At 42.2% G+C, this 243,793-nt stretch overlaps 2 protein-coding genes and 1 non-coding gene across 3 annotated transcripts; 2 read left to right on the top strand and 1 right to left on the bottom strand.

Annotated features, from left to right (window-relative positions):
- Nucleotides 1-669: 669 nt before the first annotated feature.
- Nucleotides 670-41,101, top strand: LOC126336222 (uncharacterized). The gene is made up of 5 exons (XM_049999721.1): nt 670-891; nt 10,816-10,932; nt 30,048-30,155; nt 33,260-33,408; nt 40,910-41,101. The coding sequence occupies exons 2-5, from the start codon at nt 10,882-10,884 to the stop codon at nt 41,073-41,075; spliced, it is 474 nt and encodes a 157-aa protein (XP_049855678.1). The 5' UTR covers nt 670-891; nt 10,816-10,881; the 3' UTR covers nt 41,076-41,101.
- Nucleotides 41,102-59,424: 18,323 nt separating this feature from the next.
- LOC126336139 (uncharacterized) lies at nt 59,425-192,200 on the bottom strand. The gene is made up of 7 exons (XM_049999630.1): nt 191,969-192,200; nt 128,676-128,834; nt 107,959-108,055; nt 96,755-96,960; nt 92,248-92,355; nt 88,381-88,568; nt 59,425-61,420 (listed from the first exon to the last, which is right to left on the bottom strand). The coding sequence occupies exons 1-7, from the start codon at nt 192,068-192,070 to the stop codon at nt 61,387-61,389; spliced, it is 894 nt and encodes a 297-aa protein (XP_049855587.1). The 5' UTR covers nt 192,071-192,200; the 3' UTR covers nt 59,425-61,386.
- Nucleotides 141,064-141,135, top strand: Trnah-gug (transfer RNA histidin (anticodon GUG)). The gene has a single exon. It is a non-coding gene; the product is annotated as a tRNA-His (tRNA).
- Nucleotides 192,201-243,793: the final 51,593 nt, after the last annotated feature.

The following is a 243,793-nucleotide window of genomic DNA, read 5'->3' as shown; positions in this document are numbered from 1 at the left end:
GTATCGTGTTGAATCTACATGGGCAGCTGTACCTGTACACGCCATCCAAGCTCTGTTTGACTCAATGCCCAGTCGTATCAAGGCCGTTATTACGGCCACAGGTGGTTGTTCCGGGTACTGATTTCTCAGCATCTATGCACCCAAATTGCGTGAAAATGCAGTCACATGTCCGTTCTAGTATAATATATTTGTCCAATGAATACCCTTTTCTCATCTGGATTTCTTCTTGGTGTAGCAATTTTAATGGCTAATAGTGTATTTTCGATAATGCTATTACCTCTCAATATCGCCACGATCTTACAAGTAAAAACTCTTATTTTTGACGGTGTTTTAGAATATGGTACACAACTGAAACGTCACAGTACTCATTTCCGCATTTCGACGACTCAAACAGACTCTAATGCCGTTCTCTGACGGATGCATTGACAAACGCAGTTATCTCTAGCTGAACAAATACGCGAATGAACTAGATGTGTAAATTAAAGCAATATATCGACTGGTGCCATATGGCTCTGCCGGAAAGAGGGGGAGCAGAAGAGGGGAAGGCGCCGTTGTGATTAAATTGAGCGGTCATGGGCATCGGGCAGCGGAGATTCGGGATCAGATGGGTGGCGCGCGTGTAGTTTCCCGCATAGCTGCAGCAGAGAACGGCGGTAAAGCGAGTCCTAAGGCAAATAGCCTTCTTTCCAAATAGTGTACAACGTGGGGACCTTGCGTTGATAGTATTTGTGCCCCAAGTGTTCTGACATTCGGCACCGATATGCACTTACGTTGATAATTCTATCCTATACCAGGTAAAGTAGTCCGCTTCAAACTGATTCTATTTCTGGGTCTTGGCTCCAGGGTCCACGGTTCCGAGAAATAAAATTCTACATCATCGGTACACATTGCGTAAGTATTTCTGTATTTCTGATCTCAATGGAATACCATTAATTAGAACCCGAATGCGTTCATCTATTTTCACGAGTGTTTGAGTGACACAGTGAAACGTTGAGCTAGAGTCCATATTCCATTCTCATCTTACTGTGATAAGTGTCCATCTGTGTCGTGTGAATGACGAGTTCTTGTGAAATGTTGTCTTGAGTTTGCACTGTTATTGAGGCTTGTGAAAGGGAAAGAAGTGAGAGGGCAAAAATCGTGGCCGATACACAGTTCATTCTCCTCGACTGCAACTAAGGACACCAAATCCTACTACCGACAATGTCACATGTCATCACTCTGTGGCACAGTTTTGCGATTTAAGGCGGGAAACTGTCGGCCTTTCTAATGATAAGGAGCCACTACTTCTTCTCCCTTGCTAGGAAAATACTGGAAACAAAAATTTAGTCCATATCAATTCGAACCGGTCATCTCCAGGTCGTGTGCTACAACATTAGACTCCGTGTAATGTTATGGAGGCAGAATACTTTTCAGATTTTTACACAATTTTAACCAACACCATCACGTCATAAGCAGGTTGAGGTACAAATTCAAGCATTGCATAAAACCATCTGTCTAGTGGGACATTGCCCATCAGGTGTATGATAGTCAATTTTCTTGTATGTACACAATTTTTTTCTTGGATGATTATGTAACAGTGTGACAAGCGCTGTTTAAAGTCCCACACTATCCCTGCTCCGAAGGAATATGTATTCAGTGATAGGAAATTTCTGACCGGCATTTGGCTCATGAAGTAATTACTGCATTCTAATTTTGGGACGTCTAATAGGTAGAGGGTCGTCTCAATGTGCGTGTGGCAGAAGCCAGTCGTTAGAAATAACAAGCCATAACGTAAACTTATCATTCACCAAACCCTAGAGTGGCCACTGTATCTTGTGCTAAAAAAAAGATTGTTGTCTTTATGGGAAACATTGTTAAGCGTTACGGAGTGGATTGAATGAAAAGCCCTGTAGATGGAAATGATTATACGCCAAATTGCTTTTCTCGACAAAGCTTTCTTGTTAACTAAATAGATATCGTCGCTGGAAGATGTCGAAATCTACGGAACTGGAGTTTCATACTTTTATATGCATGCTACAGTCAGAAATAACAGATAACACCAGTACGAGAGTACCGCTGTTAAGCACAGTTTCCTATGCTTTAGGAGATACCATACATATATCTAGAATGATTTCCACCAGTGTGCTATCTCTGTGCCCTTTCTTTCAGAAATTATCAAATGCCATAGAGGAATTAAGTTGTTTTATATTTCATGCATAACTGCTTTAATCCTCACTGGCAAAAAGTTACGAATGGTATGACTTCCGTCATTTTATTTACATTTTCCATTTGACTGTAGTGTCATTTGTAACCTTCGATCCATTTATGAAACGTCAGGAATTATGTGGTCAATCTTTGTATATCTCGATATTTTGAGATAGGGCTATCGGTCCATTCATTTAAAATCTCATTATGAACCTCCAAAGAGCTACTGCGTTATCTAAAAGACGGTACATACAAATTCTCATTTGTATTAAAACGCGTAAAAAGTTTCACTTTTATAAATTATTTTTCAGCTAATATTCTCTGACAAGTGACCTTGATTATCACGCACAGTTTTTAAAGACCCATATGGGAATACAGCAATTTACAGGAATTCTGCTAAATATCTACAATATCGTACGCAGATGTAACATGTATGTGGTTTTGCTGACTTCCATCTTCCGTTATGATCGATTACCTGATTTCTTTGACATCGCTGAATGATTATCGCTGAGTGTAATGTGTAAACTGAGATCAGCTGATCGAGCCGTTAGTTTCCTTGTGACAGCGACTAGTGTCAGTACACTGTTACTGTAATGACGTTCGGAGCTGCTAACGCTATGAGCCAAACCTCTGACGTAAGATATGAAAAGTTTTCATGTCCACAGAGTATGATTTCTTTACTCTAAAGAACATTTCTTGTGGGAGTCTGTTGCAAAAATAACATCCGTAAGTAGTCTTCACATTCAAGAATTATTTTTAGAGCCTTCAGGTAAGATTAACTTACAATTTGTTTTTGTTTTTAGGTAAACTGAAGATGATCTTTTGATCGAAACTCGTCCCGACAGTGAGAAAGTATACTTTCAGCAGTTTTTGTGGTTGGTAGTGTCATTCGTGAAATAATAAGAAGCTGTGTAAATGTGCTTAAAGAGAAAAAAATGGTCCAAGTACAGTCAGCCTCATAAAAAATAACGAAATCATATGAGTATTGCTCATTGTGTACTATTATATCGCTACTACTAGCTTCGATTCTTTACTTGCTCCTCAAACTACCCGTATAATTCCCAAAGTCGATCTTTTAAAGAATCGAACTCTCATGTATAAAGGTTCAAACGTCTGATTACTCTACAAATCAGTTTCTGTGTTAAACTTTTATCTTTAAGCACGTAAGAGGAAAAAGTTTAGAAAAGGTTTCAAATATTGTTTAAAGTTTGTGGAAGTCGCAAAGTTCTCTCATTATCAAACAGAGGCTGAGTACAATCAGTGTAATTTGGGCTTCGTTTTAACCAAAAACTAGTTTTTCACGCATCTCCGTGTTTATGACCCATACCTCCCGAACTATGTGTCGCACAATGATATAATTTTGCTGGTACATTCAGTGGTATATGTGGATACTGTCTACAAGAAGCGTTGCCAATAGAGTTAGTAGTAAATAAATATAAGTTAAAACGTCATAGCTGATGCTGAAGTCTTACTGTATAAACAGTGAAAATGCGTTAACGAAAACCTTTTTCCCCCTTCATTTAATCTGTGGAGGGTGCCAGCGGGAATAATTTTCGAAAAGGTTTGCGGTTGTGTTTAAGGAATGTTGGGAGTAGCTAAGTGCTCACATTCTCAAGTACTCGGTGAACATATTTTAAGTAAATTGTGCACTGTGAGTTATACATAACGTATTTTACTGACTGTAAGACGCTACGGACTATAAGACACACCTTAATTTTTAAGCATTTTTAAAAAATAACATTTTTATTGTTAGACTGCAAAGCCAGACAAAGGAAAATTATTGGTATTTAAAACCGAACTAACCTTTAAAATCCCTGAAAATCGTCGCCTGAACTTTAACTTTCTTCTTCTTCTTCATCATCATTGTCTCTTCATTTGTAAGATGGACTTAACTGCCGTCGAGAGCGCTACTTACGCCGCACTTCTTGAACGATTTAACGGTAATATCTTCTCTCACTCTAGACCGCGACAGTTTTATCCACGGACACACTTCATTGTAGGTTGTTTTAAAGCTCCTTTCGGCATGACTTCACATTGGGTTTCATCCATCATGCATTTGTTCCATTCTTCCCTCATAAACTTTAAATAATTTATTTATCGAGACATCAAGATGTTGTAATTGTGAGGTAAGTCCTCCCAGAATAACAGCAGGCTCTGCATTTCCCGGTCTCAATTTATCTTTCACAGAATTTATCAAATGACTACTAAACTCCAGAATGAGATTTTCACTCTGCAGCGGAGTGTGCGCTGATATGAAACTTCCTGGCAGATTAAAACTGTGTGCTGGACCGAGACTCGAACTCAGGACCTTTGCCTTTCGCGGGCAAGTGCTATACCATCTGAGCTACCCAAGCACGACTCACGCAAGGTGTCACAGCTTTACTTCTGCCAGAACCTCGCCTCCTACCTTCCAAACTTTACAGAAGCTCTCCTGCCAACCTTGCAGAACTAGCACTCCTGAAAGAAAGGATAAAAGGATATTACGGAGACAGGGCTGTGGCTAAGCCATGTCTCCGGCATATCCCTTCTTTCAGGAGTGCTAGTTCTGCAAGGTTCGCAGGAGAGCTTCTGTAAAGTTTGGAAGGTAGGAGACGAGATACTGTTGACTACTAAATTGTTGTAGTACAAGAGAGCTCTTCTTCAATAAAGCACTTTTCCTTCTTTCTCACACTATGTTAATCCACAATTTCATACCAACCTCGTCCTTCCAGCCCTTGTCATGTACGTGAAAACCACCAAAAGGCGAGACTTCAGAAGGTTTTGACACTGTTTTGCGCTTGAAAATGATCATTGGATTAAGTTTGGTACCTTCAGCTCAACTTGACAGGACAACAGTGTAATGCATTTGTCCATGTCCACTTCTTTTTATAGTCACTTTTTTAGCACCTTTTATGGCAACAGTTCTATAATGCGGCAAATCAAATGTCAGAGGAGTTTCATCCATATTCGCTATTTGGCTTAGTTCCACACTGGTTTTCTTTCGATGATTGATGACAAGGCGATGGAAAGATATTTTCTCTTCATATTCTTGTAGTATTTCCTGAGATTTTGGTTTTGGTTCGCATGTTAAGTCCATGACGCTTTATAAATTTCCGCAGTAGCGCTAGCTTATGAGTGTGTATTTGAATCATTTTTGTATTAATTCTAGCGCCATTTTGACAGTGACCTTGAACTCATTTCAAAACGTCATCTTCTAATTTTGGCCATTTAACATTCAGCGCTCTATTTGCACATTTAGTCATCCTCGTTTTTTTCTGTTCTTCTTTTCTAGCCCGCCAATCTCGAATGGTTTTTTCTGTTGTTGGAGGGCCGAAATGCTGCCCAGCTGCTCTGTTTCGATGTCGTTCTGCATATGCTATTATTTTCAACTTATAGCCCGCATCGTATGGATACCTTTTATTTTTTTCCATTACGAAATTAGCTACTACTCCTAAGGAAAATATTGTACTGTTACCGATCACACAAACCACTTTCAGTTAAAGTTCACTGGCGGCGTGGACTGCAATGGCGGCTCAAGGGCTACACAGTTTTCTGGGTTTGTGATAGCGGGGCGAGAGGGAGACAATGTTAGCAAGCTTGTGAGTCCCCGAAATTCGTGATCGTCACATCGGTACACCGCTGCTGCCAGTCGAACGCTATGTTGCCAAATAGAGAAAGGTCTCCCGTGGCATCGAATATATAGCCATTTTTAAGACTGGCGGGAATTTTCATCAAACACTCGACGTTTTTCATTAGAGTATAAAAAGCACCTGAATTTTGGAGGCAATTTTTCGAAGAAAAGTGCTTCTTATAGTCCATAAAATACTGTATGCGCAATATTATAATTGTAATACACTTCTTGCCGTGTTAACCTTTAATATAAGATTACACCTATTGATTAGTAGACTTTGATAGCATTTTAAATTTTTAAATGCAGTCATTAGTATATGAAATACTGAAAATAAAATTTTTGCCGCCCCGGAAGCCATTAGATAGGCAACCTTAGTTTGGTGCGTAAATTGGATTAGCCGTTTAGTAATATACGAGTAAATGGCACAACAGTTCGTTTATGTTACAATAGTCACAAAGCAACATTCTACTCGGTGGAGGGGAGACGGGGGGGGGGGGGGGGGGAAGGGAGACGTGTTTTCACCTTGTTGTTGTTGTGGTCTTCAGTCCAGAGACTGGTTTGATGCAGCTCTCCATGCTACTCTATCCTGTGCAAGCTTCTTCTTCTCCCAGTACCTGCTGCAACCTACATCCTTCAGAATCTGTTTAGTGTATTCATCTATTGGTCTCCCTCTACGATTTTTACCCTCCACGCTGACCTCCAATATTAAATTGGTGATCCCTTGATGCCTCAGAAAATGTGCTACCAACCGATCCCTTCTTCCAGTCAAGATGTGTCAGGAATTTCCCATCCACCCCCCCCCCCCCCATTACATTCAATACCTCCTCATTAGTAATGTGATCTACCCATCTAATCTTCAGTATTCTTCTGTAGCACCACATTTCGAACGCTTCTTTTCTCATCTTGTCTAAACTATGTCTAAACACGTTTCACTTCCATACATGGCTATACTCCATACAAATACTTTCAGAAACGACTTCCTGACGAAACTATACTCGATGTTAACAAATTTCTCTTCTTCAGAAACGCTTTCCTTGCCATTGCCACTCTACATTTTATATCCTCTCTACTTCGACCATTAGGAGTTATTTTGCTCCCCAAATAGCAAAAGTGCCTACTACTTTATGTGTCTCATTTCCTAATCTAATTCCCTCAGCATCATCAGACTTAATTCGACTTCATTCCATTATCCTAGTTTTGCTTTTGTTGATGTTCGTCTTATATCCTTCTTTCAAGACACTGCCCATTTCGATCAACTGCTCTTCCTAGACCTTTGGTGTCTGACAGAATTACAATGTCATCGGCGAACCTCAACGTTTTTATTTCTTCTCCATGGATTTTAATTCCTACTCCGAATTTTTCTTTTGTTTCCTTTACTGCTTGTTCAATATACAGATTGAATAACATCGGGGAGAGGCTACAGCCCTGTCTCACTCCCTTCCCAACCACTGCTTCCCTTTCATGCCCCTCGACTCTTATAACTTCCATCTGGTTTCTGTACAAATTGTAAATAGCCTTTCGTTCCCTGTATTTTACCCCTGCCACCTTCAGAATTTGAAAGAGAGCGTTCCAGTCAACATGGAAAAGCTTTCTCTAAGTCCACAAATGCTAGAAACGTATGTTTATCTTTCCTTAGTCTGTCTTCTAAGGTAAGTCGTAGGGTCAGTATTGCCTCACGCGTTCCAACATTTCTACGAAATGCAAACTGATCTTCCCCGAGGTCGGCTTCTACCAGTTTTTCCATTCGTCTGTAAAGAAATCGTGTTAGTATTTTGCAGCCGTGACTAATTAAACTGATAGTAAGGTAATTTTTACATCTGTCAACACCTGGTTTCTTTGGGACTGGAATTCTTATATTATTCTTGAATTCTGAGGGTATTTCACCTGTCTCATACATCTTTCTCACCAGATGGTAGAGTTTTGCCAGGTCTGGATCTCCCAAGGCTATCAGTATTTTATTGGAATTTTGTCTACTCCCGGGGCCTTTCACTTATGGTGTTAAAAGTTCATTAGCTTTTCGTTGTAAGCTACATAAGTCGTTTGTTTGCAAGCAGAGGATACATTCGCTATGATTTTATGCAGATGAGGCGAACTGCTGAAAATTAAAATGGTACAAATTCGTGTTTCATTCTACACAGCATAGTGGACTGTATCGACAGGGTGAGCAGCTAAGACAAGGCAGGATGAGTAGCACGGATTTCTCAACTTATAGCGGACAATATGTCAAATTTTCTGACGTATGCAAGTAATTTTTAACGTGTGTAGCTACCTAATTATGACAACGGCAATTTTTAATGGAACACTCTAATTTTTCTGAGAGATTGGAAAGAGCCCGTTCTGGAAACTTCAGGCATAATGCGGGTGGGACTTTCTTTCCATCAGTCTTATGTCTGGTTTGATGCCACCCGACACAAATTCTTTTCCTTAGCCAGCCCCTTCATAAGTGAGTAGCGCTTGAACGTTACGTCCTCAGTTATTTGTTGGATGTATTGCAATCTCTGTCTTTCTCTACAGTTTTTACGCTCCACAGCTTCCTCTGTTATAATGAATATAATTTCCTGAAGTCGTAGCATATACAGGGTGTTACAAAAAGGTACGGCCAAACTTTCAGGAAACATTCCTCACACACAAATAAAGAAAAGATGTTATGTCGACATGTGTCCGGAAACGCTTAATTTCCATGTTAGAGCTCATTTTAGTGTCGTCAGTATGTACTGTACTTCCTCGATTCTCCGCAAGTTGGCCCAATTGGAGGAAGGTAATGTTGACTTCGGTGCTTGTGTTGACATGCGAGTCATTGCACGTTGGAGCTCCTGCACATTTCAGTCGAAGTGTTCGTACGCTTCTTAACAACAGATTCGGTGACCGATGGATTGGTAGAGGCGGACCAATTCCATGACCTCCATGCTCTCCTGACCTCAACCCTCTTGACTTCCATTTATGGGGGCATTTGAAAGCTCTTGTCTACGCAACCCTGGTACCAAATGTAGAGACTCTTCGTGCTCGTATTGTGGACGGCTGTGATACAATACGCCATTCTCGATGGCTGCATCAGGGATTCCATGCGACGGAGGGTGGATGCATGTATCCTCGCTAACGGAGGACATTTTGAACATTTCCTGTAACAAAGCGTTTGAAGTCACGCTGGTACGTTCTGTTGCTGCGTGTTTCCATTCCATGATTAATGTGATTTGAAAAGAAGTAATAAAATGAGCTGTAACATGGAAAGTAAGCGTTTCCGGACACATGTCCACATAACATATTTTCTTTCTTTGTGTGTGAGGAATGTTTCCTGAAAGTTTGGACGTTCCTTTTTGTAACACCCTGTATATTATATACCTGTTCCTTTCTTCGACAATTCTGCGGAGAATCTCGTCATTCCTTATCAGTCCACCTGATTTTCACCGTTCTTCTCACCACATCTCAAACACGTCGATTCTTATCTGTTTTTTTTTTTTCACGGTCCATGATTCACTTCTATACAATACTATGCTCCAAACGCAAGTTTTCAGAAATTTCTTCTTCAGATGATGGCCTGTGTTTGGTAGCAGCAGACTTCTCTTTTCCAGGGATGCCCTCCTTCTCTGAGGCACTCTGCTTTTTATGTACTGCTTCCTCCAGCCATAATGGATTATTTTACTTCTAGGTACAAGAATTCATTAACTTTGTCTACTTCGTGATCCTCAAATCTGATAAGTTTCTTGCTGCCCTCATTTCTGGTGTTTCTCATTACTTTCGTATTTCTTCGATCTACTCTGTCCATAATCTGTATTCATTAGACTGTTCATTCCATTCTGCAGATCCTGTATTTCTTCTTTACGTTCATAGAGGACCGAAGCGTCATCAACGAATCTTATAATTGATATCCTTTCACACTGAATCTTAATCACATTCTTGAACCTTTCTTTTATTTCCGTCATTGCTTCTTCGAGGTATAGATTGAACAGTATGGGCAAAAACCTGCAACCCTCTGTTACACTCTTCTTAATGCGAGCACTTCGTTCTTCGTCTCCCAGTTTCATTATTCCCTGTTGGTTATTGTACGTATTGTATATAACCCGACTTTCCCTAAAGCTTACTGCAATATGTCTCAGAATATCGAAAATCTTGCACCATTTTTCAAGGTCGAGAAACCCTATTAGTGTGTCTTGATTTTTTCTTCACTATTGCGTTCACTACCAAGCGCAACGTCAGAATTGACTCTGTTGCCCTTCCTTCCCTATATCAAACTGATAGTTTTCTAACAAGTACTTAGGTTTCTTTTCTATTCTTTTGTACACATAATTATCAGCAACTGGGATACAGATCTACAGCACCAGCTATCAGTAAACACGAAACTCGGTACGAATCGTGTATTTATTATCATAACTGTCTTAGCAAGTGCTCAAAATGTTGATATTGAAGCCTGGTACATGCTATAAACCAATTCTAGACTGACAGCACTGCACGCTAAATTTCATCCGGGCTTATCGCAGAACAGTTCCACGATATACGGCAATCCATGTCTTCGGGAATCGTCTGTGTTTCCTCCTAGGCCTTTTATATAAATCTTCTGCACAGATAAAAAGACCAGAGGTGCCAAGCCTGCTGAGTGTGAACACCATCCTGTGTTTCCCGAACGCCCGATTCAACAGTCTCCAACTGTTCTTTTAAGGTCTGTAGTTATTATCTGTGTGGAAAGTGTGAGAAATCCGTCACGCTGGTACCACATGGACTACCTCGTATCCAGTAAGATGTCTTCCAGTAACTGTAGCAGCATATCTTTTGGTATCTTGGATACTTGTGACTATTTAGTGTTTCATCAATAAAACACTCTCACTAAGAACTTACCGAGATATCAATTTGAGATTAAGTCAGCGTCTTCAGCGACCATTGTTGGATAATCTATGCAGAAATCACAGTTCCGAGACTGTTTTCGATCAGTGGTGAGCGAAGTTAGTGCGTCATTCCTTGCTGCGACAGCAACATTTGAAACGTCTGTGAAAGCTGTTCGCTGAAAATAACGTGTGATCCTCTTTCAGGTCGCCACAGACGGTCAGGAAAGAGGATTATACTGCTAACTGTTTCTAGGAGGCTGTGGCTCCGTCATGGTGTGGGATGCTGCTCATCGGGAGATCTTCGACGCCATTATCTCTGAGGTATGTCTTCTTAGTAAATTTAACGACAACGGCTGCTAAAATGACAAAAAAACTTTAGTTCTTTCATAATGAACTTATAAGCTCTGACTTAAACTCTGATACTTCTCTATGGCAAAAAGCAGAAAAATATTTGCTGACAGCAACGATGATGATACTGAGTAAAAGTGAGTGAGACACTACATCCCGGTACTGTGGCGAGAAACATTAACAGATGCGTGACACGCAGGAGGGTGTGGAGGATGCCAGAGACTCACGATTGTCATCAGTAGATGGTGGCACCCTTGAGGAGCAGTAATTGGCTTATGCTCTGAAGAGGAAAGAAACTGCCGTAATCTGGTTTCCCAGAAACTTCACTCAGCTGTAGAGGAACTGAAATAAGCAAAAAAGTATCTTGGCTTGTCTATAAATACTCTACGGTTTCAGAGAAAACTCCCGTCAAAGTTTTCAACACGATTTAGAGGCCTTTTAGAGCGCGTTAAATCCAGTCTAACGTAGGTTCCATAGTGGCCAGCGACGCGGTGCCTTACTTTTGCGTCTCATGTTCGAAACCCAGTTATCTACCCAAGTCCATAGAAGGCTACTACACAAATGTTTATCTGCTAGGGGATATAAGGGCCTTATAATATATGTATAATTACAGCTTGTTTTTACAGTAAGTTGGTTGGTTGTTTGGGGAAGGAGACCAGACAGCGAGGTCATCGGTCTCATAGGATTAAGGAAGGACGGGGAAGGAAGTCGGCCGTGCCCTTCCCATCTCGGCATTTGCCTGGAGCGATTTAGGGAATTCACGGAAAACCTAAATCAGGATGGCCGGACGCGGGATTGAACCGTCGTCCTCTTTTGCAGTGTCATATATTTATATAATGTATTTTTACGGTATTTTGAGGTTAAAATGTCTTTAAATTCTCAAATTCTTACATTTCATTCCTACATTAACTCTTCTTTCTTATGTTTTATTCTTAAGTTTATTCTTCAGGAAGATTTGGCGCATTTCCTTGGATGATGCCAATCGTAGAAACAATACAGACACAGAAATTCCGAACACCAGGAGTATCACGCGAAGGCATGTTTGCCACAGCAACATTTCTCCGTGTGCATCTCACTCGGGAAAGGATAGTCGTTGACGTTACTGAAGATTTCACGCATTGGCAATAATTTCACGGCAAACCACACATAACGAATGACTTTTCCGAAAACTGGGCCTTACGGTTGATTGTAAATCAAGATAAATTATAGAAAATTCACAGAAAACAATTTCAAACAGCTTCTTCACTCGTTTCTTGTTTTTCTTTCATTTTTTAAGTTCATTCACCAGACGTAGAAATGGTGGGCGGACAGGGACGACCTTATTTAAATATACGTTGGAAAACATTTGTGTAGTAACCATCTATGGACATGGCTGGATAAATGTAAACGAGAATAAAAATGACGGTGTTTCGAACATGGAACACAAAATTGTGAAGCCGCGATTCGAGCTATCTACTGTGCAACCGCTTCGGTTGGACTGCTTATGAACTATGACGTACGTAAATTATCTTGAAAACTTTGAAAGTCGTTTTCTCAGAAACGGTCGAATATCTAGGAATAAGTGGAGCCGCGTTTTCACTTATCATTGCTCGTCTTCCACTGAGCGAAGTTTCTGGGAAGTCTGGTTGTGCTACCTGCCATGTTCTTCTCGTGAGTATGAGAATTTTAGTGAGCAGGTCAGATAAACGCAGGCTCTGGCCGTGTGGTCGGGAAAACCAGGCCACTGGCGTGAAATGTGGTGGGGCAACCGCCACGACAGACTTGACTGTCCGGAACAAATACCAAATAAGACTAAATGTAATGAAAACTAGATACAAGTAGTAGCGGAGGACCCAGTAACATAGTTACAAAGGCAAAATTAAGTCGAGTACGTGGGTGAAGACGCGCCTTAGATGCGAAGAGATGTTTTCAAGTCACATCTCGGTAAATGTTTTAGCTATAAAATGAACTTGAAAGAGTTAATATCTCGACAACGCCCTAAGCGATTTTTCAAATGCAATGTCTACGCATAGGTCTCATTCAGTACTATCGGGATATGATAGATTTGTTTATAAACATTACCCATTTTGAATTACACACCGTAATGTACATTCCGCGGGTAAATACCTGAATTTTCGCATAAATGAGACGTTAAACTTCGAATATAGCGACACCATTGCTATGCAGACATAGTTAGCGATGTACGAGTGTACCTAGCCTTAATTATTTATATTTATTAGTAACATAACTCTAAGGAGCATTTCCATGGACAGAATCATTGTTTGTGAAGAAACTATTTGACTTAGAGAAGAACTAAGAACATCTTTAGAAAGCTGAGAAAATTTATGTGCAAATTCATATATGATACATGTGTTTAACATTAAACTTATAGTTTTAAGTATGTTAAGGAAGTCGAAATTGCGTATGGTTCATTCATGTCGATGCGAGGGTTTAAATACTAGCTGCCATCTTTGCGAGAAGCTTTCTGGCTGAGGAAGACTACATTTCGTTCGCGTGGTCGTTGCGTTTGAGATCTGGAACAGAATGTTTGTATGAGTGACAGTAGGATGTGTTTGAGTGAGTCGAATGGACTTACGACATTCGTATGAGTTGATAGTGAACACTCTGAAATACTTTCAACTTGGGACTTAGAACATTTCGCATCAGGTGAACTGACTGAGTCGAGGGCTCACAAACTTAAGAATACTCTAAAACATTTTCAACGTGTGAACTTCGAATTTTAATATCTTATTCGAAAATATTACCCTACTATTTTTAGTTAACTAGTGTCTTCTGTAAGAAGAAATTACTATTGTTCTGAACAAAATACGTTTTTGCAGGTGGTGTACGTTAAAATGTTTATAGTGTGTACACTATTTAAGATCAGAAAGTTTAATACTTCGTCTATAAAATTGCGTGGGTTCTTGTTACTACGCACAGAAATAAGTATCCACTTTTGTACTCAGTACCTTATATACTGAAAGTAATTGGAGCTTAAGTCTTTTAAAGTATTCCGTTACAAGTGAAAATAATTTAGTCTGTGTATGTAAGAAAAACAGTCTCGCGACCTTAAGCGTCTGTAGTTACGTGCGTAAAATGTATAAATTAGGCACCACAAAAATACAATTTAAATACTGCAAAATATTCCCCATAAGCCAGTAATGTTGTTAAGGTTTAATATCTTTCACTTTTATACCAGCAAACACTGAGAATTACTTATTTTACGGAACCTTAAGCCTTGAGCCAGGCCGTTACTGATTCTGAACATTTTACTTACATCTATACCTTCTGTAGAAAAATATTTGTGACCGTTTGATCTCAGAACTCTTGTGGAATAATAATAATATAACTGTGTGCTTTAGGTTGCGCCATTTCATAAATAATTACTGAAAATTAAAATTTCCCCGTAATGGCAGACAACAAGGAGATAGCGATATTACGTTTGTCTTCGCAGGAAACTAAAGAATGTGGCAAGCTGTAATTACATTTCCGTAAATGAAAACATGTAACCACAATTACTGCTAAGTCTCTATTCCAGAATAAATCAAATTTAACAGAATAGCAGACGTAAATACAGCAATTCGATATTACTCACATCGAGTGCATCAGATCAATAGCAAGCGAACAAAACCACAAGACAACAGCAGGAGAGAGTAAAAAGAACAGAGCAGCGAGCGATAATCTTATCGCACGATTATATATATTAAATGATAGCAGCCAGCGATTACATGTTAGCTCCTTCTATATACATCCTTGTCATAGTCTTTAGCAGTCATGAACGAAATATTTCCTGAATGTTCATAATTACAGATTTCATCACTGTTTCTAGTATCAGAATAATATTTTACTTTTTACAAAAATCTACATAGTTTGTATATTTTATATTTAGTTGTGAAAACTATCCATGGGGTGCTACAGAATATTTCACGTTAGATGATCTAGTCTCAACTTTAAAACATTACTGCGGTTATTTTAGTGTGATCTAAGTCTGGAGTTTAGTTATTTTGCAATTGTTGTTGTTGTCTTCAGTCCTGAGACTGGTTTGATGCAGCTCTCCATGCTACTCTATCCTGTGCAAGCTGCTTCATCTCCCAGTACCTACTGCAACCTACATCCTTCTGAATCTGCTTAGTGTACTCATCTCTCGGTCTCCCTCTACGATTTTTACCCTCCACGCTGCCCTCCAATGCTAAATTTGTGATCCCTTGATGCCTCAAAACATGTCCTACCAACCGATCCCTTCTTCTAGTCAAGTTGTGCCACAAACTTCTCTTCTCCCCAATCCTATTCAATACCTCCTCATTAGTTACGTGATCTATCCACCTTATCTTCAGTATTCTTCTGTAGCACCACATTTCGAAAGCTTCTATTCTCTTCTTGTCCAAACTAGTTATCGTCCATGTTTCACTTCCATACATGGCTACACTCCAAACAAATACTTTCAGAAACGACTTCCTGATACATAAATCTATATTCGATGTTAACAAATTTCTCTTCTTCAGAAACGCCTTCCTTGCCATTGCCAGTCTACATTTTATATCCTCTCTACTTCGACCATCATCAGTTATTTCACTTCCTAAATAGCAAAACTCCTTTACTACTTTAAGTGTCTCATTTCCTAATCTAATTCCCTCAGCATCACCCGATTTAATTTGACTACATTCCATTATCCTCGTTTTGCTTTTGTTAATGTTCATCTTATATCCTCCTTTCAAGACACTGTCCATTCCGTTCAACTGCTCTTCCAAGTCCTTTGCCGTCTCTGACAGAATTACAATGTCATCGGCGAATCTCAAAGTTTTTACTTCGTCTCCATGAATTTTAATACCTACTCCAAATTTTTCTTTTGTTTCCTTTACTGCTTGCTCAATATACAGATTGAATAACATCGGGGAGAGGCTACAACCCTGTCTCACTCCTTTCCCAACCACTGCTTCCCTTTCATGCCCCTCGACTCTTATTACTAAGTCTACAAATGCTAGAAACGTAGGTTTGCCTTTTCTTAATCTTTCTTCTAAGATAAGTCGTAAGGTCAGTATTGCCTCACGTGTTCCAACATTTCGACGGAATCCAAACTGATCTTCCCCGAGGTCTGCATCTACCAGTTTTTCCATTCGTCTGTAAAGAATTCGCGTTAGTATTTTGCAGCCGTGGCTTATTAAACTGATAGTTCGGTAATTTTCACATCTGTCAACACCTGCTTTCTTTGGGATTGGAATTATTATATTCTTCTTGAAGTCTGAGGGTATTTCACCTGTCTCATACATCTTGCTCACCAGCTGGTAGAGTTTTGTCATGACTGGCTCTCCCAAGGCCGTCAGTAGTTCTAATGGAATGTTGTCTACTCCGGGGGCCTTGTTTCGACTCAGGTCTTTCAGTGCTCTGTCAAACTCTTCACGCAGTATCGTATCTCCCATTTTGTCTTCATCTACATCCTCTTCTATTTCCATAATATTGTCCTCAAGTACATCGCCCTTGTATAAACCTTCTATATACTCCTTCCACCTTTCTGCCTTCCCTTCTTTGCTTAGAACTGGGCTGCCATCTGAGCTCTTGATATTCATACACGTGGTTCTCTTCTCTCCGAAGGTCTGTTTAATTTTCCTGTAGGCAGTATCTACTTTACCCCTAGTGAGATAAGCTTCTACATCCTTACATTTGTCCTCGAGCCATCCCTGTTTAGCCATTTTGCACTTCCTGTCGATCTCATTTTTGAGACGTTTGTATTCCTTTTTGCCTGCTTCATTTACTGCATTTTTATATTTTCTCCGTTCATCAATTAAATTCAATATTTCTTCTGTTACCCAAGGATTTCTAGCAGCCCTCGTCTTTGTACCTACTTTATCCTCTGCTGCCTTCACTACTACATCCCTCAGAGCTACCCATTCTTCTTCTACTGTATTTCTTTCCCCTATTCCTGTCAATTGTTCCCTTATGCTCTCCCTGAAACTCTGTACAACCCCTGGTTCTTTCAGTTTATCCAGGTCCCATCTCCTTAATTTCCCACATTTTTGCAGTTTCTTCAGTTTTAATCTACAGGTCATAACCAATAGATTGTGGTCAGAGTCCACATCTGCCCCTGGAAATGTCTTACAACTTAAAACCTGGTTCCTAAATCTCTGTCTTACCATTATATAATCTATCTGATACCTTTTAGTATCTCCAGGGTTCTTCCACGTATACAACCTTCTTTCATGATTCTTAAACCAAGTGTTAGCTATGATTAAGTTGTGCTCTGTGCAAAATTCTACTAGGCGGCTTCCTCTTTCATTTCTTAGCCCCAATCCATATTCACCTACTATGTTTCCTTCTCTCCCTTTTCCTACACTCGAATTCCAGTCACCCATTACTATTAAATTTTCGTCTCCCTTCACTGTCTGAATAATTTCTTTTATTTCATCGTACATTTTTTCAATTTCTTCATCATCTGCAGAGCTAGTTGGCATATAAACTTGTACTACTGTAGTAGGTGTGGGCTTCGTATCTATCTTGGCCACAATAATGCGTTCACTATGCTGTTTGTAGTAGCTTACCCGCATTCCTATTTTCCTATTCATTATTAAACCTACTCCTGCATTACCCCTATTTGATTTTGTGTTTATAACTCTGTAGTCACCTGACCAGAAGTCTTGTTCCTCCTGCCACCGAACTTCACTAATTCCCACTATATCTAACTTTAACCTATCCATTTCCCTTTTTAAATTTTCTAACCTACCTGCCCGATTAAGGGATCTGACATTCCACGCTCCGATCCGTAGAACGCCAGTTTTCTTTCTCCTGATAACGACATCCTCCTGAGTAGTCCCCGCCCGGAGATCCGAATGGGGGACTATTTTACCTCCGGAATATTTTACCCAAGAGGATGCCATCATCATTTAATCATACAGTAAAGCTGCATGTCCTCGGGAAAAATTACGGCTGTAGTTTCCCCTTGCTTTCAGCCGTTCGCAGTACCAGCACAGCAACGCCGTTTTGGTTAATGTTGCAAGGCCAGATCAGTCAATCATCCAGACTGTTGCCCCTGCAACTACTGAAAAGGCTGCTGCCCCTCTTCAGGAACCACACGTTTGTCTGGCCTCTCAACAGATACCCCTCCGTTGTGGTTGCACCTACGGTACGGCCATCTGTATCGCTGAGGCACGCAAGCCTCCCCACCAACGGCAAGGTCCATGGTTCATGGGGGGATTTTGCAATTATAGAGCTTTAATTACAGACTTTGCTAAAAGATTATTTTTCCATGATTTTTCCGTAAGTTTATGCAAACGTGTCGTGCTGTTTTGTTTCATTTAAATCTTCACTCAAATCATCATCATTTCAGGGATGAACAATTATTAACTATAATAAGTTCTACTTTGAAATAAACTCAGTTTTGTTAAAATTAAAAAAAAAAACGAGCAGTGAACGTTATTTTCACTGCAGATTATGTCCGGGTTATACGACCTTCTCTAATTTCTTTAGAGTTAATGTGACTGATGTGTTGGTTTCCCTAGACTGTAGTGTAGCCTACACTTAAAAACCACGCAATTCAGAGGCCATATAAACAGTGGCTTTTTGATTTCAAACCGTTATTTGCGCACTTGCAGGTGGTGACTCATGAGCTATTGACAGAACAATTATTTTCTGAAAACAACAAGTTTTTGATTCTCTACTCATCATTTGTTATCCGTATAGTCTCGCTTAGTTATTCTCGTCTGAGTATTTGCCTTCATTATCATCATCCGTCATGTCACATAAGACACCAATAAGCTATTATGACAGTACCTGGTTATCTTTCTCTTTGTGTTATGTATCCACTTATCATAATTTGGTATCTCTAAAGCTTCATCAGGAGGAAATGTTTTTAGCGAAATGCGGAATATTCAGCAAAGATTTCACCAATTAATGCCCTCAATTTGTAGAGCTTGGATGGGAAAATTAGTTTATTGGTGTTCTCATTTTAGACACTGACATAGTCCAACAATAAACAGAAAACTGCAGAAGATTATTATAATTGAATGTTAAAACTACCTCTTTGATTATTTTTTTTATTAAACACTGACCTACAGAATTTTCCCTGACAAAGAGAACTCAGACTTAACCTATTCATTTATTATCTGCAATACACAAGCTCAGCGCAGTCTGACTGCTATACATTGACAACATGACTTCGAATAATTACCACAAAAGAATGGTCCTAACAGTAATACAAGTCCAAAACATATGAAATTAAAGAAATATGAAACTACCTCCAACTCTGTTAATTGCCTAAACTCATTTCAATCACGAATCCCAACAGTACAAACCCCATTCTTTTTCATAAGAGACTTACCTCACAGAAGATCTTCATAACACGAACTACACCAATTACAGCAAGTAGCAACTACAGCCAGCTAAATAAAAAAGATTCTAACTACTATAGACTCCAACTACTAGGAGGCTTATGGTTTGCGAAAGATTTTGCTGAAGAGCAAACAATGCATTTAGAGAAATTTACCTTATTCATGTAACATACGATTTAAAAAATTAAACAGTTGTCAATAATTCCACTGCCCAAACATTACCAACCAAACATACAGCATCACACATATCCTTCCCTATTTTCTAATAAACACATAATTTCGTCTCACTTTACAATGCATGTCCTTCCAACACAGAGTCTCCACTAAGAATATCATGTCCATACACTTCCCTATCCACTCGCTAACCGCTAGTCCGTCCAACCACAGAATCTATTGCTGATGGCGCAGAGCGCTGTAGCGATATTAACAAAGTCTATAGCGCTGCCAACATACTCTCTGCCTCGTGATGAGTTGTACATTGGATATGAGTCCAGGATCTGATTCGGCTGCCGGCCGGGGTGGCCGAGAGTTTCTAGGCGCTACAGTCTAGAACAGCACGACCGCTAAGGTCGAAGGTTCGAATCCTACCGCGGGCATGGATGTGTGTGCTGTTCTTGGGCTAGTTAGGTTTAAGTAGTTCTAAGTTCTAGGGAACTGATGACCTCAGAAGTTAAGTCCCATAGTGCTCAGAGCCATTTGAACAATTTTTTTTCTGATTCGGGCAAGGCTGATTTGGGAAGGCTACCGACCATGGTTTCCTTTAGGCTACCATCCTGCCCCAACTGTCCTAAAGGTATAATGGGAACAATTCGGATAGCCCTAACGAGAATTTGAATCTCGTTTCTTCCGACGGCAGATTCTGATTTTCCATAGTTCTTCCTAAATCGCTTAAGATAAACGCCGCCTTTGTTTCTTCCAAAATGACTAGTCCACTTTCCTTTACTATACTTCTCTAACCAGAGGTAGTAATCTGTCTCCGACAGCCTAGTCGCCTCCCTTTGGTGGCAATCTCTTGCACTTTGTGAGAATGCATAAACAGTGGAGCTCCTGCACAGTCTCCTGAAAACGGAACAAGTATCTGTGTCGAGTTGTGGGAGGTGGGGTGAATGTATGGATATAAATGTGTGTGAACTCAACGCAGTCCCACTTCGAAGATGATAACGACTAATTAACCAAAACTGGTAACTACACAAACCTGTAGCATCGGTTTAATTTCCACTGTGGCATGTAAGAACGCGTCTGTAGTAAACTGCTCGAACGTTGGTCCTGAGTTGATAGATTATGCGAAAAATATCACAGTGTAAGGGCACAGTAATACCTGACATCAAGCACACCCACAGTAATGTCAGCAGTCTGGTGTTGCTTGCTTATGGATACACTAATTGATCAAAAGTATTTGGACGCCTAAAAAGGGGTACTAATGTGTGTTGTATCCACTCTTCGCTGTCATGATGCCTTGGTCTTTGCTGGGGACACTTTCAATTAGATGTCTGTTGGTGGACAAAAACCAAAGAAAGTACTGATGTTGGATGTATAGGCCTGGAGTGTAATCTACGTTCTAACTAGTCCCAAACGTGTTTCATTGGGTTCAGCTCGGGACCCGGGGCAGGCCAGTCCATTGCAGGAATATTATTGTCCACAGACCATTGCCTCACAAATACCGCTTTATGGTAAGATGCATTGTCATATCTCCGAGCTGTTCATCCATCGAAAGTAGCACACAAAACCACTGGGCGAGGTGGCGCAGTGGTTAGCACACTGGACTTACATTCGGGAAGACGACGGTTCAAACCCGCCTCCGGCCATCCTGATTCAGATTTTCCATGATTTCCCTAAAATTCCGGGACGGCTCCTTTGAAAGGGCGCGGTCGACTTCCTTCCCATTCCTTTCCTAATCCGAAGGGACCAATGACCTCGCTGTTTGGTGCACTCAAAGCGCTAACGCGTCGTGAAACATGCTAATGTTACCCTCTGAAAGTATTTCGAATTTTGACCGTTCGGATGTCTAATGGACAACGGTATCGGACTATAATTTTGAATATGATGAAATTAACAGAAAAACTAAACGGACTTTAACCTAGGGAGTTAATGAAAGCGGTAAAATCATAAGTGAATGAAAAAAGTATGAACGTTCGCCAGCCCAATTAGGCTAATTTTGAAATATATCTTTAAGAAAATTGAGTATTGGTTATTGAAGTTACTTTCGTTGATATTTCCCTTTGAATAGCAACAGGATACAAACTGACACAGTGAATTGTGAACTGTGCGTAGCAGCAGTTACCAATAACGCACAGAGCAGTGAATTATAGGAAGCAAATTTGCACCAAGCTCATACTAATGACAGCTATACTCAATATCATTACTTAATCAAATACTGAATGTTACGGTATGAAGAGTAGAACTAAATTTGGACATGAGAGGCTTTTATCCTGACACGAAAAAAATGAAGATGAATAATATCATAGATACACAGTTTATGCTCCTCTACATATGTCAGTTTTCCTTAGCAACAGTAACAGTTTAATTTTCTTTCTAATAAGTGGAGAATATCATGGGGACACGTAAACTAGTATAGTTTCAGTAGTCAGCGCTCTCTGACTATTACAGTAGAAAAGACTTATTCAAAAAGCTAATCATTTAATTCAGTTGGAGTAGTTCATAATTTACTTTGCAAGACAATAAAATACAACACTGGGCTTAATTAATTTCAAAAAAGGAACCATTCATGATAGAAATCAAAACCACACTATTTTTAAAATGAACTTAACTTATTTACCTTTTTATCACCTGTGAAGTAGATATTCTAGACAATAGTATTTACACAATCTTGCACTGTAATCCTACAAAACCATATTTTGTAATAAACTAAGGATACTTTAGCAAAAGCATATCCAATTTCACTTTTGTGGTTTTAACTTTAACTTTTACTATTCCTTTAATATTAGACCAAAAAACCACTTATAAACACTTGAATGCAAGAATTGTTCATTTAAATCAGGATACTCGGTTTTAGTAGCACTTATGTGAGGACCCTGCATAGGTTCGTGATCAGGATAGAAAATACGGTTCCGGACACGGGTTTTTAATGTCGTGATTATTATTAAAACCATGTACAAATTAACTGGTCCATGTAATTAATACATTAATGAAAGTATGAAATTAGTGAAGCAGTGGCGAAGATTTGTGGCAAGCGACATGGCAACTAACTGTACTCACGGCTCTTGATGTTCGAATGCACTATAAAATCTCGTCTTCGCATCGGATTTTCAACATATTAGAGCCATTCCTTTATGCCGACAATACCCAATAACAGCCAGATCCATATCCGAGGAAAATCCTTTGTAAAGCAGCTTCCAATTGCCTCTCTTAGCACAGTTGAAGTGTACCGTGCTACGGCTAGTCATATACTGCGTACCGTTCACACAAAGGCGCCGCTCAGTTCTCCCGCCAAAACCACATTTTACATGGCGCCATTCCACATCCGTTGTGAGGGCTTCCCTACAGCTTTTACATGTTACAAGCATGAACCAGCTTTCAATAAATATTTTCTTTTTATGAACATACTCATATTATAATAATTTATCATTTTAACCTATCCTTTCGCTTTTTTCATACACTCCTGGAAATGGAAAAAAAGAACACATTGACACCGGTGTGTCAGACCCACCATACTTGCTCCGGACACTGCGAGAGGGCTGTACAAGCAATGATCACACGCACGGCACAGCGGACACACCAGGAACTGCGGTGTTGGCCGTCGAATGGCGCTAGCTGCGCAGCATTTGTGCACCGCCGCCGTCAGTGTCAGCCAGTTTGCCGTGGCATACGGAGCTCCATCGCAGTCTTTAACACTGGTAGCATGCCGCGACAGCGTGGACGTGAACCGTATGTGCAGTTGACGGACTTTGAGCGAGGGCGTATAGTGGGCATGCGGGAGGCCGGGTGGACGTACCGCCGAATTGCTCAACACGTGGGGCGTGAGGTCTCCACAGTACATCGATGTTGTCGCCAGTGGTCGGCGGAAGGTGCACGTGCCCGTCGACCTGGGACCGGACCGCAGCGACGCACGGATGCACGCGAAGACCGTAGGATCCTACGCAGTGCCGTAGGGGACCGCACTGCCACTTCCCAGCAAATTAGGGACACTGTTGCTCCTGGGGTATCGGCGAGGACCATTCGCAACCGTCTCCATGAAGCTGGGCTACGGTCCCGCACACCGTTAGGCCGTCTTCCGCTCACGCCCCAACATCGTGCAGCCCGCCTCCAGTGGTGTCGCGACAGGCGTGAATGGAGGGACGAATGGAGACTTGTCGTCTTCAGCGATGAGAGTCGCTTCTGCCTTGGTGCCAATGATGGTCGTATGCGTGTTTGGCGCCGTGCAGGTGAGCGCCACAATCAGGACTGCATACGACCGAGGCTCACAGGGCCAACACCCGGCATCATGGTGTGGGGAGCGATCTCCTACACTGGCCGTACACCTCTGGTGATCGTCGAGGGGACACTGAATAGTGCACGGTACATCCAAACCATCATCGAACCCATCGTTCTACCATTCCTAGACCGGCAAGGGAACTTGCTGTTCCAACAGGACAATGCACGTCCGCATGTATCCCGTGCCACCCAACGTGCTCTAGAAGGTGTAAGTCAACTACCCTGGCCAGCAAGATCTCCGGATCTGTCCCCCATTGAGCATGTTTGGGACTGGATGAAGCGTCGTCTCACGCGGTCTGCACGTCCAGCACGAACGCTGGTCCAACTGAGGCGCCAGGTGGAAATGGCATGGCAAGCCGTTCACAGGACTACATCCAGCATCTCTACGATCGTCTCCATGGGAGAATAGCAGCCTGCATTGCTGCGAAAGGTGGATATACACTGTACTAGTGCCGACATTGCGCATGCTCTGTTGCCTGTGTCTATGTGCCTGTGGTTCTGTCAGTGTGATCATGTGATGTATCTGACCCCAGGAATGTGTCAATAAAGTTTCCCCTTCCTGGGACAATGAATTCACGGTGTTCTTATTTCAATTTGCAGGAGTGTATATGCATTACAAAACTCTAATTTTCTTGCCATAGGTCAAGGAATTCAAATAACAAAGAATACACACTCCATAATTGCAGATACACAGTTACATAATATAAATCTACTTCTAATCGATATAAGTGCTACACCCTCCCCCAAATCAACCAAACAACCACACAATGCTGCGTTTTCTAAACTGCTTTAAGGGGATCTCACCCTAACTACGAAAAACACCCATACCGTAACATATCCTCTGTACTTCACTGTCGGCATTACACATGGTGGCAAGTAATGTACTACAGGCGATCGGTAAACTCAAACCCTTCGATCGGATTGCTACAGCGTATACCGTGATTCATCATTCCAAATCAAGCGCTTTCAGTCATCAACTTCCAGTCTCTTCGATCTTTACACCATCTCAAGCGTCGCTTAGCATTGACTAGAGAAATTTGTGAGGATTAAGAAGAGCTTCTCGATCACTGAACGCCATTCTTTTTAACGCCACAAGCACAGTCACTGTGCTAGCTGGTTTGCTCGTGGCACTTTGGAACTCAAGATTGATTCCTTCCTCTGATTTCATGCGATTTTTGCAACCACCCTATGAAGCGCAGTAGTGCACTCAGAACTGATGGAGTAGAGCCCATAAAAATCCTATATGGTAAAATTGGGGGACACTAGATGACAATGGTGGAATACGGCATCTGCACACACCTTACCGGCTATGCACCGTTGAAGCAGCTCGTAGTTAAGAAATGCTTTTACATGTAGGTGCCACTGCGGTAGTGCCCCGACCTGTTAAAAAATAAAATTGTCGGCATGTTCCCACAATTGTAGAAGATGCCAGATCTTAGACATATAACATTCCTGTAACAATCTTTTCCGCAAAATAGAATGGCCAGAAACGTTCCGCGAGAAGCAGCACAAATTACATGAAGTTTTGGAGAGGTTCGTTTTTTACAGTGATATGTGGCCGCTGTGCTCCCCCTATTACGTTTTTTATTTTTCCTCTTAAATAAAACGTAGCCTCAAAAAATGGTTCAAATGGCTCTGAGCACTATGGGACTTAACATCTGAGGTTATCAGACCCCTAGAACTTAGAACTACTTAAACCTAACTAACCTAAGGACATCACACACATCCATGCCCGAGGCAGGATTCGAACATGCAACCGTAGCGGTCGCGCGGTTCCAGACTGAAGCGCCTAGAACCGCTCGGCCACAACGGCCGGCAAACGTTGCCTCATTATTGAACACCAAAGGGGAAAGGCAACTACACTGAAGCGCCAAAGAAACTGGTATAGGCACGCGTAATCAAATACAAAGTTGTAAACATGCAGAAGACGGCGCTACAGTCGGCAACGCCTATATAACAAGTGTCTGGCGCAGTTGTTAGATCGGTTACTGTGCTACAATGGCAGGTTATCAAGGTTTAAATGAGTTTGAACGTGGTGTCATAATCGGGGCACGAGCTATGGGACACAGCATCTCCGAGGTAGAGATGAAGAGGGGATTTTCCCGTATGCCCATTTCACGAATGTATCATGTATATCAGGAATCCGGTAATACATTAAATCTCCGACATCGCTGTGGTCGGAAAAAGATATTGCAAGAACGGGATCAACGACGACTGAAGAGAATCATTCAACGTGACAGAACAGCAGCCCGTCCGCAAATTTCTGACAGCAGCCCTTCCGCAAATTTCTGCAGATTTCAATGCTGGGCCATCAACAAGTGTCAGTGCGCGAACCGTTCAACAAAACATCATCGATGTGGGCTACCGGAGCTGAAGGCCCACTCGCGTACCCTTGATGACTGCACGAGAGAAAGCTTTACGCTTCTCCTTGGTCCGTCAACACCGACGTTGGACTGTTGATGACTGGAAATATGTTGCGTGGTCGGACAAGTCTCATTTCAAATTGTATCGAGCGAATGGACTTGTACGGGTATGGAGACAACCTCATGAATCCATGGACTCTGCATGTCAGCAGGGGATTGTCCAAGCTAGTGGAGGCACTGTAATGGTGTGGGGCGTGTGCAGCTGGAGTGGTGTGGGATCTCTGACACGTCTAGGTGACACGAACATAAGCATCCTGTCTGATAACCTGCATCCAGTCATGTCCAATGTGCCCTCCGACAAACTTGGGCAATTCCAGCAGGACAATGTGACATCCCACATGCCCAGAATTGCTACAGAGTGGCTCCAGGAACACTCTTCTGAGCTTAAACACTTCCATAGGCCACCAAAGTCCCCAGACATGAACATTATTTTACGTATCTGGAATGCCTTGCAAGGTGCTGTTCGGAAGAGATCTCCACCCGTCGTACTCTTACCGATTTATGGACAGTCTTGCAGGATTCCTGGTGTCATTTCCTCCAGCACTACTTCAGACATTAGTCGAGTCCATGTCACATCGTGTCGCGGCCCTCCTGCGTGCTCGCGGGGGTCCTACACGATACTAGGTAGGTGTACCAGTTTCTTTGGCTCTTCAGTGTATTGTGCTTCATGTCCAGAGCGAGAATGAATTCTCTGTTTCAATTGAGCCCTGTGTTATTCGAAAATCAAATGTCGCCACAAAACACGCCGCATACAGACGTGAAGAATGGCTAATTTTCGGCTGGCACAACGAGTAGACGTCTGTGAAGTACCTGCAGAACTGTTGGATTCCGTCTACATCTAGAACGAGCACATGGTGTACTTCTGCGGATTTACATAAACGAGTCGTGTCTTGAAAACGCCAGATGCAATCTTCGGCCGGCCAGTGGGGCCGAGCTGTTCTAGGCGCTTCAGTCTGGAATCGCAGGTTCGAATCCTGCCTCGGGCATGGATGTGTGTGATGTCCTTAGGTTAGTTAGGTTTAAGTAGTTCTAAGTTCTAGTTGACTGATGACCTCACGTGTTAAGTTCCATAGTGCTTAGAGCCATTTTTTTGCAATCTTCGAATGCTTTGAGCTGTCGCGGCGCTGTGTCGTAATGTCGATGGACTTTATAAACAAAATAACGTTTGAAGTGGTATGATTGGGGACATGAAGAACTTGTTTGCTTCTCTAACACGGGAGAAAGAAATATGGAGCTGACTGCGAAAACTGACGCTGACGCCCACGTCCGCAATACGCAGCGTCTGGCTTTGTGCTTTTTTTATGGTCAAGGCATAACATAAGCTCACCATGAACTGTGCGCATTTAAAGGGACATGGTAAATGGTTCAAATGGCTCTGAGCACTACGGGACTTAACTTCTGAGGTCATCAGTCCCCTAGAACGTACAACTACTTAAACCTAACTAACCTAAGGACATCACACACATCAATGCCCGAGGCAGGATTCGAACCTGCGACCGTAGCGGTCGCGTGTTTCCAGACTGTAGCGCCTAGAACCACTCGACCACCTAGGCCGGCTTGTAAATGGTCAGGCACAAGTGGTATTCAAGGTATAAAAACTCTCTCGCATGTGCCACTTGGAGGCAAAATTTCCGCTTCTATACGAAGTTTTCAATCAGAGTTACCTCGAACTTTCCTTTTCGAAGGAGTTTCCAAAGAACCAGTTACAACCTGGTGTTGTCGAGCCACAGTAAGTCTCGCCTCATGATATTGAATGGATTCTTAAGAGCTTGTAGTCCTCAGCCTTTTAGCCCTTATGGTTTATTAAAAAAGATAATATTTTTATGCGTAAACGAAACTAAATCAAAATATAATGAGCAGGCACACAAACCAAAAGGCAAACTTAATATATTCGTTTTTTCTAGCAAGGTACCTATCGAAAGAAACAAAGCAGTGTCAATGAGTCTTTAATACAGCAAAGTAAATTCGCTGTTAGTTTGCCTTCATAAAGAAAGGACTGCGGCGCTTCATTCTGTGACTGACGTAAAGTTCCAGAAATACGTCTGTGACTGAGATAATAAAACTGACAGCGCCATCTATTGGTTCTTTGGTGCACTACACTGCAACGATTCAGTATCCGAATTAGTATGCTGACCAGACAATTTCAGATAAAACTTTTAAATTAAGACATCTTTTTTCCTGTGTCCCGATTTTGATGAAACGTTACTCCAAGCTACACTCAAGTTACTTGTGAAAACCCCATGAAAATACGTCTTTTGGTTTTTCGGATGAGCCTGTTCAACAAATACAGACAAAAGTTTTACAGTTTTATTACTAGTATGTAAATAGATGATGATATCGACATTAAGTTGATTCCTAACGAATGGCCTCACTAAAATCAATCTCTAATTAATTGGCGCATAATGTGTTCTATAACCTTGAGAGAATCCATCCATACTCTATAGACGTAATTTCTTAGGACCCAAGTCGGTCTGTCTAAACGACACGTCGTTGGCATCAATAACAACCGTTTGCCAACTTCTTCGCATTTCATGTGCCCCTGATTTGACCATTTCATTATTTCATCACTCGTTATGGTATTTTTGAGATTTGTTCACAGTCTCACAGGTTTCACGGCTTATAGTCAAGCTTCCTACTGTCGCAACGTGAAGTAGCCATGAACACCTTGCACAAACGCCACAAGACTGAAACACCAGTCTATTACATTCATTTGGGATCTGTTGATTAAAATTTCATCCCTGTACAAACTTATTTTGAGTGGTAGAAAAGTTATTCCTACACATGAAGAATGACGTGAGTACGTGATGGCCATTCGATAAGTCTGACGTTATTGCGTCTTTACCAGTGGTAGCATTACAGCACGCCTCTAAGTTAGTGCACGAGCAGCTTATCGACATCTTTCAGTCTTCGACAAACGTCGAATCATTGGCATGAGGGACATGAAAGCATCATACTGAAAGACGACACAGACCACTGGCTGCAGTGTAATGACTGCAGAACGAATTGCAGCGAGATGAAAGCAAGAAAACAGTGTGGTACGAAGACTACAAACGGGTCGTTAAAGGAGCCGTAGGATTGTTCGACCGGCTCTGACGAATGTATGTATGGCGACAGTTGAAATCTGAGCTGAGGTTAGAGGCCGTTGCGAACAGATTACTGGAAACTAGATGGATATTTCGAGATACTCTGCGTCATCTACCGCTGACACAACGCCGTAGTCAACAGAAACTTACGTGGCATAGAGCCAGAGTGAATTGGGATACTGAATGGCATTATGAGGTGTTCAGAGATGAATATAGCTTTTGATCGTGGCCGTCACTTCGAAGTCAATAAATCCGTAGACGATGTGGTGGAAGATCTCAGGAAGCAGCAATTCTAGTGAGCGATAACTCTAAAACTCCTGTAATCATTGTATAGGGAGCTGTTGGAAATAATATGGTAATTTTTGAAGTAAGGCTGAACGCTCGCAAGTATGTGGCAAGAATGGTAGACTTTGCTGTTACACCTTTCATGAACAGGATACCAATTTTTTTCTATTTCGGTAGGGTAATGCAAGCCCCTACACTACAGTTCGCATGGCAAGCGCCTTGAGAAATGTAACCCAGCCCCCTCATTTGTCAGCCATAGAGCATGCCTGGGATGTGATGGGAAGAGGTATACTTTCATACCAGCTATGTTTCAGGCCTCAAGGTCACATAAGGGGGCTGTTTTCTTCCATGCCACAATGAATATAAAAGCGTACTGATAACCGTGGTGGGTCACACGTCATGCTAATGGACATCAGTTACGAATGGGATGAAAGGTGGCTTATTGAACACTCGTTATTTCATGAGCAGCTCGACAGGGTTTGATATCGGACTGGTCTTCTTTGGCGTAACTCTTTCCGTTATTGTCAGTGCAGAACCGTGTTGGTGCTTTGAGTGTCCTCCTTTTGCAGGGCGAGGCGATGGTGCGCCGTTCTCGGGACCCGAGGTACGCTTGGCTGGCCCGCCGCCAGAGGTTCTCAGCAAGCGACACGGCGCGCCTGCGCGAAGTCGCCAGCAAGGTAAGTGTTGACCAAAGTACTCTGAACCGGGTAAATACTCGCAAACTCCCACCAGGTGTGCATGCCTTCTGTTGGGGAGTAAATAATGCATGTCACGGAGACTTCTGTGGTGTTGATTCGTCTTGTGTGCCTCCTAGACCAAAACAGAATAGGAGTCGAGATACACAGGAGGAACTGTGACCACATCGCTTCGTCTATCAATGGGCAGAGGATTCGCAGTGATGACGACCGAACTGTGAATACGGATTATAACACCTTTACGCTACAAATGTGGGACGGAGTGGCGATGGAGAGGGCCAAAAATGAGCCATCAAGGTGCCGACATCTACTAGTAACTTCTTATAATAAACAAAAATCGTCTGGATCACAACTTTTAATTTTTAGACCACCGATTTCATCTGCGTTGCAGATCGTTTTTAGGTTTGTCGCCGCAAATTGCAGTTTTACATAACTGTTGATAAACTGCACACTGCGGCACCAGACCTACACTGTGTGATCAAACGTTTCCGGACACCCCCAAAAACATACGTTTTTCATATTGGGTGCTTTGCGCTGCCACCTACTACCAGGTACTCCATATCAGCGACCTCATTAATCATTAGACGTCGTGAGAGAGCAGAATGGGACGCTCCGCCGAACTCACGGACTTCGATCGTGGTCAGGTGATTGGACGTCGTTTGTGTCATACGTCTGTAAACGACATTTCCAAACTCCTAAACATCAAAATGGTTCAAATGGCTCTGAGCACTATGGGACTTAACTGCGGAGGTCATCAGTCCCCTAGAACTTAAAACTACTTAAACATAACTAACCTAAGGACATCACACACATCCATGCCCGAGGCAGGATTCGAACCTGCGACCGTAGCGGTCGCACGGTTCCAGACTGCAGCGCCTACAACCGCTCGGCCACGTCGGCCGGCTCCTAAACATCCCTAGGTCCACTGTTTCCGATGTGATAGTGAAGTGGAAACGTGGAGGCACACGTACAGCACAAAAGCGTACAGACCGACCTCGTTTGTTGACTGACAGAGACCGCCGATAGTTGAAGAGGGTCGTAATGTGCAATAGGCATACCATTCCACAAGGATTCCAAACTGCATCAGGATCCACTGCAGTTACTATGGCAGTTAAGCGGGAAGTGAAAAAACTTGGATTTCATTGTCGAGCGGCTGCTCAAAAGCTACACATCACGCCGGTGAATGTCAAACGACGCCTCGGTTGGTGTAAAGACCGTAAACATTGGACGACTGAACAGTGGATAAACCTTGTATGGAGTGACGAATTACGGTACACAAATGGTGATCCTATGGTAGGGGGTGGGTAAGGCGAGTGCCCAGTGAACGTCATATTCCAGCGTGTGTAGTGCCAATAGTAAAATTCGGAGGCGGTGGTATTATGGTGTGGCCGTGTTTTTCATGGAGGGGGCTTGCACCCGTTGTTGTTTTGCGTGGAACTATCACAGCACAGGCCTATATTGATGCTTTGAGCACCTTCCTGCTTCCCACTGTTGAAGAGCAATTTGGGGATGGCGATTGCATCTTTGAACAAGATCGAACACGTTTTCAAAATACACGGACTGTGGAGGAGTGGTTACACGGCAATAACATCCCTGTAATGGACTAGCCTGCACAGAGTCCTGACCTGAATCATATAGAACATCTTTCGGATGTTTTGGAACGCCGACTTAGTGCCAGGCCTCACCGACCGACATCGATACTTTTCCTCAGTTGCAGCACTCCGTTAAGAATGGACTGCTCTTCCCCAAGAAACCTTCCAGCACCTGATTGATCGTATGCTTGCGAGAGTGCAAGCGTCATCAAGGCTAAGGGTGGGCCAGCACCATCGTACTGAATTCCGGCATTACAGATGGAGGGCGTCACGAACTTGTAAGTCAGTTGCAGCCAGGTGTCCGGATACTTTTGATCACATAGTGTGTGTTGAAAAACTGCACTTTGTTGCGCCAGATTTGGATATGACCTGTAACGCAGATTGAAAGTGGTAGTAAAAAAATATAAAACTGAGCTCCAAACGGTGTTCGTTTATAAAGTTAATGTAATACATTCTTAAGCATTTGTGGATATTGAAAAATGTTTCGAGAATGTTAAGTCGGAAAACGATATTTGGAATACTGAATAGAAAGAAAAAAATGTTGTGTAATGGAACAGATGAGGACTCTATATCATCTGTAAGAACCGAATAGAAAAAGAGAAAAGTTCGTGTCAAGAAAGTTCGAATATAGGATTTCAGCTTTCACCACTAATGTTTAGCTTTTATGCTAAAGGGTCTGAGAAGGAAGTGAAGGAAAATATCACAAGAAGAATAAAAAATTGCAAAAGGAAAAGATATCCTTAATAAAAGTAATCCTTCCGCTCCATGGGGAAGCAAAAGTGACTGCGAAATGATGAGTAAAATGGACGGCATACTTCCGCAGACTTAGGATCGCTTGTGAGTTAAAGCAAACACAACGTAAAGGAAGTGGGGGAAAATAGTAGAAAGGGAAATAGCGAACTGCGCAGTATCAACATTTGAGAAAACACAACGGAAATCAAAGTATCATCCTATCTAGGAAACAAAATCATACGGTCTAATGAAGCTACACAATTCCCAGACATCTTCATGTCTCAAACATCTAACATGTATACATGCAGACTGAAGTGACGAATGGAAAATTGTACCAAGGTTTCAATACCGGCCTTGGCACAAATTTTCATTCCTTGCTTGAGTCTGCACATAAAAATCATAGCTGCGTACTGACCACTCTCGTAATATTTTGTACTTCACGAGTCAGGGAAGTTTTCTAATTTTCAAGGAAGATTTATGAGTTTTTATGAGATCTGCAACGTAGTGCTTTAGTATGAAGAGGGCAGAGCAGTTCGTAAGCTTCCCTTGCACTACAGGAATAATACGCTAGGGGCGCTGCACTAGACACAAGTGCCACTAGTGGTCGACTGGATCAAATAGTTGCTCTCGTAAATTGGCTTAATACAAGTCAGATATTTATAGGAAGGCAAAAAACTAATTGAGACAATGAAGATTTTAGAATAAAGCCCAAGGGAAGAGTCGTGCAGGGGAGTTCCTCGTGCTGCCTGCTGGCTGTTGCAGATGCCGGAGGAAGCCCTGAGGGACGCCCTGGCGTCTGTGAAGGAGGCTGCCACAGCCGACACGCTGGACGTCTTCACGGCGGCTGCGGTCATCGACGCCGTGCTGCGGTCCCACGCCAGGGAACACGAGAGTAGCGCCGTGCTGCGCAGGTCAGCGCTTCGCACTGAATTCTTCCACTAGACAAACTGGTTAATACACAGTAGCGAAGTTCCAGACTCGCTCATGTAGAGTGACGCCTATAGGCCTAGGGCATCAGATAGGTACTTTACGTACAAGGAAATTGTTGGACTTATCATGTCCAAATTCGCCATGATTTTTTTACCACCCGTAGTTAGCGCCACTTAAAATCCCATGCCAAATTTCAGCTGCCGATACATCCTGGAAGTCGGCTAAAAAAAATCACAAGATTGCATATTCCTGGCTTGGTGCTTGTGACTATTCGTTTTAACACAGAGCATACCGCCCATGATTGGGGAAATGTGGCCGTTTTGTCATGGTGCAGCGACAATTGAAGTTTTTAATCAAGGCTTTGTTAAAAACAAAAGTTAACATTAAATTTTTGCAACTTTTTCGTCTACTTTCTGGTAAAACTTTGCAAAACACATTGTTAGAAAAGTAATTCGGGTTCCAAAAATTATTTTAAACATTCAAATGGTTCAAATGGCTCTGAGCACAATGGGACTTAACATCTGTGGTCATCAGTCCTCTAGAACTTAGAACTACTTAAACCTAACTAACCTAAGGACATCACACACATCCATGCCCGAGGCAGGATTCGAACCTGCGACCGTAGCAGTCGCACGGTTCCGGACTGAGCGCCTAGAACCGCGAGACCACCGCGGCCGGCTTAAACATTCAGTTCCACTGCACAGGCCATGAGGAAACATATAAATGTTTAGCTACTTGCTGTGGAAGAGTACAACAGATACCAACTGAATCTGTCAACAGGAAACAGTCGTGAAGACTGTGATGTGTGAAATGAAATTCTAGATGAGTAATGACTTAAAAACTCGATCAGACAGAGTGTAAGTTCACTCCCGTAAGGATCTGAATATAATTATTTTCATGAAAAATCTGCGATTGACAGTGAAACATTTGTCATACAGCTCTTTCCGAAAGAAAATAATGAAGTAAGATGGTTCAAATGGCTCTGAGCACTATGGGACTTCTGAGGTCATCAGTCCCCTAGAACTTAGAACTACTTAAACCTACCTAACCTGAGGACATCACACACATCCATGCCTGAGGCAGGATTCGAACCTGCGACCGTAGCGGCCACGCGGTTCGAGACTGAAGTGCCAATGAACTAATATTTTCTTGTCTAAGAAAGAGCGCTGGGGTATTGAATGAACGAAGGGCAGTTAATATTTTCATTAATTTGTATTTGTGGTGCACAAAATAATATACTGTTGGAGCATTGTATCAATATTTAATTTCCTTGTGATAATTACAAGAAATCTGGGCGTGTTGATCTAGCTGGTAAAGCCGTAGACTCTGGCCGCTGAAGGACCACAATTAATCCTGGATAGGAGTGGACATTTTTCCTCGTTGCAGCCTCCTGGAATAACCCCAGTTTCAGTCATCTTGCATTCAAATGAGTACCGGGAATCTTTCTCGGGGGTAGAAGACGGCTGGGGCTATGGGCTCGACACGCTCCCCCTCTTAGCGCCCCGGCGAAGGAAGGTTGCACTCTACCTGTAGTCAGCGAATAGCCCAGTCAAGGGATTCCTACACAGACTTACTTTTGTCCTTATTTATGAGATATAAAATTAATTTTGACGTTTAGGAAATACTACATTCATTTGTGTATACTCCACAACAATTTGGAGAGAACTCTGTGCATTAGTCATGCTTTGTATTTCCCAATGAGTGTCGAATTAAGTTTCGATCGCTTTCAATCGGTGATTAAGCGCACGCATCGCATGGCAACACCGACAAGAGAGTACCCCGTCGCGCAACGCGAGAATTCAGGCTTCATGCTAGGTAATTTCATGCGCGCAAACACATCGAAAAATGTCGTACTTCATAATTAATTTTGAGTTACTAACTGCTCAGAACGGCGGCTGAAATTCTGTAGACTGAATTTTTGCAAAGGTGACTGACTACCAGCCGATAAAAAAATCAAAACAGATTTCGTAAGACAAGACTATTTTCTTGTTAGCCAGAGCAGAAATGAATCAGCACGCACCAATCTGGCCTTTTGAACACTGGCTGGTTTCTCCTTTCCCACATAGTTCCACAGTATGGCGGCACACCAAATAATCATGCAACTTTTTTGGGGAGGGGGGGGGGGCGGGGGAGGAGTGGAGGGGATAATCAATCCTTGACTGGTTTGATTCATCCCACCAGTTTTCTCTCTTGTGACATGTCTCAACATTTCAGAGAAGCAATTACAACCAAATATCTTTTATACACATTCCAATCAGTTTCCTCCTACAGTTTTTGGCCTCCTATGTTCTCTAGTGCTATGAAAGGTATTCCCTGATCGTATGATCCTATTCCTTCTTCCAGTTGGTGTTTTCCATACACTTCTTTCCTCGCCCATTCTGCGGATAACGTACTCATTTTTTGTCGGTGTGGTTCATTTTCTGCATCTGTCTGTAACACATTTCTGCCACTCCAATTCTCTACTTTTCCGTTTTTCCCACTGTCCAGACTCACGTCCATACAATGGCGTACTATGAACGTACGTTATCATCCATTTTTCTCAAATTGTGGCCTGTATTTGATACTTCTGTTGCAGAAGAACGTACTTTGTCTGCACTACTCTGCAACAGTTTATCAAAGTGGTAATGTAGTTGACGCTCTGAGATACTTGCAAGTTACTCTACGTTTCAAACTTTTTACCGAGCCTGTCTGTAGATTTTAGGCGATCCCACAAATCCATGTAGGTAAATACCGGGCTGGGATCCACGCCCCGTTTCAGCTAAAAGCTACGCATACATTAAGAAAATGTTCTTACACGTGAAAAATGATGTACCCTAGACGAAGACGTACGGTGGACACAAATTTTGTACAGGAGGGAATGGTGGCTTCAGGAATGGCATCCGGTCACGTACCGCCTCAGCCCATATAACAATGTCGACTCCATAGAAGGAGCGGGTGAAGGCAAAAGACTACGAAGACACCAGAGCTTGTACTGGCCGTCGATGACTTCAGCGCATAAGACCGCTGCCACAACTTGTTTGCCCGATGCAAGAGAGTCTCAGAGGTCGTGCCGGCACTGAGCTTATCGCGTACCACCATGACAACGGCATACAGCGAGTACCTTCGTTCAGGGCAAGGCGCTACCATCTGGAACTAGCAACAATGTTGGTGACAACGGTCACCATCGCATATAGTGGATTGAAAAAACGAACAGTCGTGACACTGTGTCGCAAATCAACGCTGGAAAATAATAAACGGTGAACAATCACACCGAGCAGAACCACATGGTTCTTGTGGGATCCACACGCTGCTGCCCCACACATACAGAGTGCTCAAAATAGCTTGCCTCATAGCTGTGGAGACGGTGCGGTAGTTTGGTGAGGCCTCTGTTGTGATTGTCAACAACATGGTATTGAAGGTGCTGTTCTGCACCTCAAGCCTATGAACAAACGTTAGATTTCTACCTATCTTGGGGCAAATGTATATCTCGTAAAACTTGTAAGGTATTACAGGTATTAACAGGTTATGTCAGTACGACCAACAATTGGACAAATACAAACATGGGAAGTTAGTGGTTTCTGCATAGAGTACCGAAAAAGAATAAACGTCAGATGAACCAGAGCAGGACAAGATAGACTATATACTACCAGAAAGAAATTTCACGAAACAAGGGGATGAAATATGTAGCTTAGCGGACAATATTGCTTGTTACGGTACTTACAAAGTAATATAAAGAAAATGCCACTTGGACATTATGTGTCAGTTCCCTGATAGACTGATTAGCTACATTATCTGAAAAAAGTTCTCCTTTAAATTATTATGAAATAGTGAAACCTTGGAAAGTACTTGTAGTTATTTATCACACCTCCTTCTTTATTCTGTTTACTGAGCGATTGGAGGAGCTAACTGTTTCTATAAGCCTCTCAAGCACAGTTCTTAGTGAGAATGTTATTTCGACATTTGCATTTTCCTACAAAAAATTAATTGTATTGCTTATAGTCACACATGACTGATGATGAAGAACGTCCCTGCATCTATGGTGCTCGAAGACCGTGGTACTGTGCTATGTAGTAAAGATAACAGCAACGAGAGCGCTTGAAGTGTGCAGATCGCCAAGCGACAGTCACCTGAGACAGCCTCCGCATCAGATTAACTGGCTGGAATCGCTCAACACTAGAGACGAGAATGCGTTTTTATGCACATGCCACGTTATTTTGGCGAGCTCTACCTTTTCCCACTGCATGTCGCAGTGCACGCAGATTAACAAGGGAGCTGGAACGTCGCCGTCGGACACTTGAAGCGTCTCCAATGGTCACATGAGTTAACGAGAGACCAACACATCAGATTGCGTACTAGTGCAGGGTGGTTGTACTTAAACGTTCACTACTTGATCCAGAGTACACGGTACACTGTTTGCAGCATGGGCACTCAGCATTATAGGAATGATGTCCAGAGGGTGTGCTACAGGCTTTGCATTGTTAGCAATGCTAGTGTCGTGGCTTACCGTTAGGCGCCAATAATGGTAGGTGACGTAGGATCGAAACACAAGCAACAGTGTGTATTACAGTTGCAGACAAACATAGTTTGGACAATGTGGGCAGGGCTTTACTCTTAGAGGTGTTTGTCAACACAACAGCCAAAGTGCTGCTGCTCTTCGCGACTATCCACGCATTAAAGGAATACGGAGATGTCATATATCCACTCCAGGGTGGAAGAACATGGTTCGAAAGTTAGACTTGACAGATTTGTGAATTCCTTTTGCGAGAGGCTGACGGTCAATTGCGCCACGAGTTGTTGAAATTACTATTGACATGGCTAAGTATGATGGATGCAATGTGCGATGTTTAAGCAGTGCACGAGCTCTGTCACGACAGTTGAGCATTCCATTGTCCACCGTTATTTCGAGCAGCTGCAGTGCAATCTCTAGTCAGGTTCCAGGCTGCCATGGACACAAATAGTTGTCACATTGAGCAACTTTTGTAACATGGAACGTAAATATGGTACGTGGTTGACAATGTTATCTTCTCCTGTGTAAATTAAAATGTGTTTATTTCAGTAGTTTATTCGTTATCTCTTTCGCATGTCCTTACAAATGTTTCCACCAAGTTTTATTAACTATGATCACTAGTTTGTCATGGGGATCTCTCAACTAGCGAAAGTTTAATTATTGAAACGTCCCCTTGGAAAAATTATAAATGACTGCTTAAACTGACACACAATATTTTTAGTGCAACGGAATCTGACTTTCAATAATCCCTACAAATGAATGGCCCTGACTAACAATAACGTATACCTTTCATGAATCACTTACCTCACAAAAGTATTCGTTATTAGAACTACTGCAATACAGCGAGTGCCATACTGCCAGCTAAATAAAAGATTCTAACTACTGAAGACACTAACTACTGATAGGCATATAGTTAGCAAATGAAGGATTTTGATGGAGAAAATGTATTATCTCAATAGTATTCAAAAGTCATAATATATATATATCAGTTCATGACATCCAGTCTTACAAATTTACTGTCTGTGATGGACACACGTCCACATCATCCGCTCTCAAAACTCCGCCATCTCTCTCCCCACATCCACCAATGCTGGCGGCTCACCTCCAACTGCGCAACGCTACGCGCTGTTAAAAACCAACTGCCCAACACTACAATAGCAAATGGGGGAAATGTCCAGTGGAGATAGGGTCATGAAACTCATAAACTGAATCAAAGGTTGGAATATCATTATATACCAAATGCCAATAGAATATTTTAACCAGCGGCAGAGGAAACGGGAATGTTATCTAAGGCTGGCATAGGATACTAAATTCCCAAATAAATCAAAGAAATCGGAACATATATTTTCTGATAAGTAAGCTGGAGAAGTAGGCAGTAAATGCTATATTTTAAATTAAAGAATATTCTATCGCCCTGCATCTTCAAAAAATTAGAAAAATGACACACAGATCTTGACAAAAGGTTAAAACGTGTTATAACAATATACAACGTCTCGAGGAATTAAGATGCTCATTAAAATCTTTAGCTTTATTACAGAATTGCGTACGAAATTAAAATTCATAAAATAAGAAGTTTCATCATTTGTTGCACTGGCGTTGTAGAAAAAGGTAAATATTAAAAATAAAATGTTAAAATTTAAAAAAAAAACAATAAAAATTAAACATGCCTATGTACGGTGTGCATAGCCAGTCCTAAGGCTGGATAAAATGTGAAGCGATATCTTTTTACTCGGCAGTCGGCAGAGTCTGCCCCTCTGTTGCGGCTTCCTTTGACGGCGGAAAATCCACGGCTAAAATACAAACTAAGACAAAAGAAAGCAGCACCGCGAAGTAATTATTCGAATGGGACGGAAATCGGTAATTGTGACGTACATGTAAAGACACACATATGATTACAATTTCTGAAAAATTGGATGACGTATTAAAGAGAAAGAGTTTCACAAATCGAGCAAGTGAATAACGCGTTGTACCACCTCTGGCCTCGGCTTGACGTTGAATGGTAGTTGTTGCGTGTCCTTATGAGCGATATGGTGCCTAATTCTGTACCATTGGAGCGTTAGGTCGTCAGTATCCGCGGCGCGCTTGCAGTGCAGCGGTACGTCGACGATATTCTACGCCCCCTTTCTTGCCCTTCATGGCAAGCCATCCTGGGCTTACATTGCAGCAACATAATGTCCACTCACACACGGTGACAGTTTCTGCTTCTTATCTCCGTGCTTACCAAGCCCTACCTTGACCAACAAGGTAGCCGGATCTCTCCTCAATTAATAACATTTTGCGTTATGGGTAGGTTCCCCAAACAAATTCCGGATGTTGGCGATCTAATGCGCCAGTTGGGCAGAATTTGGCACGATATCACTCAGGAGAACAATCAGAAACTTTGTCAGTCAGTGCTAAGCCGAGTAACAGCTTGTAGACCTACGCGTTAGGAACTTGTTTATTTTCTGAAGCTCTTTCTCTTGAATGAATCATCTAGTTTTTCCGAAATTGTGATGATTCATTTGTCTGTACATATACATCATATCTACCGATTCACCTGCCTTTCGTATAAATTGTTCCTAGTGTATCTGTGGTCGTAAACACCATGTTGAAGTTACGGGTTGCAAAGCTCATGACACCAGCTACAGCACTCAAGACTATCTATGTCTTCAGCAAAACCATGCCAATCGAAGAACTCAAATTTATAGCTATCTTAGCACCACAAGGAAATGAGTAAAAGTATTTTTGAGTGGAGTATCCTAGGAGCGATCCACGATCTTGTGCAAGTCCAATACTGGTAGACTAAAGATTTAAGGGAGATCTTTCCCTGCATGTGTTGGTAAGAGCATCGGTCTGGAATCGTGTCAAAGTGTGGCAGACATTTTTCATGAGACAATAACTTGTGTCAAGGTATGAAGTGAAAGATTTATTCCGAAGAAAAAGGTTTTATTCTTTCAAGAAGCCCTGCAGTTTCTTCTGAGCGATTCGACCATGATGAGATGTTCACGTTTCCACAGGGTGGCTGAGAGCGGCCGCAGAAGGCACCGCAGTCTGCAGAACCGGCTGTTCCTGTGGTTGACAGCACTGACGAGATCAGCTCGCGTGTCTCCGCTGGCGGCGGCAATAGAAGGGACCAGCTTCGCTGCCCAGCGGAAGATGGACAAGAAACCAAGTGTACAGTAATCTCATTTCTGTCAAACATTCCGTTAGTTTAGTGTGTATCGTCTGTTGTGTAAAATTATTTAATAAAAAATTCATAAATTATTAGCCAACAACGTCAAGAAACTGATACCTCAGTCACCTGCATACGTCCGATCGATATGAATGCTGCTGGTATAAAATAAAATTATCGCCACCTTTTCGTATCAAGAGAACTAAAGTCAGTGGTCCAAACCTGCCCACGTGACTCTGTTGATAGTGATCCACTAAGCGGTTTGGGATGTTATAGTTGGCGACATCATCTGTGTTCGACGAAAATGGTAAGCTAGGTGCTGACAGAGATTTCGGTGTCTCCTTTCATTACATTCGATTGTAGTCCTTATGGCACAATCCTAACAAGCACTCTTCGCAAAAATCCACGTGATACTATGAACGCCTGAAGTACCAGTTTCGAGGAAGTCGGTGGTAACTACGCAGTGCCATCCCTTTAGTAGAAACCATGTTGCCCCCATGCTCAATAATCAGTACCAGGATTTATCTAGTAGGCATCTAACTCACTTGTCTCTGAAATATTTTTCCGTAATGACACCCGCTATTGAAATAAAACAGACTGCGTTTTGCCACACACACTTGCGAATGTTAATAGATTTCATGCTGTCCAAACGTCTGCGCTATTTGTCATTCACAAGGTAATACTCCAGTTATTTTGTTGGGCGTCTGAGAACTGTAGCAGTAGAATTAATCGTCTGTTGCACAGATCGACTGGCTATCCACACGCTGACTACGTAGCATAACTCCATTTTCGTTAAACGGCTATGCACAACTGTAATATTATTTAGTTCTTCGTGATATTTATTTCACATTACAATGAAAATCTTATCAAGAGCGATCCAGTACATCTTAACATATTAATAATTTTTTTAGCTCTCTTGATATAGGTATTTAGCTAAAGCCAAAAGAGTATGAGTGATAACATGACGGTCTGTTTGAAGATTAAAATATTTACTTTTTATTACAATGTTCTGAGAGTTCTACAGCATTTCATATGTCGAATGTAAAGTATTTTAATACGGAAACGTGATGCTTCTTTTATTTATAAGTTATAGCGACGAAGACGCTGTGTTAAGGATATGCAGTAACGTAGATTGCTTCCACCATGGAACGAAGTCAACTTCGAAGCGTCGGTAAATTAAAATATCCTACTACGCTTTCTGACTTCGCTTTGACTGACTAATTACTACATCATAAAAAAAAGTTCATTACCACGTCTTAAAAAAGTTCATTGTATGTATATGAACATCTATCAATAGAAGGAAGGAAGGAAGGAAGGAAGATTCGGATTAATGTTCAGTCGACATCGATATCATTAGAGACGGAGTCCAAGCTCGGATTGTTCATGGATGGGGAAGGAATTCGGCCGAGCGTTTTGCTGAATCGTCACTCTCCCGACTGCGGACCCAGTTTGCTAACCACTTGATCACCTCGCTCGGTGTCTCAATACAAATATACTCGATATTCGAATGTGTGAGGCAGAGAATAACTGAAATGAAAGAATTCTTCCTGCAAGCTAATAGTTTGAGGGGGGAACTGCTTTGATTCACAATCGGAAGGTTTCGAGGTCATTGTTGTTTTCAAGTGCAAAATCACACAGTAGAGAAAACAGATCAAGAAAACTGTCTCAAAAAATTACACGTAGAGTTCGTAAGACATACACTCAAAGACAGAAAAAGTTTGGAGACACCCTGGGAAGCACTGGGATTCCAACAAGTTTGTCGTCATAAAGCCCGACATCAGGAGTGATGGAGTGGGGTGCCATTTCTTTTCAGGTCACGGCCCCTTTGGTTATCACTTGCAGCACCCTTACAGCACAGCGGAATGCCGACAGTATCCTACGCCCTGTTTTGTTGCCCTTAATCTCAAGCTAACCTGAACTTACATTTAAGCAAGATAATCCCCTCCTGCACACGGCTAAAGTTCTTGTGCTTGCTGAATCACACCATTCCAGCAAGGTCGCCGGATCTCTCTCCAAGTGAGAACGCTTGGAGCATTACAGACAGGGCCCGGAAATCAGCTCCGGATTTTGACGATCTAACTCGCCAATTGAATAGAATGAGGTACAATATCACTCAAGACGACGTCCAACAATCTGTCAATAAATGCCATGTCAAATAACTGCTTACATAATAGCCAGAGGTGGACCAACATGTATTTGCTTAATTTGTGAAGCTCGTTCTCCGGAATAATCAATTTTTTGAGGCTGTACGCTTGACAGTACAAAAAGTGAGCCACTGCTTAATTCCAATGTGTAGCCCGACTGTATGCAACCAACATAGCAAAGCTATGTCGCAGCTGCACTGAACCCTCTGGGGTACAATCGTTTGACTCTACGCAGTGGCTACCACAAGAGACCAATAGAGAAGATGGCTCATTATGATAGTCAATCCAGATGTAAACTAATATCGCGATACAACAGTCCCTAACGCTTGTAAATTAAGCAATACTTCAGAAGTCTTATCACACCCATTAAATGACGTAAGTTTTAGTTCGTGATCTGAATTTGAACACCCTGCTAACCAAACATGGCTTGTATGTCTGATCGTCACTCGATTACAAATAGAGACGTAAAATATCGAAGTTTTCTCCCGCATCAGTTTAAAAGGCCGAATGTCGGAATCTAAAAATAAATGATGATATGTGTAGCGTTGTACTGGGAACCCCCCAAAGGTGGTATTGCGTCTGAGTGGTAACCAAGAAAGGCATATATTAAAAATGCCATGAAGTAAAGTTGTAGTGTTGGACGGGGACTGAAACCCAGTACCCATATGATTTGTTAAAGAAGCAGTCAGATGTCACATATTAAAAATGCACCGGTAGCACGATGATACAAATGATATTCACCTGTCTGGCATTCGAACCTTCCATCTTTCGCTCACACATCTAGGAATAGTTCTTCGTCAGAAGCGAGATGATATGTTCGCTAGAGTGAATACAATGAATAAGTTCTGTCTGCCAACCCTCGTGAAGAGGTGACAACTGTCAAACTCTATTTTGCTAGTAGTTCGGATGGAACTGTTTATAGAGACCTGAAGGAGTTTGGTATCGTGAGGAAACAACGAAACGATGGGACAGTATCATCTAGAAGGGTTCAAATGCAGAGAAAAATTGGAATCGGAGCTCTAATCCCAGTACAGTGCCAATATTTTCAGAATATGAGTCACGTAAAATAAGAAATGAAGGTCCTATGACCATAAATGATGATTGGTTCGTGAACTAAAATAACATAACTAGCGTAAGAAAGCTTACTACAGACAATTTCTGCAAGTAGCGACTTCCGCTTCTGACAGCCAAAACCAATCCAACTCTGTTCCAGTCAGTTGCAAAGTAATACATGTTTGAAATGATTTGGACGTATGGCACAGTCCTGCCTTCTTTACTTCGTGCTGCCGGCCAGGGTGGCCGAGCGGTTCTAGGCACTACAGTCTGGAATCGCGTGACCGCTACTGTCGCAAGTTCGAATCCTACTTCGGGCATGGATGTGTGTGATGTTATTAGGTTAGTTAGGTTTAAGTAGTTCTAAGTACTAGGGGACTGATGACCTCAGAAGTTAAGTCCCATAGTGCTCAGAAGTTAAGTCCCATAGTGCTCAGAGCCATTTGAACCATTTTACGTGGTGTCACTGGAGGTGAGGGGGATATGTTTGTGGCTGTTAAAAACTGGAACCCACCGCGGGAATCGAACCCACACCTTAGCCATTAAAAGCTGGTCTCAGTCCAACCAACTACCGAATTTCACATGTATTAGCATCATGTTTTTTGTCGCCTTAGGGTACGCAGCACACAGTGCGAGAAGTGTTGACTTCCACGTGAGCTGTTTGTTATGAATAACCTATTCGTGGTCTAATAGTCAACGACATGCAGTGCGAACTCAAAGCTGTAATAGCCAACCTACCCTTTTCCTTTCTTTTTTAAGCCGTCTGTCTGGTAAGTGCATCAGCCTGACAGAAGTTCAGTTTCGTTCATTTTCTATCCAGCCAGTAATAAAAAAATCTTGCGGAAAAATGTGTGTGAAATGGCTCGTGGATGTCTGCCATGATAAGACTAATTTCTGCGCCATCAGCCAGCGGCTGCTTGGTACAGACCGGCGTACGCCTGAGTGAGCGCGTCACATCGGGCATAGAGCCTGTGATCTCCAGCGGACTTTCCTGCGCTCGAGTTAGCAAGTATAACTTTACGTAATGTTGCATATGATGTAATACTATGTTTCAGCACCCTCCGTAGCGACTTTGTATGGCATGTTGCTATAAGCATTTTTAACTATGGTCTTATTTTGTTCAAGTTTGTAGTATTGCTAGTCCCGTGACAATTAGGTATTTCTCATTTTTGACGTAATTAGTACCGTCGTTTACGCATTGGAAAACGGATCCTAAAATTTGTGATATTGTTCTGTTTGTGTATTATAAAGGGGTGAAAGCAGTGAAGAGAATTCGAAACACTTGTGCCCTGTGTGGAGTGAGTGCTAACGAGAATGTCAGGCTGTATCATTTCAAATACTGTGATTTTGAGATAAATTAATCACCACATTCAGGAAGACGAACAGGCATTGATGCAGGGCGTTTTTGCGATTTGCTACTAGGATCAACGACAGTGCATCCGATAACTGGCAAGTGTGACGAGCAATTAACCTTCATGCTGCACTTGCCTTCAGTAGTCGTATAGAGATTAAAAGAAAGGAGGGACGATCATGATACGATGTCTCGTCGAAAACGATATTAGATCCGAAGCAGAATCTCGATCGATAAAGGATGGGGAAGAAAGTTATCTGTGCCCTTTCCAAGGATGACTGATCCTCGCAATTGCTGTAATGGATTTAAGGAGATTGGCGTAAATCTAAATCAGTGTAGCCCGTTGGCGATTTGAACTGCTGTATGGTAAAGAAAATAATGGTTACTACATAAAAAACAATTTAAACGACGGCTTGTATATGTCCACAAAAAGTATTGTTATTGATATACAATTGGTGGTACAAAGATGTTTCGTGTTATGAATTGCTTCACACGGATGTGTCCTTCACAGCTGACATTTGTTACTAAGAAATGAGATGCCTTGCAGTCGCGAAGTAACAAATGCAACCTGGAACACAGCACCAAAGTGTTTCGGTGGTAAACATGCCTACCGCAAATATTCTGATCTGGTGCCCACATGTGTTTACCTTTCCCGTCCCTAATCGATAACTACCTTGAAAATAAGTTTTTGTTTTGTCTTGGTGATTGTGCTTCATTCTGGGCTTAACTCAGAATCAGCAGATCGCCGCGTGCGTGGCTGTGAGAGTAGTCGCGGAAGGAAACACAATTAACAGAGTATCCAGTGATATGATTTCATTAACAGATTTGTGTGCTTTCAGTAGCATTTCTGCTGTATTTTATGTTTCTTACGTCTATATCTACTGGTCACGGAAGGTAGCGTGACGTCTTATGATGACAAAATTGCTTAACCTGTCGTTCTAAGTTCGATATACACTCCTGGAAATGGACAAAAGAACACATTGACACCGGTGTGTCAGACCCACCATACTTGCTCCGGACACTGCGAGAGGGCTGTACAAGCAATGATCACACGCACGGCACAGCGGACACACCAGGAACCGCGGTGTTGGCCGTCGAATGGCGCTAGCTGCGCAGCATTTGTGCACCGCCGCCGTCAGTGTCAGCCAGTTTGCCGTGGCATACGGAGCTCCATCGCAGTCTTTAACACTGGTAGCATGCCGCGACAGCGTGGACGTGAACCGTATGTGCAGTTGACGGACTTTAAGCGAGGGCGTATAGTGGGCATGCGGGAGGCCGGGTGGACGTACCGCCGAATTGCTCAACACGTGGGGCGTGAGGTGTCCACAGTACACCGATGTTGTCGCCAGTGGTCGGCGGAAGGTGCACGTGCCCGTCGACCTGGGACCGGACCGCAGCGACGCACGGATGCACGCCAAGACCGTAGGATCCTACGCAGTGCCGTAGGGGACCGCACCGCCACTTCCCAGCAAATTAGGGACACTGTTGCTCCTGGGGTATCGGCGAGGACCATTCGCAACCGTCTCCATGAGGCTGGGCTACGGTCCCGCACACCGTTAGGCCGTCTTCCGCTCACGCCCCAACATCGTGCAGCCCGCCTCCAGTGGTGTCGCGACAGGCGTGAATGGAGGGACGAATGGAGACGTGTCGTCTTCAGCGATGAGAGTCACTTCTGCCTTAGCGCCAATGATGGTCGTATGCGTGTTTGGCGCCGTGCAGGTGAGCGCCACAATCAGGACTGCATACGACCGAGGCACACAGGGCCAACACCCGGCATCATAGTGTGGGGAGCGATCTCCTACACTGGCCGTACACCTCTGGTGATCGTCGAGGGGACACTGAATAGTGCACGGTTCATCCAAACCGTCATCGAACCCATCGTTCTACCATTCCTAGACCGGCAAGGGAACTTGCTGTTCCAACAGGACAATGCACGTCCGCATGTATCCCGTGCCACCCAAAGTGCTCTAGAAGGTGTAAGTCAACTACCCTGGCCAAGATCTCCGGATCTGTCCCCCATTGAGCATGTTTGGGACTGGATGAAGCGTCGTCTCACGCGGTCTGCACGTCCTGCTCGAACGCTGGTCCAACTGAGGCGCCAGGTGGAAATGGCATGGCAAGCCGTTCCACAGGACTACATCCAGCATCTCTACGATCGTCTCCATGGGAGAATAGCAGCGTGCATTGCTGCGAAAGGTGGATATACACTGTACTAGTGCCGAGATTGTGCATGCTCTGTTGCCTGTGTCTATGTGCCTGTGGTTCTGTCAGTGTGATCATGTGATGTATCTGACCCCAGGAATGTGTCAATAAAGTTTCTCCTTCCTGGGACAATGAATGCACGGTGTTCTTATTTTAATTTCCAGAAGTGTAGTTGTTTGCAACTTTGTCACAGAGACGTTAGTGTTACTCTTGCGCGAGTTTGGAACTGAGAGTTAGTGCCTCTTAGTCTTTACAGCGCGTCGATATTTTCAGGGAGCAAGCGAACAACTGCAGCCTTCTCATTGCCATTGCCCCTCGCAATGTAGATAACTAGATTATCTGTGACTTCTGTGTGTAATTAATCTCATCTGTCTGTAAACATGTGTTTGATATGTCGATGACACACTTAAGTGGAATTCATTCAGAATCTTTGATTGGTATACCACGAATATATCAAGTAAATCTTGCAGGATAAATCTCTCTCTTTCCAGGAAGTAACAATACTATCGCAGAGTCAGCAGACGTGTTCCATTACGTTATCTTGAAACTCACGTAGACATAGCAGGATGATTAAGTTTCTACAGACAATGTTTTTCTTGAGTGTTCTAACAATTCAGGAGTGTGTCTTGTCAGTCAATGATGCAGTGGCTTAATTATTTAATTATTTTTCCTACAACGTCTTGAGGACGAAATGAAATGGCTATGTGGTATTAATGATGAGGGAGAACAATGGAAAGTTGCACAGACCACCGTAATACACACACACACACACACACACACACACACACACACATATATATATATATATATATATATATATATATATATATATATATATATATATATATATATATATATATATAAGCACGACAATAAACGTAATCCACCGAGTTATAATACACATCTATTTCATTGACATCGATATGTAGCAGGACATATGAACAAATAATTTGTCCGTATGTTGTAAATACACCGAAATATATTACCTTTTGCCATTAAACCAGAGTGGATTTGAAAAGCATCGCTCTTGTAAGACACAGCTGGAACTTTATTCACAAGACGAACTGTGTACAGGGGCTCTAAAATTAATTCCTTATTTATAGAGTTCGAAAAAGGCTTTTGATATCATTCCTCATAAGCGGCTTCCGACCACATTGGTTTCCTATGGACTATCTACACAGTTGTGCGACTGGATTCGTGATTTCCTGCCTGAAAGGTCACAGTTCACAGTAACTGATGGGGCGTCACCTGGTGAAACGGAAGTGATGAGAGTGATTCCGCAAGTACAGTGGTGTAGACTTTCTGCTATAGCAGACAATCAGAACATTTCTCTTACATCTGCGATAGGTAGTGCTACCGTCTAAGAAACTCCTCAGAAGAGCTAAGCGAATCGCAAAATGCTGTTGAAAATTTATCTACGGGATGCAAAACGTGACAATTGACCCTAAACAATGAAATGTGTGAGGTTCTCTACGTGATTACTAAGAAGGTTTCGTCAAACTTCGAGAAATCGATAAGTAATATAAATCTGAGAGTTATCGATCTAACGAAAGTCTTAAGTGTTGCAAGCACAAAAAACGTAACTGCGACACATCAAATTTTGTGGTGAAGGTGAAACAAATGTTGGGCTATTGATACACCCTTTAGAAGATCCAAGAAATCTACTAAGGAGATTGCCAGTACTACAGTTGTTCGATCTCTTCTAGGATATTACTGAGCACTGTGTGATCATTACCTGGATATCGAAAACGCTGTAACAAGGCAGCTGATTTTTTAGTATATCGAAGTAGGGGAGAGAGTGTCGCGAATGTTTTCCTTTTTTTCCTTGAGGGTGGTGGGGGAATTGGTCATGGGGCGCGAGATGGGGATACAGTATGGAAACAAACGCTTCTTCATTGCGGCACGTTATTTTCACGACATTTCAACAGTCATCTCTCTCCTCTGAATGCAACAGTTTTTGTTGCCAACGCCGTACATAGTATGATATTACAACTGTAGAACATAAGAGAAATTAGAGCTTGCACATAAAGATTTCGGTGTTCTTTTTCCTCGAGCTTCGTACGTAATTGGAACAGTCGAGAGATTGAAACGATTTTGTGAACCCTTTACAAACACATAACTGTGAGTTACAGAATAATCGTGCATCATTGCGATGTAAATGAAGAGCATCAGTAGAACGTAATTCCTATCGTGTAGCACATATTGTTTGAGAGGCACTGAGTACATTTTGCGAGTGCTCAAACTGTGGATGACATACTACTTGCGCGTAGTTGTTTTGCAAGGTTGCCACCAAAATTGCTTGCTTTTACATTTCGCTTAGTTATCTTGGTAGAATACACGTTTCCTTAAGGTGAGATCTAAGGTGCAATTGATAGATAGTTGAAATGTATTGTGGTAGCTACGTTTATCATGAGTGTATTCCTTAACTTATTTTTCATTAAATATTTGAATGGAACGTCAAAAGCGCCTGCTCATGTTACAGCAAAAAGGCTGCTTTAGTTTATAATACAGACTTTGCTAGGGTGTGTGGATGTATGTGTGTGTATATTAAACTGGGGACCTAGAAACGACGGAGAGGCTTCATCCTGCCGTAGCCCTCAGTATCCCACCGCAACGCCGCCCCACACCGAACCCAGGGTTATTGTGCGGTTCGGCCCCCAGTGGACTCACCTTCCCCCACCGGGACCGTCTCATACCAGACCAGCGCAATCCCAAATGTTTTGCTTCATAGAGTAATTATGGTGTACCGTATGTGGAGACAGTGTTTGAGAAGCAATCGCCGACACAGTGTAACTGAGGTGGAATAAGGGTAACCAGCTCGCATTCGCCGAGGCACATAGAAAACCGCCTTAATAACCATCTACAGGCTAGCCGGCACACCGGATCTCGACACGAATCCGCCGGCCGGATGTTCGCTACACTGATTTAGATTTACGGTGATCTCATTAAATCCATTACGGCAAATGCCAGGATCAGTCATTCTTTAAAAGTTCACAGACCTCCATCCTTTCCAGTTCGAGATTCTATTTCGCATCAGTCTCGTTTTCAACGAGACATCGTACCGTAAACCACCTTCCTTTCTTTTAACCTCTATATGACTACTGAAGGCAAGTGTCGCTTGTTTAATTGATCGTCACACATGCCAGTTACCTGATGCACTGTCATTGATTCTAGTAGTAAATCGCAGAAAGTCCTCCATCAATACCTGTTTGTCTTCCCGAATGTGGTGATTAATTTATCTCAAAATGATTGCATTTGAGACGGTGCAACTTGACATTCTCGATAACACTCACTCTATATAGGGGACAAGTGTTTCGAATTCTCTTCACTGCTTTCACCCTTCCATTATACACAAACAGAACACAATGTCACAAATTTTAGGCTCCATTTTAATGTATAAACGACGGTACCCACCACGTCAAAAGTGAGAATGTTCAAGTTGTCATGGCACTAGCTACGAACAAAATAAGACCATAGTTAAATATGTTTAAAGCAACCTGCCATACAAAGTCGCCACGGAGCATGCTGAAACATAGTATTACAAGTATATCATATGCAACATTACGTAATGTTATAGTTGCTAATTCGAGTGCAGAAAAGTCCATTGGAGATCATAGGCTCTATGCCCGATGCGCCCGGATCACTTAGGCTGACGCCGGTTTGTACCAAGCAACCGCTGGCCGGTGGCGCTGAAATTGGTCTTGCCATGGTAGACGCCCATGAGCCATTTCACAGACATTTTTCCGCAAGATTTTTCTATTACTGGCCGATTAGAAAACGAACGAAACTGACTCTGAACTTTAGTCAGACTGATGCTTTTAGCAGACAGACGAAATAGGGCTTACAAGAGGAAGGAAAAGAGAGAGTTTGATATCACAGCTTTATGTTCGCACTGCATGACGTTGACTATTAGACCACGAATAGGTTATTCACAACAAACAGCTCATGTTGAAGTCAACACTTCTCGCACAGTGCTGCGTACCCTCAGACGACAAAAAACATGATGCTAATACATGTGAAAATAGGTAGTTGGTTGGAGTGAGACTAGCTTTTAATGGCTAAGGTGTGGGTTCGATTTCCGCGGCGGTTCCAGTTTTTAACAGCCACAAACATATCCCCCTCACCTCCAGTAATACCAAGTAAAGAAGGCAGGACTGTGCCGTGGTTCCAAATCAATATTAAGCATGCATTATTTTGCAACTGACTGGAACATAATTGGATTAGTTTTGGCTGTCGGAGGCGGAAGTTGCTGCTTGCGGAAACTCTGTCTCTAGTAAGCTTTCTTACAATAGTAATGTTATTTTAGTTCACGAAACAATCGTCATCTATGGTCATAGGAACTTCATTTCTTATTTTAAGTGACCATGAGATTTTGAAAATATTGGCACTGGACTTTAATTCGAGCTCAGATTCCACTTTTTCTCTGCATTTGAACCCTTCGAGATGATACAGTCCCATTATTTCGTCGATCCCCCACGATGCCAAACTCCTCTAGGTCTCTACAAACGGAGCGACCCAAACTAGTAGCCATTGGGAATTTGATAGTTGACATCTCTTCGTGTGGGTTCAACAACGACGATATGCATGGGGTTGTCAGCAGAGAACTATTCATCGCGTTATCTCCAGCCGAACATGCGCACATTGGGCTACTGGCGAAGAAACCAATATTTCCTGACTATTCTTAGATATAAGACAATCGTGAAAGGTGCCGGGTGCGAATGCCTGGCAGGCAAATATCATTTGAATCGTCGTTTCAGGTTCCAATATCACGCTATTGGTGAACATACTTAATATGTGACGTCTCTCTGTGCTTAGTTAACAACTCATATAGGTTCTGTGTTCCGCTCTCCGTCTAACACCACCACTTCAGTTCGTGGCGTTTCACACTTGCGCGTTGCAGTTTGTTACATACCTTTGGTGGTTACTTCTCAGGGGCAGCATTAGCTGCAAGGGGCTCCCCGTGCAGGGCTAAATATATCGTCATTTACTTCCAGGCTCGAACATTCGGCATTGTAAAGTGATACTGGTGAAATTTTGACACTTTATGTCTCTTTATGCCTAGTTGACTCTCGATTAGAGACGCAAGCTTTGTTTGGTTGACAGTGTCCTCAAATTCAGACCACGAAAAAACTGGTCATGTCATTTAATGGACGTGATAAGACATCTGAAGTGTCATTTATTGCAATGAGGTTTACTTTACAAGCGTTAGGGACTGTCTCATCTCTAATAACGCGTTTTCTAATATTTTTTGTATCTCGGTACTAGTTTACAGCTGGACTGACTGCCACAATGAGCAACGTTCTCTAGTGACCTCTTATAACCATTATGTATAGTCGAACGACTATATTCCACAGTGTTGCGGCGTTTAAAGGACCTGTGAGCCAGCTACGTTATGTTGGTTGCATTCAGCAGTGGGCAACTTTTTTGTTGTCAAGTGTACATCACATCTACCGATTTCCGTCTCATTTGGACAATTCTTCGAGTTACGCGTTTTTTTTTGTCTGAGAGTGTATATGATCAATTAAGACTGCGTACTTAATCCTAGTGCACTTGAAAATTAGAATGTCAGTAACAAGGTTCTTCAATACAGTACAGCATTGAAGGAAAAATGACTTACATAACTAATTCATTGTGCTTGTGAACACACGAACAAAGCAAAAATAAAGAGAATATGGATAGTTATCTTTATAGTTGTCCCACAGCAGGACGAACGTCCTCAAAACTGTGATTCTTCAATTTCTCCAGGCGTATTTTATGACGAAATAAATCTCGGGTGAACAGCCTGGTATGAGTGTGCATAGGACACAGGAATAATGAGAGCGGTGACGGCAGACCCTCCTGAACGAGAAGACCTAGGACACAACTCCCAGACGGCGGGCGAACGGACGCTGTACCTGGACCGTGCGCAGGGCGCGGACCGCACCGACTCATAGGAAGCGCCTGTGAGGGAGCTATATATACATGGCACCGGCCCACCGCCGGTCACTGCATCAGCGCATCTGATGATGGAAACGTGGTCGATTGCCGAAATATTGTGTCCTATGAACACTCATACCAGGCTGTTCACCCGAGATTTATTTCGTCCTTAAAATTGATAGAAATGAGCTCACAGATGAGAGAGAAACAGACGAGAACTGAATTAGTGAGCAAGCTATTATCGAAGTATATACTGTAAGACCAGGAGCGACGGTGCTGGTAAAAATGCCGAGAATCCACGCAAAATGTAGAGCCATTTCAGTAACTGCCTGCGTAAGCCGTATTTGGGTCATAGGAAGGCAAGAGTACACCTCCCACTGGAGGACTATGCATGCTTAAACACTGCACTGATACGAATTATACTTTCATACATAAGCTCTTTCTTTTTTTTATTATTACTACAAAATATTCAGCAACACTTGTGAAACCACCATGTGCCCATACCACATGCAGAATTAGCCACTTGAATACCAAAGTATATCGAGAGCACGAATCATCCGAGAAAACAGCAAAAACAAAAGTAACATGAATGACAGGCGCCCCTATCTAGTTTCTGCAATGGCGCTGCTGTCGATTACACAAACAGCAAATTCATTTTTATAAAATAGACCCTCCTACTTTTAACTGAGTGTTCAGTTTCCAAGAGAAAATGTACTTTGCGCTGAAACCGTTCACAAATGCACGAAATCGTTGTTAGCACGTACGTACAACGGAATTTAGGCGGAATGTCATACAAGCTTTTCTACCATTAGCCATGGGGACGATGTTTATAGATATATCAGTGCCGGACAGAACGTTACTGAGTTTCAGACATACAGCGATCATGTTCATTTAGTCTTGTGGAGCAGTATCATTTTGTAGGTAGTCATTTACGTAAAGCCCTTCTGCTATAAATGCATCAAGTAAAGAAAGCTATTCTGTTTCTTACCTTCAACCTGTGTTATAGCAGACCATCATACGACAGACATTATTCGTTTCATAATCATCTCGTGTTCTGTAAGTGGATTTCTGATAAAACAATTAAAAAATCCACATTTTTCACCATGTATTGTTCTCAAATAAATCAAATCCGGAGTGGCCGAGCGGTTCTAGGCGCTAAATTCTGGAACCGCGCGACCGCTACGGTCGCGGATTCGAATCCTGCCTCGGGCATGGATGTGTGTGATGTCCTTAGGTTAGTTAGGTTTAAGTAATTCTAAGTTCTAGGGGACTGATGACCTCAGCAGCTAAGTCCCATAGTGCTCAGAGCCATTTGAACCATTTTTGAAAACAAATTCTATCAACCACAGTGAGTTCAAATGACACAAAATGTACTACTGGAGTCCGATAAACCGTACAAGCGTTATTGCTTGAAAGTGTCAATTCTTACGAACGTCGAATTATGTTTAGATTTACGTTTTTTTTCTTCCTTCAGACATACCCGAAAGAACAGATGTCATTTGTTTTTGATCCTACAACCGTACATATATCTGATAACCCTGAAATTCCGACATTAGATGCAATCGTGCATTGAAATAAATTCACTGGCGACAAGTGAAAACCTGTGTCGGGCAAGGACTCGAATCCAGATTCCCGCAAGAAGTCGGACAAAGAGTGTATCTGCGCTCAATGTCTTTAATTGGCGTCGGACATCACACGTATACACACATCAAAAAAAGTTTTGCATCACTCCGGTTCCCAGAACTCTTGAAGACAGACGTTGACTGTGGATTTGTATCACAGACACAGTCGTTCAGAGATGTCAATGAACCCGCCCAAAGATGTAAACAACCATGCATGAGCAGCGCCTATTACATGGACGGGGTCCGACAGCCGATCAGTTCTAGTCGTTCCACCAGGAAGGAGGTACGCGGCTCGGTGTTGTCTGTAGTTCAGACATGGCTAGGGGGTCATTACTGTGGTTCGATAGCGTCCTCATTGTTACTTTGTGCCAGGAAGGGCTCTCAGCAAGGGAAGTGTCCAGGCGCCTCGGAGTGAATCAAAGTGATGTTGTTCGGGCATGGGGGAGATACAGAGAGACAAGAACTGTCGATGACATGCCTCGCTCAGCCCGCCCAAGGGCTACTACTGAAGAGGATGGCCGATACCTACGGATTATTATTCGGAGGAATCCTGACAGCAACGCCACCAAGTTGAATAATGCTATCCGTCCAGCCATACGATGTCGTGTTACGACTCAAACTGTGTGCATTAGGCTGCATGATGTGCAACTTCACTCCCGACGTCCATGGCGAGGTCCAGCTTTGCAAACACGATCACCATGCAGTGCGGTACAGATGGGTCCAACAACATGCCGAATGGACCGCTCAGGATTGGCATCATGTTCTGTTCACCGATGAGTGTCGCATATATCTTCAACCAGACAATCGTCGTGTTTGAAGGCAACCCGGTCAGGCTGAACGCCTTAGACACACTGTCCAGCGAGCGCAGCAAGGTGGAGGTTCCCTGCTGTTTCGGGGTGGCATTATGTGGGGCCGACGTACGCCGCTGGTGGTTATGGAAGGCGCCATAACGGCTGTACGATACATGGATGTCATCTTCCTACCTATAGTGCAACCATGTCGGCAGCATAATGTCGAGGCATTCGTCTTCACGGACCACAATTCGCGCCCCCATCGTGCACATCTTGTGAATGACTTCCTTTAGGATAACGATATCTCTCGACTAGAGTGGCCAGCATGTTCTCCAGGCATGAACACTATCGAACATGTCTGGGATAAACTGAAAAGTGCTGTTTGTGAACGACGTGATCCACCAACTACTCTGAGGATCTACGCCGAATCGTCGTTGAGGAGCGGACAATCTGGACTAACAAAGGCTTGATGAAGTTGTTTATTGTATGCTACGACGAATACAGGCATACATCTATGCAAGAGGACGTGCTACTGGGTGTGTACAACAATCTGGACCACCACATCTGAAGGTCTCGCTGTATGGTGGTAAAACATGCAATGTGTGGCTTTCATGAGCAATAACGAGGGCGGAAATGATGTTTATGTTGATCTCTATTCCAATTTTCTGTACAGGTTCCGGAACTCTAGGAACGGAGGCAATGGAAAACTTTTTTTGATGTGCGTAAATACATGCGCCCTGACGCCAATTAAAGAGCATTCACCAAAGATTATCTCTTCATCCGACCTCTGGCGGGAATCCGGGTTCGAGTCCTGGCTGAGCACAGGTTTTTGCTTGTCGTCATTGAATTTGTTTCAGTGCCTCATTGCGGCTATTTCAGTTTCGTCATGTTACGACTTTTGCACCACTTGTTAGCAGCAGACACAGTGGCTGCGCCAAAGACTGAGACGGCGTGGAGTTTTACAATTACTTATTGAACTTTCTTTACAATTTCTCCCTCGTCGCCGCTGCCCAGCCCTGCGGATCCTTCTGCCTGGCTGCTGCTGTGTAGATTCTCCGACAGTGCGCGGAACGCGAGCCGCTGATCGCTCTCGGGAGCCTCAGGCCACCAGTGCTGCGCTGAAGCCAGGATGCCCTGTGGCTGAGATGAACTCGTCGCCGCTCGGCGCCCCAGTACGGGCACGCCCATGGAGCTGCGTCGCCGCGAGGTCAGCTACCGACGCCTGCTGTACCGGTGGCTGGGAAGCCGTAAGTCGCGATGTCCACGAGGTCCCGTCATGGACGGACCACGATCTGTGGGGCCGGGTTGCTGTGAAGTCCATGCGTCAATCCCCGGCGGCGTCTGTGACCAAGACGGCGCTGCGGCCGGTCCTGCTGGAAGTTCTCGCTGTAGTCAGCCATGGTGCCGACTGAACGCAAGCCGACCTGCAGAGCTGAAGTTGACATCTGGCGGCGAACGGATGAATCCTGCAAGCTGGAACAGACTTCCGGAATCGGACACGGACCACATCCGTCCTCAGATTCGAACTGCTTTCTAATGGCTTCTGTCTGTTGCTGCCTGCGCTCCACTATTTATATCCGGCAGGAGGACGTTTTTTACCCTCAGTGGTAGCTTTCTGTTATTACTCCCACAGTATATTGCAGCATAACTTAGCGTGCTGGCCTCACTTGCCCTTACTCAGCACTCTGCAGGCTTCGCTCGGCGCTCGGTCTGTGTGCATCCTTGCGTCAGCCTGTTGGTAGACTGCTGCTGTCAGCAAGGCTATCTGTGCGTGCTTACTTCACAATACCTTGGTCGCCGGCTTGCCTCTGTTTTGCCATTCTCCACTGCGTGAAGCAACGCTCACTACACGTGGCCGAAACAGTCGTGTCGAATTATGTGGTTCCATGATTGTGGCCAGCATTCACATCTCTAGATCTCTTCCTCTCAGTTTCCTAAAAGAGAAAATGAACTAAGAAATGCCTACAACTCAGGCAAGAATAACTGAACGAATAGCAAACGATCGCAGGAAATACTATTGTTTTGTCGGTAATCTTGTACAAGCAGCATCGATAAATGCATCGAGGCTGAAAGTCGTTACTTCTTCCAAGCACTGGACCAATTCCGTTTTGGACAATTTAGTTAGTTAGGTAGATAGTTAGTTCCCTGTTTCATAGATTATTTTAAACAATTTTTTATCTAAATGATGTGAAACGAATCAGTTTAAGGGATAAGTACATATGGTTGCTTTCAGTATCAACGAACATAATATTTTTCCAGTTCTACAGATGCAAATTCACTGAAAAATTACTTTTTATGGGATACTTGTTTTTTTAAAAAATCACCAGGGGAATAGGAGTTGACCAGAGGAAATACTGTAGTTTAGATTTAAAATTTATTTTATTGCCTGCTAGGCGTTTTATATTCTTGGGCAAATAATCAAAAATTCATGCTGAAGCATATTGAAGTCCTTTTTTAGCCACTGTCAGCTTCCAAAATGGGAAATAGTGGCTATTTTTCTTATATGGACGCTACTACTCTCCTCAAATTTTTATGGCAAATTTGATTATCAAAAGTATATACATTACCTGACAAAAAAGTAAAGCACCCTGAAGACATGGCTGGATGTAGATGTAACTTCGTTCACGTACACACCATCGCTGGGTATGTAAATGACTCAGACTGCAATTTTCTGTGAGCGATAGAATGGCCAGCAGAGTGCATTAGTGTTGTTGCTGTTTATTGCTGGTATACAGTGTGTCCCAGTAGGAATGATCACTATTAAAGTGTTTGTCAGGAACGATATTTCGAAGCCAAAACGTTGGCTCCGACGTCGACCAGTAGAGTGGTACCATTCAGGTATACAGGCCCTCCCAATAAGGCGCCGTAAGGCCGTCGCATTGAACGGAAATTATGATGAATAAAGGGTGTTGTACCCAATAGAATGGGGAGTAATATGGTGTACTGGAATCCTGAATAAAACCAACCTGCTTATGGAAAAATATGTGGTGTATTACTTAGTGAACCCCCCTAATACAATAGCAGAGGTTCTATGGCGCCTAATCCTGTAGACGTAGGCGTAGACCAAAGGCTTCATTCGGCCTGGTAGGTGAGGTAAGACAGTTCAGCTGAATGAGTTTTGGCCGACATGAGTCCAGTTCCGATGCTGTTCCGTTACACACACGTACCCTACCACTCTGGTTCACATAAGGGAAATATCTACTTACCAGTATTCTACTTTCTGAACATAATTCTCTCACGATATCGTTCTGTTGTGTTAGATCCAAAGTTGTTAAATAATGTTCCAATGAAGAAATATTTTGTAATGGCCATACTATTATTCAATAGAACACAAAGCTAAATGGGTATTTCATAATAATAAGTACATTCATTAGAGTTTTGCAACTAGCAGTAAATAAGTGACACGTCCATGGTTTTTTTTCAGCAGCCACTAATTTATCCTGTTTGTTAATTGTTGTATTGACAAATACGTTGCTCATTGTATACAGATCACTCAGACTGAAGAAGCTAACCTTCACTGAAACGCCAATCTCGTTTCTCGATAGAAAATATGTGAATCAGTACCTTAAAGCGTTAGTTGATGGGCAACTATGCAAGTTAAGAGTTAAAATTCTCTTCCTTCAAGTACAAAGTTTTACGAAGCGAACACTAGAGGTTGTCTCTTCTCAGTTTCGTGTTTGGAATTGGTGTCTTAATTCGTTTTCATTCTTCTATACAGAAAAAGCATAATATGTTTGTCATTTGTTAGTGCGTATGTTCACCGATAAAAATTAGAAATAAACTCTCTGAAACTACGTGTAAGATTCTACAGTCGGCGTGTACCACATTGGACAATAAACACCCAAATGTACACTTTGTGATTAAAAGTGCCCTGACACCCCCAAAAACATACGTTTTTCATATTAAGTGCATTGTGCTTGCACCTACTGCCAGGTACTCCATATCAGCGACCTCAGTAGTCATTAGACATCGTGAGAGAGCAGAATGGGGTGCTCCGCGGAACTCACAGACTTTGAACGTGGTCAGGTGACTGGGTGTCTCGTGTGTCATATGTCTGTACGCAAGATTTCCACACTCCTACACGTCTCTAGGTCCACTGCTTACGATGTGATGGCGAAATTGAAACTTGAAGGGACACGTACAGCACAAAAGCGTACAGGCTGACGTCATCTGTTGACTGACCGACGCAGCCGACAGTTGAAGAGGGGCGTAATCTGCAAGAGGCAGACATCTTTCAGATCATCACACAGGATTTCCAAACTGCATCAGGATCCACTGCAAGTACTATGACAGGAGGAGGTGAGAAAACGTGTTTCGCGTGGCATTATCATAGCACAGGCCTACATTGATGTTTTAAACATCTTGCTTCCCATTGTTGGAGAGCAATTCAGGGATGGCGATTGCATCTTTCAACACCATCGAGCACCTTTTACACGACAATAACATCCCTGTAATGGACTGGCCTGCACAGAGTCCTGACATGAATCTTATTGAACACCGTTGGGATGCTTTCGAACGCCGACTTCGTGCCGGGCGTCACCGACCGACATCAGTACCTCTCCTCAGTGCAGCACTCCGTGAAGAATGGGCTGCCATTCCCTAAGAAACCTTCCAGCATCTGGTTGAACGTATGCCTGCGAGAGTGCATGCTGTCATCTAGCCTAAGGGTGGGCCAACACTATACTGAATTCCAGCATTACCGATGGAGGGCGCCACGAACTTTTAAGTCATTTTCAGTCAGGTATCCGGATACTTTTGATCACATAGTGTATAATACAGTCTTAATATAAGGATAAGAAAGTTTAAACTTTAAGTTATATTGTATGGATGTATTACAAAAAATATTGTACAGTTGATGGATGACATTCACTTCAAGGAAAGTCAGTGATAATATTTTTAAACAACGTTCCGAGATTGTTTTTACACGTCGAAAAAATGGCAATATAACCCACGATTTGTGCAGACGTATAATATAAGCTTCCTTTTCGCCGTCTTTCTCAGCGATGGATCACTGTGAGAAGTTCAAACATTATCCGTAGAGGACAAAACATTATTGTCAGGCTCTCGAGTTATCAGAATACCACGTCGGTTTAATCTTGCATTTACGTTAGCCACAGAGAACTTCCTCTGTATCCTCCGAAATTTAGTTTATTGTCAGAGTGAGTACGTTGCACCCGTTGTACCATCTCCAGGCCTCTGGCGTCGGTCGAGAGAATCACTGTTGTTTTAAGTTGTATTTTTCGTCAGACCACGTTGTTGTCAGGATCTGGCACGCACCTTTAAAAAAAGAAATAAAATGTCAAAAGTTTTGTAACATCTGACACATAAAAATTTCGTTCGAAAAAGAAATACAGGTATTTACTCAAAGTACATATACATGAAATTTAGCTCTAAATATGGTGATACTATGAATTGCCATTGTGGCTCCTTGTGGCAGACTGTTAACTTTAGTATTATTAGTGAAAACAGGGTACAATGTTTAAAGAATAACTTAAGGTGAGATGAAGATATATAAAGAAATGCTAAACTGAAATTTAATGTATTCCATAATAAATTTGTGTCATGATTTGATAGTAGGTTTCCTAAAAAAAATATCCAGAAAGTCCATCAACAAAAAAGCAACTGAGCCAGACTAAAATTTCACATAGTACAAAAAACGCTCTACTATTTTATAGGAACTCCTTAAAATGCCGAGAAATATGTACATCTTGACAGAAATTAATAACGGAAATAATAAGATTAAAACTTTAGGGGATATTGTGAAATGGGAGAGAAGACAAAGTCAGTGAAGAAGATACCACAACGATTTAACTAGATGACAATGTTGTGACTGATAATTCGCAATCTGTAAGTCTCTTTAACAACTACTTCCTAAATTTAGCAGCAAAAATAGAATTAAATGGTTCAGAATGTATTCTTGTAGGTAGGAGAAACCACCACTATGAGTAATCATGTTGTGTGTCACTAAACCGCTTCAGTCATATTTAGTCCTTTAGTATTAGAGCACTGCAGATTTCATGGCACTAAAAGCCACATCTTCAGGTGAACATCTGTATAACAATAAATCAAGAAGTAATAACAGCTCTGAAACATCCAGTTATTTGATAATTTTCTAAAATTATTTAGAGATTTGAAATTTTTTTAAAAAGCTATAGGAAACTTTTGCATGAGAATGTGTCACATGGTATAATTTGTTTACGACCTATCCACCATAATGGATTGGGAACCGGTTGTTTTATTCCTTGACATGTCGCCTTTTAGCAGTGTTTTCTTCTGACGGACAGTGATTGTTAGGTACAAAGTTCCGAGCTTTTTAGCTCCAAAGTTTTAGTTATGTGAGTACAAATATTTTAATAATCTCATATAAAAGTTTCTAACAGTTTTTTTAATTTTTAAAATCTTAAAATAATTTTAGAAAATTATCACTTCATTGGACGTCTCAGGGTTGTTACTATATCTGAATTTATCGTGATATAGATGTTCACCTGAAGATGTGGCATTTAGTGCCACGGAACCAGTAATGATCTAAAAATAAAGGACTAAATATAGTTGAAGTGTTTCTTAATGCCCAATATGATTAACGGTTCAGTTGAAGAAGCAGGAGAAAAAATTAAAAATATCATTCCACAACACTTAACACCAACATCAGTCACTGAAATTGATAGAATTATGACGATTGTAAAAAATCTAAAGCTCAAATGCGACGGAATTTCAAACAAATTTTGAAAAGTGATTCTAATTTAATAAGTAACGTCCTTAGTGACATCTGTAATGCATCACTAGTACAGGGAATTTTTCGAGACAGATTAAAATATGCAGTTTTTAAAACTCTTTGAAAAGAAAGGTGACAAGGAAGATAAATAATTACCGTCCAATTCCCTTATGACGTACAATAGATTCACATTTAAGTAGAAACTATTTACTTAGCTCATCGCAGTTTGGATTCCAGAAGTTTTGTGTGACCGCTAATGCTATTTGTACAGGTACACACCAATTATTGCAAGTCTAGAATTATAAAATACTCGTATCACCAGGTAGCCTTTTTTTTTTCAAGGCTTTGATTACGTAGATCGTATTACTTTCTTAGAAAAACTTAAGTTTTAGGGAACTGAACTCTTTACATACTCGTACAGCTGGTTTGAATCATACCTAACAAACAGGATGCCAAACGTTGTGCTGAGTAGTTCGAACGATGTTGAAAGAAGAGAAAATTTTAGTGGCTAGTGAGAAATGACGAACTAGTGAAACAGGATTCAATTTTGGGCCACTCCTATTCTTCATAGAGTGCCTCTGCAAAACTTAAGGACGAGACACATAAAGTAAAACAACATATTAGCAACTCGACGAAAATGAAAGAAAGTAAGGGAGCATGTTGCTAGAGGTCTCCCAGCCGCGTACAAAAAACTGAATATCATTTGTGTGAGGTCCGGAAGAACAGACATCGCACATATAACAGTAATACCCAAGTCTAGACGGTGTTTCATCATATATCCAGTGCGCAATTATCCAATCATGTAAGGTGCTGCGGGTAATAAGGAAAATGGATCTGGGAGGGGGATTTGGGTTGGAAGTGAGGCGTTCTCAGATGGGCAAAGCGATTAGGGTGACTGCTGGCGTAGAATGGGAAATCTGGATTCGAATCCCGGTCTGGCTCAACTATTCAGTTGTCACTACTGAATTATTTCAATGTCTTCATTCAGATGATGTCGGCTTTCCTCTTTCATAATGTAATGACGTTTTAATCCCCTGAAGATGTCAAAATCAAGTAAGTATAAAGAAAGAAGTATATAAGCAATGTAGAGAGTGAGAATAAAAGGCCACAAATCAGTATAATCTAAAAGTCAAGAGCTTCACTGATAATTGAATACCCGCCAAGATAGACGTCCCATCTGATGCACATATGAGAAAGAAACTGTTCATAGTACGAGTACGTCCAGGGACGTGAAACTTCAAACACAGATCTAGCCCATCGGAAGGCAGGAAGGACAACCTACAATTTGATGCCTAAGCCTTACAATTTACTGACCTTTAAGGATAGTGAACATACAGTAAAGTTCTGCCACCGCGCTGGCGTAAACAATTTTTGTGCAGGTTACTGCAACACGAGCTTTTGCCGTCATGTATTCCTCATCAGCTGCTAAGTTTTGTTATGGGTTCGCATCAGCATTAATGTTAAGTTGAATAGCGTTGTTATGCATCTCAAACGAACAAATTTGTTTTTCAGATGCCGATTCTAAAAAGGGTAAATAACATTTATAAATCATTAAATGTACTTTAAAACTACTAACCAATAATCGACTATTTTAACGTAACCAACAGGAAGATCATAGCTTTAATTTAACTAGCACTCAACCGCGTTCAAGGACGACACTGTTTAACCAGATCATTACGACCACTGACTTAAATCCTTCCAGGCGATGTCAGCGTCAGCTGGTGAGGAATGACTGCCAGTCAGACACACGCACTGTGCATGTAGTACCAGTGAACATGCCGCCCTCGTGTAGAACGGGGAAGGTGCACGATCTATTTGAAGTTGTCCGAGGGCAGCTTGGGATACACCGGAGACTCTGCACGAGCATTTCGGGTGTTGCAGAAGTGTATTCAAAGCGCATCGAAACCAAGATGAAACCATGTATAGACAGGGGGGGGGGGGGGGGGGGCTTCCATCCCTTATTACAGATCTCGGACGTCAGAGGCCGAGCAGACTGGTAAAACAAGGACAGGAAGTCAACTGTGGCGGAGGTAGGGTACAAGTGTGTCTGAACACACAGTGCTCCAAACACTCCTAATGAAGGGCCTCCGCGGCCGACGACGCATGCATGTGCCAATTTTAACTCCACGAGATCGGCAACTATGACTGAAATCGACACGTGACCATCGGCACTGGACGTTGAATAGTAGGAGTAGATGAATCTTGATATCTTTTTCATCTGCCGATTGGAGGGCGCGAATCCGTTGTCTGGGAACAGCTCTTTGACACTTGGACTGCGGGACGGAAACAAGCTAGCGGCAGCTCCATTGTGGTCTGAGGAACATTCAGGTGAGCATTCAGTGGAGCTCGTGCAAGTCACCATGACAGCCAAGGAGCATCGTACACTGGTTGCAGACCACGTACACACCTTCATGGCGATCATTCTTCCCGCCAGCAGTGGCATTTTTCAGCGCGCCATGCCACGAGGCCAGGAGTGTGATGGAGCGGTTCGAGGAACGACCCGTCGCCGCTGTTATCTATGCCAAAGGTAGACATAACGGCTATTAGGTAGGTGGTCATAATTTTCTGGCTGATCAGGGTGTAGGCCTAATTGTTACATCATGGCGAATGTAGAATCTACTAAAACTAAAGTACATACTCCTAAGCGTTAACATTTTCATGAAAATGCTGTATAGAAGTAATTATTCCTAGATTAGCCTGGAAATTTACATTGAACCACTCTCCAAAATGATGACAACAACGAAAACAACCGCACCCAAATATTTTAAGGTGGTTTTTGAGAAAAATATGTTCACCGTAATGTTAATACTTAGACAGCAAATGTTAACTCTTTACCGATACACATAATTTTAGCCCTAAGCTTAGAGAATAGTACAAAACGCATTAGAAGCGTCTGAATGTGGTACGAGCTAGACCGTTTCCAGAGCTACATGTGAATTTTAAATTGTGGAAAACATGAGTACGTTTGAAAAAATAATGGAAAAGTTAGGTGACTAACAACAGAAGGGATCTTCAACTCTGCACAGGCGTGTACGTTGCGTTGAAAGTTACTGAGTCATTACACCTGTGTGTCGAACCGCGTCTCGAGTCAGGGACCTTGGCTCAGGTATTGCCGACTAAACTATCTGGACCGTTCACAAAGTTTCTCTCCTACTTCCTAATCTCAAATGATTCCCCCCAAAAAGCAAGGATCATCCGTCAAGTTCTGGTCCGACACATGTTTTAAATGAAATATTTACCAGCGAAAAAATACTCATATGGGAGCACAAAATAGGCTAATTCGCTTTTTGTTTAGAAGATGATAGTGATGATGATATTTGGTTTGTGGGGCAACTGCACGGTCATCAGCGTCTGTAAAAAGTCCCAATCTTTACACTGTTCAATCTAGCCTCTTTCACGAATGATGAAATGACGAGGGCAACAGAAAACCAGTCCCCGGGCAAAGAAAATCCCCAACCCGGCTGGGAATCGAGCCCGGGACCCCTAAACAGAGGCAGCAACGCTAACACTTAGACCACGTGCTGCGGACTCTGTTTAGAAGACTCTCAGTAAAACATGGGGTACCAGATGCCTCATTCTGTCTTCCTCAGCGCCTTTAAAAATTTTCCCAAACATTTTTAAAGCTGTTACGGAAGGTAGAAAGATGCAGCTGGTACCCCAGTTTTCAGTCAGAGTCTTTTAAACAGGAATCATATTCTCCTTTTTTGCCCTCTTATAGGAGCTTTTTCCTCGCTGGTTCCCTCCTTTTCCCTGCCGCAGCAGGGTATACCACTCATATGAAAAGAACACTATGTGCCAGTAAAATTCTGATAGTTTACTTATGTGAAATTGAAACAAAGAAAAACTAATTTTACATCTCAGACCAGATTTTACGTGCACACAAATTTTGCATGTGCCTCAGTTCTACAACGCAGGGTTCCCAGATGATCGTACAGACACTTTATAGCAAAGGCAGTCAAACTTTTCTTACCTACCGCCCACTTTTACAACTCTTAGCAGTAATATTTTCTAATCGTGCACCAGTTCCAGTGTAACGGTGATTGGTAGAGTAGGGGAATACGTTTATATCATAAAATCTATATTGGTTAAAAACAGTCTTGGTTGCAATTTTAGTTTTTTTAAAATTTTTCAACGACGCGTTTCGCCTTACTTAGCCAGCTTCAGGTCATCTATTGAAAGAGCAAATATCTTCCTTTGGTATTTCTTAAGAATCCCTTAGTCAGAGTAGCCAAAGGGCATCGTCGAATATATCAGGCCACCACTGCCTTCGTTAAACTTGGTAAAAACTAGCAAAAAGCGAAACGCGTTGTTGAAAAATAAAAAAAAACTAAAATTTCAACCAAGACTGTTTTTAGCCAATACTGTTAAGCACTTGTTTGCTGTTATGCCAATATGGACTGGAAGAATTTCCATAAAATCTGTAATGCAGAGCTACAGAAACTTAAAGCATATAACGATACTTACTTGCCAGCTTTATATCTAAATCTGATGACAACCTAATGAAAATGTTTTCAAAACACAACGGCCTACCGCTTACCATGATAGCTAGAACGCCCGCTAGCGAGCGGTAGGGACGAGGTTGACTAACACTGTTTTAGAGCACATTTCTTCATGATATGTCACTTTACAAACCATGTTATCGCACTACACAGGATTGTAATTGTGCATTTCACGTGTACAGGTAGGGTAAAATTGAACCTCTGCATCTCAGAAATGGACTACAGGAATCAAGAGAATTTTCAAATTTGCTCGAGATAGAGATCTTAGGAATACATCGTGAAAAGTACACCCATTTGCTGAGCACTGCTGTCCTGGAATATGCGGCTCGGTTTTGGTACCGAAAAAAACATTTTATGAGGCGTTTCTCGAAAACGGATAAAGGTTTCTGAAAGCGGGAAGAGGGCACTCCTAGATAAACACCTAGAGAATACAATGTTAAAATTTGAACAATTTGCTGCTGTTATTTATTATCTAGATTTCGCCTCTCACCGGACGTAACGTGCGTATTTTACGTGCTCATATAAGGTAATTTTGAACTTATGGATGTCGAAAACGAATATAGATACCAATAAAGTTATCAACATTATTGTACATAGGGGCCGGCCTGTGTGGCCGAGCGGGTCTAGGCGCTTCTGTCTGGAACCGCACGACTTCTACGGTCGCAGGTTCGAGTCCTGTCTCAGGCATGGAAGTGTGCGATATCCTAATGTTAGTTAGGTTTAAGTAGTTCTGTTCTAATGGACTGATGACCTCAGATGTTAAGTTCCATAGTGCTCAGAGCCATTTGAACCATTTCTACATAGTGATCTTAGGAATATACCGTAAAAATTTCAGCCACGTGCTGTGCGTAGCCGTCTTGCTATCCGCGGCTCTGATTTGGTATGTAAAAACGACGAAAGGACCCGTTTTTGGGGTTTTATTAGGAAACACCCATGAAATAATGGTGCCCCCATAAACCCACTAAGGTCTGCGTTAGACCACACAAAATGCAAAAAAAGAACCAACCGATTTGCCTAAGAAGGAGGAAGGGCGTAAAACTGGAAATTTGTGGTAAGTTCCTATGGGACCAAACTGCTAAGGTGATCTGTCCGTAGGCTTACGCACTACTTAATGTATCTTAAAGTAACTTAGGCTGAGCACAACACACACACCCCTTGCCCGATGGAGGATTCGAACCTCCGACATGGAAGTGTGTAATATTCATACTTTGACTCTGTACTGTAGGATAGAGACACTAAGATGCTGCTTCTGTTCGGTATGCATTTGGTTCCTAGTCCAAGACTATCCAAAAACACTTTACCTCACCTTTCTATCACCAACAGAAACCGAAGTACAAATCCCGGAAGAATCTCATTTTTATGCGCGGCGTTTTGGATCATACTGATAACGAATGCTGTCGCATGCGTAGAAATTCTGGAAACAACCCCTACGTTCTAATGAAGCCGTTGCCATTTCCTAGAGATGTCTTTTCTTCCACGAACGTCAGTTAGCAAGGTAGACAGGAGAGCTCCTTTAACGTAATACAGACGAACTAGAAGCGTTACGAGAAAAGGGTGTTGTTGTGTTTAGATTGCGAATGATGTTGGCCATGAAGGCAAGGAACAGGGTCCGAATGCCACTTCCCGATACCGTTTTAAGCCGTCAGGAAATTTCGGGACTGCTTAGTGTTTAAAAACTTATGCTTAAGCGTATTTCCAGCACACAGCAATGTTATCTCTCACGGGGAGCACTTTCGTAAACGTTTTTGGTGAGCCACGCACGGAAGACGGGCGGAAACCGCCACCACGCGGTCGCCGCCGCAGCCGGATGGAGTTGCGGTCGCCGCATCCGCCACACAGCTCGCTACTCGCTCCTGCTCCTGACAGATGAGCACAACAGCTGTTTGCAGCACAGATTATCATTTTACTCACGAATGTCTTCTCTCATTAGGTCTCTTTACGACCGGTATCCATTCTGTAACAAATACAGGTTTACGCTAAGAGGCAGAGCAACCTGTAATGATTCACTCTGCTACTCAGCCAGCAGAAACGCATTTCTGAGACGCAAACGTTCTGATCCACTGTCGACTCTGATAAAAGAATCGCTCTCTAAGCATAAAATTGAAACATCTTCCCAGAACTCTGAGTTCCTACCTTTCTGACAAATTGTACGCTACATTTATAGTTCTATGGAAACAAAATTAGCCAAATTGGGCACTTAGTAAATTAAACTGCATTGTTTGCTTTTTTTTTGTAGACTTGATAAATTTTACATTATGCTACTTTCGTGACAAATGTAGACTACTGGCCATTAAAATTGCTACACCACGAAGATGACGCGCTACAGACGCGAAATTTAACCGACAGGAAGAGGAAGCTGTGGTATGATAATGATTAGCTTCTCAGAGCATTCACACAAGGTTGGCGCCGGTAGCGCCAACAACGTGCTGACACGAGGAAAGTTTCCAACCGATTTCTCATACACAGACAGCAGTTGCCGGCGTTGCCTGGTGAAATGTTGTGATGCCTCGTGCAAAGGAGGGGAAATGCGTACCATCACGTTTCCGACTTTGATAAAGGTCGGATTGTAGCCTATCCCGATTTCGGTTTATCGTATCGCGACATTGCTGGTCGCGTTGGTCAAGATCCAATGACTGTTAGCAGAATATGGAATCGGTGGCTTCAGGAGGGTAATACGGAACGCCGTGCTGGATCCCAAAGGCCTCGTATCACAAGCAGTCGAGATGACAGGCATCTTATCCGCATGGTTGTAACGGATCGTGCAGCCACGTGTCGATCCCTGAGGCAACAGATGGGTCGTTTGCAAGACAACAACAATCTGCACGAACTGTTCGACAACTTTTGCAGCAGCTTGGACTATAAGCTCGGAGACCATGGTTGCGGTTATCCTTGACGCTGCATCACACACAGGAGCGCCAGCGATGGTGTACTCAACGACGAACCTGGGTGCACGAATGGGAAAACATCATTTTTTCGGATGAATCCAGGATCTGTTTACAGCATCGTGATGGTCGCATCCGTGTTTGGCGACATCGCGGTGAACGCACATTGGAAGCGTGTATTCGTCATCGCCATACTGGCGTATCACCCGGCGTGATGGTATGGGGTGCCATTGGTTACACGTCTCGGTCACCTCTTGTTCGCATTGACGACATTTTGGAGAGTGGACGTTACATTTCAGATGTGTTACGACCCATGGCTGTACCCTTCATTCGATCCCTGCGAAACCCTGCATTTCAGCAGGATAATGCATGTTGCACGTCCTGTACGGGCCTTTCTGGATACAGAAAATGTTCGACTGCTGCCCTGGCTAGCACATTCTCCAGTTCTTTCACCAATTGGAAACGTCTGGTAAATGGTGGACGAGCAACTGGCTTCTTCACAATAGGCCAGTCACTACTCTTGATGAACTGTGGTATAGTGTTGAAGCTGCATGGGCGGCTGTACCTGTACACGCCATCCATGCTCTGTTTGACTCAATGCCCAGTCGTATCAAGGCCGTTATTACGGCCAGAGGTGGTTGTTCAGGGTACTGATTTATCAGGATCTATGCATCGAAATTGCGTGAAAATGTAATCACATGTCAGTTCTAGTATAATATATTAGTGCAATGAATAACCGTTTATCATCTGCATTTCTTCTTGGTGTAGCAATTTTAATGGTCAGTAGTGTAATTAATTTCAACAATTTTCCTTTTTATTTTGTAACAGGTCACTTGTTGTCTCCCTGTTCAATTATTGACCCTATTCTTAGCTGTGTAGCTCATTAGTTCGTTCGTTGTTTTTCTATCGGAAGAAAGCTGTCAAGAATGAATTTGCTATCTCTTATTTCTCGTCGCCGTTTTGTATACGGGTTGGTCAAAGTTTCCGTCTGAACGCGTTGCTACAGTGTACACAAAACGTAGCGGGACCCCGATGAGGGTATATAAGCACTGACATGCAAGAAGGGAGCGGTGTGACTTTCGTGTCTAACCGACGTGCATGCGGCAAATACGGAAACGTAAACTATGGCGACATTGTTATGAAATGCGTCCAAACAGGGATAACGTTTTGTTACTCTTTTCTAGTTTGCGGGAGGACAAACACCGGTAGACATAAATCGGAAAATGAAGATCTGTGTGGGGTAGCACATCTGTCGAAAACCACCGTTGTAGAATAGTGCACAACGTTCCGTTCTCGTCGTGATTCGACACAAGACACACGTCCGTATATCGCAAACGGCGTAACGCAGAAGTTACGCCAACTCAAATGGGAGTCACTCGAGCACCAGCCTTCTAGACCTGCTCGCTCCTCAGGCGATTATTAACGCCTCCGGCCTCTTAAAAAAGGCCTTCAAGGGTAGACGATTCCTGTCGGACGAGGTTGTGGAGCAGGTAGTTACGGACCTCTTCACGCAGCAGGACACTGAGTTTTACCAGACGGGTATCTTCATCCTGGTGCGTCGGCTGGATGATTGCCTGAATGGTCACGCCTGTTTTGGTTGATTGGTATACAGATTATGGACTGTAAGACCTTCGAACAGAAGCTTTTTGATTGTCCCTTATACTATTAGTGCTTCATTTCGCTACTCTAGAGACCCGCATACTTGATATGAAACACTGAACAAGTTTAAGTTATGTTTCCCTAATACACTTTCCTAGTGTACATTCTCACATACCCATTGTCACGAAATTGATAACTAATAAATCATTGAACTTACTAGGTTTTTCCGTTAGCTTTACTCCCGCTATCTCGATTTCTTTCTGTTTAAAGCGAGACCCAGTCATTGGTAAAGAGACTAATAAATGGCTATGATAAGTAACACATTAAATGCTTTATCAGCCCATTTTATGTTTTAAACAATCCTAACCGTCCCTAGGGTTGCAAATAAGACCTGTTGTCTATGTTGATGTTGATTCTGCAGTTATTAAAAGAATTTACAAAAAACGTGTTAGTAAACTCATCCATGACGTTCCCGCATGTTTCTTAATGTCATGTACCGTCCCTCCACTAGACGGTCATCAACACGGCCTGGCAAAGAAAGTGAAGCATCTGGAAGGGAAGTGGTAAACGAAACGAAAATTAAGGGGTTTCGAAAGTATGTGATGTTCTTTCACTAATTAAAAATCGGGGTTAAATTTATAAAGAAGTTGGCAATAACGAGGCCACTTATCTGTATAGCGTGGCGCGGCCTCTGGTCTGTATGCATGCATTGATTCTATTCGGAATGAGGCTATGAAGCCGTCGTATTCTTTACTGTGTCAAGCTGACCGAGATCTGTTGTAGCTCTCCCTTGGTATATTCTGGATACTGGCACTGGGACGGAGTTTACGTCCGAGCTGGCTCCACACATTTTCTGTCGGAAACATATGTGGAGATAAGTATCACGCAGAAAGTTCATAGACACACGTAGCATCTGTGGACTAGCATTGTCTTGTTGCAAAATGAAACCACATGGCTGTCGCATGCAGTACTGTTTCGATGTTTTACAACACAATTGGCTTATCATTTGCCCCCACCCCCATCCCCCACTCCTTTCTTCCGTCGTACACTTTCATCAGTGTCAGTTTTTGCTACTAATTGTATGCAAATCTTGCACTAGGGCGCCCATATCAGTTTGGAGTACAAATTGGTCGCTACTAATTGTGTTATTTCCTGTGTATATAATGAAGAGCCAAAGAAACTGATATACCTGCCTAATACAGTGTAGGGGACACGCGAGCACGCAAAAATGCCGCAACACGACGTGGTACGTCTGAAGTAGTGCTGGAGGGAACTGACACCATGAATCCTGCAGGGCTCCGTAAGTGTACGAGAGGGTGGAGATCTCTTCTCAACAGGACGTTGCAGTACATCCCAGATTTGCTCAATAATGTCTGGGGAGTTTCGTGGCAAGCGGATGTGTTTAAAATCAGAAGAGTGTTCCTGGAGCCACTCTGTTGCAATTTTGGACGAGTTGGCTGTCGCATTGTCCTGTTGGAACTGCTCAACTCCGTCGGAATACACAATGGACATGAATGGTTGTAGGTGATCAGAATGGATGCTTATGGACGTGTCACCTGTCAGAAGCGTATCTAGACGTATCGGGGGTCCGATCTCACTCCACCTGCACACTCCCCACACCATTACAGAGCCTCAGCCAGCTTGAACAGTATTGGGCTGACATGCAGGGTTCATGGATTCATGAAGTTGTCTCTATACCCGTACACGTCCATCCGCTCGTTACACTTACACACGCTTCACACCATTACAGAGCCTCCACCATCTTGAACAGTTCCCTGCTGACATGCAGGGTTCATGGATTGATGAGGTTGTCTCCATACCCGTACACGTCCACCTGCTCCATACAATTTGAAACGAAACTCGTCCGACCAGGCAACTTGTTTCCACTCATCAACAGCCCAATGTCGGTGTTGACGGGCCCAGGCGAGGCGTAAAGCTTTGCTTCGTGCAGTTATCAAAGGTACACGAGTAGATCTTCGGCTCCAAAAGCCCATATCGATGCTGTTTCGTTGAACGGTTCTCACGCTGACACTTGTTTGAGGCCGAGAATTGAAGTCTACAGCAATCTGCGGCAGGGTTGCACTTCCGTCAAGTTGAACGATTCTCTTCAGTCGTCATTGGTCCCGTTGTTTCCGGCCGCAGAGACGTCGGAGATCTGATTTTTTACCGGATTCCTGATATTCACGGTACACTCGTGAAATTGTCGTACTGGAAAGTCCTCACTTCATCGCTACCTTGAAGATGTTGTGTCCCAACGCTCGTGCGCCGATTATAGCACCATATCTACATCTGCATCTACACTGATACTCTGCAAATCACATTTAAGTGCCTGGCATAGGGTTCATGGAACCACCTTCACAATTGTCTATTATTCGAAACTCGTATTGCGCGGGGAAAGAACACCTATATCTTTCCGTACGAGATCTGATTTCATCGTGGCGATCGTTCCTCGTTATTTATGTTGGTGTCAACAAAATATTTTTGCATTCGGAGGAGAAAGTTGGTGATTGGAATTTCATGAGGAGATTCCGCCGCGACGAATAACGCCTTCCTTTTAATGTCGTCCAGCCCAGATCGTGTATCATTTCTGTGACACTCTCTCCCATATTTTGCGATTATATAAAACATGCTGGCTTTCTCTGATCTTTTTCTATGTACTCCGTCACTCCTGTCTGGTAAGGATCCCACACCGCGCAGAAGTATTCTAAAAAAGGACGGACAAGCGTAGTGAAGGGAGTCTCCTTAGTAGGTCTGTTACATTTTCTAAGTGTCCTGCCAATAAAACGCAGTCTTCGGTTAGCCTTCCCCTCGACATTTTCTATGTGTTCCTTCCAATTTAAGTTGTTCGTAATTGTAATACCTAGCTATTTAGTTGAATTTACGGCTTTTGGATTAGACTGATTTATTATGTAACCGAAGTTTAACAAGTTCCTTTTAGCACTCTTGTAGATGACCTCACCACGTTCGGACTCACTCAAATCTTGATAAGCTGTCATTGGTGCAGCAGGAACAGATATCACAACTGCCCCAGACCATTGTTGTCTTATAAAGGCGTTGCCGACCGCAGCACCGTATTCTACCTGTTTATATATGTCTGTATCTGAATACGCATGCCAATGCCAGTTTCTTTAGCGCTTCAGTTTAATTCTAACATTTGTGACCCCTTTGGTGCCCCTCTCAACTGGGCACCCCAAGGAGCTGCTTGTATCGCTTAAACCATGAATCGGATCTTGTCGGATGGAGGTAACGCGTGAGAATGCGGGATGTACGTGATGCTCCATTGCACCACCAGAGCTCCTTCGGACACTACCAGCCGTGACCCCAAGACGTACCGGGTCGCTTCTCACACCATGACGCTAGAATTAGCGTCATTATGCGTCTCCAAAACATTGGAAGAATGGAACGTCACCACAGCTCACCGCCTTTCGCCATTCTGGATTGTGGAGAACCACGATTTTTTTTCTGAACACAATGTAATGTATTCATCAGCAGTTGGCGCGCCCTGGTCATGGCACCTTTGCAAACGCAGCCGTTTGAGATGTGGTGTTAACGACAGCCTATGCACGGAGTAATTACCTAGTCCGGCTGTTGTAAGTCTCTGACTAGTGGTTCAGGATGACACAGAATTCTGCAGGGAGTCCACTACTTGTTCTCGGATGGCAGATACAGATGTGAAGATTTTACGATGTGACTGGTACACAATAACGCGTTGCTCCCTTGTGACACACGTGTTGGGTCAGAACCTTGACGACAAATATGCCTGCATTCGTGTTGCCATGCAGTCCAACACAGGGCCGCTATCACATCCGAATGGCTCACAAATCTGGATACTGCACGATTCGACCAGCCGGTCAAATGGGGACCCACAACAACGCCCTTTTAGAATCAATCAGGTGCTGATGCCTCTGACTCAGACATGTATGTAGCATCTCCCTATCCTTGACAGTCATCACTAAACATCTAACGTTGTTTATGCCTCTTATATATCCTACCGGGTCTGGTTACAACGCTAAATGCGAACAAAACGAATGAGTTTTGCTGGCCGTTCTAACTGCCACAGACAACTACAGCTCTAATCATTCACAATCCTGCCAGTAGTGTTTACAATTACAGAGTTACAGTGACATCTGACTATTTCTTCTGAGGGTTTCACTTTTCTTTTTTAGCCAATGCAGATCTTTTTTTCTCTCGGAGTCTAGAAAATATCTTCCCTGGCCAATCCGCCAGTCATTCACCTGGCTACATGTTTCGTATACCTCTGTTACATTTTCATTTCCTCATCACTATGTGTGCTCCTGTAGAGTCCCGTCTGTTCCTACATTCGAAAGGACAGTCGTTCAGATTCCCGTCCGGTCCCGTAGATTTAAGTTTTTCGTGCTTTCACTTAGGTGTTTAAGGCAAATGCTGGGATGATTCCTTTGAAAGATCACTGCGATTCCCTTCCCCATGCTTTCTAACCCCAGGATTAGCAGTGTGCTTAATGACCTCGTCGACGATGAGACCCAAAACCCTTCTCTTTCTTTATTTGATCTCTGACCCATTTATAAGGATTTTAACGTCTCTCTTACAAATTGCAACCTGCAACTCCCCGTTGCTCGCTGAATTACATTCAGTTTTTGGATGATTTTAAAATCGCATTAAAACTTCGTCTCCCTGCCGTAAGTAAAAAACTGGTGATACACTCTGATTTTAAAATTTCGTTTTAAATCACATAGCAATCTGAGTTTGGAACCCCTTTACAGTTTAACAAAAGTACTCTATGCTTTTTACTTCGTGCCTCGCGCCCGGGTTCCCGGGTTCGATTCCCGGCGGGGTCAGGGATTTTCTCTGCCTCGTGATGGCTGGGTGTTGTGTGATGTCCTTAGGTTAGTTAGGTTTAAGTAGTTCTAAGTTCTATGGGACTGATGACCATAGATGTTAAGTCCCATAGTGCTCAGAGTCATTTGAACCATTTTTGAACTTCGTATTTATCTCTTTCCCTTTACATCGAGTCGTTGCTTTCAACTGTCCTTAAGATAAATGTTATCCACGGGTTATAAGACTTCATTATTAATTTTTAATGTTTTCTTTTCTATGGTTTTTAATCCCACTTCCACACTTGCTCTTATAAATGCTTCCATTCACTGTTGAATTTTATGTGCAGTTGAGGCAAACAGTACAGCTTTGAGCTGCTACTAACAATCTTTATTTATAGCAATTTATAGCAACCTTTACTTACACAACCAGGTTCAGTCGTCCGACCATCATTAGGTTCATAATAGGGTCACAGCATCACGTTTGGCGAAACACAAAATCATTATCGTAATATACATTACATCATCAGTGTATAAAAACTCTGATGATAATGATTTTATATTTTGCCTAAAATGACGCTGTGAACACGTTTATGAAGTTAATGACGGTCAGACGACTGAAAATGATTGGGTAAATAAAGAATTTTACCAGCAACTCGAGGAGGTAATACGATATTTTTCAAATACACTCTAAAAATAGCGACCCACCCCGAAGGAATTATCCGAATGGGATGTTTATCGATAGATATGATGTTCATGTACATACAAACAAAACAGAGGAATTGGATGATTTATTGAAGAGAAAGAGGTTCACAAAATGAACAAATCAATAACGTGTTGGTCCACCTCTGGTCCTTATGCAAGTAGTAATTCGGCTTGTTATTGATAGAGTTGTTAGATTCGTGTTGTATTCTATTTTTGTCTTATGGTGTATTTAAACGATGTGGGCCACAGCCTCCTGGAAACAGCACAATGTCATGAACAAAGAGTGAAGGTGGTTCAGCTATGTTCTACTAACAACCATTCTTTCATTTTCCTAGTATAACAAGCTGAAAACTTACTGAACGACCAATGAGAACAGTTTTGGCGATGTGGAAGCTCCTTGCCTGAATTGCTCTTTCTACTCCGAATCTTCATCCTGATGGAGCTTAGTACAAGCTGTACCACTGACGAATATATTCTTCGATATATCAACACAGACTGAACAAATACATTTTTATAGGGCTGTCAGCACAGGTTTTGTTGACATGAGTTTAAAAGTTTCTTCAAATCTATGACTTCCAGAAAATGTGGTAATTTCGTTCACGGCTTGACAAGGGACCTTTACACGATTTTAATCTCAGATAAAAGTCCTACATTATTGATTTTTATAAGTAAACCTACGTTCGGCTTAGTGATAGCTTAACCTTATCTTGTACGTTATTGAGGGAGTGCTCACAGATCTTCAGTTTTTTTAATGATTTGTCCGTGTCTTTACTGTGTAGTTTCAGTTGTCAGGAATCGTCTTCATCTGCAAATAATTCTTTTTGTGTAGATTTTTCTCAAGTTTTAAACGCTTCTTCATTCTTATAGCTGTTTGATACACATCTTACATTACTTCCTGCATCTCATTATTTTCATTACGATCCATTTCTATTTCCGATTCGACACTTCAGCTGTATAAGCATAGCTGGCCGGAGTGGCCGAGCGGTTCTAGACGCTACAGTCTGGAACCGCGCGACCGCTACTGCGGTCGCAGGTTCGAATCCTGCTCCGGGCATGGATGTGTGTGATGTCCTTGGGTTAGTTAGGTTTAAGTAGTTCTAAGTTCTAGGGGACTGATGACCTCAGAAGTTAAGTCCCATAGTGCTCAAAGCCATTTGAACCATTTTTTTTAATAAACATATAAACAAACCTTGGTATTCATGCATGTAAAATTTTCTCTCTTTCATTAGTCTTTCAATCATTTGCCACCTTAGCAAATGACCAGGTACTTAAATTATTTCGGGCACATTTAGTTTTACATTGTAAGTCAGAGTGCAAACTTCTTGTAACATGCCTTATATTTCAATGCAACATTTCAAGAAAGACTGATTATTGAAATTTTGGAATACTGTTCAGAATATGGTTTACATTACCCCACAATGGTTTGAATGTGACCGAAATTGACAGTCAAAAGTAGGATAATGAGTACAGATGAATTATTTTTTTGTCTTGTTTTCCTGAGTGCTGTAATGGGATTGCTGGAAAATGACCACATCGTCACACTATCAAGTCACTACTTCGAAAATGCTCAATGAAGCGAACAAAATGCTGTGACATGTGTGACGCTTCCACTTTAATGCTTGTTCTTTACAAGACATAATGGACCCATCGTTTTACTTCAGACGGATGATAACTTATTTAAAATAAAAATCTTAGACGGTAACCTCGTCTCTGTAATAATTTAAAGGTTTTTTACATTTTTCTTCATTCAAACTGCCTCATACGCAACTTGTTTGAGAAGTTTTCCCACATTCTACAGCTCTTCATTGATATAGTTCATTAGTCATATTTCTCCTAAAGCGTCGTTCATTTTCATTTGTTACAGGTTCGAAATACTGCCTTCATGAAGTAAATGTAGTTCCTAAGACTTTTGTGGGAGTCGTTCGTGTCTGAGATCGCTCCTCCTTTTCCATTTTGTACAAATTTTTATATCTGATGTTGACGAGTAATTAGCTGATGGTATATCATATCCTCTGAATACTCTTATACTGTTAGCCTCTCCATCTGTGTATTAGTATAGTCTACAGGTTACCTGTAACGCGAGGAAACCCGCATAGACACAGCCGGAAAAAAGTTATTACGCGTGAAAGACGACTTAGATTTTGATCCGATGATGGCATATGCCACCTGGCGAATAGCAAATGTACTGATAATGTTTTCAATGTCGTCCGCCATCAAACAGCATAGTGGCGTAGCCACCAGGGCGCCATTTGTGTGTATCCTTTAATAGGGAATGTTCACAGGCAGAAGTGTCACTGTAGTCCAAACGTGTGAAGGCAACCATGTCACGGAGGGGCACTCGTGCTTCCTACAGCCAACTCAGCGAGTCTGAAAGGGATCAAATTGTGGCCTTTCTAGTAGCGGGATGGTCCTTTCGGAGAATTGCCACATAAGTCGGACGTGCGGCGTCAATTGTGTAACGCAGCACAGACGCCCACCAGGATCGCGTATTTTAAGGGCAGCAGTGGCGGATCGTACAGCGGCCGCAGCACAGGTAAAGAGGGCCTGTGAGCCCAGACATGCAGCACGAAATGGTGCCAAGTGGGTTATGAGTAGTGGGACTACAGTCACGCACACCTCTAGCCTGTCTGCCCCTTATGCCGCACTATAGACGAGCAAGAGTCCACTGGTGTCATCAGACGATCTCTTGAAAGATGGAAAGACACGGCGTGGTCTTCAGCGATGAAAGCAGATTCTGTCTGCACGCAAATGATAGTCTTTCACACGTGCTACGTAGACCTGACGGGCGCCGTGTCGTAGAGTGCATTCGTCCAAGACTGTCTGGCCCAACCCCAGGCCTTATGGTCCAGGATGTAATAACCTACAAGTCTCGTTCACCTTCGGTGTTTCTGGAGGAGACACTAACCAGGCGTTCAGTACGTCCAGAATGTTGTTAGACTCATTCTTTTGGCGTTCTTGCAACAGGAAAGTGATTTGTTGTTCCATCAGGATAATACTCGCCTTCACACGGCACGTGATGTTCGAGATGTGCAGCGAGTTCCCTGGCCAGCACGGTCTTCGGACTTGTCTCCAATCGGGTACTTGTGGGATGTGATGGGTCGAGAATTGAATCGTGCAGCTCGTCAACCAACAACTCTTACAGAACTACGTGAATATGTCGAGTAGGTATGGTATATTGTACCCCAGGACACTATTTGCAATCTGTACGATCGACTGGATGCCAGATCAGCACCTGTATTGCCGCCCGTGCTGCCTACACTACATACTAATGTAGGTGTTTCAGAATAGGTCGGTATCTGGTACGTCAGAACCACTTGCGCCATTGATCTGTAAATGTAATAATTCCAAGTACTCCATATGCATTAGTGAAACAATAAATCTTGAGTGAACTGGGAACTTCTAAAAGGGTGTACTAATTTTTTTTCTGGCCATGTATTTATGGATGCATTTTCCTCCGAAAAAAAACTTGTTGCTTACTTTCAGCCAACTGAAAGGAATCAGTTTCTTAGTAATTTTGGATACAATGTGTTTGCCGATTCCGCCTTCTAGAAGTTCCCAAATATTGGACTGATATCTCCAGATAAAATTACCTGATACTTGTTATTACGCCGGCCGGGGTGGCCGAGCGGTTCTAGGAGCTACAGTCTGGAACCGCGCGAGACCGTTACGGCCCCAGGTTGGAATCCTGCCTCGGCCATGGATGTGTGTGATGTCCTTAGGTTAGTTAGGTTTAAGTAGTTCTAAGTTCTAGGGGACTGATGACCTCATAAGTTAAGTCCCATAGGGCTCAGAGCCATTTGAGCCATTTTTTTTTGTTATTACGTTTACGCAGTACATGTCGTCCATTTCTTTTTTCTTCAGTTAGATACACCACAATCATCATTCAGGTCTTTCTATCCCCTCTTAACGTAAAATGTGAATAATTTGGTATTGATGTAGATGTATCTCTTGTTTTTCTTTATCTCTTTTTGTGAAACTCTACTGGTACACTCCATATCTTCTTTATTCCACCGTAGCTCAAGGAATGTTTTATTAACGATATGGTCTCTCGGAATTGCTTACTGCATTTTGTTAAAACAGCTTCGTCAAAGTTGACGTTCGTCAGCACTTGATAATTTTTTTCTGTATTAGTTGAACCCCTTAAATTTCACGTAGCTTTCTTCGTGTTGGAACCTTAGAAGAGTAGTCTGAAAGTGATTCTATGATCTCTCTGCGAGATACTTAACTGTGAATTGCTATCATGCCTTAGTAGATGCAGCTATGGAAGTGACTGGCAATCAATGTAGTCCCAAAAAGTGGGCGGGAGTAACGTCATCTACATTCCATGTAGAGGTAAAGAGTAGGCAGCAGATTTCTCAAATTAATTGCAATGTTTGTTGTTTAAGAGATATCGTGTTGTGCCTGATGAGAGAAGGAGAAAAGTCAAGCAGCACGCGTCAGAGTTTAACAGTGGCAGCATGGTGACTGTCTATACTACGGTTTACCATTCCACGGTATTACTGGTGACGTTGACGGGGATCCAACACATATCACGCGTATTGCGGGACCAGCACCTAATATTATGGTATGTGGTGCTATCGGGTGCACAATACGATCACATCTGGTTCACATAGTCGATAATTTGGGCAGCAGACGTTACATCCATGTAGTGTCAATGTATAAGAGTGTACTGTACCTCCACCATAACTTTCAACAAGATAAAGCAAGACCACATGTTGGCCTTGCTGTCCTAATTCAACTATTGCCCTGGCCAGCACGTTCTCTAGATCTTTCACCCATTGGAAACATCTGACCATGGGTTGCCAAGAGACTGGCACTTCATTACTCGCCAGCGATTACAACTATATAACACGACATGGGGTTGAAGCAGCGTAGAATGCCGAACTCGTATCTGCTGTCCAGCCTCGGTTAGACTCGACGCCCTAATGTGTTAGAGCCACTGTTGCTGCTAAAGATAGCAGCTGCGTGTGCACAAAATTGCAACCTGTATAACTCAAATCATCTACAAAGTGATTCATATATTCTTCCTACTACGCTGCATGCGCACAATATATAAAGTTTAGTTATTTTCTATCTTTACGTACATTCTCGCTACAGAGCTTCAGACATCTTTAAGGATCGTTAATGCCTTGCCTTCTGTATTCTGCTAGCGTTGATCTTCACTTCGATTCATCCGCCTTCGGAGTCAGTTTCTTCACCCCACGACAAGAGATTTCCCAAACTCCCTGACAGTAGTCGAGAGGAAGGAGACGGCTTATACCGGCATACACAGCTTACGTTGGCCGCGTGCAGCATTCACCCCTTTACCACGATGGAAAAAAATCAAGAGGCAGGTTCAAATCTCCTGTATTCAAAGCGTTATGAGGAATGAACTGCAGCATCGACAAGATGCAGCCTTTAGTGTCTCATGACGACGACTTCCTCTCCTCCTTTTGTACAGGTATAGCAAAAAACAATCGTCAAATTTTTCACAAACGTTCTTCTCATATAGACGATGCATTCAAAAAAGTATTGTTTCCATGTTACAGCTAATTCTCTACTTCTCATCATAATCATATTAATCCCGGGTAACGCACAGTATGATACACTTTCCTAAATGACATACGTGCATCAATCCCACCATCCGAATGAATTCCTGATGCGCTGATATATCTCTATAGAACTGCGTATTGTTTCACGACCTTACACATTTCGGGCACGAAGACTCTGTGCATCTTGTATCGGGGTTCCGTACAAAAGAGCTATCAAATGCCCCCTGAAATAAAGGTATGTTGGGATTAGGTCCAGAGAGCGCGTAAGTCGATGTATTGACACACCTTTACGTATTCACCTGTCAAGGGATCTGGTATTTAGAAGCTTATGCATGTGAACGCAAACAATGAAGTTAGTCGAATGTCAACAAAAGCAAAGAAGTTAGTGACATGTCAGCATTACATTTGTTCAGTTGGAACAACTATTACTACAGGTGAACCTAAGAATTACAATTTACTGTAAAACATAACCAAGAGAGTAGTTTGAACATTTCATGTATGATAAATGTCGTATAATTCTGGCACTTCCTGTTTCTGTGTCTTTCCCATGGTTAACGTGGTTATCAAAACAAGAAGAAAATGAGCTCTAACATGGAAATAAAGAGACTCCGAAGTCATGTCTATATAAGATATTTTCCTCCCCTATGCGTGAATAATGTTCCCTTAAAGTATGGCAATAACTTTTTGTTACACCTTGTAGAAAAGTTGGAAAAATTTGTTAGTTTAACCTCGCCTCCGACAGAGCTCGTAAGCTGTGTGTCCCATCGCTTGTAAGTACACATTGAGATTGGAACTATGTTCATTCTGACCGGTAACTATTTGCAGATATTTTTCCCTGTGGAAAAAATAATGGCTTCTTTTTATTTTTGTGAAAATTAGCTGCAAATTGTTTATTTCTTGTTGATTACATAAGTTCCATGTACAACGTTGTTAATATAGGTCACGTACTTACTTCCTATAGAAGAATAATAGTGAAATTTTGAACTATTTTTTGACATTTATAAAATTAGAGATCTTCCTAGTGTCAATATAATAGTATCACGAGATTTTATATTGTAGGGGCCTACTTACGTCTAGATGGACTAGATGGAGTGAAGTTCATAAATCATCTTGGAACGTAATTTTTTTTATGTATTATGCTGTTAACGTATGTCAAGTATTTATTTTCTATTAAAACTGAGTGTTATTTTTTGACAGTCGTAAAATACCACACCGTTTTTTGTTTATCATGTTGTGTTCGTCCCTTTTCTTTTTTTATTATGTCAATAAAGACCTCCAAATAATTTTTGTGTTTATAAAGCAACACTGTAACGATCTGGCATTTTACGACTGTCAAAAAAATAACAAATAATTTCTGTATAAATTAAATAAAGGACCTAGATTAACAACGTAAACCATAAAAGAACTTACATTCTAAAATGATTTATAAACGTTACTCCATCTAGACGTAAGAATAACATAATATCTCATAGTACTATTACATAGACGTCGAATAAAATGACGTATAATTGTAATGTAAACAGGAACTTTTTTATTTTTTGTTTTTAATCATCAGTCTTCTGACTGGTTTGAAGCGGCTCGCCATGAATTCCTCTCCTGTGCCAACCTCTTCACCTCAGAGTAGCACTTGCAACCTATGTCATCAATTATCTGCTGGGTGTATTCCAATCTCTGTCTTCCTATACAGTTTTTGCTTTGTACTCCTCCCTCTAGTACCAGTCCCTGATGTCTTAACACTCTCACTCTGTCCCTTCTCCTTGTCAGTGTTTTCCAGATATTCCTTTCCTCTCCGATTCTGCGCAGAACCTCCTCATTCCTTACCTTATCAGTCCACCTAACTTTCAACATTCGTCTGTAGTACCACATCTCAAATGCTTCGATTCTCTCCTGTTCCGTTTTTCTCTGTCCATGTTTCACTAACATACAATGATGTGCACCAAACATATATTCACAGAAATTTCTTTCTCAAACTATGTTTAATACTAGTACACTTCTCTTGGCAAGGGATGCCCTTTTTGCCAATGCTAGTCTGCTTTTGATGTCACCCTTGCTTCATCCGTCATTGGTTATTTTGGTGCCTAGGTTGCAGAATTCCTTAACTTCATCTAATTCGTGACTGTCAATCCTGATGTTAATTTTCTCGCTGTTCTCATTTCTGCTACTTCTCATTACTTACATCTTTCTTCGATTTATTCTCAATCGATATTCTATACTTATTAGATTGTCCATTCTATTCAGCAGATCCTGTAATTCTTCTTCACTTTCACACAGGATAACAATGTCATCAGCAGTTTGTATCACTGATATCAAATTCACCTTGAATTTTAACTCAACTCATGAATCTTTCTTTTATTTCCATCATTGCTTCTGCGATGTACAGATTGAACAGTAGGGGTGAAAGACTGCACCACTGTCTTACACCCTTTTTAACCCGAGCATTTCGTTCTTGGCCTCCACTCTTATTATTCCCTCTTGGTTCTTGTACGTTTATATATTAGCTGTCTCTCCCTTCAGCTTACCCCTGTTTGTCTCAGAATTTCGAACATCTTTCACCATTTTACATTGTAGAACGGTTTTTTTAGGTCGACAGATCCTATGAACGTGTCTTGATTTTTCTTTAGTCTTGCTTCCATTATCAACCGCAACGTCAGAAATGCCTCTCTAGTGCCTTTATCTTTCCTGAATCCAAACTGATCGTCATCTAACACATCCTAAATGTTCTTTTCCATTCTTCTGAACATTATTCTTGTCAGCAAATTGGATGCACGAGCTGTTAAGCTGATTGTACGATAATTCTCGCACTTGTCGAGTCTTGCAGTCTTCGGAATTGTGTGGATGATATTTTACCGACAGTCACATGGTATGTCGCCAGACTCATACATTCCACACACCAACGTGAATAGTCATTTTGTTGCCACTTCCCCTAATGATTTTGAAATTATGCCTCATTTGATCTTACATCCTCCAAAGCTCTCTTAAATTTTGATTCTAATACTGGATCCCCTAACGCTCCTAAATCGACGCCTGTTTCTTCTTCTATAACATCGGACTAATCTCCCCCTTCATACAGACCTTTAAAGTAGTCTTTGAACCTATCCGCTCTCTCCTCTGCATTTAAAAATGGAATTCCGGTTGCACTCTTAGGGTTGCAACCGTTGCTTCTAATTTGACCGAAGGTTAATTAGACTTTCCTAAATGCTGAGCCAGTCCTACCGACTATCACTTCTTTTTCGATTTCTTCAGCTATTTCGTCTTAGCTTCCCTGCACCTCCTATTTATTTCATTCCTCAGCGACTTGTATTTTTGTATTTCTGACTTTCCCTGAACATTTTTCTAGTTCCTTCTTTCACTGATCAGCTGAAGTGTTTCTTCTGTGAGCCATAGTTTCTTTACAGTTTGCTTCTTGTACCTATGTTTTCCTTCCCAACTTCTGTGATGGCCCTTTTTAGAGACGTCCATTCCCTTTCAACTGTACTGCCTACTGAGCTATTCCTTATTGCTGTATCTGTAGCCTTAGAGAACTTCAAGTGTATCTCGTCATTCCTTTCTACTTCCGTATCCCACTTAGTTGCGTAATGATTCTTCCTGACTAAACTGTTAAACTTCAGTCTACTCTTCATCACTAGAGCATTGTGATCTGGGTATGTATATATCTGCTCCTGGCTACGCCTTACAATCCAGAATCTGATTCCAGAATCTCTGTCTGACCATGACGTAATCTAAGTTAAATCTCCCGTATCACCCGGGCTTTCCTCCTTTTGTGATTAGTAAACTGTTGATATTTATAAAAATATCGGAATCCGATATGTCGATACTTAAAAAATATCATTACCGGCCCTTGGAAAAAATATCGTTGTAACGACGGAAAAAATTAAAGTACCGGTCTATAAAAATATCGGCTCCACATTGCAAATACACTGCCAATTTTAGAGTTGTAATTTAAGTTTTGATTTATTATTTGATATTCTGTACATCAACAGTAGCCTGGCTATCCCCTTAGAGCAAGAACTGAAAGGAAAACGATGCACGGTCACGCTTGGTGATTAGCACTTTGCTGTAGTGGTAACTCCATGTTAAGTGGTACAGTGAAAGGTGTTCCATGGGTCCGTCATTCGGTTTCGTCACATACCGTGTTTTTTCATTCCTGTAAACGCCAGAGAACTAGCAGTTGTAGTGTCAAAAGTGCGAGGTGAAGGTAGACGTACCACCTTCTGCTGGTAGCACCGGGCGCCGATTATGTTAGCATTTCCTCTCACAAGTCTCCGCCCACTGCAAAGACCAGTCTTGTCATTAAGATTTTTCTTCATTATTCTCCGCAATTGTTTTTGAAGAAAGCCAGTGGTAAGAAATAGACTAGTTGCCTTAAAAATTGTTTTTTACGCAACTGGTGTGCTATGTCTTCACATCGAAAATCTTTTTATTCCATTCACACCGCCACCCCCCGTGCAATCGGAATTCTTCTTTGTGGCGCCTGTACTTGCCTCACACAGTCAAAGAGAAAGACTAACGTGATGAAAGCTCAAAAAGTAGTAAGACTCCTTCATACATTGGAAGTAAAATTATGTTCTACTACAAGTTGAAAAGAGCAATTTCAAATATTTTCCGAAAATATCGCAAAAAATGTAATAGAAGACAAAAATATTGGCTCTCGATATTGCCATTTCGATATCGATGTAACGATGAGAAAAGTATTCCGATATATTATGATAGTTTCCAGAATGAGATTGTTACTCTGCAGCGGAGTGTGCGCTGATATGATACTTCCTGGCAGATTAAAACTGTGTGCCCGACCGAGACTCGAACTCAGGAACTTTGCCTTTCGCGGGCTAGTGCTCTACCATCTGAGCTACCGAAGCACGACTCACGGCCGGTACTCACAGCTTTACTTCTGCCAGTATCCGTCTCCTACCTTCCAAACTTTACAGAAGCTCTCCTGCGAACCTTGCAGAACAAGCACTCCTGAAAGAAAGGATACTGTGGAGACATGGCTTAGCCACAGCCTGGGGGATGTTTCCAGAATGAGATTGTCACTCTGCAGCGGAGTGTGCGCTGATATGAAACTTCCTGGCAGATTAAAACCGTGTGGCCGACCGAGACTCGAACTCGGGACCTTTGCCTTTCGCGGGCTAGTGCTCTACCATCTGAGCTACCGAAGCACGACTCACGCCCGGTACTCACAGCTTTACTTCTGCCAGTATCCGTCTCCTACCTTCCAAACGGATACTGGCAGAAGTAAAGCTGTGAGTACCGGGCGTGAGTCGTGCTTCAGTAGCTCAGATGGTGGAGCACTTGCCCGTGAAAGGCAAAGGTCCCGAGTTCGAGTCTCGGTCGGCCACACAGTTTTAATCTGCCAGGAAGTTTTATGATGATAGTGCTTGGAGAAATATCGATATATCCCTAATTATGACCTTATGCAAGCTGTGGGCCCAACATAGAAGACGATATGTAATATAACATGAATAGTGACAGTAAAAGAACACGTATGATGAACCGAGAAGAGCGGCCGGCTTACGTACCTGCAGGAGAGGGGGTCGACGTGGAAACCGGTGCTGCAGAAAGGGGGCGACCGGCACTCGCAGAGGCAGCGCCTGTGGTTCCAGCGCCGCACCCCCCGGCAGTGCGCCTGCGCAGCGGTTTGCCGGCACTGGCAGCTGCACGAGTTCTCGTCGTACCACTGCCACGGGCTGCAGTCCTCTGGCTGCACCTGTCACCATTCACAAGTACAGTGGCGTCACGCAGCTGCGTGATTTGTAGTCGTAACACGGTATCGAACTGCAGCCGCAGCAAGTGCTTACAAAACTACAGGCCTCAAGAGGCAGTGCAACCGCGATGAGGTACGTCGGTGGTGGAATTTTCCCTAACTGCAACAACACGAGCTATAGATACACGTCCAGACCTCTGAAGAGAAACAGATTCATAATGTCTACTGCGACATTCAGCTGCTAAGTCACTGTTGTATCTCCTCAGCAATTCCCATCCTCCTCCTTCAGTATATCGACAACACTGCTCTCGTTGGCCTCTGACAAATACTACAGAGATCTCTGCGGTTCAACTCCCCAATGTAACCAATGTCTCTTCGACATAAGCGCAACAAATGTTTAGCCACTACTACTTTTGAACTGTGAAAAGTGGTTGAGTCTACGTTTCAACGCTGATTCATCAATTACAGGATGCGTCACTCTCCACTACCACTGACAAGGCATTTACTTGCACTCCGTCACTGACTCGTACTCTAAAATAGCACTCTCCTAGTCTTGACACAATACGAAAATGGAAGTTTCATGTACTTTCTATCTAGAACAAAGGCCATAGTGGGCTCAAGTTCAACAGTGAGACTGCAGACTTCCAACAATCTGAGATCCAACAGAACAATTAGCTGATCCCTCCAAATGTTTGCAATATTACCAGAATTTCTGCACACTAAAAATTTCACATGTCCGTCCAAACTTTAAACAGTATACACTACTCACTAATTTACGTATCTGCCTATACTTCTCATCATGCACCCTTCATAATTTTACCAAATTACCTTGCACCAGCTGCAGACATGAAAGTAATCACCATCTATTTTCTCATCAATATGCAGTTCCGGCACCCTTTACAAACAATGCTAGCTCGTCCTCTTAATCAAACAAACACTTTCCACATCCTCTGTCTATAATGCTCCCACCATTCCCACTACAATTTTGGTAAACATTTTTGGAATGCAGTGATCAATAGATTATTATATTTTAACTAAAGTTCAGTCTTGATCACAACACTTATGTCTCAATAACATACACTCCTGGAAATGGAAAAAAGAACACATTGACGCCGGTGTGTCAGACCCACCACACTTGCTCCGGACACTGCGAGAGGGCTGTACAAGCAATGGTCACACGCACGGCACAGCGGACACACCAGGAACCGCGGCGTTGGCCGTCGAATGGCGCTAGCTGCGTAGCATTTGTGCACCGCCGCCGTCAGTGTCAGCCAGTTTGCCGTGGCATACGGAGCTCCATCGCAGTCTTTAACACGGGTAGCATGCCGCGACAGCGTGGACGTGAACCGTATGTGCAGTTGACGGACTTTGAGTGAGGGCGTATAGTGGGTATGCGGGAGGCCGGGTGGACGTACCGCCGAATTGCTCAACACGTGGGGCGTGAGGTCTCCACAGTACATCGATGTTGTCGCCAGTGGTCGGCGGAAGGTGCACGTGCCCGTCGACCTGGGACCGGACCGCAGCGACGCACGGATGCACACCAAGACCGTAGGATCCTACGCAGTGCCGTAGGGGACCGCACCGCCACTTCCCAGCAAATTAGGGACACTGTTGCTCCTGGGGTATCGGCGAGGACCATTCGCAACCGTTTCCATGAAGCTGGGCTACGGTCCCGCACACCGTTAGGCCGTCTTCCGCTCACGCCCCAACATCGTGCAGCCCGCCTCCAGTGGTGTCGCGACAGGCGTGAATGGAGGGACGAATGGAGACGTGTCGTCTTCAGCGATGAGAGTCGCTTCTGCCTTGGTGCCAATGATGGTCGTATGCGTGTTTGGCGCCGTGCAGGTGAGCGCCACAATCAGGACTGCATACGACCGAGGCACACAGGGCCAACACCCGGCATCATGGTATGGGGAGCGATCTCCTACACTGGCCGTACACCTCTGGTGATCGTCGAGGGAACACTGAATTGTGCACGGTACATCCAAACCGTCATCGAACCCATCGTTCTACCATTCCTAGACCGGCAAGGGAACTTGCTGTTCCAACAGGACAATGCACGTCCGCATGTATCCCGTGCCATCCAACATGCTCTAGAAGGTGTAAGTCAACTACCCTGGCCAGCAAGATCTCCGGATCTGTCCCCTATTGAGCATGTTCGGGACTGGATGAAGCGTCGTCTCACGCGGTCTGCACGTCCAGCACGAACGCTGGTCCAACTGAGGCGCCAGGTGGAAATGGCATGGCAAGCCGTTCCACAGGACTACATCCAGCATCTCTACGATCGTCTCCATGGGAGAATAGCAGCGTGCATTGCTGCGAAAGGTGGATATACACTGTACTAGTGCCGACATTGTGCATGCTCTGTTGCCTGTGTCTATGTGCCTGTGGTTCTGTCAGTGTGATCATGTGATGTATCTGACCCCAGGAATGTGTCAATAAAGTTTCCCCTTCCTGGGACAATGAATTCACGGTGTTCTTATTTCAATTTCCAGGAGTGTATATTTATTCTTTACTAGATGCAAGTAAATGGAAATGTCTCCTCCTAAAAGCATTCTTTCCATTTACAGCCAGGTGCGGTCTCACTGACAGAAAATACGTGTCCGTGAGGGCAATCTATCACGCCAGCTTAAGCAGTGTAAAGTTTCTACCTGAAGTGAAATCCAGACAGCGTGATTCCTTACTAAGAAGTATTTCCGAAAGTCTTGGAAACGATGACTGGGGAGTAATCAGAGAACCCTTAGTGGCGTTGGATATGACTGCTGTACTAATGTCTTGGTTCAGTATGATGTCTTATCTTCTGACTTCAGGAATGATTTATTGTGAACACGCAATGATAGAATTTTATGTCGTTCCTGTGGATGGAACAGTTCATAAAGTTACAGTATTTGCTCTCATTAAACTGTAGGAATATCGCAAAGCATGTACACTACAGTGCCGTACCATATGTATCTGACACGGTTGAACTGGAAACACATGATGCAGAACAACTAAACGAAGAGGGAAAGATACTGAAGAAACTTCTATGCCCTAAAAGAAGTGATGAGAGATAAATGCGAAGACCTAGGGGAGAACTGTACAGGGGCCTGAAGACAATATCGGGAGACACTAGAAAAGGGAAAGATTTGTGCTACATTTATTCAAGATAAACAACCGGTACACAAGAGAGAAGACAGGAACTAAGCCGGCCGTAGTGGCCGAGCGGTTCTAGGCGCTACAGTCTGGAGCCGCGCGACCGCTACGATCGCAGGTTCGAACCCTGCCTCTGGCATGGATGTGTGTGATGTCCTTAGGTTAGTTAGGTTTAAGTAGTTCTAAGTTCTAGGGGACTGATGATGGTGCTCAGAGCCATTTAATCATGAACCAAGTGGATTGTTTAATTCGGAAAGGACTGTGGATCAACGTGGAAGGGCAGGAAAATTGGAGAAGCAAGTATACAATGACAAATACACCAGAGATCAACGACAGAGAAGGACAGATAAATGTCGGTGACTCACCTGTGGTGCAAACGAGAGAGAAGGGTACTGATGATCGCGGAACAAGAGCACAAGAAGAGATCAGAAAGGATGAAGAGGTTCTGGATAAGGAGGAAAAAATGCAATCCATGAAGGGGGCTAACCGTGGTCGTACAGAGGCTGTAAGGTAAGAAGAAGAAAGCAGATGTTAGAATATGCTACGGTACCTTGCAGACACAACCGCACTCTACGTGGCTCTCCACCGGAATAACCTTGACGTGAACGCTCTCCTTTAACGTCCCGTTGGCTAGCAACCGGCTGGTTACAGACAGCACCTGCGGATGAACAACAGCCACAAATCAAACACTCGACATCATACGAAAGGAACGTAAAACTACAAAAATAATCGAGAATGTATGTTATATATACTCCGCAAGCAGAGAGTATTTCTGGTACCACTATCTGTTTGTCACTTCCTGTTCCATTCGGGAATGATGTGTAGGAAAAGTTACTATCGGTAATACTCTGTGTTAGCACTGCTTTCTTGGATTATCTCGCTGCAGTCATTTCGTGAGACGTATGTGACAGTAAGTGCCGTGCAATAAAATTGCAATGTTCCTTCCGGAATGCATGCTGATGGTTATTTGTATTCGCAACTGTGAATACATATAATGTAAAAACTAATGGAGTCAAAATCCGGTGTCTGGCTTCCGCAGATGACCTAAGCACCTTATCCAAAGACGTACATTCAGCCACAATTGAGATAAATCTCCTGGAAAAACTGTTGACAGAAAAAGCAATGTATACGTATACGTATACAACCAAAAAGAAGAACATGACTAATGTCTTATATGCTCAGAAATCACTAAAAACAGACTTCAGAAGGAAAAACAAAATTCAAAAGCTCAAAATCTTGGAAAAAGTATACAAATAAATGGGATATAAGCTAATGACACCAAACCCTGATCGACAGTGACTGTGAAGGAACTCTCCAATGCTACATACAATAAAAAAAATCATTTCCCATAAAAACAAAAATCAGGAACTATACCACTGTAACAAGACATGAAGCACTTTTCGTAGCAGAATGCATTGCTTCACTCAAACTAGAAGAAATGTAGAGGAACTGAGAAGGAGATAAAAGTCTTTAAAAATTCTGGGGTCGGAAACAGATGGAAATTACAAATATAGTGAGTAACAAAGAACGAAACTGAAGAAGTTTTTACACAATTCGGAAAAAAATGTCACTTTATTTGGCCATATAAAAAGAAGTGAGGAAAGTAGTATAACTACAGAAATATTTCAATACTTCAACAACAAAAAGAGGAAAAAATAAGTAGAGCGAAGAAAGTCAAAAAGACTTAGAAGAAAGAAATATTTCTGAAGAAGATACATAATACAGAGGAAACTTCAAGACCTAAGTTAAGGAAACGTAAAAAGAGCGCAAAGGAATCGTAACTGAAGAACACAGGAAATAGCAGTATGAAAGGATGAAAAAAATTGGGAAGAAAGAAAAAAGAAAATCTTCCGGAAATAATAAATCATAAGTGACTGTTGCACATTGTCCATAATTTGACGGACAGGACGATAAAAAGTACTTGGGTGACATTTCGTCACAACTGGAAACAGTCCTGAGTTTCTGACAAGTAAGATACACCCTTCGCCCATCCACTGAAACTCAGGTGTTACTTGATTATGTTAGGATCGACTGAGGCCTACCCAAAGCAGGTGAGGGCAGAGGTAATTGTTGTGATCTCGCTTATAAAGAGAATCAATGACTCAAATTGTTAAAGATCGGCATTCGCACTTGTTCAGACTTCGACGTTTCTGTCAGAAGAAGGAGAAAATTTTACGTCACATCTTTACGTCACAACCAGGAACGGACGTATTTCACGATGGACCCCAGAACTGTTATAGTTTCACTTACTCTGGTGTTACTTGCAGAAGTGCTTTTGGAGTGAACATGGTGGGGTATAGCTACGCCTATGGGGGGGGGGGGGGAGCTGTGTTACGCACCTCTTCTCCGTACTACAAGTGACAATGAACTTTTATTGCGGGTTGTTAGTTTTTATCTGATGATGACAAAGATCGAAACGTCGGGCTGATTACGACGCACCACAAAGGAGTTATCCGAACGGGGCGGATATTGCTAGGTGTGGTGTACACGTACAGCAAAACAAATGATTACGATTTCAGAATCATTGGATGGTTTATTCAAAAGAAAAATCTTAGGAAACTGGCGAAGTCGACAACGCGTTCGTCCACCTCTGTTCCTTATACAAGTAATTATTCGGCTTGGCATTAATTGACAGAATTTTTGAATGCTCTTCTGAGGTATACCGCACGAAATTCTATCCAACTGGCACGTTAGATGGTCAATATAACGAGCTGATTGGAGGGCACTGCCTGTAATGCTCCAAACGTTCTCAATTTTGGAGATATCCGGTGATCTTGCTGGTCGAGATAGGGTTTGGCAAGCACGAAGATAAGTAGTAGAAACTCTCGACGGTGTGTGGGCGAGCGTTATCCTTCTGAAATGAAAGTCCACGATGGTTTGCCATGAAGGTCAACAACACGGGGTGCAGAATATCGTCGACGTAGCGCTTTGTTGTAATGCTCCCGCCGATGACGACCAAAGGGATCCGACTACTATGAAAAGAAGTGGCACCACAGGCCGTCAGTTCTGGTTGCCTGGCCCTGTTGTAACCGCAGAAAAGCCAAGTCTAAATGCAGTTGTTCTCAGACGATACACCAGAAATCATACGGGGAGATAGAGTTAACAGGGGACGCCAGGCGTGTCAGAGGGGTCACAAAAAATAACGACGCAGCCAGATAGCCGAGGCGGCGGTCCAAGCGGCCAGGCAGCTGCGCGTGATAAGCAAGGAAGCAGACTCAGCTATTAAGATAAAAAGGGCGCTCTGGGCAGGTTCCTTAATAAGCAATAACTTACAGTATCAACACTCTTGGCTAGAGGGAGAAGTCTGGGAGCGGAGAGAGAAAGAAAGAGGGCCCTAGGTGGGGACCGCACTACGTCATGAGGAGCCAATGAAGGGCTCAGGACGCAGTGCGTGACCATATAGGGAGAGGCCCCTCTACCCCTCCACCCAGCTTCTGAAGAAAAGTACTGAAGTTAATACTAAAACAATCCCTAATAAGGAAAAGTTGCACTCGACGCTACGTCATGCCAAGCGCTGGCGGGGTCGAAGGGGAAGAGCTAACAAAACTCGGAGGCACGCCGCTCCGGGAATCTCTCTCTCTCGGGTTTAGGCAGCGACGGTAGTCAGCGTGAGTAGCAGCCGACTTGGGCTGAGGGCGGGCTGCAGGCAGACAGTTGGAGATAGTCGCCGATGAGCGTTTAGGCAGCGACCGCGGGACTCTGACGTAGGGTGCTAGTGTGGGCAGCAAAGTGCTGGAAAGTTCTATCAGGCAGCCAGAACGGTGGAAGTCAGTCACCGTCTCTGTAATGGGCTTGGCTATTCTGTAGGTACAATCACTACGCAGTTAGGGTGATCTGTATTCTTTATGAATAAATTAGAACTTTTATAACGTCCATACGAGTTTACTTCTACCAACATCCTAGCCTTGTACCTTCACACCAGGGAATTTAACATCTTAGCCAGATCAAAAGTCTCCCTCTCAATTAGGTCAACCGGCTAATTCCCGTTTACGAACCGTGTCGCTCAATCCCTCGCAAAACCCACGCTTGGGACGCGACAGCCCTATAGCGGGCGACGGTGAGCATGGTATCCCACCGCTGTCCAGGGCGTCTGTAGACACGTCTTCAGCCCGGAATCTCATTGACTGGAATATAATTGTCTTCAGTGCTGAGTTCAGCTTCGAACTTGCGCCGATGAGTAGCGAAGACATGTCTAGAGACGCCCCGAACACCAGCAGGACGCCAATAAGACCGTCGCCTGCCATATAGCCTGACAACTAGTAGTGATGGTCTGGGGTGCCATTTCATTTCACAACAGGACCCTTTGATATCTACGGCACTCTTGCAGCACAGCGATACGTAGACCATATTCAATGCCTTGTTTTATTGATTAGTCTTCGTGCTTGCCAAACACTATCGTGGCCAGCAAGCGCGCAGGATCTTGCCCAATGAGAACGTTTGGAGCATTGTGGTTAGAGCCCTCTAATCAGCTCAGGATTTCGACAATCATCCAACGCGCCAGTTGGATAGAATTTGGCATGATCACCCTCAGACGACATCCAGCAACTACATCAAAACTTGCCATCCCGAATCTTACATAGGAGCCAGAGGTGGGCCAACGCATTATTGCTCAATTCGTGAAGCTCTTTCTCTTGAGTAAAACCTCCAAGTTTCTCTGTAATTTACATCACATCTAACGATTTCCATGCCATTCGGATAATTCCTTCGTGATGCCTCGATTTTTTTGTGCTCTGCAAACATTTGACTGCCGAAATTGCGCAATAACGAAACCAAAGATATACTTTAACCCATCCAGTGGCTGTCAAAGAAACTGTTACTGTTCAAGCAGTCTGTGTTTGTCGTAGAGCCTGTAGCAGCTGAAATAATGGACTCGGGGAATTACTCCACGGGCAAACAGCCCCTGCCGAATTGACAAGGACACGTTATACGCTCCTCCAGTGCATAGTCGCCTTCACACTCTCAGCTCTCTCGGCTCGAATGACGCAGGCTCCGGGAATGTCCAGGGAGTACTGTTTGCAGCAGAGTAGGGCTGTGTGGCAGTGCTGGGCGGTACTCACCTTGCGCTTGACGGTGGCGGTCTTGGTGGGCGCGCAGTGTTCGCCGTCCCCCGGGCAGTCGCAGCCGGCGCAGCGCCTGACGGCCACGCAGCTGGGGAACGTGATGGCGTCGTGCTGCGTCACGTTGAGCGTCACCATGGCGCGCCGCGGCTGGCAGCGCAGGCCCGTCAGGCGGCGGTGCAGCGACACCAGCTGTTCCGGCGACACTGCGGGCACCACACACCGCTTCTGCAGTAATGCTACCGAGTCCGTGCTAGACCAACACCGACTCGAAGGAAGGCCTCGGCACTTGTTGGTGAAGTCACGTCAGCTAGCCACGGCGAACGCCAGGTCTGTTGCACGCAGAAACACCTGGGAGTGCTTATCACTATAAATCTCTTATTTTTGGGCAAAATGTTTGGTATTGTTTTGGATTCTGCAGTTTTATTTAGATGAAAGATTTTCTTACTGTCGTAAAGCTACAAATGAAGATCATAGTTCTGTATTACTGAATCCTGTTGAAACAAACGTAGATCAATATGAGAAGATGCTTTGCACTATTGCAAGCTTCGGAAATTTTACATTCAAGTAACTATATTTACTTGATCCACTTTGCTATCGAAACTTACCCAAACCCCCTTACAATTAATTCGTTTCTTTTATTTTCGTTTGACATCGTCACTGGAAATGTGAACTAATTTACATGTGTAAATGTCCATCTGTAGCCAGTCATTAGATTACAGTCGTTTTCAACGAAAGGAATTCTAAACAGGAAACAAAATAGCTTCATACATCGAAAATACTGCTGAGCTTAAACTTTTTTTAAACATGCACAATAGAAAAGATAAATATTCCCCTGCAACTGAAAGGAGAAACTTTATAAGATAAAAAAAAATTATTTGATACAACAAGTATCTCTCTTTTGCCTCTTCTTCTGTCCCCCACTGAACTGTCACAATCGCAAGATATTTCATTAACGTTCAGTGCTCCTCACCCCATAGTCAACCAAGATACCTAAAGAAGAGCAGCAATATGTTCACAGTTTCTTGTAAAAGCAACCCAGTACAAACGTAACTTCCTCAGATTTACAAATAAGGTAAAGAAGCACGAATTCTGTTGCTGCTGGACCATGAAGTTGTTTTTATATGTCAATCCTTAAAACAGGCGGAAATTTAAGTTCAGAAGTACACTATTTGTTAAGAAGTGTAATGAATTCCACAATTAATTGATTGCAGAAATCTCTCAGAACAATGTGTGTTGGTCAACTACCGCCAATAGCTTCACATTTCCCTGTGTCGGAGACACCACCATCATGAGTATGCCTGCAACAGACTTGGCGTTCGAGGTGCCTAGCTGACGTGACGCCACGAACAAGCGCCGAGGCTTTCCTTCGAGTCGGTGTTGCTTAGACTGGCATTACGAGAAAACGGTTCCTTATGACATAAAAGACAAATTAAAACAATAATTTTTGAGAAGTCAGTTTTGATCCGTTTTAGAACATCTTCAGACCTCACACCACGATGGTAGACGGTGGCTGCGAACGGAGCAGGCGTGACGACTACACGAATGCTAATTGCTTAAGCGGCTTGCGTTCGTGAAGTTGTTGCGCCTGCTCCGTTCGCAGCCACCGTCTACCATCGTGGTGTGAGGTCTAAAACGGACCGAAACTGGTAACCTCATAAAAAAGAAGTTTCTTGTGGTTGTGATTGTTCATGTTGAGTTTTAACAAATTAGAACAATTAGTTGTGTCGATCACTTTCTTTCTCACGACGCGTTTCGAGGGCTTGCACACTCATCTTAAGGTACAACAGCGGAATACATTCACCTTTTGTTTACTAGATGTAGCCAGCTTATTTTCTGAACTTTGTTTCAGTACAAATCAGGTATAATTTGCTCTAGTTATCGTATTATGACACTGGTATTGTAAAATTTAAATAATAATAAAGCTACTTACAAGATGTTACGAGATTTATTATACATATACATTTTCATCATCATGTGGCACATCAACACGAAATAGTAACACAAAAAGTCCAGAGATTGTGCACATATAGTAGAAATGAACCGTCTTCTAAGTCAGAGAGCATTACCAGTTTCCATTGCGAATCAAAAATACAGAATAACATATACATTAGGTGACCCTGCTAAGAGTCGTCAGGGTAATTTCTTCTCATGTTTCGACATATATTTGCTATTTCGTTTTTGCAGTGTGTAGCTGGAGTCAGCCCAAATAAATACTGCTCATCATGTCTTTAATTCGACACCTAGTGTCGACAGTCAGCATTAGTTTGTTCCCTGTTACAAAGAAAATGATTTCTAAAGCGCTGTTTTACGTGCTCATTCGATAGAGCGATCCAAAATTAGACTACTGCGATATTCGTCTTACCGTGACAGTTTAGCAGAGACAGTAAGAATAATCAGTACTCCAGTAACGATTGAGCAGCACCATTGCACGCCGGTATCACTCAGCGCGTGCCAGGACGGTGCTGTCGTTGCTGGCGTGGTGTTTATTCTTACATCCGACGTTCATCGATAAAAAGAATATTCGACAAGGCTAATTGTTGACCGCTGTCTTGAATGGGCAATTAAAATCCTCTTTAAAAATTATTTTGTTTTAAACGGGAAACAAACGTGCATTTCCCGTCGACACTGGGAGTCGTATGAAAGACGTGACTAACAGTATTTGTTTGGGGCCACTCCAGGTACAGATCCCGAAAACTAAATTACAAATATCCGCCGAAACGCCAGAGAAAATGCGCCTGACAGCTCTTAGGGTGTTAGGGGCATAGGTACTGATACTGTGACAATTGGTACCTTAATGTGAACCAACTTCGTGTGTTGGTTGCTTTTTCTCTGCGTCTAACGGTATTCCACACAAACACATCACGTAATGTACTACCTGATGTTTTCTGCATCCTTGTAACTCGGCAGTGAAGTACACGCATGTCAGTGTAGACAATCCATTTTGCGTCGATGCATTCACACTTCAGTGCCTAACTTTCTGCCCAAGGGACAATAACCAATAAAGTCCTGCTTATGCCATGCATACTTGGAGGTACTAACCAACCTAAAAACGTAATATCCATATTGGTTTCCAAATGAAGTAAATGGTGATATAATATTGTTCAGTACAATGTCTTCAGTCATCATTAGAAATATCTCCCTTATACCTCTAACGCCCTGTGTGAATAGCATGAACTAGAACTCAACTCCACTTGCTAATTTCCAGAGGCAGTTCAGGGACACCTTCCGAGTATTTTGATGTAAGAGAACCACGGAATCCTCGGCTGATTGCAGAATAATAATGCAATAATGATTTTTTCGGTTTGTTTCTGTGAAAAGATCTTCACACCATAAAACACTGTACTATGATGGCGTTGGCGTTTCTGTGGGAACAGCTCAACAAAGCATCAGTATGCTTGTCTTCCATTGTATTCATTGAATGCATACATGAAGCGCATATAGGTCAACGCTTCATCAGCAAATCTGTCCACATTTAGCACTGTTTTGCACTATTTTCAGTGCAATACGCATGCGAAGCTAATTAGGACAAGAAACCATGTTTGTTATTGTATTGATTGGTGATCTGGGAGTTGTTTTCAAGATTTAGGACAATAAAAAACAGATGAAAGTAAAATTTGCTGTTTATCGTCTAATACGCTTGGGAAGGTTCCAAAAACAGTCCATTTCCACTGTTACATTTTAGTCATTGAAGATGTTTTATCCATGTTTTCTGTTTGCGGATAAAGATTTCTTCATGTGGGTTAAATTTCTGACCTTAGTTGTTTGCTTTATGAATTACTATTAGTTTTACCTGTGTTGTCAAGAGCATATCCTGCGTCGCCAATGCGCGTAGCTACATCAGATTTAGCAAAGATTTAGCAATAGGCATTTTTATTCTAGAGTTATAAGTGCAACTGACGTTACATCTGATGATAGAGAATTACGCTTACCACAGAAAGGTATAACTTAGGAAAGCCACTTAAGCACACATATAATAAGAGCCACGAATAATGCAGCAGATGCCGGTAAGGTTAAGAACAACACTCGTTACTTGCAGTATCTGTTCAGTCTAACAAGTAAGCATCACCAACTTGACCTCACATTTTAAGGAGAAAGAAAGCAATCTAGGAAGACATCAGTCCCAGAAATCGATCTCACGCGAAAATTTGGGCCATAATTCTGACAGTAAGCAGTCATGATCGTCCGAAAGTACGACTTTTAAACTACCGTGTTCCTCGTTTGTCACTCGCTTAATCTCACTTCATCCGCCTCATACCCAAGAGCGCGCAAATGGCAACCAGAGGTCCCCTATTAGAGAGATGTCGAAGACTAGAGAAGAGGAGAGAGAAAGTGGACACATCTGCCAAACGTATTTTGATATCTTGTACGAGAACACATGTTTTTTAAGCGAAACATACTGAATAATATGAGCACTTAGTGTGTCAACATTACGCTCTTATCAGTTCAATGTTATATTAAGAGAATTCTCGTACTTACATTCTGGATTTATATACATGCCTCAAAGTGTAAATAAATGAACCTCAGCAACTGATCCATTATTATTCCGATTTTATATACATTTCTCAAAATAAATGAACCTAAGCAGCTGGAGAATTATTATAAAATCAAGTTAATGATTTTCGGTTTACGATTTAATCATATCAATCACGTTGAAGAATAGTGCATCCTGTGAAAATGTACTTCACTTTAAAAGTGCAAGCTTTGCAATTCAAAGAATACAACGCACAACAGCTATGTTAATAATTGAATAGCGCTACTCTACTTCTTTAATGACACACTCATTCCTTTCAATCATTTTCCTCTATTTGTGTATCGCAACATAAAATTGTTCAAAGCAGAGGAATCCCTGGTAGCAGCTGCATGTGAGAAACCGTGCACTTCGAAATAATGAATCAAGTATGTTGGCAACTTCAGAACAGTATCTGACAGACCTCTTACTCACTCCATTGTACAGTTCTTCGTGCTCGGACAGTCAGTTAATGCAGTGGGGCAAAGCGAGTGAGAGACAAACGATGTGCGCGAATAAAGTTTAAAAGCTGTACTTTCTGAAGATAATAAATGCGTCCTCTCAGAACCACGGCACAGAATCTTCCTAGTGTTTTTTCTCTCCTTAAAATATGAGGTCAAGTTGGTGAGGTTTCCTCGTACGACTTACGAAACTACCGCATGGCAACATGTATCTCACATTTGTCTATAGCGAACAAACTTACTGTCTAGTGTATCTGTTTGAATCTTACCCAATAACAAAAATTAACGGCGCACAAAAGTGCTAAAACATTCCGTTAAATGTGTGATTGCTGTTGTTGAATGTAGCAATAAATAAATTAATTAACAACAAATAGGTGTCTATAGGTGTACCAGTATGTTTAGAGGAAGCTACAGGTAGTGGTAAATATTTGAGTAGATTAAAAAGTTCACAAAGTTTCTAATATAACGAATACTTGCACGATCATCAGTATGGAGCGCACAGTGATAGGACTAGGCCGTAAACTAACATTTCCTATATCAGTGGGATCTCCCACACAACTCGCCCTGTTATGGCTCTGGATTCGTGACGTTCCGTGGGCTACTAGTCACTCGTCTTAGGCTCAAAACTCGGCAGACTCCAGTTCGACTCCACAGTCCGACGAACCAGCCGGGCTGTCCTGCCTGCGACTTCAATCACGAGAACCGGGCGAAGGTCTGTGTGCGTCAAGAAAGTCCTTGCTATATAAGAAGTCCCCCATAACACTCGCCAGATGCCAGATGCCATGCCATACCTGCTCCTGTACTTCGATTAAAATTATTTTGTGATTCGCGATTAAGCAAAGTTAGATTGGACTGTGAAAAAAACTGAAGTGTGTAAAAATTGGGACTGTGTACGGGCGCAGTTGAGCGCCCCACAAAGCAAACATCATCATCATCACGATTAAGCAAGTCGTGCAGTAGGAAACAGCCAGCAGCCACTAGTACAGGGGTTCTCAGCCTTTTTTTAGACCATTACCCCTGAGTGCAATCAGACATTAACTAGTACCCCCGTCCTCCCTGCCATCATTTGCCCCCCCCCCCCTCCTCCCAAATTAGAACCTAACAAACTGTAGAATGAAGGACTTTTCTCGGAGCACTTTTATTTTTTAAATGGTGAGAGATGAATGATATTTAGGCTGCGTGCGTGTGCGTGTGTGTGTGTTAGAATGAATGACGAAGGAATTCGTGGTGCATCGCAAGTGGTACTCACAACTACTTCCCAGAAAAGAAAGCTAACTACACACAGTGAGGGTACACACTTGTTACAAAACGTGCTTTCCCTACATTACTGCTCTCCATTACGGAATTTGCTCGAATTGCACACTGCAATCCCATTTAAAATCAAACACGTTCAGACGTGTGCTCTATACTTACTGTTCGTAAATCACTTCATTGTTGCACTCCTTAGTTCTGAAGTCTCGGAAACTTTAGGCTGTTAATGCTTTCTGTCTATACACTCTAATACTAATAATAATAATTATTATCATTAGTATAATAAACTGTGTACAACACAATAGTAGCCCTCACGTAGTTACGCTGTGTCGTGATGTCAATTAATTCGTTTATCTGTTTCGAAGGGAAAAATTCCGGACTGCTGCAGGTACTATCTACAACTTGGAGAAGGCATTTTCTTGAAATATTTATAAACTGTTACGTATATGTCTCACTTTTAGCATCACCGATGTACGGGATGAAGCACGACATATGTGTAGTTGGTGGACTGCGTGAGGAGCCTGTAACCTCCACCGCATTTATGCTACTAACTGAGAAAAAGTAATTATTGATAACTAATGTAACCAGTATTGGATTCTTACAAAACTGCGATAATAGTAATCATCTTTAGAAAAAGATTTAGTTTCGTGACTGAGACAGAATCGAATGGTTTAGTTTTTACACCCCACAAAATTTCATTTACCCCCATGTTGGAAACCAATACACTAGTAGTTCGTTCTCAAGAGCCACATGCTCTCCGCGTTGCCTATTCCGTGGGTACCTGGAGAGCCTCGTAAAGAATATCTGGCAGAATCCTTGCAACGCTGCCCGTGCCACTGCAAAGAGCAAGGTGATTTTATTCCAGTTCTACAAATAAAACAATTTTTTCTGTGATTCGTAGATGGAGTCAATGCAGACAATGCCTACTCAGTGGCTGTTTCGGGCAATGCTCGAAGTTCTTCTACGTCTTTATCATGTACAAAAACCCTTAGAATCTTACTTTCATACGTTCAGTCGATGGAGAGAATACAAATTTGGCTGACGAGACAATCAGTTCAATAACTAAGAGTTAATCTCCACTCCTTCCAATCTGAATATGTAAGAGCAGATCTAAATGGTTTAAATTCAAAGTAATAGTATCGACGCCTATTGAGAGACATATACAATTTAAATGAATAAGATATGGTACTGATCCTCCATGGTACACTAAACATGTCAACACGCAACAACACGCAACAAGAAAAGCGCGCCAAATTTAAAAGCACGCAAAACTGTCAAGATTGGATAAGTTTTACAGAAGCTCGAAATGGAGCGCGAACTTCAGTGCGAGATGCTTTTAATACTTTCCACAACGAAGCTGTCTCGAAATCTGGCAGAAAATCCAAAGAGATTTTGGTCCTATGTTACGTACACCAGCGGAAAGCCACGATCAATACCTTCACTGCACGACAGCAACCGTGATGTTACTGATGACAGTGCCACTAGAGGCCGGCCGCGGTGGCCGAACGGTTCTAGGCGCTCAGTCCGGAACCGCGCGACTGCTACGGTTGCAGGTTCGAATCCTGCCTTGGGCACGGATGTGTGTGATGTCCTTAGGTTGGTTAGGTTTAAATAGTTCTACGTTCTAGGGGACTGATGACCACAGATGTTAAGCCCCATAGTTCTCAGAGCCATTTGAACCATTTGAAGTGCCACTAAAGCAGAGATTCTAAGTACGGTTTACTGAAATTCTTTCACCCAAACAAGACGAAGTAAATATTCCAGAATTCGAACAAAGAACAACTGCCAACTTGAGTAATTGTCAAGTAGATATCCTCATTGTAGCAAAGCATCTTAAATCACTTAATAAAGGCAAAGCCACCGGTCCTGACTGTTTACCAGTCAGATTCCTCTCAAAGTATGCTGATACGAAAGCTCCGTATATCTCATATACAACCGAACCCTACCTAAAGACTGAACAGTTGCACAAGGCACACCAATACCGAAAAAAAGGAAATACTAATATCGATTTGCAGTATGACTTTGGAATATATACTGTGCTCGAACACTATGAGTTATCTCGAAGACACGTGCTCAAGCGTATTCAGAAAGTATCGTTCTTGTGGAACACAGCTAACTCTTTGTTCTCACGAACTGATGTGTGCTACTGACAGGGGATGTAAAACTGATTCCATAGTTTTAGATTTACGGAAGGCTTTTGACACCATACCTCACAAGAGACTTGTAATTTAATTTGCTTTTTTATGGAGCATCGTTTCAGTTGTGTGACTGGATTCGTGATTTCCTACCAGAAAGGTCACAATTCATACCATCTGACGGACAGTCATCTACTAAAACGAAGTAATATCTGGCGTTCCCCAAGAAAGTGTTGCAGGCCTTCTGCTGTTCCAGACCCACATAAACGGTTTAGGAGACGATCTGAGTAGCACTGACTGTAAAACCTGGATGTGTAAATAACTGAATTACAGTCTGTGGGAGGCACACGAGGTACTGAACGGGGTTAAGGAAAAAATGGAGGACCTGTGAACAGTGTTTAGAATCAGGCTGGATTCCATTGGAACTGTTGAGCACAGCGACTGTGTTGTAATTAAAATGGGAAGGAAATCAGCAATCAGTCGTGATTCAATTTATAATTTATTGCTGATCTAGATTTCAGCTATAGTGTAGCTATTATCAGTCCCAGAAATGTAAGAAATACAAAGGAATGGCATCAAAGTAGATCTATGTCATAGTTGCGCAGAACTGGAGACTCCGTAGTAAGTAACATGCCTTATGAAATGAGTCAGATAGCCTCAACAGGCTTTTAAATTCACAAACATAGCTTGAATACAACTAAGTCTGCTGTGTACAGACTTATACAACCAGCCGCATTATACGACATAGAGTATGGAGAACGTTCGCTATGCCAATTACATCTGTTTAACACCAACAGTTCAAACAAATTTGGTATTAAAATAAAAGTAGACAAATAGCAGTTGTAGTAGAATACAAGTTTTGCGTTAAACAGATGTCACGATAAAGAAGACCGAGATAAATACTCACTAGAACAACCCACTCATCCTGAAGTGAAATATGGGGCTTAAAACTATTGTTAAAGCTTTTTTTATAAACATTTACTTGAGACCTTTGTGTAAGCAAATCACAATTTTTATTTTTATTTTTAATTTATTTTACAATATCTCGCATAAAACACCAAAATATGCTAACACTCTACATAATACAGTCACATGAACTATAGTACTATGGCCGTTAAAAGAAAGTAACATAAAATGAAGCTCACTATAAAATGTTACTGACAATTCAGTTAACTATATAATGACCTGATTCAGACACCCCCTCAAAACGTCAAGAAACATTTTGTGCAGTATTTTGAAGCATGGAGCACATGAAGAAGTTGGTGGGACGAATAGTAACAGTTCAAAAGTCGCTTACATTATTACACCATCAGCTGCAACAGTTTTCGATGGAAATGAACGAAGACCTTGGAGATTTTATGTATTACTACAAAGTATGTTGGTTAAGTGACGATGCATGCATGGGACGATTTGTCGATTTATAACTCGCTGTTGTTGCTTTTATGACGGAAAATTGAGTGCAGGAACAAAAATTAAACCATCTGGAATGGGCTGCAGACCTTGCATTTTAAGTGGACTTGACTGCCCACTGCCCAAAGTAAGACATTGCAAGGTGAGGAACAACTTATTTGTGATTTGACGGGGATGCATTAAAAGAAATCACATTGTAAAAGAGACAAATTTTGACAAACACAATGCAGTTCTCTAAGCTCACTGACGTCAAACAAATTGCGAGGTCTGTAGAATTTATTGTGACCTAGTCAGAATTATAGGGGCAGTTTCCTAAACATTTTGAAGTCATTGTCAGTCTCACATCTCTTTTAGAGCTCTGTTAGAGACCGTTTGTCGTTTCGGTCGAAAAGGCCTCCGTGCACGTCCGGATATAACTGATCGATCTGCTGTGAGTCCAGTTTTAAAGACGAATCTTTCTGCACTAAATCTGTCTAGCACGTTTACGTCATTTTCTTCGGGTAGAGTATCCATGTCTCCATAACGAGGCTGCAAAAGTGTTACGGTATTTTGATCAACACATGTCAGTGAAAGAACTTTGTTTCGGTTACGAAACTAAATAAGTCACGGTTAAGCGAAAATCTGTGAAATCGTCTGCGTCTATCTGTAAGCCAACAATTTATGTTTTCACTGAACGAAAAACAACAGTTAATTCCGAAAACTTATTTCGGTTGCGATCGGTGTTGTTGAGAAAGATGAAATACAAAACCAAGTAGTATGCAGTGCGACGGTACTTCCATCTAATTACGGCGGGATCGCAGTTTGCCCCTCATTCCCCTCCTCCCTCTCAGACAGCGTGGGGTTGAGGTGGGGGAAATGTGCGGCCAGACTGAGGCCTATGGAATTCTTGGCAGTCTCCGACAGACTATAATGTTAACAAGATACTTTACTAGATGCACCTAGTGAACGGTAATAACTTACATTTATGTAAATTGTCTCCAGTTTTATTGAATTTAATGCAATTGAATCACATAAAGTATAAAAATAACTCATTTATTCTGAAGCACTTAAGAGGCCATTACAAACAGTAGGAAACTTTCTATAGTATTTTACACAAACGATTTTAATAAAGCCTTTCATGACGGTATCTCACATTTCATCGGTTTATCGAGTCTCGCTCAAGTAACGTACAACTGTAGTACACTGAGAACGGCTAAGTATAATAAAATGTGGATACTTCTAATGCGGCACAGAATCTTCATGAACCTATTCCCTTTTCTATTTACTCGAAAAGTCAGTACCGATCTCATAAACAATAACAAACTTTCTCTGAAATGTAAAAAGTTAAATTACTGGACAAGATTTCGCCGAAGACGAAAAACTAGCGATTTAGAGAAAAGACATTTAGATACTTTGAATTTTGATTCTAAGGCAGAAGATGTTGATGTAGCTATTTACCTTTAGAAGATGCGCCTCTCTTCGGACCTAACAGCCTTCTGGGGTGGCGTCTGACTTTGATGCGTCTGCACTTTTGCTTAAGGTCCTCGAAGGAAGCCTTAAATGAAATAATAAAAAACAACTTAAGGACATATTCGGGAATATACTATAAGCATACGATTTCCTTAGTCGTATCACTATTTATAGAAACATGAAAATTTGTACCATAATTCTCAATAAAATTAATTGCTTCATTAGCTGAGCATCTTTCTTAAATTGTAGGCATGCTGAATGTCAATGAGTGTAATGCATCTCTACATGAATATGCGTATTTTTCATCATTTATAAAGAATCGTCACTTATTGTGTTGTGTAACTGTTTGAGTCAGATTGAGTGAGATGCAGAGTGAGTCACATTACTGCTGCTGTAGAATGACGAAATAATTTTATGGTCAGCGTGCATCTTCAAGTTCAGCATACTCTATTGTGCCTGCTTAACGTGACCTGCTTTCTAAGTGGCATCCTGGCACTCACCAATGACGCTAAAGCACAACAGAGTTCTGGCAACTGGTCTGGCACCGTATTAACTACTGTTGGCGAAGAGCACAGCAGAGGCTCAGTGTTAGCTATCACGACGGCCGGCCAGTGAGGCCGAGCGGTTCTAGGCGCTTCAGTCTGGAACTGCGCGACCGCTACGGTCGCAGGTTCGAATCCTGCCTCGAGCGTGATGTCCTTAGGTTAGTTACGTGTAAGTAGTTCTAAGTTCTACGGTACTGATGACCTCCAATGTTAAAACCTGTAGTGCTCAGAGCCTATCAATACGTGTCATTTCTACAATTATAAAGATAATGTGACGATGTCTCTGACCGAAGACCCTTAAGGAAATAACAGCAAGGGACAGGAAAGGACACCAGTGTATATGCCTTGGGGTCTCACTGAACATGCTGGAGAGGCTATTCCAGCAGCCACTGAGGGAACAGGATGCAACCAGGTGCAGATTGTGTGCAATCGTTGGAACGAATGACGTCTGTCGTCTGCGCTCCGAAGGCATTCTTGGGTCATACCAGCGACTGGCAGAGAAGGCTGAATACACCAGCCTCGGGCGTGGAGTTTTAGCGAAGTTCACAATTTGCTGCATTGTCCTCAGAACTGACCGTTGCCCTTTGGCGAGTTGACGGACTGAACCAGAGACTTCGGAAGTTCTGTGACGTCCTGGGATACGACTTTCTGGACTTTCTAAACATTCATGATGGTCTGTTTGTTCTATATCGTGTCTCCCTGCCACTTTCGCGCAACGACGCTCTGAGCGTGTTTTTTAGGGAATTGAATAGTTTGAACCTGGGACCTGTTGCTGGTAAGGAGACGCCAGACCACACATGACATGTAGAATTCAGAAGAGTTCAGTGAGACTAGCGATGATATAACCAAATACTAAATGATCTCAGGGTCACCTCCACTGCACTCCCTGTAAAAGAATCTTAATACTAACTAAATTTAGTGGAAGGGGTTAAAGGCTTTCCTATTTTTAGTTAGCTGGTAAAATAACGTCGAAAAAGCAGTTACGTTTACCACTGGAAATTTTATTCTACTCACAAAACAATGTTTATAAATTGCACTATTGATAAAAGGAGATGTTTTAATACAGGATGGTAAAAACCAACTGCGTTCAACAAAAATGTGAACGAGTATTCCCTGAATGGGTTTCCAAGTTCTACAATCGATCGAAGGATGACCTATGCCATATCACGTCTATAATATAGGTTTAAATTAAGTTTCACAAAAGAGAAAACTATCAAAATGGTCTACAGTGACCCTCAATTATCATTAATTACTTATCTAACTTGTTGTAAATTGCAGTGGCTGATGTGGCTTCTCAATAACTATATAAAAGAAAAATCATCGCGTTTCAGATCTTTACTTCAAGTGGAAAATGTGAACACCATGAGTTTTAATTAACGATCGACACTAGTATTACGCAAAAAGGGGTGTAACAGATGAGACTTCTGCAGTTCTGAGTGAAGCCTTATGCGCTCAAAAATGCGGCATTGCGTGCGTTCATTACCTTTTCGGTGTTTAGGCAGCGTCAGGGCGACAGCGGCCGGCGCACCAGCCATCCAGCTCGCCGTCTCGGAACTAACTCTCCTAACTTCTCCTTACTACAATTTACCGAAGTTGGTTTAAAAAAACTATCTGGCTGTGTTTTCATCTGACCCATTAGGGTCTCAATGTTACCCTTAAGCTCCGCCTACAAAAATTTTGTCTATCCAATGAGAAACGTTATACTTTTCGTGGTGGAGCAATGTTTTTAAAGTTTGCAACGTAACAGAGACGCTAAAAAGTCTCACACTAAAACCTGCAGCTGGTGTGGTCATTTTAGAGTTATCGTAAGATCTATACTGTTCTTCTGGAGGGCTCTATCTTTTAACATGGGCTGGGGGGTGGTCCTTGACGTACCTGAGACGTGAAAAAGTCTCATGCTAAAACTTGCGGGTGGTAGTGGCCCTTTTTGTGTTATCGTAAGATATATACGGTTTTTTTGGAGGGCTCTAGCTTTTAACATGGGCTGGGGGGTGGTTCTTGATGTAACAGAGACGCGAAAAAGTCTCACGTTAAAACGTGCCGGTGGTAGTTGTACAGGTAGGCTGGCGGCGTGGGTGTCCAGACCACCCCTTATCGTAGGGCCTTCTAGCTTAACACGGTTCTGCTCTTGGCTTCTCGTTTCACCCCTCGGAACTGCGTCGGTCTCTCGGTGGGAAGGTACGACATGCATTTAGGCATTCTTGTGTTAGTCTGTGGTATTCCATTTGATCACTCGTTACTCGTATTACTTTGGTTAATTTAATGTCACGATTTATTCCGAGCTATGTGACGTACTACTGGATTTGCTTATCATGTCAGGGTGTTCATGGAAGGTGTTGGATTTGCTTGACACCTTACATAGCTGCAATGTCCTCAGAACTGACCGTGGCCCTTTGGCGAGTTGACGGACTGAACCAGAGACTTCGAAAGTTCTGTGACAACCTAGGATACGACTTTCTGGACTTGTGCCATGGAGTTGAGAACTGTACGCTCCCCTAAGTAGGTCAGGTGTGTACTACATATCAGAGACTGCTTCTCAAGTATCTGACTGAGCGTGGAGTGTACACAAGTTTTTTTTTTTTTTTTTTTTTTAGATTGGATGACTCTCAATCCACTCCAGATAACGATGACTGTAGGAAATCCTGAAGTATCAGTGAATATCGAAATAAATGCCTCCCACAGGTAAGAGTATTAAAATCCTACTCCTGCCGAAGCATTCGTAACAAAGTGCCAGAGTTTGAAGCGCTCATGAAAAGCAGTGAAGCTCACACAATAATAGGTACAGAAAGCTGGTTGAAATCTGAAATTGATGTCAGTGAGATTTTTGGGGACAATTTAAGCGTATATCGAAAGGATAGGCAAATGGGAAATGGAGGTAGTGTATTTATCGTAGTAGACAAAAAACTCAAATCCACCGAGATAGAAATTGGAGCTGCATGTGAGACTGTTTGGGCAGCCCTCAGTATGAGGGGTGCGCATAAAATGATAACTGGATCTTTCTATCGCCCACCAGACTCATCTCCTGATGTAATCGAAAACTTCAGACAAAATCTCAGTTCATTTGTACATAAGGTCATCAATCATACTGTAATCATTGGTGGAGACTTTAATCATCCAACAATTAATTGGGAAAATTGCAGTTTTGTAAGTGGTGGGCATGATAAGGAATACTGTGGAACTTTACTAAATGCCTTCTCTGATAACTACCTACAACAGATGGTTAGGAAGCCCACTCGTGATGGAAACACGAGGGTTGGCTGAAAAGCAATGGCTCCACATTCGTAAATGTTCAACACTTGGCAGCATTGGTGTGTGGCCGGCCGGTGTGGCCGAGCGGTTCTAGGCGCTTCAGTCTGGAACCGCGCGACCGCTACGGTCGCAGGTTCGAATTCTGCATCGGGCATGGATGTGTGTGATGTCCTTAGGTTAGTTAGGTTTAAGTAGTTCTATGTTCTAGGGGACTGATGACCTCAGATGTTAAGCCCCATAAAAAATTGGTATGTGGCAAATAATGGCTTGTTCAGTAGCTTCTTCTCTACAGCTCCAGTTGGCAGGAAGCCTTAGCATTGAACGGTTGTGTTGATACCGTGTAAAGTATGGAACCCTGTTCAGACGGTCGGTCAATGCGATTTAAGCAACGTGCAGTCATTGAATTCTTGACAGCAGATGGTGTCAACCCAAAGGAGATTCATCAGAGAATGGCAGCAGTTTATAGTGATTGTGTTGATGTGAGTACTGTGCGTCGTTGGGCGAGTAAGTCTGAAGATGTTGAGGCGGGAACATCTGACCTGCGTGACAAACAAAGAGTTGGACATTCTGTGACAGAAACCACCGAGTTTGATACGCAAAATGTTGACAGATTGATTCAGGACGATCGTCTTATCTCTCATACAGAAACTGCAAGCACAATCGGCATTTCACAAGAACGTGTGGGTCACATTATTGCTTTGCTTGGCCATCGGAAGATCTGTGCACGATGGGTACCCCGGATGCTGACTCCTGAAATGAAACCGCACAGACTTGAAATTTGCCAGGAACTCCTCTCGCGTTACGAGAATGGAGGTGACTCCTTTCTCCATTCAATTGTGACAGGGGACGGAACGTGGGTACACCATTACGACCCGGAGACGAAACGGCAGTCAATGGTATATCGACACGAACACTCGCTCCAGAAAAAGAAATTCAACACTCAGCTGGAAAAATCATGGCCACACCGTTCTGGATGCAGATGGTATTATCCATGCTGATTTCCTTGATCGTGGAACAACAATAAATTCAAAGCGTTACATCACAACTCTGCGAACTGTGAAAGGACGGTTAACAAGGGACCGAAAGGAAAAGGGAAATGTTTTCCTGCAGCATGACAATGCCAGACCACACACTTCACGTGCCACCACAGCAGAACTTCAGAGACTGAATCTCGCCACCGTACGGCATCCTCCATACAGTCCAAATTCAGTATCGTCTGACTTTCATCTGTTCCCGATAATGAAAGACGATCTGCGGGGACATCGTTATGCTTGTGATGAAGACCTCGAGAGAACTGTGAGACTGTGGTTGCGGAAACAGAGTGTTGACTTCTTCCGTGACGGCTTCAGAAAACTTGTTCATCGTTGGAAGAAATGTATTCAATTGGCTGGTGATTATGTGAATAGTGAATATTGGTAATTAAAGATCACTTTCTAATGATTATTTCTGCGTTTGATTTATTAAAATATTCCCATGCAAACCTAATTAACGAAGGTGGAGGCATTACTTTTCATTCAACCCTCATATATTCGGTCTAATGGCTACAAACAGACCTGACCTCTTTGAAGATATCAGTGACCATGACGCGGTTGTGGTAACAATGATTACCAAAGTGCAAAAAAAATTAAAACAAGCAGAAAGATATATATGTTCAGTAAACTAGATATAAAATCAGTAGTGCCATATCTCAATGAGGAACTGGAAACTTTCAGCACAGGTTAGGAGCATGTAGAGGAACTCTGGCTCAGGTTTAAAAGAACAATTGACCACGCACTGGATAGAAAATGTATCCAGTAGAACAGTTCATAATGGGAGGGAACCTGGACTGTAGACAGAGAGATGCTGTAGAAACGCATTTGGCTGTCAAGAGACCAATGAATGATGTCTTCAGTGATTACTGTACCAGAATATTGTCAAGTGACCATAAGTAAAGATTGTTAGTGGCACCAAATTTAATGTCCAGTCCCTATCGAAAGAGACGGCAACTGAAGGTCTGATAAGACGAATGAAATAAGTGTTAGTGTCAGTGGTGTTGAGAAACAGATGAAATCGTTAATTGAAAAAAGCTCCAGGCTCCGGCGTTATCCCTGTCAAATTCTATACTGAATTTTTGGATGAGTTGGCCTCTCTTCTCACAATATTGTAGATCCCTTGAACAAAAAACCGTGCCCAGTTCTTTGAAAAAGGCACGAGGCACATCCGTCTACAAGAAGGGTAGTAGAAGTAATCCACAACACTACCGTCCATCATCCTTGAAATCGATTTGTTGTAGAATCTTAGAACATATTCCGAACTCAAACGTAGTGAGGTATCCTCAATGCCAACCAGTATGTTTTTCGAAAACATCGATCATGTGAAACCAAACTCGCACTTTTCTCACACGACATACTGAAAGCTTTGTATCAAGTCAACCAGGTAGATTCAGTGTTTCTTTCTTTCCGAAAGGCATTTAATTGAGCACCGCACCTACGCTTATTGTCAAAAATACGATCATATGGGGTATCAAGTGAAATTTGAGACTGGACTGAGGACTTTTTGGTAGGGAAGACACGGCATGTTATCTTGGATGGAGAGTCATCGTCACATGTAGAAGTAACTTCGGGTGTGGCCCAAGGAAGTGTGTTGGGACCCTTGCTGTTCACGTTGTATATTAATAAACTTGATATTAATAGTAAAATCAGGCTTTTTGGAGATGATGCAGTTATCTGTAATGAAGTACTATCTGAGAGAAACTGCACAAATATTCAGTCTGATTTGATAAGATTTCAACATGGTGCAGAGACTGGTAATTTGCTCTAAATGTTCAGAAATGTAAAATTGTGCATTTCAGATGTAGTATCCTATGACTATAATATCAATGAGTCACTGTTGGAATCGGCCAACTCATACAAATACCTTGGTGTAAAGCTTTGTAGAGATATGAAATGGAACGATCACTTAGGTTCAGTAGTGGGTAAAGCAGGTGGTAGACTTCAGTTTATTGATAGAATACTGGGCAAGTGCAAAGATCCTAGAATATTGCTCAAGTGTGTGGGACCCGTACAAGATAGGACTAACAGGAGATAATGAACACAAGGTCAAAGGTTTGTTTAATCCATAGGAGAGAATCACAAGGATACATTACTAAAGGAAATGAAATGGCAGACTCTTGAAGACAGACGTAAGTTATCCCGAGAAAGTCTATTAACAAAGTTTCCAGAACCAGCTTTAAATTATCACTCTAGGGATGTACTACAACTCTCTCTGTATCGGTCACACGGGGGTCGTGAGGATAAGATCAGAATCATTACTGCATGCACTGAGCTATGCAAACAACCATTCTTCCGGCGTTCCAAATGTGAATGTAACAGGAAGAAACCCTAATAACGTACCCTCTGCTATGCACCAGATGGTGGTTTGTAGAGTATAGATGTAGATGTAGAAGACGGACGAGTGTAATTAAAAAATAGAGTGGATGGGGCATGTGAAGAAATAAGTGGTTGAATCCATTAATAGCTATACAATAATGTCTAATGTATGTAAGTGATACAATGAAATACTCTGGACAAGAAAAAGCAGTGTACGGCAAGAAATCTATTACCATCAATACAAAATTACGGCAGCACTGCAAAGCTGTTATCAGATCAGAATGCCTCTATGCTTCAGAATGGATTTCGTTAAATACGGCCAACAGTTAGGTGAAATAGAAAAGAAGGAAAGCAATAATAATGAGGAGCTTTTCTACATAGCGGTACTACAGTAATTAATTTATAAAAGATAAGGTGACATTTTTCACTTCTGCCATATTAATTTTATATAAATTAAATAATATAAATTAAATACAATTAATTTAGCAAAAGCGGAAAATACCACCTTCCTTTTAATCAGACAAGTCTTGGGACGTAAATATATGACAGTGGAAATGAAAATTAAGAAGTAATAAAGAAGTCTATGAAAAAATAGAATGACTACTAGATACAGTGAGAAAGACAAGAGTATTCTACGACCACCTAAAAAGACTAGCTGAAAAAGTATAACAAATAGCAATTTTTTCTATTTTGAAAGAAACCCAAAAACAACAGTGACTTGGATCAAAGAAATTACAATATACCTACGAGAAATGGAAATAACGGAGGAAGAAATAAGAGAAAGCGAAAAGCTCTGAACAAAAGTAAAAATGTTCAAGGGCTTCCAGGAGAAAACAAAAAGACAGGTGCAATACGGACAGAAGAAAAAAACATACAGAAAGAATGAAGAAGTACTGGAAAAAGGAGACAAATTATTCATATGCTCCCTAGTAGACCACACCAATAAAAAAGTACTGCTAGTGAGATCATAATAACTGCATTTTATGTAACTGCATTTCATGTAACCGATTCCAACCAAGTGGTCGAAGATATTTCCATCAACAGCGGTATATGGCAGGTAAGGGTTGAAAAAGTGGTGGATTACAGTTGCAAATCACGAGACTATACGCCAGTAGTTTGTCTTGAACCTTTGTCTAGAACTTCTCCCTAGTGTCTCATGGAGTGAGAGCACGTCATCCTGTGATGATGATCCTACAGTCGTATGGGTAAGTTAAGTTCAGTGGACGTCTTGGTGTTACCGAAAATGGCCAGGCTATGTTCTTGTGCTGAGTGTGATCCTCTTCTCCTTAACTTCCACAATTAACAACAGACGCACCCAGACAAGACTACAATCCTACCTCCCGAACCGTCCGCCCGGAAACGGAGCGATCCAACCTGATAATGCTCGAGACACAAAATATCAAGGGTGCTATTGTTTCTTTTTCTTTTACAATTCTCATCCGGAGGAAAGATAAATTCGGTCAAATTGGTAAAGATTCCACACTCCTGGAAATGGAAAAAAGAACACATTGACACCGGTGTGTCAGACCCACCATACTTGCTCCGGACACTGCGAGAGGGCTGTACAAGCAATGATCACACGCACCGCACAGCGGACACACCAGGAACTGCGGTGTTTTCCGTCGAATGGCGCTAGCTGCGCAGCATTTGTGCACCGCCGCCGTCAGTGTCAGCCAGTTTGCTGTGGCATACGGAGCTCCATCACAGTCTTTAACACTGGTAGCATGCCGCGACAGCGTGGACGTGAACCGTATGTGCAGTTGACAGACTCTGAGCGAGAGCGTATAGTGGGCATGCGGGAGGCCGGGTGGACGTACCGCCGAATTGCTCAACACGTGGGGCGTGAGGTCTTCACAGTACATCGATGTTGCCGCCAGTGGTCGGCGGAAGGTGCACGTGCCCGGCGACCTGGAACCGGACCGCAGCGACGCACGGATGTACGCCAAGACCGTAGGATCCTACGCAGTGCCGTAGGGGACCGCACCGCCACTTCCCAGCAAATTGGGGACACTATTGCTCCTGGGGTATCGGCGAGGACCATTCGCAACCGTCTCCATGAAGCTGGGCTACGGTCCCGCACACCGTTAGGCCGTCTTCCACTCACGCCCCAACATCGTGCAGCCCGCCTCCAGTGGTGTCGCGACAGGCGTGAATGGACGGACGAATGGAGACGTGTCGTCTTCAGCGATGAGAGTCGCTTCTGCCTTGGTGCCAATGATGGTCGTATGCGTGTTTGGCGCCGTTCAGGTGAGCGCCACAATCAGGACTGCATACGACCAAGGCACACAGGGACAACACCCGGCATCATGGTGTGGGGAGCGATCTCCTACACTGGCCGTACACCACTGGTGATCGTCGAGGGGACACTGAATAGTGCACGGTACATAAAACCGTCATCGAACCCATCGTTCTACCATTCCTAGACCGGCAAGGGAACTTGCTGTTCCAACAGGACAATGCACGTCCGCATGTATCCCGTGCCACCCAACGTGCTCTAGAAGGTGTAAGTCAACTACCCTGGCCAGCAAGATCTCCTGATCTGTCCCCCCCACTGGATGAAGGGGAAACTTTATTGATACATTCCTGGGGTCAGATACATCACATGATCACACTGACAGAACCACACGCACATAGACACAGGCAACAGAGCATGCACAATGTCGGCACTAGTACAGTGTATATCCACCTTTCGCAGCAATGCAGGCTGCTATTCTCCCATGGAGACGATCGTAGAGATGTTGGATGTAGTCCTGTGGAACGGCTTGCCATCTCATTTCCACCTGGCGCCTCAGTTGGACCAGCGTTCGTGCTGGACGTGCAGACCGCGTGATACGACGCTTCATCCAGTCCCAAACATGATCAATGGGGGACAGATCCGGAGATCTTGCTGGCCAGGGTAGTTGACTTACACCTTCTAGAGCACGTTGGGTGGCACGGGATACATGCGGACGTGCATTGTCATGTTGGAATAGCAAGTTCCCTTGCCTGTCTAGGAATGGTAGAACGATGGGTTCGATGACGGTTTTATGTACCGTGCACTATTCAGTGTCCCCCCGACGATCACCAGAGGTGTACGGCCAGTGTAGGAGATCGCTCCCCACACCATGATGCCGGGTGTTGTCCCTGTGTGCCTTGGTCGTATGCAGTCCTGATTGTGGCGCTCACCTGCACGGCGCCAAACACGCATACGACCATCATTGGCACCAAGGCAGAAGCGACTCTCATCGCTGAAGACGACACGTCTCCATTCGTCCCTCCATTCACGCCTGTCGCGACACCACTGGAGGCGGGCTGCACGATGTTGGGGCGTGAGCGGAAGACGGCCTAACGGTGTGCGGGACCGTAGCCCAGCTTCATGGAGACGGTTGCGAATGGTCCTCGCCGATACCCCAGGAGCAACAGTGTCCCTAATTTGCTGGGAAGTGGCGGTGCGGTCCCCTACGGCACTGCGTAGGATCCTACGGTCTTGGCGTACATCCGTGCGTCGCTGCTGTTCGGTCCCAGGTCGACGGGCACGTGCACCTTCCGCCGACCACTGGCGACAACATCGGTGTACTGTGGAGACCTCACGCCCCACGTGTTGAGCAATTCGGCGGTACGTCCACCCGGCCTCCCGCATGCCCACTATACGCCCTCGCTCAAAGTCCGTCAACTGCACATACGGTTCACGTTCACGCTGTCGCGGCATGCTACCAGTGTTAAAGACTGTGATGGAGCTCCGTTTGCCACGGCAAACTGGCTGACACTGACGGCGGCGGTGCACAAATGCTGCGCAGCTAGCGCCATTCGACGGCCAACACCGCGGTTCCTGGTGTGTCCGCTGTGCCGTACGTGTGATCATTGCTTGTACAGCCCTCTCGCAGTGTCCGGAGCAAGTATGGTGGGTCTGACACACCGGTGTCAATGTGTTCTTTTTTCCATTTCCAGGAGTGTATATTTAGTCTTAACTTTCTACTATCGTCCACAAACTAAACATGACACAGGTGTGGTGAAATATCTATGGGCAAGGAAAATGAGAAAGTATTTGTGTTTTACCAAAATAAACGGAACACAGCAGTTACCATATTTCTGCAATCATGACTACCAGGAAGCACTTCAGTCAGAAGATGACTCATGCCTCGATGTTTCGCAGCGCTGACGTCGTGTCAAGCAACAATGACCCACGTCGATACATTTTCTGCTCGTAGCTGTCTGTGAAGAATATTTATCATACTACACCATAGCTTATACATGAAATTTGAAATATCCATGCTTGCGTGAATAGGTCATCGCCTTTCTGATTGCCGTTGTGTTAGATGCATGCTCCATTTCAGGAAGGTCAGGAAGGTCTAAGTATCCAGTACCTTCGTAGTATAATGTTTGGATTACAGGGCTTCAGAGCCTTTTTATGGCAAGGTCCGGTACCATTTCATTGCCTTTCGTGACGTTTTACGGTCACCTGGTCCGCTGTAGGAAGATCTACAGGTTAACATCGAATATGGCCGTGGCTACTATTAAACAAATCTCTTCTGCTATGAAACAAATCTCTTGTACTGGAAGCTCTTTGTTTTGTATGTTTTGGGAAGCGATAGTATAGACAAACACAAGAAAAAAGTCCAATGAACATGTGTTCTAATATGCATACGTTAAAAGTTACGAGCATTTGTTCATTAGAAAAGTTGTATCTCAAAGTAGCGAAGATGAACAAGCCCTCATAGCTCTTGAGGTACTCATTTTAAAGCCCCTATTAACTGGTGAGTTTTTTCTAGTTTTTGTCCATACTACCACTTCCAAAAATGTGGAAAGTAAAGCACTTGCAGTAGTAGAGATTTGATTCACAGTATCGAAGATCAAGAATTGCTCTTAGCCCTTAAGGTATCTGTTTTAGAGCCCGTGTTTTCTTTTTTGTTTCGAATGATCATTTCTGTCATATCCATGAGTAGTGACCACCGCTTCTGAAACACTCCGTATATCCACATATTGCAGCTAAGTACTACTCGTGAAAATTTCCTTCACACCCAGGATCCGAAACTACTATTTCCGGGTAGAACATATACACAGTAGCGCCCGATAACTGCTCAGACCACTGGGTAACGTATAAAGCGGGATTTATTGGCATGACGAAAAGCTCTCCGGTCGAACACACAGCACTATGCACAGAGATACGTAAGAGAGAGACTAATTTTGATTGTTAAACAACATACGTAGAAATACTTCTTCCTCGATCGATATGTGTGTCGCTATTACATAGAATCGAGCCAAGTGATTGAGCGGTAAGACAAAGGCCTCTCACTCGTGATGTCGGCAATGCAAATCCCCGTCTGGACGTTAGGATTTAAGGTTTCAATGGGATCCTTTCAACTGTTGAAGGTGATTGCCTCGATAGTTCCAGTGAAAGGACTCAGCCGATTTCCTTCCAATCTAGTCTCCTAGTCGAGCATTTGCTCTGTCTCTAATGATCTGGTTATTGACGAGATGTTCAACCACAATCTTCTTCAAGCTTTGCTCCACAGCTATGATAAAACATATTTTTCATGTATCATCACAAAATTGTTTCAGCTAGGTTCCACTATTTCGTCATCATCGGGCAAACGTTAAAGCTAAATTAACCCACACACGTCGAATAGATGAAAAAAACTTAGGCACTCACAAATATTTGTACAGTAATAGGGGGATTGTCATGAACAATATACTAAAAATCCTGACCGGTGGGGTGTGAGTGTGGGGGTCATTTTGGGTTCACTTTATATGTTTCTCTTGAATAACTTAGAATCCGGGGCTTTTGTCAAATATATTTCCCGGTAAAAAATTAAACTACATTAAATTTCCTGCAAAAGGGCTCCACTCATTTTTTTTTCTCTAGGACCAACAGTTTCCACGTTGTAGGGCATGGAAAAATCGCATACTATTAAAAATGTTTTAGGTTAGAAACAAATATTAAATTTTTGTGCCATTTATAAGTGCCGTAGAACCGAATTACGGGATAAATCGTGTTCTGGGCTGTAACAGGTTGGGAAGGGGGAGGCGAGGCGTGGAGGTTAGAAGCGCTAAGGGAGGTTCGTCGTCAGATTATGGTCATGCACTTACCTCCTGAATAGGTCTGCAAAATGAAGAGCGAGCAGGCGATTCCCCACCCTCCTGCCCCATTTTAACCACAAAAAACCACTAAGGGTATTTTAGAAAGCTGTGTCGACCCTTCCGCGTCTCTCGTTATGAATGGCAACACAGTCCGGAGACACTCATGGGAGGGGGTGTTCAGTTTCTACACAGTCTGTTAACGCTACATTGGATATTGTTATGAGTTGCAAATTACACTGACGGAAGGGAAACATATGGACTGATTACACGTAAATCTCTGCACACTGTTTTACACTACCAGAGAGGAAACTGATTCTTAGTCATCCTGTGCGGCAATTGTAACGTTCTTCCGGGAAAGGCGATTTCCTCCACAATGAACGCTGCTCGCTTTACGGTTTACAAACGGACAACAGACTATAAACACCCCCCGCCCCCCGAACCCAAGGCATTTCCTGTCCAGTTCTCTTATACAGGGTGGTCCATTGATCGTGACCGGTCCGAATAATTCACGAAATAAGCGTCAAACGAAAAAAACTACAAAGAACGAAACTTGTCTAGCTTGAAGGGGGAAGCAGATGGCGCTATGGTTGGCCCGCTAGATGGCGCTGCCATAGATCAAACGGATATCAGCTGCGTTTTTTCAAATACGAATTCCCATTTTTTTTAACATATTTGTGTAGTACGTAAAGACATATGAATGTTTTAGTTGGACCACATTTTTCGCCTTGTGACAGATGGCGCTGTAATAGTCACAAACATATGGCTCACAGTTTTAGACGAACAGTTGGTAACAGGCAGGTCTTTTAAATTAAAATACAGAACGTAGGTACGTTTGAACATTTTATTTCGATTGTTCCATTGTGTTGTTGTTGTGTAGTCTTCAGTCCTGAGACTGGTTTGATGCAGCTCTCCATGCTACTCTATCCTGTGCAAGCTGCTTCGTCTCCCAGTACGTACTGTAGCCTACATCCTTCTGAATCTGCTTAGTGTATTCATCTCTTAGTGTCCCTCTACGATATTTACCCTCCATGCTGCCCTCAAATGCTAAATTTGTGATCTCTTGATGCCTCACAACATGTCCTACCAACCGATCCCTTCTTCTAGTCAAGTTGTGCCACATACTCCTCTTCTCCCAAATTCTATTCAATACCTCCTCATTAGTTATGTGATCTACACATGTAATCTTCAGCATTATTCTATAGCACCATATTTCTAAAGCTGCTATTCTCTTCTTGTCCAAACTATTTATCGTCCATGTTTAACTTCCATACATGGCTACGCTCTATACAAATACTTTCAGAAACGACTTCATGACACTTAAATCTATACTCGATGTTAACAAATTTCTCTTCTTCAGAAACGCTTTCCTTGCCATTGCCAGTCTACATTTTATATCCTCTCTACTTCGACCATCATCAGTTATTTTGCTTCCCAAATAGAAAAACTCCTTTACTACTTTAAGTGTCTGATTTGCTAATCTAATTCCCTCGGCATCACACGAGTTAACTCGAGTACATTCTATTGTTACATCTACCTTTGTGAACTTATCATTTCTGAGAACGTATGCTGTTACAGCGTGATTACATGTAAATAGCACATTAATGAAATAAATGCTCAAAATGATGTCTGGTCAACCTCAATGCATTTGGCAATACGTATAACGACATTACCCTTAACAGCGAGTAGTTCGCCTTCCGTAATGTTCTCACATGCATTGGCAATGCTCTTAACGCATGTTGTCAGGCGTTGTCGGTGGATCACGATAGCAAATATCCTTCAACTTTCCCCACAGAAAGAAATCCGGAGACGTCAGATCCGGCGAAAGTGAGGACCACGGTATGGTGCTTCGACGACCAATCCACCTGTCATGAAAATGCTACTCGTATTCAATACCGCTTCAACCGCACGCCAGGTATGTGCCAGATATCCATCATGTTGGAAGTACATCGCCATTCTGTAGTGCAGTGAAACATCTTGTAGTCACATCGGTAGACCATTACGTAGGAAATCAGCATACACTGCACCATTTACATTGCCTTCGATAAAATGGGGGCCAATTATCCTTCTACCCATAATGGCTGGCCGGTGTGGCCGTGTGGTTCTAGGCGATTGTCTGGAAACGCGTGACCGCTACGGTCGCAGGTTCGAATCCTGCCTCGGGCATGGATGTGTGTGTAATGTCCTTAGGTTAGTTAGGTTTAAGTAGTTCTAAGTTCTAGGGGACTGATGACCATAGATGTTAAGTCCCATAGTGCCCAGAGCCATTTGAACCATTTGAGCCTCCCAAAATGCCGCACCATACATTAACCCGCCAAGGTCGCCGATGTTCCACTTGTCGCCGCCATCTTGGATTTTCCTTTGCCCAATAGTGCATATTATGCCGGTTTACGTTACCGCTATTGGTGAAAATCCGTCATCGTCCCGTAATTTCTCTTTTGCCCAGTGGTAGAACTGTACACGACGTTCAAAGTCGTCGCCATGCAATTCCTGGTGTATAGAAATATGGTACTGCTACATTCGATGTTGATGTAGCATTCTCAACACCGACGTTTTTGAGATTCCAGATTCTGGTGCAATTTGTCTGCTGCTGATGTGCGGATTAGCCGCTACAGCACCTAAAACAACTACTTGGGCATCATCATTTGTTGCAGGTCGTGGTTGACGTTAGGCAAGTGGCTGAACACTTACTGTTTCCTTAAATAACGTAACTATCCGGCGAACGGTCCTGACACTTGGATGATGCCGTCCAGGATACCGAGCAGCGTACATAGCACACGCCCGTTGGGCATTTTGATCACAATAGCCATACATCAACACGACATCGACCTTTTTCGTAATTGGTAAACGGTCCATTTTAACACGGGTAATGTATCACGAAGCAAATACCGTCGCCACTGACGGAATGTTACGTGATACCACGTACTTTTACATTTGTGACTGTTACCGCGCCATCTATCAGAAAGCGAAATAAGTGGTCCAACTAAAACATTAATATTTCTTTACGTACTACACGAATATGTAATAAAAATGGGGGTTCCTAAGTAAAAAAAAAACACAGTTGACATCCTTTTGACCTATGGCAGCGCCATCTAGCGGGCCAACCATAGCGCCATCTGGTTTCCCCCTTCAAGCTAGACGAGTTTCGTTCTTTGTAGTTTTTCGTTTGTTGCTTATTTCGCGAGATATTTGTCCCGGCCACTATCAATGGACCACCCTGTATATATAGATAAAATCCTCCACTGAGCCAGCCGCTGTGGCCGAGCGGTTCTAGGTGCTTCCGTCTGGAACCGTGCGACCGCTACGGTCGCAGGTTCGAATCCTGCCTCGGGCATGGATGCGTGTGATGTCGTCAGGTTAGTTAGGTTTAAGTAGTTCTAAGTTCTAGCTGACGGATGACCTCAGATGTTAAGTCCCATAGTGCTCAGAGCCTTTTGAACCATTTGAACTCCGCTGAGCTCGTGTTTCTATAGTGGAGTTATTACGGTTTATTCAAAAAATGGTTCTGAGAACTATGGGACTTAACACACGCCTTCTGGTGCTAAACTGTGTTCGCATTGACCCTGTGTCCATAATCATGTTGTTCAAATGGAGATGATGTCTTAACTATTGACGACGCCTTTGGCACAATTGTTTTATTAATCCCGATTGCAGGATGTAGTTTTACTAACTAAAAGATTTTTTGCCTGTATTACTCTGGTAATTTCACAGTTACTTAAGCTGTAGTGTTTTTTTCTTTCTGATTTCCGATGCTAAGTTTTTGATAATGAAAGTGTCTTCCTGTTCAGGATTTTTTTCTTCTGATGAAGGTATATTTATATATACCGAAACCTTGGTCAAGAATTTTAATAAGTCTTCATCCTGCAACTGTTTTGGCTGTCATCTTTTACCGTGAAGAATTTCAACAGTTACTGTTTCAGCCATGTTTAAAACCTTGAGCTATCTGTTAGAGTAAAATTCCAACGTGGTTTTATATAGTCCCTATGCATCTTGTAACTGCTCCTCAGACTGTGCCCCATTATCCCTGCAGCTTCGCGCATGTGATCGTCCCAATTTAAATCGGAACTGAGCACACATCCGAGAGAGCTATACCTACCACATTCTGCAACCCATGTAGAAACAGAGTGAGCTAAGTTAATGCAACAGGACCGTGTTTTGACCTTTCGGTGGAAATATGAACATGTTGTCGTAGGTCTGCAAACTGTGTACCATGTGCGCCAAACTAAGTCCGCTCCGGCAACATGAGGTAGTATAAAAGAGAGTACGGACAGTTACAGTAGTGTTTCTTATCGAGAAAATTAAGAAGACTAAACATCATACAGGTACTGCAGTCGAACGCAGATCTGCGTCAGGTCCATTCACATCTATCACCCATACATTCTATTATCGTTTTTCTGCATCATCCAACAGAAAAAATTACGAACTTTAAAAGCTCCGCTAACTTCATCCGACAGAGCACTCTATTTTTACTGCATCTGCCCTCCGATATATCGAAAACAAATTCTGTCTGGATGCTGGAATCAAGCCATTCCTGCACCCAGGTTCGCCGTTGAGTACACCATCGCAGGCGTTCCTGTCTGTGATGCAGCGTCAAGGGTAACCACAGCCATGGTCTCCGTGTTGATAGTCCATGCTGCTGCAAACGTCGTCGAATTGTTCGTGCAGATGGTTGTTGTCTTGCAAACGTCCCCATCTGTGGACTCTGGGGTCGAGAAGTGGCTGCACGATCCGTTACAGCCACGCGGATGTCATCTCGACTGCTAGTGATACGAGGCCGTTGGGATCCAGCACGACGTTCCGTATTACCCTCCTGAACCCACCGATTCCATATAATGCTAACAATCATTGGATCTCGACCAACGCGAGCAGCAGTGTCGCGATACGATAAACAGCAAACGCGATAGGCTACAATCCGACCTTTATCAAAGTTGGAAACGTGATGGTACGCATCTCTCCTCCTTACACGAGGCATCAGAACAACGTTTCGCCAGACAACGCCGGTCAACTGCTGTTTGTGTATGAGAAATCGGTTGGAAACTTTCCTCATGTCAGCACGTCTGATAAGCTGATCATTTGCATATCAGAGCATCTTCTTCCTGTCGCTTAAATTTCACGTCTGTAGCACGTCATCTTCGTGGTGTAGCAATTTTAATGGCCATTAGTGTACCATTCGCGACAGCGAAGGCACGCGTCAGCGCCACCAAAGTCATCTACAACTCCGTGACAGTGATCCTTCCGTAGATCAAACTGTTGCAGATGTCTTCACTGGCCGACGTCTAGCCGCCGTAACGCTTCCACACTCATCTGCCGCAGCGCAGCCTCCTGTGCAGCTTACCGAGCGGGTGCCTCCACCCCCGGTCGTCTCGCCGATAGAGACCGTCGCCGCCAACGCCGCAGGTCACCTCTCCCATGGACATCCACGCCATCATCGTCAGCTATTCGCCGGCACCCTCTGCAGCACCCTCCATATTCCTACCTGGGCCGTCGGATATTTCTGCGCCTGGTTTTTTTCAGGGCAGTTTCCCTGGCGCTCGCAAGACGCAATGTCCCCCAGGCAAGCAACCAGCCTCATCACTAACTACGGCGTAGGCTTCCCCCCGTACCATCCAAGTTGGGCGGGGAGGGGCGCGGTATCGGCCCCTGTCCGCTGGACCGCACTTTCAAAAACGCGCGCCGCTAGGACGCTGCCACATTTCCTCCAGCCGCCATCGCGGCTCGAGGGCTCTGCCGCGAATGGTCACACTACTGCCAATGAGATGCAAGATCCCATCTCCGGAAATCCAGCGTCGTGTATAAATTTCAAACATTCATGTTCTGAGCCCATTTTGTGTGTTTGTCAGTTGAATACCATTTACAGACTTCCATAGTGACCAGGGCTCAACATCTTCTGAATACACATTTTATAGAAGAGTGACAGATAGATAAATATTTTTTATCTGTGTATTTTTACATTAACATTTATTGTTAGCAACTACCTGCCAGGGTAGTCAAGAGCGCTAATGCATTGCTTCCTGGACTCGGGTAGGCGTGTCGGGTCTGGATCGAATCCGCCCGGCGGACGAAAGACCAAGGCCAGTAAGCCGGCCAGCCTTGACGTGGTTTTTAGGCGGTTTTCCACATCTCGCTAGGTGAATACCGGGCTGGTCCCGATGTAACGCTAGATCTCCACGACTCGCAGACATTTGCAGACGTTCGCACTATTTCATGGCTTACAGTAGATGCAGACAGCTGGGGTACACTAATTACGTCCCAAGGGGAAGCAATGCATTAGCGCTCTTGACTACCATGGCAGGTAGTTGCTAACAATAAATGTTAATGTAAAAATACACAGATAAAAATATTTGTATATCTGTCACTCTTCTATAAAATGTGTATTCAGAAGATGTTGAGCCCTGGCCACTATGAAAGTCTGTAAATGGTATTCAACTGACAAACACACAAAATGGGCTCGGAACATGAATGTTCGAACTTTATACCCGCCGCTGTATTTCCGGAGATGGGATGCTTGCATCTCATTGGCAGTAGCGTGCCGCAAGGAAGGCCACCTGGGCAGCCTTTGCATCTAACACCGCTAAATCCGTAACAACACGGCGGACCCCGCGTTGGCGCTGGACAAAGGCCGAAAGGAAGAAAGAAAGAAGGAATTTACTGTTAGCAACTGACAGTGCTACTTCAGCAAAAATGTATGTCTTATATTTACTATTTGATATTAGATGTATAATAAATTAATATCTGAGTTCTCAGTTCATTAACAGCATCTGTTCCTCACTCCTGTATCAACTGAAGAACAAGAAAACGTGCAAAGGTAGACATGACAATCTTCATGTCCCTGCCCCTTCCCCAATCTCCCTTTCCTCCCTGTTGGAGCCCAGAACACAATCAATCCCTTAATGCAGTATCTACTACACTTAGATATGGCACAAAAACTCATTATTTGCTTTTAGCCCCTCCGCCATCCTACGCTTTCTAAAGCATTACAGACCAGAACACTATGCATCCCTTAATACAGTTCTACTGCAATAGATGTGGTATGCTCACTTTATATTTGTTCTTAAACTAGTTTATGTAAACATAAACAGTAATTTTGTACCATTAAAGCAGTATTTTAACCAATGCGATTTTTCCATACCCTGCAACACGAAAACTTAGCCCTAGACAAAAAATTAATATAGCCTTTTTTGTAGGAAATTTGTAATTTTGTACTAGGAATCATTTTCGCTAGACACCGCGGTTTTCGAGTTATTCAAGAAAAACACTAAAAAAGTGAATCTAAACGCGAAATAAGTACCAGCGAAACTGGTTCGGCTCGCATGTTCATATGGTTCACTCCTCCGTGCTACTTGGTGCTGTACATTCCCAACGTTTCATTTGCTCATCCTGACAGAGGCCATACCGTTTCTAGGGACGAGACTGGACACGAGTTGGAGTGCGTGCAGTAATGGCCTGTAGTGTGGAGCACCCCTGCCAGTCACTTGGCGTCAGCTCCGCAGCAGAGGAGTGAGGCGCTCACCATGGCTTCCGGCGACCTGGCGGCGTGCGCTTGCCTGCGGAACCAGCGCAGCATGTCCTTGTCGCAGAAGGCGGCCGGGTCGTGCGCCGCCAGCACCGACGCCAGCTCCACGGCCGACGCCGACCGGTGCAGGCGCAGCGACAGCTGCTGCAGCCGCTCCTGTCCACAGATCCTTCCGTCAGGTCAGCTTACTGCTCACACACAAGTATCACCGACTCACTGTAGTCAGAAACATTTATTTAACCAGATCTGACTATGGCCATCAAACACTCTCTTACATTGGACCAGGGTTTCAAGCATATAGTACCTTTTTCACATCATAGATACCTAATAAATAACAATTTTAATCAAATGTTCATATGTGTGTGAAATCTAATGGGACTTAATTGCTAAGGTCATCAGTCCCTAAGTTTACACACTACTTAACCTAAATTATCATAGTATCTGGAACTAGTATCTGGAAAGGTCATACAACAACGCTACAGGGAGTCGAAGTTGTAGGTGCTGGCCCCTGCCACCAGGTCACCCCTTCGACACAAAAAGTGCCTTTGTGCGCTGACGGACTGTAGGCGGAACGTCTCGCAATGTTCTTTATTATTTAATGATCGACACTGACTGCCTCGATCGCCAGTGAGGAAGATGGAACCACTTGCTGCTTAGAGAGACCTGTCTCTTATCAATGTGAGGCTTTGTTACCTTGGTGGATGACGCTTTTGGACATGGGTTTCCATATGCAGTTTATTTTTTTCTGTATACTGAAAAACATTGGAGATTTTTGAGAGTTCCAGGGGAAAAAATAAACTGCAGATGGAAACCCGCCGGCCGGAGTGGCTGTGCGGTTCTAGGCGCTACAGTCAGGAACCGAGCGACCACTACGGTCGCAAGCTCGAATCCAGCCTCGGGCATGGATGTGTGCGATGTCCTTAGGTTTGTTAGGTTTAATTAGTTCTAAGTTCTAGGCGACTGATGACCTCAGAAGTTAAGTCGCACAGTGCTCAGAGCCATTTGAACCATTTTTGATGGAAACACGGTCTGAAGCCCTCATCCACAGAGGCAACGAAGTATCGCATTCATAGGAGACAAGGCATTTCTAAGCAACAGATAGTTCCATCTTCTCCACTGGCGACCATGGCAATCAGTCGCGATGATTGAATAACAGACAACATCGCGATACGTTCCGCCTACAGTCAGTGAGCATACAAAGTCACATTTGCTACCGAAGGGGTTGTTTAGTGGCAGGTGCCGCGCCCCACAGCTTCGATGCTCTGTAGGGTCGTCGGATGACGTTTCCGGGCACGAATTCTTACAGTTGATTTGTTCTTCAAGATACACTCTACAACCCGTCGAAATTTGTAGCAACATTTCTGGGGCACTCTGAATAGAGACAAAGTGAGCAAATAATACTAAGAACTAATAAAATTAATACTCGCAGTACTTCTATTAGTGCTACTAATGTCACTAATAACGATAATAACAATAATAATATTAATAATATTACACTACTGGCCATTAAAAGAAATGCAGATGATAAGAAGAAATGCAGATGATTAACGGGTATTCATTGGACAAATATATTATACTAGAATTGACATGTGATTACATATTCACGCAATTTGGGTGCATATGTGCTGAGAAATCAGTACCAAGAACAACCAAATCTGGCCTTAATAACGGCCTTGATACGACTGGGCATTGAGTCAAACAGATCTTGGATGGCGTGTACAGGTACAGCTGTCCATACAGCTTCAAAACGATACCACAGTTCATCAAGAGTAGTGACTGGCGTATTGTGACGAGCCAGTTGCTCGGCCACCATTGACCAAGCGTTTTCAATTGGTGAGAGATCTGGAGAATGTGCTGGCCAGGGCAGCAGTCGAACATTTTCCGTATCCAGAAAGGCCCGTGCAGGACGTGCAACATGCGCTCGTGTATTATCCTGCTGAAATGTAGGGTTTCGCAGGGATCGAATGAAGGGTAGAGCCACGGGTCGTAGCACATTTGAAATGTAACGTCCAATGTTCAAAGTGCCGCCAATGCAAAGAAGAGGTGACCGAGACGTGTAACTATTGGCACCCAATACCATCACTCCGGGTGATACGCCAGTATGGCGATGACGAATACACGCTTCCAATGTGCATTCATCGCGACGTCGTCAAACACGGATGACTATCATGATGCTATAAACAGAACCTCGATTCATCCGAAAAAAATGACGTTTTGCCATTCGTGCACCCAGGATCGTCGTTGAGTACACAATCGCAGGCGCTCCTGTCTGTGATGCAGCGTCAAGGGTAACCGCAGCCATGGTCTCCGAGCTGATAGTCCATGCTGCTGCAAACGTCGTCGAACAGTTTGTGGCCGTCCGGAGTGGTCGTGCGGTTCTAGGCGCTACAGTCTGGAGCCGAGCGACCGCTCCGGTCGCAGGTTCAAATCCTTCCTAGGGCATGGATGTGTGTGATGTCCTTAGGTTGGCTAGGTTTAATTAGTTCTAAGTTCAAGGCGACTGACGACCTCAGAAGTCAAGTCGCATAATGCTCACAGCCATTTGAACCATTTTTGAACTGTTTGTGCAGATGGTTGTTGTCTTGCAAACGTTCCCATCTGTTGCCTCTGGGATCGAGACGTGTCTGCATGATCCGTTACAGCCATGCGGATAAGATGCCTGTCATCTCGACTGTTAGTGATACGAGGCCGTTGGGATCCAGCATGGCGCTCCGTATTACCCTCCTGAACCCACCGATTCCATATTTTGCTAACAGTCATTGGATCTCGACCAACGCGAGCAGCAATGTCGTGATACGTTAAACCACAATCGTGATAGGCTACAATCCGACCTTTATCAAAGTCGGAAACGTAATGGTAGGCATTTCTCCACCTTACACGAGGCTTCACTTACAACGTTTCACCAGGCAACGCCGGTCAACTGCTGTTTGTGTATGAGAAATCGGTTGGAACCTTTCCTCATGTCAGCACGTTGTAGGTGTCGCCACCGGCGCCAACCTTGTGTGAATGCTCTGAAAGGCTAATCATTTGCATATCAGAGCATCTTCTTCCTGTCGGTTAAATTTCGTGTCTGTAGCACGTCATCTTCGTGGTGTAGCAATTGTAATGGCCATTAGTGTAACAGTGAGGATGACAACAGTAGCAATAAAGATCGAGGTAAATATAAAAAGAATTTATAGGTGCACAAAATACATATTTTTTGATATAACGAGTTCTGGAGGAAGGAAATTTAAGGACACTACACCAGCTAAGAGTACTGGGAAATGAGAAAGTTGTGGTTGGAAGAAGGGACGTTCAGGGGTGCCGAATGCATACAGGGGCAATGTTAGTCATTGTTGTTGCTTCGGTAGCTGTGTGATTAACTGTCTTCTGAAGCTAGAGATGACATTCAGTTCTCTAATGTAATGCGGGAGGTTATTCCAGAGTTGGATTCCTGCTATTGAGAACTTGGAGAAAGTGGCTGAACGATGGAGTGGGACAGGAAGGATTTTGTTCTGATCGGAATGAGCATTCCTCTCATATTGTTTGGACAAGAGAGAGAAGGTCCAGGGGAGATATGAGGGACAGTGTATGTTGATGAGGTAATAGACAAGACAGAATGTATGGTTATGTCTGCGCTTGTCTCGTAGTAGATAGAGTAGCTGTGCATGTGAGATAAAATACGACCAAAGAGTCGACCATCACAGATATGTCGAACAGAGGAGCGACCTCCAAAAAAAGAAAAGTCACTAAAAAGTACCACAGATGTATTTTATATACGTTTGCTACTTCACAATAGGTTTCGTTCCAAATTTAACATCTTCAGATGACCGAAAATTCATCAACAGTCTTCGTGACTGAACTTCACGAATGTGCTGATTTGCCACTTTGTGAAAGCGAACGTTGTTGCCTCGTTAAATGCACCACTTTTCGTCGTATCACCGAAGATATGCAACATCGCGCTTGGTCAGTACTTGGCTGGATAACCGCCGGGCTCCTTTCCATTTGCCTTTATGACAAAAGAGAGGATCGGTGTTGGCGTAAAGTTCGTCATCATCAAACTTTGTGCAGATGTCCTGATTAAATTCCAGGCCTCTGTGCAGTGTCTTGTGAAGTGAGGGCATGTGACACTGTTGACAGTGCTATGTCCATCAGGAGGGGGGAGTTAGGTGTCGCAGCCTCCTTGGTGCTATTCGAAATTAGTAGGCTTTGTTCTGGCACCAGGTTTTATCCTCTTCCTTCTCTCGTCAACATCAAATACGAACATGACACTGCACTACACGTGCCAATTACAGAGACACTTATCAGGTACACACATCTCTCACTCTTCACGAAGGCATTGTGGCAGTGTGCGCGTACGACAAAATCCCTTTCGAATTAAGTGGCTAAACATGCCCTTCGGGGTCCCCCATCCAACAATGTCATACGACTTTAATTTTTCCTTTGTGAAAATTATCTCTGAAGGCTACTGGTGAATTTTCAGTCACCTGAAAATGCTCATTTAGAACGAAACCGGTTGTGACGTTACGACGTAATAAACGTAACTCAACTGCATCTGGGGTAGTTTTTATTAACATTTACATCATTCAGCTGTGGAAGCAAAAAAAAGCTAAAGATTATTTGCGACCAACGTAAGCACACCGATCAAGCCATTAGTCACACTCAGGAGACAATAGGCTGATACCTGTACCTCCATCTCTAACGTTAATAATGCTTCAGTTCGGCGAGGATGGGAGTTCACGAGTTCCTTCGGGCATGTCACATCCAAATGAAGCCACTCGTTGATGAATTGATTCAGTAGATCTACCAAACCGTGGGGAGGTCGACTGCTGCATGGAGCCCTATGAACACAACTTTGTAATCTTGTAAGACAGGATCATCCATCTTGAAAATGTAAGATAAGGGCAGTTATCGGTGCTCGAGAATGTTGAAATAAACACACTGGTTCACGTTCAGGATAACCTGAATACGTGGGCCGACTCATGGTACCGAACCCAAAACAGCACAGGGACCGATGACCGTAGCAGTCTGGCCCCTTTAATCCCAGAAACAAACCAACCAACCAAAACATCACAGAACCACTTACGGCCTGAACTACACCCTCCGAATTTCTGGACTGTCCGACTCTGGGCCGTCTTTTCGAGGTCTCCGACTCCAAATGTCCATGCAGTTCTCATCGTTCACCTGGGAACTGGTAGAAATGAATTTGCGTTCAGCGGCAGTTTCTGTCGAGTGTCAAGACAATTGCCATTGACAAGGTATATCTTAATATGGTCTTCTAACAACCGGAGACTGAGATCTGATAATAGGAAAACGGAGAGAAGGAGAAATAGCAGCTGAATAAGGGCTGCGAGAAAGGAAAGAATGAGGAAGCTGCCTGGTAAAATTTTACACAGAGCATAATTTAATCATTGCGAATATTTGGTTCAAGAATCATGAAAGATAGCTGAATCTGTGGAAGAGATCTGGAGCTACACAGTCTCACCTCATTAACATGTTGTGTAGACACAATTTGCAAGATAATTCTGAAACAGTGGGTTATTAAGTTTTTGAAGTGAGAAAGTTTATGAACTGAGGTTACCAGTTTGTGGAAAAGCATATCCTTCGTACAAAAGACTCCATCTTCAGTAATGTTGTTTCAAAACCAATGGCATTTCTGATTTCGTCAGCTATCGATGACCCTTAAAAATTCTTGCATCGAAAAAAACTAGTTAGTGGAATAACACGGTAGATAATAAAGTTTTGCATGATAATGATATGGCAAAATTCTCTCTTCTTTGCCTGCTATCATTTCTCAAAATCTCATTTGGATATCTGAGACCGTTTACGAAATTTGAGGAAAATTGTGAATATTTCACTCTAGCTTTATCGATAGGGGGCAGCGATCGCAATTGAGGGTTCTATGTCAGATCGATTTTCTCGGGATTAGTGACACATAGACACTTCTACCCAAGTCTAAAGAAAAATTCATACACAGCAAGATATTATGTAATATGCATCGGCCTCTCCTTTCGAACAAACGAATGAACTCGCCTAGCACTTTGGACGAAACTCATAGCGACCTCTTTTTTCGTTGTAAACATTGCCGAATTTCACGCAATGTCTTACTTTCACGTAGTTATTACAATAACTACGACCACTAAAGAAATGATGGACACATCATCGTGAACTTAATGTATAAAGCTATAAGTTTCAGTAAAATCGTTTGAGAAAAAGTGAGTGGCAGACACTTGTCGGCCTCTCCTTTCCAACAAATGAATGAACTCGCCTAGCACTTTGGACGAAAATTGGTCACTACAAATGGGTCTAAGCACTATGGGACTTAACATCTGAGGCCATCAGTCCCCTAGACTTAGAACTACTTTAACCTAACTAACCTAAGGACATCACACACATTCATGCCCGAGGCAGGATTCGAACCTGCAACCGTAGCAGCAGCGCGGTTCCGGACTAAAGCGCCTAGAACCGCTCGGACACCATGGCCGGCTTTTTGACAGTGTTGATGGGAATACACTCTTTGAAATTCTGAAGGTATCAGGAGCGAAACACAGGGACAAAAAGTTATTTACAACTTGTGCAGAAACCAGACAGCAGTTATACGAGTCAAAGGATATGAAAGGGGAGTAGTAGTTGGGAAGGGAGTGAGCCTATCCCCGATATTATTCCACATGTACAATGAACAAGCAGTAAAGGAAACCAAAGAGAAAATTTGGAGAAAGGATGAAAGTTCAGGGAGAAGAAATAAAAACTTTGAGCTTTGCCGATGATATTGTAATTCTGTTAGGCGATGCTGAGGGAATTAGATTAGGAAATGAGACACTAAAAGTAGTAGATTATTTTATTCTATTTCGGCAGTAAAATAACTGATGACGGCCAAAGTAGAGAGGATGAAAAATGTATACTAGCAACGGCAAGAAATGTGTTTCTGAAGAAGACAGAGTTGTTAACGTCGAATATACCCTGAACCGTGAAAGAAACTGGTACAGTTGCGCGTATTCAAATACAGAGATATGTAAACAGGCAGAATACGGCGCTGCGGTCGGCAACCCATACATAATCCAACAACTGTTTGGCGCAGTTGTTAGATCGGTTACTACAATGGCAGGTTATCAAGATTTAAGTGAGTTAGAACGTGGTGTTAGGAACACAGCATCTCCGAAGTAGCGATGAAGGGGGGATTTTCTCGTTCGACCATTTCACGAATGTACCAGGAATATAAGGAATCCGGTAAAATATCAATGTCCAACATCACTGCGACCGGAAAAAGATCTTGCAAGAACTGGAACAAGACGACTGAAAAGAATCGTCAACACCGACCCTGGACTGTTGATTGGAAACATGTTGCCTGGTTGGACGAGTGTCGTTTCAAATTGTATCGAGCAGATGAACGTGTACAGGTACGGAGACAACCTCATGAATCCATGGATCCTGCATGTCAGCACGTGACTGTTCAAGATGGCGGAGGTTCTGTAATGGTGCGAGGCGTACGCAGTTAGATTGATGTGGGACCTCTCATACTTCTACATACGGCTCTGACAGGTGACACGTACGTAAGCATTGTGTGTGATCACCTGCATCCATTCGTGTCCATTGTGAATTCCGACGGACTTGGGAAATATCCGACACCTGCACGTCCAGAATTGCAACAGAGGGGCTCCAGGAACACTTTGCTGAGTTTAAACACTTCCGCTGGTCACCAAACTCCCCAGACATGAACATTATTGAACATATCTGGGACGCCTTGCAACGTGCTGTTCGGAAGAGATATCCAGCCCCTCGTACCCTTAGGGATTTGTGGACAGCCCTGGAGGATTCATGGCACCATTTCAGACATTAGTCGAGTCCATGCTACGTCGTCTTGCGGCAATTCTGCGTGCTCGCGGAGGCTCTACACGATATTAGACAGGCATACCAGTTTCTTTGGCTCTTCAGTGAAATAAGACTTGCATCAGACGGCCGTAAGAGTCCAGTTGGGATCTCCCGGGCAATTATGCCATACGATCACTTCATTTCATTTTTGTGTTGAACGAAAAAAAAAACGCACGCACGCTATGTATTCAACACAGACGAAACCGGGCTTTTTTTAAATAAATGCCTTCCTGGTCAGACGAAAAGTAGCATGGAGGCAAACTGAACAACTACAGAATAACTGTCATTCTATATTGTAACATGGACAGATCTCAGAAGCTGCATGCAGTCATACCAATAAAATCTTTGAAATGACGTTGTTTCAAGTGAATGAAATCGCTTCACATAACTTATCGCTCAAACAAAAAATCATGGATGACAACAGAATTGCTTAATGAATAGCGGACCACGGTTAATAATGAGGTGAAAAAGGAGAAACGCAAAATTTTGCTGTTTTTGGACAACTGTGCCGTACATAACAACCTACCACCATTAGACCATATAAATCTACTTTTCCTCTCACCCGACGCGACATGAAGATTGCAAACATTAGACCAGGACGTAATACAAAAGTTTAAAGTTCTCTACCGCAGTGAAATTGTTTCACTTGTGCTGGATAGCACTGATAAAGGTGAGAGGTGGAACATAGCAGTTTTGACAACAATGACTGATAAATCCTGGGAAAACGTCAGCCCTAATACTCATTATAACTGCTTCAGACAATGCCGGCGATACGTAAAGAGAAAACGCGGAACAGCCACCAAAGTTACGAGAAGTAATTTATTCAGTCCCGGCAGACTGACGGTGGGAACTTCTACTCCACTGTTGTGCCTTTGGGGATTTCGTTCATGTGGACGATGATGTATGTCTGCGATGCTTAGCAGTATGCCTGTCAGGATGCGGACGAGGAAGACCACGAAGAACAACCACCAACTCCAGTCACATCGAACGAAGCAAGCTTATCTGTTCATGCCCTTCGCTCCTACGCCCTCAGAACGGACCCGAATGGTTATTTTGATATAGCTCTCATCACCATCGAAAAATCGCTGATCAGAGCTAGATGGAAGTCACTCTCTCAGACGAAAATCACCAGTATTTCTCAGAAATGACATGTAAGATTTCACTGGTGTGGTTTCCACATACACTATAATTTTGCGCATTATTAAAAAAATCTGAATGTACATAATACACTTTGTGATCAAACGTATCCGGACGCCTGGCTGAAAATGACTTACAAATTCATGCCGCCCTCTGTCGGCAAGGCTGGAATTCAGTACGGTGTTGGCCCACGCTTAGCCTTGATGACAGCTTCCACTCTCGCAGGCATACGTTAATTCAGGTAGTGGAAGGTTTCTTGAGGAATGGCAGCCCATTCTTCACGAAGTGTGGCACTAAGGAGAGGTATCGATGTCGGTCGGTGAGGCCTGGTAGGAAGTCGGCGTTCCTAAACATGCCAAAGGTGTTCTGTATGATTCATGTCAGGACTCTGTGCAGGCCAGTCCATTACAGGGATGTTATTGTCGTGTAACCACTCCGCCACAGACCGTGCATTACGAACAGGTGCTCGATCGGGTTGAAAGATGCAGTCGCCATCCCCGAATTGCTCTCCAACAGTGGGAAGCAAGAAGGTGCTTAAGACATTAATGTAGGCCTGTGCTGTGATAGCGCCACGCAAAACAACAAGGGGTGCAAGCCCCCTCCGTGAAAAATACGACCACGCCATAACCCCACCGCCTCCGAATCTAACTGTTGTCAATACACACGCTGGCAGATGACGTTTACGGGTATTCGCCATACCCGCACTCTGCCATCGGATCGCCACATTGTGTACGGTGATTCGTCACTCCACACAACGTTTTTCCACCGTTCAATCGTCGAATGTTTACGCTCCTTACACCAAGCGAGGCGTCGTTTGGCATTTACCGGCTCCGCTCGACCATCAAATCGAAGTTTTCTCACCTCCCGCCCAACTGCCTTAGTATTTGCAGTGGATCCAGATGCAGTTTGGAATTCCTGTGTGATGGTCTGGATAGATGTCTGCCTATTACACATTACGACCCTCTTCAACTGTCGGTGGTCTCTGTCAGTCAACAGACGAGGTCGGCCTGTACGCTTTTGTGCTGTACGTGCCCCTTCACGTTTCCACTTCACTACCACAACGGAAACAGTGGACCTAGGGATGTTTAGCAGTGTGGAACTTTCGCGTACAGACGTATTACACAAGTGACACCCAATCAGCTGACCATGTTCCAAGTCCGTGAGTTCAGCGTAGCGCCCTATTCTGCTCTCTCACAATGTCTAATGACTACTGAGGTCGCTGATATGGAGTACCTGGCAGTAGGTGGCAGCACAGCGCACCTAATATGAAAAACGTATGTTTTTGGGGTGTCCGGATGCTTTTGATCACATAGTGTATGTACACAAGTGCTGCAATTTGCTTTCAATCAAACTCTAGTTTACCAGAATTTTTTTCCTTTTTTCACTTTTGCTGATCATCTATTAATTTCCGAACACAAACCGAAACGCGTTGAAGAAATTTCCATTTTACACAGAAAAAAGAAAGGTCACAGACTCGATGTACGAGAATATCTAGACTTTTCAAACATATTTCTAAGAACAATGGCCTCATTCTCAATGAACAATTACAACTACGCAACAAAAATTTTTTCAATGGTGCCAATCCTCTGCTCGCGGAATTTTGATTCCTTTAATTTTTACTGGACCGATTAGTCTGATGTTCCAAGTTGGGCACACGAGGCAAAGGCTGGAACATTTTATTTTACTTTTGACTTGAGCATAGTTGCTCCAAATGCTATTGCTGTTTAGCAAATGCAGTTTTACGTAAGTAACCTTTGTGCGTCATGACACTTGTCATCTTGGTTAATTTTTTTTCTAGTTAGTGACTTTCTTTGTATAATTTTTATAGTTCATTCTGATAAAGACACCGCTAGTGGGTGTCGCAGCTTAGATCAACGTACCTACCGTTTATGTGCAACAGGTTGGCTGTTTAATTCTATGTTGTTTCTGACTTGTTTCACAGACCAAAGGATTTCCTCACTATGGATCAACTGAATACAAGATAATACAATCAAATCTAATCCAAATCCACAAATTAAAATACTGATTTTCATTCTTCTCTTTTTTGGTTGATACAGGGAAGTGATTGCACGTCTTTAAGACTACATTTTCAACATCAGTATCTAATGTATCAATAGCAAACTTAACTGTGTTACGTATAACATTACAACAATTACCTCTCAGAAGACTAGGTGTTTTGTTTTCCAGCATCTATTGAATGTAGGCCTACTTTTCCAGAGCTCACATTTGAACTGTCTGCAGAGTAAGAAGACACATAATTCACATCAAAATGCCATAGATGTTTTTGCAGCATTTTCAGTGAATTACCGGATGCAGCCTGGAAACACCTTCCGATTGCATTTGTTTGATGACTTGTTTGACAGCGAAGAAGATGCTAGGATTTTCTGGACATTGTAATATAGACACAAAGTCATTAACACTTCCAGGAGCAAGAATCTTCTTCACAATCTTTATCACGTTAATGCGTCCACCTGAAATTTTGATAGCAATAATTGCAGACACAGTGGAAATGTGGGATACAATGTTGTTTTCGCAGTCGACACTCGAGAAACTTAGGTTATGTTTCAGTGCATGACTAAGTTCACTCACAGTGCTTTTATCATGCTCTTCTGTTTCTTTTCTTTACTGAGATGTCCTTCGTATTGTGCAAAGTACAAAGTACAAAACGCCCGCTTTTCCTCTGGTCCTGGCTTAACACATGAGAAGACATGTGCTCGCTTCATAAGATATATTTGTCTATGTTTGCCTCGAAATTTAAACTTTTATTGCGAAGAAGTTTTTGACGAATTTACTTCATTCTCAAATATTTTTAACCTGAAATTAATTTTCTAACGAAAACTAACGAATTAAGAAGACAGTCCGAAACACACTTTATTCAGACTAGAGGCGGTGGAGAAAGTAATTTAAATTAGTTTTGTTTTTGTTGCTTCGGTCTGGAAGCCAAAGTTCATGATGTTCAACATACCAAATAAATTATAACAACTACAAAAACGTCAATTTTCAAGAATTAAACTACATTAAGATTATATTTATTCCATAAAATATAATCAGTAATAGTCTTCAATACAGAAAAGTAGAATTATTCACTTCCCCTAAGACGAAACGGAGGAAGAAAATTTGGGCGAAAAAACGGAGTATCTGGTAGTTCTAACTACAGTGCTTTATTATGCACGAATGTGCGGGATGTGGAATGTCGTTCTCCAGTCGGCTTTTTTCGACCTGGGAAAAGAGGCACGCACATAAGACACACAACAAACTACGTTTCTAGGTCAACCATTGCTCTTTCTACTGTCGGCGTTGAGCTGCCTGCACACAACCCAATGACGTCACACACACGTCAGCGATTATGCCTGCGCAGTCGGCCGGGGGTCGTTCAGTTACTGAGACGTCACGCTCGCCAGCCGTGATAGTCTAGTGGTTAGGACATTGCGTTGTGGCCGCAAGAACCCAGGTTCGAATCCTGGTCACGGCAGAAGGTTTATTTTTTATTAATCGCCGGCCACACAGTTAAGACTGTGATACAGATTCTTAAAGATAAACGCGGATACATGCGGTATAGTATCTAAACACAAAGTTATGTGAATGGGCAAGTAACGACAATCCCGCACGTGCCTTACCGAACCTCGAAGACACAGTATTGAAGATAAATCATACTATTCTAAAAAAAGGATAACTGGCCGTTGGTCCGAAACACCCAACAGAAAACATGCAGTTTTTTAGTGGTATCTCACATCTCGTAGGCAAGTTTCGGGATGCTTCCTTCTTTCTACCTCACAAACACAATAAATCAACAGTTAAAATAATTAAAGTGCATGTATATAAGTTCACACTATTCACAGACCTATGCCGTACATATTTTTTCCCGCATCTTAGGCCGAATGAAGTAGCAGTAACAAGACGGAAAAACAGACACATATATAAAATAATAACTACAGAATCTCCAAAATGGGGAATTGTCCTTTTGTAGACTTATGAAATGAGAATAGCACAAAAGCAACGAAAGAGGCGAAAATGTATGGTTTACGAGGAGTGAGTAATGTCATTAACAACGACGACAACTTTATTATTTTAAAAACTGACATTTAGGCCGACACTTCCGGTGAATATCGTGGAGAAACTTAGTAAGAAATCCACACGTGACAAAAACAAGCAAAACAGAATTAATGTAGGTAGAAGATCTTGGCAAGTGTTGATAGAATAGAAATCTGCTTCAGTTTTCTTGATTTATTCCAGGACCGATTTTAAAGTTTAACACTTTATCTTCAGGTGCCACCAAATAATTATGAAAACATGAATGTGCGGTGGTCCTGCCAGTCAGTCACTGGGGATCACATCGGCGTCAAACAAACGTATGGGAACATAGGACCAGCAACCCTAGCGACTAACTGGCTCGACCACCACACATTCATGTTTTCATAATTATTTGGTGGCACTTGAAGATGAAGTTTTAAGCTTCGAAACCGGTGGTGGAATAAATTAAGAAAATTACTAGCAGTTGAAGCGGAATTTTATTCTGTAAATGTGTTCCTGAGTTGCTAATGTTCAAATATTTTGCATCTTCGCAAGTAATTGGCGTACTCTGAAAGTAAGCGATAAGAAGTTCTAGAGCTGTCATTGTGGTCACACGGGGTGATACCAAACAGCTGTTGATGAATTATGCGATGAAATAATCCTAGTAATTATAGAATCTTCTTGTCAAGTACTAATTTGGCTACTTATACCTCAGATCTAATGTTGACTTTCGACATAGAAAACTTTGTAAGAGGATCCTCGGTTACGATCAAGCAAAAAAGTCTTTGATTACAAAAAATGACTTCCATATTTACAAGATAATATCCTACAACATCGTCAGAACTATTGCTTCAGCATCCTTTCTCACGAAAATTTTGAAAACGCAGTAAATCAAATATGTAACTTGGCTGCTTAAAAATGAACTATAGACATTGATCTCCTTAACTGAAGGAAAACATCAAATAAATCACTTATTTGGGGTTTCCAGTGGATTTTTAAAGGAGATTGAAAACGAAGACAAGAATTTAGTGGTTCGTCGACAGTGAGTTAGTTAAAAAATTAAAAAAACGAAATTTCCACCACTTATTTATAAATGTTTATGTTCACTAACGTCAAGAGAGTCAAGACATTCAAGGGAAGTCCTTTATTTATTTCAAACTGCTCCATAAATAGCCATTCTAATTCGTTTCTGTGTCTAGCGCAAACAAGGTATTTTTCATCGACGTCCTGAATTTCCTCAGTCATATTTCAGTAATATTAGGCCTTGCATTCTATGGAGATGCTAGCGGTAGCAAACGTGGTTCAATTTCATTCAGGCAACTGTCATTACTAGGGCCCTGATTTTTACGTTTTTATAAAATGGATTGAGGAAAATGGATCCAGGAAATTTATAATAAGATAAAAAATAGTCAGATGGTTAAGGGAGATGAAAATTTATTTTGATTAGGGATTGGATTGCGATAGTAGGGAAAAAATGGAGACGAAAGCTGAATATGGACTGTGAGAAACGAATAAAAGAGAAAGCTGCCTGGTAAAATTTTGCACAGAGCATAATTTAATCATCCTAAGCACTTGTTTTAACAATAATGGAAGATGATTGTATGTATGGAAGAGAACTGGAGACCTCGGAGTTTTCAGATCGATTACAGAATAGTAATACAGAGATTTTATAACCAGATTTTAAACTGTATGACATTTCCAACAACGGATGTGGACTCTGATCACAATTTATTGGTTATGAATTGTAGATCAAATCTGAAGGAACTGCTAAAAGATGAGAAAGTAAGAAGATAGCTCATGGAAAGGTTAAAAAACAAGACGTAACTGAGAGTTTCAGAGGGAGCATTCGGCAACGATTGACCACAACAGGGGAAAGGAATACAGTAGAAGCACAATGCGTAGATTTGAGACATGAAATAGTTATGGCAGCAGACGATCAAATAAGTAAAATGCTATTCCCTAATAGAAATCCTTAGACATTACAAAAGATATTGAGTTTAATTGATGAAAAGAGAAAATGTAGCGCAAAAGCAGGCAAAAGGGACGACTGACATTTAAAAAAGTGAAACTGACCGAAAGTGCAAAATGGTTGCACAGGAATGGTTAGAAGACAAATGCAAGGCTATAGAAGCATATATAAAAAGAGGAAAGATAGATGCCGCCTAAAGGAAAATTAAAGAGGCGTTTGAAGGAAAGAGAAGCAGTTGTATGAAAATCAAAGATTTCAAATGGAAAACCGGTACTAAGCAAAGCAAGGAAAGCTCAAAGGAGGAAGGAGTATGTAGAGGTGCTGTACAAGGGGATGAACTTGAAGGCAACATTATGGAAACGAAAGAGAATGAGAATGAAGGTGAGACAGGGATATGACATATTACATTAATACTTGTTCCATAGATCATGAGTACGACATTTCGTAATGATGTGGAATGAGTCAGTTTAACGTACGGTTTCCTTACACAATATAAGTATTTTTTTACAATTACTACTTCATGTCTAAAAATTCATCTGTTGAGTAGAAGGAGTTGTCATTCAGAAATTCTTTTCATTTGTTTTTAAATGCTGATTGGCTATGTGTCAGACTTTTAACGTTATTTGGTAAATGACTAAAAGACCTTTGTGTCAGCGTATTTCACCCATTCTCCACCAAAGTGTGGTTCATGCAAGACGGAGTTCGACCCCATCGAAGCAGGAGAGTGTTTGATGGCCTGGAGAAGTACTTTGGTGACAGATTGGTTGGTTGGGGGAAGAGACCAAACAGCGTGCTTATCGGTCTCATAGGATTAGGGAAGGATGGGGAAGGAAGGTGGCCGTGCCCTTTCAAAGGAACCATCTCGGCATTTGCCTGGAGCGATTTAGGGAAATCACGGAAAACCTAAATCAGGATGGCCGAACGCGGGATTGAACCGTCGTCCTTCCGAATGCGAGTCCAGTGTGCTACTTTGGTGACAGTATTCTGTCTCTGTGGTAACCAGAGGCCACTGGCATGGGCTTCGATTGGCCTGCTGAGCTGAAAGGGTGCAATTGATTCGTTGAGCGGTGTCCAAAGCTAATCACTGTAAGTCAGTTAAGATGTGCTTCAGTGTGCATACTGTCGTAAGAGAGAAGGGATAGGAATATGATCTTCAAATCTGAATATCAGATAATCAAACATTACAACTAGTAAATAAATGTATTGAGACATTGCAAATGACCATAAGAAACAACCTTAAATGGATCACTTAGAAAAGCAAACATGACGAGTTGCTCATAGGGCATCTAAATCTCTCAGAGCGACATACTATGGTTTCACAGAGTACAAGTGTTGCATAGGATTACTAGTTCTATAAGCAAATGAGGGTGAACTTGTTCTTGTCTACAGTGGAACAAGGCTTAAACCCCTTTAACAAGGGCGAATTTCTTGCCTCCATCGACTTCTCTTGACAAGTGAGCCTGCTAAGTGCTTTATTCCCCCATTGTGCCCCACCTTTCACGGACAGAGATGGCTATCCGCTCCTGAACTTGATTCAAAGAGCTAGATCCCTCTATGGAATAAGCAGTAAGTATCTCGGAGGAAACGAGAGGTATGTCTTCAGACCCAAAATGTCGCTCCAGGAACGGCAGTGAATGGAATGAAGTTTCTGGGTAAGACTCCAGCAACAACCTCCCACACAACATGCTGAATTAGTAATTATAGCATAGACCATCATAGTGAGAAACATCTCCCAGACTGCAGAAAGATACACTATGGACAATGCGTATGAATGTGTCTACATACAACTTTTATCAGCCATAAAAAGAATAGAATGTGAGGTAAGATCACAGAATAAACGTAGCAAACACTTTCTCCCCTTTATTGCCGCTCTTGATTTGAAAAGAACAGCTTGCAAGGAACAATTGTTCTGACCAGTTCAGCAATTCACTATAAGAAACTAGATCGGCGGAGTGGGAGTACATGGAAGCTCACTTGCGAGCGAATGAGTTGCAGGAAACTGACTCACAGGAATCGTGACCAGTCACTCCACTCGCTGCTCGCCTATAGATCCTGACTCAGCGTGAAGCAGACCTACATTAAAGAACCAAATAAACTAGTACAGGCATGCTTATTCAAATACAGAGAGATATGTAAACAGGCACGACTATATAAAGCAACAAGAGTCTGGCGCAGTTGTTCCACCGGTTACTGCTGCTACAATGGCAGGTTTTCAAACTTTGAGTGAGTGTGAACGTGGTGTTATAGTCGGCGCAAGAGCGATGGGTCATAGCGTCTTCGAGGTAGCAATGAGATGGGGATTTTCCCGTACGATAATTTCAGAAGTGTACCGTGAATATTGGAATCCGGTAAAACATCAAATCTCCAACATAGTTGTTGTCGGAAAAAGACCCTGCAAGAACAGGACCAATGACGACTGAACAATACCGTTCAACTTGACAAAAATGGAGCCCTTCCGCAAATTGATGCAGATTTCAATGCTGGGCCCATCAACAAGTGCCAGAGTGCGAACCATTCAACGAAACATCATCGATATGGGCTTTCGGAGCCGAAGGCCCACTCGTGTACCATTGATGACTGCAAGACACAAAGTTTACACCTCGCCTGGGCCCGTCAACACCGACATTTCACTGTTGATGACTGGAAACATTTTGCCTGGTTGGACGAGTTTCGTTTCAAATTGTATCGGGTGGATGGACCTATAGGGGTATGGAGCCAACCTCCTGAATGTACGGACCCTGCATGTCAGCAGAGGACGGTTGAAGTTGGTGAAGGCTCTCTGTAACGGTGTGAGGCGTGTGCAGTGGGAGTGATATGGGACCCCTGACACGTCTAGATACGACTCAAACAGGTGAAACGTATGTAAGCATCTTGTCTGATCACCTGCATCCATTCAGTCCACTGCATCCATTCCGACGGACTTGGGCAATTCCAGCAGGAAAATGCGACACCTCACAAGTCCAGAATTGCTACAGAGTGGTTTCAGGAACACTCTTCTGAACTTAAACACTTCCGCTGGCCAGCAAAGTCCCCAGACATGAACATTATTGAGCGTATCCGGGATGCCTTGCAACGTGCTGCTCAGAAGAGATCTCCACTCCCTCGTACTGGCACAGATTTATGGACAGCCCTGCAGGATTCATGGTGTCAATTCCCTCCAGCACTATTTCAGAGATTACTCGAGTCCATGACACTTCGTACTGCGGTACTTCTGGGTTCTTATGCAGGCTCTACACGATATTAGGCAGGAGTACCAGTCTCTTTGGCTCTTCAGTGAAGCCACTCACCTTTCCGCTGCCGCACCTATTGTAAATCCATCCCACTCTCTAGCAGCACATAAGTTTGTGTCTATTTGTTCTCACATCCCTCAACACACATGTAACATTGGGTGGGTCTCACTGTGCTTGAGAAGTATGTTCAACTCATAAAAAAGCACAAATATATCAATAAGTTTTGATTTAAATGTCTTTGAAGCTGCCAGATAAGTCGAAAAACTAGTTTCCTTTTTTACACCCCTGCTCTTTGCGCTCTTAGCTAATCACTCATTCAGCTTGCGGCACTATATGCTTGTTCACTGATTCAACTCGCAGTTGTACTGGATTCTTTCTTGTCCAGGAGTCTCCATTTGAGTTCATCTCATCACGTATAATGTTCATTATAATAATAATGGCATCTATATTTCAGTATTAAATTTTAGATGTATATCACTGCTTATATCTATTATAGAACACACTGTGTGTATACTTGTTTTCACTCTGACTTTCTAGAATTTAAAACAGTGCATCTTAATAGTATTTCAATTTTTCTGTATTATGTATCTCGACATATGATATCATTACACCAAACTGGATAAAAAAAGGAAAATACCATTACTGCCAGCGCATAACATCCTGTTATTCTCACTCGATATAAGTCCTGAAGACGCGCCTTAAGTACGCATCATCAAACAGTAGCTCTGGTTCGGTGTGAGGTAGCTGATCAAGATCGCAATTAACCAATTTTTACTCTCCAGAAATTCTAGTAATCGGTTTTTTAACCCTTCCTCATGGTTTTCTGCTTCAGATGAAGTTCTACCAGGAAGTCAAAGTGAGTCTCATACTGTTGCCCATCTGTCACTGTCATTTGGTTCTCGATCACACCCTGAATTATTTTATTTTGTGACACCCTCCCCTGTGGCCGATTTTCGTTGCAACAACCTATAATCAAATTTGTCCATGTTATAAAGCCGATCTCACAAAATATGGCATTAGAGACGGAACATTTAAAAAAGTTCACAATTATATTATGCCAAAATTATAATCTACAAACTTGAAAAACGTTATCAAACTGATAAAATTAAAAATAATTTGACTGCTGCAAAGTCAACGACAGGTGGACAACGTTAGTTTTTGTGTAGTAACAGCACATTTTATAGATGAGAAGACTCAGTTACAGTTGTATCTTCTAGAATGCTTCAAATGTGAAGGTAGACACACTGCAAAAAAATTGTTAAATTGCGTAAAGACTGTCGCCACCAAATATAACTTTAGGTTTAAAATCACTGCCAAAATAGGGGACAATGCTTCAAACATGAAATTAGCTTCCATGCCTTTGAACATTTCATATGTTCTATGCTTTTTCACATTCATTAAACCTCGTTGTGCAACATGCAGCACAAAACCGTTGATGTGATCAAACAAGCTGTTATGTTTTTCAAAAAGAAACGAGTGCCCTTAAGCAATCTTGCTCCAAGGAAGTCACGACTCAGGACCCGCGACGTATCTCTGACTAGATGTAGTGATTTCTTAAACTTGTGTGAATCCAGTTTGATCTGAAAAGATTGTTTATTCCAGCTACGTCGGTGCCTTGTGAGTATGCAGAAGTTGGACAAAAAATTGTAAACACCGCGAGAAATGGATGTTTGAACAGAAATGCAGCTGCTAGCCACGCTTGCTCTCAATATGTTGGAAGCGTCAGAACAATGTTTTATGTCTGTGAGTGCATTATGTCGGAGCTAAGTGAATTCTAACGTGGGCAGTGTTGGTGCTCGTATGATATGGGTTTCCGTGACTAAGGTAGGGGCCGTGGCCGAGCGGTTCTAGGTGCTTCAGTGCGGAACCGCGTTGCTGCTACGGTCACAGGTTCGAATCCTGCCTCGGGCGTGGATGTGTGTGATGTCCTTAGGTTAGTTAGGTTTAATTAGTTCTAAGTCTAGGGGACTGCTGACCCCAGATATTAAGTCCCACAGTGCTTAGAGCCACTTGAACCATTTGAATCAAGGTAGCCAAAATGTTCGGTGTTTCAAGAGCCACCAAATCGAGTATTTATTACGCATTCAAGGAAAGCGGAAAAACAGCAGCCGCTAAGTCACAACGCAAATGAAAGTGTCTTTTGAGTGATGGTGACCAATGGTCACTGAAGGAGATTGGAAAAGAGAGAGAGAGAGAGAGAGAGAGAGAGAGAGCGACAGCTGCAAAAGACATTGAAGAAATGAATGTCCCACTCGCGAATTCTGTCAGCATAAAAACAACTCGAAGAAAGCGAGGGAGCTCCAGAAGCAGGGAATTGCAATGCAAGCTGTAATTGCAAAATCATGTATTGTCGAATGTCACCCGGTTTCTGCATTCACCATATTTCAATATTATTGATCCTTTGCCGTCTACTATGGAGAGAAGGGTGCATGATGGCTACCCACACATTATCGTTACCTGAACTTGCCAGCTTGAAGGAAGAGCGGAGTAAGATTCCCTTGACAACCATACAGGACCTATATATATCCATTCCAAGACGAATGGAAGTTGTTTTGAATGCCGAAGGTTTTCCTATTTCGGTTTGGGCTTGGTAATGTGATGTGTTTCTAGTGGTTCCTTTTTTTCTATCTTCTGTATCTTTTTGTGGCAAAGGGCAATTAGGGACCTAGAAAAGAGACCGACTCACTTAAAGTAAAACCTTCACGAGTGGAATTAAAATTCAGGGTGAAGGATCTCAACGACACGATTCAATGGTGACATTGCCATCCTCAGTGAAAGTAAAGAGGAATTACATGACCTGATGAATGGAGTTCAGAATATGAATAGAGCATAAAGACGAAGGTAAGGAGAAATAGCAGGAATGAGAAAAGCGAGAAACGTAACATGAGGATTGATGAAGTGAAGGAATTCTACTACCTAAGCCGTTAAATAACCTATGATCGAATGAGCAAGGAGCGCATAAAAAAACAGACTAGCACTGGCATAAAGGGTATTTGCGGCCAAGAGAAGTCTAGTAGTATGAAACACAGGCATTAATTTGAGGACGAAATTTCTGAGAATGTACGTTTGGAGCACATCATTATTTGGAAGTGAAACTTGGACTGTAGGAAAACCGGAACAGAAGAGAATCGAAGCATTTGGAATGTGATGCTACGGAAGAGTGTTGAAAATTAGAGGGACTGATTAGATAAGGAATGAGGAAGTTCTCCGGTGAATTGGCGAGGTAAGGAATTTATGGAGAACACTAACGAGATGAAGGGACAGATTGGTAGGACATCTGTTAAGACATCACTGAATAACTTCTGTGGTACTAGAAGGAGCTGCAGAGGGTTAAAATTACAGAGGAAGGTAGAGATTCGAATACATACAACAAATAACTGTGGACGTAGATTGAAAGTGCTACTCTGAGATGAAGAGTTTGTCAGAGGAGAACAATTCGTGGTGCGTCGCATCAGAAAAAAATTAAAAAATCACCGACTGGAGACCATCTCTATGCGCATGTAATAATCCACATCAACTGAATGGAACCACTACTAACGAGAATATCCCTCAATGTTTCGAGATAAATATTGCACTTATTATTATTGACTATGAACTGGCCTTAAATCATTAGGGTGTATCTACAAGGTAAAGCAAACTAAGGGCGCCTACACTACTGCCAATTCTAAAACGAGAAAACAGAGAAATGACCAAAGACTGACAAGAGTCTGTTTATGCAAGTGTTGTTAACGAACGACACATTTAGAGGATGAAAATGTTAATCGAATTCAACATCGGATAAAGAAGGATGACACGTACCAGAGCCATACAGCAGTGACCTCATTCAGAAACAAGTAAGAGCAGTCACCAAGCAATTGAAAGAAAGAAACTCTTCGGGACCTACATCTACATACGTACTCTGCGAACCACTGTATGGTGCGTGGCGGAGGGTACCATGTACTAATATTATTGGTTATTTACTTTTCTGTTCCACTTGCAAATAGGGGGAGGAAGAAACGACTGTCTGTATGCCTCCGTATGAGCCCTAATCTCTCTAATCTTATCTTTATGGTCTTTAAGTGAAATGTACGTTCCTCAGAAGTTAAGTCTGATAGTGCTCAGAGCCATTTCAATCATTTTTTTGAAATGTACGTTGGTTCCAGTAGAATCGTTTTGCAGTCTATCTCAAATGCCGGTTTTCTAAATTTCCTCAACAGTGCTCCTCGAAAAAATGTCACCTTACCTCCAGTGACTCCCTTTTGAGTTCCCAAAGCATCTCCGTCGATAACTGCGTGTTGTTCGACCCTACCGGTAACAAACCTAGCAGCCCGCCTCTGAATTACTTCGATATCTCCCTTTAATCCGACTTGGTGTGGAACACTGGAACAATATTCAGCAATATGTCGCACTAGTATCCTGTATGCGGCCGTCTTTACAGGTGAACCACACTTTTCTAAACTTCTCCCAGTAAACCGGAGTCGACCATTCGCCTCCCCTACCACACTCCTCACTTGCTCGTTCCATGCGGCTAAAATGGTTCAAATGGCTCTGAGCACTATAGGACTTAACTTCTGAGGTCATCAGTTGCCTAGAACTTAGAACTACCTAAACCTAACTAACCTAAGGACATCACACACATCGATGCCCGGGGCAGGATTCGAACCTGCGACCGTAGCGGTCGCGCGGTTCCAGACTGTAACGCCTAGAACAGCTCGCCCACTCCGGCCTCCTCGCTCCATGTCATGCCGCTTTGTAACGTTAAGGCCAAATATTTAAACGACGTGACTGTATCAAGCAGGACACTACTAACGCTGTATCCGAACATTATGGGTTTGTTTTTACACGTTCATCCTCATGAACTTTCATTTTTCTACATTTAGAGTTAGCTGCTATTCATAAAACTAACTAGAAATTTTGTCTAAATCATCTTGTATCCTCCTACAGTCACTCAACGACGACACCTTCCCATAAACCACAGCATCATCAGCAAACAGCCGAAGACTGCTGCTTTCCCTGTCCACCAGATCATTTATGTACGTATAAAATAAAAGCCGTCCTATCACACTTCTCTGGGGTACTTCTAACTATACACTCGTCTCTGATGAACACTCACCGTCGAAGACAACGTACTGGGTTCTGTTATTTAAGAAGTCTTCCAGCCACTCGCATACCTGGGAATTTATTTCGTATGCTTATTCCTTCGTTAACAGTCTTCAGTGTGGCACCGTGTCAAATGCTTTACAGAAATCTTGGAAGATCAAATCCTCCTGTTGCCCTTCATCCATGGTTCGCAGGATATCATGTCAGAAAAGGGCAAGCTGAGTCTCGCAAGAGCAATGCTTTCTAAAATCGTTCTGATTTGTGGACAGAAGGTTTCTCCCTTTCAATGAGAGTGTGTTAAACGATTCTGCAGCAAACCGATGTTAGAGACATTGGTTTGTAATTTTGGGGGGCCGTTCTTTTACCCTTCTTATATACAAGAGTCGCCTGCGCATTTTTCCAATCGCTTGAGACCTTGCGCTGGGCGAGAGATTCACGATAAGTGCAAACAAAGTATGAGCCAGTGCCATAGAGTACCCTTTGTAAAACCGAATTGAGACTCCATCAGGACTTGGCGAGTTATTTGCTTTCAATTCTTTCAGTTGTTTCTCTACATTAACGATGCTTATTACTTTGTCCCGCATACGGAAGTCTGTGCAATGACGAGTCGACGGTATGATTGTACGATTCTCCTTTGCGAACGATTTCTTAAATGCTAAATTTGTAACTTCGACTTTATTTTTGTTATCTTCTACTGCCACCCCAGACTGGTCAACCAGTAACTGGATAGAAGCCCTAGATCTACTTAGCTTGTTTACGATATACCAAAATTTTCTGTCCAACACCTGTTGATGAAGTATGACGGTGATATCTGACGGTATATCGGCCATGGTTCTTCAGGCACTGGAAGATAACATAACACCATTATTGACAAGTCTAATCAAGGATTGCTTGCATCTCCGAAGAACTTCGACGACATGCAAAAAAGTTGAAGTTCCTGTCTTCAAAAAGTGGATAGATGCTACTCTCCCAAAGCCAAATTGGCCTACTTCCCTGATAAAAGCATTTTCCGAAAATATAGGATCGCCCTTTACATAAGAGGTTCATGGACCTAAGAGAGTTAAGGTTTGTGAGCTTCGATTAATACACTCCTGGAAATTGAAATAAGAACACCATGAATTCATTGTCCCAGGAAGGGGAAACTTTATTGACACATTCCTGGGGTCAGATACATCACATGATCACACTGACAGAACCACAGGCACATAGACACAGGCAACAGAGCATTCACAATGTCGGCACTAGTACAGTGTATATCCACCTTTCGCAGCAATGCAGGCTGCTAATCTCACATGGAGACGATCGTAGAGATGCTGGATGTAGTCCTGTGGAACGGCTTGCCATGCCATTTCCACCTGGCGCCTCAGTTGGACCAGCGTTCGTGCTGGACTTGCAGACCGAGTGAGACGACGCTTCATCCAGTCCCAAACATGCTCAATGGGGGACAGATCCGGAGATCTTGCTGGCCAGGGTAGTTGACTTACACCTTCTAGAGCACGTTGGGTGGCACGGGATACATGCGGACGTGCATTGTCCTGTTGGAACAGCAAGTTCCCTTGCCGGTCTAGGAATGGTAGAACGATGGGTTCGATGATGGTTTGGATGTACCGTGCACTATTCAGTGTCCCCTCGACGATCACCAGAGGTGTACGGCCAGTGTAGGAGATCGCTCCCCACACCATGATGCCGGGTGTTGGCCCTGTGTGCCTCGGTCGTATGCAGTCCTGATTGTGGCGCTCACCTGCACGGCGCCAAACACGCATACGACCATCATTGGCACCAAGGCAGAAGCGACTCTCATCGCTGAAGACGACACGTCTCCATTCGTCCCTCCATTCACGCCTGTCGCGACACCACTGGAGGCGGGCTGCACGATGTTGGGGCGTGAGCGGAAGACGGCCTAACGGTGTGCGGGACCGTAGCCCAGCTTCATGGAGACGGTTGCGAATGGTCCTCGCCGATACCTCAGGAGCAACAGTGTCCCTAATTTGCTGGGAAGTGGCGGTGCGGTCCCCTACGGCACTGCGTAGGATCCTACGGTCTTGGCGTGCATCCATGCTTCGCTGCGGTCCGGTCCCAGGTCGACGGGAACGTGCACCTTCCGCCGACCACTGGCGACAACATCGATGTACTGTGGAGACCTCACGCCCCACGTGTTGAGCAATTCGGTGGTACGTCCACCCGGCCTCCCGCATGCCCACTATATGCCCTCGCTCAAAGTCCGTCAACTGCACATATGGCTCACGTCCACGCTGTCGCGGCATGCTACCAGTGTTAAAGACTGCGATGGAGCTCCGTATGCCACGGCAAACTGGCTGACACTGACGGCGGCGGTGCACAAATGCTGCGCAGCTAGCGCCATTCGACGGCCAACACCGCGGTTCCTGGTGTGTCCGCTGTGCCGTGCGTGTGATCATTGCTTGTACAGCCCTCTCGCAGTGTCCGGAGCAAGTATGGTGGGTCTGACACACCGGTGTCAATGTGTTCTTTTTTCCATTTCCAGGAGTGTACGAATTCAGACAGGCACGTTCGACCGAAAATGTCATCAATTAGGCAATCAGTCTTGATCAGGATTCAAATGAAACCACAGACTTCGCTTGTAGAGACATCCTATTAATTGTGTGCGTATGTGTGTATGGGGGGGCGGAAGGAGGTGAGGGGGGAGACTTGGGAACATATCGAAAAAAAGAGGATGAAATGTAATGCAAATTTTATACGATTGTTCCCAACGAAATAAACAGTCGTATATTGTTAAACGGCACTTATCATTTGAGAAAAATCAGTAAAATGTGGAGAGAATTTACTAATCGGCTTCCAGGGATTATTTTTGATGAAAGGCAAACTTTTCCAGCCCATAAAAATAAAACCAATAATAAAGCAACTACAGTTGTATAAAACACTATCAGTATAGCCTTAATAAAATTTTTGGATTCGCGGTTAATAAGATATGTCATGACTACTTTTGATCAGTTATCGTGTGGTATGTAGCAAGCGTATGGTCTCACAGACTGAGGACAGTAACACTTGCCTGAGCAATTCTACTGATAAGATTACCTGGAGCATATCGAACGATACCAACAGATGAACTTCTTATTATTCTTGGAATCTGTCCAGTGGATTAGATCATACGTTACAGACCTGCAGTGTATTGGCTTAGATAAAGAGACAGAGAGAAATTCAAAGCCATAGAAGATTTGTTGAGAGTACGTTGGAAATCAATATAGAGTGGCAAAAAGCCTGAGAAAGCTGCGTTACTCGGAGACAAATATATCAAATATTCCCTAATGTTGAAGAAATGTTGTTAATGGGCGATTTTTGTCCGTCAAGACGTTTGGTTCACTTTATAAACCCCTATTCCTCCTACCTGAAAAGCGTAAACGGTAGGAAAGCGACGTTTGTGTTTGTGGGCTGAGAGGGACTTATGGGCACCTTCTTGAGTGTAATCTACGTACAAATATCAAAGATGGGGTGAAAGAGACTACTTCTGAGAAATAAAAGTGTTTTCATATAGTTAGGGTATAGTGGAGTGTATGAAGCACTAAACAGATTATCTGAAAAGGACTCGCAAGGTGAATTGGAGCTGTATCTGTCAAGAGGAGATCCTGCCTCAAGAAGATACCATGCACGACAGGCAGCACAGGTGAGACGATATGAAGATGCCCCTAAAGTAGGAAGACCCGCATCAGTGGTTCTTGGGAACAACTTGAATACCGGTCAAGACTAGCAGAAACAACTGAACGTCCAAAACTACAGACGTTTCTTACAAGTTACACTTCACGGCAGGAGCAACGGGTTAAGTAACACACCACAATGAGTTGAACATGCTGCTCAAGAGCATCAAAGAATGATATTATCTGTACAATTCGTCACTGAAACAAGCATTATGGGAAAACCGGAACAGAAGAGAATCGAAGCATTTCAGATGAACAGAAGAGAATCGAAGCATTGGAGATGTGGTGCTACAGAAGAATGTTGAAAATTAGGTGACCGACAATCTAAGAAGTGAGGACATCCTCCGCAGAATCACTGAGGAAAGGAATATAAGGAAAAAAAACTGACATTAAGAAGTGACATGTTGATAGTATATCTGTAAGACAGTTGGGAATAACTGCAACGGTACTAAAGGGAACTGTAAAGGGTAAAACTGTAGCGGGAGACAGAGATTTGAATACATCCAGCAAATAGTTGGGGACGTATGTGCTACTCTGACACGGAAAAGTTAGCACAAGATGAATTCGTGGAGGGCTAAATAAAACCAATCAGAAGACTGAAGACAAAAAAATCATCAGTTTTAATATACTGTAGCACATAAATTTTAGGTAATACTGAGCACACTGCACTTAAAAATATGTCTTTCATTAATTCAATTTAGTAGTATAATGTTTACGAAATATTGTGCAATAGGTGGCATAATATTCACAGCGCTTATACGAGGTTTGGAACTTAAATACTGCCAACTATTTATTCACAACCGATAAAAAAGAGTTACATGTTTTCATCTGTTACTGTCCTTCAAAATAGTCACCAGCGTTGTGTAAAACCCGTTGCCAGCGTTGTGGAAGGCGTAGTATACCGTTAGCAGAGCCTGTTCTGTTGATGGTGCGAATGGAACGATCTACTGCCTGTCGAATCTCTGGAGCAGTTCTTAAGCGAATGCCACGAAGTGGTTCCTTCATCTTCGGAGTCAAATGAAAGTCGCAAGGACTTACGTCCGGGGAGTATGGTGGCTGGTACAGTACTTCGCAGTCCCATCGACCGAACAGAGCAGCCACGGCTTGAGCTGTATACGCCCGCGCATTGTCGTCCAAAATGATGGGTGGGTTGCGCAGAAAGTGTCGCCGATTCTTTTGCAAAGCTGGTCGCAGGTGATGCTCCAAAAACGATCAGTAGTAGTGTGCATTGATGGTCTACCGTGGAGGAACGTAATGCGTTGGGAAAACACAATCACAGTCGTACACGAGAATCACCACAACTTCAGACCGCTCCATTCGCACCATCAACAGAACAGGCTCTGCTAACGGTATACTAGGCCTTCCACATCGCTGGCAACGGGTTCTACACAACGCTGGTGACTGCTTTGAAGGAGAGTAACAGGTGAAAACATGTAACTCTTTTGCATCGGTTGTGAATAAGTAGTTGCCAGTATTTAAGTCCCAACCCTCGTAGATGCAGGCAAATGGAGTTTACAGATGCAGGCAAATGGAGTACTTATTGCCAGCCACTTCAGGTCACCGTACCCTGCACGTTTCGGGTATAAGTGGGAAACATGAGAGTGACGTCATGTTCTGGAAACTGCCTGCAAAAATTGTGGGAAACAAGAGTTCCGTGAGGGTCCCTCTTGGTGGACGCAGTGTAAAAGCTAATACTAGGACATGGCACTCCATCTAACGTGCAAGACAACCATTGCGATATATTTCATACTACCATAACTAAAAACAAAAAAGTGAGTATTATAGAGAAACAATATAAGTGGTGTATAATGATAGCTAGAGCTTCAGGGAATCAGTAGCATGTGTCTCTGAGAACCAGAGTATGAGACTATGTTTGGTAAAACGAAGATACTGCGAATGATGCCAGGATCAAATGATAGTTGTCATTTAGATAGGTTGATCAGAAAATTTTGCAAGATTATCCGTTTATTGCTAGAATCTATTTCGCTCTGGAATTAATGAAATTTTTTCTTCTGGTTGTACGGTTTGCTTCTGTTTCTAGGTAGCAAACGAGATACTTGATGGCAAATAAGATAAACAGATAAAAATTAATATCGTACTGACACTTGCTCTGCCCATCAAATAACCTGTTCAGTTTCTTTCAGTAATGTGAGTGTATTTCGAACTCTTCCAAAATCTTCGGGTAGCATCCTTTCGGGGCTTCATTCAGTACTTTCATGTGTCCGTTAAGCTCTCTTAATTCATTCATCTGGAGAATAAAAGGAGTCCGGAGAGCCATCTTATTGCTGTCATTTGCATGTTTCCAATAATACAATCCCGGCAATTTTTCCTATGTTCGATTCGTCACACCTTTCACAATTGTTCTTCCTTCTTCAATCCTGCTATGTTGTATGACAGTTGACTGCTGTTCTCCGGTCACAGTACTGCACGTTACGTTTAAATTCCTTATTAGTGTGATGTTCCACTATTTTTATTGTGTTTTAAGTTTCTGTAGTAGGTAAATTGATATAAATGCTCTATTTTTCTGTTTTTGGGCAAACATGATGATGGATTATCCGTCAACCGAAACCAGTAATATTTGAAACGACTTAGCGATCACAGATTACTCTTTAAAGCCTCCATTGTGGTCTTTATTGCAAAACAACTGCTGATTCGTTACTTTACACCAGTATATCTCAAAGAATTATAACAGTTTCTTTGCGATGAGTGATTTACAGTTTAAATTACCAAAATTGATGATTTACACACATCGATCTCTAAAAGTTTCACAGTGTTAAGGACGTTTAAGGTGGCCACACGTCATAGTAAGTATATCTTGATTTTATTTTGCCCAATTCACGTATGTTCAGCAAGACAATACACAATCAAGTTGCTCTCGGATTATGTGGCGTGGTTTGTTTGCTAGTACAAGGATTCCTGCCTGGTCTCGAAGCCCATTTTATTCAGTTCTGTTAGGGACGCACTGGGTGCTTGCGTATCAAAGTAATGAGTGATATGTATGCTGCCAGTCTGTCAAACGCTGCGCGTTCACACGGCAGCTCGTGCACGCGCCATTCTCCAAGGGCTTCACGCTACCGACATCAGATGTGACACGATTGCGTACTGCCTACTACAATCAGCGTCTTAAAATAGTCTTCTTCGATTGCGTTGAGTCACCGCACGGCAATGTGTACCGCTGCAGACTGGCCACGTGTTGTCTGACCGGTACACCTGATGGGGACTGATATAGGCTCACCGGAAAAAAAAATTGTCACCCCTAAAATGAGCACACTGGTCACTTTGGAGAGCTTTAAATGGCGTAGAATGATACCATGGCGTCATGTGACCCCCCACCGCTAATGTAAGACATAGCAATGGAGTGGTGTATACACTCCTGGAAACGGAAAAAAGAACACATTGACACCGGTGTGTCAGACCCACCATACTTGCTCCGCACTCTGCGAGAGGGCTGTACAAGCAATGATCACACGCACGGCACAGCGGACACACCAGGAACCGCGGTGTTGGCCGTCGAATGGCGCTAGCTGCGCAGCATTTGTGCACCGCCGCCGTCAAAGTCAGCCAGTTTGCCGTGGCATACGGAGCTTCATCGCAGTCTTTAACACTGGTAGCATGCCGCGACAGCGTGGACTTGAACCGTATGTGCAGTTGACGGACTTTGAGCGAGGGCGTATAGTGGGCATGCGGGAGGCCGGGTGGACGTACCGCCGAATTGCTCAACACGTGGGGCGTGAGGTCTCCACAGTACATCGATGTTGTCGCTAGTGGTCGGCGGAAGGTGCACGTGCCCGTCGACCTGGGACCGGACCGTAGCGACGCACGGATGCACGCCAAGACCGTAGGATCCTACGCAGTGCCGTAGGGGACCGCACCGCCACTTCCCAGCAAATTAGGGACACTGTTGCTCCTGGGGTATCGGCGAGGACCATTCGCAACCGTCTCCATGAAGCTGGGCTACGGTCCCGCACACCGTTAGGCCGTCTTCCACTCACGCCCCAACATCGTGCAGCCCGCCTCCAGTGGTGTCGCGATAGGCGTGAATGGAGGGACGAATGGAGACGTGTCGTCTTCAGCGATGAGAGTCGCTTCTGCCTTGGTGCCAATGATGGTCGTATGCGTGTTTGGCGCCGTGCAGGTGAGCGCCACAATCAGGACTGCATACGACTGAGGCACACAGGGCCAACACCCGGCATGGTGGTGTGGGGAGCGATCTCCTACACTGGCCGTACACCTCTGGTGATCGTCGAGGGGACACTGAATAGTGCATGGTACATCCAAACCGTCTTCGAACCCATCGTTCTACCATTCCTAGACCGGCAAGGGAACTTGCTGTTCCAACAGGACAATGCACGTCCGCATGTATCCCGTGCCACCCAATGTGCTCTAGAAGGTGTAAGTCTACTACCCTGGCCAGCAAGATCTCCGGATCTGTCCCCCATTGAGCATGTTTGGGACTGGATGAAGCGTCGTCTCACGCGGTCTGCACATCCAGCACGAACGCTGGTCCAACTGAGGCGCCAGGTGGAAATGGCACGGCAAGCCGTTCCACAGGACTACATCCAACATCTCTACGATCGTCTCCATGGGAGAATAGCAGCCTGCATTGCTGCGAAAGGTGGATATACACTGTACTAGTGCCGACATTGTGCATGCTCTGTTGCCTGTGTCTATGTGCCTGTGGTTCTGTCAGTGTGATCATGTGATGTATCTGACCCCAGGAATGTGTCAATAAAGTTTCCCCTTCCTGGGACAATGAATTCACGGTGTTCTTATTTCAATTTCCAGGAGTGTTTGTGAAGTCGGTTGTATGGAATCAGCGCCAAAAAATTGGTCGACTTGGAGACATGTCACCACGGTATAAATGAGCTGTATTAGGCGTGCCTGTGACCACATCGTACATTGATAGGACAAAAGTCATGGGATAGCGGTATGCACACATACAGATGGCGGTAGTATCGCTTACACAAGGTATAAAAAAAAAAAAAACAGTGTATTGGCGGAGCTGTCATTTGTAGTCGGGTGATTCATGCGAAAGGTTTCCCGACGCGAGTTTGGCCGAACGACGGGAATTAGCAGATTTTGAAGGCGGAATGGTAGTTCGAGCTAGACGCATGGAACATTTCATTTCAAAAATCGTCAGGGAATTCAGTGTTCCGAGATCGATAGCGTCAACAGTGAGCTGAGAATACCAAACTTCAGGCATTACCTCCCACTACGGCCTTCGCTTAACGTCAGAGAGCAGCGGTGATGGCGTAGAGTTATCAATACTAACAGACAAGAAGCACTGCGGGAAATACCAGCGTAAGTCAATGTGGGACATAGGACAAACGTACCCGTTAGGGCAGCGCGGTGAAATTTGGCATTAATGGCCTATGGCCGCAGACGACCGACGGGAGTGACTTTGCTAACAGCACAGCACGCCAGTGGGGTCGAACCACAGTTTACGATTTGCAGCAGTAGTATACTCGATCGCCGTGCGGGGTAGCCGCCCGGCATGGGCGTCTTGTCATGGGCCGGCGGCTTCCTCCGTCGGAGGTTCGAGTCCTCCCTCGGGCATGAGTGTGTGTGTGTTGTCCTTAGTGTATCGTAATTTAAGTTAGATTAAGTAGTGCGTAAGCTTAGGGATCGATGACCTCAGCAGCTTGGTCCCATAAGACCTTACCACAAATTTCCAATTTCCAGTACCCACGATTGATCTTGGGCTTCAACTCTGAGTCAAGTAAAGGGCTAAACCAAAGTCTCAGACAATTACGCTACGGTGTCTGAGGCAGATTTCTTGATCTCTACTGGTAGCTGCAGTGTTGTAACCCCCTACCTTCCACAATAGGTTTTGAAGGGTTTCTAGCAAACAAAAGACATCAGGTCGTTCTTAACGGAGAGAAATCTTCATCTTCCCAGCAGCAGTTTACCATTCGTCTCTGGAGCAACGGACCGTTGGAAAACAGGCGTCGATCTGGCTCGGTTTCGAGAAACTGCGTAGGAAAAATGCACATAATTATAGGTCAATATCGCTACGTAATTCCGTTGTGGAAGTTGGAATACGCTTTATACTTCTCTGTGACATTAACATGAACTCCGAAAGCAACTATCTTGTTAATCTCAACTCACTCTGTTCGTTCTTTCCATCCAGAGTGTATAGGAAACAGCTTCCAAGTTGATGTCAGGCTCCTTGACTTCTTGAAGGCATTCATTGCAATTCCGCATTGTTGCCCAACGAATACAATACATTACGGAATGTTGGACGAGGCTTGTGATTGGATTAAGGACTTCTTAGTATACAGAAGTCAACACATCATTCTTTACGGTCCGATACTGTCAGATGAAAAAATCGAGAGTATCTCAAGAGGTGTTATAGGGCCAATACTTACACTAAATACAGGGCAGTACTGGCCAAGACCATAGTGATATGTATGGAAACCAATGAGATATAGACTAATCTGTCCTCTCATTTCCTCATTTCCATCTACCTGTTACGTACTGTAGAACAAGACCTTACAGGCAGTGACGCATGTGGTTACTACGCATCCCGACAAATCCTTCAGCCTTTCTTCGCAGTGAAGCACGCACTATTTCAAACAGACCTAGTTTATCGTATTGTGTCACATGCATTGAGCACACGCACCTGGAACGCCTGCAGGTTGTCGATAGGCTGGGCATGCACCAATGGCTTTAAACGTCCACATAGAAATTCAACAGATTCAGGACGGTGAACGGGGTAGCCATGCTGCCGGACCTCCTTGACCAATCCATCGCTCATGACACCTTGCGGTAAGGTGGTGTTCCATTACGAATAAATTACAGTCGTTGTCTTTGTGCAAAAGTAACGTTGTCCAATCAGTGACAAGCAGCACCTGTCAGCGTCAGTCCATTTGTTAAAGTGTATGGCCGTATGGCTCTGTCACCGACAGTTCCTGCCCATACATTGATACTGTCTCATCTCCACAACTGTTCGACGATTTGCTCTGTCCACTGGTCCGTATTGTGGTACTTTGTTATGCCGTCTCTTGTGAATCCTGTCTCATCTGTACCACCGAATATTATCTACATGTTACTCGTCACAAGTAAAGCGGTTCATATCTCAACACGGATCGGCCCTCGCATATATAATTATAGTTTCTTCTACGTAGCTTTAACTAATACTACATGGAGGACAGCGCATTTAGTTAGCGGGAGAGCGTTACAGAGATGCTGATCAATGTCCAGTGGCAGACGCTACAAAAGAGGTAATCTGCGTTACGGAGAGGATTGTTGTTGGAATTCTGAGAGCGTACTTTCGAAGATAAGTGAGGCAGCATAACGCGTCCTGCAATACACATCTCGCCAAAAGACCCTTACACGAAAATCAATAAAATTCGATCTGATTTTTACTTCCAGCCATTCTTCAGGCGCACCCTACGCGGATAGTACAGGGAAGGGGAGAAATGACAGTGGTACCAGAAGTACCCTCTGCTTGTAGCTTTCGGCCTATAAATGTTGCACACAACAGTGGCAGTAGTCATTTTTACACAGGTATGTGGCTTAATTTTCTTTATTTCATTGTTTGAAAAAAGACACAGAAGTAACACAAGTAACTACAGGGGTCTCGGTCTTCTTATAAAATCTACAGCAAAATAACATGAAAGGCTTCAAAACGTCGCTGATTCAGTTTCGGTTTTTATTAGCAAGCGGGGTTCTACGAAGTGGAAGACTTGTCTGATGAAGTGATAGAAGGGGAAACAGGAGGCGACAGGGAAGAGAGAGAGGATCCAGCACTAGAATCAAAATCTAACAGAGTTTTTGCCGGCCGGTGTGACCGTGCGGTTCTAGGCGCTTCAGTCTGGAATCGCGTGACCGCTTCGGTCCCAGGTTCGAATTCTGCCTCGGGCATGGATGTGTGTGATGTCCTTAGGTTAGTTGGGTTTAAGTAGTTCTAAGTTCTAGGGGACTGATGACCGCAGATGTTAAGTCCCATAGTGCTCAGAGCCATTTGAACCATTAACAGAGCTTTGTGAGACTGAAGGACAAAGTAGGCAAAAGGGATAGATAATATTCATCTTCACCTATGAGAAAAGGTACTACCACAGCTGTATCTTGAGTATGTCTTTATTCCACCGCACGACTTCTTTCGGCGGCTCATTACCGCCATCTGCGCCCCACCACTGCCAAAAGAATGTTTGACTTCCTTGGTGCATTTACTGTGGGATTCTTGTTACTAGCACACATGGCCTAGCTTTCATCAGGAGTCTAAACTTGACACCTCGTTGTCTCCATGCAATAAGATGAACATCCCTAAATCATCCTCACAATTCCGAGGATAGCAACAGCCGATGGAAAAGCAGATCGAGGATGTGTTAGATGACGACCAGTTTGGCATTACGGGAGGTAAAGGCACCAGAGAGGCAGTTCTGCAGTTGCGGTTTTAATAGAAGCAAGGTAAACAAAAGTCAAAACACATTCATAGGTTTTGTCGATACGGAAAAAGCGTTCGACAATGCCAAATGATTAAAGATATTCGAAAATGGTTCAAATGGCTCTAAGGACTATGGGACTTCACATCTGATGTCATCAGTCCCCTAGACTTAGAACTACTTAAACCTAAAGAGCCTAAGAACATCACACACATCCATGTCCGAGACACGATTCGAACCTGCGACCGTAGCAGCAGCGCGGTTCCGGATTGAAGCGCCTAGAACCGCTCGGCCACAGCGGCCGGCAAATATATTAGAAATACTGAGAAAAATAGGTGTAAGCTATAGGGAAACAATGGGTAATGTACAATATGTAAAAGAGTCAACAAGGAGCAATAAGAAGATAAGACCGAGAACGAAGCGCTGGGATTTAAAAGAACATAAACAGAGATGGCCTTTCGCCCCTGCTGTTCAAGCTATACATCGAAGAACCAATGACATAAATAAAAGAAAGTTTCGAGAGTGGAATTAAAATTCAAGATGAAAGGATAAGATTTGATGATGACATCGCTAACCTTAGTGAAACTGAAGAAGAATTATTAGATTTGCTGAACGGAATGAACAGTTTAATGTGGATTGAGAGTAAATCTAAGAAAGACGAAAGTAAAGAGAATAGCGAGAAACTGAACATCAAAATTGGAGATCGGAGTAGATGAAGTTCAGAAATTCTGATATGTAGGTAGTAAAATAACACATGACGGTCGGAGCAAGGAGGGCATAAAAAGAATAGTAGCACTGGCAAAAAGGGCGTTCTGGCCAATTGCAGTCTACTAGTATCAAACATAGGTCTTAATTTGAGGAAGAAGTGTCTCAGAATGTACGTTTGTGACACAATATTGTATGATAGTGAGACATGGATTGTGGGAGAACCGTAACAAAAAGAGAATCAACGCCTTTGAGATGCGGTGCTGCAGAAGAACGTTGAAAATTAGGTGGACTGATGAGGTTAGCAATGGGGAGGATCTCTGCAGAAACGACAGGGAAAGGAGTATATGGAAAACACTAACACGAAGACTGGACGATATGATAAGACATTTGTTAAGGCACCAGGGAATAACTTCCATGGTACTCGAGGAAGCTGAAGAAGGTAAAAACTGAAGAGGAAGACAGAGATGGAATACATCCAGAAAATAACTGAGGATATAGGTTGTAATTGCTATTCTGAGATGAAAAGATTGGCACAGGAGAGGTATTTGTGGTAGGCCGCATCAAACCAGTCAGAAGAGTGGTGACTCAGTGGGTTTCCGTAAAGGAATATCTTGTAACGACGAGTTTTTTTCTCTCAAATAAGTTATACAAATAGGACCAGAATACAATTTGGAAACACACTTAACATTCATCGACCACGGAAAACACATTTGCCATCATCCACAGAGAAAGGTTCTGGTCAATAACAGAGAAAAGAATTTCTCTAGTCACCGGATAAAAGTATACTACGTTTTACATAAGAATACAAAAATAAGAGTAGATAGTGGCAAAGAGCTGACACCAGAATTGCAGATAAACCAGGGTTGTAGCAAGTCACCAGCACTGTACAACAGTGTCGCCCAAACCGCCGTCTGCTTCACGTCTGCTGTGCAGCGGGCTACGTTAATTTAAGTATTAACTGTATTCTTCTTACTTGTCACTTCTTCTTCCGTGTGTTTTTGCTTTTAGCAAGCTTTAATCGTCGAGTGCTATTAATAGTGTTCCATAGATTTCGTGTTTGTTTTGAATACAGTCAGAGAGAGTATCTTTAGTCAACCATAGTGCCAGTAGTGCTAGTGTTTGTTTTCAATACAGTCCAGAGACAGGTAGTGCTACACTCCTGGAAATGGAAAAAAGAACACATTGACACCGGTGTGTCAGACACACCATACTTGCTCCGGACACTGCGAGAGGGCTGTACAAGCAACGATCACACGCACGGCACAGCGGACACACCAGGAACCGCGGTGTTGGCCGTCGAATGGCGCTAGCTGCGCAGCATTTGTGCACCGCCGCCGTCAGTGTCAGCCAGTTTGCCGTGGCATACGGAGCTCCATCGCAGTCTTTAACACTGGTAGCATGCCGCGACAGCGTGGACGTGAACCGTATGTGCAGTTGACGGACTTTGAGCGAGGGCGTATAGTGGGCATGCGAGAGGCCGGGTGGACGTACCGCCGAATTGCTCAACACGTGGGGCGTGAGGTCTCCACAGTACATCGATGTTGTCGCCAGTGGTCGGCGGAAGGTGCACGTGCCCGTCGACCTGGGACCGGACCGCAGCGACGCACGGATGCACGCCAAGACCGTAGGATCCTATGCAGTGCCATAGGGGACCGCACCGCCACTTCCCAGCAAATTAGGGACACTGTTGCTCCTGGGGTATCGGCGAGGACCATTCGCAACCGTCTCCATGAAGCTGGGCTACGGTCCCGCACACCGTTAGGCCGTCTTCCGCTCACGCCCCAACATCGTGCAGCCCGCCTCCAGTGATGTCGCGACATGCGTGAATGGAGGGACGAATGGAGACGTGTCGTCTTCAGCGATGAGAGTCGCTTCTGCCTTGGTGCCAATGATAGTCGTATGCGTGTTTGGCGCCGTGCAGGTGAGCGCCACAATCAGGACTGCATACGACTGAGGCACACAGGGCCAACACCCGGCATGGTGGTGTGGGGAGCGATCTCCTACACTGGCCGTACACCTGTGGTGATCGTCGAGGGGACACTGAATAGTGCATGGTACATCCAAACCGTCATCGAATCCATCGTGTACCATTCCTAGACCGGCAAGGGAACTTGCTGTTCCAACAGGACAATGCACGTCCGCATGTATCCCGTGCCATCCAACATGCTCTAGAAGGTGTAAGTCAACTACCCTGGCCAGCAAGATCTCCGGATCTGTCCCCCATTGAGCATGTTTGGGACTGGATGAAGCGTCGTCTCACGCGGTCTGCACGTCCAGCACGAACGCTGGTCCAACTGAGGCGCCAGGTGGAAATGGCATGGCAAGCCGTTCCACAGGACTACATCCAGCATCTCTACGATCGTCTCCATGGGAGAATAGCAGCCTGCATTGCTGCGAAAGGTGGATATACACTGTACTAGTGCCGACATTGTGCATGCTCTGTTGCCTGTGTCTATGTGCCTGTGGTTCTGTCAGTGTGATCATGTGATGTATCTGACCCCAGGAATGTGTCAATAAAGTTTCCTCTTCCTGGGACAATGAATTCAAGGTGTTCTTATTTCAATTTCCAGGAGTGTATTTTCATTGTTTTCTACAAGAAGTGGTTAGCAATCAGTTTAGTCAATAATCAGCCGCCTTTAGTGAATTAGCAGTCTAGTTAAAAGTTGATTAAGTCTCTTCATTAAATTGATTCCTTAGGATGGATAGGATGTGTGACTGCTGTGTACGGACGCAGGAGGAGCTGGACACTCTTCGCGAACAGCTGAGCGTGTTGATGGCCGCGGTCAGCCGTCTTCAGGCTGCTGCCTCGGAGTGTAGCGGCAGTGGGGAGTCTGGTGCGTCGCAAGGTACACCCCAGGTGTTACATCCTTCACCCACTGTCCCTGCTGTCGAGAGATCTTCGCGGGTACCGGGCGCGGTTGGGCCACCCTCTCCCCAAGGGGAGTGGCGGGTTCAGCGGCGTTCGCGGCGCACGAGGCGGAGGGTCAATGTGGAGGCTGGCCGTGTGGCGCCGCCCGCTCTGCCTGTGAGTGGACATGTGGCTGCTCCTTCAGCAAGGTCCAAGCAGGCACACGGGGGGAGGGGTTTATTAGTTATTGGGAGCTCCAACGTTAGGCGGGTGATGGAGCCCCTTAGGGAAATAGCGAAAAGGTCGGGGAAGAAGGCCAATGTTCACTCTGTCTGCTTGCCGGGGGGTCTCATCCGAGATGTGGAGGAGTCTCTACCGGCGGTGATAGAGAGCACTGGGTGCACCCGACTGCAAATTGTTGCTCATGAGGGCACCAATGACTCCTGCCTTCTGGGTTCAGAGGTCATCCTCAGTTCGTACAGGCGGTTGGTGGAATTGGTGAAGGCGGAAAGCCTCGCTCGCGGGGTGGAATCAGAGCTAACTATTTGTAGTATCGTTCCCAGAACCGATCTCGGTATTCTGGTTTGGAGTCGATGGAAGGCTTAAATCAGAGGCTCAGACGATTCTGCGGAGAGCTGGGGTGCAAATTTCTCGACCTCCGCTATCGGGTGGAGAAATGTAGGGTCCCCCTGAATAGGTCAGGCGTGCACTACACGCCGGAAGCGGCTACAAGGGCCAATCCGTGTTTAGAGATATGAACCGCTTTACTTGTGACGAGTAACATGTAGATAATATTCGGTGGTACAGATGAGACAGGATTCACAAGAGACGGCATAACAAATTACCACAGTACGGTAACAAAAGAAATACTTCAGTTGATTGATGAAAGGAGGAAGTACAAACATGTTCCGGGAAAATCAGGAATACAGAAATACAAGTCGCTGAGGAATGAAATAAATAGGAAGTGCAGGGAAGCTAAGACGAAATGGCTGCAGGAAAAATGTGAAGACATCGAAAAAGATATGATTGTCGGAAGGACAGACTTAGCATACAGGAAAGTCAAAACAACCTTTGGTGACATTAAAAGCAACGGTGGTAACATTAAGAGTGCTACGGGAATTCCACTGTTAAATGCAGAGGAGAGAGCAGATAGGGGGAAAGAATACATTGAAAGCCTCTACGAGGGTGAAGATTTGTCTGATACGATAGAAGAAGAAACAGGAGTCGATGTAGAAGAGATAGGGGATCCAGTATTCGAATCGGAATTTAAAAGAGCTTTGGAGGACTTACGGTAAAATAAGGCAGAAGGGATAGATAACATTCCATCAGAATTTCTAAAATCATTAGGGGAAGTGGCAAGAAAACGACTATTCACGTTGGTGTGTAGAATATATGAGTCTGGCGACATACCATCTGACTTTCGGAAACGCATCATCCACACAATTCCGAAGACGGCAAGAGCTGACAAGTGCGAGAATAATCGCACAATCAGCTTAACAGCTCATGCATCGAAGCTGCTTACAAGAATAATATACAGAAGAATGGAAAAGAAAATTGATAATGCGCTAGGTGACGATCAGTTTGGCTTTAGGAAAAGTAAAGGCACCAGAGAGGCAATTCTGACGTTATGGCTAGTAATGGAAGCAAGGCTAAAGAAAAATCAAGACACGTTCATAGGATTTGTCGACCGGGAAAAGGCGTTCGACAATGTAAAATGGTGCAAGCTCTTCAAGATTCTGAAAAAAGTATATGTAAGCTATAGGGAGAGACGGGTCATATACAATAGGTAAAACAACCAAGAGGGAATAATAAGAGTGGACGATCAAGAACGAAGTGCTCGTATTAAGAACGGAGTAAGACAAGGCTGTAGCCTTGAGAACAGCGAGAAACTTAACATCAGGATTGATGGTCACGAAGTCAATGAAGTTAAGGAATTCTGCTACCTAGGCAGTAAAATAACCAATGACGGACGGAGCAAGGAGGACATCAAAAGCAGACTCACTATGGCAAAAAAGGCATTTCTGGCCAAGAGAAGTCTACTAATATCAAATACCGGCCTTAATTTGAGGAAGAAATTTCTGAGGATGTACGTCTGGAGTACAGCATTGTAAGGTAGTGAAACATGGACTGTGGGAAAACCGGAACAGAAGAGAATAAAAGCATTTGAGATGTGGTGCTATAGACGAATGTTGAAAATTAGGTGGACTGATAAGGTAAGGAATGAGGAGGTTCTACGCAGAACCGGAGAGGAAAGGAATATGTGGAAAACACTGATACGGAGAAGGGACAGGATTATAGGACATCTGCTAAGACATGAGGGAATGACTTCCATGGTACTAGAGGGAGCTGTAGAGGGCAAAAACTGTAGAGGAAGACAGAGATTGGAATACATCATGCAAATAATTGATGACGTGTGTTGCAAGTGCTACTCTGAGATGAAGAGGTTGGCACAGGAAAGGAATTCGTGGCGAGCCGCATCAAACCAGTCAGTAGACTGATGAAAAAAAAAAAAAAAAAAAAAAGAATAGGCCCCTGGGCTCAGCAGCTGTTGTGGCTGAGCACCTGAAGAATAATTTGGAAAATATTTCGAGTAGATTTCCCCACCATGTTATAGTTCTGGATGGAGATTTTAATTTGCCGGATATAGACTGGGAGACTCAAACGTTCATAAAGGGTGGCAGGGACAAAGGATCTAGTGAAATTTTTTTAAGTGCTTTATCTGAAAACTACCTTGAGCAGTTAACCGACTCGTGGCTATAACATATTAGACCTTCTGGTGACAAACAGACCCGAACTATTTGAATCAGTTAATGCACAACAGGGAATCAGCGATCATAAAGCGGTTACTGCATCGATGATTTCAGCCGTAAATAGAAATATTAAAAAAGGTAGGAAGATTTTTCTGTTTAGCAAAAGTGACAAAAAGCAGATTACAAAGTACCTGATGGCTCAACACAAAAGTTTTGTCTCAAGTACAGATAGTGTTGAGGATCAGTGGACAAAGTTCAAAACCATCGTGCAATATGCGTTAGATGAGTCTGTGCCAAGCAAGATCGTAAGAGATGGAAAAGAGCCACCGTGGTACAAGAACCGAGTTAGAAAACTGCTGCGGAAGCAAAGGGAACTTCACAGCAAACATAAACATAGCCAAAGCCTTGTAGACAAACAAAAAGCGAAATGTAGTGTGAGGAGGGCTATGCGAGAAGCGTTCAATGAATTCGAAAGTAAAGTTCTATGTACTGACTTGGCAGAAAATCCTAAGAAATTTTGGTCCTACGTCAAAGCGGTAGGTGGATCAAAACAAAATGTCCAGACACTCTGTGACCAAGATGGTACTGAAACAGAGGATGACAGACTAAAGGCCGAAATACTAAATGTCTTCTTCCAAAGCTGTTGCACAGAGGAAGACTGCACTGTAGTTCCTTCTCTAGATTGTCGCACAGATGACAAAACGGTAGATATCGAAATAGACGACAGAGGGATAGAGAAACAATTAAAATCGCTCAAAAGAGGAAAGGCCGCTGGACCTGATGGGATACCAGTTCGATTTTACACAGAGTACGCGAAGGAACTTGCCCCCCTTCTTGCAGCGGTGTACCGTAGGTCTCTAGAAGAGCGAAGCGTTCCAAAGGATTGGAAAAGGGCATAGGTCATCCCCGTTTTCAAGAAGTGACGTCGAACAGATGTGGAGAACTATAGACCTATATCTCTAACGTCGATCAGTTGTAGAATTTTGGAACACGTATTATGTTCGAGTATAATGACTTTTCTGGAGACTAGAAATCTAGTCTGTAGGAATCAGCATGGGTTTCGAAAAAGACGGTCGTGTGAAACCCAGCTCGCGCTATTCGTCCACGAGACTCAAAGGGCCATAGACACGGGTTCACAGGTAGATGCCGTGTTTCTTGACTTCCGCAAGGCGTTTGACACAGTTACCCACAGTCGTTTAATGAACAAAGTAAGAGCATACGGACTATCAGACCATTTGTGTAATTGGATTGTGGAGTTCCTAGATAACAGAACACAGCATGTCATTTTCAATGGAGAGAAGTCTTCCGAAGTAAGAGTGATTTCAGGTGTGCCGCAGGGGAGTGTCATAGGACCGTTGCTATTCACAATATACATAAATGACCTTGTGGGTGACATCGGAAGTTCACTGAGGCTTTTTGCAGATGAAGCTGTGGTGTATCGAGAGGTTGTAACAATAGAAAATTGTACTGAAATGAAGGAGGATCTGCAGCGAATTGACGCATGGTGCAGGGAATGGCAATTGAATCTCAATGTAGACAAGTGTAATGTGCTGCGAATACATAGAAAGATAGATCCCTTATCATTTAACTACAAAATAGCAGGTCAGCAACTGGAAGCAGTTAATTCCATAAATTATCTGGGAGTACGCATTAGGAGTGATTTAAAATGGAATGATCATATAAAGTTGATCGTCGGTGGAGCAGGTGCCAGACTGAGATTCATTGGAAGAATCCAAGGAAATGCAATCCGAAAACAAAGGAAGTAGGTTACAGTACGCTTGTTCGCCCACTGCTTGACTACTGCTCAACAGTGTTGGATACGTACCAGGTAGGGTTGATAGAAGAGATAGAGAAGATCCAACGGAGAGCAGCGCGCTTCGTTACAGGATCATTTAGTAATCGCGAAAGCGTTACGGAGATGATAGATAAACTCCAGTGGAAGACTCTGCAGGAGAGACGCTCAGTAGCTCGGTACGGGCTTTTGTTAAAATTTCGAGAACATACCTTCACCGAAGAGTCAAGCAGTATATTGCACCCTCCTACGTATATCTCGCGAAGAGACCATGAGAATAAAATCAGAGAGATTAGAGCCCACACAGAAGCATACCGACAATCCTTCTTTCCACGAACAATACGAGACTGGAATAGAAGGGAGAACCGATAGAGGTACTCAGGGTACCCTCCGCCACACACCGTCAGATGGCTTGCGGAGTATGGATGTAGATGTAGATGTAGATCTACGTCGGCGACCTGGTCAGGGAATCGATGGAGGACAGAATACCTCAACGTATAAGAACTGGGCCAGGCAAATTTCTAAATATAATTCTCTTTGATGACGACCAAATAACCTTATTGGACAATGAAGATAAACTGCAAATAATGATACATAGGTTAAACAATAAAAGCCTAAATTATAACCTGATGATATGATGCCATCAGCTAACATAAAAACGATCACCTTTTTAGGAAACACCAGTGACAACTAAGATAACCATCAGTAATTTAATAACAGAACAGGTGTCCCATTTCTAGTATCTAGCATGTGAATTAACTTTTTAAGAACAGAAAAACATAAATAAGGAAACTGATACCTATCATATACACACAATGTGTCCCAGTACTGTTAGGACTGTGACTATGAAAAATAAAGGTCACACATTATGTTCGCAAAATCACTGTATTTATTTAATATAGCCTCCTCCTGACTCAAAAGACACCTGAAATCGTTTAAAAGTTTTTTGAAACAGTCACTGCAGTCCGTTTTTGGGATTGCATTTAGTCCTGCAGCACAATTTTCTTGTATGTCCTTAATTGTATCATAACGGTCTAGTCTTACTGTCAACTTCAATTTGAGGAACAAACAGAAGTCGGGTGGGGTCATAATCGGCGAATACGGTGGACGATCCAGGACTGATCAATTTGCTGACCCAAAAACTGGTGCACAATCTTTACTTTATGGGCTGGGGTGTCGTCTTGGAGGAGTAACCATGAATCTGCCTGTCGGTATTCGGGTAGAATTCGACAAATACTCGCCCACACACACTGGAAACAAACCCTGTCTGTTATCTCGCAGCTCCACTGATGTTTCCCCGAGTATCAGACACATGCTGTTACATTCGCAGCCAAGATTCCAGCTGCGTGGATGCTAGCGCTTTGACTTTCTACACAGCTGTTTTTGAAACTTCAAGGATCGTAACGCTGCAAATCTCCATGAAATAGCATCGCCGTTTAGAACTTCACACAAGCAGTCCTAACTGAACTGGGACATACTGAGAATGTGGCATAATAAGAAGAACAGAAAGGACAAAACGGGGAGACCTAAATGAAATTTTATGAATTCATGGCACTACCCACAATAGTGTATGCAACAGAAAGTTGGAGTTAAGATACGAAAGACGGAACACAGCTTGAAACATTAGAAATGAAGTTTCTTAGATTTGCGAAAGAGTGTACAAGAAAAGACAGAGCAAGAAACAAGAAAATAATTGGGATTACAGCCATTAACTAAAAAAGTAGTACAACGAGTGCAGGGTTCGAAAGAGCATGAATTGCGTACGACACTAAATAAACTGAAGAGCCAAAGAAACTGGTACACCTACCTAATATCGTGTAGGGTCCCCACAAGCACAAAAAAGTGCCGCAACACGACGTGTCATGGACTCGACTAATGTCTGCAGTAGTGCTGGAGGGTACTGACACCATGAATAGTGCAGGGCTGTCTGTAATTCCGTAAAAGTACGACGGGGTGAGATTTCTTCTGAACAGCACGTCGCAAGGTATCCCAGATATGCTCAATAATGTTCTGTCGGGGGACTATGGTGGCCAAAAGAAATGTTTAAACTCAGGAGAGTGTTCCTCTGTGGCAATTCTGGACGTGTGGGGTGTGGCATTATCCTTCTGGACTTGCCCAAGTCCGTCGGAATGCATAATGGATATGAATGAATGGAGGTGATCAGACAGGATGATTAGGTACGTGTCACCTGTCAGAGTCGTATCTAGACGTATCAGGGGTCCCATATCACTCCAGCTGCCCACGTCTCATACCATTACAGCGCCTCCACCACCTTGAACAATGCCCTGCTGACATGCAGGGTCCATGGATTCATGAGATTGTCTCCATACTCGTACACGTCCATCCGCTCGATACAATTTGAAACGAGACGCGTTCTAGCAGGCAACATGTTTCCAGTCATCGAAAGTCCAATGTCGGTATTGACGGGGCCGGGCGAGTCTTAAAGCTTCGTGTCGTGCAGTCATTAAAGGTACACGAGTGGGCCTTAGGCTCCGAAAGCGTATATAGATGACGTTTCGTTGGATGGTTCGCACGCTGACACTTGCTGATGGGCCAGCATTGAAGTTTGCAGCAATTCTGTCATGTTGAACGATGCTCTTCAGTCCTAGTTGGTCCTGTTCTTGCAGGATCTTTTTCCACCCGCAGCGATGTCGGAGATTTGATGTTTTACGGGATTCCTGATATTCACGGTACACTCGTGAAATGGTCGTACAGGAAAATCCCCACTTCATCGCTACCTCGGAGATGTTGTGTTACATCGCTCGTGCGCCGATTGTAACACGCAGTTGAAACTCACTTAAATCTTGATACTTGCCATTGTAGCAGCAGTAACCGATCTAACAACTGCGCCAGACTGTTTTTGTCTTATATAGGCGTTGCCGACCGCAACGCCGTATTCTGCCTGTTTACACATTGATGTTGTTGAATACGCCTGCCTATACCAGTTTCTTGGCGCTTTAGTTAGAATCCATCGACAAGCATTAAAAAACAATCCTTTTGGAAGAAGGCGTGTGGGAAGGCCGAGAACGAGAAGAGGCTCGAACAGGCCTTGCGTAATCCTGGCCTGGCAGAAGAAGAAGGAGGAGAGGGGTTTTCACTGTGCAGCGCATCAGTAGACTAGTATCACTTGCACTGCGTGGTTCTTTGTTGGCTCATCTCCTTGCATCCGGACGACGTCATGTCTGGCGGGGGCAGACCCGACGTGACGAGACGGTAGTGGCCGTGTCTGAACAGCCGCCGCCGCGCGATAAAGCTGCACGGGCGGCACGTGACACGCGACAGCACGCACTTCCGTCACAGTGCGTCATAAGCGCGACCCACGCGCCCGCACGTCCGGCCCCAGACATTCCACGTTACTCACTCGTAAGGCTGGCCTGCTGCTAAACGAGGACGACACGCAATGGAGCGGCACTGAATGGGCTACCATAAATACGTGCTGACCCATCGCGCCTCTTAGCTTCTGCCAGTCGTGAGAGAGCCCATCTCAGAGTCCATGTGCGCTCCGTAACCCACCTTCGAGTGAGAGCTGCAAAGGCTAACGTACCGAATTTTTCCTATCTGCAGCCCCGCCAGTACTTCTAAAGCAGCCCCCCCCCCCCCCCCTGCCCTCGTAAAACTACCGTTTCTACCGAAATTTAGAAAGTGTAATAACTTTGTGAGTAGTCTTAATTTAAATGATGCACTCTGAAATCGACCTACCAGTGAGATCCGATACAAAAAGTACATGATTTAAAGGTTTAGCACAGTTATTAGCAAAGAAACGTAGACTCTTAACGCTTTGGCACGTATAGTTTCACCCGCATTAGAATAACAACAAAATATCAAATACATAAGTAAGGCCGACTTCCAGTGGTTTTACGACAACAAACACATCAGCATTGCAGCCGACAACCAAGAGCAGAGCATACGTTTACAAGAGGGTTCAGCTCAGATGAACAGAGTACATCTGTCTGTAGAGACAACGAAAGACAACTCCTACAGTGCCATTAATCGTTACCGTCGTAGTCTAATGGGTAGATCACTGGGCTCCGCCACTAATCGTCCCGTGTTCAATCCATGCGAGGAGCTTTCCTCGTTTCATTCCATTTAGGATGGCCCCAGGTGAACTCATCATGCTGCCAAGATGAGTATGTGGGAACTTTCTCGGAGGTAAAAGGCGGCCATCGCCGTGTGTAGGATGCCCGCAATCTACTTGCAGTCAGGCCGATGGTCCGGTCAGGGACTTGGAGTTTACCTATAATTTTATTAATCAGCCACAGAAGGTCTATTCTAGAATTCTTTTTTATTTAAACAGCGGATCGTACCAAAAAAACTTGGGAGCTGCAAAGGCACTGTCTTGAAGGGCAACTAAATTACTTATCTCCAGCACACTTTTGCTTACTTCCTTCACTGTCGCTTTCTCGCTCCAGTCCTCAGTCTGCAGAGTTCGGCAAAAATAGGAAGCCTTCGGTCAAATAGCATATTTACTTCAGCACCCGTTCGCCGACCATCGATCTTTGAGATCCTACACTGCTGGACGGTTACTAGGGAACACCTGACACTTGCTAAGGAACACCTGTTAAATGCCAGGGAACAATCGATAATTGTACAGAACTCCCGGCTAATGATAATAAAAGGAAATTTAGAGGGCGGGAAGTGTTTACTGCAGCGAAGCCTGTGCACGAACGCTCTGTGTACATTCGACATTTCATGGAGTACGGTGTTTGACGAAAGTTGTTGTGAAACTGATTAGTGCGACATTCCGCATGGTACGGTAACGATTGCGGACGAGCAGTTGGATGGCCTGAAGCCAGTCAAATTATCACCACCGTGGCCACAGTTATGGGAGTGTTCAAAATTGTCATGTTCAGATTTAAAAAGGCCGCTGAAGATGTAGATGGCAATCGAAAGGATGCTGGTGGACCTAGACGGACAACCACACCACAAAAGGATCGATAAGTAGTACTCTGCATCCCCCTTCTATCACACTATCGTCGAAAAATAGTTCGTTGGTGTAGAAAGCTTGTTGGTTCGGGTCAGCAGCAGCGGTCTAGAGTGATGTTCTCTGAGGAAACCGGCTTCACTGTGGCAAGTGATTCTGGCCGCCAGTTCGTGTGGAGAGAGAGCTAAACACGTTAGGCACAACAAAATGTTCATGAACGTCATCGATATGGCCTAGGCGTTGTGGTGTGGACGAGGACGAGGATTTTGCACAACGGCCTAACACCGCTGCATATATTTGCTCGAGGCACCGTCACAGCACAGTGACATTGCAGGGAGATTATTCTGCGTCATTTCCATCCGTTTGTGGGTGCGATAGTGTAGACCCGACTTTCTGTTAACGGACGACAATGCCCGCTCACGCAAGGTAGCTGAGGTGTCGGACACACTCGAAAGCGAATATACTGAACGCCTGCTTACTCCCAGGACCTAAACCCTATAGTGCATGCCTGGGACATAACCCCTCCCTGAATCGTGCAATACCTGATAACCGCCTTGAGAGAGCAATCGGACAATTTTCCAAAAGGACTGCTCAATAGTCTGATAGCCAGGTTCAAAATGTGTATGAATGCCAGATAAAGGTATATTCCATACTGAGAGTCCATATCGATCTCTGTTATTGGGAGTCTGACCTGTATCAAACATGAACGTTTTTACGTCTTGTAGTGCTTTCCCATGTTTTGCGTTATAAACATGCCACTCCACCTCTCAAAAATGGTTCAAATGGCTCTGAGCACTATGGGACTTAACATCTGTGGTCATCGCTGCGTATGTAAATGACTCAAACTGCAACTTTCTGTAAGCGATAGAATGGCCAGCACAGTGCATTAGCCGGCGTTCTAGGCGCGCAGTCCGGAACCGCGCGACTGCTACGGTCGCAGGTTCGAATCTTGCCTCGGGCATGGATGTGTGTGATGTCCCTAGGTTAGTTAGGTTTAAGTAGTTCTAAGTTTTAGGGGACTGATGACCACAGCAGTTGAGTCCCATAGTGCTCAGAGCAATTTTTTTGAGCGCCTTAACCGCGATACCACCGCGGCCGGCACTCCACCTCTCTTACGTATTTAGTCTGTCTCATGTCGCCCAGTAACGCCTGTGATTGTTCCTGTCCAACAATATCTGCGTTCCTTAGCAACTGTCAAGCAGTATGCAATAACGTAGCGATGTAGCAACTATACAGTAGGACATGAGCCAGTTAAGTAGGCGGAGCTGCATCTCCAAGCTCACTGTGGGTAAACAATATTAATTGTAATAAATGAAAAGCACCAGTTTGCTTTTGTTCTTGTTGTAATAAATTAAAAGCACCAGTTTGCTTTTGTTCTTGTTGTAGAACAAAAGTAAACTGGTGCTTTTCATTTATTATAATGTTATTCTACCAAGAACCGACGGAAGATTCTGTTAATATAATATTAATTGTCAGCGATAACGTCCGTCCGGTAGAAGCCGCTTTTTTACACGCTGTTGTTTGGCCGAAATGACACTTCTACAACAGGGGGCGTGTTGTTGCGGGCCAGAGGGATGCCTCATTCCCGCAGGCAGAAGACAGGAAGACGGGGTAGTGGGAGAACAGACTTCGCCGGGTAATTTCTTTCTTCTGTGAAATATACGGGGGTCATTTCAAAAGTTCTGAATACTGTACAAAATACTTTACAGGCATTCAGTATAATCTCCGTTCTTGATTATGACAGCTTCCCACCTCTTTGGCAACTTCTGTATTCTAGATAGGGCACCTTCATTGTCAAGCTATTTGATAATTCGGGTCACCTCACTGGAATTGTATCAAAGCATTTTCCACGGAGCTCTTCCTTCAATTTGGGAAGCAAATCAAGTGTGGTGGGCTCATATCAAAACCGTATGGTGAGTTGGAAAGTATTTCTCATCCATAATTGTCGAACGTTTCTCTCACTGGCAGGGCAATGTGAGGTCTGGCAGTACAGTGAAAAGCAGGACAACAGACACAAGCATGTCAGACCTTCTTGACGAAATTTCAGGCGCAGAACATTTTGCAGAAGCAGCTTGTGGTACGCCCCTGTTACAGACGTCCGCTGGGGCACTGTATTTGTAGCCATAATTCCATTCACGTCATACTCAAAGAACATTATCAGTTCCAGCGTCCATTGTTGGTGGCAGAATTTTTTCGGGCGTGGTGAGTCGGAACTTTTTCATTGCGACTTCTGGCTCAAAATCTCGTATCCAGGTTCGTCAAGTGCAACAGTCTTTTTCAGGAACAGTTCTCCTTCTGTTCGATAACGTTGAAACAAATCCTCTGCGATTCTTTTGCGACCTGCTTTCTGCTCTTCGCCCAGATTACTCGGAATCCGTCAGGCGGCAACTTTTCACATCTTCAGCTTTTGGTTTATGATTCTGTAAACTGAAGTGACAGACATCCAGGCCTCTTATGCAATTTCCTCACATTTTTTCGTCGATCCTCTCTCAAAACATTATTAACAATAACCTGAGATGTGTAGTCTGTTGTAGTTGGGTTGTCCTCAGTGCTTACCAGACATACACGGAAACGAGCAGACCACCGTGATACTGTGCTACAATCCACTACACTACCCCTCCCCCCAAACATACATTCACACACATCTCACAAAACATTGCAAATGTTCACTGTGTTCTTTCCATACAGAGATTCGATTTTGACGTGTAATCCGACCTGACTCGGTTTCAGTTTCCGTCTTAAAACTGATTGACTTACGACACAGTCACGCGAATCGGAAACACCGATACTTACGATCGTCACGCCTAAAGTCACGCTCACAATTGACGTGAATTTCAACTTGATGACGCCATCGTAAAGTCGCGTATGCGCGGTATGTGGGACTTCTGAAATAACTCTCGTAGCTAGATATTCTTCCAATGAACCTACTATGCTGCCTTCTCTGCAGCTGCATTAAAACGTACGTTGTACTTTATAGCGCTACTTACGGCAACAAAATCAGAATTGAAACACTTATTTTCACTGTTATTCGTGGCATTATTGCGCTATTTTAAAAGTATAAATCAAAAAAAGTTTTCCATCACCTCGGTACCGAGAGTTCCGTAACCTGTACAGAAAATTGGAATAGAGGTCAACATAAACATCATTTCTGCCCTTTTTATTGCTCATGAAAACCATACAGCGAGACCTTCAGAGGTGGTGGTAGACTGCTGTACACATCGGTACCTCTAATACCCAGTAGCACTTCCTCTTGCATGGATGCATGCCTGTATTCGTTGCGGAATACTATCCACAAGTACATCAAGGCACTGTTGGTCCACATTGTCCCACTCCTCAACGACGATTCAGCGTAGATCCCACAGAATGGTTGGTGGGACACGTCGTCCATAAACAGCCCTTTCAATCTATCCCAGGCATGTTCGATAGGGTTCATGTCTGGAGAACATGTTGGCCACTCTAGTCGAACGATGTAGTCATCCTGAAGGAAGTCATTAACAAGATGTGCACGATGAGGGCGCCAACTGTCGTCTATGAAGACGAATGCCTCGCGAATATGCTGCCGATATGGTTGCACTGTCGGTCGGAGGATGGCATTCACGTGTCTTACAGCCATTTCGGCGCCTTCCATGACCACCAGCGGTGTACGTCGGCCCCAGATAATGCCACCCCAAATCAGTAGGGAACCTCCACCTTGCTGCACTTGCTGGAAAGTGTGTCTATGGCGTTCAAACTGCCCGGGTTGGCTCCAAACACGTCTCCAACGATTGTGTGGTTGAAGGCATATGGGACATTCATCGGTGAAGAGAACGTGATGCCAAACCTGTGCGGTCCACTCGGCATGTTGTTGCGCCTATCTGTTCCCTGCTGCATGGTGTCGTGGTTGCAAAGATGGACCTCGCCATGGACGTCGGGAGTGATGTTGCGCATCATGGAGCCTATTGCGCACAGTTTGAGTCGTAACACGACGTCCTGTGGCTACACGAAAAGCATTATTCAACATGGTGGCGTTGCTGTCAGAGTTCCTCCGAACCATAATCCGTAGATAGCGGTCATCCACTGCAGTAGTAGCCCTTGGGAGGCCTAAGCGAGGCATGTCATCGACAGTTCCTGTCTCTCTGTATCTCCTCCATGTCAGAACAACATCGCTTTGGTTCATTCCGAGACGCCTGGAGACTTCCCTTGTTGAGAGCCCTTCCTGGCACAAAGCAACAACGCGGACGCCATCGAACCGCGGTATTGACCGTATAGGCATGATTGAATTACAGGCAACACGAGCCGTGTACCTCCTTCCTGGTGGAATGACTGGAACTGATGGGCTGTGGGACCCCCTCCATCTAATAGGCGCTACTCATGCATGGTTGTTTACATCTTTGGGCTGGTTTAGTGACACCTCTGAACAGTCAAAGGAACTGTGTCTGTGATACAATACCCGCACTCAACGCCTATCTTCAGGAGTTCTGGGAACTGGGTTGATGCAAAACGCCGGCCGGAGTGTCCCAGCGGTTCTAGGCGCTACAGTCTGGAACCGCGCGACCACTACGGTCGCAGGTTCGATTCCTGCCTCGGGCATGGATGTGTGTGATGTCCTTAGGTTAGTTAGGTTTAAGTAGTTCTAAGTTCTAGGGGACTGATGACCTCAGAAGACCCTAGCGCTCAGAGCCATTTGAACCATTTTTTTATGCAGAATTTTTTTTGATATGTATAATATTTGTAGCTTTATGAAGGCTCATTCACATCGACAGTTTAAATGAACGTTATTGATGCTCGAGACTTCCTGCTAATCCGTGCACCTTCACTATTGCTACTTACTTTGTTTTATGTTACCTGTTGCATATTTTTACATTCTGCGTATTCTATCTTATACTGCAAACACGTGCACTTGCACTAATGTCGTTTGCTTTGATTTATGTTACAGAAACTGATTACTATATTTCTGCAATTCACAGCGACTCTATACCCACCCTCAGGTCTACTTTTCATACACTGTAACACTAAATTTGGGAGACATTTATAGGTCACCAATTACAAAAAACAATGAATTTAATAGTCACACATGATAGTTATTTACGCTGACTATTACCCTCGAAACGCAACATTCACATCTCCAAAGGAATGATATCAATCGGAATGATGAGAGAAAACTTTTTCATGATTTTCTGTAATTTCGTATTCGTAGTCGCTATGAAGGCACCGGTAACTCCATAATGCAACAAATATTAATTTTTATTTTATTTTCTCACTGTTGCACAATTTTGGCCCTAGGTACCTGGATACGTTAGTTACCTATTTTATCAGAATAGCGCCGCGCGGGATTAGCCGAGCGGTCTCAGGAGCTGCAGTCATGGACTGTGCGGCTGGTCCCCGCGGAGGTTCGAGTCCTCCTTCGGGCATGGGTGTTTGTGTTTGTCCTTAGAATAATTTAGGTTAAGTAGTGTGTAAGCTTAGGGACTGATGAGCTTAGCAGTTAAGTCCCACAAGATTTCACACACATTTGAACATTTTTATCAGAATAGCAAACAAAATCATGGAAAGGTTTCCGCTCTCCATTCCTACTGGCATCTTTGCTATGGAGATTTGAGAGTTGTGTTTTGAGCGTAGCTAACTAACGTAAATGACTGTCATGTGTGTTTGTTAAATCCATTGTTTTCCGTAATAGGTAAAACAGGTACACGTACAAAAGTCTCCCCAATTTAGTGCTGCTGTGTGTTAAAAGTAGACCTGAGAGTGAATATGGTGTTATTATACTGCTGGGAGAATATGGTGAATAGCGATCATTTCCTGTATGGTAAAAAGAGGCAAGTGACAGTAGCACAGGTGTACGGTTTCTTGAATAACTCTACCCTGCCTGCGAATCTTAATTTTTATTAATATTTCGCACTCTTGTAAAATTTTGGCCTAGATTATGTTCAAATGGCCTTTATGGGCACTGTTACAAATCGTACATTTATTACAGCGACACATTTGACATCCGGTCAGTAGACTTGCTTCTTTCGACAGCAAAACTACTTCATAAATGGGGAAAACTGCGAAGTGACAAATGGTGATGCCATTGGCGGGAGCGGACGAATTGGGGGAGGGGGGGGGGAGGGGGGGGGGGAGGGGGGGGGAGGGGGCTGTGCGATTACGCGGGCGGGGAAAAGAGGGAGGGAGGTGAGGAAAAAGGAGCAGGAGGATCAGATCTTAATGTCGTGCAGACGACGAGATGACAACGAAGCAACTGCTCGATATGGACTGGGGCAGAGAAGGAGGAGGAGGAGATTAGTGTTTTAACGTCCCATCGACAACGAGGTCATTAGAGACGGAGCGGAAGCTCGGGTGAGGGAAGGATGGGGAAAGAAATAATTGGCCGTGCCTTTTCAAGGGAACCATTTGCCTGAAGAGATTTAGGGAAATCACGGAAAACCGAAATCAGGATGGCCGGAGACGGGATTGAACCGTCGTCCTCCCGAATGCGAGTCCAGTGTGCACAGAAGGTAATCGGATATGTGTTTTCAAAGTAATTATTCCGGTATCCGCCTTAAGGGGAGGTTTCCTATCTTTTGGTTAAAAAAATCGATTTTTTTTAAAAAATGCACTTTTGGAACCATAAAAGTTTCCAGAATCCACCCGTGAAACGGTTTTTCCGAATACGGAACGGAAATGTTTGTTATTCGCAGTTGAACAAAAAATGCACCTGCCTGAAATCGGTCTTTTTCACGCACCAGTTTTTTCGGGAATTTCGACTTCGTGGCCGCGAAAAATTATTGTATATGCTTGCCCAGGGATCAAGTGATCAACTGATCAGGAGCTTACAACGTACTAAGGCTTGGCAATCCGACGACATTCCCATTCGGTTGAACAGATGAAGAAGGCAATTTGGGCAACGTATTTCCCCAACTGTTCGACGGATGACCATCTACAACACTAACATTGTCCGGCTGGGGCAACTAGTTGGTGCAAGTGGCGCATTGCAGAGGGCACCGGACATCTGGACGAATATCAACACGACCAGCCGCTCTCCAAAGAAGTTCAAAAAGTGATTCATCCGATCTACGAGGCCCTTTTAGAGGACGAGTTATTGTACCGGTGCTTGGGAGGATACACACAAAATTCAAATGAAAGTTTGAACGCGTGTGTTTGGAAGTTAGCCCCGAAGCATTTGCATTCTGGTGCGAAGACTGTGAAGATTGGGACTTTCCTGGTAGTGAGCAGCTTCAACGAAGGGTATTCAGCAATTCTGAAGACCATGACAACGATGAACGTCACACTGGTATTCTATTCGATGCAGTTCGTCAAGCATTCGGACGACCACCTGATTCAAGCGGCCGAAAACCTCTTGTCGCCGGCCGTAAGAGCGCCTCTGGAGCAGCGCAGGATGGCCCAGATCGAGCAGAACGTCCTCTATGAGGAAGGACTAGTTTATGGACCCGGAATAGCAGATAACGTAAGTTACATAATATTGCATTTATATGTAGTCCAAACTTCAAACACGTTTTTCTCAAACTGACTTTTTTTTATCGCGCGTTATGGTAACGTCAAATCTACTGAACCGATTGGCATGATTCTTTGTTTCCGACGAAGCTAACTAAATTGTCTAGGACTTGTTCCACTTTTATTCCGATCCATCAACTATAAATATTTTTACTTGGCCGACGAAGTCGAAAAATCGATGAAAAAACCATATTTTGTTTCAAATGGCCGCCATTTTGTTTCCTATGGTCCAAATAACTTAAGCGAAATATAACTCGTAAAGAATCTATATACTTCGCAAACGTCAACTCAATTTTGATTTCAGACGAGCTTGCTGACCTGTGACATACCGAGCGTGGAGGTCTACATCGAAATTTTGTTTCGTTAAAACGGCACTTCCTCCTTTGCTCTTCGAAATTTCCTGTCGAAATAAATCCATTTCGTAGAGGAAATACCAATAAACATTTTGTCCAAATTTGACATTGATATCTATAACGCATTCCGAGAAAATATTTCTCAAAGGACATGATTTTTTCGGGCCAAAGGTAGTAAACCCCCCTTAAGAATTATAAGGAAACCATGACTCTAAGACTAGTTAACTCGAATGGGAGTTGAACCTCACTCCTCCCAAATTTATCTTACCACTGCCCACCTTACTAGGCAGGACGAGGTATGGAGTAACGAAAGGGAATAGGTATTGCAGAAAGATGATGAAAATTAAGACACAAAATGAAAGACGCGGTTCAGAGGCGGCACTGATGGAAGGGATAACTGTCATGCATGCAACATTAAGTTTTTATTTTACTTTCGTATTATTGTTCAATTTCAACCTTAGACAATTTTGTAGCATCTAAATACATTTTTATGTTCATAAAGTACATGTGTCGGCATATATTGCAGCGTACAGAATATCTTTGCAACATTACCTTCCACGAAGCTGGCAGTATTTGCCATCGTGATCAAAGAGCTAAGAAATTTGGTCAAGTACCTGCACAAAGGCACAGGCCAATGTTGTACAGCAGCACGAAAATAGAATAAAATTTAACAGTAATTATTAAAAAAGTAACAGCGATTATGTACACAGGTACAAAGAAAGGTGGGTAGTGGTGAGACACTGGACCCGCATTTGGAATAAGTGACGTCGGTGCCCCTTCGAGATAACCGGCTTTAGAGACTCTGTAGTTTCCTTAAAACGCTTAATCCTGTTACTGCCGGAATAATTCCTCTGATAAGACACGGTCGATTTCCTCGTCTGTCGTTGTCCACCACATCGAGCAAGAGGTCCGTCTCCAATGACCTTTCCTCTCCTTTTCCGCCGCATAATAGCACATTCTGCCACTCCCCTCCCCCCCCCCCCTTCCCAACTTTGTCCATTTCTCAACGACGCCAATATTTGTCACTTTGCAATTTGTCCCATTCATTAAATGGTAGTATAGCGATCGTGAGAAGGTGACAACTGACCGGAAGGCGAATGTATCGCTCTAGCAATGTAGAGTTTCTAGCAGTGTGCATGCCGATACCAATGTTTGTAACAATAAGGCATGTGCGTAAAGTGTTTAACAATGGAAGAAGGAACTACTGCGCTACGAACCGCTGAAAACAGCCGTGGCATCTATAGTTGAAGACACGAACGACGGCGGTCGAGTTTAGGCTTGTTCTGCGCGCCCACGTCACGTACTCTCCGACAGCTAATCAGCGCTCAGTAGTGTTCCGAGCGCTCTGCAGTGAATACCGTAGCTAATGCGAGCATTAAACGTGAATTTCGTTTCCATTTGTTGCAAGTTGTCATCGCTGATTGTTGTGATAAAGTCTGCATAAGCAAGCGAGAGACATAATTTGCAGAATAAACGCTTGCCTCAAGCGGAAATCACGCGCATTTGCGTACCGCAACTGTCGTTTGGAGTCGTCAACAATGCAATCCCTGTCTGTGCCTCGACATGCGCGAAATGCCATCGTTCGAGGATAGGTCAGTAGAATGGAAAGAAAAGACTGTATTGGCTCTGAGTGATCGGAAGAAGCCCGAAATATATACAGAGAAAATAAGGTGCAAAAAGTGGGTAATTGCCATCTTCCTTCAGCTGCTTGTTTGTTTAAAAACGTTCAACGTTTCGTGAGGAATGTTACTTTACACAGATCATTGTGGAAGTTAGGTGTAGTAGCGCTTATGCAGCGTTCAGGAATTTGATCGTGAAAAGAATAAACAGAGACCGGCATCCAATAAATATAACAGCATTTGTTTGGGCTAACACGAGATACACATTCCAGAAACTAAACTGCAAATATCAGCCGAAACGGCAGAGAAAATGCTCCATCTAGAAGAGACACCTAGGTGATACAGAATGCGATCAACAAACTTTCAGAGGTAGTTCGGGGATGTTTTCTGAGTATTTTGCTATGAGAGACCCATTGTCTTCGGCGGCTCGTTACACAATTACAGCATTTAGTTTGGTTTCTTACCGTAGACGAGGTACTGGCGCAAGAAAATCTGTGTGGACGGATCATGGCTCGTTCTTCGGCAGCTCTGCCGGTAAATGGCTTGCCTGCGAAAGGCGAAGGTCCCTTCTTCGAGTCTCGGACCGGCACACAGTTTTCATCTGCCAAGAGGTTTCACATCAGCGCACACCCCACCGGCGGAGTGAAAATCTCTTTCTGAAAACAGTAACGTCTTTTTCAACTCGTTGCCCTCAAGTTTGAATTTAGTAGTGCTCGGTTAAGTGTGGGGTTTGTTTTCCTGTAGTGAGTTACCAGTAGTACACACCGATAGGCACCTCGTGTACGGTGTCACTGAATGCAATGGGGAGCGGGACAACGATGTTACGCTGAATTGTTGCCACACCGACGGCAACCACATCACCATAGTTTGGCATTTCAAGGCTGTTAGGTTATTCGGTGTTATCGCATATTACAGACTTCTTTATGTCTGTCACGATTGCGGTAGCAAACCGAATAAATCACAGTTACATTATTGCTCTGTAACGAGCCGCCGGTGACTGTGGACCGTTTATACTAAAATACTCACAAGGTAATCAGTCTCGGAAAGTTTGTCGGTTGAGTTCTGTTTCACTCTGTTATGCTGGGTGTCACACGAAGAACTGGCCGCGAATGCTAGACAACACACTGTTCAAATGGTTCAAATGGCTCTGAGCACTATGGGACTTAACTTCTGAGGTCATCAGTCACCTAGAACTTAGAACTACTGAAACCTAACTAACCTAAGGACATCACACACATCCCCGACCGAGGCAGCATTTGAACCTGCGACCGTAGCGGTCGAAACAACACACTGTCGCCCGCCAATTGTCGTCTGTTGTTTCCAAGCTGTTGCGACTACGTTTTGCTTTGTTAGTTCGAAAGCCGTTGGAACTTGGCTCCCACGTGTGAAGCTTATGTCTCAGCGAAATTTATGCTCTTCCAGAAAGTATTCGCAGTAGTGGAGACGTACGGGTCTACCGGTACCTTTATTGAAACGCGGAACATTTTTGCAAATAAGTTTCCTGGCGTTTCCGTACCAACAAAGAGCGGTATACAGGATTTGGTGACAAAGTGTCGTATTACAGGGTCAGCTGCACATGCAAAAAAGAAACGAGCCCCGTCCGTTCGTACAGCTGCGGCGATCGCGGATATTCGAGAAAGAATGATCCAGAGTCCAAAGACGTCGGCACGGAAACTGTCATACTAAATGAACATTTCGCGTAGGCCTTGATAACGCATTTTACACCCATAGCGATGAAATGCTACAAAATGACATGTGTCCAAAAGTGATGCATGAAGATAAGACAAAACGTGTGAAATACTATGTCAAACAATTGAGAGTGGCATGTTGGATTCGCTGCTGTAGCGGTGAATCCTGGTTCCAACAGACAGGACACGTGAACTCCCGGAACATCAGATACTGTTCAACAAACAATCCTTACACCAGCGGTCAGCAACTGTTGGACCGCGGCCCAGGTGCCAAAAATGTTTTGTAAGTATAAATTACGTACTCAAATTATTTAAAAAATACTTTTCTGTAGGTAACAATTCGTTTGAGGGGCAGCCTTGTAATTATTTTTAGTTGTGAAGAATTAACTGCTGAACAATTAGAATTCTTAATGGTTAGATTAAATACACAGTAGCTACGCTGTGCTGCGTAGGAGAGTGCGCTGAAGAGCGGGGGCGGAAGGGGGCTAGCATGTTGATCCACACGAGAGCTCTGTACACACGAATGCAACACAAGAATTTTATTTAATGAACAAGGATTTTATAAATCGATTTGAGACTCTGGTAACCTCTGAAACCTCTATTAAATCGGAGAAAGCACATTCATTTAAACGCCATTTTTTGTGCTCGTAACTCGAACGATAGCTTAAAAGCTACTTTATGAAACTTCGGGATCGTTCACTCGGCGAAGGCGATCTTTGACAACGAAGCGCATCCTTCGCAGTGTGGCTCCTTTGCGGTGCGACTCCTTTGGTGTGCGACAGCACACATCTTACACGGAAGTAGCTCCTTTGCGGTGCGTCGGCACGTGTTGTGTGCCAGGCGCCGCTTTTATCGCGACTTCGGCAGTAATTGTTGCGATCTTGTACGGAGCGTGTCGTTATTATCGAGGTTTATAACTTCTCTTGTGCAGCGTAAAGTTGCTAGAGGAAATTGGAAGTTTTTTGCTAAGTGGATTGATCATACGCCGCGTGATAGGCCTGGAGCTGTTCCAGTTTGCCTCATATCGAACAGAACTGCAGCACTTGTTAAAAGTGTCGATTTAAAACGACACTGTCAAACAACTCATCAGCAGTTCCATAATAATTTTGCTGTGGGCAGTGAAGCTCGTCAAGAAAAACTCGAGACATATCTAGCTTTTAACAAAAAAAGCCATGGCCTTCCTAGCTCGCTCTATTTGCGAGCAAGAAAAATGTGCAGAAGCTGCGATGCGTGTATGGTGGACGATTAATAAACACCAGAAGCCATTTTCAGACGCTGATGTAGTAAAAAAGTGTATGTCGAATGTGACCGTGGCACTTTTTGAAGAGAAACAGGATGTTGTTGCCGCAATTCGAGGTATTTCACTGTCGGAAAGGAGTAATACAAGAAGAACCGAAATTTTGGCTGCTGACAATAAAAGTGGCTCGAACTTCTGCAGAAGGCTCCTTGCTACGCCATAGCACTAGATGGATCATGTGACGCCGTTGATGAAGAACAAATGTCCATTTTCGTGCGATTTTTGGATATTGAAAGCAAAGAATTTAGAGAAGAACAGCTAACAATTTTGCCGTTGAAAGGCAAGACTCGCGGAGAAGATTTATTCAAGACGTTTTATGACTTATGAAACATTAGCTATAATAAAATGGTCAGTCTTTTAACTCAAGAGGTCCCAGCGATGATCGGCAAAGAAGAAGCACTACTAAAGAGAAACAAAGATAAGAATGGTGGGCTAATATCTTATTAGTGCATAATTCTCCAGGCAGCCCTTTGTGGAAAACATAGCGTGGCTCTGAAACAAGTAATGGACAGATTTATCAAGTTGATTAATTTTATGAGATCCCGTTCTGCTCTTCAGCTCAGACAGTTCAAAGAGTTTATTTCTGACTGCGATTCGTCGCATTCTGACTCACTGCAGTACAGTAATGTTCGTTGGCTATGTAAAAGTCAAGTGATTGACCGTTTTATGCTAATAAAAGAAGATGTAACGTCCTTAGAAAACTAGGATTCACAAGAACCGAGAAACCATTTGGAGTTCCTAGCAAAGAAACGCAGTACGCTATCTGTGGCTTTCTTGAAATAGATTCTGAAACATTTAAATGCGCTGAATACCGCGCTACAAGGAAGTGGGAAATTGATATGTGATCCCACATAAGTGTCTCCTCTTTCCATCGCAAGCTGGATATCTTTGAATATAAAAGTAATTCTGAAGCAGACATCTCAGAATTCTCAAATTTTATGTCCAATCTTAAGAAGGAATCTGCAGCAAGACTCCAAGACTTTTTGGAGACAGAGAAGCAGTCGCCATTCTTAAAATCGCCTTTTGAAGTTTTTTCAGCGGCAGAATGGACGGACGTGGGTACGCAGTTGTTCTGCCTTTCAAAGCCTTTACTCCAAATGGAGATAACAGATTCGCAGGAAGACGTTTCCCTGCAAACGTATAAACTAGATCCTCTAAAGAATTTTGAAGTTAATATGTCCCAGAAAAATAAGAACATTGCAAAAAGTCAGCCATATACCTGCCTGTTTCGTTAGGCTCCACGTTTACTTACGAAATTCGAGTTCCAAAAATGGATTTTTTGAAGAAAAAGTATCGCTCAATATTAACGGCCGCTCACCTTGAAGTCACTGGTCGCATACGCTGCTCCCCACTTGCACCTAAATTTAAGAAACTGGCTCAAGATCGCACATGTAATTTCTCCCATTGATTTTTTAATACAAATATGCCTATCTATTGTACAGGGTGTCCGAAAAGTCTTTCCCTGATTACATAAATTGATAACTCAGGCTAGAAGTAAGACACAAATATGAAACTGGTGTCTAATTGTTTACAAACTGTCAAAGTTTTTTTCACACATCAGTAAACTTCCACGTGAGCACCCTTGGTAGCACATAGCACATAAAAAGAAGTCTAATGGGGTTATGTCAGGAGAGCGTGGAGGCCAAACCGTTGGCCCATCACGTGCAATAGCGCGCACCAAACATTCACCTTTGGACTGCCTCTGGTGCGCTCCATGACCTCGCCAGGGGGTTGGCGATTCACTATTCCACTGACAAAAACGTTCGCTTCGTCGGAAAAGGCAATTCGTCTAAGATAACCATCATCGTCCTCAACACGGGATAGCATTTCGACCGCAACTAGGCCTGAACGATTTGCACTTTGTATGCACGAAACAATAAACGTTTGTGTAAATGTCATTTGTTGTGATGTTGGCTAATGTGTGTACGGAAATTGAATATCGCCTAGATGTGCTACGTGCTACCAAGGATACTCATGTGGAAGTTTACTGATGTGTGAAAAAAACTTTGATAGTTTGTAAACAATTAGACACCAGATTCATATTTATATCTTACTTCTAACCTGAGTTATCAGTTTATGTAATCAGGGAAAGACTTTTCGGACACCCTGTATTTGATATTTTGCGAGTGAAAATTAAAATAAAAAACTAGTAAGGAATACGAGGTTTTTCTTCTGGCCTCGATATAAATTTTCAAATGCATCCGGACCCTATCTACAATTGCCGACCCATTCCCAATATAAATATTTTTTGAAACAACAGTTAACTCTGCTATGTATATGAGGATCTTTGAGGAATTTTGCGCACAGTTGTCCCCCCCCCCCCCCCCCCCAGTGAACATGCGTATGGCGTTTGATGTCGTTCAACAAAATGGGGCGACCTGTCAAACCTTACGCGAGTCAGCCTCGTGAATTGATTCGTGCGTAATTGGCGAGCCGTGTGTATTTAAGGGCCTGATTTTCGTGCGCCACCCTGTATAAACCGGCGAGCCCGCAGGGTATCGTGGTCCCTTACCTTGCTCCGATGAGAGTCCTTTCTGTGCAAGTGTCCGGACGGCGAGACGGCGACCGTCAGTATGTGGAGCAGCAAGAGCAGCGGCAAGGCAGAGGACGACATGGCGACGCCGACAGTGGAGGTGTGATGGTGAGGTGAGGCGCGGGCGCCGGTGCAGCGGCAGGTTGAGCGTGCGAGGCGGCGCGCGCGAGTGACTGCCCCGGGAAGCGGAAGGCGACGACGCTGGGCGCTGGGCGCTGTCGCAGGAAGCGAGCGCGCGCCGCAGGAAAGACGCCGAGGCCAGAGCTGCCCGCTGCTGCGGTCGCGGCTCCTCGGCAGTCTTCCGGCCTCGGCGGGACCGGCGAAGGCGCTTCCCTCATACATCAAATCATCGATAGGCTAAGTCGAAAACTTCACGATATGGATCACTTCGTCTTCTAGAACCAAACCGAATCGTCTGTTCCGTTGGTTATTGGTAGAATACGACGGTGTTCAACTAACCAGGACAGCACAGCAACTCTATTTCGTACAAAGGCTTTCACGACCGGATGGTACTGTTGTTGATATTTCTTCCGCGTTATATGGCCGTGGTCCAGGGAATACTTCTATTTGCAAAAACAGACATAATGTCTTATGGGATAACAGCAATCAGTGATTTTATAATGTTACTTAAAATCCGTCTTGATTGCAATTTTTTTTATTCATATGACCGGTTTCGGTTTATTCAGAACCATCTCCAGATCTGATATTTCAGTTACAGGAGTAACCCGTCCAAATCGAGCAACTTTCACATGCTGGATTTGGACGGGTTACTCCTGTAACTGATATATCAGATCTGAAGATGGTTCTGAATGAACCGAAACCGGTCATATGAATAAATCAAGACGGATTTCAAGTAACATGATAGAATACTTCTATTCCTAACGTTTCGTCCAGTACTACGTTGGACATCCTCAGAGGTATGGCTGGTCCTGTCGGCAGGACTCAACAGGCTGGTCCTGTCGGCAGGACTCAACAGGACCAGCCATACCTCTGAGGATGTCCAACGTAGTATTGGACGAAACGTTAGGAATAGAAGTATTCCATGGACCACGCCATATAACCCGGAAGAATTATCAACAACAACTCTATTTAGAATTGATGGGACAACCTCCGCTTAATAAATTGAAAGTTCGCCTACCTACAGTAAACTGGAAGCAAGTGTGGTCAGATATCAATAACAGTGTTCTGTCGTCCGATGTGTCTGCGTTGTGGTACAAATTTGTTAACAACACGCTGCCCACCAACCAGCGTTCAGCCGATATTCAGCTTCTCGCCTCCCCCCCCCCTCCCCCCTCCAAATTGGCGTGCCTGACACCAGAGAACACCGCCTGCAAAGTCATGATGTTTCCGATGTGTGGAGGACTTGCCAGTTAGGGGAAAATAAAGAAGGAAAGTTAGAGAGAGAGAGAGAGTAACTGAGTAATAAAATGCTGTTCCACTTGGAGAGTATGTAAAAAAATGAAAAAAAGAGAAAAGAAACAAAAAATTAAAAAGTACACCGATTCTCGTCCGATTACCGAAGTTAAGCAACATCGGATAAATAAGAAAAAAAAGAAAACAAAGTAAAAAAAACAACAAAGTAAAAACAGAAAGAAAAGAAAAAGACAAAGAAATAAAAAAAATAAGAAGAAACAAAGAAACGAAGAAAAGAAATAAAGAAAAAATACGAAAAATAACAAAAAAGGAAAAAGACCAAAAAATAAAAATAAGTAATTTAACACTTTTCCCCCCGCCAATTTCGATTGAAAACATGTAGAATTTGTCGTTGGACATCATGGAATATTCCCGCTTCAGCACATGTAGTTTCATGAAGTTTCGACAGGTGGCGGTGCTGTACGAAGCCTTGAAAATGGCTTCCGTAACGGAGGTGCGTTAAGCTGTCACTGAATTTCTTTTGGCGAAAAATGAAAGCATAGGAAATATTCGTATGCGCTTGCAGAATGTCTACACAGACCGGGCAGTGAACAAAAGCACGGAGAGTCGCTGAGTGAGGCGTCTGTCATAATCGCAACATGGTCGCGCAAATCAGTCCGATCTTCAGCGTACCGACCGGCCGCACACAAGTTGTGACTCTCGCAATGTTGGAACGTGTGGACAGTCTCATTCGAGAAGATCGACTGATCACAATTAAGCACCTTGCAGTTCAGTTGGACGTCCCTTTTGGTAGTGCTGACACACTAGTCGACCAGTAGGTGTGGTCAAGGTTGTGTGCCCACTGGGTTCGTCACCACCTAACATAAGGCCATAAAGATCAACAAAGGACCATATGTGAGGAATTACTCACGCGTTACGAGGCTGATTGTGACAAATTTTTCTCAAACCTCGTCACAGGCGATGAAAGATGCGTTCATCACTTCAAATCCGAATCAAAACGGAAATCCATATAGTGGGGCCACACCACTTCACTTTGGAAGGAAAAGTTCAAAGCCGCATCCTCAGCCGGTCTTCTGGGACTCTAAAAGTGTTATTCCATTTTAGGTCCTACCCCATGATTCAACGAACAACTTTTAAGTGTACTGTGCTACTCTCAGGAAATTGAAGAACGACATCATCTACACCTACATCTACGTGATTACTCTGCTTTTCACAATAAAGTGTCTGGCAGAGGGTTCAATGAACCACCTCCAAGCTGTCTCTCTACCGTTCCACTCTCGAACGGCACGCGGGAGAAACGAGCACTTAAATTTTTCTGTACGACCCCTAATTTCTCTTATCTTATCGTGATGATCGTTTCTCCCTATGTAGGTGGGTGCCAACAGAATGTTTCGCAATCGGAGGAGAAAACTGGTGATTCAAATTTCATGAGAAGATCCCGTCGCAACGAAAAACGCCTTCGTTTTAATGACTGCCACTCCAATTCACGAATCATCGAATCATGTCTGTGACACTATCTCCCCTATTTCGCGATAATACAAAACGAGCTGCTCTCATCTGTACTTTTTCTATGTCATCCATCCGTCCCACCTGATGCGGATCCCACACCACGCAGCAATACTCCAGAATAGGTTTCTAGAAGAGCGAAGCGTTCCAAAGGATTGGAAAAGGGCACAGGTCATCCCCGTTTTCAAGAAGGGACGTCGAACAGATGTGCAGAACTATAGATCTATATCTCTAACGTCGATCAGTTGTAGAATTTTGGAACACGTATTATGTTCGAGTATAATGTCTTTTCTGGAGACTAGGAATCTAGTCTGTAGGAATCAGCATGGGTTTCGAAAAAGACGGTCGTGTGAAACCCAGCTCGCGCTATTCGTCCACGAGACTCAGAGGGCCTTAGACACGGGTTCACAGGTAGATGCCGTGTTTCTTGACTTCCGCAAGGCGTTTGACACAGTTCCCCACAGTCGTTTAATGAACAAAGTAAGAGCATACGGACTATCAGATCAATTGTGTGATTGGATTGAGGAGTTCCTAGATAACAGAACGCAGCATGTCATTCTCAATGGAGAGAAGTCTTCCGAAGTAAGAGTGATTTCAGGTGTGCCGCAGGGGAGTGTCATAGGACCGTTGCTATTCACAATATACATAAATGACCTGGTGGATGACATCGGAAGTTCACTGAGGCTTTTTGCAGATGATGCTGTGGTGTATCGAGAGGTTGTAACAATAGAAAATTGTACTGAAATGCAGGAGGATCTGCAGCGAATTGACGAATGGTGCACGGAATGGCAATTGAATCTCAATGTAGACAAGTGTAATGTGATGCGAATACATAGAAAGATAGGTCCCTTATCATTTAGCTACAAAATAGCAGGTCAGCAACTGGAAGCAGTTAATTCCATAAATTATCTGGGAGTACGCATTAGGAGTGATTTAAAATGGAATGATCATATAAAGTTGATCGTCGGTAAAGCAGATGCCAGACTGAGATTCATTGGAAGAATCCTAAGGAAATGCAATCCGACAACAAAGGAAGTAGGTTACAGTACGCTTGTTCGCCCAATGCTTGAATAATACTCAGCAGTGTGGGATCCGCACCAGGTAGGGTTGATAGAAGAGATAGAGAAGATCCAACGGAGAGCAGCGCGCTTCGTTACAGGATCATTTAGTAATTGCGAAAGCGTTACGGAGATGATAGATAAACTCCAGTGGAAGACTCTGCAGGAGAGACGCTCAGTAGCTCGGTACGGGCTTTTGTTAAAGTTTCGAGAACATACCTTCACCGAAGAGTCAAGCAGTATATTGCTCCCTCCTACGTATATCTCGCGAAGAGACCATGAGGATAAAATCAGAGAGATTAGAGCCCACACAGAAGCATACCGACAATCCTTCTTTCCACGTACAATAAGAGACTGGAATAGAAGGGAGAACCGATAGAGGTACTCAGGGTACCCTCCGCCACACACCGTCAGGTGGCTTGCGGAGTATGGATGTAGATGTAGATGTAGATGTAGAATAGGGCGCACAAGAGTGGTGTAACCAGCCTCTTTAGTAGACCTGTTGCACTTTCTAAGTGTTCTGCCAATGAAGAGCAGTCTTTGGTTTGCTCTATCCACAACACTATCTATGTGATCATTCCAATTTAGGTTATTTGTAATTGTATTCCCTAAGTATTTAGCTGAATTTACACCTTCAGATTTGTGTGACTTATCGCGTAATCGAAATTTAGCTGATTTCTTTTAGTACTCATGTGAATAACTTCACACTTTTCTTTATTCAGGGTCAATTGCCACTCTCGTACCTTACAGATATTTTTATCGAAATCATTTTGCAAGTCGTTTTGATCATCGGATAACTTTACAAGGCGATAAATGACAGCATCATCTGCAAACAATCTAGGACGGCTACTCAGATTGTCTCCTATGTCGTTTATACGAACTGTGACCTTTCTGTCGGGAAATGACGAATCCAGTCTCACAACTGACTCCATACTCCGTAGGCACGCAATTTGGTTAGAAGACGCTTGTGAGCAACGGTGTCGAAAGCCTTCTGGAAATCTAAAAATATGGAATCAATTTGACATCCCCTGTCCATAGCACTTACTACTTCATGAGTATAATGAGTAAGTTGTGTTTCACAAGAACGATATTTTCTGAATCCGTGCTAACTATATGTCAATAAATCGTTTTCTTCGAGGCACTTCATAATGTTCGAATACAGTATATGTTCCAAAACACTACTGCAAATCGACGTTAGTGATATAGGCCTGTAATTCAGCGGATTACTCCTACTTCCCTTTTTGGGTATTGGTGTGACTTGAGCAATTTTCCAGTCTTTAGGTACGGATCGTTCTGTGAGCGAGTTGTTGTATATAATTGCTAATTATTGACCTATTTTATCAGCATACTGTGAGAGGAATCTGACTGATATACACGTGCTTGTCGCCCCAAAAATGCAAACGAACTTCTCCATGACAAAGCAAGGCCTTCAAAAGTCTGCACACCTGACAGGCACTCACATAACTTCATTGGACTATTCTTTCTCGTCCATCTTCCGATTTCCATCTGTTTGGTCCAATGAAGAACGCAGTCCGTGGGAAGCAATACATGGGTGATGGGGAGGTTATTGATGTAGCAACACACTGTCTCCGACGTCGACCATTAGAGACCAGTAGAGTGGTACCATGAGGGAACACAGCTTCTCCGAGTAAGGTGGATTAAGGCCGTCGCACTGAACGGAGAGTATGTTGAAAATGGGGGGTATGTATCCAAAGAGTGGGAAATAATATGGTGTATTGGAATCCTGAATAGAACGAACCTGCTCCCAGAAAAAAATTGTTGCGTTATTTATTTAACACCCCTCGTATTGTATACGTTACGAAACAAGAAACACCTGACACTTGTGTAATATTCTACAATATTTATTGTTTTACAACCAAGTTTACAGCTTTTACGCCAACACCAGTTTCAAAGATTAATACGCTAGGCTATAAAATATTTGTTTTAGATCAAAGATTTTGAAATAGTGCATCTACAGTATATTTCCCTCAAGTGCTTTCCAAGGGCGATAGTTGTTAATGTTTGATTAGCACTACAACGAGAGCTACCATTTCAGTAAAAATGCGGCGTTAAACTATTTACCTTTAAGAAAATACAGGGGGTGAACAAAAATAGGGAACACCAAGAAACGCATTATCATTTCTGATACGGTGTAAGAAACACATTGGCGTTCAGAACAGCACTCAATCGTTCAAATGGTCCAAATGGCTCTGAGCACTATGGGACTTAACATCTGAGGTCATCAGTCCCCTAGACTTAGAATTACTTAAACCTAACTAACCTCAGGACATCACACACATCAATGCCCGAGGAAGGATTCGAACCTGCGACTGTAGCAGCAGCGCGTTTCTGACTGAAGCAGCTAGAACCGCCTGGCCACAGCGGCCCACTGCACTCAATTGTCTCGGAATGGATAAATACAAGTCTTATATCGTTTTCAAAGCAATTTTGCAAGTTACTATTCTTCCTGCTAAATAGTAGCACGTTCAGATGATGGAGGTGGATAGCGATCACACACCCTTTTTTCCAAAGCAGACCACAGGGGCTCAGTAATGGCTCCAGTGGCCAGAGTAATTGCTGCATTTCATCTCCATGCTCATAAAACCAGTCTGGCACGATGAGAGCTGTGTGAACAGGGGCACGTCGTCTTGGAACATGGCGTCACCACTGGAGAACAAATACTATACGAGACCCAAGAGATGGACCTGATGAGCCAAAAAGGTCACGAAGTCCTTGGCAGTAATGCGACTTTGCAGGGTAACCATCGCACCCATGGAACACCACGACATGGGTGTCCAAACTATCACCGCACCCTTACCATGTTTCACTCGTGGCAACATAAACTCGGCCAGAAGTAGGAAACAGTACGAAGCAAGAGTCATCCGACCAAATAACTTTCTTTCTTAGCTCTAGTCCAGGGTTTATGGCGTCGACACCTGTTGTTGATGTTATGGGCGTTTGCATAATTGATGTGTGGCTTTGTAATTCCATCTCGTCCTGCAATTCCCAGGTTATGGAGCTCCCTTCCTGTTGTTTTGGTACTAACAGGGTTCGCGACTGCGACATTCAGTCCTGCATTGACCTTTAGAACTGTCGTTCTCTTTATTTTTCGTCATAATTCTCTTCAATGACGGTCTGTCATGAGAACTGAACATACACTTTCGCTAACATTGTGACTTTGCGGGTGTCGTTTCTCCACTTTCCATGTATGCGGTATTAATCTGCGATACAGTGCCTCTTGAAACACCAAATACTTCGGCTCTCTTGTTTATGCTGTAGACGGATAATGTTGAAATCTTTGATCCCACAAAAATTTCACAGCCACTAATATTTGTCTTCGTACGTGACGGTGGTGTAACAACCAAAAAATGGTCTGTAAAATAATAAATGTTGTGCAATATTACACCTGTATCGTGCGTTTTTGATTCAAAATGGATCGAATACACATCACCTACTTAAAAAATTCGTGTTCTGCCTTAAGGCAGGTCTTGGCATGGGTGAAACCTCGTCAGAGAGGACCACTGCATGAGCGTCTAGTGAAGTGATTCCCGTGGTGGTTTCCCGTTGTCTTCCACAGGTGATGATGAAGTTATAATGAGGACACCAAAATACCCAGCTCCTGAGCGGAGAAAATCTCCGAGCCAACCGGGACTCGAACCCGGGCCCCTTGGCGTGACAGATTGCCGAGCTGACCAATCTTTTTTTTTTTTTTTGTCGCTTTCGTTCGTTGCATCTGCTCGGGTCGGACGTCGTAAGACATCCGTTTAAGTTCGCTGGTAATCGATTAACTCAGTTTTTTTTTTTTTTATTACAGAGGGCACGCTGAGCTACCGTGCCGGCTATCGGGTACGATGGAACTCCTACCACATTCTGTCTCGGCACTTCTAAGGCCCTAGCAATACAAATGGCCGCTTTAGGTGCCAATTTTAAAGGGGCGCTCATGTGTAAAATTTGTTTACGGGAAGGATCATAATAAGTAGCGAAAACTGACACGGGTGAAAGTTACGATAATAGAAGCCAAAACGTGTAAGTAAATATGTGTCATCAGACGAGCCTTTGTCCTAGTTAGCCCAGACGTATTTGAAATGTGAACCATTTCACCTAAGGCCCACCTTAATAGGAAATACAGTACTACTTCAGCACATTACATGTTACATTTGTGAGTCACGTGTCGTCCTCACATGACTATTTTACGACAGGTATTCAATTAAATAATGCAAGACATTTTTTTTCTGAAAGCAGGTTGGTTTCACCCATGATTCCAATACACTGTATTATTCCACACTCTTTTGGCTACGAAACCCTATTTTTCAACATAATCATCGTTCAGTGCGACGGCTTTAGCCACCTTACTGCGAGGGCCTGTGTGTTAGCGTGGTACCGCCCTACTGGTCGACGTCGGAGCCAACATCCTGCTGCATCAATTACCTCTCCATCATTCACGTACTGCTTCCAGCGAAGTGCATCCTTCCTTGGTCCAGAGAGATGAAATCGGAAGGTGCGAGAACCAGGCTGTGTGGTGGAGGAAGCAAAACAGTACAAATGAAGCTTTACGAGCTCCTCTCGAGTGAGCAGACTTGGGTGAAGCGGTGCGTTTTTAAGGAGGATGAAAAGTTCGTTTGCCTTGTTGTGGCGACGAGCACGTTGAAGGTCTTTTTTCAGTTTCCAAAGGGCAACACTGTGCGCTTCATGGTTAATCATTGCATCATGGGGGTAGATATCAAGCAGAATAGTCCCGTCAGAGTCCCGGAAGACCGTTGTCATGACTTCACAGACTGGGGATGCGACTTTGTGCTTTTCCTTCGAAAGAAAAAAATGTTCAAATGTGTGTGAAATCTTATGGGACTTACCTGCTAAGGTCATCAGTCCCTAAGCTTACACACTACATAACCTAAATCATCCTAAGGACAAACACACACACCCATGCCCGAGGGAGGACTCGAACCTCCGCCGGCAGCAGCCGCACACCTTCGAAGGAGAGGTGGTATGGCGCCACTCTATGGCTTTCCGTTTTGATTCAGATTCGAAGTGATGAACCCATGTTTCAACGCCTGTGACGATGTTTGACAAAAAATTTCACAATCAGCCCCGTAAAGCACAAGCGATTCCCCACAGATGGTCCTTTGTTGATCTTTATGGCCTCCTGTTACACTGTGAGGAACACAGTGGGCACACAACCTTGACCACCCCAATTGGTCGACTAATGTGCCAGCACCACCAAAAGGGTCGTCCAATTGAGCAGCAAAGTGTTTAATAGTGTTCAGTCGAACTTCTCGACTGAGAGTGTTCGCACTTTCCAACATTGCAAGAATCACAGCTGTATGCGGCCAGTTGGCATGTGGAAGATCGGACAGATTTGCGCGACCTTGTTGTGATGACGACAAACGCCTCATCCAACGACTCACCGTGCTTTTGTTTACTGTCAGGTATCTGCAGGCATTCTGCAAGCGTCCTAAATACAGGGTGATAATTATTGAAATATATGAAAAAAAACGCAAATTAGTTACAAACTACAGCGGGCACACACTTCATTCAACATGTATATGTCGCTACTGATATTTGAATTTAGATTATGACATGTTCAATATGCCTGTTGCCACTGGCGATAGCGAGGTGCAGACGAATAACGAAATTCTGTGTGACCTGCTGAAATGTTGGAGCATCGATGCTGTTGGCGACCTCTTGAATATCTGGTTTCAGCTCAGCAATGGTTTTGGCATTATTGCTGTACTCTTGTGCACCTTGTCTTTAATATAGCCCCACAAAAAGGAGTCGGCTGTGTTCAGATTTGGAGAATATGGTAGCCAATCAGGGCCCATACCAGTGGCCGCTGGGTACCCCAGAGCCAGAATGCGGACCCCAGTTTGTTCCTTCAGGACATAAAACACTCTCCTGCTTCGGTGGGGTCGAGCTCCATCTTGGATAAACCACATCTTGTCGAAATCAAAGTCACTTTGGATAATGGAGATGAAATCTTCTTCCAAAACATTCACGCACCATTCAGTAGTCACCGTGCCATCAAGGAATATTGCACCGATTTTTTCTTGACTGGATCTTGCACGCTGTACCGTCACCCACTGAGGGTGAAGAGACTTCTCGATTGCGAAATGCGGATTTTCAGTCTCCCAAATGCGCCAGTTTTGCTTATTGATGAACCCATTAAGATGAAAGGGGGCTTCATCACTAAGCCAAACCATGCATGTGCATACTAATTCCCAACATGGCCCACAGCCAACGGTGCAGTTTGAATGTCCTAACACAAACAATTCAGAAGTTATAACGATTTCATTTCATATAGTTCAATAATTGTCACCCTGTATATGCGATACTCTGCTATTTGGCCAAAAGGAATTCAATAACAGCTCTCTGCTTGGAATGCACCTCCATTACAGAGGCTATTTTGAAGGCTAAATATAGTGCAGCCACGTATCGGAACTCTTGAAACTAAAGGGACTGAAATGGGAATGTTTCATGATGTCCCACAACAAATTCCATATTTTTTCCAACTGAAACTGGTTGAGAAATAAAATCATTGCATTAATTATTGAATGGCCCTTGTAATAGAGTATTTCTGTTTTGTATCACACACAAATTTGTGTTTTTCTTTTCAGTTGTATACATAAAAATTTTGTCCATATTTTCTGTACTGGCGTAAGCTTTCACCAGCACACCAAGTGGCAAAGAAGTTGTGAGAAGATCGACAGTAGGCACAAGCAACGAGCCTATCAGAAGAGAGGATAGAGAGAGACTCGCAAGAAACGTGTTGCCAACACCCTCTCGGTCGCCAGTATACAGATTGTTGCAACGGACCGGGGGGCCCCGCCAGTCAGTAATCCAGTGAGTCACCCAGATGAGTCTTCCGTTACAGCCCAATGGGAGTTGCAGTTGCAGTTAGCTCAGCCTGTAGCTCAGTCAGTACCCAACGACCAGAGTAGTGTACATAATGGGACTTTTACTTCACCAACGGAGGCTAACGCGGATGATTACAGAAGAGCTTGTACCACAACAACCAGCTTAAGATAAGTAACTTCTTGTTCTGGTTAGTAAAGAACCCTGCTAATATATGTGCAATGTTGTGTCACAGAAAGACGATACTGGTCACCAACAACATTCTCTTCTTGCTTGCCATGGTACAAGCCTACAGTGACAATGAAACGACATAAAATTTTCCAATTTTTAATTGCTTTCATGCGAAATTTTCTGAAATTCAACTATTTATTGATGATATCTAAAATTTCAATCAAGATGAAAGTAGTAGTGCAGTTATGTGATGAGCTGAAATTAGAAGTAAATCATCCTTGCAATCAGAGGCTAATTTATTTGTAATTTCAACATAGTGACGAGTTTTCAACGTACGGAATATACATGATGATTCTGAAAAGTTAGGTGAATTGTCTCACAAAATAATCGAAACAAGAGTTACAGACAAAATGCCTTTACTAGTCTTCAAAGAAATCACAATTAAGTACAGCACACTTCCGGCATCCAATGTAAAGTTGTTGAAAACTGTCAGCAAAAGCTTTTTGCGGAACCACTGGAAGCACTCTGGTCACATGTTTTTGGATATCCACAACGTTCATAAACAATAATGCCTTCTTCAACTCATTCTCAAAGACAGCCACCACTCATCTGTAAGCATCTGTCGTACTCGTTCGATGTTGTCTGGAACTTTGCATGTTGACCTGAATGCGGCTCATCCACCATACCATCCTCTCTGTCTTTAAAGTTTTTAAAGTATTCGAACACATACATTTTACTCGCTGCTTTCACACCCTACTTGTGTACTAACATTCTATGAATCTCCATTGCCATTTCCCGTGACTGGAAGCAAAACTTCATGTTAAACCATTGCTCCATTTTGCAATGAGACGAGCACGATGGATGCTTGCGGATAATTGGCTCCTGTCTATGAGAGTTAGAGCAGAAGAGTTGAAGGTAAGCGAATGGAGTGTATGTGTTGGTGTTCATGAACACTTGCAGACACTGCGCGTGTCCAGCTTCGTTGTAACCATGCTTCTTCAAGCGATTTCATAAGAAGCGTTTGCTGATGGTTTTCAGCAACATTACAGTTGATGTCAGAAGTCTTTGCAGCCATGGTGATTACTGTGAAGGCTCGTAAAGGAACTTGTTTCCTTAATTCCTAGTTTTCTTGATTTTCTGAGGCCATTCACTGAATTTTCAGACACACTTTGTACAAATAATGCATCTAAACATTATCTGATGCTTCACATGTCAATATGAAATTAACTTATGCGTCTTATATTTGTGTCCCATTTTCTCCAGTGGAAAGTGAAATAATTTGTAGGCTAAATTATACAGGGCATCTCACTTGAAAGAGGCTCTACAAGCAAACATTTGCCTAAATTACACTCAAAGGCTTTGCATTAAAATCAGGAAAGCAAATGAAATGAACATGTCATACTTTGTTCATGGGGAAATAGAGGTGACTCACAAATGATGCTATAAGTGACCATCCTCAACTTGTAAACAAAGCTGAACACAATGCTGTAGATTCTCGAATGTTGCTGACAGAACCTCTGCTTTCAGTGCCTGGATTTCACAGATGGTATTCTCTCATAAATCTTCCAGGTTGTGTGATTTGTTCCTGTAAACCTTGTCTTTTAGACCACCCAAGCGGGAGAAGTCAGACGGTGTTGAATCAGGTGACCTTGGGGGCCACAGTCCTTTCAAAATCATTCTTGTGGTGAAAAATGATTGTAGCTCATTCATGGTCAGTCGAGACCTGTGGCATGTGGCACCATCCTGTTGGTACCAGCTGGGGGTAAATTCTTATCATTCAACTGGTTCACAGCTTCCTGAAACATTTCAATGTAAAATGTACTTGTCACAGTTGACTCAAAAAAACCGGTTTGATGATGCAATGCACATTACACAGAACATGCCAATCTTTTGTGAATGAGGGATTTGCTCAACCTGTGCACATCATGAGGATTTTCATTACACCACAGATACATATTCTGAGATTATAAATAGACAGAGAGGTGGAATATAGACTCATCCCTGAGGCATGTGTACTGCAATATTCCTCTCCCTGAGCAAAAAATTGCTGACACCAACTGCAAAATGTAATGTGTATATATATTCGTCATTGACATTCAGTTCCTGAACACTTGTAAACCTGTATGGATACATGCCAACTTTCTTTGCACCTCAGTGACATGTGCTCCGTGACTTTCCACATTCCTGAGATAAACATCAAACAGACTTTGTAGGAGAGAGGGCAATAATTGTTATTTCACATAAATTTTTCTTCCATTAATGGTGGCACCCCCCCCCCCCCCCTTTCAATGAAGATCCAACATGGTTCCACTGCTCCTCATCTTGTTCACTAACTTTTTCATGCAGAATTTATATGGTATATGCTGGTCACCAAACCATCCCATAAACATTCACTGAAATGTCTTAATGGAACCAGTAATTCAATACTGTTTCACAAGAAACACATGGTCTTTGACAGAGTAGTGACATATTGTGATCAAACACTCAACACTGGGCTCCAGCCATAGTGATGAGCAAAAACACATTGTTGTGTCAGACAGTGTTGCAGAGTGCAGTGTTGCCACATAAAATGTCACAAATTACATGGTGCAATTTCAGCAGCATTATTACACACGTTTGGGGTGCCTCTTTAGAATGGAACACCCTATAGAATTATAAAGTTCTATTGCTAAAATAAAAAATCCCAGAAATTTTATATTTTTAGTCTTTGAACTTGATGTAATAGCTAGCACATTTTTATTTAAGCTAGAATAATACAGTACATCTACACCTTTCAGTTTTCACTAAAGACCTTTAAACATATCACAAATTACCTTAAATTAAAATGTTTATTCTTTTAATCTTTAGCCCTGGAATTAGATTCAGAAACTTATATATGTTACAATGGAATGTAACTATAGTACTTATTTTAAAAGAGAAAAATGACCTATTTCCACCATCATTAGATTTAGATTTATTTGTTAAGGAATTCAAGGAAAGTCAGTCAGGTAATGTTTGATTGATGGAGAGGAGGAGTTTGCTCAAGTGGTGTTTGCCCATATGGAACAATGTTCTAAAACCAGCTGCACGTTCTATAAGGAATTTGGGGCTGAGTTAGCCACAGTTCTAACCATAATGTCCCTTGAACCAAACAATGTACTTGATAGTTGGAAGAAAGGACAAAATACATCCATCTACAAGAAGAGAATGTAAGTGATCCACAAAACTACTGGATATTTTTTCAACTGACGTTAGGTCAATTTTGCATTTAGGTATATAGCATGCATTTCTGCTTATGAATAATATTACACTGATATTAAATATTATTCATAAGCAGAAATGCATGTTTAAATGTCTAAATGCAAATTTGACCTAATGACAGTTAAAAAAAATTATGTAATTGAGGACTGTGATGTTGCACACCCAGTCTTACTGATACTGATGATTAGCTTCTGTTCTTTCATTAATCAGTGTTAGACAATGTCAGTTTAACACACCGGTACACTAACTTATTTTTAAGTACAAAATATTAAGTCACTGCGTCTTTCTTTCTATCAATTATTACATTTTACTAAGGATATGTAATTTAAAACAATATATTTGCATGTACATTGTTCCATTGTATTTATGGCATTATATGCCAAATTTATAAAAAGGTCCTTGGAAACCTAACACTTAGTGTTATACTTTTGCAGTACCATGATTAACGTGTTACATCATCTTATGTTACTACCTAATGTTCTGCCAGGCCTACCCAGTTTCTAACTACCCTATTCAATTTTTGTTAATGCTGTCGCCATTACTGCTACTAATGCTATGTTAATTCAAATTCATCTACTTTTACGTTTTTAGGCACTGTTGACTTTATTGATGCTTAGTCATACTGATGAACTCTCCACAATAGTACAGATCATTCCTGTAAATAGCCACACATACGTCTATTAATTAAATACATAAAGTTTGAGCAATGTATTCAAAATTGAGAAATAATTTTTCCGAGTAATAGCTATTCTTTCTCATGGGCTCAGAATCTATTATAGGGGTATCAGTCTCCTCAGAAGTAAGTTCTTTTACATATCTTTTACATATTATGTCATTAAAGGTTTTAATGGTTATATTAATCCAATTCCTAATGTAAAGATAGCTACTGTTATGTATCTATATTTCCACATGTGCATGCACATGACTATCAGCACTGCTCAGTACACAGCTGCTCGCTGTATTTAGTTCCGTCGCAGCTCTCGCGACCTACTGACCTCGTCCGTGCAGTGGGGCCTGCTGTTTCTCTTCAGCCCAAGTAATAAAGATTTATGACTGGTTACTAAGGTGCTACAGTTGCATACTTGACATGGCCAAACTATTGCATGCTGTAGTTTAGTGTCACTCGCTTCTGAAGAAGGCCAAATTATTTTGGCTGAAAGCTGGGTAAAGTTTGATTTCTATTTGAAGCTGAGGCTGATATGTTACATATTCAATTGTCACAGTTGCTGACAGGGCTGCACAATGTTAAAAATTCTTATGTTCTTGTGATTCGTGTTATATGAAAGACATGACAGATAATAGGCCTACCAACCCCAGAATTTTGTATATGATGCAGTTATATATAATGAAGAACCATCTCAAAAAAGTGGCACAAGTATCAAGCCAGAACTTCTATGATTCAAATTCTGCAGATGTTGGCAAATGTTCAGAAATGTAAAATTATGCATTTCACAAAACTCAAAAACATTGTATCCTATGACTACAATATTAATGAGTCACAACAGGAATTTGTTGATGTATACAAATAGGGATACTTGTCTGTAACAGTTTTGCAGGGATATGGAATGGAATGATCACATGGGCTCAGTAATAAGTGCAGCAAGTGGCAGGCTTCAGTTTGTTGTTAGGAAACTGAGAAAATGGAATCAATCTAAAAAGGAGATTGCACACAAACCATGTTACCTATTATATTAGAATATATTCAGATCTCAAACCCGATGTGGCATTACAAAGGTAGTAAATCATATGATTAAAAATTGTTTAAGGATATACAAAGCATATAATAGCTGATAATAATGACACATCATATTAATTGCCACCAAACACATTTCTTTCTAGATGATCAAAGGTAAAAAAAAGGTAAGGATCAGTATGAATTCACTGATTACTTCGGAGCTGAATTTTCTTCACAGTTCTCTCACTCGACAATTGTATACATAAGGTCAGGATTAAAGAATTTTTTTGATACTGCTTGACAGTCCATGAAATGGTACGGTATCATTCCATGGGCATGGGCATTCGATTATATGAGCAAGTTACAACCTCTTACATAGTCTGTGATGATGCTGTAAGTTGTTTTCTGATGCATGGGTAACAGAGATACTGGTGGACAATGTGTGTTTTAGCTTGCTTACTCTCTTGCAGAAAGTGACCTGCCATAATGTGTAAACAACATACATTGTATGGATCAAGTCAAATTTGTATCACAATCATAGAAAAGTATACAAATTTCTAATAACCAGCCTTCAGCAAATTATAATGGCATACACCAACATAATAGGACTACAACATATTAAATTACAGTTTTGCTTTCACAATCTCTGCTATACGTGTATATGTTTCTATTGCATATGGTTTAAGAACATAGCTTGTACATTATGTAAGCTATGTCTCATTTTTTACACAGTATTACATTTTAGTTTATCTTGCAATATAGTGTACCTGAAACCATTTATACTATAGGGCAGTTCTCTATCAAAAATGATTTGAGAGATTTTTTTGAAAATAATTTTATTTCTTGCCTATCTTGAGTTTGAAGGGAGTTTTTTTGAGAGCTTTTGGTCTTCCATAGAATGACTTTGTTTTGAATTTCATGTTGATGTGTTTGGGTGCATGGACGAAGTTAGTTACATTGTGTCTGGGATCATTGAAGAAGTTCAGTTTTCTTGCATCATGGTTGCATCATGTCTCAATATCGTTAATATCAGGAAAATATCTGAACTCTGTCCAGCATATGACTTTCTTGGTAGTGTTATGATTGTAAGTGCTTTAAATGCTGACATACATGATTCTCTTCATTTCATATTGACTATCATTCTTATCATTGACCCCCTTTCCATTGGTGGGGAGGTTTGCTTGACTCAGCGATACAGACAGCCATACTGTGCGTGGAACCACAATGGAGGTGTACCTGTTGTGAGGGAAGACAAACATATGGTTACCGAAGAGGGCAGCAGCCTTTCCAATAGTTTCAAAAGCAACAGCCTGCAGCCAAGATGGCCTTGCTGTGATGGTATTGCGAAGCTGAAAGCAAGGGGCAACAACAGCCGTAATTTTTCTCAAGGACGTGGAGCTTTACTGTATGGCGTCCTCTTGCGTAAAATATTCCAGGGGTAAAATAGTCCCCCCATTTGGATCTCCAGGCAGGAACTACTCAGGAGGATGTCGTTATCAACAGGAACAAAATTGGTGTTCTACGGATTGGATCATGGAATGTCAGATCCTTTAATCAGGCAGGTAGGTTAGTAAATTTAAAAGGGGAAATGGATACATTAAAGTTAGATATAGTGGGACTTAGAGAAGTTCAGTGGCAGGAGGAATAAGATTTCTGCTCAGTAGAATACAGCATTATAAACACAAAATAAATAAGGGTAAGGCAGGAGTATATTTAATAATGAATAAAAAATTGTAATGTGGATAAGCTACTGTGAACAGCATAGTGAATGCATTATTGTAGCCAAGATAGAAACGAAGCCGATGCCTACCACAGTAGACAAATTTGTATGCCAACCAGCACCACAGATGATGAAGAGATTGAAGAAATGTTTGATGCGATAAAAGAAATTATTGTTATAGTTATGGGAGTCAAAATTTAATTGTAGTGGGGGGCTGGAATTCAATAATAGGAAAAGGAAGAGAAGGAAATGTGGGCAGATTAAAACTGTGTGCCCAAGCGAGACGCAAACTCAGGACCTTTGCCTTTCGCTGGCAAGTGCTCTACCATCTGAGCTGCTGAAGCATGACTCACGCCCGGTCCTCACAGCTTTACTTCTGCCAGTAGAGCACTTGCCTGCAAAAAGCAAAGGTCCCAAGTTCGAGTCTCGGTTGGGCACACAGTTTTAATCTGCCAGGAAATTTCATATCAGCGCACCCTCCGCTGCAGAGTGAAAATCTCATTCTGATGATGAAAATAGTTCTGTAGTTTCAGGCAAAACAGGTCTGGTATGGGAGTTTGATTGGGATTAAAATGACATGAACATTTTTTTCTTTAAACCATAAATCATTAATTTTTCTAGAAAATAAACAGATAAAATGGTAGAAAGGAGGACAAATAAAAGCTCTAACAGTAGATACCACAATCCCTTATTAATAACTGGGTAAAACAATAGAGGTGTCAGAGTGGTTTTTGATGCTAGAAAATTAAATGAAGTAGTTAAAAGAGAAAACAATTGGCCTGTTAGTATTGATAAACTCTTATAAATATTTTGTGATTATAAATTTCTCACTTCTTATAATGTAACATTTGGTTATTGGAATATTAATTTAGTTAAAGAATCCAATTCATAAAGAGCATTTTGCACAAAGAAAAGTGCTACTATTATTGTCTGATATCTTTTCTTTTGGGCTAAATCTTTCTGTCTGTGTGTTAGTAAGGGCTATTAACAATATTGTGGGGAGAAAAATTGCTTAATAAAATAACCATGTATGTGGATAACATTTTGATAGCTATGCCTAATTGGTATGATCACAGTAACATTTTAAATGAGGTACTAAAGGCACTTCAGAGTGAAGGAATGAAGTTGAAACTAAGTGAATCAGAATTTGTAAAAGAGGAAATTTAATTTTTAGGCCATGTAATTACTGCAAAGAGAATAAAATAAGACCCAAAGAAAAATAAAGTAGTTGAGAGCTTTCCTGCTGCTAAAAACTGAACTATTTGGATTTTACACGACGTCTGTTGCTGACTAGTCTTTTAACAACCCACATTTGAGCAATTTGTTGAAGAAAAATATAGTATGGAATTGGGCAAAAGAATATGAAGATGCCTTCCAAAAATTGAAAAGCGAATTAATTAACAATAAACTGAGCAAGGTAGAACAGTGGGTAGCACATTGGTGTCACATTCAGGATGATGACCACTCAAATCCATGTCTGACCTTCCTGATTCAGGTCTTTTGTGATTTTCTAAATCACTGAAGGAAAAATCCAGGATGGTTCCTTTGAAAGGGCCAATTTCCTTCTCCATCCTTCACTAATCTGAGCTTGTGCTCTATCTCTAATGACCTCATTATGAAGGGGATGTTAAACATTAACCTCCTCCACCTCCTCTAATTAACAATAATTTATCGCAACATTCTTTTTCTCTACCTTTTTGTTTGAGAACGGATTCAATTTTTGTGGTCTGGAGCTGAGGTATTTGAGTTACAACAAACAAAAGAAGTGTTGATACACAAACTTCTGCAGGATGAATTAGGATTGGATTACCAGGTCACAAGTTTTTTCAAACCTAGTGCTGAACTTGGGCAGGTTACAGAGGATTTAGGTTCACTATGTAAAGGTTTTACTAAGGAAGACACCGTGGTTATTGTGGGTGGGCCGGGCAACAGTATTGACAGAGATCCGGGGTACAGCATAAAGTGTGACCTGGCAAAGATTGCATCGGCATCGAATCATACCAGTGTTGGGTTTGTGTCGGTTCTGGAGCGCCATGACCGACCTCATTTGACCTCTTCTGTCAGGAGAGTTAATTTGGAGTTGGAACGGCTACTTGGATCTGGTGCGGGGTCACACATTGGTGTGGTTCCTGTTGATTCACTCTGTAGGTGGGACTATACTAGACATGGCCTACACCTCAACAGGAAAGGGAAGGGTAAACTGGCTGGGCTGATAGCAGGAAATTTAAAGGGGGGAGGAACTACATCTCATGGTGGAAACTCTTTTTTTAGTGTAAGATTGGTGTCCAGTGGGAAACTCAGCCAGGCAAGTACTAAAGATGTTAAAAAAGTTCAAGATACTCACAAAAGTAAAGTGAAAAATACTGTTAGTATATTTCATCAAAATATTGGGGGATTGAAGAATAAAATTGATGAGCTTCTGCTTTGTTTAGAAGATATAGAAACCAAGAATGTAATAGATATACTATGCCTGTCTGAGCATCACATTGTCACTGATATGCAAAAGGTTAGCATCAATGGGTACAAATTAGCTGCACATGTAAGTAGAGATAATATGATGAGAGGAGGAGTTGCCATATATGTCAAAAGCTTCCACAGTGCAAAAAATTTAGAAACTAAAAAATTTTGTGTAGAGCAACATATGGAAGCATGTGCCACTGAACTTAAACTAAATGATGGCACTTTCATAATTGTAACAGTGTATAGGTCCCCCTCAGGGAATTTCCAGCTATTTCTAGAAAACTTGGATGCTTTGTTGTGCTATCTGTCAGACAGGGGGAAGCAAATTATCATTTGTGGGGATTTCAATGTTGATTCCCTGAAAGAGTGTAATAGGAAGAATGACCTTTTAGTATTACTCAGTTCTTTCAATTTGAGCTCCGTCATTGATTTTCCTACTCGGATAACAAAGAACAGCAGTACATTGATAGATAACTTTTTTATAGACCAAGATAAGTTTAAGGACATAAATGCTTATCCTGTTGAGAATGGTCTTTCAGATCATAGTGCACAGCTTGTTACAGTACATGACATAGCTCCATGCAGTATAATAAATCAGACTTTCAAAGCAGTGCATTCAATTAACAATATAAATATTGCAAACTTTAGGGAAAGCCTACAGCAGCTAGACTGGGATGAAGTGTATAAGGAACCTGATGCAAACTTGAAATATAACTTATTTCACAATACATTTTTAAGGGTATTTGAAAATTGTTTTCCCAAGAAAATAGTTAAACATAATTCCAAGAAAACATATAAAAAACCTTGGCTAACTAAAGGAATAAGAATATCTTGCAACCGCAAAAGAGAACTGTATCTAACAGCAAGAGGGAGTACTGACCCCGAAATTGTTCAATATTATAAAAACTATTGTGCGGTACTAAGAAAAGTTATTAAAAAGTCCAGAAGCATGTGTATCATGTCTGAGATCAGTAACTCTGATAATAAAATTAAAGCAATTTGGAATATTATTGAAAGGGAAACAGGGCAACCAAGAGCACAGGAAGACTTTAGTGCAATAAAACTGAATGACAAGTGCACTAACAAACAATCAGAAATTGAAAATATTTTGAATAATCATTTTTTAAATGTTGTGGAGAAAATAGGATCTAGATCTTCGCTAGAAGAGGCAAGGCTATTAATAGAAGAGGCCATACCTGCGCAGTTTGAAACAACTGTAATTCCACCAACCTCTCCCTCTGAAATCAGTAAAATAATAAACTCACTGAAAAGTAAAAGCTCTTACGGAATTGATGGCATTTCCAGCAAAGTACTTAAAGCTTGTTCCCCACAGATAAGTAGGATTCTCAGCCACGTATGTAATAGCTCTTTGGAGCAGGGTGTTTTCCCTGATAGACTGAAATATGCCATTGTAAAACCATTGCATAAAAAGGGGGATACGTCGGATGTCAACAACTACCGCCCAATCTCTCTTCTGACAGCTCTATCAAAAATTTTTGAGAAAGTAATGTATTCAAGAGTAGCCTCCCATATTTGTAAAAATAAAGTACTAACAAAATGTCAGTTTGGTTTTCAGAAAGGCTTTTCAACAGAAAATGCTATATATGCTTTCACTGATCAAATATTAAATGCTCTGAATAACCGGACATCACCCATTGGTATTTTTTGTGATCTCTCAAAGGCCTTTGATTGTGTAAATCATGGAATTCTTTTAGATAAGCTAAATCATTATGGTTTGAGTGAGGCAGTGCACAAATGGTTTAATTCATACCTAACTGGAAGAATGCAGAAAGTTGAAATAAGTGGTTCGTGTAATGTTAAAACAACAGCTGATTCCTCAAACTGGGGTGCTATCAAGCATGGGGTCCCACAGGGTTTGGTCTTAGGTCCTTTACTGTTCTTGATATACATTAATGACTTACCATTCCACATTGATGAAGATGCAAAGTTAGTTCTTTTTGCTGATGATACAAGTATAGTAATAACATCCAAAAACCAAGAACTAAGTGATGTAATTGTAAATGATGTTTTTCACAAAATTATTAAGTGGTTCTCAGCAAACGGACTCTCTTTAAATTTTGATAAAACACAGTATATACAGTTCCGTACAGTAAATGGCACAGCTCCAGTAATAAATATAGAATTTGAACAGAAGTCTGTAGCTAAGGTAGAATTTTCAAAATTTTTAGGTGTGTCCATTGATGAGAGGTTAAACTGGAAGCAACACATTGATGGTCTGCTGAAACGTCTGAGTTCAGCTACGTATGCTAGTAGGGTTATTGCAAATTTTGGTGATAAGAATCTCAGTAAATTAGCTTACTATGCCTACTTTCATTCACTGCTTTCGTATGGCATCATATTCTGGGGTAATTCATCGTTGAGTAGAAAAGTATTCATTGCACAAAAACGTGTAATCAGAATAATTGCTGGAGCCCACCCACGGTCATCCTGCAGACATCTATTTAAGGATCTAGGGATCCTCACAGTAACCTCACAGTATATATATTCCCTTATGAAATTTGTTGATAATAATCCAACCCAATTCAAAAGTAATAGCAGTGTGCATACCTATAACACCAGGAGAAAGGATGATCTTCACTATGCAGGGTTAAATCTGACTTTGGCACAGAAAGGGGTAAATTATGCTGCCACAAAAGTCTTTGGGCACCTACCAAACAGCATCAAAAGCCTGACAGATAGCCAACTAACATTTAAAAATAAATTAAAAGAATTTCTAGATGACAACTCCTTCTACTCATTGGCTGAATTTTTAGATATAAACGAAGTAAAAAAAAAAAAAAAACCTTAATCATTAGTGTCATGCAATATTTTGTGTAATGTAATTTCTTGTACAGACATCTTTTATTAACCTGACACGTTCCACATCATTACGAAGTGTCGTATTCATGATCTATGGAACAAGTATTAATCTAATCTAATCTAATCTAATCAAAACAATAGCATTTGTAAGGAGAACTTCACATGAATGCAGAAAAACATTATCATATCTCAGAATTAGAGCATTCACCAAGGTACATGGATTTCAGAAACATGAAGGGTATTTGTTTGAAACAAAGAAATTTAAAAACTGATCATAAAATGTAAGTTTCTTTCAACAAAGTGTAGACTGGAATATCCAAGACTGACTAAGTGGGCCTTGTTCTTACAACAGTTTGATATTGAGATAGGTTTAAGCAAATACTTTATTGGGAATGCCTATGGCAAAAAGGGAAGGAAGTGATCAGAATGCAAATATAGATTATGTAAGATTATTTTGTAACATGAAAAATTAATTAGAAATAAATTGTAAATACATGCATAGGAAACAAAATGAATATGCAAACTTAAGAAAAATTAAACAATATTACAATTCTGATAACTTTCAGAACATAAAACAGTATTACATAATTTACAAAGGGTTGGTATTCAAAGAAAGTCATCGGATAATCAGGACTGCAAGTTATGTTTTACTGAATTGCATGTTGACAAACTGACTGATTATTTACATGAGAGTTATGGGCATTATGGTACTACAAAAACAGGAGCAAAGTTACAAGAAACAGTAATATTTAATAATTTGTGGAGCAAGGTTAAGCAAAGAATGTCTGGATGTGTAAAAACAGCTGTCCTGTCAAAAGGCTTGATGCATTCTGTTATTTCCACTGTCCCAAAGGAATTACTTGTAGTTGATGTATTAGGGCTATTAGCTGCTTCTACCTGGTGGGGGAGGAGGAGGTGGTAGTGGAAACCCATGTTGGTATTACTGGATACCTTCTCTACACATGTAAAATTACATCAAAAAAAAAAAAAAAAAAAAAAAAAAAAAAAAAAAAAAAAAAAAACACCAACATGAGAACAAATGTAGAAAAATTGAAAAATGAATATTTTCAAATCTGGGGTTCCTAAAAAGCATTATCAGACATTGGGCCACTATTCATTTCAGAAAGGTTTGTGCAATGGACGGGTATGTATAAAATCAGGCTTATAAGGATTTAAACCTACTTTCCATAAGGAAATATGAGGAAAGGCTAATGAAGGAAACTAATGCACTAAGTCACATCTTATGTAGTAAAAAGAAACATTGATTGGTGAAAATCATATGCAAGATTTTGAAAATGAAAACTTAATAAACAATAGATGGAATGATTCTGTTGGTTTTCATCCTTGTGAATTAATGTTTGGGAAAAAGCCTAATAATATTACTGGTGAAGAAATATAATTTCCAATGTTAAGTGAAATAACTAAAGAAGAAAAATTAGTATGGAAAAACGTTTACGTAAAAAAAAGTAAAGATATTGGAAGAAAAACAATGCGTGGTGGTAAGATTTCATTTTAGTTAAAACCAAGGAAAAGTCCAGAAGAGTAAATGAAGAAATGAGTAAATTTCTACATCTATGTAATGGCCTGTTTACAGTAGCCAGGACTGCCCATGATAATGCATACAATCTAACACATCCAAAATCTATGAGAGTTCATTGCTTAAAGAACATTATTTATCTGCAACCATATATACTATCTGTGAAATGTTTGAAGTACAAGAGCAGGACTCTGAATTATTTTTGAAGTAGGGAAAAATAATTTTTTAAGCAGCATTGAAAAAACTGCCAGAAGTAAATAGGGAGGGATTAAGAGTTCATTAGTGAATACACTACTTGGTGAATATGCCTCCCCAGTTGGGTAATCCATTAGTCCTACCTTGGTTCACTCCATTCTGTTATCCTCTCTGTAGACTAAAGAAGAAATGTAATAATTTTCTACTATCCTCAGTTTACATGGAAATAAAACTTTCCATCACAGAAATTATTATTAATGTTTAAGAGCATGAAAGTGATATTTAAATGTCAGAAAAATTAAGTGGAAAAAGTTGTATTTCATCTCTGAATCTAATGTTGAAGTGTTGCTCAAATTAGTGAATTTCTTTCAGCTAAAACAAATATAAGTGTTGAGATAAGCCAAAAATATGAAAGAATGTAAAATTCTTGGGAAGCATTATTGGAAAACTATAGAAAACTGTAAGTATTGTAAAGCACTAGAGATGTATACAATGGCAGCAGTAGAGCAAATGTTTGAAATAAATCTAGTGCTATTAGTATAAATCATTTGAAGAGTTAGTATAAATCATTTGAAGAGTGGATATGGAAAACATTATCAGTGGCAGTTTTCACAAAGCACGTTTCCATTGATAGTGCATTCTTGGTACACTGTTGCATATCTATAGCCTCATCGCAAGTGTCAAATCATGGGGCAAATGTTTCAGACATTCATTACTAGATGACACCTGTAATCTAGAGGCTAACTGAATGCTCAGCACGGGCCACAGATATTAGTACATATATTTCACATTACTCGACACATGGATCCACCACAAACTGTAATTAAAAGCAAAGAAACTACAAAAAGCTAGAAAATTAATGAGTTTGGATCTGGATAAACTGAAAGAACCAGAGGTTGTAGAGAGTTTCAGAGGGATTATCAGGGAATGATTGGCAAGAGCAGGGGAAAGGAATGGGTAGCTTTGAGAGATGAAATAGTGAAGGCAGCAGAGGATTAACTACATAAAAAGACAAGGACTAGTAGAAATCCTTGGCTAACATAAGAGATATTGAATTTAACTGATGGAAGGAGAAAATATAAATATGCGGTGAATGAAACAGGCAGATGGGATTACAAACATTTAAAACATGAGACTGACAGGAACCGCAAAATGGCTGACCAGGAATGTCTAAAGGGCAAATGTAAGGATTTAGAAGCACATATCACTAGGGGAAAGATAGCTGCCACCTACAGAAAAATTAAAAAGAGACCTTTGGAGAAAAGGGAATTATCTGTATGAATATCAAGAACTCAGATGGAAAACCAGTCCTAAGCAAAGAAGGGAAAGCAGAAAATTGAAAAGGGTGAGTAACTAACTATTGCCATCAAGAATAACTCTGAAAGTATGATAGGGGCTGAAAAGTTTGTGGGACAAAGGTTGCATGGGACAACGGGGGCCATAATATGATGTTGGTTTTTTGTTGCTTCAGAAATATAGAGGTCAACTTTCTTTTTTTAATGGGATGCTATAGTTTTGTATTTTATTTATTTTCTGATGGCAGCCACCTAGACGAATCCAGTGATGTGTAACAGTAAGGTCTTTAAAGGTCAACGAAGGTCACAAAGGTGACATAAACGTCCATTTATAGAAGGTGTTTGAAATGATGATCATTGGTATCAATGCAGTGCTACAGTCTTCTTATCATGGATTGAGTGGTATTCCTTAACACATTGGCACTTATCAAAGCACATGCTCTGACTATTCTCTCTCACACATCTTCAGGTGTACTTGGAATGCCTTTATAAACAATGTCTTTTACGAATACCCACAAGTAAAGTCTGTCAAATGAGCCAGCCACAACACATCTCTTTCATGTCCAATCCAATGATCTGTGAATTCTATCTGCAACTCATTTCTAGCCATAAGTGAAAAATGTGCCAGACACCACCATGTTGATACCACATTCTGTTTCTTGTTCCTAAAGGTATTTCTTCCAGTAATGGATGTAATGTTTCTTGCAGGAATATGGTTGTTGTTGTTGTGGTCTTCAGTCATGGGACTGGTTTTATGCAGCTCTCCAAGCTACTCTATCCTGTGCAAGCTTCTTCATCTCCCAGTACCTACTGCAACCTACATCCTTCTGAATCTGCTTAGTGTAGTCATCTCGTAGTCGCCCTCTATGATTTTTACCCTCCACGCTGCCCTCCAATACGAAATTGGTGTTCCCTTGATGCCTCAGAACATGTCCTACCAACCAATCCCTTCTTCTGGTCAAGTTGTGCCACAAACTTCTCTTCTCCTCAATCCGATTCAATGCTTCCTCATTAGTTATGTGATCTACCCATCTAATCTTCAGCATTATTCTGTAGTACCACGTTTCAAAAGCTGCTATTCTCTTCTTGTCCAAACTATTTATCGTCCATGATTCACTTCCATACATGGCTACACTGTATATAAATACTTTCAGAAATGACTTCCTGACACTTAAATCTATACTCGATGTTAACAAATTTATCTTCTTCAGAAACGCTTTCCTTGCCATTGCCAGTCTACCTTTTATATCCTCTCTACTTCAACCATCATCAGTTATTTTGCTCCCCAAATATCAAAACTCCTTCACTACTTTAAGTGTCTTATTTCCTAATCTAATTCCCTCAGCATCACCCGACTTAATTCGACTACATTCCATTATCCTCGTTTTGCTTTTGTGAATATTCATCTTATATCCTCCTTTCAAGACACTATCCATTTCGTTCAACTGCTCTTCCTAGTCCTTTGCTGTCTCTGACAGAATTACAATGTCATCGGCGAACCTCAAAGTTTTTATTTCTTCTCCATGGACTTTAATACCTACTCCGAATTTTTCTTTTGTTTCCTTCACTGCTTGCTCAATAGGAATATGGTGTACTTCCTACAATTAAGATTTCCTTCAATGAAATAGGGGCCTATAATTCTGTCCTCCAGAATCCTACACCATACATTCACCATCCATGGGTTTTGGTGTGCAACTTGCTGCAACCAACATGGATTTTCGGTTGCCCAATAATGCATGTTATTCAACCCAACATTTCCATGGTTCCTGAATATAGCCACATCAGTAAATAAAATCAAATTAATAAATATGTCATCCCTCTGAATCTGAAGTTCAGCCCATCAGCAGAATTCAAAGCGATGCATACAATCTGTACCAGTTAATTCTTGGTGGAGACTGATATGGTAAGGAAGATATTTATGGCAATGCAAAACACAAACAATACTACTCTGGCTCATGCCAGATTCTCTTGCGATTTGATGTGAACTAACACAAGGATCTCGAACCACAGCGGCAAGAGTACTAATTTCTGTTTCCTCGTTAGTAACTTTCCTTTGCTGGATATGTTTCTGATGCATTAAAGATCCAGTTGTTCTCAATTTATCATACACATATTTCAATGTATGATGTGTAGGGTGAGTATGTTGAGGATATCTTTCAGTGTATGAGGCTCTAGCTCTCACTGAATTTCGTTGGCATTCTCCATAAGTGAGAAGCATATCGACTTGTTCTTCGAAGGAATACGTCATTCACATTAACTTGATTTGACGATACTAGTCTTACCATTCCAATTATTGTTGTCTTGTGATACTGTCAAATGATGTTTACATGTCAATGGCACATTAGATGGATATGCTGTATTCAGCGACCATTTACTATTTGCACGATATACGAGAGAGAATTTTCAGGGCATGTGCTTCAATAAGTGCAGAAGTGATAAGGAATACCAATCAGTCCATGATAAGAAGATTGCAGCACTGCACTGATACCAATGGTCGTCACTTCCAACACTTTCTGTTCATGCTACCTTTTTGACTTTCGTTGACCTTCAAAGACCTTACTGCTACACATTGTTGGATTTGTCTCGATAGCCGCTATCAAAAAGTAAGTACCAAACTATAGCATCCCATTTTAAAAAACAAAATTGAGGTCCATATCCATATCTCTGATGTGACCCCACCTACCAACTACAACAAAAAAGGGAGATGTACTTGATGGCAATATTATGGAACTGGAAGAGGACGTAGATGCAGATGAGATGGGAGATATGATACTACATGAAGAATTTGACAGGACACTGAAAGACCTAAGTTGAAACAAGGCACCAGGAGTAGACAACATTCCCTTAGAACTACTGATAGCCTTGGGAGAGCCAGCCATGACAAAACTCTTCTATCAGTTGGTCAAAATGTATGGAACAGGAAAAATACCCTCAAACTTCAAGAAGAAAGGAGAATATAAGAAAAATGTCAACAAAAGCAAAATGAGGATAAAGGAATGTAGTCAAATTAAATCAGATGATGCTAGGCGAATTAGATTAGGAAAAAAGGCTCTTAAGCAGTAGATGAGCTTTGATATTTGGACAGAAAAATAACTTATGATGATTGAAGTAGAGAGGATATAAAATGTAGGCTAGCAATGACAAAGAAAGCATTTATGAAGGAGAGAGATTTGTTAACAAAGAGTATAGATTTTTGTCTCAGGAAGTCTTTTCTGAAAGTATTTGTATGGAGAGTAGCCATGTATGGAAGTGAGACATGGATGATAAACAGTTTGGACAAGAAGAGAATGGAACATTCTGAAATGAGGTGCTACAGAAGAATGCTGAAGATTAGATGGATGGAGAAGGTACTGAGTAGAATTGGGGAGGAAAGAAATTTTTGACACAACCTGACTAGAAGAAGGGATTGGGGAAATATCCATTTTGAGACATCAAGTGGTCCTCAATTTAGTGCTGAAGGGAAGCTTGGGGGATAAAAGTCATATAGGAAGACCAAGAGATGAATATAGGAGATGAAGATGCTTGCATCAGGTAGAGTAACATGGAAAGCTGAATGAAATCAGTCTTCAGACCACAACAATAACATGCCTTCCATATATTCCTGTTAATGAGATTCCAGGCTGAAGACGTTTTTTGAGAGGACATGGACAGTGGTGGGATACCAGCCTGACTGTTGCCTTCCATATAGCCTGACAACCAGGAGTGATAGTCTGGAATGCCTTCATTTCAAAGGAATAACCCATTGGTTTTCCCCCAGAGCACAGATTTTATACCAACGATACACTGACAACATTCTATGCACTGCTTTGTTTTGTCATCATGGTTAGCCATTCTGGGCTTACATTTCATCAAAATAATGCCTGCCCTCATATGATGAGAGTTTTTTGCTTTTTTCATGTTTGCCAAACCATAACATGGCCAGGAAGGTCATTACATATCTTTCCAATTGAGAACATTTGGAGCATTAACCAACCATCTCAGGATTTTGATGATCTAATGGACCAATTGGACCAGAATTTGGCATGAAATATCTCAGCTGTATCACCCACTGCCACGATAAATAACTGCTTCCATAAGGGCCACAAGTGGACCAATGCCTTATTCACTTGTACAGTTTGTGTAGCTCTATCTCTTGAATAAATCCTCAATTTTTCTGAAATTGTAGTCATTTGTTTGTCTGTAGGTGTACATCACATTTACTGATTTTCATCCCATTTTGATAGTTCCTTTGTGGTGCATTTTTAAGTGTATATTTTGTCTATTCCAGTTCACATTAAGACTATTAAAGTTGCACAGATTTTGGAGCTGCAACAGAGATTTTGCAGTTATACAGAAATGAAGAAATATTTACTCAAGACTGTTACAATTAGCTAAAGCTATGAACCCTTTCCATGTAACTCCCTTGTGTACAACTGAGTTCCTTGAGTTTAAAAATGCTGCTGAAAACTTTGTTGTCATGGTGGTGTGTAATCTTTCCAAATGCAGTATCATCAAACTGCTTCATATTCATCCATGTAAAATATCTTCACTGAATTGGAAGAGTGGAAAAATGTCAATGTATTCAAAAGACGAGAACCATGACAGATATATGCCATTCCCTACTTCATACGAATAACCAGTCATGAAAAACAGAAAGACCAGTTGATTATGTTGCCAATTCTTCCTGAAGAGTACAGGGAATTTGACAATAAAATTCACAGCCTCTGATCTCAGGAGTGGTGTTGTATAAGTAACAGAAGTCAATACTGAGAGATTTTTTTCTTGAATTTAATTATGTTATTCTTTTCCATCAAATTTGAAATAAATGTGAAATAGTTTTTGTTGACTGCAGTTGTATTATTCGAAATTTTACTGCTGCATTTCTATCTTTGTGTTATGAGAAATAAAACGTAGTGCATCTGTATTAATGAAATTGATGAATTTCTTCCTCAAATTAAGGCCTACATTTGATACTGGTAGACTTTTCTTGGCCAGGAATGCCCTTTTCCCCAGTGCTAGTCTGCTTTTGATGTCCTCCTTGCTCCACTTGCTCCATCTGTCATGAGTTATTTTGCTGACAAGGTAGCAGAATTTCTTAACTTCATCAACTTCATAATGATCAATCATGATATGAAGTTTCACATTGTTTCATTTCTGCTACTTCTCATTACTTTTGTCTTTCTTCAGTTTACTTGCAATCCATATTTTTTACTCATTGGACTGTTAAACCACTCAGTAGATCCTGTAATTCTTCTTCACTTCCACTGAGGGTAACAATGTCATCAGCGAATTTATCATTGATATCCTTTCATACTCAATTTTAATTCCATTTTAGAACCATACTTTTATTTCCTTCGTTGCTTCCTCAGTATATTGATTGAACAATAGGGGCAAAAGACTTCATCCTTGTCTTATACCCCTTTTAATCTGAGCACTTTGTTCTTGGTTCTCCAGTCTTATTTTTCCCTCTTGACTCTTGTACGTATTTTTTGTACATCTATATTTAAACTGGATGAAGTAGGTATGTAGGTTTTGTATACTATCTGTCTCACCCTATAGCTTACTCCTATTTTTCTCAGCATTTTGAATATCTTGCATCATTTTATACCATTGTATGCTTTTTTCAGGTTGACAAACCCTATTTACATGCCTTAATTTTTCTTTTGTCTTTCTTCTGTTATCCACCACAATGTCAGAAATGCGTCTCTGCTGCCTTTACCTTTCTTAAAGCCAAACTGATTATTATCTAAGAAATTCTCAATTTTCTTCTCCCTTCTTTTGTATGTTATTCTTGCCAGCAACTTGTATGCATGAGATGATGAGATGTTAAGCTGTCTATGTGATAATTATTGCACTTGTCAGTTCTTGCAACTTTGGAATGGAGTGGATAATATTTTTACGTAAGACAGGTGCTATGTCAACAGGCTCCTTTATTTTACATACCAGGATGAATAGTTGTTTTGTTGCCATCCCCCCCCCCCCTTTTCCCATACGGTCCCCCATGATTTTAGAAACTCTGATGGGATGTTGTCTATCCCTTCTGTATTATTTGATTTGAAGTCTTCCAAAGCTCTTTTAAATTCTGTTTCTAATTCTGGATCCCCTATCTCTTCTGTATCAACTTTGTTTCACCTTCTGTTACATCAGGCAACTCTTCAACCTTATGGAAGCCTTTAATGTACTGTTTCTCCTATCAGCTCTCTCCTCTGCATTTAACAGTAGAATTCCCATTGCACTGTTAATGGTACCACCCTTGTTTTTAATTTCACTGAAGGATTTTTGACTTTTCTGTGTGCTGAGTCTGTTATTCCAACAATCATTTCTATTTAAATTTCTTCACATTTTTCATACAGCCATTTCACCTCAGTTTCCCTGCATTTCCTATTTATTTCACTCCTACGTAGGGGCCTGCCTTGTATTTCTGTATTCCTGAATTTACCTGAACATTTTTGTACTTTCTTCTTTCACCAATCAACTCAAGAATTTCTTCTGTTACCCATTGTTTCTTTGCAGTTGCCTTCTTTTAACTAGTTTTTCTTTCTAAGTTCTGTGAATGGCCTATTTTTAGATGTCTGTTCCTCTTAAGTGGAACTTCCTACTGAGCAATTCCTTATCACAATATCTATAACTCCAGAGAACGTCTCCTGTATCTATTGATTTCTTAGACCTTCTGTATCACAATTATTTGCCCACTAATTCTTCCTGTCTAGTCTCTTAAACTTCGGCCTACTCTTCATTACTACTAAATTTGTGATCTGAGTCTATATCTGTTCCTGTCTATTCCTCACAATCCAGCATCTGATTTTGGGATCTCTGCCTGACCACGATGTAATCTAATTTAAATTTTCCCATATCTCCCAACCTCCTCCTCTTGTGATTCTTGAATAGAGTATTCACTATTATTAGCTGAAATTTATAGCAGATCTCAGTATTTCTCCTCTCTCATTCATAATACCAAGCCCATATTCTTCCACAACCCATTCTTTTATTCCTTCCACTACAGCCACATTCCAGTCCTCCATGACTGACATTTTCATGTCCCTTTAAGTTCTGAATTACCCATTCAACATCCTCACATATTTTTGCAATGTTGCCATCTGTACCTGAACTATTGTAATCAGTGTTGGTTTGCTGTTGTTTCTGATGACAACAATCCTATCACTGAACTGTTCACAGTACCTCACTCTCCACCCTACCTTTCTATTCATAACTAATCCTACTCCTGTTATACCATTTTCTGCTGTTGCTGATACTACCCTATACTCATCTGATCATAAATCTTTGTCTTCTTTCCATTTCACTGCACTGTCCACCACAATATATAGACTGAGGCTGAGCATTTCCCTTTTCATATTTTCTAGCTTCCCAACCTGTTCAAATTTTTGACATTCCACGCCCTGACTTGTAGAATGTTATCCTTTAATTGGTTATTCGATCTTTTCTCATGGTCACTTCACTCTTGGTAGTCCCATCCCAGAGATCTAAATGGGGAACTATTCTGGAATCTTTTACCAATGGAGAGATCATCGTGACTCATCTTCAGTTGCAGGCCACATGTCTTGTGGATACACATTATGTGTCTTTAATGCAGTGGTTTCCATTGCCTTCTGCAGCCTCATGCTGTCAAGTATTGGTGTTTCTTCTGGCTTTGGGGGCAGTTTCTCACTTCATCGCAAGAGAATGCCCTGGATCTCTATCCACTCCTCTGTCCTCTTTGACAAAACTGTTGGTTGAATGAGGGTAGCTTCTTATGCTGGAAGTCTTCAGCTGCCATTACTGGTGTTCATGAAGTATATGAAGTAATAATGGTGTTGATTGTGGAGAATATTAAAGGTATTACTTAATGCAGTCATGGTAAGAGAATGTATTAGGAACCCAGTCATGTGGCAGCTAATTTTTGTGAATTCACCTCTTCAAATAGTAAGATGTAAACAAAAAAGTAACTGAAGCAACCAATATTAGTAAATGTCAATATAGAAATATGTACAAGTCGCAGTTTTTGTTGTGGTAAAACGTCTATGTGGTTTGACACAAAACTTTTCTAACTGATTTAAGGCTTATGGTACTACAGTTAAGAAATTGTTTGGTTAACTTTGAAAGGAAATGGTAGTAACAAGAGTCCAACGAAGTTAGGGGTAATTGAAATTGCTGAATGAAATCTTATATTATATAAAGGTTCATTAGTTGTATACTGCGGCAAAATTGTTTTCAAGATACCGCTGTGCTAATCTCCTGTGTAATGCGATTTGCTTATTAATGTCTTTTGTACTGATAATTTCAGCTGATAACTAACAATGGAAAAACTGCCTATAGATAATTTATGTGAGTAGACAGAAAAACATGAAGAAACCTGGTAGAAATTAACAACAGAATTTCATTGTAAAGTAGGTAATTGAAATATGGAAATATAGAGGTATTTCTCCTCCACCACAATACATGAAAAGTTAGACAAAATACCCTACTTTAGTACACTCACTTTTATCTCTAACTAAGTATAAGGGAAAAAAAATGTTTCTCACTAATGGCAAATAATAGTCATTGCTTCATGAATAAACACTTTACTTAGTTCTCATAACATCACAATAATCAGCACTAAAATTGACTATAGTATGAAAGGTGGGAACTAGCACAAAAATTTAAAATGATGTGCACATTTTACTACAAGACATTACTCTATGTCACAGTTCTGTCTCAAACTGCCTAAACTTGAAAGATTTGGATTTCTTTTCCATTTGAAAAATAGTGAAAACCCAAGATGTGCAGTAACACAGATTTACGAACCATTACATTATGCAAAAAAAAAGTCACCATCACATAACTTAATTACTACTCAGATCAAAATTAAGGAGATGAAAGTTGCACTATATCATTGCCCTACTTCTCCACTCAGCTCTGAGTACTACTCTCTTTCGATCAGAAAATTAAAAGCTCACAAACTCACAAAATGTTACCAAATAATTGATCTGTCAGAATATTCACATCACTCCAGCACCTCATTTATCAGTTAATCAGTAAAATTACTTTTCTACATTCCATTGTTACCCTTTTAACCTCATAATTCCTCAGAACACAAATAGAAGTTTTCCAGATAACCTGTTGCTGTTATGCTCTTCAGTCCAGAGACTGGTTTGATGGAGCTCTCCATGCTACTCTATCCTGTGCAAGATTCTTCATCTCCCAGTACTTACTGCAACCTACATCATTCTGAATCTGTTTAGTGTATTCATCTCTTGGTCTCCTTCTACGATTTTTACCCTCTATGCTGCCCTCCAATACTAAATTGGTGATCCCTTGATGCCTTAGGATATGCCCTATCAACTGATCCCTTCTTCTAGTCAAGATTCACCACAAATTTCTCTTCTCTCCAATTATATTGAATACCTCCTCATTAGTTATGTGATCTACCCATCTAACCTTCAGCATTCTTCTGTAGCACCACATTTTGAAAGCCTCTATTCTCTTCTTGTCTAAACTATTTATCATCCACATTTCACTTCAATACATGGCTACACTCCATACAAATACTTTCAGAAACGACTTCCTGACACTTAAATGATAAAATTCCTCTTCTTCAGAAACACTTTCCTTACCATTGCCAGTCTACGTTTTATATCCTCTCTACTTTGACCATCATCAGTTATTTTGCTCCTCAAATAGCAAAACTCATTTACTAATTTAAGTGTCTCATTTCCTTATCAAATTCCCGCAGCATCACCCAATTTTTAATTCGAATACAGTCCATTATCCTCATTTTGCTTTTTTTGATGCTCATCTTATATCCTCCTTTTAAGACACTGTCCATTCCGTTCAGCTGCTCTTCCAAGTCCTTTGCTGTCTCTGACAGAATTACAATGTCATTGGCAAATCTCAAAGTTTTTATTTCTTCTCCGTGGATTTTAATTCCTACTACAGATTGTTTGTTTGTTCCCTTTACTGCTTGCTCAATATACAGATTGAATAACATTGGGGGTAGGCTACAACCCTGTCTCACTCACTTCCCTTTCATGCCCATTGACTCTTATAACTGCCATCTGGCTTCTGTACAAATTGTAAATAGCCTTTAGGTCCCTGTATTTTACCCCTGCCACCTTGAGAATTTGAAAGAGAGTATTTCAGTCAACATTGTCAAACGCTTTCTCTGAGTCTACAAATGCGAGAAATGTAGGTTTGCCTTTCCTTAATCTATTTTATAAGGTAAGTCGTAGTGTCAGTATTGCCTTACGTGTTCCAACATTTCTACAGAATCCAAACTGATCTTCCCCGTGGTCGGCTTCTACCAGGTTTTCCTTTCATCTGTACAGAATTCATGTTAGTATTTTTCAGATAACCTACAGATTCTATAATGCAGCATTATATGACTTGGACCTAACTAAAATATTGCTCTTTCTGTCAAACTCTTTTTCCCAGCTGCAGTCTCATAGATTGCACAATATATATAGTACCCAATGTTGACTAGTTCAAAAACAGATCATCAATATAGTTGTACCACATTTGTTTGTATACAGCTATCTTTTTCATTACTCCACTTGTCTGTCACTTCCACCATTTTACTTACATTTCTTACCTCGTTAGCTAGTGGAGTCCATTCTCAAAAAATATCCCTACTGCAAAGACAGGCTCCCTAACCATTAAAACCTTAACTTTATACATTATTTTATTATTTCATTATTGCTTCATCATCAAATAAATAAACACCTGCTCTGCTTATCCATTGCAGAATCAATTCTATTGAAAAACACTCCACAGTAACAGATGCTTATACTAACAGAAATGTAACTCTCATTACTAATAAGACAAAATTATCACTTACAAACTATTATTATTTCACTTTATTCCATCAAATTGCTTGATATTATAGCTTAAAGGGCAATATACATACAAATCTTGCTTATTCTTTCCACACAACTATGTTTAAAGTTTTATTTCCTTAATGGCAGAAGAGGCTGTACCATGACACACTTTACAGGTAGATAGTTATCTCCATATACTGATTGCACTGAACACAAACACTTCTATTATACCACAATTAATATTAATACCTAGTATTCATGATGGTGTTTCCTGCATACTGCCTCTGCTGCTGCACCCATGAGCTGATTACTTCAGATGTTAACTATAGTTTTCAGATAATCTGCACCTTCTCCTCCACCTATGCTGCCACCTTTCTTTTCTGTTTACCTTACCTCTTTGTTGGATAGAAATTCTTTAACCAAGATACCAATTTACTTTCATCATATTTCACAAAACTAGAGTAAACACAGTATCTCATAGATTTCAATCAAATACCAGTGCTGTTCTCTTGCCTTTTCTTCCATCGCCTAATGATTCCATTACTTATCATTAACACGGTGTAATATATATATATATATATTAAAAATAAAGATTCCAAGACTTACCAAGCGGGAAAGCGCCGGCAGACAGGCACATGAACAAAACACACAAACACACACACAGAATTACAAGCTTTCGCAACTGGCAGTTGCTTCGTCAGGAAGGAAGGAAGGAGAGGGAAAAATGAAAGGGTGTGGGTTTTAAGGGAGAGGGTAAGGAGTCCTTACCCTCTCCCTTAAAACCCACACCCTTTCATTTTTCCCTCTCCTTCCTTCCTTCCTGACGAAGCAACTGCCAGTTGCGAAAGCTTGTAATTCTGTGTGTGTGTTTGTGTGTTTTGTTCATGTGCCTGTCTGCCGGCGCTTTCCCGCTTGGTAAGTCTTGGAATCTTTATTTTTAATATATTTTTCCCATGTGGAAGTTTCTTTCTGTTTTATTTATATATATATATATATATATATATATATATATATATATATATATATATATATATATATATATATATATATGTGTGTGTGTGTGTGTGTGTGTGTGTGTGTGTGTGTGTGTGTGTGTGTATGGATAGATAGATAGATAGATAACTGGAGAATCCTTTTCTAAAATATTCCTATACCAAAGTATCTTGCTGTACAAAATCACATGCACATCAAAGATAGAATGTTTATGATTCACTTATAAACTACAGATAGGACAGGAAGCACAAAAAATGAGACAGACCACTGGGGTAAGTATTATCGCCACATAATGGATCCAACACAGAATGCTGAATCACCTACTTACTAATAACACAAGAAATTAGTCCCAAATATTACATCAATGCTAAAATTTAGAATCACCTAGAAATTGCACTCGAATAGCCATCCTGCCAATTCCACAGTTAATAGTACCTCCTGTTTCTTACTCTTTGATAGCTCACCAGTAGCACCAATAATTTTTATTCCAGTAACATGCATTACTACTGTACACTCTGTGATCTTAACAGATTCAAAAAATGCTTGTGAAATACGATTAAAATCACTATCACTGTTCAGTAAACACTTAACATGTATACCTTGTACACTTGCTGTTATTACAGGGTGCCACACTTGCTTTTTACTTACCATATGATCTTCTTGAAACTACAAATCTTTGATAATCCTTTCCCTGGAAAAATATCATCCTAATTACCAATACAGTTATCAGACACACTTAAATGACAGACAGCATGGTCTTCTTCCTCATTACCATTTTCATTAAACTATAACTCTTCATTCAGCCTTGTATTCTCCTCTTTTATTCTTTAAAGGCTTAACACATTGTCAGCATTATCTACTGGATTCACAACTGCTATGATCATTACAACTACTGTCATAATCAGAACCTCTGTCAATTTCATTCTTCTCAAATACTTGGCTAATTAGTTGATCCTTGTTTCCATTATTAGACCACAAAGCAAAAAACCTGAATTCCTTATGTTCTCTTAAAAATTTACCATCCATTTTGACACTCAGGGCATCCTGAGCAACAGCAACACACACTGTTTCATCACTTAGTTTTATTATAGTAACTTCCTCTTCTATTTTTACAGGACAAACATTGCTACACACACCATCAGTCAACATCTGACTAGAATTAGAATTTACACTTATCTTACTACTATCATTACCCTTACCTGTGATTACAGCACATTTATATACATGTAGCTCTTCATCACTACCTGCTCTAGTGCAAGCCAAAACTGGAGCATTATCTTGTTTAAATCGTTTGGTCCAGAATTAAAGTCATCTCCTCCATTTCTGTTACTTGAATTTCTCCTACCATTTCCGTGCCCATTCTGGCTATCGTCCACCCAACCATCCCATGAATTTCTACTATAATTAGTTGTGTTCATCTTATTTACCTGAAACTCTCTCCCTGATTGATTATTGTCATCAAAATTCCTCCTATGATATTCCACTGATGGCTTTACCCTTGCCACTTTATCAACATAATTGAAAAAAAAAAAAAAAAAAAAATATCACTAACGTTACCCCTAGGGGCAGGTACAAGCAATTCTCCAATTTTCTGAGGCAATTTAGTTTCTAAGTCCATAATTATTGATTCACTGCCTAGCTCTTTGTCCAAATGTTTCAGTTTGTTTATCCAAAGCTGACAGAAACCTTTCACAGTACCCTTCCTAAAGTCAAATCTCCTTCTGTCCCAAAATTCACTCAAAATTCTCTGCTGCTTCTCTTTGGACCAATATGCATCTAAAAATGCTTTCTTAAAGCTATGCCATGAAGCACAACTATCAGCTACCTGAGCTGCCCATCCATAAGCATCATCTTTCAAAAATCCTCTCACAAATGACATTTTCTCTTTGTCATTCCATGCTTCAGGAAAATCATTAAATTCGCTAATGAAATGCAGTGGATTCACTTCCCCATATGATTCAAAATTATTAAACTTCTTACAACTAACAAATGAAAGACAGTTTGGGACACTACATACTCTATGCTTTAAATTTTTCACCTCTTCCACGTTTTTCTCTATTTTAGTCAATTTTGAATCTATATTTTTATTTACTTTTACCCGTTTATCCTCTAACACTACTGCAAACTAGGTTTTTTACCTCTGTTTCTAAATCATTTTTAATCTGATTGATTTGGTCCTAAAGTTTGACCTTATTTCCAGCACAAAATTTCCTGGCTGCTCTGACTTCATCTTTACATTGTTTCTCGGAAGCCTCCAACCTCCTACTATAATCATCACAAAGTTTCTTTCTCTCTTCTACACATTTACTACTGATTCTTGTTAATGTCTCATTAGTATTCTGCATGACTTTCTTTATCTTCTCATCACAATCTTTCCCTACTGCCTCAACCTTAGTTAATTCTGAAATATTAGCGCTGACTACCTTAATTTTCTTTTCAATTTCTTTCTTCAGTTCATCCTTTAAGCTAGTCATGTCAGTTTTAATGCTACCAGTTTTCTTTTCCACCCTATTAATATCTTCTTTCATACACATACTACTCAAACGACTCATAATTTGTTTTAACATCACTTCCAATTTTCTGTCTGCCACAAACTTTTGCTCTTGCTGACTTTCACTGCTAGTTTCCTCCCCCTTAGTCTTAATGATTTCACCCACTTTAGTACTGTTTTTGTCCATTTCTCTCACATCACCACACAGTGTAGATGATAGTTTGATCATCTCGTCTACAATAGCACTTTCATCCCCATCATTCAAAGGTACATTCATGTCTGGTTATAGCCACTATCACCTACAGAACCAGTCCCCTTTAAGTCTTTCTGTTCATTTAAAAACTTAACCACTACAGCTTTGTTATTGATCACATCTCTCCACTATTGACCATTCTCCCCCATCACACTGTCTTGTTTGTTAAGGCCACTCATTATGCATCACTTGATATGAAATGGCTTTTGCTATGAATTACCTTCTTTTTATTCTCTTTTATGAAAGTGCAGTTTATACTCATGTTTGTTAAAGGTAATCAGGCAAAAATGAAAATAAAGCTAATTGGAGGAGGCAAATAGGAAAACAAGAGAGGAAGTAAAGAGATACCAGCTTGCTTCGTCACATGTGGACTTTGTGAACATTATTGTGAACCAATTGCTTTCCTTCATGCTTGATGTCTTTGCTGAGAGCAATGGAAGCTTCCAGCAAGATAGCTGTTCATTTTACAGGGCCAGAATTGTTCAACAGTGGTTTGAGGATTGTGATAATGAAGTCAAGTTGATGTTTTGGCCACCAAATTTATTTGATCTGAACTCGAAGGAACATATCTGAGATGTTATCAGGTGCCAGTTCTGTGCCAGTGATCCATCAGCCCATAATTTACAAGCATTGCATTATCTATGTACATATGTCAGGTTATCACATACCTTCGAAACCTACAAAGGACTTGCTGACTCTATGCCATGCAAGAACTGCTGCTGTACTGAGTTCCAAAATTAGGCCAACAAGCTACTAACCAGATGATAATAATGTTTTGGCCAACCACTCTTAAAACACTATTTAAACTGGGAAGGTACAGATCAACTTGGTGAATACTGTCCTGGGATATGTTATGTCACAGCTGCTCAAACAGTTCATGTAGTTCTGCAAGAGTTGTTGATTCAAACATTGCACAAGTCACTTCTCATCCCATAATATCTCATGTGTTCTGTTGGAGACAGAGATTGTGCTGGCTAGGGAAGTAGCTGCATAACTCACAAAACACATTGAGTAATTGAGCCAGAAACCTGGCTCAGGGGAAACTTACCTGTCTGCTAGGTCTCCCTTGAACCAGGGTTCTGGGTGACTTTTCCGAACTCTAGTCCTTTTCCTAAAGCACTCCAGTTCATTTCCCTTCACCCCTCTTCCTTCCCCTTCAATCCTTCAGGAATCACTGGCTCTGGAAGCTTGCAAGCTCTTGTTGGTGATTGGAGGGCAATAACACTTTAGCAGCTTGTGTCCAGGGGGTACTGTTTTCCTGCAGGGAGTTGTTAAGGGCACTTGGCAGTACTACATCAGTTGCTGTTTATATAGTTAAATCAAGATTAAGTGGTGCTGCAGCTGATGAACGCATGTGGGTCACTGGGCTGGAATCACTGGCAGCCAGGCAACAGATAACTTGTAGTAATCTTCACTGTTCATATTTTAGGGAATTTAATTATTTCAGTGGCCACTCTTCTTTTCCATTGTTGTGTCCGCACCTGCTGAGTAAGCACACTAGGTTCTTGAAAATTGATAGGATGGCCACATTTCTGGTGGTGTTCTGCTACAGCTGACTTGTTGTTCTGTGTCAGCCATATGTAGTGTTCATGCTCTAAAATGTGAATGCTAATGGGTCTCTGAGTTTCACCAACACAGACTTCACCACATTCACATGTTTCCACTGTCTCCCTTCTTCTGGTGTTTCTAACTTTTTTGTCACTATCTCAGGACTTCTATATTATTGTGTTCTTAATTTTAAATCCAATTTTTTCTCCAGATGGTTTCTATATAAAGGGTTTTCATGTTGATCCACCTATTATTACAGTTACTTGTCACATTCTGTAATTTGGCTCTTTTTCATTGCAAATTCTTGATACTTCTACTGTCTTCATCAGTTCAAAACTTTTCTGTAGGTATCAAATACCTTTATTGTCTATTAGACACCTTTCTCTTCTGGTAGCTATGTCTCCTATCAGGCATACATAGTCCAAATGTATGTCAGCAACTGGTAAAATTTTTTGAGAAGTTTTTTACCGTTCCTGTATAATAATCTGGTCACTCTGATATGAATTAAACTTGCATAAAAATGTAGTACTATGAAAGAATCATCAGAAAGCAATTATATTTATGCCGCTGATTGCAAACAGGCACCCAAACAAATCTGAAATGTTAAAAGTTTGATTTCATTTATGAATGAACTATCAGTGTGCAAGTTCATGGGTGCACTGTAAGTTATCATTGTAAATTATGACTATTACAGGTTGCAACAACTACCAAAATAAAGTGCTGCTTTCAGAAAGCTGTAGAAACCAAAGCTATGCCCTTATAAAGCATATTTTTAGTGTTGAACACTTTAAGTCTTGTTTTCTCCTTACCAAACAAATGTAAAACAGAATAGAAATGAAGACAAGGGATGGATAACTTTTGATAAAAGGATTGTGTACTAATAGGAGAGAGTTCTACCTAATTCAGAGCTATAATCAGAACTGAAACACTATTATGTCCAGTATTCTAAAACTCTCCCAGCTTTATAAAAAAAGTAAAACTCAAGTGTTATGCTCAAAAAGTAAAACACTATAAGAATAAAGCAAAAACAACTTGGGATATTATTAAAGCAAAAAAGTAATAAAACATGTGATACACGGAGTTCCCAGCAACAGAAAAGTTGATGCATTGAAATTATTGGCCACCAAATCAATGATTGTTTCCTCAAAGTGAGAGCCTACATATTTCATACATACACTATCTGATCACAACTATCCAGATAGCCATTAGTAGATGTTAATATGGGTTGTGCCCACCCTTTACCTTTATGATGGCTTGAATTCTGCTGGGAACACTTTCAATGAGGTGTCTGAATGTCTGTGGAGGAATGGTAGCCCATTCCTCCTCAGCAGCTGAAACCAGAGAAGATAGTGATGTTGGATGCTGGTGTGTGGAGTGGAAGGAGAATGACTTCTGTGCCAAAACATTTTAGTTCATACATATAATTTTGGGGCCTACAGAATTAAAGGCTTTGGGAAACTCAAATAGTAGACAGTTGTATTATTATTACTATTAGCATTCTGTTATTATTTTGTTGGCTCTTCTAGAGTCTTATTTATGGATCCTGTATGACTTTCACTGTGGAGAATCCTTTGTGGCAGCCAAACTTGAAGGTAGTTAACAAGATAAACTCACAGAAATGAGTCAACACATATTACAGGCTACTTTCTGAAAAACTTTTGAAAATGCTAGGGGGAGTGAAATGTGTTTGTAATCAGTGATCTTTTATTTAGCTTCAGTTTTATAGATGCATATTACTGCAGCATATTGAAGTCTGCCAATAAATATGCTCTGATTCATTGACAGATTACAAAAGAGTTTAAGAATAGTCCTAGATTATGATATTATGCTGGAAAAACCATTTAACTCAAAATAGTTGATACTTTTTAACAACCTTAGTGGTTATATTTCTAGAAATCAGTATCTTTTGGTGGTAGCATACCCACCAAAGTAAATCTGTTGCATTTGTATTGGTTGTTTATTAATAGTTTAACATTTGTTGCTACTTTGAGGAAAGTAATTATTGAAATTTGTATTCAATAATTTCAATATGTCCTCTTTTCCTATTTTCCAGAAATGCAGTTTCATTTATACCACTATTTCTGTTCTTTTTTAAATAACATTCCAAATTATTTTTGCTGTATTCTTGATTTTTTTATGTTATGTGCATACTACTTGTGTTTAGCTACTTAATAACAGACTGGGGGAATCTATAATACTGGTACTAACTCTTGACTATAGATGATCTGATTTACATTGAATGTACTGCTACTTTAATTGATCCCTTGTTCCATCTTCTGTTTAATTTTAAAAATGAAACTTCTTCGTAGATTAAAACAATACCAGAAAGGTACACAAATCCAGTACATTTCCCCTCATGTTATGGCACAGAGTTTTAATCTGCCAGGAAGTTTCAGAGGTAAAATCAAATTGAAGCAGGAACAGGAGATCGGCAACTGCTGGACTTAAAATGTTTTATCTAATCCAGAGAACAAACTGTAATGCAGAGTCAAAAATTCATTCTGAAATTTTACTGTTTTTATTTTAGCAAAATATAAGCCTCAAATTCTGTAGGAATATGTTTCAAAAAAAGAGTTAAGTTACTCTAGTCATGGATTTCACTCAAACAGAAATGGAAAGCTACACTTATTTATCCAGTAAACAGGACCCTGTGATGAAATGTATGAAAGGAAATACCCGGTCATCTTAAAGTTTTCTTTTGGAAGCAAGAAGTAACATAACAACGTTACATTAGAAATCTTGAGTGTAAGTGAACCTTGTTTTCCTAGCTAAAAGGAAGGCTTAGAAGTGAGTAACTTGTGCTTGTAGTGCAGCTTGAAAGATCTGTGTAATAACTCAAAAGATTCCAAATACAACATTTCATTGTTTGTGCTGTTACTAAGTATGATGTAATGCAGGCACTACAGTGATTTCAGCTATCACATATTTTCAGTTGAAAATATCAATAGCCATCAGCTGTATAGTGGAATGACAACAATGAAAATTTGTGCCAAACTGGGACTCAAACCTGGATTTCCCACTTTACATGAGGGACTGCCTTAACCACTTTGGCTCTCCATGCACAACTCATAGCTAGACCTGAACTTCCATTTGTGATCATTCATGCATCACATCCTGCACTCATATGCATCATATATTCTTAAAAATGGATGCATTTCATGATTCAAGATCCCTTATATATTGTCGTGATTTGTAGAGAACAAAATATGGGAAAAAATTTGTCCCCCTTAGATTAATGGATCTAAATGTCAGCATCTAAAAAAATCTTTGTTGGTAAAACTTTCTCTGGATGAGAACTGACTACACCTATTAGTAATAACAGAATAACAGACCCTGAACCAATGGCTAGTGAATGTATATATCACAAATAAGGTGGTTATCCATTAACAATTAGTTACTGCAGGTTAGACTACAAAAGAGGTGGGGTGTTAGTAAACATCTTCCATTTAAAAGTATTTAATTTCTTGAACAGAACAACAATAAAGGAGCAATTGAAATGGTTGGTGCCATGCTCCACACAAAATTTCACTCAAATGGGTTATCTAAACATAAAGTTATTGGACTGTAATTTACACGAATCTGACAAATACATTACGTTCATATGAACTCAGAAATATAGTTACCTCTGATACTAGAGAAACTGCGTCAATACCTTTAGAATAGATGAAGAGATATGTAAAAGATGGTCATTATCACAGAAGTATTCCTATTCTTTACTTGCGTCACTATCATTAACTGTTAGAATATTTAAGCAGAGAAGTGTGCTGAGATAATCCAAAGAATTGTGATAAACACTGTGTTTGGATGATGCAGTTGTTAACACTACTGTGTAGTAAGCAGGAGATCCTGCATGCAAGTCCTGGTCTGGCACATATTTTCACCCATCACCACTGATTCTACATAAGGCCCCATGCAGCTTAAATCTGAAATTATTCCTTTTCCTTTCATTTCTCATAGATCAACCTTCAGTTTACACAAAATGACATCAGTTTTAATTGTCCTGGGGCCAAAAACCACATAAAAAGAAAAATGACATCAGTTTCTAGTTGTAGTGAGACTGGCACAAGACATATTCAATACACTGACCACCATTTTCTGCCACAAGTTGAAATTGAGATTGGAGTGTCCTGGGGGTCACATTCAAAATTTTCTAAACAATGCATGCCTTCAATTCATCTATGTTCTTAATTGGTGCACTGAATCCAACACCTTTAGGATAACACCACAGCCAGAAATCACACAGATTAAGATCAGATGACCTGGATATCTAGGCTGTAGTGAAATGATGGCTGATAATTCTAGCAATTCTGAAATGATTCTGCAGCAGCTGCTTCACTGGCTGTGTAATGTGTTGAGATACACCAATGGTGGGAATGACACTGGTGTGCAAAAAAGTCTCATGTGTTTTTTCCAGTTACAGTACATGACCCACAGAACTCATCTCCTTGAAAAATTATGGTCCTTTGATAAATAATGCTGTCAACCCACACCACTATTATCTTTGAAGGTAGATGTGGTACTGATTGATGTGCATGCAAACTTCCCATTGGTCATATTCTGCAATTCTGTATATTGATATGTTCTTGGAGATGAAAATGAGCTTTGTCTGGCCATATAATGTTCCATATTCATTCACACTCCACTTCTATATGAGCAAGAATTTCTAGAATGAACTTTTATCTTGCTGGCAGGTCAGCAGGGACCAACTCCTGAACATGGGTGATTTTGTATGAATAGCCATGCAAGATTTTTCATAGGATTTTATGCATCATGCTCACAGGTGTGTCCAATGTTCAGGGAACTCTCCATGCACAGCATGTTTGCACATAATCACTTGACCCCTCCTGGAGTCGCATCTCTAGCAGATGTCAGACCAACTGCTTTCCTCCCTGTGCCATTTACTGCACTTCAAGACAACGTGTCTTTTCACATTTTGTAGTCATTTCCTCCAGACCCATATCCTTTTTTATGCACTTGAGTGTCTAGTTTTTCTGCAAGCCAACTGACACACAATCACCATTCTTATAAAAGAGCTTCATCAGCATCATACAATTCTTCATCAAAACAGTTATGTTGGACACAAACTGAGGAATAGCCATGTGCTTCATGTGTGTTGTTGTGCATATTCTTATGCTTAAATGTTTTTATATTTGTCTCTGTGGCAATAATAAGTTGTTTACATTTAATGTCATTCTGACGTGTCATTCTCATTCTACAGTGTATTGAAATTGGAACTTAATTATGGAAATCCTATTTAGGCAGGTATCTTTAATGTGATAGTAAAAATCTTATAAACAATAGGCCTATCAGTAATCCCTTACACAACTCATTAATTTTAGTATTGTACGGAACATAAAAGTAAGGGTGAGTAAGCAAATGTCTGAAATAGCCACTATAGTAATTAACACAATTTATAGTGTAGCATCAGGGCCCCTAACTCAAATAATTTACAAGTCATTCCAAAAAGGATGCTCTAAAGCCTGCAGTAATAAAAGCAGTCTTCAAGAAATTCTTTGAGCATTTGGAACGTGTAGAAAATTACAACCAGTAAGTCTTCTAACAATATTCTCAGACGTATTTGGAAGAAGTTGTTGCAATCCAGAAGCAAAATTTCATAGCAAAAGCTTAAGTCATCACATTAAATCAGTTTAGCTTCCAGGAAGGGAAGAGTACAATATGTGCTGTCAACAAATTTGTTGATAAAATTTGCTTCTCTCTGCACAACTCCAAAAAAGTCACAGGAATTTTCTGTGACTTTATGAAGACTTTTGATTGTTCAAACTACTCTTTATTCTTACATAAACTAGAAAGATAGTAGTGCTCTGAAATGGTTCAAATCATATTTGACAAATAGAAAGCAGAGAGTAGCTATAATGTGAGGTACAGGAAAGTGTTTCTCAGAATGAAAAATTATTTCATGAGGAGTCCTTCAAGTTTTCTTTTTAGACCTAATCCTGCTTTCATTTTATATAAATGATGTACTCTACATACAACATCCTGCTCAGTTTTATTTGCAGACAACACTTCTATACTCATTGAAAGTGTGACTCCAGAACAAATTTCCCAAAGAGTCATTGGCACACTAAATAGTTTACAACATTGATTTGATGTAAATAGATTAAAATTAAACATGGAAAAGACCCAGATATTGCAGTTTAGAACCAAACAATCAAAATAAATAGACTTCCAAACTACACATAAAAATTAGGAAATTAGAGAAGTAGATTGTGTCAAATTTTGGGGATATTTCTAGAAAAAAATTTATTTTAGATTTCTCACATAAGCTGTTTGGCAACAAACTAAATAGTCTTGCATTCACAGTCACAATATTGGCCCGTGCAAGTGACATGGACAGTAGGAAAGTTGTTTACCATGGTTATTTTGGGCCTATTGGAAGATACAGAATAATCTTCCGGAAGAAGTGTAAACAGAATATTAACACTTCAAAAAACTGTTATTAGAAATATATGGCATATAATGCCTAGGCTTTGATGTCAACCTTTATTTAGGGATCTAAATATTTTAACTATTCAATGTATTTACATTTTGAACTATTTATCTTTATGTGCTCCAGTCCAAAATTGTTTATAGGAAACTATTTTCAATCTTTGTGTGACACAAGAAATGAAGATAATGCTATGTTACCATCTCATAGATTAAAAATCTCTCCAAGACTCCTTAGTACATAACTATGAAAATTTGTAGTAATTTTTTAAAGCTGAGGAACTATCCTGGTGAGGAAGTAGATGTACTGAAGATAAAATTACATTCCATCCTAGTGCAAATAAGTTGTTATTCAGTAATAGAATCTTTAAAAGATTATAAAGATTTCTTTGTAGAGTAACACAAAAAACTAGTAATTATATTTATAAATTAATGTTCATTTTAGTTTTTTTCACATATTAAGTGAACATCAGTTGCATTATTTATATGGATGAGTCTCCTGTACATTAAGTAAATGATTTATATATGCACATAATAAGATAATAAGATTTTGATACTGATTCTGATTCTGAGAAAGAAAGTAAGGTAGATTATAGACCAATATCACTGATTATACCATCATAAAATATTTAAAGCTATTATCCTATCTCACACTGAACAGAATGCAATTATAATGAAAGTTGTTTATTTATTTATTTTGATCCTCTGAATTATACATTGTACAGAAATGCACATCATGATATAGGACCGGTCATTTGATACATATAAATCTTTTATAAGAAGAGGTACATGTCTTTGAATCTATAAAATGATTGCATATTTATATCACATGTGTAATGTACTTATGTCTTATATTTATTCTCTACCACAATTTAGCATTTATACTAATAAGACTTACATTCAGTTGTCTTACATAAGACCAATAGTTTGGGATCCATTTTCTGATGTTTTTGTTCAGCATTTCCTTATAGCAGTTTCTTATACACTCCTGGGAATGGAAAAAAGAACACATTGACACCGGTGTGTCAGACCCACCATACTTGCTCTGGACACTGCGAGAGGGCTGTACAAGCAATGATCACACGCACGGCACAGCGGACACACCAGGAACCGCGGTGTTGGCCGTCGAATGGCGCTAGCTGCGCAGCCTTTGTGCACCACCGCCGTCAGTGTCAGCCAGTTTGCCGTGGCGTACGGAGCTCCATTGCAGTCTTTAACACTGGTAGCGTGCCGCGACAGCGTGGACGTGAACCATATGTGCAGTTGACGGACTTTGAGCGAGAGCGTATAGTGGGCATGCGGGAGGCCGGGTGGACGTACCGCCGAATCGCTCAACACGTGGGGCGTGAGGTCTCCACAGTACATTGATGTTGTCGCCAGTGGTCGGTGGAAGGTGCACGTGCCCGTCGACCTGGGACTGGATCGCAGCGACGCACGGATGCACGCCAAGACCGTAGGATCCTACGCAGTGCCGCAGGGGACCGCACCGCCACTTCCCAGCAAATTAGGGACACTGTTGCTCCTGGGGTATCGGCGAGGACCATTCGCAACCGTCTCCATGAAGCTGGGCTACGGTCCCGCACACCGTTAGGCCGTCTTCCGCTCATGCCCCAACATCGTGCAGCCCGCCTCCAGTGGTGTCGCGACAGGCATGAATGGAGGGACGAATGGAGACGTGTCGTCTTCAGCGATGAGAGTCGCTTCTGCCTTGGTGCCAATGATGGTCGTATGCGTGTTTGACGCCGTGCAGGTGAGCGCCACAATCAGGACTGCATACAACCGAGGCACACAGGGCCAACACCCGGCATCATGGTGTGGGGAGCGATCTCCTACACTGGCCATACACCTCTGGTGATCGTCGAGGGGACACTGAATAGTGCACGGTACATCCAAACCGTCATCAAACCCATCGTTCTACCATTCCTAGACCGGCAAGGGAACTTGCTGCTTCAACAGGACAATTCACGTCCGCATGTATCCCGTGCCACCCAACGTGCTCTAGAAGGTGTAAGTCAACTACCCTGGCCAGCAAGATCTCCGGATCTGTCCCCCATTGAGCATGTTTGGGACTGGATGAAGCGTCGTCTCATGCGGTCTGCACGTCCAGCATGAATGCTGGTCCAATTGAGGTGCCAAGTGGAAATGGCATGGCAAGCCGTTCCACAGGACTACATCCAGCATCTCTACGATCATCTCCATGGGAGAATAGCAACCTGCATTGCTGCGAAATGTGGATATACACTGTACTAGTGCCGACATTGTGAATGCTCTATTGCCTGTGTCTACAGTATGTGCCTGTGGTTCTGTCAGTGTGATCATGTGATGTATCTGACCCCAGGAATGTGTCAATAAAGTTTCCCCTTCCTGGGACAATGAATTCACAGTGTTCTTATTTCAATTTCCAGGAGTGTATCAAGTTGTTTTCGAGGAATTCCTGTATGTGGTAGAGGGAGTGTTTAATTAGAAGTGACTGTAGTTTTACTTTAAAATCCTTCAGTTGTGTAATGTTGTTCACTGCTATTGGGAGATGATTGTAGAGTTTTATTCCCATATATTTGACGCCTTTACTGTATAGTTTTGTTGAATAGGGAATTACTCGTAGAGAGTTCTTAGACCTTGTATCATGTTGGTGCCAGTTCGAGTTTATGTCTAAGTTGCTAATATTTTTTGTGGTGAAACATAGTAGGTCCAATACGAGATACAGTATGTACTTACATGGGAGGGCTAATATGTTCATATTCTGGAACAGTGGTTTACAAGATTCTTTCTGCTGTTTGAATAATATTATTCTAACTACTTTTTTTGGAGTTTAAACAACCTCACTGCTTCTGGACTGTGGCCCCAAAAGATAATTCCATAGCTTAATTTAGAATGGAATAGAGCATAGTACATTGATGTGAGGGTTCTGGTATTAACAATATTCCTTATTTGTCTAATTATGAAACATACTTTACCCAGCTTGGTGCAGGTTATATCAGTATGACTTTTCCATGTAAGTATGTCAGTAATGGTAACCCCCCAAAATTTCGTTTCCTTTACATAGTTGATTTTATCATTACTCAGTGATATAGTTGGTTCTGGTGGAAAATAACACCAGCTAGCTAACACTTGGTTCAAGAATCATAAAAGAAGGTTGTACACATGGAAGAAGCCTGGAGATACTGACAGGTTTCAGATAGATTATATAATGGTAAGACAGGGATTTTGGAACCAGGTTTTAAATTGTAAGACATTTCCAGGGGAAGATGTGGACTCTGACCACAATCTATTGGTTATGACCTGTAGATTAAAACTGAAGAAACTGCAAAAAGGTGGGAATTTAAGGAGATGGGACCTGGATAAACTGAAAGATTCAGAGGTTGTACAGAGTTTCAGGGAGAGCATAAGGGAACAATTGCCAGGAATG

This window comes from Schistocerca gregaria, chromosome 2 (assembly GCF_023897955.1).
Source record: "Schistocerca gregaria isolate iqSchGreg1 chromosome 2, iqSchGreg1.2, whole genome shotgun sequence".
Classification (NCBI taxonomy): domain Eukaryota; kingdom Metazoa; phylum Arthropoda; class Insecta; order Orthoptera; family Acrididae; genus Schistocerca; species Schistocerca gregaria.
Note: the sequence above shows the minus strand (reverse complement) of the source record. Positions and strands in the feature narration are given on the sequence as shown.

Bases quoted from the DNA above. Each gene is read 5' to 3' on its own strand.
- LOC126336139 (XM_049999630.1), bottom strand. From the start codon at position 192,070: ATGTCGTCCTCTGCCTTGCCGCTGCTCTTGCTGCTCCACATACTGACG. The intron at 96,961-107,958 runs GTAAATAGCTAC...TGGTGCCCGCAG, and splicing joins GAGAGGCGCATCTTCTAAAG to TGTCGCCGGAACAGCTGGTG. The intron at 88,569-92,247 runs GTACCGTAGCAT...GAATGGTGACAG, and splicing joins AGTGCGGTTGTGTCTGCAAG to GTGCAGCCAGAGGACTGCAG.
- LOC126336222 (XM_049999721.1), top strand. From the start codon at position 10,882: ATGGTGTGGGATGCTGCTCATCGGGAGATCTTCGACGCCATTATCTCT. The intron at 30,156-33,259 runs GTAAGTGTTGAC...TGGCTGTTGCAG, and splicing joins TGCGCGAAGTCGCCAGCAAG to ATGCCGGAGGAAGCCCTGAG. The intron at 33,409-40,909 runs GTCAGCGCTTCG...ACGTTTCCACAG, and splicing joins AGTAGCGCCGTGCTGCGCAG to GGTGGCTGAGAGCGGCCGCA.